This window comes from Pristis pectinata, chromosome 20 (genome assembly GCF_009764475.1).
Source record: "Pristis pectinata isolate sPriPec2 chromosome 20, sPriPec2.1.pri, whole genome shotgun sequence".
In the NCBI taxonomy this organism is placed as follows: Eukaryota; Metazoa; Chordata; class Chondrichthyes; order Rhinopristiformes; family Pristidae; genus Pristis; species Pristis pectinata.
Window position 1 is genome coordinate 13,528,791 of NC_067424.1, and position 288,358 is coordinate 13,817,148.

The 288,358-nt window shown below is 40.9% G+C and overlaps 4 protein-coding genes across 9 annotated transcripts; 2 read left to right on the plus strand and 2 right to left on the minus strand.

Annotated features, from left to right (window-relative positions):
• Positions 1–13,000: 13,000 nt before the first annotated feature.
• LOC127580729 (suppressor of tumorigenicity 7 protein homolog) lies at positions 13,001–142,959 on the minus strand. 4 transcript variants are annotated; one of them, XM_052034527.1, is made up of 15 exons: positions 142,812–142,959; positions 88,773–88,855; positions 79,985–80,147; positions 74,665–74,719; positions 73,463–73,578; positions 70,353–70,431; positions 68,902–69,056; positions 67,451–67,548; positions 66,508–66,622; positions 63,661–63,733; positions 59,102–59,204; positions 40,219–40,369; positions 33,247–33,339; positions 24,436–24,575; positions 13,001–13,443 (listed from the first exon to the last, which is right to left on the minus strand). In XM_052034527.1, exons 1-15 carry the CDS (start codon positions 142,861–142,863, stop codon positions 13,348–13,350), a joined length of 1,572 nt encoding a protein of 523 aa, XP_051890487.1. In that variant the 5' UTR covers positions 142,864–142,959; the 3' UTR covers positions 13,001–13,347. The 4 variants fall into 4 exon arrangements, with proteins under 4 accessions (XP_051890487.1, XP_051890488.1, XP_051890486.1 ...); XM_052034528.1 differs by having other exon boundaries at positions 142,883–142,957; XM_052034526.1 differs by lacking the exon at positions 142,812–142,959 and adding an exon at positions 133,341–133,920.
• Positions 142,960–148,372: 5,413 nt separating this feature from the next.
• capza1b (capping actin protein of muscle Z-line subunit alpha 1b) lies at positions 148,373–189,022 on the plus strand. The gene is made up of 10 exons (XM_052034571.1): positions 148,373–148,468; positions 171,540–171,603; positions 174,768–174,819; positions 178,006–178,069; positions 179,959–180,165; positions 182,371–182,450; positions 184,430–184,508; positions 184,590–184,661; positions 186,086–186,148; positions 186,799–189,022. Exons 1-10 carry the CDS (start codon positions 148,433–148,435, stop codon positions 186,937–186,939), a joined length of 858 nt encoding a protein of 285 aa, XP_051890531.1. The 5' UTR covers positions 148,373–148,432; the 3' UTR covers positions 186,940–189,022.
• Positions 189,023–207,766: 18,744 nt separating this feature from the next.
• On the plus strand, positions 207,767–255,290 carry LOC127580989 (putative helicase MOV-10). 3 transcript variants are annotated; one of them, XM_052035026.1, is made up of 22 exons: positions 207,767–208,271; positions 212,209–212,308; positions 217,096–217,241; positions 218,447–218,685; positions 221,542–221,779; positions 222,877–223,017; positions 224,238–224,391; positions 225,558–225,709; positions 227,657–227,833; positions 231,565–231,712; positions 235,818–235,979; positions 237,629–237,732; positions 238,519–238,616; positions 241,864–241,983; positions 243,982–244,090; positions 247,116–247,233; positions 247,471–247,662; positions 248,907–248,981; positions 250,114–250,239; positions 251,831–251,919; positions 252,742–252,860; positions 253,781–255,290. In XM_052035026.1, the coding sequence occupies exons 1-22, from the start codon at positions 208,135–208,137 to the stop codon at positions 253,843–253,845; spliced, it is 3,009 nt and encodes a 1,002-aa protein (XP_051890986.1). In that variant the 5' UTR covers positions 207,767–208,134; the 3' UTR covers positions 253,846–255,290. The 3 variants fall into 3 exon arrangements, with proteins under 3 accessions (XP_051890986.1, XP_051890988.1, XP_051890987.1); XM_052035028.1 differs by lacking the exons at positions 212,209–212,308; positions 217,096–217,241 and adding an exon at positions 217,322–217,504 and having other exon boundaries at positions 208,151–208,271; XM_052035027.1 differs by lacking the exons at positions 207,767–208,271; positions 217,096–217,241 and adding an exon at positions 217,322–217,504.
• Positions 255,291–262,393: 7,103 nt separating this feature from the next.
• rhocb (ras homolog family member Cb) lies at positions 262,394–284,273 on the minus strand. Its single transcript, XM_052034453.1, has 5 exons — positions 284,109–284,273; positions 270,441–270,598; positions 269,921–270,041; positions 269,686–269,816; positions 262,394–263,708 (listed from the first exon to the last, which is right to left on the minus strand). The coding sequence occupies exons 2-5, from the start codon at positions 270,594–270,596 to the stop codon at positions 263,538–263,540; spliced, it is 579 nt and encodes a 192-aa protein (XP_051890413.1). The 5' UTR covers positions 270,597–270,598; positions 284,109–284,273; the 3' UTR covers positions 262,394–263,537.
• Between the last annotated feature and the right edge of the window lie 4,085 nt (positions 284,274–288,358).

A 288,358-nucleotide genomic window follows, 5' to 3' on the forward strand; every position in this document is an offset into this window, starting at 1 on the left:
ACGGGCAGTTGTATGGGCTTCTTGCCTCCACTGTCCTTTCAGGCAATGAAGTCTAGATTGTCAACACCTTCTGGATGGAAAATAATACTCATTTTACTTCTAATCTGTCTTACCCATTACATTAAATCCATATCGTCTCATTATTGGCCACCCAGAACATAAGAAGTGTAACAGCTGGGTGGCCACTGGAGCCTACTCCACCACTCATGTTGATCATGGTTGATCTGATAGTGTCCTCAGCTCCATTTTCTTCCCAATAATCCTTAACTCCCCTGTAGATCAAAAATTTGTTTGCCTTGTCTTGGAATATGTTAAAAATTACAGGGGGATCTTGATCAGCTGAGTAAGTGGGCCATGGAATGGCAAATGGACCTTGGTTCACTGAAAGTGGAGTCACAGGTAGACAGGTTGGTGAAGGCGGCTTTTGGCACGCTGTGCTTCATAAGTCAGGACACTGAGTATAAAAGTTGGGAGGTCATGGTGCCATTGTACAGGATGTTGATGAGGCTGCACTTGGAGTATTGTATTCAGTTTTTGGCCGGCCTCCTGTAGGAAAGATGTTATTAAACTGGAAAGAGTGCAGAAAAGATTTACGAGGATGTTGCCAGGACTTGAGGGACTGAGTTATAGGGAGAGATTGGACAGGCTAGAATTTTATTCCTTGGAATGAAGGAGACTGAGAGGTGATCTTGTAGAGGTATATAAAATCATGAGAGTCATAGATAAGGTGAATGCACTCAGTCCCTTTCCCAGGGTTGGGGAATCAAAAACTAGAGGACAAAGGTTTAAGGTGAGAGGGAAAAGATTAAATGGGAACTTGGGGGGCAACTTTTTCTCCCCCACAAACGGTGGTATGTATGTGGAACGAGCTGCCAGAGGAAGTGGTTGAGGCAGGTACAATGACAAATTTTAAAAGATATTTGGACAGGTACATGGATAGGAAAGATTTAAAAGGTTATGTGCCAAATGCTGGCAAAGGGGACTAGCTTGGATGGGACACCATGGTCGGCATGGACCATCTGGGCTGAAGGACCTGTTTCTGTGCTGTACAATTCTATGACTCAAGCTTCACAGCTCTCCAAGATGGCGAATTTCAAAAATCCATGATCCTACCAGAGATGAAGTTCTTCCTTGTCTCGATCATAGTTGAAAAACCTCTAATCTGAACCCTTAGTTTCCCCCACTGCTTCTCAACATCTACCTTTTCAATAAAAGGCCCTCTAGTTGATACAGCATCCTGGAACTCTCCTTATGTGCCCCTTCCTGCATCAGAGCTTGCTTCCTACTGGCTAACGTTACTTCTCAAAGCATTCTAAGAATACCCTGCTGCCTTAAGTGATTTGGAATGTTTGGGTTCTGCATGATTTGGAAATGCTTTGTGGTCACCTGTGCTTGTGAAGTGCTACTTCCTCGTGTTTGGGGAATGCTGGAGACACTCAGAGAGTCAGACATCTATAGAAAGAGGGAGTAGAGGAAGCAAGTTAACAAGTTGGGTCAAAGACCCTTTTTCAGATTGGAAGATGCTTACAATTTTGAGGGGCAGGTTGAGGGAGTAACAACCCAGACTCCATCCACAGTACAACCAAGCTTTACTTTCTCCTCATTCCAGGTTAAAATAACCTGCATAACCCTAACAGCATTGCCCATTTCAGTAGATGGAAGAAACTGGTTCTGAAGTTGTCTCGACTGTCCAGCAGAAAGCCATGGGATAAGGCAGGAAGTCCATTGGACAGAGGTAGTTAAAGCTCCCTGACAAGAATTTACCTGTAGTCATTACCAAATATACAGCCTCTTGTGTGCCACCATTTTCCATTGATGGCTTGGTTTTTGATTGTCTCATCCCTTAACTCTGGAATTCCCTCCCTAAATTGCACTGTTCTCCATTTTTCTCCTAATTTAACGCAGTCCATAAAACCCATCTTATAGACACTTGTTTTTATACGTGCCTCAGTGCCAAGCCTAATGATGAAATGTCTTGGGACCTGTACTCTGCTGAAGGTGCTAGACAATACAAGCTGTTGTTCACACAAACCTGCTCCATTTCAGAGAGGTCTGAACATAATATTCATTGCCAGCCATTTATTAGGCACATGGTCTGTTTTGATCCAGGTTGATACACATTATTTATTTCAAACTCCAGCCAAACATCAAATAATGTCCCACTCAGCACCATAAGCTTATCATCACGAGTAGGAGAATTATGAAAGACCACAATCAAAGATAAAAGAAGGAGAAGATTAATCAAAGATCAGCAAAAGATTTAAGCAGGATTGGCCATATTTCATGCCGGTTGGAGACACAGGGGGTGGCAGTGCAATACATTTGGCTTATATCAATCCACAGAATGCATTTGACAACGTTGCATGAGAAGTCAGTGGAGAAATTACAGCCTAAGGGGACACAGGCAGCATGGATAGAGAGACAGTGTAACAACAGATATTGAATGGGAGACTGTCCCATCCAATTACATCCTCATTAGTTGATAATGCCAAACTGGGAGCAGCATCAGTCTGTCAAAAGAACTGAGGGAGGTTAGGGGAAAACAGGCAAGTGGCAGATGCAATTTAATGTGAAGTAAATGAAAGGTTAAGCAAGCAAGAAGAGAATGCATGTTAAATGGTACATTTCCTACTACAATGCAGAAACAGAAAATCCTTAAAAATAATTTCAAAGCCAAAGGAAAACCACGTAGAATGCAAAAGCAGAGAGTTCATGATGACCCTGTACAAAGTCACCTTTAGCTCACATCTGGAGTACTGTTCACTGTTTGGGTCCTTCACTGGAAGAAGTGATAGATTAACCTTTGAGAGGAAGGAAAAAACATTTACCAGGAGATGACTGGATGCAAGGGGTCAGAGTTATGAGAAAAGGCTTGAACATACAAAGGTTGAATTCTTTCAAACTAGGACTGGGGATTTTTGATAGATGTGTTCAAAAGAATAAAAAGAAAATGCAGTAAACAAGTTCCATTGGCAAATCAAAGACAAGGCTGTCACCTTTCTCAGAAGATTAATTATTAAATATTTGCTGGCCTTTTGATTTTGATTTGCAAACTGGTGGCTGAATTGATTTGACTTCTTGTAATAAAATGTTGAAAAAATAATAACTATAACAGTCCCTGCATGCTAATACGAGAATAGATCATCATACTCCCTCAAGGCACTGAGTCACTTACAGTGCCTGTAATACATGTGAGCTTCTCATTCATTCAAAGAACCCTGGCATTAAGGACTTGTGCTGAAAGTGATCTGGTTAGTTGCAGCATCCCTGTCATAGCAGATGAGTGCAAAGCTCTAGCAAGCTGGACAATACATGGCCAGGAACTTTCCATTTATAACCCTGCACATCAGTCCTGGAGCTTGCCCAATCCACAAAAGCATTCGAGCTGCATATTATGAGGCTTTGTTTAAAACTAAATGAGCACAACAGGCCAATTAATCATGGCAACGCTTTGACAAATAAGGGTTAACAGGCATCTGTCAAACCCAACACTTGTGGGAAAAGTACAGCATAAATATAGGGCAGTAAATTGTTTCTAAATACAGATGACCCGAGTTCGCATCACCCCTGGCTGAAAGGCATCAGCTGTCACGTGATGAAACTGCATTTGTATATCAAAAGCAAAGACTTGCTTCTCATATCATACGCCTTTTGTTGTTCCTTGTCCCAATTTCACTTTTCACTTTTTTCAGTAATGCCAGATCTGGCAAATATTTAACATAGGAATAGGAATGATCTAAGTTCTGTGAGCTTTCCTTGTCTTCAAAATTACTTCCACTCTTTTCTTTGACTAGCTGCAATCCACTTACATCCACTTTTAGACAAGGTGAACGACTTCTCTCTGTAGCAACGCACACTTGCTTCTATTGAATTTTACATTGTGTTCGTGTAGCTACATGAACTTTGCCTAATATTTGAAGGTTTTCTTCTTTGTGCTATTAGAACACCATTTTGTTTGCACAGATGATAATCTATACTTTGTAGTATCACATTACATATTTAATCTCCCTGTATCCAGCCTGTCGAGCCCTGTCACAGTTTTGTAGGTTTCAATTAGATGGCATCTCATTTTTCTAAGCTCTAGTGAATACAGGCCAAGTCGACCCAATCTCTCCTCATACAACAGACCCACCATCCCAGTCATCAGCCTGATGAACCTTTGTGATACTCACTCAATGACAAGTATATCCTTTCTTAGGTAAGGGGTCAAAAAGTGCAATAATACTCCAGGTGTGGTCTTGCCAAGGTCCTGTATAACTGTAAAAAGACATCCTTGGCTCTGTATTCAAAAACTCTTGGAATGAGGGCCAAGATACTATTTGCCTTCCTAACCATTTGCTGCATGTTTGCTTTCAGTGACTGAGTGTACAAAGACACCCGGCATCCTCTGTACATTAAAGTTCTCAATCTATCACTATTAAAATAATACTCTGCTGCTCTCTTTCTTCCTACTGAGACCTAAACTGATTGGCAAAAGAGTTAGTAGCAGGATGAAGACAATTATTTTTAAATTTATATATATATATACACACACACACACACACACACACACACACACACACTCTGAGGTGAGACCTACAAACCATTGCCTAAAATACTGGTAACAGCAAAAACAATAACGAATTGGATGCTTGAAAAGACTGCAGGACTGTGGATAAAAGAGCTAACTGGATAGCCACGTCCAAGTTGAACATTGAATTCTCCCACTTTAAGTAACCACCTCCCCCCCCACCATGGTTGTTCTCTTCTTCCCTTTCCTTGGCTCTTTTTCTTTATACCTTTTTTCCCCCCCCCTTTCTCTCCTTACCTTTGACCCATCCCCCGCTGGATCTGCTCTCCCCTCCTCCCCCGGACCTGCATCTACCCATCACCACCTTGTGCCCACCCCTGCCTCCCCTCTTTTGTCCACCAATCACTGCTCTGCTTTTCCCTCCTATATATTGGGTTTCCCTTTTCCTATCTTCAGTCCTGAAGAAGGGTCCTGACCCGAAATGTTGACCGCCTGCTTTTCTCCACGGATGCTGCCTGGCCTGCTGAGTTCCTCCAGCATCATCACATTTTTCATCTAGATTCCAGCATCTGCAGTCCTTGGTTTCTCTAGCCACATCCAAGAAATGAGGATGGGTTATCCTGATCAATACCAAATAATTAATGATTTATCTCACTGCTGTGCACAAAATGATGTTGTGTACATACTTACCCACCTAACAGCAGAAAGAACACTTAAAGCTTAATTCATTGGTTGAGGATTGCCTTAGGTTGCTTGAGCCCATGACAGGTACAACACAAATACAAGGAGCCAGTAGTTGCCCTGTGTCAAGACAGGTGGTTAAACCAATGATCAAAAATGTTTTATTGTGTGCTGGGCCCAAGGTGTTGTGCATAAGAGAGTGGGCCTTACTCTGTTAAATACGCAAGAACCAACCACTTGCTTCATAATTAGGGTGCAAACGCGGATAAGTGTCAGGCGGCAGACTGCAGGGGAAGGGAAGGTTATGTTTATGAACTCTGAAATAGAAGGTTAAGACTGGGGCATTAACATGGGGGACTGAAATTGTGATTAGTCGGGGGTACTGGAGTCATGATCAGGTAATGGGGTAAGGAAGGGATCAGGTTTGCAATTAAGCCAGGGTCCAGTTGTGGGAGAGCTGTGGCAATAGACAACTGAAATGGGGGAATCCATGCGCTGGCCTCCACAGGCTCAGACTTGGTCAGACAAATCCCCTTCACAAGATACTGAATCAGACCTTACATACCAGTCACTCAGATCAATGCATGTTGTGGAAGTGGGGTCATACTCACAGAGGACCTGGAATCAAGCTGACTACTGCAACACCACAAAATAATGTACAAGAATGCTGAGCGAAATGATCAGATTTCAAGGTTAAGTTCTTCCTTTCACTGTAAGGTGTGGTGGAAAGTAGGATGTGTGGTGGGAGGAGAAGGTGTTTTATTCCATTTTAAACATAAAAGCTTTATTCTTAATAATCTCTCAAATCAGAGTATGCTATTATAAGATGCACTGCTGTAGTTCTCCAAGACTTTATCTACAGCACCACCACCAAGGATAACAGGCATAGGGCAGCACCATTATCTTCAAATCATGTCCCACCTGAATGCATCACCCTGCCTTTATTATCACTGTGGCAAGATTATGGACCTAATAGCACTGTGGCACCATCTTCATTTTGTGAAATGGAACAGTTAAGGTGACTCATCACCATCTTCTCAACTGCAAATAGTGATCGGTAACAGCCGGCCTTGCTTGTGGTGCCCACATTAGTAGATGAACAATTTAAAAAAAACACAGCTTCAATCCTTTCCCACAACTGAGGATATTGGACATGGATCTTCAGCATGGATAATTTGCCAAATGACACTCACAGTCCAAAATAAGATTTTAAATCTCTGCCTCCTTTCTTGAAAGCACTTAACATTTAGTGAACGTTTACAAAAAAAAATCATTCCATTCCCTGATGAGTGAGCTGAAGGGACATTTTTCTTTTAGCCTTGACATGCATTTGAGGTAAGCATGTGGTCTGGAGAAGAGTCGATCAGCGGCTGTAAATGAACAGTACATTATGAAGACCCAGGGGATATAATTTATACCCCACAAGTGAACTGACCGGATAACTCATGACCACTGAAGCTGTGAGAGACTTACAGTTGGAGCCATGAGGAATATAAATCACATCCCAAGGGACTTCATAATGTATTCTATTTTACCATATTAATTTTTTAACATCTGCTATATAGATTGTTGTTTTACTGGAACTCTTACTCCTTTGCAAATTGGTTCCAGTACAGCTGGAAGAATTACAAGTACTGATCTCTCAATGGTTCCTGTCACAGTGAGTACTTATCAACCTAAGGTTCTCCTGCAGTATGAGCACAGATCTGTTAATGTTTCTCTGCAATGCAAGCACTGATTGGTCTACAGTTCCCCTGTATTTTCGGTATTGATCTGTGATGGTTCTCCTGTAAAATGAAGGCTGATTATTCTAAGGTTCTTCTGCAAAGCAATGAGAGAACTGATCCACTTATGCTTTCCCCACAACAATATACTGATCTGTTTTACTCCCCTGCAAAGCAAGCATTTAACATTGGAAACAGGAGCAGGAGTAGTCTATCTGGCCCCTTGAGCCTGCTCCACCACTCAGCAGAATCACTTTGATCCTCAAGTTACTGTCCCAATCGCTTAATTCCCTTTGTGTCCAAAAATTTATTAACCTCAGCCTTGAATATACTCAATAACTGAGCATTTTCTGACATTGGAAATTCCAAAGATTTTAAATCTCTGTTATGAAATTGCACAATTGGCCATCTCATATAAGATACCCCCAAAATGAGGAGTCTCCAGCAGGTGAAACAATTCATCTGTACCCACCTAGTCAAAATACATATTTCAATGAGGAAAACCTCATTCTTCTGAAATGCAGAGATTGTAAGCACATCCTACTTGGTTTCTCCTCATTTGAAAACCCCCCCAATCCCAGGAATCAATCCAGTGAGACTTCACTGCATGCCTCCGAGGAAAATATTTCCATTTTCAGGCACGGATATCAAAACCGCATACAGTGTTCCACATGTGGTCATACCAGAGCCATGCACAAATGCAGTAAGTCTTCCTTGTTCTTGGACTTCAATTATGTTGTAATATACACACCCATTGTTATCCCTATACCTTGCTACACCTTCATGGTAACTGTAAGTAAAAGGACATTCTAACTCCTCCATAGCTTGTCACTATCTTAAAAACATGTTTCTTCATTACTTCCTGAGTTAGTAATGATATTTGCCAAGCTTATACTCCATCTGACTCACCTATAATACTTTGCATACATTTTGTGTCGCCCTCAGTTCACATTTCTACATAGCTTTGTGCTGTCAACAAACTCAAAATTTAAGTCTTTATAACTGGCTGAGGCTTCAGCAGCATCTTTGTGACACCAACACCCCACCCCAACAACCTATTAATCTGAAAATGACATTTTTAATCGCTGCTCATTAACTTCAGGAAGGTGTGCGGAGTACACACCCATTTGTACCAACTGTGCTGAGGTGGAGATAGTTGATAGCTTCATGTTCCTAGATGTAGATATCACCAATAATTTGTCCTGATCCAGCCACGAAGACGCTATGGTCAAGAAAGCGCACCAATGCCTCTACTTCCTCAGAAGTCCAAGGAAATTCGGCATGTTCTCACTGACCATCACAAATTTTTACAGGTGCACCATAGAAAGCATCCTATCCGATGCATCACGGCTCTGCCGAAGACCGCAAGAAATTTCAGAGTCGTGAATGCAGCCCAGTCCATCACACAAACCAACCTCCCCTCCATTGACTCTGTCTACACTTCCTGCTGCCTTAGGAAAGCAGCCAACATAATCAAGGACCTCTCGTACCCCAGTCATTCTCTCTTCTCCCCCCTCCAATTGGGCAGAAGATACAAAAGCTTGAGAACATGTACCACCAGGCTCAAGGACAGCTTCTATCCTGCTGTTATCAGACTCTTGAATGGACTTCTTATACGATAAAGACGAATTCTTGATCGCTCAATCTACCTCATCATGGTCCTTGCACCTTATTTGTCTACCTGTGCCGCATTTTCTCTGTAACACTATAGTCTGCATTCTTTTTTTTCCCTTTTGTACTACCTCAATGTACTTATGGATGGAATGATCTGTCTGGGCTGCATGCAAGCAAAAGCTTTTCACTGTATCTCAGTACATGTGACAAAACTAATTACCAATTAGCATTTTCTGAGCAGTCTATGCAAGCTAATACCTTACCCACACCACAAGTAGCTTTCCATATGTCACATTATAAAATGATTTCTGAAAATCACACTTATTTCCTATGAATCTACTGTATAGCAATATACACATTTAGTAAGCAGAAATTCCTTCATGTTGACTGACGAATCATATTATGATTTGCTACTATCATTTCTCTAGTATTGGATTACATCATTTTTCACTGTCTGTTCATGATTGCAATGTTGAGAGTACAGATCTGTCTATCGTTAACTTGTAAAGTAGGTACTGATCAATTGGGATATTTTAATGTTTGTGTTTTGAACACTCATTATTTGAAAATGAAATTCTTTGTACTTCATAGTTTCACCATTCCATGACATGATGGTGCTGTTAGTTACACCTTGTCTTAATTGACTCCTATAGGATGCTTTTCACCCCCTTCCAACCCAACTGGGACGGCAGAAAATCCAACTTAATAGGTAAAAACACCTCCATGGCTCATTCGCACATTTCTTGCGAATGGCCCAAAATATCAAATAAATGCCACAATCTGTCTCTTTCTTCCCAGCTCAATACAGAGAGAGCTGGCAAAGCCAGCTCCTTAATAGCACATTCCACTGCATCGGGATGGAGTGGGATCAAAGAGCTCAACCAGGCCTCTGGCTAGTGAGAGAGAAACGCAAGTTTGTATACTTTTATTTCATTGGAGGCCCTTCACCCACCCAGTCTATGGTGGTTGTTGTGGAGTATTCCCATCAGTCCCATTCCCCCCACCCCCCTTATATCCCTGCAGCCCATTCTGTCTCACATTTTCCTACCATACACTTATGCTATGGGTAATTTACACTAGGTAATTAACCTAGCAGTCAGCACGTCTGGCTGGTGGGGGAAACTGGAGCTATGGTGGAAATGGGGAGAAACGGTCACAGGGAGAATGTACAAACTCCACACAGACAGCACTGAAGGTCAGGATCAAACATTGATCCCCGGAGCTGTGGAGCAACAGCGATAAGTGCTGTGTCACTATTCCTGATAAATGTCACAAGAAAATTGCAAGAGGGAGAAATGAATAGGGTAATTTTAACCAAACTTGCTATAAGGGAAACTCACAGGATTAGATGGAGTGTAGGTTTAAAAACCCCACTCCATCCCAACATTGACTTCAATGGAGTGTAACTTGATGTGCAGTGTAATTGTGGTGAGCAGCTTTAGCAGTGAGAGGTTTGGGGAATGTTTTGGCTTAAAGCAGAAAGTAAGGACTGCAAGTTCAACATAAATTTAAAAGGCCAATTGGGTAAATAACAACACTTCAGAATAACAAAAGTTCAGAGTATGGGGTAGTAAGGGGAGCTAAGGAAATGTGTAGGGTACATGATCTGTTACCTCACCATTCTGCAAGGTATCAGGAGTTCCTTAAAAGGTAATACTCTTAGTACCATGCACACAATGGTAATGCCTGGTAGTGATAGTGTGGCTGAAAAAAAAACTATGCAAAAGCTGAGAGAAGCTTTATGCATCTGAAGTGGAAATGGTAAATAAAATAGTGCAGGAATGGCAAAGGATAGCAGGTGTAGCAAGCTAATGTGTCCAAGGATATGATCACAGAATGGAGTTATGATTTAAATAAATAAATTCAGAACATGGATGCATCCAAGTTCAAAATATCAAAGAAACTTGTGGAAAGGGACATTACAAATTATAACCATCTTGAATAATCAAACAGATAAATATATACCTTTACAGACCATACTAAGGACACAAGTTATCTCACTACAGTTACCAAGCAACAAGGATGAGAACATAATTATGGCAGAGATGGGTGTGGACATCCTTTGGGTAGAAATAAGACATGTGAGAGGAAGGAAACCCTGAACATCTGTTGTGAAGCACTGGTCACAAAGAATCTTAATTGGAACAGATGTAGTTGTTACAGATGAGTTCAAATTACCAAGGATAGATTGGGCAATATTCAGGGGATGAGTGTGGTATCATATTGTTAATCAGCCCACAGGATTTGGTCATTTGCAGATGATACTAATTTCCTTTGGGATCCTGAATTCAAATCAATAATACAAGTCGGACAGGATCCCAATGCCATCTGTTTCAGGGCCATCGCCATGTGTGTCTTACCCGGCATTTAATTCCTTACCCATGCCTGCCAGAGAGCAGTTTGAAGCTCACAAGCACCTTTCCATGATGAAACAATAAGTTAATCTAATGAAAAATCAACGAAAAAAATCTAATCCCCAGTACATGTCTGTAACAAATAAGAGGGTTAATTTTAACCACTCCGCAGAACCCCAGGTGGGGGAAAATAAAAAGCACAGGAACTCCAACCCAACCACAACTTGCCCACCCCTAGTTTCAACAAAGGCAGATTTTCTTTTGGGTGGGTCAACAGAAGAGGGTATGGGCACAGGGAGCACATGACTAATCTGTTCTCATGAAGGAAGTCAGTCACTAAATCTATTAAGAAAGATGTGTTTCTGTGTTTCAACTCAAGTTACCTTTAACATCCGCAGAGCAAGCTTCCCCATTTCAGGAAGCCCGGTGAATGACAATAGGCACAAGGGTCCAGGTTAATGATTTGGGTGGCATATTGCATCACCCCTGAGCCAGATGGCACAGAAAAGCTTCCCTACAATAACCAAGCTCATCTTTTAAGCTACCCATGACAGTACCCCCACTTTTGGCTGATCCCTCCCCAGACACCCTCAGATGCTCCCTGGCTCTTTCAATTGATGCCAACCTGCTAATTGTTTTTAGGTGGGAAACCTATTGTCAATATTTTAGCAGCAAGGCACTGCCATTAAACTGCCATGCAGGAAGCCTTTAACTTTGGTGTTTTCTCTCTAAACATCTTCACCAACCCCTCTTGCCTCAAATTTAAATTATTACTAAACCATAAGAATCTTAAAATAAATACAAAACCTTGCAAAAAAAAAACATGTTGCTCATTGTTTTCTAACAGGCTGTTATGAGGGAACATGTGTGTTTTGGAAAGAAAATTTTTAAAATGGGTAGAAGAGTCATCCAAATGGCCTCTTCGAAGCCTGCTCCATCATTCAATAATGTCATGGTATCAGATTCTTTGTTCCCCATAAACCTCAGCTTCCCAAGAGGCCAAAGAAGTCTTCTCTCAGCCTTGAACATGGTCAACATATGTAGCCCCAACACCTGTCTGGGATAGAGAATCCAAGGATTCACAATGCTCTGAGAGAAGGAATTCTCCCCTCATTTCCATATTAAATGGGTAACTCATTATTCTGCAATTATGCTCCCTGTTCTAAACTTCTGCAGAAAATATCCTTTCAGCATCAATTGCCAAGCCCCTCAGAATTTACAGTTTCAGTAAGATCTCCTCTTATTCTTCTAAACCTCTAAATGAATATAGACCAACCTGCTCAATCTATCCTCTAAAGCCAATCCTTTCATCCGAGCATGCCTGTTCTGAACTGCTTCCCACATAAGTATAATCCCTTCCTAAATAAGGAGTTGAAACCATACCTGTTACTCCAGGTGTGGTCTTACCAAAGCCTTCTCTAGCTGCAAGACATCCTTACAACTTCAAAGAACTAATATACATGTCAACCACAAACTTCCTTTCATAAAACATGTTGAATCTGCTTTAACAGTAATATGATTTTACAAATATTCTGCTACTTTAGGAAAAAAGGCATTCTTGATTTGATTATCACAGAATCTTACACCACTGAAGGCAGCTATTTGGTCCATTATATTTGTGTCGGTTCTTTGTTTAAGTTGTCAAGTTCAACTGGTCCTCCTCTATAACTCAAGGTAACTTCAATGAATCAAAGGAGACACAAGAGACTGCAGGAGCTGGAATCTAGAGCAAAAAGACTAAGTGCTGAAGGAACTCAGTATGTTTTTTGCTTCAATGAATCAAACCCCACTAGGCATTCAAATATCTATGAAATATTATAAAGGACAGAGTAAGTTAAATGCAACTGTAAAGTAGGACAAAGGGACACAGCCTCAAAATCAGAATTGATACCAGGAAAATTTTTACAAAAAAAATTGATCAGTAATTGGAATAAACTTCCAGAGAGTGTTGCCCATGTGAAAACCTTGGAATTATTTAAGAAACAATTGGATCTGGGGTAAAGGCACAACAGTAATTCTTTGGATAGATGAAATAAGATGGGCTACATGCCTTAGTTATTTATAATATTTGTGACTTTGTTTGTGATGGAAATAAAAGGGGTTCAGCCACATAGAGAGACATTGCACAAATTTAACTTTATTTTTTTCCCTTTTGATTTTCTGTCCATTTCTCCACTTTTGTGAGAAGAAATTGAAATAATTTCTCCTCAGTTCTTCGATAAAACGTTAACGTATCCAGACTTGGCAAAAATAACAGTGTATCCGACTTGCAGTAGTAGCATTCTCCTTGGCTTTGCCTTTGCTATGCCTTAGCCTGGCCAGTGTTCTGCTGCAAACTGACAGATCCACAGAGAAGGGGTGGGGTGGAGGAGGAGGGGGGCAGCAGGAGGATGGGGGTAGTGGTGGAGTTGCTGGATTAGGGGGAAGAAAGAGCACTGGATCTGTTCTTTATGAACCATTTCTGTCAGATTCGGGTCAGCAGGTGCCAAAAACTGGAGGGTAAGACACTCTCAATCTTCTCCATCATGAAGTTGAAGGGTGCAAAGAGCGTGCTGAAGAACTGTAAGACATTAAACAGTAAGGAAGTGAAGATTAGAGGTATCCTTATGATAAATACACAGAAACAATATTATAAAGCCACAAATATTTTTTTTGCCTCTTGTAGACATGTCGTACCATATGTCTGAGGGAAACATCAAATTTATTTGCAAAAATCATTTCCAGATTGTCAAATGACAATGAAAAACTGCATAATTACTGCTCTGGAATGAATTCACAGCAAACATGACCATCATAAAATTAACAGCAGTCTATAAGAAACTGTTTGAGATACAAGCAGTGGAAGGTTAATGGAACTTTTTTGTTCTGATTATCAGTATAACATTGGATGCAAGAATCAAAAGCATTAACTTTGCTTTAAGATCACAATAATACTGACGAGGAACTGTAAGCTGATCTGCTCAGTATAATTTTCTTTACACGAAAGATATTCTTGGCAGGAGGCTTAAATGATTTCAAGGTTTTTCACTTAAGACTATAGGATGCTGTGATGGGGCAGATGAATGGTAGGTTTCTAAATTAATGTACTGATCTATTGATGAGGAAAAATTATCTGGATTCTTGCAGGTTACAGGGTCAGGTAGATGGCATATGCAGGTTGACTGATCAAAAGTTTTTTTTTAATGATCTAAGTGCTGTAAATAAAGGAAAAAAAATCATCTTCTGAAAGTTACTTTCTTATGCAGCCAAGCTCACAGAATCATGCAATCAAATTCACAATATTAGCAAATGATTTGAGTTACTCAGCTGTGGCTCAGTGGGTACCATGTTCAAACCATCTCTAGATATCTCTGTCCATGAGCAGCAATGAAAATCTGAATGAGGAGTGTGAGATGAGTTACTTATGTGTTGGAATGTAAAACTAGCCCTTATTTATGGATATTGGTTTACATTTCAAAAAAAAAATCATTTGGACTTCCCCGCCAGGAAAAGGTTGGCCCCTGGTCACAACTGGCTACCTTCATGATACTGTGCCCTCCTGATCCTCTTTCTGGAGCCTTTTGGATTCTCCAATTTACACTTTCTATAACTGGTTTGTATCAGTGTTATTTAATTACAGAAAAATAAAGCAGCAGTGAAAAATAAACTAAAAGTATAGTTTGCAACTTTAACATTGAAGTTGTCTGAGACAGAATATTTGAGTAGCTTCTCTCCAGATCACATTCAATATGAACTGTTATTCAAGTGCCCCGAAACAGAGTGGCAGGAAATTGTACTAGTCTTTGGTTTATTTCCAATATTCACCATCCCTTTGCATTGAATTAAAGGGTGTATGTTTGGTGCAGGTTGTGGTGAAGGCTGAAGAATGTGGCATGATCTGACTAGCCTCCCACCTTGCACCCTCCAGGAATTAATTCATCCACACCTCTACCTATACCAAATCTCACACCAAGTCTTGTCTACTAATCTTAGTCATAAAGTCATACACCACAGAAACAGACCCTTCAGCCCACCATGTCTATGCTGTCCATCAAATACCCATCTTTACTAATCTCAGTTAAGAGCACTTGGTGCACAGCATTCCATACCTCGGCCATTCAAGTGCTCATCCAGATACTTTATAAATGTCGCGAGAGTATCTGCCTCTACCACATTCTTAGGTATGTACTTAATGAACTGCATTTGTCCCGAGTTTGGTAATGATTGATTATAAAAACCTTTATCTTTATTTTCAAATTCCTCCAGCTTCATCCCTCCCTGTTGTTGTAACCTCCATCATCCTTATAAACCTCAGATCTCCGCACTCGTCTGACTCTGGCCTCTTGCCCATTTCCATTGCTAACCCTTTAACTGCCTTGGTCTAGAATACACAAATTTCCTTCCTAACTGTACATCCCTCTCGACTCTTTTAAGATAGTCCTTAAAAGATGCTCTTTAATCAAGGTCAACTATCCTAAAGCCTCCAATGTGGCTCAGTAACAGTTTTGGTTAACACTCCTGCAGTACATTTTGCTCCTTTAAAGATGCTTTATAAATAAAAATTGTTGTCCAGCCAGTACGTAACTTAAGATCTAGCTCCTTAAATGTTAGCATGCACCTGCCACAAAGCAGCCTTTTGGCACTGACATTGAAGGAGAGTTGTCTGCTTAGCAATAAAAATAATTATGGTGCCTGTACCCCAAGCTGTGTGTCAAATTAAAGCTGGGCAACAGCCACATATCCTGAAATAAAATCACAAAGTGCTGGAAATGCTCAGCAGATCATACAGTATCTGTAGAGAGGAACAGGGCTAACATTTCAGACCTATCATCACTAATCCTGAGCTAGTATTCAGTAGTCTGACCTACGCATCTGAGAACACGAGACTGAATCCCATAATGGCAGATGGGGAAAATAAATTAAAGTAATTGAATGAAGATGGAGTAAAAAGCTATATTGACATTGGTAACTGTGAAATTATCTAACTGTCATAAAAATCAACCGGTTCACTAATCCGGAGACACAAGAGTCTGATGGAATCTGGAGCAAAAAACAAACTGCTGGAGGAACTCAGCGGGTCAGGCAGCATCTGTGGAGGGAAATGGACAGTTGAAGTTTTAGGTCGAGACCTTCAGTTGGCCAGTTAGGGATGGACATTAATTGCTGGCTTTCCCAGCAACATCTGCATCCTTTGAACAAATAAATAAAACAGAAGTGTCAATTTCCTCAAAGTGATAATGACAGAAACATCAGTTTTAATGATGTTAACTCTAGAGAGAGTGTGTGGTCTCTCTTTAATGTCTCAGCTGAGAGACAGCAGTTCCAACTGTGCAGCACCTCTTCAGCAGTGGACTGGGAGTTTGATCACTTGATCTTAGTACTGCAGCATGAGTGCCGTGAACTAATGATTCTTGAAAAAGTCAATTGGCTCAAGATCAAAACATCCTCTTTACTACTCTTGCTGGTCTCTCTGGCAAGGGAACAGGGAACAGATTCAACTTCCTTGAATTATTCCTGCAAGGTACTGAGGACAAATGCAAGAACACATTTAGATGACAGATGGGTAATGTTAATTGCAGCTTATGGAAGAGGCTGTATTAAACTCTTGTCTGTTTACTCCATACTTTCACTCAAGAAAACACTGAGGAACTGGTTGAAAGCTCTTGTGATTTTGAAATGTTGAGACTCCAACACTGTCCAAGCCTTTCTAAAATAGTCATCCAAGTTCGGCAAAGGACTCCAAGACTTAGAGCACATGTCTGAAATCTTCTCGATTCTGACGCGACAAGTAGGGCCAGTGACTTAATATTCATTACAACTTATTTATACTTTAATCAGACTACTCTTAACAACTTTTTCCAAAAGCCCTAGAGTAGGCTGATTACAGAGAATATACAAAACTGAAACAGACCAATCAGCCTGACAAGTCTGAGCCGAGGGTCAGACTTCTTCCATCTCATATCAGCTTTTCAACACGATTTTCAATACACCTTTCTCCCTTGTGTTTGTTGAGTTTCCTTACTAAAGGATGGAAATGGTTTGCATCACCTTTGGTTATGAGTTCTACACTATTATGCTCAGAGTAAAGAAATTCTTCCTTTTTCACATTGGCTTTATTAATCACAACCTAGCACCGATATAGCATATCGATTGTAAATGCTGGCTACAAGGGGGCTCTGTCCACAGAGTCAACATCTGGAGACCAAACTAGTAAGTTATGCAAAATGCAGCCATAACAAAGACAAATTTAAAAAGTGATTGACAAAATGCTTCAGCAGTTCCTGAACAGCCAGTGTGTGAACAATGCAAAAAATCAAACCTACATGTCTGATCTGATTACAGACAATCTAAACCCAACTCGAGACCAAGGATTTGTAATCGTTTAGGTGCCCTACCCAAATCCAACATGTATAGTTAGGTCCCATTAGTCTCGGGTCAGGTTTATAAGGCCACTGTCACAAGCGTCCAGCCTTGGAAAGGCCGGCAATTGCAAATAAGACTGTGGCTCTGCCTAGCAACTGAAACAACACACTGTGTAGAGCACCCAACATTTCATAGAACATAGAACATTACAGCACGGTATAGGCCCTTCGGCCCACAATGTTGTGCCGACATTCTATCCTGCTCTAAGATCTATCTAACCCTTCATAGAACACTACAGCACAGTACAGGCGCATTTCACCAACCAACCATGTGCACCTTACCCTGTCCTCTGCGCTAGAGGTACTGGCTCGACTATTCAGCATAGCTCCTTACTCCAGTGCAACAATAGGCTGAAGGAAAGGTAGTGCAAGAATGGGTCTGGTCTCTGTTCCAAATTAGCTCAGAAGGAACAAAAAACAAACTGCTGGAGTAACTGGATGAAGGGTCACGACCTGAAATGTCGACTGGCCATTTCCCTCCACAGATGCTGCCTGACCCGCTGAGTTCTGCCAGCAGTTTGGTTTTTTTTGCTCCAGATTCCAGCAATTGTGGTCTCTTGTGTTTCTAGCCTAGGAGGAACTTTCTTGGTCCAGCAGGAGGGAGATTGGGAGCTGCAGGAGACACAAGACAGACTGCAGCTACTGGAAATCTGGAGCAAAAATGCTGGAGGAACTCAGCAGGTCAGGCAGCATCTACAGAGGGAAATGAACAGTTGATGTTTCAGGCCAAGACCCTTCATCAGGATTTCATTAGATTGGGAGCAGGCCGTATAATTGGAGTGCTAGTTTAACCTTCAGTCTGGCATATTGCAACCTTCTGGACCCTATATCGATGTCTCCAATTTTAGGTAACTCATTTTTTCTTTCCGTCTGCATATGAACTGGCCATTTCTGCCTGTCATTATTTTGGCTCAGTTTTTCTCTTTCTATTAGTATAGTCTGGACTACTGGGCATGTCCCACAATGCTGCCATAAGCAACACCTAACACAGACAAGAAAGCATTGTGGGCTTCTAACTACCACCTTAAGCCATTTGGTTTTAATTCTACCCATTCCTCCCTAACCTTCTCTGCTACTGAAAAATAACTTGTCTTTTCTCTTTCCAGTTCTGACAAAACATTTAGAATCTTAAACATTAACAATTCCTTCTTCTACAGATGCTGCCTGACCCATCAAGTATTTCCAGCATCTTGTGTTTTTATTTCAGATTTCCCACATCTGCAGGTTTATTGATTCTGGTTTAATTCCCATTGAATTTCTTTTGATTCACTTTGCAAAATGCTGAATTTTTGGTAATGGAGTCGATCAGCAAAGATTAGTGCATTTATATATAAAGAGCCGGCCCAATCTGACCTGAGCCCAAGGATTTTTTATACATTGGACCTGAACCATAACACATAGTCAAGTCCTGTGGGCTCAGATCAGGTATGCAGACTCGAATCTACACCTAGTAAATGACGGAAAGGACTACTAGGTGCCATACAAAATAGGCAGGCATTGATTAAGAGCCTACTTTATTCTACGGACACAGAGGAGTACGACTCAAAGATATACAGTAAAACTCTGATAATCTGGCACGTTCATATCTTTTTCAGATTCTCCAGACTACTGGACATTATTGCTATTAATACTCAACTCATTTTTAATTCACTTCTCTTAGATGTTATGCAGCGTTAAAATAAATCTTATAGTGAACCAGGTGGGTTGAAAGGGAGCACAAGAAACAGGGCCCCCGGTGAGAGGAGAGGGAGCACAGGAACTGGGCCCTGGAGAGTGGAAAGGAGTGGGGCAAACATTACCTGGTGAGCTACATGCTCCCTCCCATTGGGATTTCAGAATAGTAGGTTATTGAAGTTTTAAGTAGATAGTGTGTTTTTCAAACCTAGCATGATTTGATACAAGGAATGACATGTTGTGGTAAGTGAAGATGATGGAGAAGAAAGTATCTTTTACAGGAAATGTAGATAAATATTTCAAGCAGGAGAGAGAAAGGGAGTGAGGCATAATTTTAGATTGTTCTACTTTGTTTCAACTGGAATTCTTCTTAGAAACAATAACAACTTTATTCCTTAGGCTGAAACATAAGTAATAGCTTTATTTGAGACTGTTACCTTCTAACCCTGATACATTGTGAAGCATAAGATGCGTGATCGTCAGCATGAGTTAAACTAGTGCCTTGACCCAGCATGAACCCCTTGACCTTCCCTGACAAGCCTGTAACTGAATCTCAGTGCAAAATAAACTCTTGTTACACATGGACATAATGAAACTCTAGGCACATCAGAAAGTAGTGGAAGTGATCAACATTCAATAGAAATTCACAGCACAGTGGAGACAGTTTCTGCCTGTGCTGCTTCTTTCCAATCACCTGCTCTTTCCCAAGAATATGCTTATATTTCCATTTTGAGCAAATATTGAATTTCTCTTTGAATCTGCTTTCTTCACCCTTTCAGGTTGTGCAAGGCAGATCATAATAACAAACTTTGCAAAAAGTACTCATCGCAAATCTTCTGACATCTCAATCCTCTGGTTTGAGACCTTTCATTCAGTGTTAGCTATTACTCCCGATATAGTCGACCAAACTCTGCTCCAAGAATAGTTCCAGGTTACATAGAACAGTACAGCACAGTATGGGCCACGACGTTGTGTAGACCTATATAAACACCTACTCCTTGATCAATCTAACCCTTCCCTCCTACCAGCCCATAACCCTCCATGTTTCTTATATCCATGTGCCCATCTAAGAGTATTTTAAATGTCCCTGTTGTATCAGCCTCTACCACCATCCCTGGCAGTGCTTTTCAGGCACCCACCACTCTCTGTGTAAAAAAAAAACCTACCTCTGACATATCCCCTATACTTTCCTCCTCTGACCTTAAACTGATGTCCTCTGGTATTGGCCATTGCCACCCTGGGGAAAAGGTGCTGGCTGTCCACTCTATCTATTCCCCTCACAATCTTGTACACCTCTATCAAGTCACCTCTCATCCTGCATTACTCCAAAGAGAAAAGCCCTAACTCGCTCAACCTTTCCTCATTTGACATGTTCTCCAATCCAGGCAGCATCCTGGTAAATCTCCTCTGCATCCCCTCTAAAGCTTCCACATCCTTCCTAAAATGAGGCAACCAGAACTGAACACAATACTCTAAGTGTGGGCTAACTAGAGTTTTATAGAGATGCAACATTACCTCGCAGCTCTTGAACTCAATCCCCTGACTAATGAAGGCCAGCACACCATACGATTTCTTAACCACCCTATCAACTTGCGCAGCAACTTTGAGGGATCTATGGACTTGGACCCCAAGATCCCCATTCCTCCACACTGCTAAGAATACTGCTATTAACCTTGTAGTCCACCTTCAAGTTTGTTCTTCCGAAGTGTATCTCTAGATTCTCTAATTTCTCCTTACAAATACAGGTACTTAAGTTATATCATGCTGTTAAATCTTTGCAGTCCCACCAAGGCCTGACACCCTTCCTAAAATGCAGAGCCTGGGACTGGACACAATGCTATGCATCTGACCACTGATCTATTGGGTTTAGTTCAACTTTCTCTGCTCTCACACATTCAGGAACTGCCACAGCATCCACGATCAACATGCCGAAGACTTCCATTACTACAGGAGACCTGCAGTAAGAGCTTTGCTTCAACTTAGCAGCAGCAGCATTAGGATTTGAAAATGCTTTGCTGTGCAGTCTTTGATCAGCTCTCACCCAGGACAGTCAATGTGTATTTTTAAAATAAATGCTCTGTAAAGAGTCAAAATGGTAGTCATCAAGAGGATGATTGGGCACTTATCAGGTGTCCAAAATTAGGGACTATTAAATCTAAAAATAAATCAGAAGAAACCTCTTGACTTAAATAGTGAGAGAGCATGGAACTTGCTACAACATGGAGTGGACGTGGCACATGTCATAAACACAGTTAAGGGAAAGATATATAAATGTATGGGGCAATGAGGAATAGAAGGATGCAGAGACAGGATTACATGAAATAGTATGCAAAGGTACTTATGTGTGATACAAATGCTGGCAGGTGGTTACTTTTGCTCTGAGGAGTACAAGCAGCAACATTCATGAACGGAAGAAGAAAAAATACTTTCAAGTGATTTTGACTACTCAGGAAGGGTTAATTATGCCATGCCATTTCATTTCATTGATGAGTGCCAATTGCGAAACATGCCTCAGGTGTGCTTTTGAATTGTGGTTCACTGCTGGTCTGACTAGTTTGAATTCCTTTCCTCTGAATCTGATCGCACCTTAGGGAAAATTAGGTTAAAATGGGAGCTCTGGCCTGTTTAATAATGAATTTAATTTGTAAATAAAACACCAACAAAAATTAAGGTCTTCTGCAGAATGACCCATGATAACACCTTGATGGCTCGGCGTTATTGATCTCAGCCTCACAGAATTGCTATTCTATGAGTTAGTCTCAACTAACAACTTTATAAAATAACATTAACATATTAAGTAACCCAAAGCATTACACAGAAGCATTATCAGGCAGCACTTGGTACTGAGCCATACAAGGAAATATTAAAGCTGATGTCTAAAAGCTTGGTCACACAGCTAAGTTTTATAGACGGTCTCAAAGGCGGAGACCATCTATAAAAGAGACCTTTAAGGGAGGGAATTCCAGAGCATGGGGCCTTGGCCACTGAAGCCACTGCTTCCAAAGACAAAGTAATTAAAATCAGTGATGCATAAGAGGCCAGAATTGGCAGAACACAGATATTTCAGAAGGTTGTAAGGGGTTCCAGAACTAGGGAGGCAAAGCCTTGAAGGGATCTGAAATCCCAGATGAGACTTAAGAGGGAGGTTAATGTGGGTCAATGTGCACAGGAGCAATGAGTGAAACAGACTCAGTGCATGTTAGATAAAGGCAGTGTTTTGGGTTAAGTTAAAGTTTATGGAAGGTGGTCAATGGGTACTCAGCCAGGAATGTATTGAAACTGTCAGGTTTAGCAGTAACTAAGGCAACGATGAAAATTTCAAGCGATGAGCAGCCTTTGTTGAAAGAATTACCCCTTGGCATGTGTCCTGAACTTGACCCTCAGTGAGGATGCAATGCTCAGCCCATGAGTTCACAGAATGGTGCAACAATAAATTACAGAAGATGGCCACTCAGTTCATTATGTCTGTGCCAACCTTTCCCTGCAGCTATCCAAATTGTTGTTTCAATTATCCTATTAAATCAGAATTTACACCTGAAATATTTCAGCCTTGAAGACTGTAAATAAAATTGAGCATTGCCAGAAAAAAATTTCAATTCAGTAAATAGACAGGAATAATACAAACTAAGCAATTTCATTATATACTACAGTAATTATCCAACTGTGGTGGGATTCATACTTCAAATAAACAGATGGCCTTACTCAAACCTGCTCATGTGCTCATACACTAACTTACCAGTATCACAGTTGTTTCATCCAAAGCATTCTTTTGCATTGAAATATGTACTTATATTTAACAAAACCTAACTGTTAATGGTACAGTGCAAAGAAGGCCATTGTTTCCCCATTAATCACGGAAGGCCTTGACCTAGGGCGTGCAGAGACAAACCAATTATTTTATGCTGCATTGTGCTGCAATGCCATTCCACAAAACATGCTTGCAAAAAGCAAGGGGAGTTTACATGGATCTGGTTCCTGCTCCCAAGACTGCTCTGGTTAGTTTCACACTGGCTAACTAGTGGAGTCAGCACATTCTAGAAACTTCTCTTTACCCACCCTCCCACCCCCTCTGGATTGTAGGACTCAGCTATTAACCACCACTGCCACCCTGCTGTTAATACTCCTTGTGAAGACAGAAGATTTATTGGAGAATTACCAACAGCCACACATGCATTGACCCTGTTTTATTTCACGCTACGATGCACATTACAACCCGTGCTGAACATTGCCAAAATATTGATTGCTTCATCCACACTAAATGTAAACTCAATAGCACCTTCTTGCTGTTTAATACTGAGAGATGTTGGCTACTGCTTGTGTAGTATAGTAATATTTGTTTTAGTTTATAAAGTAATACCTCAACTGATTTTTTCTTTGCTAACATCCCACATCTAACTCCCAGCAAGCTTCAGAACTGCAAACCATGTCTCGAGCCTCCAGTCATTTATTCTTACCCATGCATACACTTTCATGACTGAGTCTTAAATAGGTTAACTGGCTATGCCCAGCAACTGCAAAACAACCCACCCTGACCCACCACAGGAGCAAAAGACAGAGATAAGTAATTTCACAGCCAACAGATCAGATCAAAGCTCTGCAACCATATCACATCCAGATGTGAATGGTGGTAGACAATTAAACAACTAACAGTTAGAGGTTCCAAGAATATTCCTATCCTCAAGATGCCACGCCATCTCTTAAACATGTTCCTTTTGAAAAGAACACAGCTCATCTAATTCAACGGCATTTTCCCCAGCCTAACCCTTCAATTTTCTAATCAAAATCTATCATTCTAAGTTAATATAGTCAATAGTGAAGCATCCACAGTCCTCTGGGATAGAAAATTCCAACCATCCAAAACGCTGAAGGATCTTCTTTCTATTTCGGTACCAAATAGCCAACTACTTAACCTGAGACTGTAACTCCCTGGTTCTACACTCCACAGACATAATGAGTTGCCTCTCCACACCTATTCTAGGCAGAAAGGGAAAATTCTTTGGTATTACAGGATAATCTAGTAACTAAAGTAATTAACAAGCAATTCAATCTGTTAATGATCCTGGGAAGTGTAACCAATACATTAAATATAGTGGAGATACTTAAGGATACTTGGGAGATGGAAAATGAAAAACCTAGATTAGGAAATGATTTTCAATCTAAGAATACTAGAATTCTTTGCAAGAGTATTAAAGGATATGGAGCGAAGATAGAGTTAAGCTCAATTACAAAGAATAGCAGAGACAACACCAAGAGTGCAATAGCCTCTTCTTTTTCAAAGATCACCAAAGTCAAAATGTTACCTTCACTTTTCCCTTTCAGATGCAGGTAGACCTCCTGTTTGTTTACTGATTCAAATTTCCAACATAATTTCAGCTGCCCATTTTCCATGTTTTACTTAATGATGGTTAGAAAATAGGGTATGTACACAAGCAAGATGTCAAATATTAGTGGCTGGAAGTACAGCTAGCAGTACTTACAGCTTTAGCAAAGACTCCCATAAGTTCTGGAAACTGGTGTGTGAGAAGTGCCAACATCGCAGTGAATGAACACAGCCCTGCTGTGAACAGGATAAAGAATGGGAGCTCCTTCTTCGGATACACTGAAACTTCATGGAAAGCTGAGGAGACAGAAACAAAACAAAAACAGTCATTCACTTTAAAAATGCTTTTTAACTGCTTTTGATTAACAAATTCTCTTTATAAACATAGATGTTTGTTCATGGGGCTGAGTTACATTGAGAAGGCCCATTTATTGCCTATTTCTAGTTGCTCTAGAGGAAGGTTGGATGGGCCTTCTCAGAATCAGAATTATTATCATAGACTTATTTGTTGTTTTGCAGCAGGACCAGAGCACAGACATAAAATTACTATAAAATTACAAAAACAGTGCAAACAAAGGAATAATGAGGTAGTGTTCATGGACCATTCAGAAATCTGATGGTGGAGCGGAAGAAGCTATTTCTGAGTCGTTGAGTGAGGGTCTTCAGGTTCCTGTACCTCCTCCTTGAACTAGTTTAGTCCTTGTGATGATGGTTAGGCAAGTCCAGCTCACTGACAATCAAGAAATATTTTTAAGTTATTTCAGCTAACAACTACCGCTTTTTGTGGGGGAGAGACCTATACTTCCATTCATTATGCCTGGAATAGAGCTCCTCAATTGCCTACTTCAGGTCTAAAGTCCTTTGGCCTTTGAAAACTATTACCCTAGAAATTCCTTTCAAAATCTTAAAATAAAACTTCAGTTAAACAAATCCTTAACCTTTTACATTCCAGAGACTAAAGGCCAATTTTATACAATTTCTGCTCATAACCTAACCCTTGGAACTCTGGTAACATGCTGTAAATCTACAATGCCCTTTTTCCAAGGCCAATTAATCCTCTCTAGTACTGTACACAATATTCCAGATGTAGTCTAACAGGACTTCACAAAACGGTAACAAAACCTCCTGCACTTTATTTTCTAGCCCTCTAGTTACAAAGCCTAACATTCTATTACCACCTTACATTAATTTCTGTGCCTGGTCATTAAAAAAGGATGGATTTTTGTGGCAAAGAGTTGTCTATTCATTAGCCACTTGCAAGGTAATGTTTTGGGAAAGCACTCAGACCCAAGCCTGGTAGTCTCACTTATTTCCACTTCTGAAGGGAGACTGGGGAGAAATCCTCCTACCTTCCTAATTCACAAATGCAACAGCAATTCAAACAACATTATTCTACTCCAAGATATTCATCCCAAATGCACTTTTCTGAATTGCAACTGTACTTATACAAACACATTGATTAATTTTGTAAAAGCTAGTTTAGGAAAACAGACGAACAATGCATATAGCAGGATTAAAAAGAGACCTCCATGGCCAGAACTGCCTCATAATGCTGTGCTATGACCACTCAGGTAAAGGATCAAACAAAATTTTAACAAAGGTAAAGAACAGTTCTTCTGTTACAGAGCCATAGAGAGATACAGCAATGGAAACACGCCCTTCAGCCCACCAAATCCACGCTGACCATCAAGCACCATACACTAATCCTATAATAATCCCGGTTTTATTATTCTCCCCACATTTCATCAACCTCCCATATTCTATCACTGAGCTACATACTAGGGGCAATTTACAGCAGCCAATTAACCTACCAACCTGCACATCTTTGGGATGTGGGAGGAAACCAGAGCACCTGGAGGAAACCCATGTAGTCACAGGGAGAACACGCAAGCACCACAGATCAGGATTGAACCCAGGTCTCTCGTGCAGTGAGGCGGCAGCTCCATTAGCTGTGTTGTTATGGCTTAAAAAGTAAAATCTAAATCAAAACTCTACTTGACAGCAGACCACAGTGCTAACACTTCTGCCATAAGGCATTTTTCAATGCAAATACAAAGTGATTCTTGGTGCAAGCTGCGGTCATGTTCTGGTCCATGGTGCTACCATATCATAATCAGAATCTCCCTGTAGATTGATGTGGTGGGAACACAATCAAGCAGGAACAAATTGTTTCCATTCCGTTACCCTCTGTTCTGAACAGTAAGTCACACACACCTGAAATGCTGACCTGAGTCTTATCTTCCAGATGCCAATGAACTGATTATTTACGTCCAATACTATTGGATTTCTTTCTGACTCCTTAATTTTCCTTGATTGCATGAAAGTATCGTTTCATAATCTCAGATAAAATTATAAATTACCCTTAAACCACTTTTCTTTTCCATTTCTGGTCCAAGTATTTTCAGAGAAACACTGAATACAATGGTGGAATACAACTTCAAAACCTACATTTAATAGTGGGAATCAATTTTAATTTTTTCCAACCGCTTTCTGGCTAGTAGTCAGTCAAACAGAAAGATCTATGGGGCAGGAAGGTCGCACCTGGGAGGTGGGTGAAAGAGATGGTGAGAGAATAGTGGTGTATGATGTAGGTCACATGTCTGATAGATTGGGGCAGGAGAGAGGGGGAGGACAAAGCCTGGAAAAATGATTGGTGTAGGGTGCCGGTTTGGTAGCACAGGGTCTAAGCGGGGAATGATTGTAGTATGTTGAACTGAAGGGGCGAAGGGAAGGAAGGGTGTGGCAAGGTAGCTGATGGTCTTGTGTGTCCTGGGGGAATGGGCCTGTAGTCATTCAAACAGCTACAAATTTTATAAATGGAATATTAAAATATTTAAAGCAGAAATCTACATTTGTATTTTGAACCCCCCTCAATGCTTACTGGTACTTTTCCCATCTTTATTTTTTGAGCCTTCTTCCTTTCTCTTTTCCATCTATTCTTTCTTGACACCTTTCTGGAGCCAAGCTAAACAGTGAGCAATAAAGTGGCTGTCCAGATTCTCGGCTGAAGTAGTCCTATCATGCTTATTTTCTCAAAGGAAATGACAAACCCTTAAAAACCACAGGCATCCAAGATTATTTAATTTTCAGACAATCAGGGTTTCTGACATATGTGCAAGTCTAGGAATCTAGACTGAATAGAGGAGATCAAATACAGGAAACCAAAGTTTGTATAAATTAAACTATTAGATCTCCCTAAGTACTTCACTGGCAGTAAAGCTTTTGGGATATTGATGTGCTATATAAATGCAGGTTAGTTCTCTTGCATTTCAAGGTCTGGTGTGTTAATAATTGGCCACAGTGATCAATGTTGTGGCTGAATGCAAAAACGTTGAGACCCCCAGCGCTATTCATATCATATAAACCCTTAAGTACCAATCCAGGAAGGCACAGATTATTAGATGAAAAAAAAAACCTTTAACTAGAGATATTTGAAGCAACAAAGAATGGGAAAAATAAGATATAAAACTAAACATTACAGGAATAGCGGAGCAGGGACTTGGGATTGAGATCCATGAATTTTTAAGCTGCAAATATAAATCAAAGTGGCTCTTGATTTTTAAAAAGGTACAAAAGCAGGGATGAAGTGTTTTAGTTATTAGGAGAGACCAGAGAAACTGGGCCACCATTCCTCCTGGCAGGAAAGATGAAGCGCTGATCAACTGGAAATTTTCAGAATTATGGAGGAAGTTAAGAAGTTAAGTAAGATAAAAATAAACTCCCTGTGCCTGTCACCAGGAGCAAGAGTGAACAGGATACTTTTTAAATAGTTTTTTTTAGGATGTGTAAACTTTGGCCTTAGACAGTGCTGAAGTAGAAAGATTAGTTTTGAAAATGTTTAAATGGGAATGGGGACAAATTGTGGCCAAGGAAATAATTTGTTCAGAGCGCTGGCACAGGCACACGAGCTGGTCCTCATTCAGTGCTGGAAGATTCAATAACCATGAAGTATTGTGAGCTGTGGTGAGAAGGCAGTGGCGTACATTGAACAGGAAAGGACGTCATTTATACACCTCTGTCCTAATGAGAAAAACATACCTGAAATACTGACCTATAATAATCTTACAAGAAAAATAAATGACAGAGAGATCAACGTTACATTTTCTGTTACAAACTTGCTTGTGGTTGCAATTTTTTTTTAAATGCAGGTGTGGCAGTGGTACAGGATGGATGCCACAATTTTCTTTCCAAGAAATAATATCTTCCTTTAGCCATCATGGTTAGAATGTGGATATTCAAGACACATAATAAAGATGTGTATAAGGGAAGCAATAAAAGTGTGAAAGAGAGAAAGGAAAAGAAGGATGTGGTGAGACAGTGAGATGACTTTTGTTAGGAGGAGGATCTTGTGGAACAACGTCCAGTTGAATCAAATGGCCTCTTCATGTGCTTTAAATTCTATACAAGCTGATGACTGTGTATTTGGCTGATGGGAAGAAGTTCATAGGCATTCTCAATTGAACTGTAAGGTACTGCTGCTGCACTTCTTACCATTCTGGTTCAGCAAACCAGATTTCAAGAATATTCCATTTGAGCAATGAGATCAAATTCTTAATCAAATGACTGCATGAACCCCATGTCTCAGGGAGTAATTCACTTTCTACCAGCCCAACATCTGTTCAAAACAGGAAATACAACTACCCAATAGGTTTTTGTAGATGCCTCTGAAAGTCATCCTCGGTTACTCAAACACCAGTGGACAAGCAGACATGTGCACACACACACATACCTCTTCAGCCATAATATACAAACAGCAAGAGCAAAGCAACTGTTTGAATAAAAACAGATACAACCATTGAACACTGAGGCTAAAGGAAATACAGTGCATGGTTAATACAGAAAATACCCCTGATCTTTCCTGTAGCGTGTACCTGTGCCCTGAAGCATTTCCTTTATAAACTGAAGCAGAGCATCCAGCTCCCAGATTGATAAGGCACAGGTTTTAAGCTTCATAATAATATATTAAGCCTTTAAAATAACTTCAGTATTACAAAGGGCCCCCGAATTCTACCTCACTCATTTAGTGATTAAAATGTTCACTTAACCGAGCATAATTTTAGATTTATTTACTCAACAGTAAAACCAAAAACCCTTTTACTGCTGCAGTATGCCAAGAATTTTCAATGCGATCTGTCTCAATGTTTTTTTTAAACTTAATTACTGAAGAAAAATTCAAAGCTAAAGCTACAGATATGATCATGGAAACAGCATTTTTCAGTGATTTTCTTCAGAACTTGATAAACTTTAACTTAAAACAATTTCAAATTTCTATAGTGTGTCCTTTCATGCAGGACATCCCAGAGCTGTGCAGAGCAAGGGAGAGGTGGATCAAAAGTCAAGAGAGAGGGGAAGTGTTCAGGTGAGCACTCAAAAGCAAGACTGAAGAGAAAGGTGGGTGAAAAAGTGAAGAAAGTTAGGGATGGACTTGGGGGCACAATGTTTAAAAGAGCAACATGCCAGTGGTACAGTGGAGTTGATGACCGAGGGCATATTTCCAATAGGGATGTTGGATCAAAGATATCTGGGGATACATGTACATAGTTTGTTGAATGTAGCTGGCTAGGTTGAGAAAGTGATTACAACAGCATGTGGGATCTAGGCTTCACGTATAAAGTACAAGAGCAAGAAAATTAAGAAGAATTCAGAGTCATACAGCATGGAAACAGGTCCTTTGGCCCAAGTCTGATCATCGAACACCCACTTACACTATCCTACATTCATCCTATTTTTCTTATTGCCCCCACAATTTCATCAACTCCACTCAGATCCTACCACTAACCTACACACTAGGGGCAACTTAAAGTGGCCAATTAACCTACCAACTCACACATCTTTAGTATGTGTGAGGAAACCGAAACTGCCACAGGGAGAACGTGCAAACTCCACACAGACAGCCCCCGGGGTCAGGAGTGAACCTGGGTCTCTGGCACTGACACAGGCACTGAGCTGTCCACTTTGTGGAGCAATCTAAAAATAGGGATTTAAGACAAACAAGATGTGTTTTTTTTTGAGTGTTGTAAATCTTTAGAACTCTTTTCCTCAAAGGCAGAGGTAGATAGACACTCGTTAAGGGGCTACTGAGGGTAGATGGCAGTGCAGAATTAAGATTAAAATCGGATCAGGCATCATATTAAATAGAAGAGCAGAGCTGAGCAGCCAAGCGGCCCAATTTTTATGTTCATACGTAACATTGAATGGGCTGCACCTGCAGCATTGTGTCCAGTTCAGGGCACAGTACTGTAGGAAAAATGTGAAGGCTTTAGACAGAGTACAAAAGAGATTTACCAAAACAATTCCAGGGACAAGGGAGTTATGTGGATAAATTGGAGAAGTTGGGATTGTTCTCCTTGAAAAAATGGAGGTTGCGAGGAGATCTGATAGAGGCATTTAAAATCGTGGAAGTTACAGACAGAGCAGTGAGAAATTATTCCCATTGCAGGAGGGGTCATATATCTAGGGACAGTGAATTAAGATGAGCAGCCAGTGGTTAGTACCTGGAATGCACTGCCAGGGGTAGTACTGGACGAAGACTCAAATGTAGCATTCAAAAGGGATCCGAGTAAGTATCTAAAAGGAAAGAATTTGCAGGGCAAAAGGGAAAGGGAGCTAGTTGGATTGCTCTTATGTACAGCCAGTATAGACTTGACAGGCTGAATAGCTTACTTCCATGCTGCAACCATTCTCTGATTTTGAGGATGTGTGTTCATGCAGAATTTGGAAAATTCAGAAGGAACTTTCACCTGTGCATTGATTAAAGAAAATATGTATAGATTTGTTAAATGTTAATTTTATTTTGATGAAGTAACCGAGAGAGACACAATGGGGAAATGCAGCTGATATGGGATATATGGACTTTGAAAAGGTGTTTGATAAGGTCCTGTATAATAGGTTTTTAATTAGGATTGAAGTCAATAGAATAAAAGGAAATGGAGGAGTATGTCCATGGAGTAAAAGGGATTGAATATTGGTTAATAATAGTAAATAGTATTATGTTGGCTTAATAATAGTAAACAGAGTAGAGTGGAAGTTTTTTTGGACTGGAGGGAAGTGTAGAGTGAGATTCCCTTGGGGTTGATAATGACACCACCGCTTTTCTCCATCTATAATAATGACTTGGACTTGAGTGTACAGGACAAAAACTGCAAGACTGAAGATGATACAGAACTTGGAAATATTGACTCCAAGGAGACACAGACTTTGTTGAATGGGCTGATAGGGGGCACATGAAGTTTAATGCTGAGAAATGCAGTGTTACATTTTAATAGGAAGAATGAAAAGAGGCAATACAAGCTAAAGGGCAACATTCTAAAGTGGGGTACAAGAAGAGAGAGATCTGGGGGTATGTGTGCATAGTTGATTGGAAGTGGTAGGGCAGGTTAAGAAAGCTGTTGAAAAAGCCCAAGGAACCCAGGGCTTTATAAACACAGGGAAAATGTACACGACCAAGGAAGTCTTTAATGATTCAGCCAATTTAATAATGTTGCATCCCATTCTTGGTGCCACACTTCAGGAAAGATGTATAGGTCAGAGAGGGCACAGAAGAGGACTAATGGATGAACGACTTCAGAGATATTGATATCACTGCCATTTAATAATATCTTGGCTGATAATAGCCTTGACACCACATTTCTAGTCACCACATTAACCTTTAATTTCCTTGCTTATCAACTATCTATCTACTCTGCTTTAAAAATATTCAAAGACTCCTGCTTCTACCTTTGAGGAGAGTTCCAAAGACTGTTGTGAATACTTGGAAAAGAGCTGCCTTAGGAGGTAATGGAGTCAGATACTATTACAATGTTTAAAAGGCATTTGGACAGGTATTTGGATAGGAAAGGTATGGAGGGACAAGAATAAAGGCAAGAGAACCTAAATTGACATGAGAAAAACATTTTTATGAAGCAAGTGGTTAAAGTCTGGAATGTACTGTTGGGATGGTAGTGAAGGCAGATTTAATTGCTATGTTCAAAAAGAACTGGCTAAGTATCGAAACGAAAGAATTTGCATGGCTATCAGAAGGTGGGGAGCAGAACTAGCTGGATTGTTCTTACATAAAGCCAGTACAGACTCAATGGACGGAACAGCCTCCTTCCATGCTATAACTATTCTGTGACATTGTGCAGCACTATAGCATTCATTTACTTTCCAGCCAATGAATTACTTTTGAAGTATATTCTGGTAAACTGGGCATACAATTTGCACATAGCAAGAGCTCACAAAAGACGAATGACCAGTTAATCCATTTATTTTTGGGTTCATAAATAAAATACTGCAGATGCTAGAAATCTGAAATTAAAAAAAAACAGAAAATGCTAGAAATCCTCAGCCAGCATCTGTGGGGGGAAACAAAATATAGTTTACATTTCAGGTCATCAACCCAAAACATTAACTCAGTTTCTCTTTCCACTGATGCTACTTTTATTTTTAACATTTTGTGTTTTTATTTGTTTTGTGGTATTGATAGAGGATTAAACGCTGTTCAAGGTATTAGGGAACTTGCCTGCCCTTTACAAAATATAGCCGTCTTGTTTTCTGTTTACTGATGAAGACTGAGACACAATTCAACATCATCCAGAAGAAGACATCTCCCACAGTGGGATACCCTCAAAACTACACTCAGAGTGTTAGCCTGGATCACATGCTGAATGCTGAGGACAGAATGAGGGGATTGTAAGAATTTGCACCAGTCAGAACAAAAGTTATAAGAATTAAAATAAAATGTAGTTTGCAGAGAATAGAAGCAGCTAAGGAAATTTTGGTAAGTTGAACCTTGAGTTGAGGAAGTTATGAATCGGGGTTTCAGCAGCTTTGAAGTTGAGATTGGCACAGGTGGAGAAGGAACACAATAACATTTTATTACTTTATTAAAACATGACTTTTATTTAAAATTCTATTCAAGGTTCTGCTAAATTAGAGAGAAAAGCAACAATCTTCATCAAGGTATAAAAGGTTGAATCATAAAACGTACATGGCAGTAACTCTCGGTCTGCTGTTTCTGTGCAGCTGGGATATGGATAGAAAAGATGACCTTTCTCCAAGGGATATGGGATCATTCGAAAAGCTGAAAGTAGAACAGTAACACAGATAAGATACACAGTATTCAGTATAATAAACCACAGATGTTTCTGCAATGCCACAATCTCCAGTGTGAATGTTTCTCTTCTTGAGATTCTGGGTATTAGCGATCAGAGTGAAAAAGGGTCTGGTTTTACATAACTGACCCTCAGACGAGGTAAACTTGACATATGCCATGTGTGTTTATGAATAATCGAGCATACACTGTCTACACAACTTGATGTAATCAAGGAACCAATCACAATACCAAAGTCAGTTATTGCACACGTTAATTTTATCTTTGCTCATGTTATCCTGTAACTTTAAAACTTTATTTATACAGCACGGTAACAAGCCCTTACGGCCCAACGAGTCTGCACCACCTATTTAAACCCATGTTAACCTACCCATACATATTTTTAATATGGAAGGAAACTGGAGCACCCAGAGGGAACCCACGCAGACACGGGGGGAGCATACAAACTCCTTACAGACAGCGATGGGAATTGAACCCCGATCACTGGCGCTGGTTGCAATGGCGTTACACTAACCGCTACGCTACCACACTGCCCTTATGGTGAAACAGAGCAGTGTGACGTAGAGCAGTAAGATTTACCTAAAAACAAAGCTTATCCAGCCTACAGGATATTTTCAACTAGTTTCAAGATTTCAAACATCTCACTGAACAGCTGATTGAAGAAACCACCACAGGCAAACAGTTGATCTAAGAGTAAAGAATGAAAAGCAATGCTTTCAGCCAACGATCTTAGAATGGACAGAGTGGGCCAATTTTCATCTCTCCCTCCAGTCAGAGCCACTCTCGGGCACCCATGGTATTTTGGAACCCAGTGTGTGAAAGGAAAAGAAAACCAAGAGGAAAATGGATGGTTAGAATTAGAATGGAGGCAGGGGAGAATGCCATCACTAAAATGGATGGCAGGAAAGGAGGAACATGACATACACACACACAAAAAAGGTATAAATGTGATGGTATGTGTGCCAAATAAGCAAAATTGTGCTTTTGAGTAAGAATAGCCAGATCCAACTTTCCAATGTAATCATGGTTTAGATACAATTCGCTCTCTAATTGTTGCACACAGATCTGGTTTCAAAAGTTTGTGCGCAGATCAAATTACCTAAATGTTAAGTAGTCAGCAGGTTAGAGTACACAGAGATGGAGATAATACATTGGCATGAATTGAAAGTTGATTATTGACAGAAATAAAGAGTGAGAATAAGAGGTTCTTTCTCAAGCTGGCAGATCGCGACTCGTTGGTGCCGCAGGAATTGATGCTTATGCCCCAGTTTGTCACAATCCAGATCAACAAAGTGGGTTGGAGAGTAGGGAAGAGGATATAAAGACACTTTGGGAGGATAGAGACAAGCCAAGTGAGTGGGCAAGAGCATGACAGATGCAATACATGTGGGAAAAACGTGAAGCTATTCACTTTGCTAAACAGAAAGAAAAGCAGAGAATTTTTCTTACATGGTGAGAGACTGGGTAATGTCGATGTTTAAAGAGACAGTGGTTCTAGTTTCCCCAGGAGGAAATATACTCTCAACATCTACTATGTCAAAATGGCTCAGGATCTTATGTTTCAATCAAGTCCCGTCTCACTGTTCTAATCTCCAGTGGATTGAAGTCTCATCTGTACAACCTATCCTCATAATTCAGTGGGCCTTGCCTTTCCACCCCTGCTGCTGGACCATGCCTCTGTACTGCCAGACTCTTATCTCCAGTCTCGTTATTGGGTTACTTCTTCCACAATTGCACTACTTCTCCACTCGCACCATCTCAATAGCGAAAATCTACTTATTTGCCTACTCTGCCAACAACTGCAGATAAGGATGCAAGTTTCAAACCACGTTATCCTAGTAGCTCATACCATTTGAAAAGTCAGAGCTCCGAGTCACGTGAGCAGAAAACGATTGTGAAAGGATGCTGGCCATGTTTCAAGAAATATACTTTCCTAGAACTCAAGTTCCCACAAGGTTCTCATATATTGGTATGATTTATGCACCAGATTTGACAGTACATCTGTGCGGAGAACTCACATTTTCAAATAGAATGTCCGCACTTGCACCCAAGACATCACGTTGTTGAGGCATCGATGTGTCCAGAAAGCAGGACAAGAGTACAATCAGTGCTTCCTCTTAGTTAGTGAAACTCCTAGCTTACCAACTTGGAACTAGAAATTTTGGTCATCTGCTCAAATGCTGCCTGTTGACTCAAGTGTTAATTTTTGTTTGATAATTTCCCCGAGATAAAACTAGGGACATTTGCTATGATGAAGGTTGTTCCCACTGTCTTATGTTCCGTGTCCAGTATTTAACATGGAAGAATATCTTCCCAGGCCACCAAACTTTTGAGAATTACAAGCTGAAGGTATTAGCCCACTCCAAATAAAAATGAGCAGCAGAGAAGCTAAGGAAAGAACTTAACTTTTCCATCTGCAGATGATTCTTGTACACAAGACTCATCCAAAATACTTGGGTATTATTCGAGACAAGATTCTCATAATATTGGCCTCATTTAACTAAAACTGGTCACAAAGTCAAAACAAGAGTAGCCTTGGTCTGGAAGTTCTGCTGCAGAATACTGCTCTGGCTCATGATCCTGTAGGTGCCATACGAAGAGTATAGGTACACAGCTAAATGCTGCCACATTGGCAGTGAGGGGGATCCTTAAGACCACTCTAACTCAGTGGATGCTAGTGTGAGCTCACATTGCTCTGCCTGTCATTCATAGTGATTTCAGTATCAACCATGAGATGAAAAAAAGGTAACATCAATCTCCCATTTCATAAAGATTTGCAAAAGTACCATTAAAATGTTTAAAATCCTGGGAAACAGCAGCCAGTATCCATACTATGGCCACAGATAGAAGAAACTGTGGGGCATGTCCACTGCTGGGAACATCTCCTCACTGATTAATTAGAGGTTCCTGACTTCACCCTCTCCTAAGACAGCTAATTACCCTAAATAAACTTTGTACAGACCAATGATGGCATGGCCATCCGCCCCACAAACAGAAAATGCGAGATGACCCAAAATGCACTGAGGCCATGAGTCCCACGTTATGAAACAAATCACATCATTAAGATCTACTGCAGAGGCAATCCACTTCTGTACTTGGCATATCACGAAGCCATTGAGTGGAGATGGCTTGACACCCCATTGAAGGTCAAATGAACACTGATGATCAGCTGCAGGGAGAGAAAGATTTATAGAAGTGCATTCCAAACCATGAGGTTGGCTGGCTGAAGAGATTTGGCCCCAGTGACAGGAGGAAGAGGAAAAGGAAAGTATAATGTGTTTCAATAGAGAGAAAGCATGGAAAAAGGATTGCAAACATGTATCCAGTTGCAGAGGTAGGAAGGACAAAACCATAGGAGGATTTAAATACAATGATGAGACCTCTGAGGTGCTAGGGGAACAAGAAGCCACTGTAGGTCATAAAAGAAACTGAGAGATCACTAAGATGCTGACTATTGATTGACTTTGTATATTTTCTCTGTTAAGGCCTGGTTTACTCTGCTGTTGACTAGGTACATGGAACTTGTTTGGGAAATATAAAAAGGAGGATCTTAGAGGCAGGGAGAGAAAAGATTTAGGAAGTGGATTCCAGACCATGGGGTGTAACAGGCTAAAAGGCATAGAAAGAGGAGACTTAGGAAGTAGATTCCAATCCATTTGTGTAGCAGACTAAAAGGACAGCCCCTAATGATGGGAGGGGAAGAGGGAATACATTATATAGGAGTTACGAGAAAGGATAGAAAAAGGATTGCAAATATGTGTAAGGGTAAGCAAGAATCAAACCTTTCCTTCAAAATCTCAGTATCTCAAGTAAAACCAAGTTAATAAGGTAACTCTCATATTATTACAAGATGTATAGACATATTACCTAGCAGTTTCTCATGGAGAAAAAAAAGAGATTTAATTTCCTAGAAACTGGAGAGAATGTACAAATGCACCCTTCTTCCACTGAAGATATACAATTTCCAACTAATTCATGTGTACATAACAATACTCTAACAAATGCATTCCACATACAATGCATCTGTTAGCACATACTAAAAACCTCCCAATAAAACTAATCCATTCTAAAGAAATTTTTTTTACAGCCGTTGATTATCAGTCATTAGGATTAAGAAGAAAAGGCAATGAAATTTACATTCTAAAAATAAAGTCTCCCCATCCTCCAAGGCAATCACCTACCCGCCCATCACCCAACCAGCTAAAGTTACCTTCAATCAAGGTTTTGAGGCCCATGTTTACAGTGCCCTTGGGCTTTGTGTACAGGAAGGAAATAGGAGTGTGTTTATGTGGAGAAGAGTGGATAGGTACTGATGGGACTGCCTGAGCAACAGTGATTTATGATTATTTGTTTACAAGAAAGGGGATAAGGTGAATATTTGGAGATAGGATATAAAAACAGCTTAAGTATATCATCACAGCTCTTCCCCTCCTCCAAAGGCCAGTTTAGATTTTTTTTAAATGTTTAACATAATATTGATTCATTTGATATTTCTTTTCCCAAATCCATTCCCTATCTGAATATAAACCTGAGGTTGACAAAACAAGTGTAACAAGATCCAATTTCTTTCTCGGTGGAGGTGGTCTTCTCAGCCCCCGGGCCAATAATGATCCTTCAGTCACCATCACTAATGTAGCGTATCTGCTCATTTCTATATGTGGGGAACCAAGATGTACTCAAATTAACTGCTATGTTTTCCACATTACCGCATTCCCATAATAACTTCTCTTCAAAAGTGTCACATTGCTTGTGAGGTGCTTTGGGACATGTTGGGGTTATGAAAGACTTAATATAAATGTAATTTCTTTCTTCTTAAATTCTGGTTCTTTGCACATACACAGATCTGTGTAATGGATCCTGTGGAAATACTCAATCAAAAAGGGACTAAAAGTTCTCTCAGTGAGCTGACCAAAATCATTTCACTTACTGTCCTGGCCAATACCACCAGCTGAATTCTTTCATTTCTGTTTGTGGGATTTTGCTATGTGCAAAAATGACTGCCAAGATTGTCTACAAAAAATTGGTTTTTGGACTTTGACATAATTAATTTATGTGATGCACTTTGACATTTGTGACATATTACGTAAATGCACAATTTTTGCTAATTATTTTCTTCCATGCTAAAATTAATCAGAAGATAACAGTTTATATGTTGAAAAGGCTTTTGATGAGTGGTCTTTCTGAGAAGTATTGACGGAGATTCTTCTTTGGGGAACCTTTATTTCATGTTACGTATTTTTTATCATCTCTTGTTCACTGTATCCATCACTGATAAGGTTGGCAATTATAAAAGGAGGGCTATCTTAAAAACTCCTCACTTAAGATGAATGGAGCAACATTTAGACCAAGCCAGGTAAGGGTGGTAGGTTTCTTTCCTAAAGGATACTAGTGCATCACTTTTTTTAAGCAATAATCATGGTTAATTTTACAAACACTAGCTTCTATATTTCATTGCTATTAAATGAGTTCAAATTCACTGAATGGTACTCTGGATAATTGCCCAGTTATTAATTCAATAACATAACCACTTCATTCCATTCTTTTGTTACTGATCACAGGCGATCAGTCCCAGTAGCAGTCTGTTCAAAGGTGTCAGACAGGGGTGCATATAATCCCTGCCTTAGCAATGGGGAGCATTTACTCAGATATCCAAGGGTTCATAAGGATGGGATAAAAGGCTTCTCTTCATGCATGGGATATCTGCCTGCATACATCTTACATCAGCTCTCTTCCTTCAGCAGTTTGGTCACTCATCTGTGTAACAGTATCCGATTAGTCATGACGCCAGGTTTTGGAGACTGCATGATCAAACTACATCATAACAAAACGTGTAACAATATTCAATAAACCAAGCACTAGAAAGTGATCACTGAAGTTTCTGGATTATCATATAACTCAACTGTTTCATAAGTGACCAGGGAAAAGAACATGTAATCCTGTCTGATCTAAACGTACTCTTATCCTGAGTAATTACTCCTAAATTCTTTCAAGTAGGCGAGCAATAAATAATAGCCTTGTCTGGTCACCCATATCCCAAAAGCAAATTTAAGAACATCCTAAACTGAAAGCCTTGAGTTTGAGTCAATTTACCATTTCATGATATCAGCTGCTGGAATGGCTTCAGGATCTCAGTTTCTAGACATTACTGCTGTTATCTGCCTTCTGTAGCTCAGCTGGGGATACATGGGACTATACACTATCTCACTCTCCTTTTTAAACATCAGATTTTAAGCCTCAAATGACAAATGAGATGTATGCAAGGTTTCCTGTATTTGAATCTTATTCCATGTCTGTTAGAAAAGACGTGTATTGTGACCGATGATAAAGCTGAAAACTAGTCTCTATAATTAATAAAGAACGGGTCAGCTAAAATGAGGGCCTTAGAGATTGGAAACGTCTCAGCCTTTGGAGGGGTCGAAATTCAAAGTATAACAAGAGAATTCCAGAAGTTGCAATAACACCATCCACACCTTCAGTTCCAAGCTCATTAAAAATGGCATACACAAATCAACAAACTTATTGCAACTCTAAATATTGCGGTTAAAATGTGAACAGCCAGCAAGGCTAGAACCAAAAGTAAACTACTAGCTCACTTTTTCTTAACCAAAAGAAGGTCTTAAAGGTCTTGATCGAGATTATCTCCTGATCAACAAATCTCCAAATAAAGAATCACATGCTGGAAAATAATCACATCAGACAGGTTTATAAAGCAGGGAAACCCTTTGCATTCAGTTAATCTTCATTACAAAAACAGCATGAGACTCGTAGTGCTCAGACGATCCAATTAAACAAGATCACTTGAAAATCACACTGAATTAGTTTTGGCACAAACAGCAAAAGGATACTTACTGCCTTCCCATGTGCAGTGCAATAGGTTAAGAGCCCCCTCCACTCTCTTCCAATGCTGAAGGTGAAAGAAAGCATATGCTATTGCTTCACTGTCTCCCCGCTTCAGAATGTGTTCCGGTGGCAAGATTAAACTTTTCATTTCTAGTAAATACTATGGAAAAATAAAGAAAGGAAAAGTAGATTATAGATAATTTAAGAAAAAGCAGTATAAAACTGTAACCATCTTTAAATGTATTGGAATGGAAGGAACTACTTTCACAGATGGGAGGTATTATGAAGAGGGAGAGCTTCAGAAGGTACGAACATTAAAAGATTATTTTCATTAATTTTCACACTGAGCTTGCATGGAATCCCTCAACCTTACTGTGGATATTTTGGGCAATTACCGTACTTCTCTGGTATAACTGCAACTTTATGCCAGTGAAAAATCAACATCTATAGTCTTGAAGCAATCTTATTCCTTCACCCTCTCAGGTTTTTAAATTTTTCCAACATGTTCACTTTTCTAGTTCTTGAATTTCCCCACTTTGCATCCCTCTCCTGTTCCTCACGTCATTCCATACATTCATCAAGGTTCTGGGTTGCCACCAAGGGCCACATTATGCAGAGTAATAGTAATTCCTAACAAATTTATTTGGTCTCACAAACCACAGAGAACAGCAGTAATATAAAGATATTGACAGTCTTGAAAACTTCATTTATATTACATTTATTCATTTAACTGGTTGCCTGCCACAGATCTTTATCAGTTTAGCTAATTCCAAAATCTACTGCCTTTGCATAAAAGTAAAAATAAAAATAAAACTTTTTACTAGGTGTGGGCAGTGGTTCCAATTGCCATCTAAACTGAACAAACTCTTATGAATATATCAAAAGTTGTATATGTCATCAATTTTCATACTAGAGCAAGAACTTTAGAATATACAAACTTTACAATATCAAACATATGGACACTGTTAGAAGCTTCTATGCAGTGTGTTTAGGGCAAGGTGCATTAAAATTAAAGTATAGTGTAAAATGAGTGAGACACTACACAGGGTATTGTTAAAATTACAGCATGGCATAGTACTCTGTGCCAGTCCTATAGGATGCAGCAATTCACTTATAGCCTTTCAATTTCTGCTGCTGGAATGTTTAATGCTGTAATCCACTTCCCTCCATCAAACACGTATTTCATGGGAAAACTATCCAATTTCACGGTTTGCCCTTACTACTCCCTGTGGCAAAGTATTTCATGTTCTGAAAACTCTCATCATTCCACATAATCTTCCAGCCTCTGTCTCTACCTCAGTCCTCCCCTCCCCCCTACCTGGCTCCATCTGTCCCCTATTATTTTTCTCTTTACCCGTTTTTACTTATCACCAGCAGCCGCTGCTTCCCAACTCCACCCCACCTCCTCCACCTGGTTCCATCTACCCATCATTCCCCCTCCTCATCTGGTTCCATCTATCACCTTCCAGCCCCTGCCTCATCCTTCCCTCTCACTTCTTGTACTGGCTATCTCCCCTCTACACTCTCAGGCCTGATGAAGGGTCTTGACGTGAAACAATGACAATCCCTTTGCCTCCAGATGCTCCCTGACTCACCGAGTTCCCCCAGCAGTTTGTTTTTCCTTCAGATTACAGCATCTGCCATCTGCATTTCTTAAAAGGCTGACTGAACAAATTTCTAATTTAACTCCACACTCTTTTAGTAACATTTTAATCTGTCACCAACTCCTAACGGTCATTGTTTGGATCTGTTCCTATGGACTGCCTTGCCTTTATAATTGCTATTACATTCTCTCTCAATTTGCAGCGTCTTTGGGGAGGTGGCATTACGGAGTGGCAGTATTAGAGGAGGAATACAGGGAATTGCATGGGATAAATAGACTGTGAAAGTGAACTTGCATTTATATAATACATTATGCTTCTTGTGGGAATTCCAAGCACTTTACAGTCAATTAGCTACTTTTGAAGTTCAGTCACTACAATAATGTAGGAAGCTTAACAGCAAATATTCGCAGAACAAAATCCATTAAATTGCAATGAGATAAATCATCACCAAACTTGTTTTAGTTCTGTTGACTGAGAGATAAGTATCGGTCAGGTCACCAGGAGAATCTCCTGTACTTTTCCAAAAGTTAGTACTGCAAAATCATCCAAAATTCCAAACCTCTGGGAGTGCAGCACTCTCTCAACAAAATGAAATTGGATAAGTATTATAAAGTGAAAATTCTGTGGGTATTATGGAGAAGGGTGGTGAAGTGCGGGCTAGGTAAATTCCTCTTCAAAAGAGTTGGCACACATTAGAGGAGAAAAGGTTTTTATCTCTATCGCATTTTTCATCACTTTAGTCAACTCAAAACACCTTGCATCCAATGAAATACTTTTAATGAACAAGAAAAGAATGTGCATGAACTGAATGGCCTCCTTCTGTAATGTACTAGTTTATGCTTCTGTTCTACGTTGCCTTCAGTATTTAAAAATTCTAATACTCCACTCAAGGATTACACCCTCAAGTCTCTGGTTGATATCCATGTTCTTCTGAGTTAGAGCTGAGGTTAACAATATTTTACTTTACTAGGTACCATCTTTCAGATCGTAAACTAGGATACAACTCCACCTTGGAGATTGTGGCACCAAACTTTGGAAATCTGAAGACTAAAAGAGGTTTGATACCAAATAGGTGGCCAAACAACTGTGCTTAATTAAATGGTTAACGGTCAAATTATATGCCAAAACAAGTTTCAAAGATTTAAAAAAAAGAAACTGCTCAAGGAACTCAGCAGGTCAGGCAGCATCTGTAGAGGGAAATGGACAGTTGACGTTTTGGGTCGAGACCCTTCATTAGACATCCTTAATTTGAGAAATACTATTAAAGCTGTAATATGTGCACTGCATAATCTGGCAAGGTGCTTGCTACTTAATCATTGACATCTTGGTTAACTTTGCAAGGTGTATTTGACTTCTGCATTGCCATTATCAAAATCTACACCACAGAAAAACGCCATTGATTCCAACTGTCCGTTAGTGTTTATTTTCTATATAAAACCTCCTCCCTGTCTAATTACCTTCCTATTCGATTCTGTTTCCTGTGTTGTCTTTTGTTAACTGTATACATCAAGTTTTCATTTAATTTTACCAGTGTCGCCTGTTTCAAGCACTCCTCGCCTTCTGTATAAATAAATTTCTGAAGCGATGGCTCTGGCAGGAGCCATCTTTTATTTAACCTCCATTTCTTCAGGGCTGGGCCACAAATGGAGTTCCTCCAACCAATAGAATCTTTTCAAAATCTTGAAGACTTCCTACAGTTTTCTCATCACATTCAAAATCACATCCAATCCATGCAATTTTTTCATCATTGTGGGCGTTTTGGTCAGCATGGACGAGTTAGGCCGAAGGGCCTGTTCCTGTGCTGTATTACTCTACAACTCCTATGATTTCACACATTCTCTATCCTCGATAATCATGCATTTAATCTTTCCAGTGGTGTATTTCCAGCTCAAATGGGTGGTGGGCACAGCATAGCCTGGGAGCAGAAACCTTGCCTAATTTCTTACCCAAGGTGCAAAAGCTAGCACAAGGATTCCAACCAAATTTCTTGAAATACACATAGGAACTTTCTCATCTCTTAAGAGAAACATAGTTAACGTTTCAGTTCAAAGACTTTTCATGCATACTTTAAAGCTATCAATTCAGTTTTTCTCAAACAACCCTTCTTCACCTGCGCCCACAATGTAGAGTAACTATTTGGCAGGAGTGTGTTCAGATGAACTTTCTTCCAGCTCAACCCACCCTCTTTACACTGATTATACCCTGTGTGAATGTAGAAATATTTACTCCTATCATAGAACAGTACAGCACAGGAACAGGCCCTTCAGCCCACAATGTTGTGCCAAACTAATCAACTTAATGATGCCTAATTAAACTAATCCCTTCTGCCTGCACTTGGTCCATACCCCTCCATTCTCTGCATATTCATGTGCCTGTCTAAGAGCCTCTTAGACACCTCTATCGTATCTGCGTCCTTTGCTTTGGGTTGTGTAGGCTGGGGTGTGAGGTCAGTTGAATAAACAAAATTGACAGCTTTGAGTAATGCATGAAGAGTCTTCAAACTAAAATGTTAATTAACTCTGTTTCTCTTTCCACAGATGTGGCCTGACCTGCTGAGTATTTCTGCAATCTTTATTTTTATTTTAGATTTCCAGAACCTGCAGTTTTTATTTTTATATATTTTATTGAATTCAGTGCCATTTCTCTTCCAGCATTCTGATGAAGGGTCTTCGACCTGAAACATTAACTCTGTTTCTCTTCCTACAGATGCAGCTTGACCTGCTGTGTATTTCCAGCATTTTCTGTTTTTATTTTTTATTTTAGATTTCCAGCATTTGCAGCTTTTTGATTGTGACTAATGCATCTTGTTTTGGGAAATGTCACAAACGATAGGATTATTTACTAATCCGTTTTTCACACTGAGAAGTTTCCAGATTCATTTTCTGAAGGAATGCACTCAAGGTTTCTTCGACCCCCTTTAGATAAAGTAGATTTACTGCCTCAGTAAGTTCCCTTGGAGCATTAAGACCTATACTCAGGTGGCTAATACTGACGCTAATCCTTGCTAATCCCCCTTCAGTCTGTTTTACAGAGCAAGGATCACTGACGGACATTTAAGTTGTTGTGGGAAAGCCTGCCTGAATGCCTGACCTCTGGTCTGACTCCTCACCCGCTTTCCAGTGCTTGTGGCTTTGACTGCATTATGCCATTTTCTTGAGAACGGAAGCCAAAAAAAACTCATACATTTGCTTAATTAGGCTCAACTGTGCACAACAAAATACAGCACCTTGGCAAGGGGGTTGAGGAATATTTATGAAAATATATTAGACCACTCATAAAAAATGCACTTCAATTGCTGAATTATTAACGCTATAAGAATGCCAATTTTACAGTTACTGATTTAATCAGAAGCAAAAACATCCACTGAGATCACAAGATAAAGGGGTTCCAAATGGAAACATTTGAAAGTTTTGCAATATTAGTGTGCATACATTTATACACAAGAATTCTTTCGTTTTAAGAAAAAAAAACTTCTCCCTCATAAGCTCTTTTCTCCCTAAAGGCACAGTGGGTGAGGAGTAAGACACACTATCTGAGCCTGTCTGTGGCTAAAGATGTGCAGTGCTTGATCAGTCATGCACGCAACAACCAATTTCACTCTGCAATTAGCTTTCTCTGCTAACACTGTATTGAGAGATGGGCACACACTGGGATAAATACAGACCCTTCAAGGTTACAGTCATTCATATCTACTTAATGAAACAGCTGTATTTGTCGAAGATTAGACACTCAAATCCACACTCTGACTCTCAAGGCTGCTGCTTCCCTACTTTATACCTTATTACCACAGATGTCTAAAACCACCAAAAGGGGCTCCCAAAGGGCATATCTCATGACCTCCTACATACTGTGTTATTTTCACATCCTTGAAAAGTCAGTGATAAACAGACATATAGTTTAGGGAAAAAGAATAAAGCTCTGAAAAAACACCGACTGAGATACCGTGTCAACGACTCGTGCTCTTTGCCGACATGTGCATAGCAAGCTCTCTAATTACTTGTTCCCTTTACTATTTCCCTTTTGTTATTGTGCCAGTTTAGGTTGGTGAGGGGGTAAGTGGGGTGTAGAAGAAAAGAACTGGTCTTTGGCAGCAGCACGAGACCAGCAGGCCATTTTACACAGTGCCCAATTTTGGTTTTCAATTCATTAGCAGCATTGAGTACAAATCAGATTTTATTAGTGCACACTCACATCATATCATCAACACAGTTAGATCACATTACAAGATGACAATCAGGGCTTCTATTGTGAGGAGTAAGACACAGGCACTCAGTCCAGGCAACATATTACAAAAAAATTATAAAGCTACTTAAGAAGTTGCAAAAAGATTTACATGGATAATATGAGAACTGAGAGAACATATTCATCAGAAAAGATTGAACACACAGGGGCTCTTTTTTCTAGAGCAGAGAAGGTTGAGGTCTTTGAAGCTAATAATAAGATTTGATAAGATAAATATACAGAAATGTTGTCTTTGGGCGAGATCAAAATCAGGGTGATCAATAATCCAAAGGGAATTCAGAAGAAACCTTTTTACCCACAGTATATTAAGAATATGGAATGTGGTACCATATGGAATAGCTTAGATGAATAGCAAAAGGAAACTTGATAAATACTCTTGGAAGAAATAAGAATTGCATACTGATTGGGGTTAAAAAAAGATGATATTTGACCACAGCTCAGCTGGACTGAATAGCCTGTCTCTATGGGGTAAACTGTATGAAACTGGAGGGTGGTCCACAGAACTGCTGCCAATAGGAAAGAATTTTGCAACAAAACACTCATTAAAAATTTGAAAAGTTACCCTCATATTGAAAAATATTTTTAAATTGCTTCATTGTTATCTTGGCCTCACTATCAAGGCTAGTATTTAACATGCATTTTCCAACTGCCCTTGAGAAGGCGATGATTAGCCACCACTTTGATTACTGCAACCCATTTTGGTGAAGGTACTCCCACTGAGATTTGAGGGGAACTTTCAAGTGAAAGTGATCCTTTATAGCTGCTGTTCTGACAAGGTGCACAGCACTGCATGAAAATACAGCTTATTTACATTGATAGTAACAGAATAAATATTCCCCAATTAATAAGTGCTTCATAAGAGCAATGATAATCATGCTAATAGCCTCAATGAAAGAGTGGTTCAGGTTGTTCAAAAGTTTGGGATGATTTCAGAGAGGAATATTCCATTTAACACATTTCCTCTCATCTCCCTAAAATTCACATTCACTCAGTGGACACTGACTGATTATAAGCTGGGAAGGTTCTGATTTACATGTGCTGGCTGTCCTGAGCTCAGTTAGGCCAAGCGGATGGGTGGGAAAGGAAAATCAGCCATGACTCTCACACTCCACCTATTTCATGTACCCATCTTTATGAACTTGTTTGGATTCTGTATGTGGACAGACTGTGTATTGTAATGTACTGGTTATACTACTGGACTAATCCAGAGAACGGGAGTTCCAATCCCACCACAGAAGTTAATGATTTTCAATTCTGTTTCTATACGTAACCTATCCTACACCAACACCCATGACTCAGAACAATATCCTCTGATCTCCAAATTGGCATCAAATCAAGACAACTAGTGATATGTAATAAGTGCAGGTATTGGACCTTCATATCCTCCAGAATGAATGAATACAAGCTGACAGCCAAAAGAAAGTTATATGATTTTTATCCTCACAGTCTAGGAGATTCTACCTTGGGCTTGCTGGAGGTTAGGACCTACAGTATGACCTACCAGCTCTAAACAACCACTGTGCAAAAGCCAATGGACAGACTCAAGCGCACAGGTTAAAACATTTCCTTCTCATGCAGCATTCCACATACAGTTGTCCTTCCAAAGAGCAGAAGATGATCCAAATGGTCCATAAGATTAATAAAATGAAACGCATCCTACTTCGAGCTGCAAATACAAGTCAGAGCAAAATTAATGTGCAACTTCAACTTACTAGCCTTGATGCTCTGCTCAGCAAAGTAATGCACAAGGCAGAATCATTTAATGGAAACTCAAGAAACATTTGTGCAGGACTTTGTATGGTCAAATGTATTAGGAAAGGTCTGACAAGCACAGATCCTTTGGCTATTTGGCACAATGCTCTTATTTAGCCACAGAAGCTTCTGGGGAAACAAGGGCCCTTTAAATCTCAAGATACAAAGTAGAATTAGGTGTAGTAACAATGCGAAAGTTTTTTTTTTGCACGTTATCTTAGCAACAGAGCCAAACAGAAAGTCAAGAGTTACAACATTAAAATATCCCAGATGTATTTCAATAATGCCATGTTTTACCCAAGTTATGGATTCGGCAAAATAACTAAGGAGAAATATGTACATGGTGGAACTATTTAATGGAAACACTGTAGAGAATTTTTGCAGGATTTGTGTGGTGTAACTCATTAAGAATGGATCGAGTTTGACAAGCCTGGATCCTCTGGCTATTTGGCTCAATCCTCACACTCGAGCACAGGAGCTTCTGAGGAAACAAGTGCCTTCAAATCTCAGGATCTGAATTAGAATCAGATGTAGAACCAATGTAAAAATTGGAGCCATGACTCAATAAATAGATTTTATGGAATTTTTGGCTCACCATTTAAAATCTAATGATGACAAAAATCATTATAAACTTTTTGGTACACTTCTAATCTATTTTTTGAAGCTCACTCCACAAGAATGAGGAGACGGCTACTTTAAAATGGCACAGGATTTTCTTTCCCATTCCCCAAATACATAGTAGCCTTCCATTTCTTCCAGTCAAACAAGCATCCCAGCCAGTGGCACCTTCTGGTTCTAATGCACCCGGTAAGACCATTCAATCAAGCTATTGAAAATGTAGCACCACCATCATCAAGCAGCTTTTCCCTCTCTGGAACAAATTTAAGCAATTTGGTCACTTTTCTTTTTATCTGTTTGCTGCCATGATATTCAACCCAAATGAAATGCATCACCTCACAACTCATAATTGTTTTTGGCATCATAGAATATTACGGCTCAGCTGGAGACTATTTACCCTTCATACCTGTCGGCTTTTGGAAAGAGTTTTCCCAATTAGCCTGACTTCCTGCATCCCACCCAACCTCTTATCCACCCAATGATCCTGTAAATTTTTTCCCCTTTGAGAATTTATCCATTTCCTTTCAGAAAGTTATTACTGAATCTAGTTTTCCTTTCAGGCAGTGCAACCCATGATCATAACAACCTGCCGCATGAAAGGAACTCTCATATCCCTCTGGCTCTATTGCCAATCAGGTTTTGTGAAGATTGATGCCTGCACTGTTATTTTACTGGCAGCATTGAAACAAACAAGTTAGGGGCACGATGAAAGCTGTGGAAAGAGGAATGCAAACAGCAATTAGCCAATCGGACACTAATATTCACTGAGCAAAGCATAACTTTAAGACTAACCACTTGAAATCACACATAAACAATGTTGTACCAAATGCTCATTTCTTATTTTGAGCTGCAAACATATTCCAACACCATGAGAATAACTACTTAATGTACTTTTATTTTCCTGCAGGTTTGGCCAGAACAAAAAAAGAAAGTCAAGAATTATAAAATTAAAAATTTCTGTATGTTTAGACCTTGCTGTTTTATACAAATCCCACATTCAACAAAAATAATCAAACAGAATTATGCACTAGACGGAACCATTTAATGGAAGTCCTGAAAAGCATTTGTGCAGGATTTGGCATGGTGTGACTTTAAAGCTGATGGATAGTTAGGTGCTCTGCTTGTGCAACATAAGCTAAAGCTGGAAGCTATTAGTGGCTGGATGGATAAAGATCAAATAATTCTCTTTAGACCAATTTGCTGTTGGTCATTGCGCGAACATGGGGGGGGGAGCAGAGTCAAGCTTAAGCAGAGGCACAGGTGCTGTCAGCCCTATTGATGTTGAGCCCCCAGCTCCTGCTGTGACTACGACACAGCGGATTACACCATCCGCTCCAAAAATAAGGCACATCATGCAAAGTATCTGTGACTGGCAATGAGTACCAGAGAGGAAAACAAAAAAAAAGAAAAATCGCCACTGAAATGAATAGCTGGCTCCAGCAATATCGTGAAAGCAGTAATGCTTTCTCGAAACAGTTTCACAGCTGGATTAATTAAGCACCTTGTAAGCACGTGAAAACAAAATCCCTTTCATCCAATACAGTTGCAATGGTATGGCATTTTTCTGTTCATTGTACAAGTCTTTGGAAACATCCAGCTCCATCCGTTCCACCTTTTCTGCAGAAGCTATTCCAAAGCCAATTAGCAACATGGCTAAAGGATCAGCTGAGATTCAATACCCTCTACAAGAAGACATTTCTCTATACCTCAGTTTAAATAATCAGCCCCTTAATTTAAGACCATGTCTCCTTGCTCGAGACTCTCTCACAAGTGAAAATATCTCAACATCTATCCTGCCTTGCCCCTTCCTGATTTTATAGGTTTCAATAAAACCACTCAGTATTCTTTTAAACTCCAGAGAATACAGACTCAACCTGATTAGCCTCTCTTGATAGGACAATCCTCTCATCCCTGGAATTAGTAATATTGGAGGTAGTCCAGAAGAGCTATTTCCTTAGGTAGAAGGACCAAAACTGTTCGTGGTACTCCAGGTGCAGCCACACCAACACCCTATGCAACAGTAATAAAACTTCCCTATTTCTAGACTCCAACCCTTGCAATAAAGGCCAATGCCATTTGCTTTCTTAACTACTTGCTGCACCTGCCTGCTAACTTTCTGTGATTCATGCACAACAGCTAGCTCTCTTTATGTTCGACTCATATGCAGCCTTACCATTTTGATAATGATCTGTTTTTTGATTCCTCAATAAAGTGCATGACCTCACACTTTGCCCACTCACTCATGCATAACCACCTTACATAACATAGATGACAATTGCAGCACAGATCTCCTGCCTTTCACTAGAAACAACTGAAGATAATCCTTCAAAGGCATCTGCCTCTGAAGTTATCCAACTTGGTAGACATGGATTCTTCATCTAACAGTTTGAAATAGGTAGAATTGAGATTTAAAATTAAATCAAAATATTAATACGAGCCTTTGCCTCAAAAAATATGTACATTGAATATTTTACCTGCTCACATTCAGTGCAGAATAAAGTTGAATTGATGGATAAGTCATCCGGGTGACTGCAGAAAGCATTCCCAAAAGAAAGCTAATCCACAGAAATTCATGGACATAAAGGAGGCCATTCAGCTCAAACATTCCCATTTTACTTTTTTCCTTGTGAAATTCAAAACCAATCCTAAGAAGCCTGTATCTTCCTTGGATTTCGAATATTTATCTACTTTTCCCAATGGGGAGGGGAGTCAGGGGGCAATGCAGTACTGAGTGAGCCCTGTAATAATCCATAAAAACACACACAATGTACTCTACAGGGAAAAGCACTTCAATTTCTTAATGAAATAACCTTAAAAGCAAAACTGTTCAGTTGACAGCAAAGGAAAAAAAAATCAACTTCCACACAGTAAACCTTTGCCATAACCTGCAGCTGGAAATACAACTCAACACGATGGATTTTCTTTTTTGAACTTATCCCATTTTAAAGTCCTGCATCTGATCCTGATTGGTTTCCAATTGGACACGTGACTGATTTAGTTCTGAATTGTTCAATTAAGCTGCAGTTAGCACTTTTTCCTCTTCTATAAGATAAAAGCAGCATCTAATCTGCTTTAAAGCTTCGGCAAGATGCTATACTTAAATATGAGCCTGGCAAAGTATTTCATCCTCACTACAGGACAAAAATAATTTACACTTCCCCAGTATATCTTCCTATTGCCCAAACTTTCTTCCACTGCAGTCTAAATGAGTTTGTTTTTTTGATTTTGTGCCAACAGTAAGGCTGAGCCCATTCCATGCACTGACAGCTGGCGTCCACTCTAATGAGCTACTGCCGCCAAGAGAAAAAAACAGAATTAAAACAACACGTAATAAACAACAAAAGATATGACAGAGCAACTTCAGGCCAATAATCCAGCGGAAGGGATCAAGTGGCCGTTCATGACAACATTGGAACGGCTTGATTAGATTACGCGGCAGTAATCATTCCCATGTACCCCATTATGGTATACAATTCCCCATAGAAAGCGTATCTTGAGCATTTTATACATAACACCAATAATACTGCTATGAATAATTATCATTTCTATAAATTCTGTTTTAGGAACATATTTTTAACATGCAGATGCAATTTTATGGAAAACAGGTTGAAGTTATAATGAGAAATTTAAAACTGGTTCATGGAGAGTTCACTTTCTACTCTCCTTGTGCATTGAAGACGTCTCATCATAACCAGCTCCACTGGCAAAGATAAACTGAATTTTATGTATACACATCCTACAAATAAAAAAAATACAATTTACTTTCTCAAGGTTTGCATTTTTAATTAATTCAATGATATGCTCTCTTATCTTGTGGAAGCTCTCCAAACAAGGTTCTAACCAATTTGCTCAGCCAGCCCAATTCCTTGCTTAAGCAGCCAAACTCCTGATACTGACCTCTGCTGCGCACTGCTGAAATGTGTCTGACAATACAGGGGTGAAACAAGGGCAGAACATACACCATGAATGATAGGGCCCTATGGAGCATTAAGGAACAAAGGGACCTTGATGTACAAGGCCAAAGATCCCTGAAAGTGGCAGCATTTTATACAGGCTGCCGAAGGTAGCATATGGGATACCTTCTTCATTGATCAGGGGATAAGATACAAGAACAGGGAGGTCTTGGTACAACTTCATAAAACATTGCTTAAGCCAGAGCCGGAAGATTATGTGCAATTCTGGTTGCCAAACTATAGGAAGGATGTGATTGCTCCAGAGAGGCTGCAGAGGAGATTCACCAGGATGTTGCCTGGGATGGAAAGTTTCAGTTTATGAGGAAAGATTGGATGGGCTGGGTTTGTTTTCTTGGAGCAGGGGAAGCTGAGGGGGGACCTGGCACAGGGATACAAAATTAAAAGAGGCACAGACAGGGCGAGATAGGGAAAAAAAAATTCCCTTAAAAAAAATATTTTTCCCCCAGGGAAAAGTAATCAAAAACTAGAGGGAATAGGTTCAAGGTATGAGGGGAAAGATTTAAAAGGGGCCCAAGGGACAACTTCTTCATGCAGAGTGTGGTGCATGTGTGGAATGAGCTGCTAAAGAAAGTGGTTGAGACAGGTAAAAAAACATTTAAATGACATTTGGACAGGTACATGGATATGAAAGGTTTAGATGGATATGGGCCAAATGGGACTAGCTCAGGTGGGCATCTTGGTTGCGTGGATGAGTTGGATCGAAGGGCCTGTTTCCGTGCAGTATTACTCCATGACTCTAAGACTAGAGGACATAGCTTTGAGGTGAGGAGAAAGGAGTGTAGAAGGGATCTGAGAGAGAATTTTTGTTCACTCAAAGGATGGTTGGAATCTAGAATGTGTTGCCTGAGGGGCTTAAATCACAAAATTTAAGAAGCATCTGCACAAGCATTTGAATCGCCAAGGCATAGTAGGCTCTAGACCAAGTGCCGGTAAATGGATTAAGGTAGCTATGCATTTGATGGTCAGCCTAGACTGGGTGGGCTGAAGTGTCTGTTTCAGTGTTGCATGAGCATAACCCAAGTATGGAATTATGATTTATAATAAAAACCTTTACATTAAAATAATAGCCTCACCCCTTGGCCTCTGAATACTGGATGCCCTCAAATTTACACATTCTGACTGAATAGAATTTTTTAAAAAATCCCACACACAGCATTTGTAAAGTTTTTTTCCCCAAAGCAAAGTAAAAGTTCCAGAATGCATCACCATAGTTAAAAGCTTTCATAAATCTTGACCTGACTTTTTCCCACTAACATAGTAAAAGTCCAAGCAAAGCACGTCAGGGCAATTAATACCAGAGTTTTAGATTAGACAAATAGCTCAAGGCTGACATCTGCTGGACTGCATAGAAACCTTCAGCAATATTGCTAAATGACAGAGGAGCTTTTGCAAACGAGAATTTCCTTCTAAAAATAGTTTCCTGCTCGTAACTACACAATTAATTAATGCTTTACAAGTATGAATCTTGCAGACATATTTTAAATAATCCTGATGGCAAGTTAATATTTAGGTTTTAAGGGTTACATTATAGGAACAGGTTGCATTGACTTTATCCAGGGATAAAGAGTGATCAAACTGAGAAATTTAAAGTAATAAAAGGAGTTCATAGGATATTTCCTCTAGTTTGTTCAGATGTGATGTCGATAAATACTTCTTCACATACAGGGTAGAGGAAATCTGGAGCTCTCTCCCCTCAAAATACTATCAAGGCTGCAGGGGTAAATAGAGGAATTCAAAACAGAGATTGATAGTTTTTGTTAGGCTAGGGTATTAAAGGTTACAGAAACAAAATAGGTGTACTTAAAGCACAGATAAGTAACAATCTACGTAAATGGCAGTATACGCTGAAAGATGAACAGGCTCCTCTCGTTCCTATATTCTTGAGCGATGAAGCATACAATAGGAATACTTCCACATTTAATGCGGAAGGTAAGAACTAGGTAAAAGTTACAGCAGTGTATATATGGGGGTACCTTGGCCACTGAATGTATTGATTTCCTACAGTGGGTAGAACCATGATTTTCCAATACATTTTTAGCACTCTCTGATGAGGTCAGTTTTTAATGCCCAAGCCTAATTACCCTGAAGGTAGTGATTGTGAGCCATCTTGAACCAAGGTGTCCTTCCAATGAAGATAATTCTGCTACACAACGAGTTCCAGGATTTACATCTATAATGGGTAACGTTTCCCCGAAAACTATGTTCTGAAATATGCATGGCTGAACGCAAATAGATGAAGAATGAAATGCCACTTTATAGAAACTTTCACAACTCAGGAGACACCAAAACACTGAATAGCAATGAAGTACTTCTGAGGTGCAGTCACAGTTGTAAGGAAACAACAGCTAATTTGTGCACAACAAGCTCCCACAAACAGCACTGTGATCATGATTAAGTAATCTTCATTTGAGTGATGTTAATTAAGGGATAAACAATGGCCTGGACACTGGGGAGAACTCAGTTGTCTATGTCCAGCTGAGAGTCTTGTTCTAATATCATATCAAAAGAAAGTCAGAGAGTGCAATATTCTCTTTGTACTCCATAGAAAAACCAAATCAGATTTTTGTTCTGGAGTGAGGCTTATATCCAAAACCTTCCAACTTAGAACAATGAGTTAATGATCTGGAACTCAGGCTGTTGGAGTGGTGTAAAAAGAATCAATCGGAGCTTTCAAGAGGGAACTGGAAAGGCATTTGAGTGAAAATAATGTGCAGGGCTGTGTGGAAAGAACAGGAGCAAGGGACTGATTTAATGCTCCAAAAGTAGTAGTACAGTGGGCACAGTGACCTTCTGCTCTGCCTTTACCATTCTATGATTTAGAGATTGTACCCACAGAGTCAAAGTATCAAGGTGAACTGATAATTATCAAAGAATGAGCCATACAGTTCAAGAAGATTCCTAGTTTGCTTCTAAAGCTATGTTGAGTGAAGTTACCTTAAATGAAGCATTGCTGAGTGTGCTTCATGGTTTCAATATGATTGACTCAGGAAGGGCAGGGGGAAAATAAGGGTGACAATGTTGTCAATCAACCAAAATTTGGGGATGAGTGGGGAAATGTCTTATGATGTTAGTGAGAAAGTCCCTGACAGCAGGAATCTAATGCTGAAAAGATCAGCCTCCAATGGTGCATACAAAGATTGCACTATTAAATCAAAGAAAACAGACTACTTCTGGTGCATTTGAAGAATTTGAGGAAAAAGCAGTATCCAGAATTTGAGTAGAAGAGGTTACGAACTGGGTGAGACACTGGGTGAATCTGTACCGAGTCTATGAATTGATTTGAAAAATAAGATGGAGAAGCTTGAATCAATACAAGTGGAGATGGGGGAAACTGTTTGGACTTCGCCACATTCATACTTCAGCCAGCTCAACACACAGAAAAAAAACATGGCTAAATACTTTATCTCATCTCGTCAGTTCTCCCATCATAATTTATGTGAAACTACTGTACTATTCAGACCCTTGTTCCCACAATGTACCAACACGGCCCAGTGCCATGGTATTACTCCTTCAGGCAAACGTTAGCAATGGTTTCAGGGTTATGAATCAAAACAAATGATATTTCTTGGCATGGAATGCAGAATTTTCTTTGGGGTTAAATAAGCCTAAACACTACCCATTTGTTCTGCTGAAAGAACTTGATTCAATCCATACTCTAACTAATTTTGCAAAACAAAATCTTTGAAAACTGCCTAATGTTGAAATACCTTTGAAATGTCAATCAAGCACAAGAAGCAGGTGCAAGTTCACCAGCTTCACTTGGGGCAAACTAGAAAGGGAAGTCAGATACAAGAATATTGCATGTGGGTCTTCAATCAGAAATAACGTGGGAATTTTAAAATCCCATTAGAACCAGTTTCAACCATGGGAGCAACAGGGCTCCAAAAATGGCCAAAGATGAGCTGAACAGGAAAAATCTTCCAAGGAGAAGAGCTCATGACAACCTAGTGACCCTGTGGGAAAATGCATATGCACACATATCAGCAGAGAACACTCAAGTTATTGTGTGTTTCACTCAGAGTTATGTATGACATTACCAAATTAAAAAGGTAGCAAGATAAATTTACAGAAAAATAAATCAGACAAAACATACAAGAAAGGAGATAATGAGAGGTTTTCAAAAGCTTGGTTTAACAGAGAATTGCAGTGCGCTGAGGCTCCAGCCGAGAGAGTGTGGCAGTCCATACTAGACATGATATTTTGACTTTGGTATAGCGGTAGACTGGGAAGTTGGAAAGGCATTCGCAAGGTCAAAACTTAACAAATGAAAGGTCAAAATTCTACCAAAAGTTGGAAATTTCTCATTCTGGGTTTACTACTTTTCAAATTTTATATATCATCTGCAATCTTTGAAATTATTGTTCACACACCATATATATATTTGTAAATATAAAATCGCAGTCCCTGGTAAGTGCTAATGAAAATTCTCCTCTAGTCTGATTAAAAAAAGCAACCATTTAGCATCACTCTGGTTCCATCTACTTTCCTTCATTTGTTTCATTTAACTATTTCAGTGCAGTAAAACATCACAATCTGCTTCACAGATTAATCAAAATATTTACAGAAATAAAAACAAAATAAATATTAGGAAAGTTGACTGAAAGTCTTCTCAAACACATTGTTAGAGTAGGTGAAGAAGGTGGGTTTAAGGAGGAAACACCAAATACATGAACAGTTTCAATTCTGTCTCCATTTTTAAATTCCAAACATCAGCAAATCTTCAGAACTTGATTCAGAAAAGCTGCCTTTGTTCTTTCACTTATCTCACTATTCAAAAAGGAAATGCTAAAAATTTAAGTTCAACTGAAAACTAATATTACATCCATTTCAACATCCTTTTTAATATAAATTTGAACAATTCATAAGTTGTTGATATTGATAAAACATTTTTTTAAATCCAGATGCTGTGGAACTAAAATATGACTAAAATTCCAATTTGTTCTTACAGAATTAATTTACATTTAGAAATGAACTTGATGACAATTTTGATTAATGACTACTTTTTTTCCCCCATTTTAGTTGTCCCTCACAGAACATGTTGTTCCTATCTGCAGTAAAAGCCTCACTTGAAAACACCTTGTTCTTTCCCTAAGGCTTCATGCTTTAAAGTATGCAGAAGCAGAATTGGGCATAAAAAGTAGTACAATGCCTGTATGAGCCATCGTCAAGAATCATCCTTGAAGTGCCGGCTTAGCCCTGTTACCTTGGGTACACTCCACAGACTTATACATTAATGCCTAAATGCTTTCATTAATAATCATCCAAGTGCAAGTTGAATTCATAATTCAAAACAGCAACACTTAATAGCTATCAAAGGGGTATGTTGAAGTGAAGTACCATATGGGCTAATGACTTTTTTTAGTTTTGCTTTGTGAAATTTTCAAGCATTATTAAACTTAAATTGCCCAGTATTGCATAGTATTCCCTGAGGGTATTGGAACAACTGAGAAAAAAGAAAAAAACAAAAATCCTGAAAAGTGTTTACTGTGTCTATTAATGTCATTTTACATTGAAACATATGTCACAGATTTTACAATAACACTGCAATAATGAGATATTGTGAACACCAACAATAATGTTAATGTGGACAATGTAACTTAAACACATGCAACACACAATAAGCTGGAAGAACTAGTTAAACACATGTCAGGAATAGGGAATGAAATAATGGCTAGGAGAGATGAAAGGAGCCGCTTTGGTCTTCCAAATACTGAGAAGACACTTAAGCTCATCTATGACTGGATATCAGACAAGCATTCTCATAATTTAGGGATGGTGGACAGCCAGGAGAGGTATCAGTGTGCTACAGCTGATTATCATCAATACGCAGATGGAAATTAATTCTGTGTTTTCAGATGATGTCATCAAGGGGCAGCATGTAGATGAGAAGTAAGAGGGGACGAAGAATCAAATTTCGGCAACCACTCTTTCATTGGTCATGACACTAATAGGCAGGTCGATCATTCAAATGTACACAGTTTTAACTGGTAGTGAATATGGTGTGAATATGTCCAAAAGCTAAATTTTAATTTTTAAAAGAACATAATGTAAACTAGCCCCAACTTAATATTCACATTTATTTGGAGATGCATACAGAGTATTCGTACCACAAAATATCGCTGCCAAATTAAAGCAAGATACCAATCCTATTCTATTTACTGAAGAGCAATCATTTTACATCATCTTGCTGAACTATTATAGCACAGATGGAGGTTATTTGACTCAAAGCCTGTAAATGATTTTCATTCAAGTGCCTATCAATTCCATTTTTGGAAGTCTTATTTGACTCTGATACCCTTACCAAACCAACAGTTGAATATTAAGAAAGGACTTGCATTAAAAGTGCCTTTCATGTCCTGAGGATTTGCCACAGCCAATTTATGCATAGGAAGGTCCCATAAACAGCAGAGTAATTAATGACAATCTACATTGGTGCTTTTGGATAGGGTAAAAGAGTTGTGGGAAAACTGAGAGAACTCACTTGCCTTTTTAAGAGCAAGAGAACAAATGGGTATTTCTATCTGAAAGGGCAAATGGGGGCCCCCTTTTTAACATCTCATTTTGAAAAAAATACTTTATTTTTCAGAGCAGTACTGAATCTCCAGAGTGCATCTTGAATCTACATTCTGACTCTGAAGCTGGTGTGTTTCACTACCCGAGTTATCTGAATAAATGGAACAGAATGGTATTTGTCACACTTACCTTTGGCACATGTGGGTTAAACTCCACTGCTCTGTGTATTGCTTCCACAGCATTCATTTCTGCTGTGCTGAGTCCTCGCCGAGAGGCTGCCTCTGGTGAGAACCTATTATCAAGCAAGCAAAATGAACTTCAGTGTAAAGTAGATCCATTCAATACAGAAATCTAAAATTGAAATTGCTCCGTTCATAAACACCTCATTCTTTATGTACCCTCTCCTGCTGAGAAAGACCAGTGTTCTTTAGAAAAGACAGCTAAGGGAGGTGACTTCAAATTTATGAAGGAGTCCGATATGCTTGGCATCGTGAGGACATTTACACTTGTGGAGCTGTTGAATACTAATAGCCATAAATATATGGTAGTTACTAGAAAATCTAACAGGAAATTTAGGAGGCTTTTCTTTATCCAGTAGGTGGTTAGAATGTGGAACCTGACACCCCAAGTAGAATTTGAGATAATCACGTAAATGCATTTAAGTGGAAGCTAGATAACTAGATAAATACGAAGGAAAAAGTAATTAGAGGTTATGTTGATGGAATTGTGTGAAGCTGGCTTGTATGAAACATAAACATAACGTAGATCATTGGGCCAAATATCCTTTTACTTATATTTTAAATTTTATGCAACTCCATGAAACACCTCTGTAGACCAAGTATGGAGACCAAGGGCTAAGCAGAAGCTAAAGCACAATGTTTCACAAAAGACCTGGAAGAATTTTATCCCGAAAGCAAGTGATAATTTTTAAAAATCCGGAAACATCAGATAATGAAGGAACAGAATAGTGACAAACAAACAGATGCCTTTGATGACATGAAATTAAGCAATGCAAGCAATTAGCTCAGCATTACCGAACACAACCCTATGCCACATATCATTTTTACGTTACACATCCTGTTTAACTGGCATTCTTTGCTATCACAAAACATCCTTGCGACTAATATTTGTTGAGACCAGACTGCTATAATATGCCTTGGACGCCACTTAAAACAAAAAATATTTGTCCTAGGGATGTGCACCCGACTGGTAGGATCGTATGTACTGACCATCTCAGAGAGTGATCCCGAAATCTAAAGAGTCCATTTATAGTAAGTATGTACTGCAAGCTTTCTTCCCTATTGAATAATAATGAGCCATTATGTTTTTCATTACAATCTAGGCAACTTCTAAGTTTTATTTTTAAACTGGCAACAGTCCACATATTAAGGAACTAATCATATTCAATTTTACAGTCTTCAATGAGTGAAGATTAGAACTCATTAGCTGGGAGCTGACACTCATCCATTTCTGCCTGAGTGTCATTCAATTGGGAACTGAACTAAAGCATCTTCATAGTGGTGAGAATCATGCTACAGCTGCTATTTTCTTCAAAAGCGTAAGGTAGATGTCCAGATGCAAAGCAAATGCAGTGCTCTGGGGAATAGAACTGAATCCCAAAAGTACAATTTTAAGATACATTAAAATTCATGTCTAAAGTGAATGTGCAGAAATGTCAGCTCGAAGGATATTTTGAGTTTAGATCCTTATACTATAGGGAAACAAAAGGTGACTGAACACTCCAGTGAGACAGAACTCCAAGATCTCTGCATACTTTCAGCATTCTTGTGTATCCCTGATTTTAATCAATCCACCATGAGTAGCCGTGTCTTGATCCCAAGAACTGCAAATGGCTCCCTAAGCATTCTCAAATTATCTATTGCCGTCTTTAAACCACCTGTTCACTAGCTTATACAAGTGATGGTGTTACATTTTGTCTATTCTCTGGGTGGATGTTCCTTTAAAAGGTGCAACATAAATTCAAATGGTTGTTGAAATTTCACATGGCATAGTGGTACAACCAGGATAGGATCACAAATAGTTCACATCAGTCAACAACAAAATTTTAGGCATCAACTCGTTCCTGGAGGTATGAATAATTATGTTAATACAAATTCTGCCCACTGCAGGTGGATGAAAATTGGCTATCACTTAACTAATAGAAATCAAATATTAGCTAGAAAAAGATCCACATCAAAGCCTCAGAGAGAAGTGTTTCAATTTAGTATACTGCTAGGTGTCCAACAAAAATATTGATCAAGTTATCCAAGTAAGATAATCACATCATTAGCAATGTAACCTAAGAAGACCTGTACCATATGGTTTCAGGTAACAAAGGAACAAGTGTGTTTGAAAACAATGTGACCTTGGGGGAAAAAAGTGGTGATAAAAATTCTTCATCTGTTTAGTTGCAATGAATTGCTGCATGGAGTCTTGATTGAGGGATTTCCACTGCCTATGTTTGGGGTTACAGATATTCACAGATATGCAGGCTGGAATCTAATCAATGATTGAGATAATTTAAATACCGTGTAAATGATTCTGATGAATTACAGTTTGGAATATAATCAAGCATCCATGATTTTGTATCTATGACTTAATAGGAATACAAAGACACAAAATAACATATTAAAGATTGTCATAGTGAGAGGTAAATTGACCAACAGATAACCAGAAATGAGTCGAGCATAACTAAGGTCTACATTAAGGACTGTGCAAGGTTATACTCACATAAGCCACTACCCACAAAGCTAAATATATCTTGAATTTGCTGTCACTCATTATCAGGGCCTGTCACATAATTTCAGCTTTTCCAAAACAAGCACAGGAGATAGACATCACCTGTCCTAATCATCTCCAACAACATTATAATTACTTAGGCAAAATTCAATCATGATTACTGAGCCAGCATCTATTACACATCAAATGCAAAACCCTTGCCTTTGACTATAAATTACTCTGTAACTTTGCACTGCATCTGCACCTCTCAGTTTGTTCCCCTTAATATTTTTGATTGTGAAGGCCTTCAGCCTCCTGTGTCTCATTTTGCTCTATGTCAGTCCTAATTCACTGTAACAACCCCACTGTGATCTTCAATCTCACAAATTATGTTTCATCTTTTAAAACTTACGTTTGATTATCAAACATATCTCTCTACATTAAATATTCCTTTGTATAGTCATCAGCATGCTTTAAAACATGATAGACTTGTAAGTAATATTGTATATGCAATAACAAACAAATGTGCTACAGAATCAGGTCTCAGTTGGTTTGTACCTGCTGAGTAACATGTAAATTTGAATGATTGGCATTCCTTAATATACTGTATATGATCCACACAAAGTACATCAAATGGTGGATTCTAGGTGATTCAGTTAAAAGGTGACATGGCTGGGAACAAGGTGCCAAGCAATAACTTAAAACATCATAATTTGCAGCAATAACATCCTAGTGGTTTATCATCATTTCCCAAACCTCAAGAATTAATACCTTTCTGTTCTAAAGCATGTCATACAGATAATTACAATCCTTGCTTTTCAGGTGCTTTTTCCCTACTAGAACTTTTTCCATTGCATTTTACATCACATCAGCAACAGATAAGGTGGTAACGTATGGAAAGGATGGAGCTGTGGAACAACACAGGTAGAGACATCCACTTCATTACAGGTGCTAAAAAAATTGTAACTTTTTGTGTCACATCTTGATTTCATGCAGCACCATGTTAATATTTAACATTGCAATCCATGAACATAAGTATCACTTGCAATTCTGAGTTACTTAGGAGATATAGACAAGGTCAGAAACTGTGAAAGTGAGCACCAGTTATTTATAGCCAGCATCTAAGAGCTAAGAATGTACAATGGCCTTGAAATGGGTCCAAGTCATTAATACTACATGGGCATTCCGAAGAGTTACTCAGCTTTGTATTCATCTATTAGGTCTACTATGGTAACTTGCATGAAATCAGTGGCAGATATTGCACTGCATGACTTTACAGGATTGGAACAGTAAAAAACTTAATACATTGGAACAGTCTGCAAAGTCTCCACTACAACTCAGTTAGATCATGACAAATATGTATCTTAATCAACCCTCCAGTGCAGCTCAAAGAATAATGCAGTGTGCAACTATTTTAATACTTTTTGAAAACAATATTACTAACTTCTCATCATGTTCTTTATGGAAAGTTAACAGACATAATGTTTTATACTAGCTAGCAGTTAAATTCACCATTTAAAATAATGTTATTCATCTGCTAAAGTGTACATACTTTTAGTTTTACAAGACTAACTGATGAGAAATAAACTCTTGTGTTCAATATAGAGATTGCAGATATCACATCTCTAACATTTTATGTTTCTGAATGTAGTGCAGAGAACCCTCCTCAACTGCTCAGAATGATATCGTCAGGATAAGATTCATCACAGTCCACTTGATTAAATGAAAACAAGATGGACGTTAAGATTAAAATTTTAAGTAAAATATTTAAAATAAAGTTTAAATAGAAGAGGCAGGTTCAGAGAGAAAAGTGACAGAATTATATCTTCACATACAAAACATGTGGTTTGAGTTTGTAACTTATTTATTCTGTTGTTGGGGGTAATCATAATTTCCAGGAACTAATCAAACACACCAGTTTTGAGTAGATAGGTTAAAAATAAATTTCTGAATACTCTCATTGGCAGTGAGCATTACTTCTCAGGGCATTATAGCACTGGAAGAGATTACAGGGAAGGTTTGGTACTCACTTGTCTGAAACAGCTCGTGCTTTTAGCAGTGCAGCTGTATAGCATATTGTTGCTGATTTTGGCAAGCTAATATCTGCAATCAAAGACAACATAGATTAAGGTGTATAATCTATACAAGTTCAATACATGGAAAAATTCAGCTTTATCACAACAAAGCCCGAGTAAATAAGCTACATATCACTCCCTGGACTCCTTTTCCGGCCCAAACCATACAAAACTGCTCCCCAAAACTCACTTCCAGATATCGATTACTTTAATGCCCTTTTCTGTACATTCCACTAATAAAATGTTTGCTTAAAAAATAAGTGCAGTTTTGTAAATTTTCTTTATGCTGCTCCACTAATCCAAGGACAAATGTCAACTGCAGTTCACAATGCTATTTTCACCCTGACAAAATAAATCTAGGAATGCATGCAAAGGAATTAGCCTCAAACAGCAGAATCAAACACCGTACTGACAATGATAGCATCTGTAAAACTGATCAATATAAGCTGATGATGCTTGGTGTGATATTTCTTGAGTCAGGGAGGCATTTAACTAAATAATATTGAGAAAAAAATTAAGACAGAATTTTTGAAAGAAATCCTGTATACCACATTGTTTTCTCCACAGTTAAAAGTTAGTATAAACACTTTACAAAATGTTTGAAAAAGTTGCTATTCATGAACTGAGTCATGAAAATTTTTTGTGAGGTACCAAACAGATTAGGGATAAAGGAATTGTTCTTTGATAGGCAGGGTGTAGCAAGTTCTGGGCTCTTTAAAGACTATATTCTGTTCTCAGCATTTAACCATACAGTGGCATGCAAAAGTTTGGGCACCCCGGTCAAAATTACTGTTACTGTGAAAAGCTAAGCAAGTAAAAGATGACCTGATTTCCAAACGGCATAAAGTTAAAGATGACACATTTAATATTTTAAGCAAGATTACTTTTTTTATTTCCATCTTTTACAGTTTCAAAATAACAAAAAAGGAAAAGGGCCCGAAGCAAAAGTTTGGGCACCCTGCATGGTCAGTACTTAGTAACACCCCCTTTGGCAAGTATCACAGCTTGTAAACGCTTTCTGTAGCCAGCTAAGAGTCTTTCAATTCTTGTTTGGGGGATTTTTGCCCATTCTTCCTTGCAAAAGGCTTCTAGTTCTGTGAGATTCTTGGGCCATCTTGCATGCACTGCACTTTTGAGGTCTATCCACAGATTTTCGATGATGTTCAGGTCAGGGGACTATGAGAGCCATGGCAAAACCTTCAGCTTGTGCCCCTTGAGGTAGTCCATTGTGGATTTTGAGGTGTTTAAGATCATTATCCTGTTGTAGAAGCCATCCTCTTTTCATCTTCAGCTTTTTTTTTTACAGACGGTTTGATGTTTGCTTCCAGAATTTGCTGGTATTTAATTGAATTCACTCTTGCCTCTACCAGTGAAATGTTCCCTGTGCTACTGGCTGCAACGCAAGCCCAAAGCATGATCGATCCACCCCCGTGCTTAACAGTTGGAGAGGTGTTCTTTTCATGAAATTCTGCACCCTTTTTTCTCCAAACATACCTTTGCTCATTGCAGCCAAAGAGTTTTATTTTAACTTCATCAGTCCACAGGACTTGTTTCCAAAATGCATCAGACTTGTTTAGATGTTCCTTTGCAAACTTATGACGCTGAATTTTGTGGTGAGGACAGAGGAAAGGTTTTCTTCTGATGACTCTTCCATGAAGGTCATATTTGTGCAGGTGCCGCTGCACAGTAGAACAGTGCACCACCACTCCAGAGTCTGCTAAATCTTCCTGAAGGTCTTTTGCAGTCAAACGGGGGTTTTGATTTGCCTTTCTAGCAATCCTACGAGCAGTTCTCTCGGAAATTTTTCTTGGTCTTCCAGACCTCAACTGTTCCTGTTAACTGCCATTTCTTAATTACATTACGAACTGAGGAAACACTTTGCTATCTTCTTATAGCCTTCTCCTGTTTTGTGGGCATCATTTATTTTAATTTTCAGAGTGCTAGGCAGCTGCTTAGAGGAGCCCATGGCTGCTGATTGTTGGGACAAGGTTTGAGGAATCAGGGTATTTATAAAGCTTTGAAATTTGCATCACCTGGCCTTTCCTACCAATGACTGTGAACAAGCCATTGCCTTAACAACCTAATGAAGGTCTGAGACCTTGGTAAAAGTTATCTGAGAGCTCAAATCTCTTGAGCTGCCCAAACTTTTGCATGGTGCTCCTTTCCTTTTTTCACTCTAAAATTGTACAAAACAAAAATAATACACTAATCTTGCTTAAAATGTTGAAAAGAATGTTTCATCTTTAACTTTATGACTTTTGGAGGTCAGTTTGTCTTCTACTCACTTAACTATTCACAGTAACAGAAATTTTGACCGGGGTGCCCAAATTTTTGCATGCGACTGTATATGTTTATGATTTGCATAAAGGAATAGAGAGTTGTACAATTAAATTAACAGATGACTGTTCAAAACTATAGTAAGTTGTACAGTCAGGATCAAGAAGTTAAAAGAACAAAGACTTGGCAAATGAATGATATTGTAGTAGAAGGTGTTTAATGTGGTGAAATATTAGAAGTATGAGCAAAGGACACCTTCTAGATGGTTAAATCTGCATCACATTGAGAGAAGTACAATCACTTGAAGGTGTTCTGTTAAAGTTTTATTTGATATCAGCAGATGAGAGTTCCAGACTGTGCTCCAACAACCAACACGAAGGAAAATAATATTGTGTTTTAAAAAAAATTACACTTTACAAGGTGAACAACAGTGTATGGTAATGAAGAGAAGGCAGTATAAACACATGGCACTGAACAGAATTGACGTTTTGTAATTAGATTTTTGTTTTAATTTGAGACGCTTACCATCATATTTGGCCAAGACTACCTGTACATCAGCATATGCCTGAAGCTCCAAAAGAGCTTCTAATAAGTTTTCATGGATATTCAGCATACTAAGGAGTGGAAACTCTTTCATTAACTGCAAAAGAAAATGGGCAAATATAACTGATCATCAAATGCCATGTCATGAAAATAACAAATCTAATCATTTAAGACCATGTCTACATCCATGGTAGGACTGTGTGTACTTGGATAAATTATTGATCTACCATTCAATAATACAAGTTGTCTCTACACAGAAAGGAAAATCTGACAAATTGGTTCACATCACGATAACAGAACCCTCCCTTTCTCTGCATGAACAGACTGCTGCAAAAGGCTGAAAATGTAGAAAAGCAAACTCAGCAATACATTGCAAATTATTTACATGCACTCTTAAAAGCATCATAACTATTATGGTAAGCCTTTTTATTGCATCTGTGTAAAGATGAGGCAAGACCAGTTTATAGAAGTCGCCTACTGGAATTTATCACCGACACAAAGGGATATGATATTGGTCAATTGCAGTGCTTTTTACATCCTTGGGCCACCAGATTCCACATATTGCAAGGGAGATGTATGCTCTTTGTCTGTTTCAATGATGTTGAGGGATAAATGTTGGTCAGGGACAGTTATTCATTCTTCCAGTAGCCAAGGGACCTTGTAATTTCTGTCAAACTGGTGGACTGGGCTTCCCCAATATAAAGACAGCACTCACCAATGCTGTTTCAACAGTACCTCCCAACCCCTAGCACAAGATGACCCAAAAGAGCAGACATGTGTCTGCAAGTTCCCCTTGAAATTAAATTCAACTCTGGGCCAAAGGCCATTTAAAGTAGGCTTGATGATTACAAGTGAATGACACAGAAGAGGCTGAGATGCAATTGTTTCTGCAGTTCTGTGAAGGGAATATGGCCCTGTCACTTACATCTCTCATTAGTTTCACTGCTTCTCGTATTCTTCCCAGTTTTCTCGCACACATCGCAAGCCTTCGTTTGATGTAAACTAAGACGTTTGTGTCTCGCCCTGGCAAAATAAGACGAGTTAGGTTAAAGTCCAAACCCATTTCAAATGAAAGTTATTAGTGTCTGATGATCATGTGAAAATCAGCTTCAATCTTCATTTGAACAGTATATAGAATCTTACTCTGGTGTTACGGTTAAGTTTTATGATTCTAATCCTGGATTTCAAATCCATTCTTGGCCTTGGCCCTGTTCCCTCTCTAACTCCGTAGCTCCCTCCATTCTTCCACACCAGAGTATTTACTATTCTAACTCTTAAGCTTCCCCAATTAAAATCACTCCACCTTTGCCAGTCAAGCCTTCAGTTATCCAGGCCTAATGTCTTCAATTTCCTCCCCAAGATATTAAACTTATTTTTAATTTAAGTAGCTCATTAAAACCTCTCTCTGATCAAGCCTTTGGTCATTCATCATATTATCTTTTCAAGTTGCTTTGGTGTCAAGTTGTTTGATACAATTTCTATGAAGATCCTTGGGTATTTCACTCAGCTAAACATGCAATATAAACACAAGCTGTAGTTGTTAACATTGTAATGGCGTAAACACTTCAGAGATCGGGGGCATCTGTCCCAACAAAACAAAGATGAACACTCTGTCCACTCTATTTCAACTCTTAGATGAATCAAAAATGTACAAACATATTTATTATCCTGTGGTTATTAAATCACATTCAACAATATTGTATTAATACAGTTAAGAAACTTCAGTATTGTGCTTTGATCAAGTCTATGTAAACCATAAGAACCAAAATGTTACAAATCAAATAATTACATTGAGATATTTTCAAATGCAAACTTCATACTTCAACACACCTCTGATGATGTACAGCAGGGGTGGAGCTGAGTGCAGTGGAATAGTACGATGGGATACAAGAGACTGTAGATGCTGGAATCTGAAGCAACACAATATGCTGGAGGAACTCAGCAGGTCCCAACTCTATCCCCACTCCCCTCCCTTACCTAACACAACTGCCTGAAATCTTACATCCCTCCTCCGTCCACGAATCACCCCAGACTCCTGTCTCACCTTTCCCCTTTTCATTATTCTGGCCATCTCGCCTCGCAACTCTCAGTCCTGATACAGAGTTTCAACCCGAAACGTCCACAATTTCTTCCCTCCCACAGATGCTGCTCAACTTGCTGAATTCCTCCAGCAGATTTGTTACTGCAGTTTGTCTTTTATTGCTTGTCAATAAAACTATTATTATATTCCTTTACTACACTGCAACTCACTGTAAGTTGCATGCTCCTCAAACTTATTATTAAAAGGCTGGCCCAAGTGGCGAAGGATTGCAGAGACTTCCCTTAATGTTTTTATGCAGCAACACATCAATATTTATGGCATAGTAGGCAGCTTACTGTGTTGTGCCTCCTGTTGAGGGCTGTGGTGCTGAAGCTGCTGGCTCCTTCTGTAACACACCTCACCAGCTTTTAGTGCCTGTTTAAATAGTTTCTCAGCTTCAAGTATTGTGGTTGTTTCCTCCTCAGCAAGGAGAACGTATGCTGTGGCGCACCTAAGATGGAAAAGAAACAAAACAGTTGGCACACTATAGTTGGCATGTACACCAGTTTAAAATAGTGCACCTCATAACTTTTTAAAATTTTAACTATTTTTATCTTTGCAACACTTTGACTTGAGATGAGATAGTGGTGACTAGAGATTGCCTCTTGCCCTTGAGGGATATAAATGTGACCCAAAGTGAACACCCCTACAATAGTTATTTTCCTGAAAACACAAACTAATACTTCAGAGTTATAGCATGACATAACAATGGAGGCCATTGGGCCCAACATGTGGGTCAGCTCCTTGAAGGAACTGTCCAGTGAAGTTCACATTTTTCATTATATTTGCCTACAGATGACACCCTTTCAAATATTTCTCATCATTTCTTAAGGCAAAGAAAAAGGCCATTCAGCCCATCAATTCTATGCCAGCTTTCATGGCCATTCCCATCAGATAGAGGGTATTAGGATTAATGTTGGAGTTTGCAGGCAACAGGATGATTTGCCCTCTTTTATATTTGTTATTCACATCTCCACAGATTCTTAGAATCACAGCTAATTACCACTTTGCTCAAACTCTTTATTGTTTTTGTACTAAGGGTATTCTTATACAATCATAAGATTAGGTATTAGGAGCAAAACTGTACATTTTTTGTAAGGGGAGCGGTACAGAATTTGGGGTCAGGGTTATGTCCACTGCTTTCCATCTTAGCTGCAATTACTGTGTCAACTCCACATCTTTGTCAGACTGTGTACGACCAGATACACTCCTTAAGTATTACAACACAAAGGAGTTAATTTGGCTCATTATACCTTGAGGATCTCCGAAAGCTCTACAAATTAGTCCCACTTCCCTGCTCTTTTGCAGCATATATCCTCTTTTTATGTTGAAATCCTTCCAGCCACCTCAGAAACAATCAAAGAACTCTTTGACTAAATGTAATTGGTGAAATAAATTCAAGCACTTTTGTGCTATAACACAAGTGATTTTCAATGTAAACTGAGCACTACTTTTAATGCACTATTCAACATACTAAACTTTCCTCAGCAATATGTCAATGCAGCCTTTAAGCAATTTGCACTGTTTCCTCATTTCAAAATGTTAAAGGTCATACACTTGGCAGCAATCCCCCCATCCCCTTATATGGTATAAAATGCAACATTCAGTAAATTCAAAATGGAGATAAGAATAAGGAGATCACACACTGAAGCAATTCCATTAAACGAGTGGATCAAAGACCTTCAAGAGCTTGATATAGATGGCAGAGGCAGAGTGTGAAAATCACATTTGGCAGTATAGAACATACTCATTGTTTAACTCCAAAGCTTGGTATGCTGCCTTCATTCTAGCTTGAGCATTCCTCTCTCGCCAGGCTTTCTGCATCACTGTTAAGAGAAATAAATGTAAATAACATGGTTACTTACATCTGACACTCACCAGCATAGCAACAGAAAAACTAGACAGGAAAAGAAAACCACTTTATTTAAGCCCACATTTGACTAGAAAGCCATTACATGTTTCCATCTTAAAAAGACAGATGTTCGAACATGGATAGGTGCAACCCAATAGACTGAAGTATAACGTAAACATTAAATATATTATTAAAAAAATGATTTATGCTGTGTTGCCAATGGCCACATGATCCCAAGCAAGGATACAAGTTCAGAATTTTACACATGGCATCTGGAAAATGTCACCTAACACATCAGTCGAAAGATGCCCGTCTCATGGTTCTTCACATGAAATATGGCAGGTGTGAGAAGAAGAATCAAAATGCCTACTCTTTCATCAGCCTTTGCTTGCCGAAAGCCCTGACGGTTGTGGTAATAAATCAATCAAGTCAAGACACTCCCAAATCCCTGGTGTGTGTTAAATCTGCTGTCATCAGAAGGGTAGCAAATACACAAATTGGTCTCAGTGCTCCACGCTCCACAGCAAAGACAAGCCAGAACCTGGTAGGTCTGATGTTTCTGATTTTGACTTCTTCTGGCATTTCACATGCACAAACCAAGCATGTTTAGTGAAGATTAGTGGATGGAAAATAATTTAACCAGTACGTGGCAACAGAATCGAACAAATATTTAAATGTCCAGCACTGAGTATTTATTTTACACTTTCATTTCATACTGAAACGATCAATGTAAATTAGCCACACCAACTCGTCTCATCAGTGATAGTCCAGCAGTGACTCCAAAAGGATGGATGTAATTACTGTGCTACAAGTTGACAGGTAATTTCCATTACAACTATAGACAGAGGGCTTTATACTTGAAAAAAAATGACAGAATGTGCATGCATGACATATTTTAATATATTAAACTACTGACCAAGTCCTACACTGTTGAAGCTGCAGTCCTTTGTTACACTCATGTCTCATCTGCTTAATTTCAACTGTTTGTAAAGATTTTATGACACACTCGAAGAAGAGCAACAAGGGCTTGATCAATATTTTTCTAAGTTTGCAGTTAAAGCAGATGATTTAGGCATTTCTATTTATGCAACTTTTCAGCCTCCAAGTTCCCAATTTTTCAGCAACGACAATAGTTCAAAACTGATCAATTGTTTTAAAGCATTTTGGGACATCCTGAGGTCATGAAAGGTGCTTTGTAAATGCAAGTTCCAAAACCACAAGTGAAATTTGGAACAGTGTACATTAATTGGAGGAAAAAAATAACAAGGCTCAGGTCAGCTGCTGTGCAAGATGAAAAGGTCTGCAACTACAATGAACCTCCTTTAGAAATCTACCAAATGTGAGGACTTGGATTCCTTGCGTGCAGTAAGGTCTGATCGTAGCTGGGTTGCAATTGCAATTGAGAATCCTACTCAAGAAATTAACAACTGTTCTTCCTTTTACAGATGCTACCCAACTTGCTGAACAGTCAGTGCTTTTATTTTATGTTTATCTCATGGTGGAAAGGAGCAGTAGCCCTTTAGATCCTTCTCACAGATATCAAAGCACCTCCAGGTGAAAACACTGTTCAGGAAACAGGAACAATATGAAAATGAGAGGAAACTCAGACACCAACTATAGAGTGATGTTCTGCACATGTACTTCAAGAATTAATTTACCACCAGAAATTCACAGCGATTTATTGAAAAATAACTCATTGCTGTCCCCAGGGGATTTTTTCCTCTCCTGTCTTGAATTGATTCAATGCAAACAGTCCTTTGTTTTGTTTTTTTTGAGGACACTAAGATGTCACTATTCATGGAAGCATTTCAGCAATGTGTCATAAGGCTACTGCATCACAGAATGCATCATCACGCAATCCATTTTTGCCCTGCCAGGTTGCCTGTCATAAATTCAAGCTTACCAGAAGGAATCCAAAGCAGAGACAAACACTTGCTGATTTTTCATCTGACTAATCCCTGAGGCTTTGTGCACAGCAGAACATAAATGCTAAGTCAAAGTAGACACTGGCAAGTTACTGTCTTCTTACAAGGGTTTAAAATGGAAGAGGCAGATATACAATTTACACTGGTGATATGCCATTTGATGCTCTAATCCACTATCTAATTAAGTGAAGTCTTCATCCTGAATGAAAAAAAAATCAGCTAACATTGCTGGGAAACAGAGTATACTATGGAGAACACTAAGTTTAAAAGTGAAAGATGTAATTAATATGATTGTCAAACAGCAAAAGAAAGGGTGTGAATTTCACTCCGCTTCGTAAGATAGCCAGCTGAACTCCTAATGTGCAAGGTAAACTGGAAAAAAAGCAACTCAAAGCCTAGATATTCCTCCCCCCCCCCCCCCCCCCCCCCCCCCTTCCCTAGGGTGAACAAGGAATTTGATTGAAATAGTATCTCCTAAGGAGTGACAACTAACACCAGGTTGCTGGTTAGAAAATGGGACAAGAAACAATGTTTATTTAATAAAGAATTAGGCCAAACCCTTTCAAATTTCACCTGGCAGTTTGACCTCTTACTGCTACAAAACTTAAAACTCCCTCAATCATAAGGCTTCAGTGAACTGAGTGTAATTGGAATGGGGATGTTAACAAAAGAATGTAATAACAAGTTAATCCAACAGGAACCGAGCCTAGTAATTACATACCTGAAAGCTTTGGTAACCTCCATTAAAAGTGCTTGTGCATTGTAATATTCTAAGAGTATGTTTATACTGTAGCTACCTGAGCTCGGCAGTCACAGAGTCTGACTCACAATGAATTTCTCATATGAAAAGCATGCCAGCACAGGTGTGCATAGTTAGTCTAAGATTTAAAAATTTTGAAAATCCAAACTCTCACAAATTAAGTAGTTCTGTCTTAAATGACACCATCCCACACCCTAACAACTCCTAGCATGATTAAAAAACTTAGTTTGATGTTCCACGAAGGATGTGTTTCACAACGACAGCATTCTTGCACCCTAAATGCTATCGGATTTCTCTGCTTGACAGTATCTCGGACTCACCTGCATCTGCGGGTCTGACATGATCTGTGTCACATGTGAAAAACGTCTGATGGTCCTGTGCAGAGAGATTCATGTCATAATATGTCAAAGGCTCTCTTCCTGTAACCCATGTGTATCTTTAGAAAAAACAAAAAACTGGATTAGTGAACAGTAAATCCACAAAATAAGGCTATGATCGGGCTGCAGTCTGAAAAGTGTCAGCGTCATTCATACATCTGGCTGAAGCCCAAATGCATTAAAATGTTTGGAGACAAGAGTCTGCAGATACTGGAATCTGGGGCAAAAAAACAAACTGCTGGAGAAACTCAGCAGGAATCGGGTACAATTACTATGTACAAGTGGCATTTAGACAGGCATGTAAATATGCAAGGTACAGAAGCATACAATCTTAATACGGGCAAATGGGATTAGTGTTATTAAGTAAAAACATTGGCATGGACATGGTGGGCTGAACACCCTCTTTCTGTGTTTTACTATTCCATGACTCCATGCTCATACTGGTGTGTACAACCAAAATATTAATTCAAAGTAACCATCAAAATAATTAACAACAACGTTTGCACCTATGCAAATGATACATTGTCCTAAGGTAGAAAGTTAATCAACTTCAATTAATGTTGTGCTTTTTGAGTTGTGCAACATTACTGCTGAGGAAAAAAATGATTCACTTGTCCATCCCTCAAACTCACACATTCAAAGCCAAGGAGTAAAATTCCCACAACTCAAATCCACCAAAGATTAAATATGGAGTAAAACTCCCTTTACACTACCTCAAGCACTCACAGGGTAGATGATAAGCCTTGGGCTTTGAATAAGTTCACAGAAACACTGAACATTACGATTTGTTGGCTGCTAGTTGCAGTGCATGGAATAACGGTAAGATGTTCCTGTTTCAGTCATAAATTAAGCACAAGCTCTTGCAGTGGTGGCAATAAGTTTAAGACTCCAAGGGAAATATCTGTGCAACCTTGTAGTCCCAACCGCCTGAGCTACAGAAGCTCTTTTCTCAGGCACAAATACCATACTTGATGGCACTAACTATGCCCATTGTGGAAGTTTCAACAGCTCTGTTTTGTTTTAAAATGGAGAGGAAGCATTGCATTTTTTTCTCTCATTCTCACTCCACCCACTTCATCCCCACATGCACGTACACACAAACAAATTTTGCCTCCATCACCATACTCGAGACAATATTGACATACCTGTTGTACTCAGCTCCTCTGAAGAGGTTCAGCGGGTTTCTCCATACCTTACATTCTGTCAAAACAAATTTTCAAACATTAATTTAAGGCAAAAGGATGGACAAGAATTTAATCTAAAATGCTGATAGATTTATTTCTTAATGAGTCCCTAGTAGGGATTGGTTAGTGTGGTGAAGTGTTTGACAGGCCTTTCACCTCTTAACCCTAATGAATGGATAGAGGAAAGAAAGCATCTTCTATTTGCTGGCTATAAAAGTCCAAAGTAAATTGAATTTGTACTTAATCCAAAGTCTAATGATAAAGTTCTTCCAATGACAAGACAATTTGTACAGTACTTATATGGTGCCGATATTATCACAATATGTCCCCAGGTGATTAATATGAATATGTCATATGACGACAATGATCCAAGGGGGATTTGAACAAGAGAATGAGAACTCTTAAAAAAAATTCTTAAAACCTGCATAAGGAAAAATGGAAGATGGAGGAATTACTAAATGCTTGTTCAAAGAGAAAGGTTTCATGGAGATGGAAGTGCTAAGGAGGGAATTAGAGGCTGAACGTGACTTTTTTCCCCTTGTTCATACTGTGTGAACATCGCTAACAATACCAGTATTTTTTGTCCATCCTCAATTGCCACTGAACTGAAGAGACCGTTAAGAGTCAATCACACTGGTGGGGCTGGAGTCACATGTACGCCAGACTGGGTTAGGAATGCAGATACATTTTTACAGTAACTGGTAGCTTCATGTTTCCATTGATGACACTAATTTTTTTCTTCTAGAACTTACTTAATTACTTGCAATTAAATTCTCTGACTGCTAAGTTAATGGCAAATGTAATTAGTAAACATGAAGAAGTTAGGGTCAGAGTTTGGGTGAGATTGGTAGTATGGTTAACTGTGAGGAGACAAATTTCAGGACTGAGGAACTAAGAATCAGGAGTCTTAGATTCCCAGTGGTAAACTTTGTTCCTCACAGTTCACAAGGCTGTGATGATCCATGAGGGGGATGAACATTAAGATATTGGTAGCTGTAGATAGAAGCCACAAACTCATTCAGTGGCAGCTGATCCTGGAAATTAAAAAAAAATGTGCAAAAAAAAGTGAAATTTTAAGATTGAAACTGAGTAGATTGATGCTTGATAACCAAACTAAATATCTGAAATGGAAATATACCACTACTCTAAATACTGATAATGCTCAACTTTGACAATCTTGGCCAATGAAGGAACACATCTCACGTTCATTTTGCTACTTCTATTCTCTATGTTATGACAATGCAACAATTAATGGTTAATGGGATTAACCTCTTAAAATGCTTAGATTTACAAATTAATATAGAGTCAGCCTCACTTTGAAACAATCTATGTCTAACCAATCCGAAATCTATAGGCATATATAAAAAAAAGAGACTTATCTATTTACAATACTACATGAGCAGTGCTGTGATGAAATTCATCTTGCTCCTCTCATGCATTTCCCAATGTATCCCTGCAAAGTAATGCCCTGTGCCAGTTGCTCCTTCTCACCTGTAAGTGTCCCTCCACAGCTCTGGATTTTCAAGATTCTGCTTCTCCTGTGCCAAAGTTATTTGCCAGTTACTTCCCCACTGCATTATCTGCATCTCCACTTCTCAGCTATCCCATTCTCCGACACTGCCTGCAGCTCTAGCTGTTCCTGCTACTGCAATCAAGTGGCAGCATGCTCAAAGATAGCACTCTCACCTCAAAGTCAGAAGTCGGTTGAGGTACAACTAGAGAGACAAGAGCCCCTAATCTATGTGGACACGGCAATGCAGTATTATAGGAAAGCATCACTGGTACAGTGCCCAGTTAGTTGCTCTTATTCACCCAAGATATCAATTCTGGCCTAAAGTGAAAATGTATAATCTGTATCACAGAACAGAGGAGTTCATCCTGGAGTCTTGATCAATATTCATCCCACAATCAACAATAGTTAATAGCAAGCTGTTTGTTTGTGGGACATCACAGGGTGCAAACTAGCTGCTTCATTTCCCCATATTTAAAGAATTGACTACTTTTCATAAACACTTTATTGGCTATAAAGCACTATGGAACTACCTGACAGTGAAAGCTGCTATAGAAATGCAGGTTCCTCTTGCACTTCCCGGAGCTCCACTTCCCAGCTGTTTCTCCTCCTATGCCATCTGCACCTCAGTTTTGGTAAACCAAAGTGCTCTCCTGAAACATCAGCGGGTGAGATAATGATCTTATTAAACGAATAACTGCTGAACCCCAACATACCTCACAATACCCAGCTCCTTTATAGCACATAGAAGGTGCAGCAACTCCCTCCTTTCTATGTTAAAATTTACATGTAATGTAGCGACAGCATGTGTGGAGTAAATGGACAAAGTTGCAGTTGGAAGTGTGCTGTTTCAGGGTCTGTTAATTGACACTCTCATGCAGCACATGGAAACTTTTTAGCATGCTAAAGAGAACCATAGAACAATACAGCAAAATACAGGCCCTTCCGCCCTCCATGTTGTGCTGACCTTCAAACCACACCTAAGACTATCTAACCCCTTCCTCCCACATATCCCTCTACCTTAAATTCCTCCATATGCTTATCTAACAATCTCTTGAACTTGACCAACGTATCAGCCTCCACCACCACCCCAGGCAGCACATTCCATGCGCCAACCACTCTCTGGGTGAAAAACCTCCCTCTGACATCTCCCTTGAACTTCCCACCCATTACCTTAAAGCTATGCCCTCTTGTATTGAGCATTGGTGCCCTGGGAAAGGAGCGCTGGCTGCCCACTCTATCTATTCCTCTTAATATTTTGTATACCTCTATCATGTTTCCCCTCATCCTCCTTCTCGCCAATGAGTAAAGCCCTAGCTCCTTTAGTCTCTCCTCATAATCCATACTCTCTAATCCAGGCAGCATCCTGGTAAGTCTCCTCTGCACCCTTTCCAACCCCTCCACATCCTTCCTGTAATGAGGCGACCAGAACTGGACTAAGTGTGGTCTAACCAGAGTTTTGTAAAGCTGCATCATTAAACGCGATCCCATGACTTATGAAAGCTAACGTCCCATAAGCTTTCTTAACTACCCTATCTACCCATGAGGCAACTTTCAGTGATCTGTGGATATGAACCCCCAGATCCCTCTGCTCCTCCACACTGCCCAGAATCCTGCCATTTATCTTGTACTCCGCCTTGGAGTTTGTCCTTCCAAAGTGTACCACCTCACACTTCTCCGGATTGAATTCCATCTGCCACTTGTCAGCCCAGCTCTGCATCCTATCAATATCCCTTGTAAGCTTCGACAGCCCTTCACACTATCCACAACACCACCAATCTTTGTGTCATCTGCAAACCTGCTAACCCAACCTTCCACCCCCTCATCTAAGTCATTAATAAATATCACAAAAAGTAGAGGTCCCAGAACCAATCTCTGTGGGATACCACTAGTCACAGCCCTCCAATCTGAATGCGCTCCCTCCACCACAACCCTCTGCTTTCTAGAGGCAAGCCAATTCTGAATCCACATGGCCAAGCTTCCCTGGATCCCTTGGCCTCTGACCTTCTGAAGAAGACTACCATGTGGAGCCTTGTCAAACGTCTTACTAAAATCCATGTAGACCACATCCACTGCACTACCCCCATCAATCTTCCTGGTCAGCTCCTCAAAGAACCCTATCAGGCTTGTGAGGCAAGATCTTCCCTTCACAAAGACATGCCGGCTGTCCCTAATCAGTCCATGATTCTCTAAATGCTCATCGATCCTATCTCTTAGAATCCTTTCTAACAGCTTACCCACCACAGACGTAAGGCTCACTAGACTGCTGCACTAGATGAAAATGGGCAAACACTAATCTCCTGATCACATCTTCCCCTCTGGTTTCGAAGGGGAGAGGTGAGGGAAAAGAAATAAAAGTGATAATGACCTACAGCTAGGAATGGAGCAGAGACATAATCCTCTCTACTCTCTCAAGCAGGGTTAACAGGGAGAGGAACGAATACAGAAGTTCATAACCAAAGACATGCAGACAAAGTGAAGTGGTTGTTGTTGGTGTTCAAGTGGACCCAAGTTTCCTTGCACACAAATTATTGAAAGTTAACATGCAGGTATAGCAAGCAATTGGGAAGGCAAACATTGGCCTTTATTGCAAGAGGATTTTTGTACAAATGTAGACATGTTCTCCTCCAGTTATGCAAGGCCAAGGTGAGACCACAACTGGAATATTGTGTGCAGGTCTGGTCGAGCTACTCAATGCTTTCAATGTAGTGCAGCAGAAGTTCACCAGACTGATGCCTCGGATAGCTGGTTTATCATATGAGGAGAGATGAAACAGAGTGGACCCACACTCTCTTGAGCATTGAAGAATGCATACTTTTATTTTAATTGGGTTTGACAGATAAATGCCAAGATGATGTTTCCTCCTGGCTCGGCTGTCTCAAACAAGGGCTCAGTTTCTCAAAACAAGGGGCCCAGCCTTTAAGCACACGAATGAGCACAAATTTCTCCACCTAGGTAATACTGAATCTGCAAATACTATTGAAGAGGACTGTAGCTCTCAGTCACTCAGTATATTCCACACACAGATAAACAGATTCTATACACATAAGGAAATCAAAAGATATGGGGCTAGTCCACAAAGGTGGTGCTGAGGTAAAAGATCAGCTATGATCTACTGATTGGCAGAGAGGCCAATAGGAGCCCAATACCCTAATCCTACTTCTTTTTCTTATGTGTCCAAGTTCAATAAATCTAATTTAAATATGTAAAAGTATGTAAATATGCTAAAATTAATTTCTGATAGGTTGATGCAAAAGACAGAAAGTTAATGCGACATAGGGAATTATTTTAGGCATAGGATGCCCTCTCTACTGTTAACATTGAACAAAAATTATGTGCACTAGCATCCAACAGTGCATAACATGACCTCATAATTATTGCCACAAAACTGGTTCAGAAACTTACCATAATATTTAATTTTTATGACAACTTTCAGCATACTAATATAAATCTGTCACAGGTTGTAATATATGGAGGCAATTCTATGATGGCACTGCCAATATTCATGGATAATTTCACAATGAAATCCCCAAAAAACAGGATGATTCTACAATGGCATTCTCAATATACAGGAATGGTTCTATAACAACATTCCTGCAAAAGTGGGATGATTCCATGATGGCATTCCCAATACAGGATGTTTCTCTTGAGATTCCACCATGAAGATGCTATTCTATGGGTATTTCCTGTATCAAGTTCTGACTCTTTGCAATTCATAAAATTGTTCTTCATTGCACAAAGATAATCAAGGTTATCAATAGAAGTGATTACCTGAAACATTTTGCCTGTTCGACTCAGCTTCTCCATTGCTGGCAGTAAAATTAATTGTAGGCGTGTTATTATCCACCGCGCCAAGAAGTGGCCGCAAGTGGCTCACAGAGACCTGCTCGATGAAGGATGTGCCGTACTTCCGAAAATACCACCATTCAAAAATCTGAAACAGTAAAGCAGACATATAGGGGCAGAGCCATTATTAGATTGCCGATCCTTTCATCCATCTTTAGCCAAGTGAAATTACTTGATAAATGTCTGGTGTCAGCTGTGGCTCAGCTGTTTGCTCTGTCATCTTGGGGTTAGAAAATCATGGGTGCAGGCACACAATACAGCAATACCCTCCAGTGTAATCTTAACAAGTGCAGCATTGTTGGAGGTGCCATATTTCAGCTGATATGTTAAACCTATTTGTGAGCATAAAAGATCCCATGCTGCCATTCCAAAGATTGGCATGTGATTCTTCGCTGGTGTATTGGCTCATGTTCATCTCCCTTTCACTTCCACTCTGATGTGCATTTCCCTCCATTAGGACAGTGACTGAACTTCAAATGTCCTCCATTTGCTGGAAGGTACTTGGGATCATCCCGAGGCTGTGAAATATTTTATGTAAATACAAGTAAAGTATTTTTGGTGTTTTTTTATACATCACAAATTCAGTTTGGGTTAATCTTATCAGTTTTCTTTTCAATCAGGAAAAGTAGACCAATGGCATGCATTTAACCTCCTCTCAGTGATTCCCAGGCTCATGTAACTCAAGAATGAGTCTTTGCAGTGAAATAGAATAAAAGATATTTTAATTCAGCATGCAGCGTCAGACAACTGATCTTATCTTGCCAGCTCCGTATGCAACATGCCTGAGCTTTACTGAAAGTCCATGACATAGGGACAGGGAATAAGCTCTGATAAACTGAGTATAAATCGATCTGCTCTTTTTTTAAATCCCCCTGTGCCAGTTATCATATTATCCTTGCAATGACTACTGAAAATCACCTAAAACATGTCAGTTTCATATCCCATAGGAGACTGGCTGGCTGATGCCTTACCACAAACAAGGCTTGGATCAGGAACTGATGCCTGGGAATCACTTTGCTTTAAGGCACCAAAAGTGGTACAGGAAGGATGAAATATCACAGAACATTATAAAGTGTGAACTTTTAAAAGAGATTTAAAGGGAAGGTAGAATTCTTGAAATTGTTCAAAACATCTCAGCTTCACTATCCTGCATTTATATGACGTATTTAACATACAAAAAGAGTTTAAAAAGTGCATATCATCTACATCTTTCTATATCGTCCCCATTTTTCTCAGTAGCCAAAAGGATCTGTATAATTAGTACATCTGGGCATCAACTGCCCTCTGGGTTTAAGAGCTGCTTTACTTTGAGTATAGAAATTTCACCTCATCTTGATCCTAAATACCTTCTAAGCACTTTCCCTGTCACACTCTTTAAGAATTTAATCTCTTTCATTGAGCTTATCCCTCTCATCCTCATTCTTCTAAACTGGGAAGTACAGAGGGTTTATTACATTTGTAATTGCCATTAAGAAATAACTCAAATGAACATTCAATACATTCTTCCTAGGAGAAGTACTGTATATTCTTTCTTAGGAATTGAAACCAAAGCTGTAGCCCGGTGTAGTTTCACTAAGACTCTACTTTAAATGCAATACTACTTCACTATTCACATATGCCATTCTTTTTGAAAATAAATCTATGGAAGAGGATAAAATGCAAGATTGTACAGCAATGGCAGGGTAAACCCCAAAACAAAATTGCAGCTGACTTACAGACAAGACAGAGAAAACCGCAGAAACCAACGCTGATCTTTTATTCATTGCGATAATTTGTAAATGTCAACAGGCAATTCATTTCTGGGTGGGGGCTAGAGAGTAATTGCTTAAAGTATTTAAACACTTCTCTAAGATTTGTTTTTTGTGAAATTAATGATAGTCTCTTGACAGAAACCCAATATTGCAGAATATGCAAAAACTGCACTTTAGGTAAGGCCTTAATAATGTTCCATTTGCTTTCTTACTGTCTGATGAATCTGCATATTAACTTTCTATGACTCATGTACATAGACACTCAAGTCTCCCTGTCAATCTCTTTGTACTTTACCATCTAAAAAGACATCCTTTGCTATTTCTCTCACCAAAAAAGCTAACTTCATTTTTCCACATTATATTCCATTTGCCATGTATTTTAAAACTTATTTTAACTGCCTTTATCCTTTTACAGCTTCTTTGTATCCTTTTCGTGGCTTACTTACCCACATAGTTCCGTATCAGCAAACCTACATATAATCCTTGTAGCCCCTTCCACGAAGTCATCATACAAGTTGTAAGTAGCCAAGCGTCAAGCATTGATCCTTGCAGTACTCTTCAGTTAGTGTCCAATACAAAAATACCCAATTTATTCCTTTCCCTTCTTTCCGTTAAACAACTTTTATTCCACCCTAATATTTAAACTGCTCTAATCCCATGATCCTTAAATAACCCAGCATCTTCTCTTTGCAAATCCAAATATACTGCATTCATTAGCTTCCCACCAACACCACCACCCCAAAAACCCAGGACCACATTCAAAAAAATCAACAAAGGAATGCATACATTTACACAGCACCTTTCCCGCATCCCCATCCCCCTCCTCCCCCCCTCCCCAACCAGGGAAAGGGAACCAAAATCAAGAGGGCATAGGTTTAGCATGAGAGGGGAAAGATTTAAAAGGAAATGAGGGGCAACTTCTTCACACAAAGGATGCTGCATATATTGAACGAGCTGCCAGAGGAAATAGTAGAGGTGGGTACAATAACAACATTTAAAAGAGACTTGGACAGATACATGGATAGGAAAGGTTTAGAAGGATAGGAGCCAAACGAGGACAAATGGGACTAGCTTAGATGGGCATCTTGTTGAGCATGGACGAGTTGGGCTGAAAGGTCTGTTTCTGTGCAGTACTACTCTATGGTTCTATGACACTGGGTGAGCAGCTCTCCCCACGCCCCACACCCCGGGCAGGCAGCCCTACCCCCGCCCCACACCCCGGGCAGGCAGCCTGCTTCCAGCTCTACATACTGGACATTCTCTACCAGCTGCCCTTTCACCAGCTCACAAACAGGCAGGCTGATTCAGCAGGAGCTCCTGATTCCTAATGGGATGGATCTCTGATAACTCCCACTCCATAAAGACTGGTTCACCGGGAGCTCAGCACAATGTGGTCTCTGCTGATGAATGGATTACACTTTGTGCCATTCTGGTGTTAGGTACAACTGATTCCAAAAGATCCTAATTTCATGCTGTAACAATTCGTCACTCCACTACAGAGAGACCCACACCTTGGATGTGCAGTTTCCATGCATAATGTTCCAGTGCTCGTTTCAGTATGTCCTGAAGAACCTAACATAAAACAATTCAGTCAACAACCTAGATTCTCGCTATGCACTCTAACTTTTTGAGGCTTTTCCAGTGAAATCATCTATCATCATGATTTAAATAAAGAAGTATTTTCAAAAAAAAATTGTGAAAAAGTATATTAGTTACAAGGTAATGTTTTTGTGCTGGAAGCAATGAGTCAATGCTTGCTTTGAGATGACTTTAGGCACCGTTTGAAAATGTGTTTGTAATGAAAGTGCACAAGCTGTAGCAAGCTCCTTTTGTGGTGAAGCATACAGACCATGTGACCAAGGCCTTGTATTCTCTGCTTCACAACCCACAGACAACAGGCGCCTCTCACTGGCTGCTTTGATGTGTGCAAAAGCGGGTCATTCTGAGAAGAATATGAATCACATTTTAAAACTTTTCTGACATTGGCAATAAAAAGGAACACAACATTTGCCCAAATTGAACATCTTATTTACAGAGAACTGCTCACTTGCAAATCAGCCCTAACACAAATGGATTCAAATTGCTGCAATGGTTCTTAAAGCCAGGTACAATTCACAGATAGCACGATCTAAAAGTTCAGGAGATTTTCAATTGACCAGCTCATTGTTGCTACCTAGAAACAATAATAGTGATCAACAAATAGAAGCTTACATAATACCAACCTGTAAAAAGTACGTAGAGACCATCAGAACAGTGCAGGCCAGAACACAATAATAACTTGCTTCTGGGTAGCAACTTTAACATAGTAAAGTACTTTACTCCGGGGACGTAGATGCTCAGTCATTGATCATATTCAAGATTGTGATCAATAGCTGGATAGCAACAGAATCAAGGGATGAGAGTGGAAAGGTGAAATATGATCCTGTTGAATGGTGGACCAGATTAAGGAGCTACTCTTGCTCCTAATTCTTGGGTTAGGAGCATCACAAGACAAAACTGGACACTGATCCACATAAACAGTTATTAGTACCGGTGACTAACAGAGGTTAATGACCAACTTTGGAGAGTATCTTAGAACTTGGTGTCTAAGTGGTGAAGGCACAAGAACTAATGGTACAGAGATGAAGACTGGGGATATTGAAGGAGGAACCACCAGAGGACTATCTGCTGCAGACTGTTTGTTGCAAATTATTTGTTGCATAAAGTACTTTAATATGTGCTGAAGATATAAAAGATATGAATTATTGAGGGTGGTAGAATAGGTGCAGGTTACAAAGATAGAGGAGGGTGCAGCCAATGGGGGACAAGGATAAGAATATCAAGAGGCACTGCTGGACTGGCAGCTACAATAGGTCACCAAACACAGGGTGAATAGGAAGTGGTGCAAGTTGGAAGATGGGCAGCAGAGCTGAAGGAAGAACATTTGTAGCTGGAAAATTTGACAAGGCCCACCAAGGCCGAGTTAGGATAGATTCACAAAAGGGGATTTTCCGGAGTTCCTAATTCATGGTACATCACTGGTTACATTATGTAAATAGTCTGAAACTGGAGTTAACAAGGATGTTTATGTCTGGTGGCTGAATCAGATGACGAAGAACTGCCAGAGCAAATGTATAAAAAAGGTGGATAATTTGGGAAAATGGGCTGATGAACAGCTGGGAAACTAACAGAGGGTTTATAAAGGCCTCTGGTAAAGGAAACAAGGTAGAGAGCTTGTGGAAACCAAACATCAAAGGATCCATTGTTAAATGTACAAGAAAGTATCTTCTGGAGTTCTTCAATGATGGCCCACTGTCTGATGTTCACACACGAAGTTGTGATATGAATTTGTGTGTGTACATTTAGGGGAAAAAAAAGCCACAGAAGTCAGCAATTTAATCAGTGGAGAAGCAAAAGAACCCCACAGCCCCCACCGATATAAAACCTGAGCTCTTCTAAATGATATTAGCAAGGCACCACCCTTCCTCCATGAAGTGCACTTGCCAGTTAACCTACCCGATTCCTAGGCTATACCATGTCATCGATTCTTAGCCAGCTTAGCTTTGGAATAGAATATCTGGCTGACTAGAGTGGTACAAATACCAAACATCTTGCTCCAAGCAATATCCTTGCTCAAAATTATGAATGTGAAATTGGGTAAAAGCAGAATCAAGCTGTGAACTCCTCCACCCACTCTATCCATGGACAACTGTTAACACATGCTGCTAGGTCTACATGTTTAGAATAACTGCATGGTAAAATAGTAAAAAATTCCAAATGTCAATTCTTTGAAGCTAATTCATAAGATCATGGTTATTGCTGGCAAGACTGGCATGTAATGCCCATTACCTAGTTACCATCAAGGTGCAAGGGACTTCTCACATCCTATGCGATGCATGGGATTACACAATGTTGTCAGGTAGGTAGTTCCAGGATTCTGAACCATTGATGATAAAGGAACAGTGATATATTTCCACAATGGGACTGTGTGTGACTTGGGGACCAGAATTGATTAGTTATCTTCTCTCTGTACATCCTATCCTTGCACTCTGAAGCTACAAAAATGGTGCATAGGACAGGGGAGGGTTTGGACAGTCCTGCTGAATATGCCTTGACAAGTTGCTGCAAAGCATCCAACTGATAGTTGATACTGCCCCCAAGGTGCACTGCTTGATTACATATTTAATCTGGTGAATAAAGTGGCAGTCAAGCAAACTGCTTCATAATCTCAAATGCTGTTTAGGTTCCTGAGGATTATTTAAAAAAGCCCCTGCCTAGAGAAGTGAAGATTACTCCTATCACATTTCTGTTGTGCCTTTTAATTAGAGAGATCATTCACCACTAAATTCCATACAGGGGAAGGGCCACGGTGGTAGAAGAGTGGTTTATAGTGTCATGGTGAAGATGGAGATGACCAAAACCGATAATACTTGCTACTCACCAGTCTGAGCATGGGCAATGTCCAAGTCTTGCCACATGCACAAACTGTTCCAGTATCTAGAGATCTGCGAGTAGAGCTGAACAGGGTGCATAGACCAACATTCAACAAGCGCACACATTTAGGCGAAATAAGAAACTGAAAGAAATTATATGAAAAGCAGCCAATGAACTGCATCACTGCATAAACTACAATATTTCAGAGTTCATCCTTCAAAGTATATTCAATAAAATCTTTCTTCAGATAACTAGAAGAGGCTGGAGCTAGAAGTTTACAACCTGTTATCTTCCCTCATGAAACATTAAGTAAACTTTGTTTACTTAAAGCAATTAGACTTTATGACCTTGAGGAGTTAAGGCAAATTAAATCACAATAATGCATTGTCCAATATGTGGTATAATGCTGGTCAGTAATAAATTAGCACATGTAAAAAAATACATAAATATACATCTGTCATATACAGAAGGTTTTAAATGCCAATTCCAAGGTTCTCTATGGATTCTATTCAGGGTGTCTCACCTTCCATTTCCCCTTTTCTACCTCTTACCCATTACACCTAATCAGTATGACATTCACCCTTAGCTCTCAACCTCACGATCAACTTCCAGCCTGTCACCATGTCGCGGGTAAACCACGACTTCCTTTAACTTAAAGACTTCAGCCATCAGTTTTGGCTCCTGTCAGAAAGTCAAAATGCATTATCAATCAAAAAATCAATCCTGTTCCTAACAGATAGTGCAAATCTTGCCTTGTTTTTCAATAGTGAGCTGAGCTTTCCTTCACTAAGAAAATATCACTTATGTAACATCTTTTCATCAGTAAAATGTCCAAGGCACTTCAGAATCACCATTATCAAAATCTGACATTGAGATGCACAAGGAGATATTAGAACAGATGAACAAAAGTTTGATCAAATAGTAGATCTTAAGGAGCACCTTAAAAGAGGAGAGGGGGACAGAATTTCAGAGCTTTGATCTGTAGCAGGTAACAGCTCAACTGAGGTTAATCATATTTGCCCTATGTAAATGGCTGTCTGTAAGAAAATCAGATGATGAGAGAAAAGGTCATTTTAAGTTCCAATCATTCTTATAAAATTGGCACTGGTTACAGTGGAAACATGGTTTCCAGAGACAGATGTGCAGCAATATGTTTGCAGAATTAAAATAGTAACCTACAAATGAGTTTCAGGAGTCCCCACTACTTTGAACTCTCATGAATGTACTGCTCACCTACAGAACATGCTCACGTTATTTTGGAATTAACACCATACGAAATTTCACTGATCAGACTCAGAAACTCTTCCGTAACCTGCAAGAAGAGCAACATTCCAATTCCTCAACTAACATCTCCAAGGCCATTACTTTCATCAATGCTCAATCGCAGCAGGCATTTCCCCCAAGGTGAGGAATGAAGAACCATAGGATAAAGTTTGAGTGCAAGATACTTAGAAGAAAATGGGATAAACTTTGTAACATAGAGAATTAGGGGATTGTGGTGATGATTGATGTGGAGACTACGTTTAGACTGTGTAAGGAACAGAAAAGGAAAATGGCAATGTTGAAAGGAACAGGATGGGTTAACTTGATTAGAACTATTTGGTTGAACAAAGAGTAAATGCTAACAAAGGCTACAAGGGCTGAATAGATTGTTCCCTTCTTGTAAATGCACTGGACATGTGTCTAACACGAAGAACTGTAACAAGGCACAGTATAAGCCATAAAGTCTAACAAATTCCTTGCTCTGCTGTTTGCTTTCACATCCCTTTATTTCCCAGTTTTTCAAATGCCTCTGTTCACTTTTACATAAGTGTATAAACCCTACCTCAAAACAGTTTACATCTGTATAAATGCAGTCCTCCATTAACCAATTAATTTGGTATTTATCAATACTGGATTGCAAAAGACTATCCTTATCTGAAGAATGGGGTAGGAAGTGCAAGAAAAGATTCTCTTTGGTTGCTCTCAGGGACAGAAGTTGGCTCCTCAATCCACCTCTTCCATTAAACTAAATCATAGCTGATTTGGACATGACATCCTTTCTCCAATTTAATTTTAGATTTCTTGATGCTTCTCCCTAACAAAGATAATCAATCTCAAAACTGCTAGTGATCTCAGCATCCCGAATCTTTTGGGGGGAAAAGTTACCAATTTCTGTATCTTTTCTTATGAAAAAGAAGACCATCTTGATTTCACTCAAAAATAGATTAGTTTTAATTTTGCTATCTCTCTTCTTTATCGAGTTCACCTGAATCCTTTTAATTAATTTTATTAGAACACCTCTCAATCTTCTACATTCATAAAAATAAAAATCCAATGTCTTAAACACTGTCATAAACGCAACAAGATGATCTAAAAGCTGTTAACTACTTTCAGCAAAATGGTAAAGACATTCATTAAAAAAAACAAGAATGTTTTACTAGAACCCGCCATCAGAAGTTTTCCTCCCAGAGACGTTCACTAGGGGTCTGTGGAAGGAATCTGGTGCGGAATCACTGTTCAATAGGAGGAAAAAGATTTTTTTTTTAAATAATGGATTTAATACTTACTAATATGAGTCCTGATATGAGAGAGGATGTCCCTGTTAATGCCACATAGAACTTCGGGGTCAATGTGTTGAGAAATGCAGTTACTGAAAGGAAGAAAAATAATTCATGGGTAAACAAGGAAAACAAACTCCAAAAGCAACATAAGCACAAGAAAATAATGGTAAATCATTTTCTAGGCACTGTTGTTTCCCCATTCAGGAAGAGGTGAAAATTCAGTCCAGGCAGGCAGACTAAAACAAAAATCAAACTGCTGGAGGAACTCAGTGGATCAGGCAGCATCTGTGGAGGGAAATGGAAAGTTGACGTTTTGGGTTGAGACCCTTCATCTGGACTGAAAGATAGTGGGGAGATAGCCAATACTTAATATGGACAATATCACTTTCTTATTCAAGCTGTCCAGTTGTTCTTCACAATCAACATTCTGTGAATAATTATCCTTGTCAGCCATGGCTCAATGAGCAGTATATTTGTCAGAAGATACATTCACATTCCCATTCTACAGCCTTGATCACGTAGTCCAGGCTGACTCTTTCAGTGCTAGTGCCACAGGAGTGGAATTTCTCCCTCTCTGGTGAAATATTAAACCAAGCATACATTTATCTGTTCACAGGAACTCCAATGGCTCTACTCCAAAGATCACCAGCAGATTCTAGTATCCTGGCCAACCTTCATCCCTCAAACCCTACTGTGAATAGAAAAACAAAAATGTTGGAAATACTCAGAAGGTCAGGCAGTATCTATGGAGAGAAACACAGAGTTAACATGCCCAGTTAATGATCTCTCATCAGTGTTCTGATCAAAGGTCACCGACCTAAAATATGAAATCTATTTCTCTCTCCTATTGTCACCTGATCTGCTGAGCATTTCCAGCAATTTTCTGGTTTAATGCCAACTTCCAGTATCAATGTTTTCTTTCCCTTTTTCCTTAATGTGGTATTTACTACATTACAAGTTGTTAAACTTCAAATCTAATACATAGGCTGTGAAGTACTTTGCATTGTATGCAGTAAAAGATGATTCACTGCCTATAACTAAATGAAACATCACGGCAAGACTCAATGACAGTAGATTGCCATAAGGTGGCACCAGAGGGCCTTCATAAGCTTCCACTTGCAAGCTATTCAGGCCCTCCCTGGGTTACGCACACGACGCATGGACCCACATAAACGAATGAGCAGACTTGCAAATTTTCCACTTTACAAAAATTTTCTGATGAAATTTTCTGCTGTAATGTTCTATGAATTTTTAAAACAATTTTTGAAATAAGTTAACCTACCCTAACTTACCGGTTTGAGTCTCAGGGATCTGTGCTGGGGCCACTGTTGTTTGTTGTCTATATCAATGATCTAGATGATAATGTGGTAAACGAGATCAGCAGGTTTGCTGATGACACTAAGATTGGAGGCGTAGTGGGCAGCGAGGAAGGCTTTCAAAGCTTGCAGAGGGATCTGGACCAACTGGAAAAATGGGCCAGAAAATGGCAGATGGAATTTAATGCAGACAAGTGTGAGGTGTTGCATTTTGGAAGGACAAATCAAGGTAGGACATACACAGTAAATGGTAGGGCACTGAGGAATACAGAGGAACAAAGGGATCTGGAAGTTCAGATACATAATTCCCTGAAAGTGGCATCACAGGTAGACAGGGTTATAAAGAAGGGTTTTGGCATCTTGGCATTCATAAATCAAAGTATTGAGTATAGGAGCTGGGATGTTATGGTGAGGTTGTATAAGACATTGGCGAGGCCAAATTTGGAGTATTGTGTGCAGTTCTGGTCACCTAACTATAGGAAGGATATCAGTAAGATTGAAAGAGTGCAGAGATTTACTGGAATGTTGCTGGGTCTTCAGGAGTTGAGTTACAGGGAAAGATTGAACAGGTTAGGACTTTATAACTTGGAGCACAGAAGAATGAGGGGAGATTTGATAGCGGTTTACAAAATTATGAGGGGTATAGACAGAGTTAATGCGAGTAGGCTCTTTCCACCTAGGTTAGGAGAGATAAGTACGAGAGGACATGGCTTTAGAGTGAAAGGGGAAAGGTTTAGGGGGAACATTAGAGGTAACTTCTTCACTCAAAGAGTGGTGGGAGTGTGGAACGGGCTGCCATCTGATGAAGTAAATGTGGGCTCACTCTTAAGTTTTAAGAATAAATTGGATAGATACATGGACGGGAGAGGTCTGGAGGGGTATGGACTGGGTGCAGGTAAATGGGACTAGCGGAATAAAGTTTCGGCACAGACTAGAAGGGCCGAATGGCCTGTTTTCTGTGCTGTAGTGTTCTATGGTTCTATGGAGTCGCTGTGCTGGAGGTCCATATTGGGATGGATTTGCCAGCTGCTGCAGAGATCTTCTCTCCCCGAGCTGCAACAATCAGGGACTGGGTCGAGCCGAGCAGAGCTGGGGGCGCTGAGGAGACCCGCTCGCTCACTTACCGAGCCAGTGAAGCCGGCTGGCAGCCGCTTTCCCTTCACTGCATTTGTGATCCTCTCCCACACCATTTCTGCTCATTTCTGACTTAAGAAAAATTCAGGTTACGTACATTTCTCAGGAATGGAACTCTTTTGTAACCCAGGGACTGCCTGTACTGTACATAATAATTGCAGTGATCTGGAATTTTATAATTGAAATGTGAAAACAGTATATTAAATAAAGAAAGATATTTGAAAAGATTGATTGCAGATTCTGTCCATTAACTGCTTCAAGTGGGAACTTGAAATCATAATATTGAGCCAAACATAATCAACCTCTTCCCTTTGGACAAAATATGGAAAGATTTACATTTCAAAGCATCTTTCATAGCTTTAGCACATATTAAAGTTCTTTATGTAACAAACAATCTGCTGGAGGAACTCAGTGGGTCAAGCAGCACCCTGATGCAGGGTTTTGACCTGAAACGTTGACAATTCCTTTCCTCCTACAGATGCTGCTTGACTCACTGAGTTTCTCCAGCAACACACGAGATGCTGGAGGAACTCAGCAGATCAAGCAGCATCTATGGAGGAAAATGGACAGTCAACATTGAGTAGAGACCCTTCATCTGTTCCTCCAGCAGATTGTTTGTTGCTCCAGATTCTAGCATCTGCAGTCTCTTGTGTTTCTTTAAAGTACACTGGTGTAGTTGGCAGTGTAGTAGATAGGTTGTCGTAGGTTGCAACGAGATATAGACAGGATGCAGAGCTGGGCAGAGAAGTGGCAGATGAAGTTCAATCTGGACAAGTGTGAAGTGATGCACATTGGAAAAATCAAACTTGAAGGCAGAGTACATGGTTAATGGCAGGTTTCCTAGCAGTGTGAAGGAACACAGAGATCTTGGGGTCCAATTACATAGATCCCTCAAAGTTGCCACGCAAGTTGATAGGGTTGTTAAGAAGGCGTATGGTGTGCTGGCCTTCATTAGCCGGGGGATTGAGTTCAAGAGCCAAGAGGTAATGTTGCAGCTCTAAAAGACTCTGGTTAGACCACACTTGGAATATTGTGTTCAGTTCTGTTGCCACATTATAGGAAGGATGTGGAAGCTTTGGAGAGTGTGCAGGGGAGATTGACCAGGATGCTGCTTAGATTGGAGAACATGTCTTATGAGGAGAGGATGAGCGAGTTAGGGCTTTTCTCTTTGGAGCAATGGAGAATGATGGGCGACTTGATAGAGGTATACAGTATAAGATTATGACAGGCATAGACAGAATGGACAGCCAGCATCTTTTCCCCAGGGTGGAAGTGGCCAATACTAGAGGTCACCCATTTAAGGTGTGTGGAGGAAATTTCACAGAGGAGATATCAAAGAAAGGTTTTCTTTTTTGTTTAAACACACAGAGTGTGGCAGCTGCCTGGAATGCAATGCCAGGGGTGGTGGTAGGGGCCGATACAATAGGGTCATTTAAGAGACTCTTAGATGAGCACATGGATGAAAGAAAAAAAAGAGGGTTATGGGAGGTGAAGTAGAGAGGGGGATAGATTGATTGTGGATAAGGTTTATGTAGGTCAGCACATTATCATGGGCCAAAGGGCCCGTACTGTGCTGTACCGTTCTATGTACTTTACAGCCAAGTTCGCATATTTGAAGATGGCAGGACAACACTAAAATAGCAGCAACACTGGATGTTGGAAAGCAACTACCAATTTTAGCAAGCTTTTACTAAGCAGCAATCCAGTAATGTGTATTCTGTTTTTAATGAAATTGAAAGATAAATACTGGCCAGGGAACTGTGGAGAATTCCCCAGCTCTCCTGTGAATTACACCAAAGAATGTTGCATCTGACAGAGCAGATAAGAGTTTGATTAATCATGACATCCAAAAGGTGGTAACTACAACAGCAGTAGCACTCTCATAGTCTCACTATAGGAATGGCTGTCTCTGCTTTAGTCCTTGGAGTGGATCACAAATCCTTGACTTTCTCACTCTGAGGTAAGAACGCAATCAAAGGAACCACTGGTGGCTGGCATGATCCAAGTTTACATTTATAAAAACTTTCATGAGAAAAATACCAATGGGTCTAATGACCCAATGGGGTCAGACTGCAATCCATGAAGCAGAATGCCATGAAAACCACATCAGAGGGTGCTGTGATTTTTCTTATTCTTTGGCTTCTGGGATTTGAGATAAAAGAAGTCCCCGGGTTATGAACACCCGACTTACGAACGCCCGTACTTACGAACCCACCTCCGTAAAGCCTATTATTTAAAAAAAGAGTTACACACAATGGCTCGTACTAACGAATGGGCAGTTCGTTAGTATGGGACAAATGGGACAAACTGTAAATACTTACATGTATGGTTTAATACAATGGTTGTCCATATTCGCATCTGATTGTGAAGAATTTTAATGTTCATTCGTAAAACATTGTAGAAGAATCGATTCGCTTGCACAATGATTTGAATTAGATGCTTTCTGAACATCCAACTGTGTCTTAGAACAGAAGCAGTGAACACTGGATCCAGACATTATGTAATCGTTTTGTTTTTTGAAGAATGTTGTCAAACCACCGGCGTACTGTTTGATATTTTGTCAGCATCGGACTCACCGAATAAAAGATTTCTGCCCGAGTACAGAAGGAAGCACCAGGCCAGGCGGTGAGGAGAGAGGGTGCGGGCTTCAGTGCGCTCTTTCCACAGTGTGCTCTACTTAGATATCATGGAAGTTGCTGCTCAGCTTTCCCCAGACCAGAGATTTCTTTATGGTGCAAGCTCACTGGCCAGCAATCAATGTTATGTTGTTACTATGAAGATATCTCCCAGCACATTAACATGTGAAGCAGATGCTCCCAGTCCCCAGTAATGGCCCACATTCAATGCTGAATGATCGCACTGCTTGACATGGCCTGTCCGGCACCAGCCCTCACAAGTAGCCTCCCTATGCTGAGCTATAAAGCAATTCATCCTGGGGAGAACACCTGTGGAGGACAAGGATTCATGCCAGGTACTTCCAAGTAAAGAAATGCTAATAACTGCTCTGTGTTCGGTTAACATCACCCGCGACCCACTGAACCTTAACTCACTGCATCCTGCACAGAATAAAAAAAGAAATGTAATGAAAACCGTCAAAATGCGTCCGTTTAACTTGAATAAATAACAATTATAAATACTGTACTGACTTACATACTGTTACGACTTGCATACAAATTCAACTTACGAACAGACTCAAAAATGGAACTCTTTCGTAATCCGGGGACTTCCTGTAGTTTTGTTTTCTTGCAATGCACATGTAGCTAAATGTCAACGATTTTCTTTTTTTCAATATTCAAACTGTTCAATTTAAAATTAACATATTACTCTGAAGGTTTTCAAAATCAAAGTTTTTGCTCCTCACACAATCATTATCTGAGTATAACATGTATCAAGAATCACATGTAGAGCAAATGCATTTTTATGTTGTGCCCGTTTAGAGTAATTTATTCTCTCAAATTGTTCACATCACACCACTTCCAGTAACAGAAACAAATCTGTACCCAACAGTACCATAATCTAGCGATATTTGTGACTCCTCTATACAGTATCCATCATGGACTTTATCACAAGACAAGACAAAGCAACTCCTAGCCAATGAAATGCCGTTAGCCAACTTGTGCACAGCAAGGTCCTGCAAACAGCAAGCAGATAACATTATGTTGGTTGAGTGATAAACATTAACCATGGAGAACTCCTCTATGTTTCTAAAAATAATGCCAAAGCATCTGTTACAGCCATCTGAGAGAACAAATGTGAACCTGGCTAATGCTACCTCCAACAGTTCAGTTCAGCTGTGTAGCTTAAGTGCTTGAGCCCAGAAGAGGACTCAATAAACCATGGATACAAAACCATACAATAAGAGTATAAAATGGCAAAATTCCTACAAATTAAAAAAGTACTCTTTCACCTTAATGGACTTCTTGTCAAACTCTTACACTTAAAATGGAACTTTTTGTGTGTGAACTAATCACTGCTTAATTATATCCTCAGACACTGGTGAACTAATCTCTGCATCTACAACCTCCTCAAACTATTCTCCAGGGAAACTCCAATACACCAAATACATTTGGTCACTGCTTCTGGATCACTAAACTTTGCAACTTAACTACTGTATAAAATCAAATATCATATGAGGGTCTAGGATATTAAAGCAACTACAGATCCCTTGACTGATAATCACTATTTTTCAGAGCATCACTTGAAAATTACACTCTGTCTAAACACAGCATGTGCAGCCCTGAGAAAATAAGTAATTTAGACAAAAGGAAGTTTAAGAATGAGAGGGAATATTCAAATACTGAATAGTGGATCTATGAATATATATACATCAAGATGTTAATAACAGTTATATAATGCAAATGTCTTATTTTCTCCAATCTCTCATCATCCTCTACCAATTCACCAATCACTCCCTTCTGGTCAGTGGCTGGTGGTCAAAGAGTCTGGACTAATTCAAGAAAGCTTGCATCTGACTAATGCAAACCAGACTATCCCCTCCAGATTGTTTAGCAAGTAAAGGTTGATGAAACCAGGGCAAAAAATGTAGCTACTTGCATAGGTAACGATAAGACAGTAGATGCACTAGATGACATCCTTCTAGATTTCTGAGATTCTAAACCAGTTCTCAGATTTGAAAGTGGCAAATGTAATCCCGCAAATACCAAAACAAAAAAAACAAAAGACCAATTAGCCATACATCACATAACCCCTGGTGAGACCTCATCTGAAATACTGTGTACCTATCTGCTCTCCCTATCTGATTGCAATGTGAGTGCAAACGTTCATCAGATTGTTCCCTGGGATGTCAGATTTGCCATTAGAGGGGAGATTAAACAATTTGCTATTGCTCAAGTTTAGAAGAATGAAAGGGGAACTCACTGAAATCTACATTTTCTTTAAACAGGGTTCAACAGGACAGATGGGGAAATCGAAGTTGCCTCTGGGTGCAGTGTCTAGAACTAGGATTCAGAGTCTCAAAATAAGGGGTCAGTAATTTGAAACAGCTGAAAAGAGATTTCTCCACCCCACATGGTAGTGAATCTTTGGAATTTTCTACCCAAGAGGGTTGCGGTAGCTCAGTCGCTCAGCATAGTCTAAACTGAGATTGACAGATTTTTAGACATAAAGGGAATAAAGGGACATGTAGGTAGAGTATGAATGTAGCACTCAGGTAAAAGATAGCCATATTCTTACTGAATAGCAGAACAAAGGACCAAATGGCTTACTCCCACTTCTATTTCTTAAGTTCTTATAGTGTTCTATTTTGTGCCAAATGGAAAAAAGATTGAAGAAAATAAGTGGCAAAAAATGGAAGTAAATGGCTGCTGTTTCTCTCTTTCATTGCTGATGTGCTTTGACTCACACTGGAGTAGCAGACTAGGCAGTCAAATATTTTATGGTCTTGAAAAGGGCATACTCTCACTGGACAATCACTCTACCCCATCGAGAATATGCCAACTGCATCTCACAAACATCTTTTCTTCAGCTGACATTAGAAAATTTGCTGAAATTCCAGCAAAGAACACTAAACACAAGTCCCAAACAAATTACTTCCCACTACTCAGAGGAAAGAACCAAAAGATCTAGATTGCCTAATGCCCACACTCTAAACTTCCTTTGTCTGGCATACCTCAATAAAATGATCATGCTTCCAACATAGCCACGAGAAGAAAATAGATTACGAACACATAGCAAAAAAGTACTGAAATTGACACAAATGTTGCAAAAGGATTAGAATATAATAATGAACAACAGCAGCTCTTATTCATATGGAATCTATAATGCAGAATAAACATCACAAGGCATTTCTTAAGACTTATTATCAGACAAACATTGAGAACAAACCCCATTTAGACAAGTAAACAGCCTAGTCGGTGAGAGATTTTTTTTTAAAAGGAGCATCTTAAAAGGAAGAGAGAAAAGATGAAAATTCCAGAGCTTGGGATCATGACAGCTGAAGGCAATGGTCACTAATAGCGGTGAAAAAGAAACTGCACAGGAATCCAAAGTTGGAATAATGCATTTATCTGTTGAGGGGCTGGAATAAAAACATTACAAGAATAGAGAGAGGCAAGGTCATAAAATGTTTCGAGGATGGGATGTATATTAAGTAACAGTATCAAGCCAAAGTCATGCGAATTAAACCACAGCACATTGCATTAATTTTGCCACAAACTGCAATAGTATCACAATAATTAAGTAAGTCCTTTAAAATCATAGAATCTAACAAAGTGAAGATGCTGAATGTGAAGTAATTTATCTAATTATATCTTCATGCATGGGAGTGCCAATCATTACAAATGAGAGATACTTCTCTCCACAAGTCTAGTGGTGCTGCAAGGAATTTATGGAGGATTCTTTCATATCACTATCTGTGATAGAAAGAGGGATCTTCATCAGATTGGTCTGGGCTGGCTTTGAACTGAGAGGATACAAGGTAAAATGCCAATCTCCTGCACTGGAGGAATAAGGTTCAGTCTATTAAGTGGCACAAGAAATCTCTAGAGGGTTACTCTGTTGTCCCGGTGCAGGCAAAGGCATACCAACCACAATGGACTAATTTATTGGCCAAAAAATCATAACCTCTCTCAGGTGTGAAGGCAGCATCTTTGGTCTGTCAGAGGTGTTGTGCTTCAGAGCAAGGGAGTTCTTCCTGGTGTCCTGGCCAATATTTATTTTGGGGAAGAGTATTGTGGTGGCTTTAGGGAATTCCATAATAAAGAGTGCCACATGGCATGTTGTCAATCTGGTACCATAGTAAAGTGGATTTCTAACCAGCTAACAAGAATTTGGAGATAGGGAAGAAACTAGTCATTGCAGTCTATTATTGTCCTCTACAAAATATGTAATCACCTTAGACAATTCGCTATTTTCCACAATAATCTCACCTACATTTGTCTCCAAGATTTGTCTCCAAGAGTTACTTCTAAAACTCCTTTTCTTACTGCACAAAAAGCTTTTACATTTTTATTTTGAATATTTTTTTCATTAATTTCCTTTCAAGATGTATTGCCATTGTCATCAGTTTTTTGGTTAATCCTTGCTATCAATCCTTTAGTTTCTACTTTTTTGGCATCAAAACAAGCATCCTCATTTAAATCTATGATCTTTACATCCTCAGTTCGGCATGGATGGATCATATTTCCTGCGAAAATTTTTATTCCTCAATGGTACGTTAATTTATTGAAAAGTTTGAAGTTTTTCTTTGAATGATCACATAATATATCCCAGGACAGATAACAAATTAGCATAGATTAACCAGAATGATTTCTGGGATATATGGGTTAAATTACAAGAAAAGATTATAGGAACTAGTGTTGTGTTCCCTGGAATTTAGAAAGTTAAGAAGGATTTGAATTAAGATTTGTTATTAAGAGGGAGACTTAACATAGATAAAGATGAAGTATTTCCTCTGGCTGAGAGTTGAAGAATACATGACATTTCTTTCAAGAGCATATTATTAAACACTTCTAATTGCAAAAGGAGGAAAAAATTTCAAACATCTTTCTGCAAATAAAAACTCAGTCATAGAGTCATACAGCACAGAAATGGGCTGTTTGGCTCCCCAGTCCATGCTGTGCTCTTTGCCCATCTATGTTAATCCCATCTGCCTGTATTATGACAGTATCCTTCTACACCTTGCCTATTTCAGAGACTGTCCAAATGCTTCTTATAAACAGTAATTGTATCTGATTCCACCATCTCCTCTGGCACCAAGTTCCAGACAGAACATAGAACACTACAGCAAAGTACAGGCCCTTTGGCCCACAATGTTGTGCCGACATTTTATCCTACTCTAATATCTATCTAACCCTTCCCTCCCACATAGCTCCCCATTTCTCTATCATTCATGTGTCCATCTAAGAGTCTCTTATATGTCCCTAATGTATCTGCCCCCACAACCTCTGCTGGCAGTGCGTTCCATGCATCCACCACTCTCTGTGTGGTAAAACTTACCCCTGACATCCCCCTTGTACCTTCCTCCAATCACCTTAAAATTATGCCCCCTCATGTTAGCCATTGTCGCCCTGGGAAAAAGTCTCTGACTGTTCACTCGATCTATGCCTCTTATCATCTTGTACACCTCTATCAAGTCACCTCTCATCCCCCTTCTCTCCAAAGAGAAAAGCCCTAGCTCACTCAACCTATACTCATAAGACATCCAATTCAGGCAACATCCTGGTAAATATCAACCACTGCCTTGTTAAAAAAAAACTTACTCCTCATATCCCCTTTAAAACTCCTTCCCCTCACCTAAACTATGTCCACTTGTTTTTGATACCCCTACCATCAGAAAGATTTTGACCACCTAGGTCTCTCATAATTTATCAGATTATGAGAGACCTAGGTGTCTCCTCAATATTCTTCACTCCAGGGGAAACAAACCCAGCCAATCCAATCTTTCCCATTACTAAAGTCCTCCAATCCAGGCAACATCCTGTTGAATCTCTTCTGCACTCTCTCCAGTGCAATCACATCCTTCCTATAAAGTGGCAACCAGAACTGCACACAATACTCCCAAGTGCAATCTAACCAGTGTTTTGTAGAGTTGCAAAATGATGCCCCAACTCATGAAGGCAGGCATGCTATGTGCCTTCTCCACCACCCTATCTACCAATGTGCCACTTTCAGGGAACAATGGACTTGGACCCCAATGTTATTCTGTTCTTGAACATTCCTTTGTGCCCTACCATTTACTGTCTATGTCCAACCCCTATTTGACTTCCCAAAATGCATCAACTTGCACTTGTTGGGAATAAATTCCATCTACAAATACCCTGCCCAACTTTCCATCTGATCTACGTCCTGCTGTATCCTTAGACAACCTTCCTTGCTATCCACAACTCAACCAATTTTCACATTATCTGCTAATCATACATCCTATGTTCACATCCAAGTCGCTAATATATATCACAAACAGCAAAAGTCCCAGCACTGAGCCCTGTGGTACACTATTAGTCATAGACTCCTAATCAGAAAAAAAATAGCTTTCCACCACTACCATCTCTGTCTCCTATCACCAAATGAATTTGCCAGCTTGCCTCAGATCCCACCTTATGGGCCAACTAAATCATGCTAGGTCAATTATTAAACTTAAGTCCAAGAATAATACTTTTTTTGATAACTAAAAGGTATTACGAGAAGAAAAGTCTGGAAGGAGTTAGACTGAACATCTCATCAGTGTTGTGGGCAAAATGGTCTACATCTGAGCATTATGCTCCTTCAACAAAGATGACCACAAAATAGATCATTTGTCATGACCACTCATAAGGCTACACACTAATTAACTGCCATATTGTCAGCACAGTGTCTATGTAATATCTATGTTTGCCGCTTGCCCAAAATAACCCCAGTATATGACCAGGCTGATGATTGGAGCTTGCTGAGCCAAGCTCATAATCACACTTCCTACACTGAAACAATAATAACATATCAAAAGTATTTCACTGACTATGAAGAGCTTTGGGCTGTCCTAAAATTGTAAAAGGCATTCTGCAATCTTATCTTTCAATCTTTCTTGTGATCCATGGTGAAGCCAGCATCACAAAATAGTAAGCATTCCTGATTCCTTCAGCAGTCCAAGAATCTTCAATACTAGTTATAAATTATTCAACTGAAACTTCATAAACCTGGCTTTTCCCTTCACACATACTGATTGACCTGCCATGCATTTCTAGCATTTTGATTATACTGATGACAATCATTGCATAAGTTGACACATGAAGAATGGTCATTGGAGCGAGGTCCTGGGGAAGGGTAGATAATGCCCGTGGAACCACACTCCATCAAGTGTTGTGCCTTTGGGAGAAATGGGGAGAAACTAAATCACAGAACTATAGAATGTTACAGCAAGGAAAATGGCCAATGGTGGAATCCATTTGTTGGAAGAAATATCAGGTTATTCCATTTCCCCTGTTCTTGCCCAGGGTATTCAGATCCCAATAATCGTTGGTGTTATGTTCATAATGTTAAATCTTTTTGCTTCGGTTACTAAATTCAACAAGCTACTGAAATAATTGTTTCTGATTTACATCATTTTGAATACTTCCATCAAGTCTGTTCTTCACCTTCTTTGCTCTCACATAAAAAATCCCAATTTTTTGAGTCTCTGCTCATGGCAAAAAATTCTTATCCACACTATCATCTTCTGCATCTTTTCCAGGCCTTAGTCTTGTCAATGAAGCAAGGCAACCAAACCTGGATGGAATATTCTAATTATGACCTAAACAATGGTTGGTCTAAATCTGTCATTACCCGATTGCTTTTGTCTCCTGTAACCCCACTTGGAAACCTTGGATCCCATTAGCTTTCTCCATCTTCCCATTTCTACACGTTAAATCTGATTTTAAATTTGTAAGTATATAGGCCGTCCCCAGGTTATGAACGCCAAACTTATGGACATCCCTACATAAGAATGAGCTCCTATAACATCATTAAATTCAAAAGACCTATGAACTGCAGAACTAGTGTTCTTTTTGTCAGAAGTGTTGTTTCTTATCAGTCTTTTGATGTCATTCATTACAATACCGGGGAGGTATGGTTACCACATTGAGTGATTTTTGTTTATTTTCTGACTTACGGACAAAATCAACTTAAGGACATTTGTAAAAATGCACTCATTTATTACCTGGGGGTAGCTTGTAAAGGAAAATGCTGTACCCCCCCCCCCCCCCCTTTTGCACTCTTACCTTAACTTCTGCTCCCACCTACAACAATTCAAATTTCATATTAACCCAGTGAACTCCCATCACCAAATCAATCCAGGTTGCATGTCTCTATAAATAATTAAAATAGTGACACAAGAAATTCCCCAGATGCTGCAATCTGGAGCAATACACAAAAAGTGCTGGAGGAAGTCAGCAGGTCAGGCAGCATCCATGGACATTTCAGGCCGAGACCCATCATTAGTACTGGAAAGGAAGAGGGCGGAAGCCAGAAGAAAGTGGGGGGAGAGGAAGGAGCACACACAGGCAGGGGATAGGTGAGTTCAGGTGATAGGTGAATCCAGGTGAGAGGGGAAAGGTGGGGTGGGTGGGGGGGAAGATGTAATAAGCTAAGAGGTGATAGGTAGAAGAGGCAAAGGGCTGAAGGAGGAGGAATTTGGTAGGAGAGGACAGTGGATGATGGAATAAAGGATGGAGGAGGAGAGGAGAGGAGATGGGCAGGTCATCAAGGCGGGGGAAGGGAGCCACAGGAATAAGAGAAGACAAAGGAGTGGGGGGAAGAAAAAGGGGTGGGGTTACCAGAAGTTAGAAAAATTGATGTTGAGGCCATCAGGTTGGAGACTCCCAAGGTGGAATACAAGGTGTCGCTCCTCCAACTTATATCTGACTTAACATGGCAGTAGAAGAGACCATGGATAGACATATCAGTATGGGAGTGGGATGTGGAATTGAAGTGGGTAGCCACCAGGAGATCCTGGCTGTTGCGGCAGACGGAGCAAAGGTGCTCGATGAAGCGGTCATCCAATCTGCGTTGGGTTTCACCGATGTACAGGAGGCCGCACCAGATGCAATAAATGACACCCTCGGACTCACAGGTGAAGCACTGCCTCACCTGGAAGGATTGTCTGGGACCCTGAATGGTGGTGAGGGAGGAGGTGTAGGGACAGGTGTAGCACTTGGTGCACTTGCAGGCATAAGTGCCGGAGGTGGGGGTTATCAGTGGGGAGGGACGAGTGGGCAAGGGAGTTGCCAAGAGAGCAGTCCCTGCGGAAAGCAGAGAGGGGGGTGAGGGGAAGATGTGCCTGGTGGTAGGATCCCATTGGAGGTGGCAGAAGTTGTGGAGAATGATGTGTTGGATGCAGAGGCTCGTAGAGTGGTAGGCAAGCACATGGGCAACTCTGTCCCTGTTATGTCAGGGGGGAGGGGGAGGGGGTGAGGGTAGACGTGCAGAAAGTGGAGGAGATATGGGTAAAGGCAGCATTGATGGTGATGGAACTGAAACCCTGGTTACTGAAAAAGGAGGACACCTCTGACATCCTAGAATGGAAAGCCTCATCATGGGGACAGATGCGGCAGAGGCGGAGCAAGGGGATGGCGTCCTTACAAGTAATAGGATGGGAAGAGATGTAGTCAAGGTAATCAGTGGGTTTGTAGAAGATGTCTGTGGTTAATCTGTCTCCAGAGATGGAGATAGAGAGATCCAGAAAGGGGAGAGAGGTGTCGGAGATTGACCAAGTGAATCTGAGGGCAGGGTGGAAGTTGGAGGCAAAGTTGATGAGCCTAGCACGGGTGCTGGAAGCAGCCCCAATGCAGCAGAGGAAGAATTGGCGGGGGGGGGGGGGGGGGGGGGGGGGTGCGGAATTACCGGTGTAGGCTTGGAACATAGACTGTTCCACGTAGCCGACAAAGAGGCCGGCATAGCTGGGGCCCATGTGAGTACCCATGGCTACACCTTCAGTTAGGAGAAAGTGGGAGGAGCCAAAAGAGAAGTTGTTAAGGGCAAGTACCAGTTCCGCCAGATCAAGGAGGGTGGTGGTGGAGGGGAACTGGTTGGGTCTGTTATCAAGAAAGAAACGGAGAGCCTTAAGGCCTTCCTGATGGGGAATGGAAGTGTACAGAGACTTGGTGTCCATGGTGAAAATGAGGCAGTTACGGAGGGGAACTGGAAATTGTTGAAGAGATGGAGAGCATGCGAAGTGTCACAGACATAGGTAGGAAGGGACTGAACCAAGGAGGGCAAAATGAAGTCAAGATACGAGGACAGAAGTTCAGTGGGGCAGGAGCAGGCAGAAACAATGGGTCTACCAGGGCAGTTGGGTTTGTGAATCTTGGGGAGGAAGTAGAAATGGGCAGTGCAGGGTAGGGGAACTATGAGGTTGAAGGCTGTAGAGGGGAGGTCTCTGGAGGCGATAAGGTCAGCGGTAATGCACGAGACAAGTCCAGGTTGAGGGATAAGTAAGAGGCGTCCGAGAGTTAATGTCTGGCCTTGGCAATGTAAAGGTCAGTCCACCAGACTACAACAGCACCACCCTCATCTGCGGGTTTGATTGTGAGATTAGGATTGGCGCAGAGGGAGTGGAGGGCAGTGCAGTCAGAGGGGGTGAGGTTGGAATAAGTGAGGGGAGTGGTGAAGTTGAGATGGTTAATGCTCCATCGACATTTAGAGATGAAGAGATGTAGAGCGGGTAGAAGGCCAGGACAAGGTGTCCAAGTGAAAAATAGTGAATTGTAAATTGTATGACACATTATTGACACACCCAACTAACAATGTAACTAATGTAACTAATAAAATAGATTGACATCCAAGCTAATTATAATACCTGCATGTAATTTGCTGAATTATTATGGACAGTTCATTTCTCAGGAGATTACTAATTAGACTAAGTACCATTCAGTAATACATTACCATGTAGGAATACAAAATGCAAGGCATTTCCATGCATTAACATACAACACTTTATAATTTCATTTCATACTACAATATGACTAAATAAAACTTGCATTAATGTATCACCTTTCGTGATCTGGAAACCTCAAAAGCACCATGCTGCAATGTCATACTTACTAATGACACGAAGTTTGTTTTGTTCCCTCCAATAGAGCATTGCAAAAAAAAACAGTATGACATAGCATGGTGCTGCAATGTATGCCAGTACAATATTGCATGGAGTCACTATACAAACACAAGTACAATATTGCAAGGTGCTTCGACAAGTCAGGGCAATACTAAATGTTGTAATATATAATGGACGAGTTCAATATGGTGTGGCAAATAACACAAGGCAATACAATAATGGTATTGGTTTATTATTATCACGTACCAAGGTACAGTGAAAAACTTGTCTTGCATACCATTCGTACAGATCAATTCATTACACAGTGCATTGAGGTAGTTAAGGTAAAAACAAGAACAGAATACAGAGTAAAGTATCACAGCTACAGAGGAAATGCAGTGCAGGTAGACAATAAGGTGCAAGGTCATAACAAGGTAGATTCTGAGGTCAAGAGTCCATCTCATCATATAAGGACCATTCAATAATCTTATAACAGTGGGATAGAAGCTGTCCTTGAGCTTCTATCCCACTGTCAGGTGGTATGTGCCCTCAGACTCCTGTATCTCCTGCCCGATGGTAGAGGAGGGAAGAGAGAATATAGCGAGATATAGACAGAGTCCAAGGAGGAGAGGGTGGTTTCCATAATGTGCTGGGCTGCGTCCACAACTCTCTGCAATTTCTTGCGGTCCTGGGCAGAGCAGTTGCCACACCAAACTGTGATGCATCCAAATAGGATGCTTTCTATGGTGCATCGATAAAAGCTGGTTAGTGTCAAAGGAAACGTGCCAAATTTCTTTAGCCTCCTGAGAAAGTAGAGGCGCTGGTGAGCATTCTTGGCCATGGCATCTATGTGGTTGGATCAGGACAGGTTATTGGTGATGTTCACAACTAGGAACTTGAAGCTCTCAATCCTCTCGACCTCAGCACCATTGATGTAGACAGGTGCATGTACACCGCCCCCTTTCCTGAAGTCAATGACCAGCTTTTTTGTTTTGCTGACATCGAGGCAAAGGTTGTTGTCATGACGCCATTCCACTAAGCTCTCTATCTCCTTCCTGTACTCTGACTCATTGTTATTTGAGATACAGCCCACTACGGTGGTATCATCTGCAAACTTGTAGATGGAGTGAGAGCAGAATCTGGCCACGCAGTCATGAGTACAGAGGGAGTACAGTAGAGGGCTGAGGAAGCAGCCTTGTGGGGCACCAGTGTTGAGAATAATCGTGTTGGAGGTGTTGCTGCCTATTCTCACTGATTGCGGGCTGTTGATCAGAAAGTCATGTATCCAGTTGCAGAGGGAGGTGTTGAGTCCCAAGTCTCGGAGTTTGGTGGTAAATTTGCTTGGAATTATAGTATTGAAGGTGGAACTGTAGTCAACATGCAATAGTCTAGCGTAGGTGTCTTTAATGTCCAGATGCTCCAGAGATGAGTAGGACCAGGGAGAAGGTGTCCACTGGAGACGTGTTTTGGCAGTAGGCAAATTGCAGTGGGTCGAGATTTTCCGGGAGGCTGGAGTTGATGCGTGCCATGACTAGCCTCTCAAAGCACTTCATGATGGTGGTTGGGAGCCACCGGTCAGTAGTCATTAAGGCATGTTACTTTGTTTTTCTTAGGTACTGATATGATGGTGGTCTTCTTAAAACAGGTGAAAACCTCAAATTGAAGTAGGGAGAGGTTAAATATGTCTGCAAATACCCCCACCAGCTGATCAGCACAATATCTGAGCACACAGCCAGGGACACCATCCATGCCAGATGCTTTTCTTGGGTTCACTCTCTGGAAGACTGATCTTATGTCCTCGACCGTAACCACGGGTTCAGTTGCATTGGAGGCTGTCAGGGTGGGTGGTGACAAACCAATCCCCTTCTGTTCAAAGCGTGTATAGAATGCATTACGCTCATCAGGAAGGGATGCACTGTTGTTGACTACGCTGCCCAACTTACAGCATCCAAGCCACAACTAACGGCTGGTCTGGGATTCTATTTTGAACTGGTATTGTCTCTTGGCATCTCTGATAGCTAATGGACAGCATAATAATGCATACCATTACGTTACTGCATAACGCACACACACACACACACACACAGCATTTCATTATTCCCTAATGACACTGCATATGTCAATAACACCACTGCATTATGTGCAATACATTTTAGCACATGTCATGAGTTCCAAACTGCATGGTGTTATAATACATGGAAGTAACAAACTGCATACTGTAGTGATATACCTCTATATATTGATGTACAGTACCACCTTATACATCTCTACAATGTTGCATGATATCACTACATACTCTGACACAATGGCACTTAGCACATTAACACATTCTCACAGGAAATTGCATGTTGTTGCTCTATACCCAATAGAACGTTATATGACGTATATGAGTCAATCAACCAACTGTTCTGGTGTTAATACTTCACATCAGCTTCCTCACATCCAGTGAGCTCTAAGTATGAATGTAGTCAGCCTATTATCTGTAAAATCCCTAGTACTGAACAAAAGCCTGATCCATCAGAAGAAGAACATCAAGCTGGTTAAGGAAGTAACCTAGCTGTATCCTACAGCAGTGATTTTATTTGCAGATTCCTTGCAAAAATCTGCTACTCAAAGAAAACTGTTTTTGCATTGAGGAAGACATTGCAGCGTGCTGGGAAATCAACAAAATCAAGTACAGAAAACAGTACTGGGTACTCACGGTACTGGGCTCTTAGTGGTCAGGGCCCTGACAGATATCTGAACATGAAGGATGCAATGGAGTCTACGACAACAACAAAAAAAAAGAAACTTGCATTTCCATTACACCTTCTTAAATCTCAGGACATCCCAAAGTGCTTTATGGCCAAATAAGATTTTCATAGCGTAGGCATAGGAAACGTGGCAACTCACCTGTACACACTAAATTCCCACAAACAGAAAACTGATAATGACCAGACAGCTTGTTAATTGACATCAAGAAGAATTTTACTGCCCTCTTTCATAATATTAGCATGGGGTCTTTCACATCCACCAATGAGAGTGGACAGAACTTTGATTTAACAGTTCATCTGAAAGAGGTCACATCCAAAAGTTCCATACTGGACTATCATTTGGAATGGGAATTGAAACTGCAACCTTTTAACTCAATAAGTGAAGGTTATAGAGTCATACAACACAGAAACAGGATCTTGGCAAATCTGGGCTAACCATCAAACACCTATTTATGTTAATCCTACAAATCCCATTTTATTCCCAACATCCCATCTTCACTCACCCCACCCCCTGCCAAATTCAATCACTATAGTCACCTACACATTAGGAGCAATTTACAATGGCCAATTAACCTATTAAAAGGCATATCTTTGGCACGAGAGGAAACCAGAGCATGCAGAAGAAACCCCTGCAGTCAGAGAAAACATGAAAAATCCACACAAACAGCATCAGACATCAGGAATGAACCCACATTGCTGGGGTTGTGAGGCAGCAGCTCAGCATTGCACCACTGTGCCATCCACTGATCCATGTCAAAATATGAATGGATATCACATATCACTGGACAGTAGGTATGGGTTCAACCCACTGTATCACAAGAGCCCTGATCTGCAGTGATCTAATGTTCAGAGGGGTAATTAACAAGCAAACTGGATTGAATCAATGGAGACACAAGGGACTGCCAATGTGGGAATCCAGAGCAAAAAACAAACTGCTGGAAGGACTCAGCAGGTCAAGCAGCCCCTGTTTCTGGTCAACACCCTGCATCAAGACTGAGAATGTAGAGAGAAGATAGTTCAGTACATGGAGGGAAAGGTGAAGGGGGGGGAGGGGGAGAAGGATGATAGGTAGAACCAGATGAGGGGAGGGATGACGGGCTGATGGGGACAGGTGGGAGGAAAATGCTGAGAAAGAGGCTGGGACACGACAAGGTAGAAACAGACAAGGGAAAAAAAAATTAGGCAGGTGGGATCAGGTGGAGGAGGAGAACAGGGAAGGGGTGGGAGAAATAGAAGCTGGTAGGTGATAGGTGGAAACAATTAAGGGAAGGATGTTAGGCAGATGGGAACCAGGTGAGGGAAGGGGATAAGAAAAGCAAGGCAATGGAAAAGAAATCCAGGTGGACAAGTACGTGGGCAACAAGCAGATGGAACCAGGTTGGGAGGGGTAACGAGGGTGGTAGGGAAAGATGGATGGAAAAAGGTGAACAAAAGGGAGAGAAAACCTGGGTGAACTGGTAGGAGTGGGAAAGGAGCAGAGGGAGTATGGGTTACTTGAAAATGGAAAATTGTTTTGCTCTTGATTGAATCAATACTGGGCTTTGGTTCTAAACACTCCATTATCAGATCTAAGTCACTAAAGTACGCCATAATTTGTGCGAGCAGGCTGCCTCGTCATGGGAGCCTCCTAAGTTAAACACAACATTCAGTCAGACTCTTACACAACCACATGCGCACACACAACTGCACTTAAGCGCACCCTATGCTGCTGGCAAGCCAACTCACCACTCTTAGTGCATTGAGTTATAATTTCCCAAATGGAGAAAGTGCCATATGAGAATGCCCACCGTACCAAGCTGCAAACGTCAATTTATCCACTTAACATATGTACACAAATTTTTGGTTTTGTTTGAGCTCACCTGCTATTTTCACAGTTCTTGTAAATCATGACTAATTAATGGAATAAAATGGAGAAATCCAGAAAATTTGAACCAAAACTTCTTGGATAATGAAAGGCTATTCAAGGACACATGCTGATGCCAATGTACAGATTGGCTAGCAAATTCAGGGGGTGAAGAAACAATGCCGAATTGCCAACCTCCACATTTTAATGCTGCTCCAATGCTTATTTTGTGCAAGCAACATCTTGCCCTCAACCTGTCTGTTATTTTTAAAGAACATCATAGATTTGCATGTTTACTGCCCATTAAACTTGCCGAAGGAGGACATTGTTCATAAGTCACCCCTTCTGGTCCAAAAACAATATTATTTGTCAAACTTCATTCTTGCACCACAAAAACTAAATTTTACAATCCCAGTAAATAATTCTAATATTCATGTCTTTTTTTCCTTCTCTCATAGCCTAATCACTTTTTCCACTTGGACCTAATTTGACCCACAGACAGGCAATCTAATTCGTACTCCTTCTCAATCATTCTCTTATTCTATTCACAGTCTTTCAGTCTCATTGATTAAGTAGATAAACTATTCGTCCCATCATTCTGTCTGCATTCATTGTACTGTAGATCACACAATCCCTTATGCTGGACTTGTCATTCAATAAGATCACAGTTAGTTCTTTACCTCATCACTTCCCCATAAGTTTAAAAAATTGTTAAGCCTCATCCTGAAGAACATCAGGGCAAACACAGTGTGCTGTGTAGAGACAGCCAAAGATTTACACATTTTGAATAAAGACATTTCTACTCATCTCAGTCCTAAGTGACCAACCCATTGTCCTGAATCTATATGCCTAATTCTACTCTACACCCGGTGGAAGCAACCTCCAGCTTCTACCCTGTCAATGCCTCTCAAATTTGCATGCTTTGATAAAATCACTTCTTCCTTCTCAAACTTCCAGTGAATTAAGCCGAAACTTCTGGGAGTGGGGGTGGAGTGCTTTCTTTCCTCATTTGACAAACCCCTGATCCTAGGCATCAATCTACTGACACTCAGTTATATCTTCTCCAAAGCAAGCATATAAATAATGCATTTGGGGAGAGCAAAGACAGGAAATTACATAGTGGTAGAGTACTGAAGCATGTGGGACTTTGGAGTGTATGCCCAGAGATTCCATAAGGTAGAAAGACACGTAGATAAGATTAAGGTGGCAAACAGAATAGTTGCCTTTGTTGACTAAAGCAATAACTTTGGGCTCTAGGTTTAAGGTAATTGATTAAAGAAATATGGGTAATGGTTAGGACCTTGTGGGGGTGGCGTTGGGGAGAAGTCTGTCATCCTCACCAAGCCTGGTCTCCAGTCCACTCTTCACTGACTCCAGGTCCACTCTTAACTGCCATCTAAATCAACAAGTTTAAGGGAATTTATGGATGGCCAACAAATGCCAGCTTTGCCAGCAATCCATTATTCATCCAATGAACGAACAATAACATTCTACCATCCTAAAAATCACTTGATACACCATTGTTCAGTTGATGACTAATCATGAACAATCTGTTCCACCATGCTGATAATAGGATTACGCATTCCAAAAATAATTTAATTAAACCTGGCTTCTTTCTGTGACAATTTTAAAGCCTGAAAAGATAAATCTCAAATCTGTCTGTGAATCTATCTGTACAAGTCAATCAGTTTCAGCCTCATATCACAAATTATTCTCCCTTCTTTCTTTCAGGAGCTTTTTTTTTGAACTTTACAGTAGAAAAAAAGATCACCTGGCCCAAAAGCCTGTACCAGCTCTTCTGAAGAGCTATCCACTTGGACCCACCCGCTTTCTTCTCCTCTCCCCCTCCCTCCCCTCAATTACTCCACATACCCTTTCATGTATTTATCCAAGTGTCTTTTGGAAGTTAGTACATTATTTGTTGTCATCTCTCTTTCAAGACATGTCTTGCAACACTATCTTTGAACTTTTCTACTAAAGGCACTGTTTAAATGCATTTTTCTCTGTTGAAGTCAACAAGCAGTCAAAAAAGACAGCCTGATTAATGTTTCAGATCCTTCTAGGGGATTTCCCCCAAAACATCTTATTTTAGTCAGCATGTGTAATTCAAGCATTTTATTATCCTATCTCCTTTTTGATGACAGATTTTAAAAGTTCTAACTGAGCACCAAGCAAATAACTAATCACAAAGTGAGTGCTACAAAATCCCTCAAATAACTCAAGGGCTTTTAGTATGCATACTGTATACCAAAAGCCAAAATATTCTCTCGAAACTCTACAACGTCCCTATGGCACAATGTATGATTTTCATGGATTATTTACACTCACAGCAAATAACCCAGTGGTATTATTATGTTATTAACTCCTGCTGCCCATTGCAAACTGCATTTTTTTTAATCGTCTTGCCTAACATATTGCAAATAAGAACAGTGGGTGTAAAGTGGAAACATTTTAATTTCTATAGTTTTGTTGAAGTGCAACAAGGTGAACTACACAAACAAGCCAAGTCAATATACTGCATCCTGAGCCCCTGTTACACACAAGGTATAGAGTAAAGCTGCATTTCTCCAATGTGCGTCAACTCCTCACCTTCCTCTGCATCAATTTAAGACTTACCAAACTCTTAAAGGACCTTAAGTAACAAATTGGGATCACTTTGTTCGAGGGAATCAGACAATGTTCCGATCATCCAAACTAAATTTTGCTAAGAATTCTTTCATCCCATCCCTCTTTTTTGGTTTCTAATTCAATGGAAGTAAAGGGGAGTAGACCTTTTTAGTATTAAGACTGTAAAAATAATGGAACCTAACACGTAACCGGCCAATATTTGTATTATAAATTTTTATGTTCACATTTATAATGAACACTCTCCGTGTAAACTTGTCAAACTGTAACTGCACTCCTCCCTCTTCCCTAGGGAAGTGATAAAATGCTACCTCTTGAGGAAGTCATATCACAGGTCAATTTGAGCACAAAGATTAAAGACAGAATAGCTTTAAAATCACAGGTATATCACGATCCAATTACCTCTCTAATCCTGCTCCATTCTCAACATCATTTAAGATAAATTATCATATAAACCAAGAAAATGAATATACATAGTTCAGGCTCAGGAAATCTTTTGGTGTGCTTATGCCATCAGCTGCCTAGGACCTAAATGCTGGATTTCTCTCCTTGAACTTTGCTGCCTCTTGCTCCTCCTTGAAAAATCTCTTTAAAACCTACATTAACTTCTCTAACATTATGTTATCTAATCTAAGTTGTTTGTAATCACTCCTTTGGAGCAATTTTCAGTTTTATTGCAGTAAAATTTTTTAAATAAATAAGCTGCTGTTGTACCCAGATAGATTATGCCGATTTAATGTCTGGACTGAGACACCCTTTATCCTACTTATTAACACTGGGTGATACCCTTTATCCTCACTCAGGGCTGCAGTTGGCAGGTGAAGAGGCTGGCCCATGGAGTTAAAAAGAATTCAGCCTATGTCCTCTTTCATACAAACCGATGTTTTCTTTAATCCTGTTGGGCCCTCAAGACTTAATGAGAAGATTTTATGCCAGCACCTGTCCCGAAACTATAAAAATCCTATACTACCAAAAGGGTGGTATCAACTCACAGAAGAAATGGGAAGCAAAACTTTCGATAATAAATGATTGCCAACCAGAAACACAAATGTGTGATCACAGAAAAAGCTTGTTTTTTCACACATATTTAGAACTACAACTACAGCAATCACTTTGCAAAACAAAACTAATTATATTCACTGCATTTTCCCCTTTAATAAAGAAAGTTCACTTCGTTATTTATAACTTTGGATTGAATAGATACAACTTAGCAATGAACTGTCAAACAAAATACGGGAAAAAAGACCTTGCATGCACTCAATCATATCAAAAGTTCTGGGCTGCTGCAACCATATTAACTGTTCTGTATTTTGGAGTGAATAAAGCATCTTTCATCATGGATAATACATTACAACAGAATGAAGCTTAATTTGCTATGGCTGATTTTTTCTGAGATTGTAGCATATAGCATACAGGTTTCTAAACCGTGACTGGACCAAACTGTATCAAGAAAGTGATTTTTTTTTACTGGAAAAATAAAGTGGATAAAATTCCAAGACATACTGAAGTGTCATACATTCTATTATTTTACTGCAATTTTTTTTACACCATAAACTATGACAGTCCCACTGGTGTGCAACTGGTGATGCTTTCATAATAGAGACAGTGCTATCATTTAACACCCTACACTGTCATACTGTATAGTAACACTATCATGCAGTAAATGCTGCAAGGCAAGAACTTGCAAATTTCACCAAGTCTTGAAAATTCCTGAAGGAGAAAGGGTGAAAACAATTCCCAGCTGCGCGTGTGCACGCACACACACACTCGTGGCGCCTGTCTTCAAAATGGAAGAAAATGTTTAATTTGAAAATAATCCAGAGACTGGTGTTACTAACAAAAAAGACCAAGTCACTGTCAAATGTGTACCAATTGTCTTAAGTGTTACTACAGAGGTCAACAGCAGTTTTACACGTTTTATGGAGACAACTGTGCACTTTTTTTTCCTGCCAATTGATTGGCTTCGCCCCTCTGAAATTCTTTACTTGTAAATAGATAACACTTCTACTGTTCCCATCTCGAAAAACCATTTTTCATGTGCATGTCAACATGGGAGAAAATTTCAAGGTGCATCACATAAAGGTAACAAAAAACATTTTGGTTTAGTTGCATTTTCAGGTGATCAGATGTCTATGCTATGCTTTTATAGCACAAAAAAAAACATATTTACAGCATACCTGCTAGACCTTAGGGTAGCCCAACATGCTTTACAGCAACAACAGTTTTTTTTTATTTTCAGGTTTTAAAGCCAATCAAATAGTTTTTAAGTGTAGCCATTAATGTGAGGAAAGGTCAAAATTGGAATCCCAAATAGTAATTTAACAAAAACAAACAGTAAAAATAAGGCCCAAAGTCAACCTCTCGTCTTGTAAATTTTGCAAACTTTTTTTTACCCTTCTGTCCTCTATATTCTTTTTCCCAGCAAGGAGCAGTTCAATAAATGACCTTACTCCTTTTATAGAAATCCCTTTTCCCACACTACAGCAGACACCGCTCTTCCCCCCCTACATTATTTCCACTCGTTTCTGCCAAGCTTTCAGAGGGAGGGAACAAAGATCGGCTACTTACCAGACCAGCATTTAACCAGGGAACTGCCAGATCCGGTTTAAAATTCAATAACCCTTAATGGCTTGCCACAAAATGGAAGCTTTTCGGTCATGAATGGAGACGATTTGAATGTAAGACAGTGTCGAAGCGGTGCAAGCGATGAGCACATGGCTTGCACATTTTCTAGGCTCTATCTCGACCAGCTCTAAATGAAACCATTTTAAAGACAGACGCCAGGCTGTACAAATTAATAGTACATAACTAAAATATATATTCCTTCACTCGTTGAGATGGTTCCCTTTTTAAAAAATAAAATAGCATTAAACGAATATACATGAAACGCTCCGTATTCGACGGGGCAATACCTACAGGAAGAATCAGCGTTGAACATGTCTAGATCAGGGACGCCTTTCACTCATCAAAAACCATCAGGCCGGAAGCTCCAGCCGAGGGGAGAGAGGGAAAAAAATCGCCTTTATGCGAGACACCTTCTTTCTGTGCTACAGAAGCCTCCAGATCTTTCACGCAGACACAGGACTCTGGCGTCACACTTCTGAATAGCAATGTAAGAAACCCGAGCGAGATTGGATAAAGACTGCGAAAGAGGGAGGGAAAAAGACGACTCCTTCTTTGCCGTCCCAAAAAGGGGCAGAGCCAAAAGTTTAGACTCCGTCTAACCTCACTGCTAGAGAAAGAGGAGTGTCTGGCAAAGCAAGCTGAGACAGTGACACGTATAGAGAAGCATTATCTGGAACAGATAGGAAACACAAACAGTATAGGTAGTCCATGACGCCAAACGCACAAGTGGGAGGAAGGGACGCCGGAGTTATATTTACTGTATATTTGTGCTTTACTGTATGTTTGTTATCCACTATCACACTGTCCATTAGAATAGCTAATGCTGATTAAAGTGACCCTTTCAGATGCTAAGATTCAAGGTACTGAGTCACACTTGGAGGTGCCCTAGAAAAACTCGACAAATACTCAACTGGTCAAATCCCCTCATTTAAGAACTTGTACAAGATGTTGGTGAGACTGTATTTGGAATATTGTGTTCAGTTTTGGTCACTCTGCTATAGGAAAGATGCCATTAAGCTGGAAAGAGTGCACAAAAGATTTAGGAGGATGTTGGCGGGACTCAAGGGACTGAGTAATGTTGAGCAGGCTAGGACTTTGTTCATTGGAGCGTAGAAGAATGAAGGGTGATCTTATAGAGGTGTATAAAATCATGAGGGGCATATATTTTTCACAGGGTTGGTGAATCAAGAACTAGAGGGCACAGCTTTAGGGTGAGAGGGGAGACATTTAATAGAACCATAGAACAATACAGCACAATACAGGCCCTTGTTGTGCCGCCCTTCAAACCACACCTAAGACTATCTAACCCCTTCCTCCCACATATCCCTCTATCTTAAATTCCTCCATATGCTTATCTAACAATCTCTTGAACTTGACCAACGTATCAGCCTCCACCACCACCCCAGGCAGCGCATTCCATGCACCAATCACTCTCTGGGTGAAGAACCTCCCTCTGACATCTCCCTTGAACTTCCCACCCATTACCTTAAAGCCATGTCCTCTTGTTTTGAGCATTGGTGCCCTGGGAAAGAGGCACTGGCTGTCCATACCTCTATCATGTCTCCTCTCATCCTCCTTCTCTCCAATGAGAACAGCCCTAGCTCCTTTAGTCTTTCCTCATAATCCATACTCTCTAATCCAGGCAGCATCCTGGTAAATCTCCTCTGCACCCTTTCCAATGCCTCCACATCTTTCCTATAATGAGGCTACCAGAACTGGACACAATACTCGAAGTGTGGCCTATAATAGGAACCTGAGGGGCAACTTTTTCATCCAGAAGGTGGTCCTCATATAGAATCAGCTGCTAGAGCAAGTGGTTGAGGCAGGTACATTTAAACAACATTTAAAAGACACTTGCACAGGTACGTGGATAGCAAAGGCTTTAAGGGATAGGGGCCAAATGCGGGGAAATAGGACTGGCTTAGATGGGTGTCTTGGTCAACATGGAGCAGTTCGGGCAAAGGGCATGTTTTCATGCTGTATGATTCCATGACTTTAAGTGCTCAACTGGTCAAATCCCCTCATTTAAGAACTTCTCCACTAAATGTCCCTGCCACGCTCCCTGCTCCAAAAATAGTCCATCTCTGAAAATAACTGAAGTTCCTCACCTGAGAATCCGTTCTGGTAAATCTCGACCTCTGCTAGCTCGTTATCTGGGAACACCAATTGTGGTTTTGACAGCAGTGCTGGCACTAAGACTAGACTTGGGGTATTATCAGTCAAGATTCCCAGATCTATCAGTACATAATCCTGATGTACAACATGCATCCCGCAGACTTAATCCATATGGTCTACATTTGCCACCCTTGCAGCTCTCAAGATCCACTTGGCACTGGTTCTCAGGGCCCTGTCAACACCAGGAATTTGACGATTTGGCCTGGACTCCTAGACCAAGGACGCAATTATAGACCCAGAAATGAGATACATTAGGACCAGAAACCCAGGGATCTTTAGGCCCCATCTCCTCTTTTGGTGCCCCAGTCCAGATCCAGGTGCATATCCAGCTCGAGGCCTAGGTGTGCCGGACTGGTGAGCAGAAGTCTGTACTGTATACATTGGAATATGACATTGCTGGGTGAAGGATTGGGAAACTGTAAAGGAGCACTGACATGAACAGCAAGAACTATGGCACCTGTCTTAAAACTATCAATATCTGGTTATGTACTTAAAATAAAACATGTTTCTCTTGAGTGGCCCTCACAGGAGTTTTGGGTTGTAAATTTGGCCCTTCCTATGAAAAAACAAAGCACCACTGAAAACCCCCATGAAAACATGTGAATATTTCCTGATGGGACATGCTCACTGTGGTGCCACACCCCTGCACAGGAATAGTCAGCCAATATGGTATGTTTGTGTTCATACATGAAGAATATCCACTTAGGCAGGCAGCATCTGGAAAGTCATTTGCCAACAAGATTATCATTAAAAAAGGAAAGAGAAAATAAAATTCAAAGGAAATGAACCAATCCCATTTTTGTTTAATTTAAAGTTATGGTTTAGAAAGAAGCCATTAAATATTTTCTAAAATAATCTGCTTTTGCAGCTGTTGATTTCATGGAAGACAGATGACAGCAAAGAGCACACCAGTTAGTTAATGCATGATCTGACACACAGATTTTAGTCACTGTGACATAGATACTGATAATGTACCAACTGATAATGCACCAAAAGATAATTTGCAACAGATTACCAAGAACCAGTACATTTTAGTTAGACCCACAAAGTGCAATCTACTTGAATACTTAAATATATACAAACTTTGCAATTCAAATCATCAGTGGTTCATCAACAGTGGTGGTTGCTTAACTTGACGTGATAAAATCAATTAAATTTAGAATTAGTGGTGACTGTTAGTTTCACATGTACAGCAGATCATGGAACCATAAAAGTTTACAGTGTAGGGTATCATTCAGACCATTTGTTGGAACAAGCCAAGACTCATCACATTGTCCTCTCTATAGTCCTGTAACTTGATCTGCTGCAAATATTTTTAAAGATATACAATAGTCTTGGCACACACCATTCTTTGTGGCAAAGCATTCCATGTCTTATTAGTTATTGGAAATAAAAATTTCTCCTCACTGTCCATGACAATTTGAAATTGTTAATATATTATCCCTACAGAGTCAACCAGAGGAAAGTCTTTCCACATTCATTCCTTCACAGATAAGAATTCATTTTAAAAATAGAATGCAAGCAAGTAGAACATTTTTTATGATATTCCAAATAGCTGACCCTAGGATTAATCTGACATGCAGTTATACAGATGATTGTGTGAACATATCACCACGATTAACAGTTCCCTAGTAGAATAAAACGGACTCTTGACCTCACAATCTACCTCATTATGACCTTGCACCTTATTGTCTGCCTGCACTGCATTTTCTCTGTAGCTGTTAGACTTTATTCTGCATTCTGTTATTGTTTTACCTTGTACTACTTCAATGCACTGTGTGATGAATTGATCTGTATGAACAGTACACAAGACAAATTTTTCCACTGCACCTCAGTACATCCAACAATAATAAACCAATTCTAATTCCAGTGTTAGCATTAATCATGATCAATCCGTGGGATACAAAAGCCACATTGAAACAAATCCAGAAATGGAACAAAAATCTTATGTGTGCTACTACTGGGCATTACAGGACAAAGTAGTCAGGCTGGATTTCACATAACCATTGCTCACCATCACCCTCACCAACAGTATGTGAACTCAATGCCCCTCCTCCACACTCAGCTGAATTTGAAACCTAATAACCAATTCATCAGCAAGATCCTTCCACTTTTCTGTCCAAACATTGCCCAGTTTTCTGCCTATCGAACTTCTGCTATTAGTTCATACATTGGTCATTATCTAATATCAAGTCTCCAGTGGCCTCTGAAATTACACCTGCTTGAGTCCAGCCTGAAGCTTGTTTTAAATCTCGAGACCCAGTAATCTCAATTTACACTTTATCTCCCAGAACGTTATCCAAGTCCTTGCCTAGTTTAAGAGGTCCCTCCAAGGCATAAAATGGATTATCACGGGTTCCTCCACATTCATCACAAGCTTCCACCATTGTTCTCCAAAGTTGTCTTCCTATTCTCCTCACCTTGACCCATCTCTCCTAACCTTCAATCATAACTGTTACGAACTGGGTTACTATTGGTGAATGTCCCTTTAAGATAGAGCATAGTGGTGTGTGTGTGTATGTGTGTGTGTGTGTGTGGCGTGTTTACGTCAACAGAAGATAAAGGACGTAATGACGTTGTTGAAGAAGTCAGTCGAAATCAGTTAGAGAGAGAGAGAGAGAGAAAAAAGAGAGAGACACACCAGCCTGCTAGTTTTCTCTATCGATGGATGAGAAACAATAACTGTGTCTGTTACTACAATCCACGTATGGATTATTGGGAGTAATATGGTGGAGTTCACTTTGTTGCTGACCTGTAGAGGGAAACAGGTATTTGTGTGGACGGCCAAGATTCGGATGCTTTTCAGGGTGAGGAAGTCACTACCGAGTAAACACTGAGGTGTCGTTTGGTTCCATCGTGGAACATTTGGATTTCGTAATTACTCTCTATGTTCTCTCTACATCTCCAAGATGTCCCCAACTCTTCTAACACCCAATATTGCAAAATACATTCTTTTAAACATCTGTCACTGTAGTGTTGCTTGAAATATACCCTCTGTTCCCTTCTCCTTCATTAATCCAGCCTTACTTTCCAAGAAGAATGCTGCCTTGTTGCTTCTTCCCAATACACCCCCATATTTAATGATGCTGATGTTCTGTGCTTCCCAGCATGTGTTCTAAAGACCATTGCAACCAACGGGGGCTGTAGCTTACTGCACTGTTGAAGACTTAGCACAAGCTTGAAAAAGAGCACCTCATCTTCTGTTTGGGCACGTTGCAGCCTCCCGGACCCAACTTCAAATTCCACAATTTCAGATAACTCACTTTCTATCGCCGAATTGGCCATTTCCATTGTACATCGTCCATCTGTGATATTGGCTCAATTTTTCTTTGTCCACGAGCACAGCCTGACCTGCTGGCCATTTCACAACAGTTTACATTCCTTTGTCTGCTGTAATACACAACTTCCTCTGTTCTGTATCCCAGACTCCAGATCCCTTCTAATTTCATCCTAGTTGAAAACTTTTTAAAAACTTTAAAACCTTTATACGGCATGGTAACAGGCCCTTCCGGCCCAACGAGTCTGTGCCACCCATTTAAACCCATATTAACCTACCCGTACATCTTTGGAATGTGGGAAGAAACCAGAGCACCCAGAGGAAACCCATATACAAACTCCCTACAGAATTGAACCCTGATCACTGAAGCTTTAATAGCGTCACGCTAACTGCTACGCTACACTACGCAAACTTTGATTGAGAAAGTCCCCCTGCATCATTACACATTCCATTCCTTCATGTTCCATAGCACTGTACTTCCCTCATCTCTATGAGGTATTACTTCAAGATGTTTCTTACTACATACCGTCAAAGTTGTAAGTCGAGTTTATTGTCTTATGCACGAGTACATGTATGCACAGGTGCAATGAAAAACTTACTTGCAGCAGCATCACAGGCACATTTTCACTACTTTTCATGCTATATGTTAATGATTGGGATGACGAAATTGATGGCTTTGTGGCCAAGTTTGCGGATGATACAAAGATAGGTGGAGGGGCAGGTGGTGTTGAGGAAGCAGGGAGTCTGCAGAAGGACTTGGACAGGTTGGGAGAACGGGCAAAGAAGTGTCAGATGGAATACAGCGTTGGGAAGTGTATGGTCAAGCACTTTGGTAGAAGGAATAAAGGCATAGACTATTTTCTAAACAGGGAGCAAATTTAGAAATTGGAGCTGCAAAGGGACTTGGGAGTTGTAGTGCAGGATTCCCTAAAGGTTAACTTGCAGGTTGAGTCAGTAGTAAGGAACGCAAATGCAAAGTTAGCATTCATTTCGAGAGGACTAGAATATAAAAGCAAGGATGTAATACTGAGGCTTTATAAAGCGTTGGTCAGACCACATTTGGAATATTGTGAGCAGTTTTGGGCCCCATATCCAAGGAAGAATGTGCTGGCATTGGAGGGGGGCCAGAGGTGCTTTATGAGAATGATCACAGGATGAAGGGGTTAACATGTGAGGAGCATTTGATGGCTCTGGGCCTGTACTCACTGGAGTTTAGAAGGATGAGTGGGGGGGATCTCATTGAAACCTATTGAACATTAAAAGGCCTGGATCGAGTAGACGTGGAGAGGATGTTTCCAGTTGTGGGAGAGTCTAGGACCAGAGGGCACAGCCTCAGAATAGAAGGACATCCCTTTAGAACAGAGATGAGGAAGAATTTCTTTAGCCAGAAGGTAGGGAATCTATGGAATTCATTGCCACAGACGGCTGTGGAGGCCAAGTCATTGAGTATATTTAAAGTGGAGGTTGATAGGTTCTTGATAAGTAAGGGCGTCAAAGGTTACAGGGAGAAGGCACAAGAATGGGGTTGAGAGGAAAAAATAAATCAACCATGATCAAATGGTGGACCAGACTCGATGGGCCGAATGGCCTACTTCTGCTTCTATGTCTTGTGGTTTGTATCATCACTCTCTAACAGCTAACTTTAACCATTGATCTCCACTTATCCACAAGGCAATCCCGGCCAACTTAAGCTTGACCTACTCACAAATCTATTCCCTTGTCCTATTTATCCCTGCCTTTGTCTTATCCATTACTTACTACAAACTTGATTTTTCTCTTTCTCAATTCTGATGGAGGGTCTTTGACCTAAAATATTAACTCTGTTTCTCTTTCCACAGATGTCTTTCAATGTACATGTGACTAATAAAGGTATCCTGTATCCTTATTTTCTGAAAATGAAAGTAATTTATTGACCAACTGCTGCATTGTACCCAGTGTTAACTTACTTTGTTAGCTGACCTTTCATTGGCAAACAAAGTTGTGGGTTTAAATAGCTAATGAAAACAGATTATCAGAGTAACGTTGCCCACTTTTGACTTCTATTCATATGATCTATATCAAAACTGGAAATATCTGCATTTATATTGCACCTTTCTTGTTTTAAACATATGAATTTGCTTCACTGCCAACTGCATGAAGTACATTTGTAGCTATCATGTAGGCAAACACAAGTGCAATTTATCCATGAGGACTGATAAACAGAAATTAGATGGATGACCTTTAGTCATTTTTGGTGGCCAGGACAATAGGATAAATTCCCTGATTTATTTTCCCCCAAATAGTGCTATTGAATCTTTAAAATCCATCCAACAGAAAATGGTATCTTCATCCATATAGCATTTTCTCAGTACCATAACAACATACTAATATCATTTCATGCTCAAGTCCCAGAAAAGAATCTTATACTGTCTGACTCCATTAGCTGAAAAGGCCACCTCCACCCCCTTCCAACACCCCACCTTCTTTGCATTGCTTCTCAAAGCTTTGTTGTTTCAAAAATTCCTAATGTCAAGTTATCATCATTCACAACGCTCAACAGATAGTCCTAGAAATTATTAGCTCCATTTATTTTCCTTCATAGATATGCTCCCTTAGCTGCACAAAAATCAACATAGCATACTAGTTTTATTTTTAAAATAATTGGAGCCCAAGTTATTCTTGTCTGGGAATCACTCTAGGTTGGTTCTCTCTGTTATCAACTAAAATGTTGTATTTGTGGTCAAAAGTTTGATCTGTTTCTTTTCCCAAGTTTAGCCACTTTAAAATCTACAGGTCCTCCACACAAATCTCAAAGTTCTCACTTTTCCTATTTGCTTCTCTTCCCAAGTACTCCCTTAAAAATAAGAGAGAAACATGATGAAAAATCATACAACACTAAGTTGTTAGAGGACAAAGTATTTAAGGCCACACAAATATGTACCATAATAAGAGAACTGGGGAGATAAAGGAAATGGATTAAGATACAAGAATCTTAGCACCTTCAACATGATAAAATTTCAGAAGGAGTTTCACAAAAGCATTATGAAAGAAACTTTGACAATGTCACAATTTGTGATAATACGGCAAGGAAGGGTTTGAAATAGCATGTTGGAGGAGGAGAGAGGTAGAATTGGAAAAGGTGTTAGTATAAGGCATAGTAGGAATAAAAACTGGACATTTTTTATTATCCCTGGGACACTATTTATTGCCTCTTCTTGAGCATCCTGAGAAGGTGGTGATATACTGCATTCTTAAATAGGGGGAGCAAGTTTTGAATGGATTCAAAGTTAACCGAGTTGAAAGGCCAGAAGTTGGCCAGGAATAACTTTGGCTGGAAATAACAAAGGTACATGTAAGGATTTAAGCAAATGAGCAAAGTAATTCAGGCACTGTTATAGTGGGAGAACCAGGATGTCTTCATGATTGAGAGAGTGCAGCTTTATGAATATGCACCTAATTTTTCAAATGTGATCTCACTTGTCCTCATTTAACTTCAAAATAACCCCTCTGACTTTACACCACATACCTATTCTGCATCACAATGATCTCTACCTTCCATTGACACACCAATCTAATGTAATACATTTCTATGTTTTACAAAGGCAATTATACAAGATAGTGCCAGCATCCAACAAAATGTTAAAATATAAATTATCCTTTCTGAATCCAACCACCTATCTGTAACTAGCCCTAGCGTTTCAAATGATCTCAAGAAAGCTTGGCTTTCTCTAGCACTGTCAATAGACTCACTAATATCCAAAATCTATGTTCACAGAGTAATAAAGTGTAAGTTGGTATAAAAGGGCTATTTCTTGCTTATCATATCAAAATCTCCCAAAACTATGGATGATTTTTTTCAAAGGAGGAGTGTCACTTCAAACTCAATTTTTGCTAACTGAGGAAAGAAATGACTTTAGACTAATGACCAAAACAAGACCAGGCCAGTTAAATGAAATTCTGTACAGAATGTAGAATCCAGAATCAATACTTGAAGTGTTGTTCCTTCGTCTTGCACAAAACTTAATTTGCTGTAACTCAGATAAAGGCATAATCAAATTCTATAACACAGTCCTAGTCAATTTCTCCAATGTTTCCCACATTCACAATAACACCTAGTTCATTCACACGAAAATAGATATTTTACAATTGCGTCCAGCTCCAGTGTGTTATTATATCTTCTGAGAAATATTTCATGGAGTTGGTCAGAGAATTAAATATTAAGGAGCAATTAAGACACCATACCAGAAAAGAAACAAATGTACATGAAACTGAATGAATCATGTGCACACCTTATGAATATTTTAGAGCAATTATCAAACTGCTGGAGGAACTCAGTGGGTTGAGCAGCATCTGTGGAGGTAAAGGGATAGCCGACATTTCTGGTCAAGAATCTGCATCAGTACTTATGAATATTTTATTTGCTAAGAGGTGCAAAATACTCAGATCCTTCAATTCAATGAAATAGTCAACCACAAAAATTGTCAGAATGAGATTAAAATACACAAAAGCAGCGGTTAGAGCCCCTTGAGCCTGTTCTGCCAATAAGGCTGACTGCAACCTAACCTCTCGTATAATTCTTTTTTCTCCACATCACTTCATACTAGGATTAATTTAAAAAATCTCAAATTTATAATCAACAATTGTCCCAGCATTAATTCCAGGTTTCTATCACCCACTATGTATAGAGATGTTTCCTATGAGGCCTGGTACTCGTTTTTTAGGACAATGTCTCCTGCTTATACTCCTTAACCAGCAGAAATTGTTTGAAATTCCACAGCAATCAAAACTAGGACTCTTCCTTTTCATTGTATATAATATTTTGGAACAGAGGCCAAAAGAGCTTGCCAATAAGACCTAAACTGGCAGTGAGGCTAACAAGAGGGGAGAAAGCTCTAGTCTTTTCAGAAAAGCATAAAAGCAATAAATGGAATTCAAATGAAGTTTGATCTAAAGTATGTGGAGAGGGCAAACAAGTCAAAGAAATGCACAATAAATGGTAGGATGCTGAAAAGTATATAGGAATAATGTTATCTTGGAATGCATGCCAAAGATCGCTGAAGATAAATGGAACAAGTGAACAAAGTGAAATGGAATACCTGCCATTAACAATTGAGACAGAGAAGATAAACTCAGACAAAACATGCTAGAACAATAGTTAGGCCACAACTAAGTATCATACTGGTCAGCAAATTATAGAGAAGATGTGGTAGCACTCTGAAGGATGCATTTTAGAAGATATTGCGAAGGCTGGACAATTATAGTCACCAGGAGAGAACAAGAGAGACTGAGGGAAGGTTTAATTGTGTATAAAATTGCTAGACAAGGGAATGGGACGTACCTATTTCTCTTGGCATATTATTTGATAACCAGAGGCCAGTCGAATGACAGAAGAATTAGAGGGGAATGGAGAAAAATACTCTTCAACCAAGTGTATTGGAGATTTGGAAATCCCTGTGTTAAAGGATGGTGAAGAAGTAGGAGTCTGGAACCCACTGCCTGAAAGGCAAAAAGTACTTTGATGACCACTTAAAGAGCCCTAACCTATAATGCTTCAGACTAAAAGCTGGGAAGTAGGAGTAACCTAAAGAGATTCCGTTTTGGCCAACAAGAACAGGGGTTGATGATCTGTGCCTTGAATTTCTGTAATACTCCATCAAGTTCCCTAAATATCTTAAAATTTCCAATCAAATTTTCAAAGCTCCATGGAGTTGCTCCTCGGAACACAAACCTCCATGCCCAAATATAAATTCAAGTAAATCTCTGCTGTCCTCCAAGGCCAATCCATCCTTCCTACCTTCCTAAGGTATAGTGCCCAGAACTGTTGAGAGTGTTCTGAGATGCTGGAATCTGGAGCAACAAACAATGTGCTGGAGGGACTCAGGGGGTCAAGCAGCATCTGTAGGAGGAAAGGAATAGCCAGTATAAAGAGGAGAAGGGAGTGGTGAGCAAGGAGTCCAAGGTGATTAGTGGACTGAGGAGGGGTGTAAGATGACAGGCTGTTTGTGCCAGGTAGGGGAGGAGAGCAGGGGTGGAGTTTGGGTTCTTTACACTGGCCATCTCGCCTCTCCGCTCCCAGTCCTGATGCAGGGTTTCATCCCAAAATGTCAACAATTCCTTTCCTTCTGTGTCCTACGCTCTACCATCTCTGCCATACATCAGTGCCTTCTGGCCTTTTTCTTTCTCTCCCACAGCTCCGGGCCTCACTTTCCCAAATGTGCTGGGATCCACAGTTCTTCTTCATCCTCCACTGAATCCATTCCTGCAACCAGTGGCTCTTCGTGTTCCTGACCTCCACAAAGGATCAGTAACTTGCCCATCTGCAGGCAGCCGAAGTTCCATCTGGACTTCCTCGCTCTCCCACCTGACTCCAGGTAGCTGAAGATCCATCTGGACTTCCTCACTCCCGACTCCTACCCTGCTCTCCTCCCCTATCTGGGGCAACATGCCTGTCATCTTACACCCCTCCTCAGTCCACCAATCACTGCTTTCTCACCACTCCCCTTCTCCTCTATACTGGCCATCTCGCCTCTCCACGCTCAGTCCTGATGCAAGGTTTCAATGTGAAACGTCAACAATTCCTTTCCTCCCACAGATGCTGCTCAACCCAATGAGTCCCTCCAGCAGACTGTTTCTTACTCAATGCACATCAGTGATCAGGGGAACAGCTGTACATAAAAGCAGGACAATCTATTAAATTCACTATACCTGACAATGAACAACATTTCAGCAGCAATTTGACACTGATTCACTAATCACAATATTCAATAATATCCAATCTAGATCAGACCCACTTATTAGTTTCAGCACCATCAGGAATTCTGAAATACTGACACACAACACAGGTCACATATAAGCTTAAATATATTTCATATAAAACCTTAGGCCAGATCATCAGGCATCCTCATTGCATTCACCCCTCCCCTCTACCTTTGTCCCCCAGCCCATCCCCTTCCACTTTTCTGCCCTCCCCCAGCTTCGCTACTACCCTTCCCTCCAACAGTCCCTTTGGCTGTCACTCCCCTCCCAGCCATCCTATATCCCATCCCTTCCCACCACCTCTCAATCCCTCCCCATAAGTCCATCCCCACTGCCTTCTTCCCACCCCTGTTCCGCCCCATCCTCACATCCACCTGTTCCCCCCCAGCATTCCCCCACTCTTACCTTCCCCACCGGCCCCTCACCCCAGCCACACCCTTACCCCCCCCCCTTAGCCATTCCTCAACATTCCACCCCCCCCCCCCCCCACCACCTCCACCCCAGCAGTGACTGCCTGTGTGAAGATTCAGTGATTTGGCTCTTTGATTCAGTTGCAACCTAAGGTCCAAAGGTCATTCGGTCCTTTCACTTCATTCAATGAAGAAAATAAACACCTTCTTAATTTAACATTACTGGATCACGAATCGCTAAGATTTTTGCTTTTCATCTTCTATCAGAAGCAAACTTCCAAATAATAATCAGATTTACTTGACAATTATCCATGATCTCTCCATTTGTCCAATTCTGGCTTCTGTCAAATCCTTACTCTAAACTGCTCTATCACCAGTGGTCCTGCCTTCAGTTACCTGGGCTCTGAATTATTTTCCTGCATAATAGCTACTTGCATGCTCGATTTCAAATACAGTTTGTTACTATTTGTGCAACACTGGGACATTTTAATACATCAATAGGAGCTTTGTAATTCTGCATCGTTGATGCCATTGCTGATGCCAAAATCATACAACATGGGAAGGCATCATTCAGTCCATTAATTCAAAGACATTCTTTGTTGTTTATTGGTATTTTACCAGTTTTAGCCTATGTCCACATGTTCTGTTGTCATGACTTGACTTACTGTACTGAACCAGAACCAGCTTGTAACATTCTCTTGTTATGGATACAAAATAGTATTGTCATATGACAAGGTTCCCCTCCCAAGGAGAAATAAATAATTAAAACCCAAGGCAACACTGCTCACTTCTTAGTGAACCAAGATGAGTGGTCAATGATCATACTAAAGGCAGAGGGATCAGGATGCTTTAGAAACATTGGTGTTTACATATGTTCTTCACACAAATGTGTTCCATTATTTAATGTTATTTATTAAAAGACACAATAAAGAAATTGAAACTGCTTTGAATTTAATCACACAGGAAGAGCAGTGTTCACAGGCAACACAATAAAAGGATTAAAGAACACATGCCCTTCCCTCACATTCTCTCTATACAAATGTGATTGTGTTAACAGAAAGGCAGCAAAGGTATAAAAGTGCACCAGAATACAGCAATGGGTGGGCATCTGTGTGAAGATTGTTGAACAGATGACATCAATAGAAGGAAACAAGGAGGGAAAAGTTGCAGAGATCATATATTTTAACATCCAGCATTTTTCAACCAACCTCTGGGATTTACTGCAAGTCAATATATATTCACAGCAACTCACACAAAATTTAACCATTTGTCTAAAGAACTCAGATAGAATAAGCTCTATATTATTCCGTGCTTCATTTAATTTTCCAGTGCACCTACAGAGTAAATGATTAAGAAAAGCTATTACAAGACCGAGAAAATCATAGACAGAGATGCTTTAAGTTAGAGCAACAGTTGTTATTGCCATTACGCATACATTTTCCAGTAAATGTGCAGTCTGCCTATTGTCCACTGACAATCCATCTCAGTCTGCCTTTATTCCAGTAATATTGTGTGCCACTGTGTCTGTCCAGAATCCAATGACAATGTGCCTGTATTTCTAGTAGCAGGATGTACCAACACCTGCACATACTCCAGTGATTTTAACCTGTGAAAGTGTGGACCAGTCTCCACTTGTATTCTGGTGACACTGTACTAGTGTTTCAATAATTCTGTGACAGTGTGTGCAAGTGTCTGACTATATCCCAATGACAATGTGAATCAGTAACTTCCCATATTCCAGTGGCAATGTGTGCCAGTGCCTGTCCATATTCCTGTGGCAGTCAGCTAGTGTGTCTTATTAGTTCCACTGCGTCAATGTCTGCCATTATTCATGTGTCAGACTGGTTACATGCAAATGAGTTGGAGACCCAAAGGTTAATTAACCTCAACATGTGGTATTCTTGGATTGGAAACTCCACTATGTCTTGAGAAAAGAAACAGCTCTACAGGTCCAACAGAAAACTCATGACCCAAAGAACAGACGATGATAGAAAGAGCACAGGAGGTCCAGCAACTTGTTTATATCCATGGCACATGTAGATTCTTCAATGCTGTCAAGGGCAACAATGATTTAAACACCTAGGGGATCACTCACCTGAGAGATGAGAATGGAAGTAAACTCATGAAGGACAGAAAGGCAGTCAGCACATGCTGGAAGGAACACTTCAAAAAACTCCTCAAGCTTGATTCAGTCTTTGACATTAGTGCCCTTGATTCCATTCCATAGCAAACCATCTTGTCCAGCATCTCTGCCACACCGACCGACAGGAATTCAAAAAGGCCACATGTCCACTACGAAACAAAATGGCTTCAGGATCAAGCAGTTACACAGCTGAAGTTGGCAGAGAGAAATTTCAGTCACAAATTCACAACATCACCTCCACATCAATGAAGAGAAGAATATGTCAGGGGACTGAGATGCCATCATCATGACCTTCTTCAAGAAAGGAGACAAAAATGATTGTGGCAATAACAGAGGGCTCTCCATGTGGTTCACGATAGAGAAAGTCACCATCAGAGTCCTCCTCAATCGTCTATCCTAGTGGCTGAAAAGCTGCTCTCTGAAGCACAGAGAGAATACACAATAGATGTCAACTCCAACAGAAATGCAGGGACAGCATTACCCACTATACATGGCCCTTTTTGATCTTACAAAACCCTTTGATCAAGGGGAACTGTTGAGTATCCTTCACACATTGACAGTCCACAAAAATGTGTCTCCATCTTACCTCTGTTTCATGATATGATGTGATATTCACCAAAAGTACCACACCAACAGTGTAGATTAGTGTTGGTCAAGATTGCATCATTGCCCCAATATTTTTCTCAATCTTTCTCACCACAATAATGCAGCTCAGTTCCAACAAGTTTCCTGCTATTCTACAGGACAAATGGTAGACTTCAACCTATGTTTCCTCCACACCTGAACCAAGGCCACAATAACCGAAGTTATTGAGCTGCAGTTTGCAGACAATACTTGGGTATGCACACTTTTAGAGGCCAAACTCCAAATCAATGTTCACTTGTTTGCCAAGGCATCTGAGAGGATTGGCCTTACAATTAAAATCCACAAAATACCCCTCTGCCGACCTGCCCCAGTATATACCATCATCCTCTAACAATAAAGGTCCATGACAAGATCAATTTCCACACCTTGGGGAGCCATGTCACAATGAAAGCAGACGTAGATGATGAAAATCACCAGTCCTTTCAGCGTGTCACCATAGCCTTCAAATATGAGGAAAAGTGTGATTGAAAATAACAACCGCAAATCTGGCATAAAGCTCATTGTCTATCAAGCTGTTGTGATCCCTGCCATCCTGTACGCTTTAGACAACTGCAGGCACCTCAAAGCACAAGAGAGTTATCAATAACACTGCCTCCACAAAATCCTCATAATCCATTGGCAGGATAAGGATGTTGGGGCCAACGTCCCCAACAATGATGCTGCAATTACACTCAGTTGGCTCCAATGTGCAGCCCACATCATTTGCATGTCTAACACCAGACTCCTGAAACGAAAAGTCATACTGCGATGAAGCTGGGAATAGATTACTAGGTTATCAAGGAAAACAATTCAAGGATGTTCCCAAAGCCTTCTTGAAAGTGTGTAATATCCCCACTGATTTGTGGGAATCCCGGGCCCATGGCCACTCGAAACAAAGGAGAAGTATTCGGGAAGGCCTTGAGGGCATCGTTTTAGGGTGAGAGGGGAAAGATTTAAAGGGGACCTGAGAGGTTAGTTTTTCACACAAAGGGTGATAGGTATATGGAACGAACTGCCAGAAGAAGTGGTAGAGGAGGGTAAAATTTCAACGTTTAAAAGACGTTTGGACAGGTACAGGGAGAGGAATATTTAGAGGAATATGGACTAAATACAGGCAAATGGGTGTAGCTCAGGAAGACAATGTTTCCGTGCTGTATGATATATGACTCTCAAGTCCATTTGTTGGGAACACACAGAAACCCTGCATAAACAACAGAAGGTCTGCACCACCACCCAAACTACCCACTTACCCAGTGCATCAGGCAACTCTTACAACACCTGTGACAGAGACTGCAGGCCTACTTTGGCACCATTAGCCAACTCAGAACACACAAGAGTTGTGAAAAAGTCATTCTCAATTCTCAGGCACTGAGTAAGTGTGCCAATGTCTGTTTATTTTGGTGTAAGCTGTATCAATATTACAGTGACATTGTGTGCCACAGGTGTCTATATTACATTGACAACATGTGCTAGTGCCTTTATACTGGTATGTTCATGTCACCCTTTATTCCAATGACAGCATGTGCCAGTGACAGCATAATGCCAGTGCCAGTTTAGATCCCTATGGAAGTGGAAGCAAGTGTCCTGATTACAGTGATAGCATGTGCACAGATCCCAGTGTCAGATGTGCCAGTGCCTGTCCAGATCACAAAGAGAGCACGTGCCAGTGACAGCGTAGTGCCGGTGCCTGTTCAGATCCCTTCTGCAGTATGTACCCAGATTACAGTGATATAGTGTGTGCACAGATCCCAGTGACAGCATGTGCCAGTACCTGTCCAGATCCCTATGGCAGCATGTGCCTAGATTACAGTGAAAGTGTGTGCACAGATCCCAGTGACAGCATTTGCCAATGCCTGCCTAGGTCCTAGTGATTGCATGTGCCAGTGCCTGCCCAGATTCCTGTGCCACTGCCTGCCCAGATCCCAGAGTGTGTGCCACTACATGCCCAGATCCCAATGACAGTGTGTGCCATTGCACACCCAGATCCCAATGACAGTGCGCCATTGCACACCCAGATCCCAATGACAGTGTGTGCCAGTAGCTGTCCAGATCCCAGAGTGTGTGCCATTGCATTCCCAGATCCCAGGACAGTGTGTGCCATTGCATGCCCAGATCCCAATGACAGTGTGTGCCATTGCATTCCCAGATCCCAGGACAGTGTGTGCCATTGCATGCCCAGATCCCAATGACAGTGTGTGCCATTGCATGCCCAGATCCCAGGACAGTGTGTGCCATTGCATGCCCAGATCCCAATGACAGTGTGTGCCATTGCATGCCCAGATCCCAGGACAGTGTGTGCCATTGCATGCCCAGATCCCAATGACAGTGTGTGCCATTGCATGCCCAGATCCCAATGACAGTGTGTGCCAGTAGCTGTCCAGATCCCGGAGTGTGTGCCATTGCATTCCCAGATCCCAGGACAGTGTGTGCCATTGCATGCCCAGATCCCAATGACAGTGTGTGCCATTGCATTCCCAGATCCCAGGACAGTGTGTGCCATTGCATGCCCAGATCCCAATGACAGTGTGTGCCATTGCATTCCCAGATCCCAGGACAGTGTGTGCCATTGCATGCCCAGATCCCAATGACAGTGTGTGCCAGTAGCTGTCCAGATCCCAGAGTGTGTGCCATTGCATTCCCAGATCCCAGGACAGTGTGTGCCATTGCATGCCCAGATCCCAATGACAGTGTGTGCCATTGCATTCCCAGATCCCAGGACAGTGTGTGCCATTGCATGCCCAGATCCCAATGACAGTGTGTGCCATTGCATTCCCAGATCCCAGGACAGTGTGTGCCATTGCATGCCCAGATCCCAATGACAGTGTGTGCCATTGCATGCCCAGATCCCAGGACAGTGTGTGCCATTGCATTCCCAGATCCCAATGACAGTGTGTGCCATTGCATTCCCAGATCCCAGGACAGTGTGTGCCATTGCATGCCCAGATCCCAATGACAGTGTGTGCCATTGCATGCCCAGATCCCAATGACAGTGTGTGCCATTGCATGCCCAGATCCCAATGACAGTGTGTGCCAGTAGCTGTCCGGATCCCGGAGTGTGTGCCATTGCATTCCCAGATCCCAATGACAGTGTGTGCCATTGCATTCCCAGATCCCAGGACAGTGTGTGCCATTGCACGCCCAGATCCCAATGACAGTGTGTGCCAGTAGCTGTCCGGATCCCGGAGTGTGTGCCATTGCATACACAGATAGCAATGACAGCGTGTGCCAGAGCTTGCCCAGATTCCCGGGGTGGGTGAGACGATGGACGGCACCTGGGGCCGGCAGCCGCTGGGTTGGGGGTGACACCCGGTTCCTCACGGAGGCCGATGCCGGCGCTGCGCGGTTCTGGCTGTGGGAGCCGCGGCGGAAAGGACGGGACGGGACGGGACCGGAGTGCGGATCAATCTGCCGCCTACCTGCGCTGAGATTCTCCTGCAGCTTGAGCGGTGCCCGCAGGATGTAGAGGAGGCCAAGCACCAGGATGAACCAGAGAGCCCACAAGTAGGTCCAAGACCAACTGACGCACCGCTTCAGCCGCTCAACGAACCCGGCCGAACCCCCCTCCGCCATATTTGTCCGGCCAGCCTGAAGGATTGTGGGATATAGGAGGAGTCCTCCACCAGGCAGAAGTAAACTTCCACTCTGCTTGCTGAGCCTGTTCTGCTCCGGCTATTGTCCAGATCGTGCACTTTTTAACCTCCAAATACATCTTTTAGATATTTCCAGTATTTAAAAGTTTTGCGGAGTGAATTGCAGTTAGACAATGCAGGCTCAAGGTTTGAAAACGATACCTGTTTTAAACACAGCACCATTTGAGCAACTTCATTCTGACTCTCGCACCAGTTACTGTTCCAGCGACTGAAGCATAATTCACTTCACTCTGTTTCGACTTTCTTGACTTCACTGAGAATGTAGTTTTGAGCCCGAGTTGATGGGAGCACTCTTCGGACTTTGGATTCTCGACGTGAGCATGTCATTTGGGGAAGTGTCTCCGCAATATTAAAATTGACCCTCCCTTGCCTGTTCTTAGCTATCTCGCAACGGAGACTAGTGGTGTCGAAAGAAGAGATGAAACGAGTTTACTGCTAGTACTGTATATTGATACGAGCGTACTTGTTTTAGTTGTGCGTTACATGATAATACCTATTGGGAATTGTGGAGAACTGCTAGAACATCAGCACCTTGTTTAATGAGCGCTAACTAATCTGCTCGCGCGTATATACCATATTTAAAAACACTCCGCTGCTTTTTTTTTGAAAAGGTGTTCCGCCTATTCATATTTATAGATTTAACCTGTCTACGTGTTTTTAAGTGTCTTTGATCTTCTGGAAGAAACGTGTTATTGTCTTTGAATCCACTTCTTGATTCAGTTCCGTAGAACGCTGTGTTGTTTCTTCCACGGTCTCCGATAATTTCAGTTCTGAAATGTATTTGTAGGAATTATGTTTTACGTCTTTTACTTATTCATTCACGGGATGTGGTTTTGAGTTATAGTTTCTTCTCTGTCATATCCAAAGTTACTTGCCGTTTACGTATATCTGACCCTGCCCTTCTCTGCGAGATTTATGTTGACCCTTGTCCTCAGTCCTTGCCCAAGACCAAAATAAAAACAAATACTACTCAGCGGTTAGGTACCAGCTGTGGTACAGAGAGAAACAGTCAATGTTTAAAGTTGATGATCTTTTGGCAGTTATAGGATAATTAACTACACTATTTACCTGCGAGGGATAGAGGCACAGGCTTTCCGTGGACAACAAAAATCACGGATACCGCAAAAGCCACTAGCAATGACACTACGGCTGCAATGACATACAGCGGCCAACCCCCTCCGTGGATATAACAACTTCTATGCAAGTTTCAGCTTGTACGCTTCAGTTTGTCAAAACAACCGCGGTTTGCTTTTGATTTACTGCAGCCTTGCTAAAAAGAGACTTTTTTCACCATTCAGGGCGGCTGGTGGCTACCACGGGAGCGGCCAGCAGCAGAATTCTCAGCACACCTAGCCCACACTCCAGACCCGGTCTCCGGCTGCATTACCAAACATTTCTTAATTACTTTTAACTTCATCTCTAGCCCTTTGTCGCCTCCACCTACCTCCTCACAGCCTCTGTCACTTATGTAATGAATTGATCTGTACGATCGGTATGCAAGACAGGTTTTTCATTGTACCTCGGTACAAGTGACAATAATAAACCAACACCAATACTCTCCCCTCCTCACCTGAAACCACGGACCGCTTGCTAGCTCTTGCTCAACCCCTTCCCTTCACATTCCTCCCACCTCACCTCCTTCCCTTTATTGTCCTCTCCTATCAGATTCCATCTTCTTCAGCCCTTTGGCACCCACCTGTCATCTCCTAGCTTCTTACATCATTCCCACTCACCCCCCCCCCCACCTGCCTATCATCCCCCCTCACCTGGATCTACCTATCACCTGCCAGCTCTCCTTCCACCCATTCCCCCCCTCCACCTTTTTATATCAGCTATCTCCCCTCTTTCTTTCCAGTCCTGATAAAGGGTCTCGACCCGAAACGTCGACTGTCCATCTCCCTCCACAGATGCTGCCTGATCCGTTGAGTTCCTCCAGCATTTTGTGTGGTGCACGCCACCTATTTCCACCAGAAATACACAGCTGACTCCCAAGAACTCGAATCCGCGAATAGTAAGTCAGCAGATGATGAGAACCTAGTGTACAATACACTGGTTTGCCGGTTTAATCACAAGTAAGAGACACATAACTTTTAAAAATATATGTGGAATTCATGATATGGAACTTCCATTATGACATTTTAATAGAACTGCTGAAACAATTATTTGTTAAAAGTAACATACATCCTTGGACTGCATGTCCATTATGTTTTCCCAGTCAAATTGTTCTTGTGTGCTAGACCTAATGTTCGAATTGTGCTCTGGTTTAATTCCTTCATTATTGAAGCCAGAAGATAAGATATTTATTTATTAGTCACATGTACATCGAAGCACACAGTGAAATGTGTCTTTTGCGTTACTGAGAACGTGCCGGGGGCAGCCCGCGAGTGTCGCCACTCTTCCGGCACCAACATAGCAGGCACGCAGCTCCTAACCCATATGTCTTTGGAATGTGGGAGGAAACCGGAGCACCCGGAGGAAACCCACGCAGACACGGGGAGAACGTACAAACTCCTTACAGACAGTGACAGAAATGAACCTGGGTCGCTGGTGCTGTAAACAGCACATTAAGTTTCCCTTAGTTTTTGTCTTTGTTCATCAGAAGTGGGTGTTGCTGGCAAAGCCAGTATTTATTGATAATCCCAAATTACAAATGAGAAGATGGTGGTGAGCTGACTTACGGGACCAATGCATTCCATGAGGTAAAGGTGCTTTCACAGTGCCTTTAGACAGAGTTCCAGCAATTTGACTGGCAATGATAAAGGAGAGATGGCATGTGACATGGAGGGAAACTTTAAGAGGTAGCATTCATATATGCCTGCTGCTCTTGAAGAACCCTTGGAAAATTCCTGCAATGAATCTTGTAGGTGGTACAAATTGCAGCCACAGTATCCGGTGGTGGATGTTGTGGAAGTTTAAGGTGGTGGATTGAGTGGCAACCATGGGCTGCTTCATCCTGGATGGTGTTGAGCTTTGGTGTTGTGGGAGTTGCACTCATCCAGGCCATTGCAGAGTATATCATCACAAATTTAGGTAGTGCAAAGGCTTTAGGGAGTTAGGTCAGCTACTTCCTTGCTTTTGTGGCCACAGCATTTATGTGACTGGTCTGCCTAAACTTCTGGTCAATGGGCTCACTCCTAGGATCTTAATGGGTTGTTGTGATGGTATTGCCTTTGAGTGTCAAGGACAGCTGGTTGGAGTCCTTTACTGGAGGAGGTTGTTGCCTCTCATCTCTGTGGCATGAATGCTGCTTATTGACCTGAATATTGTCTGATCTTGGAACATGAACTGCTTCACTATGTGGGGAATTATGAATAGAACTGAACACTGTAATTAGTTGTAAACATTCCCATGTTTCATTATATGATGGAGGGAATGATATTGTGGAAGCTTTTGGATGGTTGATCCATACACTGTCTTGAGAAACTCCAGCAGAAATGTCTTGTGACGTCAGAGATTATAGACTCGTCTGTATCCAGTCTTATCGACTGGAATTGTACATGGGACAATAGACCAAACTTTTAATTCTGAAGAGAAGTGTCAACTGCAAAGTCTGTGTTTGTCCCTAGAGTGAGACAAACCCAGAGGTGAGAATGCTACTGACTGTGACACAAGTGACACCATTCCTATAAGGAAAGAGCTGGAGAGTTGTATTAATTGGTGAGTTCTACCAGACAATGAGTTGAATGACCTTCTGCTCTGTTCTATAGTTCTATGATGCTTTGCTGAAGACATTAGCTCTTCAGATTGTTAACATCAATCTTTTTGAACTTTCCAGAGGGTAGAAGGATGAGGATTGGTGGAATATGAACAGTGCTTTTTGAAATGTGGTTTTTGGGGGTGGACTTGAAATAAAATTTATTATTGCCTAAATAAGTTAAAGGTGAAGGTCATAAACAGAATAATCAGATATAAATTCTGGAAACAGTCCTGCTCTGGCACTGCAAAAATCCATTGGAATAATCAAATTTGGAGCAATACTGACTGCAATATACTAATCTTCTGGGGAATAAAGTTTAGGCTTCCTCCAACATACTAGGTGGAAAAAGTGCTGATTAATTTCATTACTGAGTTATCTGGCTCTAATTATAAGATTGTCCTATTTTTCTCCTTGACCCCCTATTAGCATTTTAAATGTCAACTACATGATTGCTCAACATTCTCAAATGAAAGAAATTCATGCAAAGTTCTCATTCTGGTTGAGCCCTGGTATCATTCTGGTAAATGAGCATTGTAACTTCTTAAAGAAAAAAAAATTTTTCCTGATGTGTGACGCACTGAACTGAACTTCAAATGGAGTCTTTCAAAGGCTGTAAATTACTGAAGTATAACCTTTGTATTCCAGTCCAGTTTATATTCAGCACCCCATTATCCTTTCTATACCTGTATTCCAGTTATTTCTGTACCTGGGCACTCAAATCTCTTTGTTCCTCCAAAGCTCTACATGATCACTATTTTCCGAACATCCCAATTTTCTTGAATCGTAAATTGGATGAGCTCACATTTCCCCAGATTGAACTCCTTTTCCTCAGAGCGTGCCCCATTCACATCTGTCTGTGTACCTCTGTAACTTGATGCTCACACCTAAGCAGTTTGTTGCTTCTCATCTTGAAGTTAGAGGGGAGAACTACAAACTTATAATGATTATGTTTCTAGTAACTGTGCGGTGTATTGGCCCAAATATGAAGGTATATCTTTTGCTTTTCTTGAGATAGGTTGGGACCTACTCGTAAGCTCTGCTATTATAGCTCAGCTGGACAGGAACAGATCAACTGACTAGCTCAGCCATGAGTCATTTTTATTTCTTTGCCTTATCGTGAAGCCCCCATTCAGTGTTTACCCCAAAAGGCTCAGAAACCAATGACATAACTCTGTGCTTACACTGCATCACACAGCCACTAGGGGGAACGATGGATCCACTATTGACATCTTCATTTGTAAACAAAACTCTGACACCATGGAAGTATTTAAACCTTGATAAGTCTGTATTTGAAGAGTCAGTGGTGGCCTTGGTGTGCTGAGCTGTGAGACAAAGGAATGTAGAGCCAGGTTCACCTTTGTGTTTCACCTGGTCAGTTTCTTTTTTCCTTGCTCATTTAACCCACCTCTCTTAATTGTAAAATACAAGAAAGGAATCAGGAAGGTGGCAGATCAGCAGGGCACATGCCATTCTGACCTGTCACTGGTAGGGATGGTGGGCACTTTGAACTGCCCAGCCCGTGGGGGCACACTGAACCATCTTGCTCCTCGAAGCTACCACCCAACCGCCAAGGAATACACCACCATTCACAGCTTCCTACTGGCTTCGGACTAGGTGACCGTTTTGCAGAATACCTGCGCTCTGTCCGTAACCGCGATCTGCATCTCCCCATTGCCAGTCACTTCAACTCCCCCTCCCACACTATCACTGATATGTCAGTCCTCGGCCTCCTCCACTGCCAGGAGAATTCCAAGCACAAACTGGAGGAACAGCACCTCATTTTCCATCTTGGAACATTGCAGCCTAACGGCATGAACATTGAATTCTCCCACTTTAAGTAATCTCCACCCCCCTTCCCCACAAACCCCACCCCCCAACCATGCTTCTCCTTTTCTTCCCTTTCCGAGGCTATCTCTCTTCTTTCTACTCCTTTTTTTTCCCTTTCTCTCCTTACCTTTGGATCTGCTCTCCCCTCCTCCCCCACACCTGCCTATCACTATCTCTTACCTACATCTACCTATCACCACCCTGTGCCCACCCGACCTCCCCTCTTTTGTCCACCTATCACTGCTCTCCTTTTCCCTCCTATATATTGGGCTTCCCCTTTTCCTATCTTCAGTCCTGAAGAAGGGTCCTGACCCGAAATGTTGACCGCCTGCTTTTCTCCATGGATGCTGCCTGGCCTGCTGAATTCCTCCAGCATCATGGTGTTTTTCATACAGCTTCCTACACACTAGTGACACATTGCACCATCCAGCCATCAATATGTACTCTAAACTTCACTACCACAATGTACATCATTCTAACTCTCCCATTGTTCTAATAACCAGTCGCAGGAATATTAGCCCTACCTTCCTCTCTTTGTAGCTGTTGCCTACCTATGACGTCCATGTTCTGGTTTAGTCTAGTTCCAGCAATAAAACCTGGATTTGCCAGCAGAAGGCAGTAAATCAGATCCTGTTCCCTCCGGACTTCATATTCCCTGTGTCATGATTCTGGTGGCCTTAACTGAAAACATTCAATAAAACATACCTAAGATTGTATACATAAGAATATATTGTGTACCAAAGTTCTTCACGGGAGAGTAAGTAAACAACAATTAAAATTGAATCAGAATGGAGATACCAAGATAGGTGTCTGAAAGCTTCGTCAAAGTGCTAGTTTTTAAGGAATATTTAAAATGGGGAAAGTGAGTTATAAGGAAATTACTGAGCTTCTGGCTCTCTTCATCCTTAAAATTTTTTTCAAGATGTTCTTTTGAGAAACCATCTGATCAGGCCAATACTCCCTCCTTCTTTGACTCAGGAGTTGTTTCTCCCCCCACAAGTATGTACAAGAAAGGTTTATATGTTAAAAGTAAAGTATGATTCAATGCAGATTGTTTTTTTTAATATATTCCTGGGGAAAAAACAACTTTATTTTTCTGGGAAATGCATTTGCCTCTGCAACTTGCCTGATTGAGGTGGCTGACACACATTCCTTTGTCATGAAGCATAACCACAAATAGTTTGACTGACCAGTTGGACAAATATTTCAATACCTGATTATACTTCTAAGTTCTAGACTTAATTCCAGAAAATTATTATCTCTTACAATTTGTAGGGGCCTAGAATGTTCTTGGATAAGGGAGAAACAAAGGACAGCGGATGCTGGAATCTAGATGAAAAACACTATGATGCCGGAGGAACTCAGTAGGCCAGGCAGCATCCGTGGAGAAAAGTCCTGAAGAAAGGTCCTGACCTGAAGCATTGACCACCTGCTTTTCTCCATGGATGCTGCCTGGCTTGCTGAGTTCCTCCAGCATCATAGTGTCATTCTTGGATAAGTTGGTAGTGAATATTTTCTCTAAGAAAGGCTTGCACTCAAGTGTGAGGTTTGCGAGAAGGGCTGGTATTTCCTCGAATGCTGGTTCTTACACACCTAGCAGCTTTTTAGAAAAACACCCTGCTGATTATCTGAAAGAACTACCTGCCACGTTCCAGTGTAAATAATGTGTCACTCAAATTTGACATGGTAAAATAAGTTCAGCACAGCTTTGTGGGCCGAAGGACCTGAATTGTGCTGTAGTTTTTCTATGTTCTAAATGTTTGAAATCCAGGGAGCAAGGTCTAATTTACCACTCTCTGCTGGAGAATCCAGGTTGTAACTGCTGTTGCTGTAACTAATTAAACAAAAATGCAGGAAGCAGCATCAAAAAAGTTTTAAACCTTTTGTCAACCAAGAGGAATTATGGATAATCCTACTCAGATTTGGCTACCCTCAGAAACCTTTCGTAATTCTTCACATGCTTGATGATGAACCAAAAGACATAATTTTAACCCACAGGTCCACCACAGCCCAATCTTGGTACAGACGGTATCAAATTAGGTTTTATTACTGTCCCAACACTCTATCTTCTTGTTAAAGTGATGTGTAACATTATGACAAGCTCCCCACATGTGTGGAGCCAATCTACAGGACAACTGGGAAATTGTTCAATCTTCACCATCTCCAGTCCAGAGCCAAGGTCACTCCGACATGAGTCATTGAGGTGTAGTATACAACGCTTGCATACATGCATATCATCATCAAGGCCTTCACTGAATCATATGACATTAAATACCCTCATGACAAAGGTCCTCTCACAATCAAATCCCACTAAACAGCAATGGCTCCAGAAAATAAAAGTCCATAAAGAGACACTGGAAAATGTGGGTTCCATTCCATATCTTGGAGACCTCTCAGTGAAGGCAGATGTCCATTGCTAAATTCACCACCACATCTGGTGTGCCAGTACAGCCTTTGGCTGTCTGAAGTGAAGAGTGTTTGAAGATCAGGACCTCAAACCTGGTTCCAGGCAGCAGTCATCTTGCCCTCCTCTATGCTTTGAAGGAATTAACTTCTTACGGCAGTACCCCAAAGCACTAGAGAGGTAACACGAACATTATCTTTACAAAATCATCCGAAACCATTGGCAGGACAACAAACATCGACATCCCCAGCATCGAGGCTGTAGCTACACTCAACTAGCTTCGATGCGCAGGCCACATTGTTTGCATGCCTGACACCAGACTTCCAAAACAGGCACTCTACACTGAGCACTGACACTGCAAAATATTTCCAGGAGAACAGAAAATGCCTCAAGGATGTTCTTGAAGCCTCCTTTAAAAAATATAACATCGTCACCACCTCATGGGAATCTCTGGGCCATGAGCACTCATAATGGAGAAGGAGCATAGAGAAAGCAACTAAGCACCTCAAATCTCTTTGACAGGAGCATGCTAAGGCCAAGCAAAAATGGCAGAGGAAGAGCAGAGTCTCCTAGACAACCTCACCAACTGACCCATCGACCAGCCCCACCCAAACCTGTGGTAGAGTCTGCTGATCAAAGCCTAGGCCTTATCAGCCACCTTTGAATCCAAAGAACTGGCGTGGAAGCAAGTCACCCTGAACCCTCCCAAGGGACTGCCAAAGAAGATAAAAATATTGAATCAACCAGAACAAGAAGATTTCCGATTACACTCTCAATTATCCTGCTATGCAGTGATAATTCCTGGCTTTTCTTCCCAATATCAACCATTTCCTTTCATTCCCTCTTATTGCTTTTGCAATAAGACAAAAAGCTCACAGATAATTGGCATTAAGATTAAGAACCCATCCAGTGGCCTCGACAGCACCCCTTCCTTCTCCTCCATCAAACCAAATATTTCCACCTTCCTGCCTTAACCTTAAACATATACCTTTCTCTCCTGTCTCCGCTCATACCCTTACTAAACTCATCGTATTCATGAATCTCATCTCCTGCTCAAAACCCAATATGCATCTGACCACCCAATCTTCCTTCCTGGCCCCCAGTCTTACAGGTGAAGGTTTAAGTTTGGCACCTTTCATGACTTAAACACATCACAAAACAATTTTAAAGTATAGTCACAGTTGTATCATGGGAACTGTAGTGCCCCGCAAGCTTTCACAACAGCACTGTAATAAGGAAATGGCAATGTTTGTCTATGATTTTAGTTGAAGGATAAATACTGGACAGGACATTGTGGAATACCACTTACCCCATCTAAATAGAGCCATTGATTCAGCTGTGCTCAGCTGAGAGATTAACATCTTATCCAAAAGACTTCACCTCCAAAAGTGCGGCACTCCTTCATGCTGAATGGGACTCAAGTCTTGAGGGCAGGACTCAGGCCTACGAGCTTCTGAAGTAGAAGTGCAAGTGCTTCTTAATAAGCTACTGAGCAACACTGAAACTTAAAATTATTTTGGAGATTGTGGAAGTAAAAATGAGGGCAAACTTCCTTATTTAAGCTGGAAGAAACTTTCTTACTTAATCCTTGCTTGCAAACTATCACGCATTCTCATACATTCTTTGGGACTAGGCTTTCACTATGTTACACTTGGCAAGGATTATTACACTGTTTGTTATTTGGGCCTTGGCCTTTATTTGGTTTCACAATAAAACAAAAACAAAATTTCTGAACTTTGTTTCCCAGCTGTTTGCCAAGAGAACATTGTAATTTATTTAACGTTTCACTTTGAGGCAGGTTTTCTGAGCTGGGTTTTTGTGAGTGTGTCATTGGATATTTGATTTGCACATACAGGTGTTCAGTTAGAAAGGGTGCTCTCAGCCTGAAAATATCTCACACAAATAAAATGATTTAAATGCAGTGAAGGATCCTTTCTCTGAGAGGCATTTCTGCAAGTCTTCGACTGGTTCTGGTAGAGGGAATTGCTTCAACTTCTCGTGTTCACTCAAGGCTGAGTCAGAAAGAATGGCAGAGAATGAAGGCATTCGGCCCATCGTACTTGAACTGGCTCCTTGAAAGAACAATCCCATTCATCCCATTCCTGCACTACCTACAGCAGGCATCTCAAAGCACTGGAAAAATGCTGTGTAAAATATACCTACAGTACATACTAGATTGCAACTCGCTGTGTAAAATAATGTTTCCTCCTGTTACCTCTGATTCTCTTGCTAATCAGTTTCCAGTGGTTACTGACCCACTTGCCATAAGACCATAAGATATAGGAGCAGAATTAGGCCTTTTGGCCCATTGTGTCTGCTCCGCCATTCAATCATGGCTAATTTTTTTCCAACCCCATTCTCCCGCCTTCTCCCTGTAACCTTTTAAACCCCCCCAACCCCCCTTACGAATCAATTTCTGCCTTAAATACACCCACTGACTTGGCCTTCACAGCCCTCTGTGGCAACAAATTCTACAGATTTACTACCCTCTGGCTAAAGAAATACCTTCTCATCTTAGTTTTAAAGGTACGCCCCTTTATTCTGAGGCTGTGCCTCGGATCCTGGACTCTCCCACTACTGGAATCACCCTCTCCATGTCAACTCTATCCAGGCCTCCCAATATTCAGTAGGTTTTAATGAGATCCCCCCTCATCCTTCTGAACTCCATTGAGTACAGGCCCAGGGTCCTCATACATTAAGCCTTTCATTTCTGGGATCATTCTTGTGAACCTCCTCTGGACCGTATCCAGGGCCAGCACACCTTTCCTCAGATACAGGGCCCAAAGTTACTCACCATGCCTTTGTTGAACTGCTTCTTATTATGAACTCATCTGACACAAACCAAAACTCTGTGGTCATCAACGTACACAAGCCGCAACACTGGAAGCAACAGATGAAGCCAAGGAGGAATTCTACACCCAGTTTGAGCAATCCCTGGCCTGAATCCCAACAGAACACAAGGTACTCCTTGGTGACTTCTATGCCAAAGTCAAGAAGGACACAAACCTTCAAAAGTTGTGATTGGCAAGGAAAAGGTAGGGAAAGTTAACTCCATCTGAATCCCCCTTTTTAAGATGTGCTTGAAAAATTGTCTTGACATAACCAACACAAGAATTTTTCTGGAGGAGGACTTGGCGAGAGTCATAACTAACACCGTTTTGTCAAAGAACTGTATACAGGATCTCATGGCAACACCCTCAATACAAGCATTGATAGCTACATCATCATTTGAGGGAGGGACCACAAGGAGGTGGTCCCATGCTCAGATGATGATGATCAGTGGTGACATCTGCTGCCTAATCCATTCCGTCATCTCCACCAACCTGAACCTCAACAGCAACAGGAATAGAAATACTCTCACAAGAAAATCAATGTCGAAGGACTCAGAGACCCTACAAGGAAAGCTTTACATCACAACCTGATGTCTTCCAGCCAACACCAGCCATGGAGTGCCCACAGTGCCCATTCAGCTCCAGAGTACACCGTGGTTTGCACCTGTGAACATTCTCTTGGTTTCTCTACCAAAAATCACCAAGACTAGTTTTAGGAGATTCAGCAGTTCATTAATCATAACTGCATGGCATTCTTGGACTGGATGCATCATCATGTGTCAAGGGACACTAATCATGGTATGCACAGATTATTCAGTTGTTAAATGATATAAGGTGCAAAACAGCAAAGGACCTATTCTACTAGGAGCCAAAACAGGAGAGATCAAGGACATAAAGTCAGTCAGTGTCCACTGAAAGGAGCAATTCAAAGATCTCCTCAACTAAGATGCAAATGTCCTCAACCACATTCCACCATACACTATCTACTGCAGCTGGTCTCAGAAGTTTTGTACATTCTCAGTCTTCTATACGATGACATGAGTCATGTTCTTAATCAAAAAGTTTATCATGGAACCAGTCCTGGTGCAGATAGGGATCAAGCAAGGCTGTGGCATCACACCAACTCTCTCCTCAATCTTCCTTGCTGTAATGCTGCATTTCATGTTGAACAAACTTCCAACTGGAGTGTAACTAATCCACAAGATCAACAGGAAGTTGTTCAAGCTTTGCCATCTCCACTCCAGAACCAAGATCATCCCAACCACAGTTACTGAGCTACAATATACAGTTGAGAGTTCTGTATGTGCACATTTGGAAACCAAGCTCCAAGTCAGCATTGACTCATTCACTGGAGGATGAGAGGCTGAGCTTCATAATAAATATCTGGAATATATCATACCTCTACCCCTAATAATCAATATCCATGACGAGGACCTGGAAAATGTGGATCTCTTTCCAAAATATTTACAATACATGAGGCACACGCAAGGTCTACAGAATCATAGACGACCCTTCTCATCCCTCCCACGACCTATTTGTCCCACTGCCGTCTGACAAGCGGTACCGGAGCATCCGGGCCAGAACTACTAGACTGTACAACAGTTTTCTCCCCCCAGGCTGTCAGGCTCCTGAATACCCTGGAGGCAGGTTCAGACAAATGCCGCGTCAAAAGCCCTGGTTTGCATAATGGCGTATAAGAACTTTGGCTACTGCTGAACATGTTTATACAATTAGTGCAACACACTGAGTTTTGTATTTTTCTTCGTCCAACTCGGTTTTGCACTAACCCTGCACTAAATTTGTATTTTGTATATACTGTTTTTGCACTATTTGTACTTGCACAATTTTTTTGTCTGTGTTTATTGTATATCTTCTGTTTTATGTATGTCCTCTGTTGTGTGAGTCTGGGGGAAACGACATTTCGTTCCGCCATGTGTTTTTATAACATGGATGAATGACAATAAAGTAACTTGAACTTGAACTTGAATAATCCAGAAACCACTTTTCAGCAAAGCAGACGTCTATCAGCAAAATTCACCATGGTTTCCTATGCACTGACATTGGCTTCAGCTGAGTCTTCAAAGGCTCCAATCCAGCACCAAGCACACGATCTACTGAACAATGGTGATCCCCACCCTCCTGTATGGGAAGGAGACATGGGCAATTGATAGTAGGTACCTCAAAGTATTGGAGAAGTATCATTCATGTTGTCTCCACAAAATCCTCCAAATTCATTGGCAGGATAGATAAACTCATGTCTGTGACCTCTGCCAGTCCAACAGCCCAGCAATGAGGCACTGATTACCCTCAATTAGCTCAGATGGCTAGGCCACATCTTCCACATGCCTGATACTACACCCCCAAAACAAATATTCTACCCAAGCTCTGTCGTGGGAGGAGATTACAGACAACAGGGAAAATACTTCAAGGACATTCTCCTAGCCTCATTGAAAAAAAATGAAACTCTCACAGACTTTTGGTTCTTGACTGCAAAAATTCTCATCCAGAAAATCTGTACTCCATGGGCACATGTCAAGTCAAGGCCAGTTTATTGTCATGTGCACAAGCACGGTGACGTACAGGTACAATGAAAAACTTGCTTGCAGCAGCATCACAGGCACATTCAGACAACAGCAATACTGAACTTAAGTTATACAAGACGGTGAAGAAAAAAGGACTGTGCAAAACAAGACATCAGTGCAAAAATAACACAATCAAAGACAAGTCCATGGTAGTGCAAGAGGTGGTCTGTAGTGTTCCATTGCTGGGAGTCACACACAGCATTCCCAGGGACTCTATTAACTCTGTTTATCTTTCCTAACTTGCTGAGTGTTTCCAACACTTTCTATTTTTATTTCAGAATTACAGCATCTGCAGTTTTTTATATTAAATTTTCACCCAAAAGAACTCACTTACCAAACACCTTGCACCTAACATTGTGTTCTTTCTTTTAAAAATTGTGTTTATGCTTTTCTTGTGAATGCTGCTTGTATGATGCTATGTGCCTGTGATGCTGCTGCAAGTAGGTTTTTCATTGCACCTGTGCATACATGTGCTTGTGCATATGACAATAAACTAACTTTGACTTTAAAACTGCTTCAGTGCTCAAACAATACTAGTCATTGAATTTAGGGTGTAAATTACTAAGCTTTACATTTTCACCCTAATTATCGTCAAAATAGGATGTATGCATATTTAAGAAAGAACATTTTTCATTACAAATGTTGACAGAGCTGGCTGCAGGTTATGTGTAATTTATGGTTAATTTATGATTTTCTTCTCAATGCTGTTTATCTGAAGCTATGTGTCTGTGACGCTGCTGCAAGTAAGTTTGTCATTGCACCTCTGCATACATGTACTTGTGCATATGACAATAAACTCGACTTTGACTTTGATATTGCCTGTGTTGGACCCTTCAGCTACCTCAGGACAGACAGAACTGGAATGGAGACATGCGAGGAGTTTGAGGAGATTTGGTATGTCACCAAAGACTCTTACAAATTTCTATAGATGTACGGTGGAGAGCATTCTGACTGGTTGCATCACCGCCTGGTATAGAGCTTCCAATGCACAGGATGGCAAGAGGCTGCAGAGGGTTGTAGACTCAGCCAGCTCCATCACGGGCACAACCCTCCCCGCCATTGAGGACATCTTCAGGAGGCGGTGCCTCAAGAAGGCAGCATCCATCATTAAGGACCCTCACCACCCTGCACATGCCCTCTTCTAATTACTACCATTGGGGAGCCTGAAGACCCAAACTCAACGATTTCAGGAACTTCTTCCCCTCCGCCATCAGATTTCTGAATACCCCATGAATACTACCTTGTTATTCTTTTTCTTTTGCACTATTTATTGATTTTTGTAATTTATAGATCTTGATGTCTTTATGGAAACTAAACAACATATTTCACGTCATATGTCAGTGATAATAAATCTGATGATTCTGATGGTGAGAGACAAGTCTTTCCCGACCCCAGGGAGGGTTGGAGAGCGCAGGAGGTGCCCTGCAGTTACTGCGCCGGCCGGTAGGGCGGCGACAGCGGGCAGGGTGGCCGCTCCCAGCAGGCCTCGCGGCCGCCGGTGAAGGGCTGAATCGAAGATGGCCGATGCGGAAGAGCTGTCCGACAGGGAGAAGGTGAGAATGAACCGCGGGCCGCGCCTTTGGAGCGGCCGGGATCACTGGCGCCTCACCTTATCGGGGGCGCGGGGAAGGAGAGCCCGCGGTCCACTGCCCGCCACTCGGGCGTCGGTCCCCCCGCCGGTGTCCGGGCGCGCTGCTGTCCCGGCCGGTCGGCCGGCCCATCCAGGGCGGGTTGTCCCCGGACCTCCGCAGCCCCAGCTCTGCCCTCCCCAACCCCTGGTGTCACGGGCTCTCCGGGGCCTCCGCCTTAAACTTCAAACCCTTCGCGCAACTTCCTGTTATAAGCAGAACTTCTCTGGCGCTCACCCTCAAGTGATGGACAGGGCACGCTTGTTCCTCACACTCCGTTGTATACTCGTTCACACTCAGTCCAGGGGTAGTCCACCCTCTGCCCGGGGACAGTGCACGCTCGCTCCCCACCCTCTGCCCAGGGACAGTGCACCCTCTACCTGGGGAGGGTACGCACTTGCTCCCCACCCTCTGCCCAGGGACAGTGCATGTTTGTTCTGCACTCACTGCCCAGGTAGGGTGCACGCTTGCCCCCCACCCTCCACCCGGGCAGGGTGCACGCTCGCTGCCCAACCTCCGCCCAGGGAGGGTACACGCTTGCACCCCCCCCCCCTCTGCCCAGGGAGGGTGCACGCTCACTCCCTCTGCCCGGAGAGAATGCCTGCTCATTGCTCACGATAGATTAGGGACCATATGTATTCATTGCTCACACTTAGCCTGGGGACAGTGCACACCCATTGCACACTGAACTCGGACGGTGCACCCTCGTTGTTTGTACTCAGCTTGAAGGCAGCACACACACACACTCATTCCTCACACTCAGATTGACAGTGCACTGCTCACAGTCGGCCTGACAATAGTGAACACTCGTTCCTTAGGCCAGGAATAGTGCACACTTGTTGCTCACGTCCAACCTGGGGATAGTGCACACTCATTGCCTACATTCAGCACAGGAACAGTACGCAGTCATTGTCCATACTTGGACAAGGGATGGTATATTCATTGCTCACATCCCAGGGACAGTGCAAGCTCATTGCTCATGCTAAGACTGGAGACTATATATTTATTGATCAAACTCTGCCCACGGACAGTGCACACTTGTTGCTTCACTAGGCTTGGGGATAGTATGCACTCATTATTCACATTTAGCTCAGAGAAGGTTCACACTTGTTGCTCACACTCAGACAACAGAATATACTTGTTCATCCTCTGCTCAGTGACAGTGAACACTTGTTCCAAGCAGAGAAACGTGCACACTTGCCCTCACTCAGCCAGTGGTCAGTATAAACTTGTTTCTTGCACTAGGCTAGATATAGTGAACACGTGTTGCTCACACTCATTTCAGGTCATTGCATGGTTTTTGCTTAGACTCAGCCTGGTGACATTGCACACTCGTTACTCACCCTCAGCCCATGAACAGTGAACACTCTGCTCACACTCAGTCCAGTGACAGTGCACACACATTGCTCATACTTCGCTAGCTGTCAGTACAAACCTGTTTCTTGCATTCAGGCTGGATATAGTGAACGTGTGTTGCTCATACTCAGTTCAAGACAGTGCATACTCATTGCTCACACTCAATCTGGGGACAGTACACATTTGTTGCTCATCCAGCCTGGAGACAGTGCACACTCATTGTTTACAGTTATCCCCTGGGTCAGTGCACACTCATTGCTCACACTCAGCCTGGCGACAGTGCACACTCATTGCTTGCATTCAGCCTTGGGTTACTGCATGCTTTTTGCTTGTACGCAGCCCGGAGCAGTTCACACACTGCCTGCAAGCAACCCAGGGACAGTGCATATTTGCATGCAGTCAGGCAAGTGCACACTCATTGCATTGCAGGATAGTGCATACACTCAGCTCACATTCACGGTGGAGTTGGCCTGGGGCATTATGATCTTGCTGCTTACACTCAAGACAACATACACTTGTTGCTTACATTCCGGTCAGAGATACTGCGCACGTTGCTCTTTCTCAGTCAGAAGACGGTGCACACTTGTTGCAGTTATGGAGCTAAGGGATAATGCACATGTGTTGTTCACACATAGCCAGGGGCAATGCACTGTTCTTGCAATCTACCTGAGGACAGTGCACTCATATTGATCATACTCTGCCTGAGACAGTATATGGTTGCTGCTTTAACAGCCCAGAACAGTGCATGCTCATTGCTCATATGCATCCAGGGAACAGTGTCCACTCTCTGCTCAGATTCTGTCAAGGAATGTCGTTTACCTGACATTCACACTAAGCCCAAGTGCTCAAACTGGAGAAGGACATTGTGTGTACTCACCAGATATCAAGGCGCATATCTTTCACTCAGAAGTCATTGTGCACTGACTGGCCTCGCGCTGGGAAGAAGCCATGTCCCTTCCACTGAAGGTTTATGCCTGCTCATTCTCTGGAAGAAGGAGCAGTGCACATTTACCCACTCTCTGCATTGTGCGCTCTGTTCACTGATAAAATACTTTTCAAAGATTTCTCTCATTGCAAGGAAGTTCTCAGTCAATGCCTTGGTTTTATTTTCATAAAAATACAAAAACAGGAAATATTCTTGCATTTGTTAGTTTTTATTTCTGTCCTTTAGTTCCTGTGATTCAATTTGTTTCTGTCATTCCCAGCCTTTCCATTTTATAGCTAGCTCGATTGGCATTGTGTGCGAGTTGGTGAGAACTGGTTATCGGGGCTGTGTCTGCCCTGTTCTCTCTCTCTGCCATATGCACTCTTGCTGTATGAACCTGCTTTAAAACTGAACCAGAAGGATTAGTGTGACTTCCTTATGTTCAGGTTAAATTGGGCTTCATTTTAAGCAGTTGTTTTTATTCCTATGTGGGGTATAAACTTTTCTTGATTTATCTTTGTCTTGAATTATTCAAAAATTGTGAAAGTCTGGTGGAGATGCGGAAACTTGGGTGACCAGGCTTCTATCTGGCATTCAGTTGCTGTGATTTAGCTGTGCAAAAAGCGTGTGTGGTTTCGGACATCCAGAGTGCAGAAAATTCTCCCTTCCTCCACCTGCCGTCGCCACCCCCTCCCCCAAAAGGTGCACGCTTTATGATGTATGGTGTAGACATGAATGAGTAAGGAGTATTGGAGAAGTGCGTATAATGTTGAAGATGGCACAAAGACAATTACTTTGATTTTAAATGCTTGCTGTCAATTTTTCCTCAATACTATTTAGCTTTGTGTGTTACAGTTGGCTCACCTCATTTTGGTGACTTCTGCATGAGATAGCAACTGGAGCTCAGAACCTTGCAGGGTGGTGACTAATTCCTTCTTTTCAAATTCTCAAAACATTCTAATGTAACACTTTACTTCCTTGTATTGTAAAATGGAATCGTGACACTGTGAAAGCTACAAACAAAGTAATGTCAGGTAGGGAGTGGTGATAGAGATCCAATTATTTCTGCTTTTGTCGGTGAGCAGCAGAGCTTTGGAACTGATGCATTCTTTTAGAACAAAATTTTAAAACTTAGAAATGAAGATTCCTAGTGGGTGCTCCATCAGTGGGTTCACCGTCCATTTTCTGCAGTAAATAGTTCTTCAATGGTGTGGTTTTGAGTAAACTTCCAAATAAAGTAATTATGGTAGAAACTGTATGGTTATATTATGGCACCACAATTGTACATCCTCTTGTGCAGTGGTTCAATGAGGTGTTATGATCAGTAAATGGTGGAGGGAGCTTTTTACTGTGACGTAGTGAGGAAATTATTGTTAAAAGGATGTGGTTTCATTTGATGAATACCTTTTGTGTGGTTCAGGTCTTTTTATGTATTAAAGAAAGCCTATAATGATGATTAGAAATTGATATTCCAGTACTTTGCTGGCTGGCCTCCAGTTTTCACTCTCTATTTACCTGAGCTTATCTGAAATGCTTTGCCTGTGTCATGCTAAGTCATGTTCACCCATCACTTGTGTTCTTGCTGAACAAATTTGGCTCACATACCTCTGTTTTATAAATTTTATTAGTCTCAATTTAACCTTCTTCCATGGCCTTGCAGCTCCCTATCTTTGTAACCTCCTCCTGCTCCACATTCCTTTGATCCCTGTGCTCCTCCAATTCTGATCTTTTGTGCATTTTTGTGATGCTCCCCTGCGCTTGCTGGCTATATCTTCAAATGTCTGAGACCTAAGCGCTGGAGCTGCCTCCTGAAATTTCTCTGCTTCTCTTTATCTCCCCCCCCCCCCCCCCCCAGATGTTTCTTTAAACTCATCTCCGACTGATTCTTTTATTGGTTTCCCCAGAAACTCCTTTCAAGACTTGTATCAAATTTGTCTAATCATTTTAGGAAAGGGCCTTGGGACATTTTGCTGTCAAATGCACTTTATAAATTCCTTGGATTTAATTGTCCCTTGCCAACCAAGACTTTCTGCTATATAATTAAATCAGAAGAAAAGTTTTGATGCACTCAGCTGTGATTTGATAGGAGATGGATTCCATCAATACACTCCTATCTTACCAATTGTAGAATCATTTATTTTTGTATAACTCGGGCATGTTCTCTCTCTATCTTTCATATTCTTGGTCTCTCTGTCTGTCTCCCCCTTGGTTATTATGTAGTTATTGCATAACTCTTGTTAACACTCCATTCATCCTCTTTTCTGTCACGTACTATTTATTGCGTCCATTCATACTGCCAAATAGTCATATTAAAGCTGGTTACAATACAGCATTGGTTCCAGATGACTATCAGTTCTTCCTAAAATTTTTAAAAAAATTTTATTTACAGCATGGTAACAGGCCTTTCCGGCCCAACGAGTCTGCACCGCCCATTTTAAACCCAAATTAACCTACCCGTACGTCTTTGCAATGTGGGAGGAAACCGGAGCACCCGGAGGAAACCCACGGAGACACGGGGAGAATGTACAAACTCCTTACAGACAGCGACGGGAATTGAACCCTGATCGCTGGCACTGTAACAGCATCGCACTAACCGCTACGCTACTGTGCCGCCCCCAATAGCTTCCAATAATTTCCAAATAAGTATTGAAGAAATGTGTACATTTCATTCCAAAATCTCTCTATCTCTTTGTTCCCATTTAAGATCCTCCTTATAATCCACTTCTTTGACTCTAGTTTCAGTCTCTCTCTCTCTCCCCCCCCCCCCCCCCCCCCTTTCATATTTATGCTTTGGCTCAGGGTAAATCTTTGTACAACAGAAGTGCCTGAGAAAGCTTCTGTATGTTAACATGCTATACAAACTTAAGCTACAAATGCAACAGTTCTGTATGTTGCTTAGACACTAGAAAAAAATAAAGAACATTATCTTGTATTCTAAACTAAAATTTCTTTAAGCTTTTATTATCTCTGACCAATTACTGTTTACCATGTTCAGAAACCAAAGCCATAACAATGCAGATAATGTAAAGGGAATTTATTTCAACCATAACTTTTGTAACTATTTGACCACCCGCTCCTAAGACGTTAAAGTTGCTGCATATATTTCCAGATGCACTAGTTACTGTTACCCAAGTGACAATTACTAATGCATGAGCTTTGACAGCAAGCGTATTTCAGTCTAGCTGTGTTCAGGTACAGAACAGTATCAACCCTGGCCAACCAAGGATTAGGCATAGTCCATGTCATTTGGTTGCTCACCAAGCTATGGTTCACTGAATGGTGACTTTTGCCTCTGAAGAGGACAGCAATGGGTTTATGCTCCACTGAAGAGCATATAATCTAGGTAAGCATTTTCAAACCAGAACTAAGGTAATCCTGTTCCACCATTGGTGGCATCTCTTGGAATGTTGAAGTGATAAAAGGCTCTGCACATATGAAAGAATTTATTTCAATTTATGAATTAACTCTTTCTGTTCTGTGTTTAATTTTCATGGTCTGGTGGTGCTATGTTTTGAGAGGTGATATCTTTATATGGTATGCTGTTGTATGGAGAACTGATTGGAGGTTACAATGTGAGAACTCATAATAGTTTTCATAATCAATTGATTGACATAGCTTAGCCATTCAGTAAAGCTGTTGGAATAAAAAGGTTGTATTCTCTTTATACATTTGGGATCAGATTACTTAATCCAAGTATTGAAAGAACTAAGAATTGGCATCTACTATATATGTGGTGTCTCATAACTTCCAACTAAGTTACCAGTATGCTTTACAGTCAGCAATGTAATGAGGAAATATGGGTCAACACAATGGGTGAGGGAGATGATGATAGATAATTTGGTTTGGTGACGTTGACTGAGGCCCATGCCAGAAAACTTCTCCAGCTCATGGAAACTATTATTAACAATTCCAAAGCCTGAGTTTAACATGTCATTTGAAAGGCAGTACCTAGATCCTATACTGGGACTTGGTCTAAGTTATTTGATCAGTTCTCTGGTGGTTGGACTCACAACTTTGTAGGTTATTTGAGAGTCTTTACCCACTCAGACTAGAATAGGAGTCAAATCTGGCATAGCTCTGAATCTCTTGATTCCTTATGTACAGACATATGGCAGCTTAGATCCTTCTCGGTTGATCTCAATTCCATAAAGCTTAAGACAGGAATTACAGGTTTAATAATCTTCAGCCAAACATCCTTGGGGTAAAAAAGTGATGAGACTGAAAAGGAGCTAGCTTAATGCTTGTTTTCATCACACCTTCTCCCACTGTTCTTCGGGCCACATCTTTGTTGCCCCCTCCCCCCCCCCCCACCCCCACCCAAACGAACACTAGGATGATAAGATGTACTGTGAAATACATGCCCATCATTGTGTTGTTACTTTTGACATCCTGGTTGTTCAGCTGAAAAGTAGAAAAAAATGAACTTTTACAAGAATGAAAGACAGAGATAGGGAAACTTTAAATGAATCCCTGTTACCATATTGTTTTAATTGGAAGATTTTGAGTGATTAAAATGAATATGCACCTCCCCTGTTTGGGTTTAAAGTCTTTGGGGTAGAAAGTTCCAGGTGTAGTAAATAAACCCAGACATTAATATTGCACCATTTTCAGGAAAATTGAGTCCGTTTACCCATCTGCCAATATTTTCAGAGATGAGAATGTTGGGATAAGACAGATTTGCTTATCATTTGCTTATCACAAGACCATTATATGTGTAGAAAGAGGAAATATGAAGGTTATATTGTATTTTGCTGATTTGAAATAATGAAACTGCTTAATTAATGTAATTTTTTAAAAAAAAACATTTGAATTTAAAAGTCTGTACAACATTTAGAAATTTTAAAATATTCTGGCATGCCTGGTGACCACTTAAATGAAATTGATTTTTAAATGTTTAAGACTAGTTTGTACATAAATAGCATTGCCCTCAGAGCATGGAAAATTAAGAGAAGATTTAATAATAGTACTGAAAATCAAGAAGGGGTTTGATAGAATAAGGGGAAGCTGCTTTGACAAAAAACTTGCAGTGCTATGGGGAACTAACAGAGAATGAATTTGACATTTTTCCATATACAAAATGGTACAATGGGCTAAATGGCTATTTTCTGAGTTGGATCATTCTATGATTTTGGTGTGATGGCTGCTAGATGTGTTTTTTTTTAACCGTCAGTTGCTTGTTGTGAATTTGCAGTCAAGTAATGCAGTAAGTCAATTGCACGATTGGACAAGAGGAAGTTGGGTTCTGCTGTGTGCTGTGTTTGTTACCTGAAATGGTAATATTCAAATGCTTCACCAGAGATGGCAGGAAGTTCAAGTGCAGTCAAACACAGTGAAATGTGTTTGAGTGAGCAATGCTCATTTAAAATCTGCTTATCTAGTCACTTAACAAAAAATATAGTTGGATTTTATTAGTCAAGCCTTTTTCAAGTTTTGTTATTCATTATTATTTCATTATACTCTATTCTGCACATTTTTCCATGGATCCATATCTTTGTATCACTCATCTTATTTGCTTGGAGGTCTGCCATAGAAGGCTTATAATTATTTTTCTCTCAGTGCAATTAATATTTGTCAGGCTTTAACCTAGAGCAACTTGAATTTATAGCACTAAGAGGTAATCTTACTTGGTTGAAAGAGTGATAAGGTTGAGAGAACCTGTTTTCTCCAATGAGTGAGTCCAGAATAATGTATCACTTCAGTTTTATAACTTGACTATTGGGGGTGTTTTGAGGAAACTTTTCTTCACAGAAAGTAGTCGAAATCATTAATCCTCTCCAAAATGATTGGGAGAGTTGATGGAATTTTTTTTAAAAAGCTAAGATTAATTGTGTGGGCGTGAGCAGTGTTACTACTTAACCATCACAAACATAGATGTTGTCAGACCTTGCTGCACGTTGCAGTACTTCTGTTCCAATAATCAATAAGTAGTCTCTGCAAAACTGTTAGGTGGGTGGAAAGAGCAGATGCTGATTGTGTGTTGTGCACATTGTGTCTACATTGCTTAAAATACCACTGGTGTGTATCATTATGTTCAAAACAGGATTATAGATCTGCAAAACACCTGGATGTTGTCACATCTTACTGAAACCTGCAACAATTGACAAGTGTCCTTAATTTTCAAAACCATGAGCATGGCTATTTACTGTGGATGCAAGATCCCAAACCTGCTCAAGAGAGGTTAAGCAGTTTGGGTCTGTATTCTTTTTGTAGTTTTGAAGAAAGAGGTCACCTTTCCTGAGGGGGCATGACTGGGCCAATGTCGAGATGATTTCACTACTGGGAAAGTATTGAATGAGGGGGCATATTTACAAGATGAGCTGCTGGTCATTTAAAACAGGAGTGCGTAGAATTTTTTTGCAGAGGGTGGTGAATCTCTGGAATTCTCCACCCCCAAGGGTTGTGGAGACTGGATCAGTGGAAGTATTTAAAATGGAGGTAGATAAATATTTGAAAAATTAGGGAATTGATGGTTAAAGAAAGCTGGCAGAGGGGAGGAATTGAGGCCTGGGGTAGATCAACCATGATCGTGTTGAATGATGGGGCCAAATTAAGGGGTCGAGTGACCTACTCCTGTCCCTACTTTTTTTTATATTATTGTGTAATGTTGAGAAGGTTTTAATGAGCCATGGTGATTATCAAGAAAATTTGTGATTTTTGATTTAGTTTCAGGGCCTTGGCAGATGTGAAAACTCAAACAGGATTGGCAGAAATGCAGCCATAAATTTTGGAATTAACACTGTCTTTGGGTGCTTTGAGAAGGAAAGGAAAATTTATTGTGTATTGATTATTCACAACTTCTATGTAGATGGGTAAGGTTTTTTGAAGGTGTTGGTTAGGGTGTGGAGTCATGCATTTTTTCATTTGGGTAAAGGGAGAGTGCACTGCACCCCAGCCATTAAAAGTACCCAATTCTACTTGAGCATAAAGTGTATTTTGACTGAAATTTGTGTCACTACATTTACAAAAGGATTCCTAGACTTCCCTATTAGTGTCACCCTCTTATTGACTGCGGCAGGGTGTCTGAAGGAATCTGTTCTGTGCGGTGATCTTAAGCAGCTAAATGCTCCTGTTGCTGAAAGCAATGTCACATAACCAATGGTATTAAAAGCAAATTAAATACTAAGAGTTTTTTTAAATACATAAGGAGTAAAAGAGAGACACGGGTTGATATAGGACCAATTGATAACGGCTCAGGAGGTATTGTAATGGACAATAGAGAGATGGCAGAGGAATTGAATGAATATTTTGCATCGGTCTTCACCGAGGAGGACATCAGCAATGTGCCAGTTAGTCAGGAGTCTCACGAAATGGAACTGAGTTCAGTTAAGATTACTAGGGAGAAGGTGCTAGGAAAACTAAATGGGCTAAAATCAGTCTTATCAAAGTCTCCTGGACTGGATGAGGTGCATCCCCGGGTTCTGAAGGAGGTGGCTTTAGAGATAGCGGAGGCATTGGCGATAATTTTCCAGGAATCGATAGATTCTTGCATGGTTCCGGAGGACTGGAGGGTCGCAAATGTAGTTCCGTTGTATAAGAAAGGTGGGAGGCAGCATAAAGGAAATTGCAGACCTATTAGTCTGACATCAGTGGTGGGAAAATTATTGGAATCTATCCTCAAGGATGGGGTTACGGAATACCTAGAGGCGCAAGGCAAGATAGGTCCTAGCTAACATGGTTTTGTGAAGGGAAGATCCTGCCTGACCAACCTATTGGAGTTTTTTGAAGAAATCACAGGTAGGGTGGATAAGGGAGAGGCGGTAGATGCTGTGTATTTAGACTTTCAAAAGGCCTTCGATAAGGTGCCTCACAGGAGACTGATTAATAAGATGAGAGGTCATGGAATTACGGGTAGGATAGCAGAATGGGTGGAGCATTGGCTGGTTGGCAGGAAACAAAGAGTGGAAATAAAAGGATCTCGTTCTGGTTGGTTACCAGTTACTAGTGGTGTGCCGCAGGGGTCGGTGTTGGGACCGCTCCTTTTTACCTTGTACATCAACGATTTGGATAATGGAATAAATGGTTTCGTGGCTAAGTTTGTGGATGACACCAAGATAGGTGGAGGAGTAGGGAGTATTGAGGAGACAGGAAAGTTGCAGAGGGACCTAGACAGTTTAGGAGAATGGGCAAGGAAGTGGCAGATGAGATTCAATGTTGAGAAATGTGCAGTTGTACACTTTGGAAGCAGAAATAAGTGGGCAGATTATTATCTAGAAGGAGAGAAAATTCAAAGTACAGAAGTACAAAGGGACTTGGGGGTACTTGTGCAGGATACCTTAAAGGTTAACCACCAGGTTGGATCGGTGGTAAAGAAAGCGAATGCTATGTTGGCATTCATTTCGAGAGGTATAGTGTATAAAAGTAAGGAAGTGTTGATGAGGCTCTACGGGGCACTAGTGAGGCCTCATTTGGAATATTGTGCGCAGTTTTGGGCCCCACATCTTAGGAATGATGTGCTGACGTTGGAGAGGGTTCAGAGGAGATTTACGAGGATGATTCCAGGAACGAAAGGGCTTACGTATGATGAGCGTTTGTCGGCTCTTGGACTGTACTCACTGGAGTACAGAAGAATGAGAGGGGACCTCAGCAACATTTAAAATGTTGATAGGAAAGGACAGAGTAGATGTGGCTTGGCTGTTTCCCTTGGTGGGTGAGTCCAGGACCAGAGGGCACAATCTTAGAATTAGAGGGTACAGTTTCAAAACAGAGATGAGGAGAAATTTCTTTAGCCAGTGGGTGGTGAATTTGTGGAACTCCTTGCCACGTACGACAGTGGAGGCCAGATCAGTGGGGGCGTTCAAGGACGAGATAGATAGATATCTAAATAGTCAGGGTATCAACGGATATGGGGATAAGGCCGGAAATTGGGATCAGAATAGGTTATTTTTTTTCTCCCCATTCCCCATTTCTTTTTCCCTTTTCCTTGGAGCAGACTCGATGGGCCGAATGGCCTGCTTCTGCTCCCTTGTCTTGTGATCTTGTGAAAGTAGACACAAGCACAAAGATGTTGATAGATTAAGTGAATGGGCAGAACTGTGACAAATGGCTTTTTATTATTAAGTGTGAGGTCATCAATATGTACCTAAAAAGGAAAAATCCTCAAGTGGCATTGGCTGTTGGGGGCAGAGAGAAGGATGATTGGCAGGGATGGGGGTATCACTGAGTGACAGAAATGAGCATGTAAATAGCTGGTAACTGGAGAATGAAGGAGAGCGGGGGTGGGGTGTTGGCACCATGGAGAGGGAGAGTGGGGGTTGGAAAAGGAAAGGATGGGTGAAGGCATGAGGAGGGATTGGGGAAGGGAAAACTGAGAGATAGGAGAGATAGGGGAACAGGGAGCGAGCAGAGGAAAAGGATTGGGGAGTGGGTGTGCATGTGGACTGTGTGCCAACACATGGCTCGAGTATGAATAGGCCTGTGTGTTGGGTCCTTGTGGCAGAACCTGGTCTCTGACATGGACCTCCTTGCTTTTATGCCAAGACCTTAGTCTGTCAAGACTGTGTGGTGACTGGTCCACCTCATTAAAAGAAATCACACACAGATATCTTCTGCTCCTTAAAATGAAGTTTCAGACCTAAAACATCAGCACCCTTTCGAAAAACTCAAACAGCAATAGGCTTGAACATCACTTCACTACAATCGCCCAGAAACTCAGATGCACTGATGTTGATGTGACCACCCTAAGTGAGACGTAATGAGCAAGAGAAGGCCAGCTCAAGGAGCAGAGTGATAAGCATGCTTTTTTTTCTGCAATGGGAAACTGCAGCAAAAAATTAGTGCATATCCCTGACCCTAAAAGACTGAAAAATAATTCTACTCCAACCTTGAACAACTCCCTAACCCCAAGTTCCAACAGAAGACAAGCTGATCCTCTTTTCTGACTTCAAAGCCAAAATTGGAAAACAGATGCTCATCTGGAAAGGTGTGATTGGATTGTAGGACAGCCATGACAGGTATGGATTCTTCATTGCTGCACAAGTCCATCTGTGGCCCAAGCAATGGAGTAGAATTCACCAAGGACAGCAAGGCAGTCAGCAACAGCTGGAAGGAGCACTCTGACAATCTTTTTTTTACCAAGATGCAGCCTTTGATGTATGTCCTTGACTATTTCACAGCATGCCACCTACAACTTTGGCACCACCCCAATCCAGCAAGAGATTGAAAAGCTGTGAAACAACAAGGCCTCTAGAGTAGACCAAAGCCTCATTAAGTACTAAAACATGGTGCAGAATGTCTCTTATGACTTTGTGACCTCATCTCCTTTATTGAGGAAGAAGAAAGCATACCAGGAAAAGTGCTGTATATGTGAAAGAATCTTCAAGAAAGATGTTTGATTGCAGTAATTGTAGAGGAATTTCTTTGTTCTCTGCACTAGAAAAGTCATCACAAGAATCCTCGGCCATCCACGAGTGGCCAAAAGGATCCTCCCAGCATCATAAGCAGAGGTGTCCATCAAGAGGTACAGTGAATGTGATCGTCGCCATGTGACAAATCCAGGTGGAGTGCAGGAAGCAGCATCAATTACTGTATATGGCTGTCTTTGACTCTGTCAACAAAACGAATTGTGGAAGATTCTTCTTAAGTTTGGCTGTCTCTAAAAACCTGTCACCAACCTCCATTACATGGGGAAATAAAACTGACATTAAGAAGTGACATGATCTTCACCAGTGCATCACTGTAGACACAATCCCAGAGCAGAATGGTGCCACTCAAGCCTAGATCATTGCACTGATCCTCATCACCTTCATTGCTGCAGTGCTTCATTTCTAATGAGTTCCACAATGGATTGGAGCTCAGCCAATCCCAAACTGAAAGCATGTTGGAGGCATTGTGTCATTACTCTGTCACCCCAGATGCAATTATCTGGGTTCAACGTTTGAGTGTTAAATAATGAATGTGGCTCCGCAATTACAGCGGATAGTCAAACAAGAGACCAAGTTGAATACAATAAAGTGCTTTTCTTCACTGGGTGAAATCCTTAAGCAATCTTAATTCTTCTGCTCACTTTCAGACTTTGTCAATGTGTTCTGTCAGAAAAACTGCATGATAAATCGTGGGTATGATGGTGGTGGCACAGCAGATAAATTGCCAGATTAGTAATCCCCATGCTCAGTGATGGTAGGGCTCAGCATGTGAATGCTAAAGGAGGGTCTAAAGCATTTGCAAACTTATTCCGCCAGAAGTGCTGAGTTGATGATCCATCCAGGGTTCCTCCTGAAATACCCTACCATTCCAGAACCAAAGTGTCCATCCAACTGGATTCACTCCACATGATATCAAGAAATTACCCAGGTGTGCCCAGTTTACAAAAAGCACGGCCAATTGAATTAGGGCTATTACCGACCAATCTGTCTGCTCTCAATCATTGGCAAAGTGATGGAAGATGTCATTGACAGTCGTATCAAGTGGTTCTTACTCACAAATATCCCAGTTTGGGGTTTGCCAGGACCACTCAGCTTCAGACCTCATCACAGTCTTGGTTGAAACATGGACAAAAGAGCCGAATCCCAAAGGTGAGAGTGGCATCAAAGCAGCATTAGACTGATGTGACATCAAGGTACCCTGATAAAATTGAAGTCAATAGGCATAAAAGGGAAAACACTCCAATGGCTGGTGTCATACGCCACATCAGATGGTTATATTTGTCAGAAGTCAATCATCCCAGCCCCTGGCAAGTAACATTCATGCCACAAAAGTGCCAGGCAATGACCATCTCCATCAAAAGAGAATCTAACACCTACCCTTCTTATTCAATAGTTCCCCCACCATCAATGTCATGGGGAGTCGCCATTGACCAAAAGCTCACCAGCCACATAAATACTGTGGCTCCAAGAGTAGGTTTGGGTTGGGTGTCCTGACACCACAAGGCCTTTCAGTTAATGCTGCAGAATGGAAGTAAGTGCTACAAAGTCCAGTGATTCAGTTGCGGCATTAAGCCGTGTCCCCATCTGCTTTTTGGTTGAACCTAAAGAATAATCCTTATTTTGAAAAAGAGCAAGGCAATTATCCCTGCCGACTTGGGCAATATTTAGCTCTCAACCAAGATTTTATCATGTTGCTGATTGTAACAATTTACTTTGCACAAATTAGCATTTCCTACTGTTCAACTGTTTCTGCACTTCAAAAATAGTGTATTGCCTGTAAAATGCTTTGGGAAGCCAGAGGTCATGAGAGATGCAATGTGAATGAAAAATTTCTTTCCAATCACTTGGCCTCGTACAAGTGAGTGTTTAATTATGGGAATTTGTTCTGGTATCATTGAGTGTTTAATTGTGGGAGTTTGTTCTAGTATCATTGAGCCAACAAGCTCAAACTTTACATTCACTTGTAGTGTGGAAAGGCAGGATCAGGAGCTCAGTGGATACAGTCGTTTGCTAGCAGTTTACAATAAGCCTGTGCAAGTAACTTGCGGAAGAGACCAGTGTGCATATGTTCCGAGGAATCTAACGCCATTTAATGGACTGATTTTGTCATTGTACCTAAACTTATACCCTCGTTCTTTTTATCCCTAGTCTACAACCCCGTGATTAAAATAAAATTCTGCTTTCATACCCTTTACAAATTGGAGTACACAACTTTGGATAAGATCCCCATTCAGATCGAACCTGATCAATATGAAACCTGCCATTTGGGGAAGCAAAAGTGCAGCTGTCAGTGGAAAATGGCAGTGTAACCAAGTTCAGCATTTTAAGTGCCATCAAAGACTTGTGCAAATTCTGGGTGGTGTATTCAGTTATCAACTTACAGAATTCATAATCCTGAAGCGTGGGCTAGTAATGTGGTGAAGGTGAAGTCAAATCCCCACCACTTTGAGAAATTGAATTCAACTTGTGCCACTATTTGATAAACAATAAATGGCGAAAATAAAACTGGCTTCAGTTAAAGTGATTGTGAAGCCTTTCAAGTGCTGTAAATATCTGCCTGTTTCATTAACAATCTTTATCAAATGAAACTGTCAGAGCCTGTACCTGTAACCAGTTTCACATCGAACCGGCTATTAAAGTTGTGGACCGACTCTCTCAGTTGTATTAATCTGCCCTCAGAGGCTGGAGTACTGCCATATTCTGAGTGGAGAACAAATAGTGATTTAAAAAAAAATCCCCTGTAAGTTCAGTTTTCTAAGTTGGAAGTACATTGGTACCTCTCTGACTTGATGAGTTGATCAATTGAATAATTGAGTAATGCAAGTCGAAACTGGGTCAGGTGAATTCACATTCTTTGGTGCCTTTAGTATACCTCTGCATTGTCTGAACCTCAGTTAACCATGAGTTCAAGAAGATTACAGAACCTGTGACTCAGTTTAATAATTTTATAACCAGTGTTACTAAATCTATGCCTCTTCCTGTGATTTCAATATTAAGAGATCCATGACAAACCACAATAATGGTTGCCCTTTGAAAAGTAAACCGCTCTTATGCTTGTTCAGTGAGTTATCATGGTGCAAGGTACAGGAGAAATGGAAGTCTTGTGTAATGTGGTTGCCATGCCCATGTATGTGCCAGGGTTTAACATAATTTTGCATTTAAAAAGTTAAGAAAAATGATCATTTAAGCTTTTAGTTATTAATTTATTGGTGGAAGAGAATTGTTATCACAGTCAGCATGATATGGGTATTCTGAGTAATGCCATCTGAACAGGCGGTGGGAAGTACAAGTGTTTAATTGACAGTGCCACACACTTGACAATGCAGGACTGAGAGAGGGCTTTTTAGTTGTATCATCATCCAAAATAAAAAAAAAAGCAACAGATGCTGGAAAATGAAATATGTGGAAATACTGAGCAGGTCAGGCAACATCTCCAGAGGGGTGCTCTGCCTCTTGAATTTAAATCAATTCAAATTATCAAATCAGCAGAAATTGAAGGGATCAGCATTATTAGACAACTGCCAACAATCTGATCACATCTAAGGTAAAAGCTCAACCAAAATGATGATGTGGTCAATATGTAATAATATTGGGAAATAACTGCAGAATATTTATTTCACATTAAGTGGCAGTGAAGATATCCCCTTTCTCCTCAAACGCTGCCTATTCTCTAGTTTCCTAGCCTTCTGAGTTTTTCTGCAGGCTTGTGGTTCAGTTCTGAATCTTGACACTTAAAACAATTTGGCAATTTTCCAAAGTGACCATCAGCAACCAAACAATATAGTGGATTCTGAATACTGTTGAGTGTGCAACTACATCCTACACACTGCACTGTTAATTTTCATGATTCATCCTGTGAACACCTTTATAAACTAGTCAAAATGAGGGTTGTGATTATTTCAGTTGACTGTGAAAACTACGAACTCCTTGACAAGTTGTCATTATGCTGTAGTTCTGTGTAGCTGAAGCTACCTGATGCTGCACCTGAGTATTTGGTATATTCTATGTTTTAAGTAAAGCTTGCAGGGACCTTCCTAACCTTTTCAAGTGTTGGTGGGAGTGAAGACTGAAATTTTGAAGTGGACAGCACTTAACAATGTGGATATTCTGGATACTGTGGAATTATTAAATGAAGGACAAAAAACTCTTTAAATAGTGCCTTTCTTGACCTTGACATACCAAAATTCTTTACAGCCAAATAAGGCACTCTTGAAGTATGATCGCTGTTTTAATGGAGGAAATCTGATGGTGAATTTGGCTATGGTAAAGTCCCACAAGTAATACAATAATAGCATTTGTTTCTTTTGTGGTAACTTTGAGGCATTTGTGGTTAGTTAGGACATGGGAAGAATATTCCTTTGCTCTTGTTCAAAATTGTGTCACCAGAGCTTTTATATCCACCTGAAAAAACATGGGAGTAGGCCATTCAACCTCTCAAACCTGCTGTGCCATTCAGCAAGATCTACCTCCAGAAACCTAATGAGCTTTTCCCAACAGATTTCCCTCTGTATCCTCTGTTCTACTATCTCCACTATGCATCGGTACTTTCTCTCTCTTTCCCTCTCCCACTCTCGCTCAGTCTCACTTTTCTGAATGTGCCATGGTCCACAATTCTTCCTCCTCCTCTATATCCATTCTTTCAACAAACGATTCGGCGCATTCTTGGCTGATATCAACCAACATTTGTTATATGCAAAGCTTTTCACACCTTTACACCAAATAAAGACGACTTTGTTTCTGAGATTGAAAATCCATGATTATCCCTTCTCCCTATTGATTTTAATGGTTAGAACACCCGAGCACCCACCTGTTGTGCCTGGTTGTCCTCTCTGATTGCTGTACTGAATATGGAAAGGTATAATCAGTTAAGTTTCCCTGTGGACAGTTTGTCCAGGAAATGTACATAAATGAAAAATGATGTCATTGCTGATATAGAGTAAATGGAATAACATGGCTGCTACTAAAAATGACAGTATTACTATTTTGTATTACATGCATTTGCAATTTTACTAATAAAGTAATTCTTCTGAAATATAAATATGATAATTATTTGGCTTCAGTTATTAGTAAAATGTACAGAATAGCCCTATGTGAAAAGGAGGTGATGGATCCTGTCAGGTTGTCGAGGCTATTTGTCAGAATGCCACTTCACTAGAAGATTGAAACAAGCACCAAAACTCTGATTGATGTTGGGAAGGATTTCACCACCACCCCCCCCCCCCCACCCCACCATATCAGATCCCTTGTGCACAGCCAGAGTCTCAATGCTACTGCATCCTGTCTGCAAGGCAGCTGCAGTGGGAAGAGGCAAACCTCCATGCCCTTCTGGAATGTGTGGTTTGCCATGAAGGTCAGGAGAAAGATGCAGTAATCTTTATCAAAGTTCATCCTGACCTTCTGTGTAATACAGGACTCTGTAGATTTTTCCCACACTGAGACAAATATCAGCTGCTGCTGAAAGATCGTCAACTCAGTGAAAGAGGCATTTTGGTCTTCCAGTGTGAGTTGTCTGTTACTGAATGTTAATGAGTGGCACATTCTAGGGTCAGGAGTACACACTGAAGCTTGGTGCAGCTGCCACAGTGGCTCCACAGTCTGATCTCCTCACAACAATGCACACTGAATGAACGTAACCTATGTAAAAATGCCGTAGAACAATACAGCACAGTACAGGGCCTTTGGTCCATGATGTGCCGGCATTTTATCCTGCTCTATGATCTATCTAACCCTTCCCTTCCGTATAGCCCTCCATTTTTCTATCATTCACGTGGCTATCTTGAAGGCCCTGATGTATCTGCCTCCACTACCTCTGCAGGCAGTGCGTTCCATGCACCCACCACTCTCTGTGTAACAAAAAAAACCTTACCTCTGACATCCCCCCCAATACCTTACTCCAATCGCCTTAAAATTATGCCCCCTCGTGTTATACATTATCGCCCTGGGAAAAAGTCTCTGACTATCCACTCGATCTGTGCCTCTTATTGTCTTGTACACCTCTATCAAGTCACCTCTCATCCTCCTCCGCTCCAAAGAGAAAAGCCCTAGCTCACTCAACCGATCCTCATAAGACATGCTCTCCAATCCAGGCAGCATCCTGGTAAATCTCCTCTGCATCCTCTCTAAAGCTTCCACATCCTTTCTATAATGAGGCGACCAGAACTGAACACAATACTCCAAGTGTGTTCTAACCAGAATTTTATAGAGCTGTAACAATACCTCGCGGCTCTTGAACTTAATACCCCAACTAATGAAGGCCAACACACCATACACCTTCTTAACAACCCTATCAACCTGCGTGGTAACCTTGAGGGATCTGTGGATGTGGACCCCAAGATCCCTCTGTTCCTCCACACTGCTGAGGGTCCTGCCATTGACCTTGTATTCTGCCTTCAAATTTGATATTCCAAAGTGTATCACTTCACACTTTTCTGGGTTGAACTCCTGCCAATTCTCAGCCCAACTCTACATCCTATCAATGTCCTCTTGTAACCTACAGCAACTTTCTACATGATCCACAACACCACCAACCTTCGTGTCATCTGCAGACTAACAAAACCACCCTTCCACATCCTCATCCAAGTCATTTATAAAAAATCACAAAGAGCAGGTGTTCCAGAACAGATCCCTGCAAAACACCACTGGTCACCGACCTCCAAGTAGAATACTCTCCATCTACAAGCACCCTCTGTCTTCTATGGCGAGCCAATTCTGAATCCACACAGCCAAGTTTCCCTGGATCCCATGCCACCTGACTTTCTGAATGTCATTTGGTAATGCAAATTATATAACAGTAAAATTGTTGTCATTGCTGATATTCACTGGTATCCCACTTGGTGGAAACCCACAGAGTGTTGATTCATCATTGGGTACTGGAGTCCAAACACTTGCAGGTACATACCTGACTCGCTTTAAAAAAGACATCGGCTCCTGATGCAAGCTGGTGTGCCAGAAGTCCCTGTCCTCTACAGGCATTCCTTCACCAATGCATTTGTGAGCTCATCACTGTGTTGTTCAGTGAGGAATAAACCGCTGAGGCTGCTTGTGAGGGCAGGCTTGGGCGAACAAAGTAGCTGCTCAGCGTTGAGATGCAGGGCTTGGCTGCACCCATTCCTGGGGATTACTGCAGCAGCTCCATGTGTTGGCAGAACACCCAGATCTTGCACTATCTCTCATCACTACGTGTTGGAAAATGCTCTTTTCCCCCTCTGGCTGCAGTGCTCTATCCAGTGATTTCTCTGTGACAAGATCAACAGTGTTCCTGTTTTCATCATATCCAATAGAAACAATGGGATCCAGTGGCCATTGACACATGAAGCATCTGCTGCTGGTCTTCAGCAATGACCTGTGCTTATTATAATGTCCCTCACATCTCAGCACTGAAGTGGCTGCAACACTTGCCCTATCCTGCACCAGCCCTCAGATGCAGCCATTGCACATGGCCTTAGTGGCTCAGTCCACGACGAGCCATGTGGCGGTGAGATCATTCTAACCATTTTATTGCTGCAATGGTGATGGAGGGGTGGCCAAGCCCTCAGCCAGATCCCTGGCTGGGACTGGAGGGCTTGAGTTAAAAGGAGAGACTGGATATGGAGGGAGTGTTTTCCTTGAAGCGAAGGAGACTGAGGATGACCTTATAGAGGTTTATAAAATCATGAGTGACACAGAGAAGATGGGTGGTCACAGATTTTTTTCCCAGGGTAGGGAAGTCTAAGACTGGAGGGCATAAGCTTAAGGTGAGTGGAGAAAGTTCTTTTACACAGAGGATGGTGGGTATATGGGATGAGCTACTAGAGGAAGTGGTAGAGCCGGGTACAATTACAACACTTTGAAGGGACTTGGACAGGTGCATGGATAGGAAAGGTTTAGAGGGATATGGGCCAAATACAAAGTAATGTGACTAGCTCAGGTAGACAGCTTGATTGACAAGGCCAAATTGGGCCGAAGGGCTTCTTCTGTGCTGTATCACTGTGTAAGTGGAATGCTCTGACTTGTGCTATGAATAGTGACATATGTACTGTTTTATATTTGTAAATTTAACAAAATATACTTTGGGGATAAAATTGATATGGTTCCAAATATTGTAAGGCTGTACTTTGTTGGGAATAGATGAAGGCTTTTAGTGAAGGCTAAGTAGTTTAGAGCTTATTAATTGGAAGTGAGAAAAGGGAGGGAACATTGCATTGGGGCCCCTTGCATTCTATTGGGAAAATATATACTTTGGTTTGCAAGATGTCCACATGGAAACAGTGAAGAATCTGTGAATGTCATGGTTATCATCTAATTGCTGAACAACCTGAGCTCTTTCCATTCGCCTTCTGTTCTTTAGGTCACACATTTTCTGCTGAACCTCAGCCTTGAGCTTTCTGCAGAGTTGCTTCTTTTCTGTTGAAGCGTGGTGGAGTTTCCAATACAAGAACACCCTGTGTTTTCAGTTAATTAAATCCTGGATTTCCTGGTCATTCTTATCAAACCAGACCTGATGTTTGCTGGTAGAGTGTCTATAGAGGTGTAAATTATAATGGACTTCGGGGTGATCCAGATACTGTGGCCACTTTGTCAGTCCTCAGTTTAACTTATCTTTGTGGGTCCTTGAAACTTTCAACATTGATTTTGTTGTAGTGGCATTTCTGTTGTCACCATTGTTTTGGGCTAAACTAATGGAGTTAACGGAGCAGATTAGGCAGCCATCAGTCCACAGAGATGTATGCCATTGGTTAGACTTAAAGATCAAAACCATCAGTGGGTCCGAGCCAGCTGTCAGTGACGAACCACCCACAGTTGCCAGTTACCTACATGGCAAGTTAGATCCTTCAATGTTGATTTGCTGCCTAGCTATCTAGATCCAAAATAGTGAGATCAGAAGTGGTCCACCCCTCAAGTCAGCTGATAAACTGACAGTCATCTAAGCCATGCCCCGAGGTTTAGCCAACTGTCAAATCTATTGAGGACACTAAATGTTTAGTGATTATCCCTGGTACTCAAAAACACTGAAAGTTTTAAAGTCATTTTTAAAAAAAACTAAGCATGAACACATTTACACTATTAAACAATTAAGAATTTTTAAGTGAATGAAATTCAGAAAAATGTGAACTAGTTAATTCTATCATTATTCCCCAAAGTTGTTCCTCTCCATTGAAATGACTGGCTTTGTTATTCCTGTGCAAGGTCTAACTGGGAGTTTGTTTAATGGGTAGAGTCATGCTCTGCCACAGGATTCTTCATGGAACAGTACAGTCGACAAACACCAGGGTAGAGCTGCCAGCAAGTCAGCCACTTTTGCATTCACACAGCAGTTCCAACCTTGGTTGCTTTTGCATAGAGAAATGTCAGTAGTCAGCATGGAACTTTTGGAATTTCCTAGCAAGTTCTAGCCCACTATCTGACTGCTTTGTCTATTTAGAATGTTTTCACTTAAAGCATCATATGCCCTTTTAGTTTTGGTAGAAATTATTGCCAGTTAGTTTTTTTCTGACCCTACAGATAGCCATTCATATAATTTCTCCTCTTTGCCATTGTCTAAGTAACTAGTTTATTCCTGGAACTTTTAGTCCTATTTGCTATCTATCACAGTCAACACATTTTCTATCTGATTTTGACTGGAAATGACACACCTGATTCATTATGGAACGCTGTTCTCCAATCACATTTCATCTAATTAAGTGTCGATGTCCTTGTGCCAGTTTTCAGAATGAGATCAGTGAGCTCATCAGATTGTTGATTGGATGGTGAGACTAAATATATACTTGTTAATTTACTAATCAATTGGTCTACAATAGAGTGCATTGGTTGTGAAACTTTGGGTTATTCTGAGGGAATGGAGGATGATGCATAAATGTGTCTGATCAATGTCAGTGACCACAGATTGATCAACTTAGTCATGATTACTAGCCAGGCTCTTGCAGAGATAGAAATCACCTAGTGAGAAGGCAGGTTGGAATTTGGAATTGTACCACAGGAAGGAGGGTCAACATCTCTGAGAGATATGAAGAACAAACACAATATTATCACCAACATCATCATCTATTATTGCAGGATTGTCTCTAGCAGTTTGCTAACTTGATTGATGAAAATCAGAAACCTGCAGATGCTGGAAGTCTGAAATAAAAATAGAAAATGTTCTAAGCACTCAGCAGATCAGGCAGCATCTGTGGATAGATAAACAGAGTTAATGTTCAGTTCAAAGATGAAGGGTCTTCATCCTGCAGAGTGTTTTCAACATTTTCTGTTTTTATTGCTAACTTGGTTAATGTGCTGGTAAGTACGTTCTGTAGATGCTCAAGAACAGCTTTTGAGGTGTCTGACATCTTGTGAGAAACAGGATTGGTAACTACTCATATTTCTGGTCTGATTTTAGGTGCAAGTTGCCACCAATTTCATTACGCATGCACCACCAGGGGAGTTCAATGAAGTTTTTAATGGTAAGTGAATGAAAATAGTAAGTCTTTTTTTGGTTTTGTAACCTCAAAGTTACTAATTTGATCATAAGATATGTACAGATGTGTATGCCTTCTGTATGCCTGTGGCAGTGGCAGTGCGAATTATAAGAGCTCTTCATTAGTCCAGTGCTGAAGGATTGCTTTCCATGGAATCTGGAATGAAGGTGTTTATTCATTATCTACTTCAACTGGAGTGTAGGATTCCTCCATCAAGGAGGGAGTTCCAAGATGTCTTCAGCCAAGTCAGTGAAAGAGAAATAGGCCTGTGTTTCCTGGATTATCATGGCTGCCAGTAGCCCATGACTAATGATTTGGATGACTGTAAATGCACTTGTCAGTAACTTAATGACCCCAGGTTAATCTGTGGTCTGTATTGAATTAGTTGATCTTATTTTGCAGACTATTGGCCTGGTCCAGGATATTGACAAAGTGTCTTGTCATACAAAAGTCAGAATACATATAATCTATAGAACAATTTAAACTGCTTTTAAAGTCTTTGAATTAGAGGATGGGAACCGGATCCGCTGTTAAATCACCATTCCCATTATCTCAAGCACTGACGACATACTAGAGTCATGGAATTATCACCACAGGAGACCAATTGAGCCATTGAATCACAGAATGGTTACAGCATGGGAAGAGGCCATTCTGTCTATCTACTCTATACTGGCTCCATGCAATACCAATCCAACTAGTTTCATTCCCCTGCCCTCTCCCCAGAGCTCTGCAAATTCTTATCTACATTTCTTATCTATTATTCAAATGCTACAATTTCATCTGCCTCCACTACAACTCCTGACTGCTTTTCAGATCCTAACCACTGTGTTTCAGGAAAAGAAATCCTCATGCGCCTCTGCTACTTCCTTTGTAGAGCTGTCCAATTAATCCCCACTAATAGTGCTACTTCCTCAAAGGCTTGCAAAATTTTCTGCCATTCAAGTTGTTTTGAAGACAGTGGAAGTTGGCAACCAAAGCTGACTGATTATATGTGTATGGTTAACCTCAAGTGGGAAAACTGTAGATTATTAATACAAAATGTAATGTAAAATTATAAATGCAGGAAGTGCAAAACATACAAAACAGTAGCTGAAAAGCGTAGTCAACTGTAGACCCATAGAAGAGAAGAAATAGGGACAGTAGTCAGCCATTTGACCCCTTAAGCATTCGGTGAGATAATGGCTAATCCAGCTTTCCTCATCCATTTTCCCACCCTGTCTCCATAACCATCATTCCCTTTACTATTAAAAATCTCATGTATCTCAATTAGAATGCATTCACAGATTCAGCCTCCGCAGTTTTCTGGGGCAAGGAATTCTGAAGATTTTTATTTCATTGAGAGAAGAATTTCTTCCTCACTTCAGTCTTAAATGGCTGCCCCCTTATTTTGTGATTGTCCCCTCTAGTCCTACTATGACAGGAAACAGCCTCCCATTCTTGATTCTTGTTTCAGTAAGGTCGCCTTTCATTCTTCTAAACTCAAAAGATACAGACTCAACCTGTTTAACCTTCCTCATAAGAAGATCCCTCCATATCCAGGGTCATCGTAGTTCTGAACTACCTCCAGTGATAAATTAGGGACCAAAACTCTAAGTATGGTCTTACTGCTGCCTTGTGCAATTGTAGTAAGACTTTACTGTTTTTATACTCCAAACCCAATGCTCCTATACACTTAAGAGGTTCAAATTTTTAAGCAGAGCAATTAACTTTATCTCAAATTTCAGGATTACTCCCTTTTCATATTCAGCAAACAGAATGCTGTCTACTTTTGGCACAGTCAGGGAAATCCAATTGTTTTCCTAAGGATTGCAATGCCATACTGGCAGATTACTAAATTGCAGATTACTAAACTCTGTGGCAAGCAAAATGATTATTAAGAAAGAGATGGTCATGAATTATACACTGTTAGATTGGCACGATCATCTGTGGAAGGGAGCATTAAAACAAGGTCCCTGACCTGGGTCTGCATTTTCAGACTAAATATGCCATTTGTTTCTTTATGGAAAGCAACGAAGTTATGTTGTGCCCTCACTATTTTCCTTCTCTTGAACATTTTTTGAAACAGATTGTCTGGGGATTCATTTATTTCCTGTTTATGCAGCCTTCTTACATGCACATTGGTTGCTGTGCTTTTCTGCACAAGTGAAGCTCCTGAAGGAATAATAATAGCTCGGTTATCTGGCATACACCGCGGTTAACCGCATTGATTTTTAACTCATTTTCCTTGTTTTCAAATCCATCAGTGGCCTTGGCCTTGGCCTTTACTTTCCCTCATCCTGACAACCCTGTATGACACCTGACTTCAACAATTGCTTCCTAAATACAGTTGCTTTAATTGCTGTACTATTGCTGCCTATGCCTTCAACTGCTATGGCCCTAATTCTATTTGGAATTTCCTAAACTTAATTTATCTCCTTTAAGAAATTGTTAATAGCCGACATCTTCTGCATAAATGTATTTTTAGATGGCTTGGTGTTAAATTTTTGCTTGATTTCCCTCCTGTGAAACGCCTTGGGACATGTAATACACAGGTGCTTTATGGATACCTGTTGTTAATTATGTTAATAATGCTGCCATGCAATTTAATTATATTACAATAAATGTTTTGGGGAGAAATAACTTCTCATATTAATAAATTGAATACAAATATATGTTCTTTCTTTAAAGGCTGTGTGTGTAAGTCCTTTTTGAGCAATTGTGATCTAATTACCATTAAGATGTTGGGCCATATTTACTGATTATTTAGCTGATAGATGTTTTTATCGTCATGCTATCTGCAGTATTTGTGCCCTAATATCACTCTGACTTGAGTAGTGCTAAGTTAGCAGATTCATAATTTTAGCCTACTGTGGGTTGTTCAGGTAGCAATGTTTAAGAAGCATAGAGAATCAAAACTTTTGAAAATGATTCATTCAGATTTCCTGTAGGTTAGTTTGCAAAGGCATCATCAGAGTTGTTCTTGTTAGTTCATTGCATCCTTGGCACTTAAAACATACACTAATTTAAATGAGACACTTTTGAATTAACGTGTGTTGACTGTATTTGTAATTTATTCTTAATTGTTACATTCATCAATAATTATTTTGAGATAAACCTAATTTGGTTTAAATTACCAGTTCTGATTTTGAAAAGATGCTTTCAATTTCCAGATGTACGTGTTCTAATGAATAATGACAGTCTTCTCAAGGAAGCAACTGTAAAGTAAGTCTTTAAGCTTGTATGATACTTCTTAAAATTTTTCAAGTGAAGTGTTCCCATCAGGATGTGAGACGACACTGATATTTTTGTTGCTTTTTTTCCAGTTTTCTTGCGTTCTTGTGATCCACAACATCTTTTATTTTTGGTGGATTAATAATAGACTCTGCATGCATATTGCCAAACCTCAATAATCTCTACTGTCCCATGGTGATGTTTCCATTTGTTTCACCAGCCTCTGCAATTGGAGAAACTTCGGGTCACTAGTTGATCAGTTCAAAACATTTCCAAGGGAAGGGGATGGATCAACCATGCTCTGATTTGTGGAGCATAGTATCAATATCATGAGGGCAGGCGCGGTAGAGTAGCGGTTAGTGTAACACTATTACAGCGCCAGCAACCCGGGTTCAATTCCTGCCGCTGTCTGCAAGGAGTTTATATGTTCTCCCTGTGTCTGCATGGGTTTCCTCCGGGTGCTCTGGTTTCCTCCCACATTCCAAAGACGTATGGGTTAGAAAGTTGTTGGCATGCTAATGTTGGCGCCGGAAGCGTGGCGACACTTGTGGGCTGCCCCCAGAACACGCTACGCAAAAGATGCATTTCACTGTGTGTTTTGATGTACACGTGACTAATAAAGATATCTTGTCTTTGTTTTTCAGGTGGTAGAGATATAGATGGTTGTGAATAAAATCCCCATTTAAGTTCTACACTGTGTGTACAACATACAGCTTTTTTAATGTCAGGAGGATTATTGTGTTACTTTGATTTGGAGAGAGCTTTGTGTCTCAGTGGACGACCTTGCAAATTAGGACCTGGTTGCTTTTCACAGTTTTGAATTCATGCCTGCTTTTGCGTAGGAGTCAGCTCAGTTGATTGATTCAGGGTGTACAGATTTAAATTAACCTCCATTTTAGAATTGCATGTTTCCTTTTATTGTCTGATACCTGACCAAACAGAGGAATAGAATTAGTTCCAATGTAGAAGTTTCTCATGAGTATTTTATCAGAGATGGGAGATGTAAAATTGAGCAATGGCAATGCCATTACAAGCCAAAGGACATAATTACAATGTGATGTTTTACTGGGCAGGTTTCATGATAAATATGCACATGAGATTTTCAAATGAGTAAAGCTGACATGCATCAAGAGATATAATGACATTTTAACTACATTACAGTAATTGTTCCGTCCCTTAGATCTTTAGCTCCACTTATACTCTTGTCATCTTTTCATCTCTTAATGCCATTCCCTTAAAAGATTCAGGTTGTGCATATTCCATAATTATTGAAGTCTAGCAGTAAGTGCTGCGGGGATCAGTGCTGTTCACAATCTATATGAAGAATTTGGATGAGGAGACCAATTGTAATATTTCAAGTTTGCTGATGATGTAGAGCTGGGTGGCAGTGTTGTGAGGAGGATGCAGGGAGACTTCAGAGGGATATAGATGGGTGAAGTGAATGGCAGGTGAAATATTGTCTGCAAAAAATGTGAAGTTATCTACTTTGGTGGAAAAGGCAGTAAAGCAGAGTACTTTTTTAAATAATGAGAGATGGGAAAGTATTCATGTTCCGGGGGACGTGAGTGTTTGGCCTAATCATATCGAATGGTGGATCAAGCACAGACCTGAATTGCTTAACTCCTGCTTTTATTTCTTGGGTTCATGTGTAAGAATGATCTGAATTAGATTGCAATACTTACCCCTACTGTACATTCTTGTAGAGTGCTTGGAGTGGGAGGAGGATGGCAACAGTACTTTTCCCTTCACTGACTTTAGTAGGGAAAATAGACAAAAATAAATAACAAGTACATAACGGTTTACACCCAATAAAAAGCAGGCAGTGCCAACTGCAGGATATTGGTAAAAGTTGAAACATTGAAACATTCTCCATGCCTTCATGCTTAACAGCCTTTGTGCTCACGCAATTGTCGTAACCAAAACTGCTTTTAGATTTGCTGACCTTCCAGTTTCTCTGTTACTGTCATTTCCTGAAAGCCTACATGCCAACCCTGGTGTCTGTTTCTTTTTTTAAAAAAAGATGTGTCCCTGAAATGTGAAGTGATAATTCTGGGGAGGGCGTGGTTAAATTGTCTGCATATTGCTTAATGAAGATGCTCTTGATGCATCAACTTTTGTCAGAGCAGACTGGGAAATTTGCCTTATTTCCTCATTGCTTGTTCCAACAAATTATATATTGACGATGGATATACAGTGTGACATTAACCATTGTTTTTATCTAACCCCAACCCCATCCCCAACACCCATTTGCTTTTAAGTAAATTAGCTTCTCTGACCATGGAGGGTTCAAGGAATATTAAAGTTAATGCTGCTTAAGCATAGTGGCGCAATTAATGGAGCTGCTGCCTCATAGCATCAGAGGCCCAGTTTCAATATGATCTTGGGTGCTGCCTATCGGGAGTTTGCATGTTATTCTCGTGAGACTGCATGGGTTTCCCCTGGGGAATCCAATTTCCTCCCACACCCTTAAGATGTGTGGATGGGTGGGTTAATTGGTCACAGTAAATTGCTCCTAGTGTATAGATGAGGGGTAGAATCTGGGGGGAGTTCATAGAATGTAAGGAGAACGAGATTAATGTATGATTAGTGTAAATGGATAGTTGGTGGTCAGGTCAGACCCAGTGGGCCGAAGGGCCTGTTTCCACGCTGTATCTCTCTATAGTTCTAAAAGCAGTTAATCACTGAACATTAGAGCGTGTTAATCGGCATTCTGCTTAAGATAGTCATGCATTCAGGATAATTATAATTGATGTAAAAAGTAAGCTCCGTCACAGGTACAACCCTCCCCACGGTCGAGGACGTCTTCAAGAGGTGGTGCCTCAAGAAGGCAGCATCCATCATTAAGGACCCTCACCATCCGGGACATGCCCCCTTCTCATTACTGCCATTGGGGAGGAGGTACAGGAGCCTGAAGACCCACACTCAATGTTTTAGGAACAGCTTCTTCCTCTCTGCCATCAGATTTCTGAACGGTCCATAAACACAACCTCATTATTTCTCTTTTGCACTTCCATTTATTTTTTTGTAGCTTATAGTAATTTTTATGTCTTGCGTTCTACTGCTGCTGTAAAACAACAAATTTGCAACATATGTCAGTGATAATAAACCTGATTCTAATAATGATGAAAACAGCTAATCCTTGTACTGGAGACACTAAACTGCATTTTCTTCTCACAGTGCCTTTGCCCAGTATAATATGGACCAGTTCACTCCTGTGAAAATAGAAGGCCATGAGGATCAGGTAAAGATAAAACTTGCTAACTGTTGGAGGGAGGAGGAGGATTGTAATTGTAATTGTGAATGAATGAACAGTTTGTTTAGGTAGAGTAACCAAGGTAGCAGAAGACAGTTGGTGATGGTGAAACTGTACCCTAGCTCAGGTAGTGCATCAGGAGTATTAATGCCAAAATATGTAGGCAGCATACCAATTTCACTGAAGTTCTGTGAATGTCCAATCTATAGACAGGAGAATGGTAGCTATACGTTTATGCATCAAAAACAGAAAATGCTAGAAATGCTCAGCAGGTTTGGCAATGTCTGTGGAATGAGAAACTGCAAACATTTTGAGTCTAAAACTCTTTGTCAGAACTGGGAAAGGGAAAAGCAAGTTATTTTTCAGTAGGAGAGAAGGTAGGGGAGGGATGTGTAGAACAAAGGGAATATCTCTGATAGGGTAAATCCAAATGGGTCAATGGGAGCAGCTGCCAGCACATTAGGCTTCTTTGTCTGTGCAATGTGTTGAAAGTAGCGGGGCTGTGGGACATATCCAGCAGGCCAGACTCTATGAACAGAATAAGAGAAACAGCCAACACGATGTCAGACAGAAATGGTCAGTTCTGATACAGGCAGAAAGAAAGAGTGAACTGCCAAGAGTTAGATAATTCGATATCTGGTTCAGAAGGTTGTAATGTGTCTAAACAGAAGATGAGGTGTGGTTCCTCAAGCTCGTATTGGGTCTTGTTATAACGGTGCAGGAGGCCACAGCCAGAAAAGTTGGAGAGGGAGGTGCATTAAAGGGGCAGGCAGTCAGAAGCTCAGAGTTATTCCTATGGACTGAACGAGTTTGTGTTTGATTTTGAGTTTGAACGTAGATGAGGTCATGTTGTAAATACTGTATGTAATACACCACGATTGGAAAAAGTGCAAGTGAACCATTGCTTCTCCTGGAAGGGCTGTTTGGATCCCTGAATGGTGGGAAGGGAAGAGATGAAAGGACCGGTGTTGCATCTCCTGTGGTTCCATGGGAAAGTGCTGGAGGAATGGGGAGTGGTCGGTGGGGACAGAGGAGCGGACCAGAGAGTCGCGAAAGGAACAGTTGCTGAAAAATGCTTAGAGGATGGTAGTATTTGTCTGGTGGTGGAAATCTGCTCTTCCTCTCTCCAGGAGAAGATGGGTTGAGGGCAGGAGTGCAGCAAGTAGTTGAGATGTGGCCAAGGGCTCTGTTCGTTGTGGTAGAGAGGAAGCCACTGTTCAGAAAGAGAGACGATTCAGAGGCACTCTGCGGATTATTTCATGCAATGGAGAAGGAGGAACTGAGAGAATGGAATGCAGTCCTTACAGGAAGCAGAGTGGAAGGAAGTGTAGTCAAAATAGCTGTGGGTGTCCAATACAGATGTGCAGATCTGGTGAGCTATTCAGTTCTTGCTGGTTAAACTTAAATCTTGCACCTGAACCTAAGACTTCAATAGTTGGATTGCAGTGGGAGAATATTTGTTGTTCTTGGATATACTGTATATAAACAAGAACAATACAGGTGGAATTAATTTGCTAGCATGATTTCAGAGACCTTTAAAATATGGTGATGGGTTTCCATTTGTCAGATACCTGCTTGTAATAAAAAAAAGCTTAAGGAAATATAAAAGCAGAAATAGAAAAAAAAATTGCACTGTTCCTCTTACCTCTCAGGTCCTTTACTCACCAAAATCCACACTATGTTGATACTTAGTGAGCACTGCACATTGTGCTAAAATATCGTGTACCTTAGGAGAACCCACAGATATATACTGATTGTGAATATGATTTTTTTTTTAACGGATGATATAGAAATATTTATTATATGTAATTTGCATTGCATATGCTTGCATTGTCCTTGAAAGTTTAAGTATTAACGTGTGGGATTTTTTTATATAGGTCCTGATTACAGAGCATGGTGATCTGGGTAATGGAAGATTTGCTGACCCAAAGAATCAAGTCTCCTTTAAGTTTGATCATGTGAGGAAAGAAAGCAGTGATATCCAGCCCATGGCAGGCGAGGCTGCGATAGAACCATGGCGGAGTGCCTGTGACAACGCAGTGCGAGCATACATGAAAAACCACTATCCCTGCGGCATCTGCACTGTTAAGTTTTGTGAAAATACAATGCAATTTGTGTAGCTGAAATTTTGTTGGTGGCAACCACCATTTTTTCCAAGCACAGAGTTCACATCTGTTAGTTAATACTTCATTGGATTGATATATGTACCTGGGGCGATAACTAGCTGTAGAGTTCCTGCTAAAAGTCATTGACCTGCTGGAATTTGGAGCAAAAAACAATCTTCTGGAGGAACTCAGCGGCTCAGGCAGCATCTATGGAGGGAAATGGACGATTGATGTTTCGGGTTGAACCCTTCATCTGGACTGAAATAGTAGAGGGAAGATAGCCAGTATAAAGAGGTTTGGGGGAGGGGTGAGGTAAGAGCTGGCAAGCAATGTGGAACAAGGTGAGAAGGGGTTGATTGAGAGATGAAGTCAGGTTGGGGAGGGAAGGGTGGAGATAGCGATAGAGGCTGAGAGGTGATGGGTGAAAGCAACAAAAGGCTGCAGGTTATGCAGATCATAAGAATGAAAGGTGAAGAGGAGCCAAATAAGGGAGTTATAGTGAGCTGTGGGTGGAGTGGTGGGTGATGTGCAGACGGAGTAGGTGGGGAGGGGAAAGAAACTGGAAAATGGAGGGCTTGGAGGTTGGCTTGCAAAGAGATGTGTGTGTGAGGGCTTCGTTGATCAGGAGAGAGAAAGGGACAGAGGAGCGGGTTATCTGAAATTGGATAATTCAATGTTCATACCGTTGGATTGCAGAGTATCCAGGCAGAATATGAGGTGCTGCTCTGTGATACTCTTCGTACTGTCCCCTCTAGTCTTTCAGTCCAGATAATGGGTCTTGACCTAAGACATCGAAGGTCCATTTCTCTCCCCAGATGCTGCTTGACCTGCTGAATTCTCGAGCAGTTTTTCTTTTAAACAAGGATATTTGTGGGCAACTTTTGCTATCAGGTAGGACATTGATGGTTACTTTCAATAGGATGCCAAATGCCAGCCGAACAGGATTTAAACTTGGGAATTGGAAGTTAGAGACAATGATTAAATCAAGATTTGGAAAAGGAGAGAGGTTAGGAATTGGCTCTTAATTAAAAAGACATTTCCATTAATACAACATTTAACAAGGATGACATTTATATGTGTCTCACGGCAAAAATCACAAACTAAATCACAGGAGGGAAGCTGTCAACCACTATGTTGGCTCTTTGAAAGAGCTATCTGTGTAGTCCCACTAAACCCTGTTCATCCTCCTTAACTTTCTCTTGCCAACTGGAGGTCTCTGTTGGACCTGCTTCCAAGCCATCATTATTTTTGGTTGTATGTTGCTCAAGGGTAGATGACCTTGTCCACAAACATTGAATGGGAGAGGGAAATGTGGTCAGAAGGCTCAAAGAGAGAACTGGTTGTAGGTTTTAGACTATTGGGGAATCCAGAGTTATGGAAATCAAGAAAGTGAAGTTGAGGTCAAGTTCGGATCTATGACTATTGAATGGTTTGGCAGGTTCAGGGGCCTTTAGCTAACACCTGCTCGTGTTTCTTATATTTCACAGAGCAGATAATTCTGGAGAGCAGGGATCAGTGAAACACCAGTACACTGAAGCCAGTATCATTGTATTGTTTTAGCAGCTGTTTACTTGTTGATGATCCACTCTGTTTTTGGTTCAGGTGTATTTGCATTCAATGCAGATAATTTCCATCCGGAATATCTATAAATTAACATCTTCCTTCCTTCCTCCTAAGTGAACTTTACTTACCTTTCCCAACCTTAGCTTGCTTCTTTATGCCCAAGTTATTCTGATCCCTCTCTCCTATGGTAAAGCCCTGCTTCAAAATGTTCAGACATGATAGTGCAAAAACGTCATCTCTTTGATCTTCATAATCCATTCCTATCCTACCACTATAAAAACAAACTGCACGTGTGGGAGTATCATGCGCAGGTGAGATTAGTATCTATAAGGAGGATCAGTTTTCACTATGGACACGTACATAACACATCATTTTTTCTTCCCCACAGATGCTGATACGCCTTGATATGTGTTAATGGAAAAAAAATCTTCCCATTGCTGTTCTACCACTGCACAGTTTTATAATATTGATGAATAAAGACACAAAATGTCGCTTATTTCACCAGACAAGAGGAAGCTAATTAAATGCACAGTTCAGATACTAGTATAAGAAATAGACCAAAAGCAATTGTAGCATAAGATTGATAGTCTTTTTTCCCTGACTTGTTATTTTGTTTTGTAGATATATGGTAAGACACTTAATGGCCAGCAGACTATTATAGCTTGCATTGAAAACCATCAGTTTCAGCCAAATAATTTTTGGTAAGTGTTTTTTTTCTTAATGGTGAATAAATAGAGTTCCAATGTCTAATACCTATGTCTAAACTTCAGCCAGTTATTTCTGAACTTCAGCCAGTTACTTAAGTCACATGTCAATCGAGCAGATGTTGCAATATGGAGCATTCATAATGATTCTTTTTCATTCTTTTTTTCTTCGTTACAAGTCTGGTTGATTCTGCAGGGTGAGGTCAAGTCTTGAACTCTTGCTTTATGGTCAGCTAGTCCTGTTACAAATCCAGTATCAATGTTATATGTACTTTGAGTCTCAAGTGAGGACTATAAGAAAGTAGAGGTTCAGCCAGTTTTCATGCTCCTGATTACTTTTCTCTGACTGCTGGACTGTATGTGCATATCCAGTGGCTATTACAGACAGGTTAAGTTATGTATGGATGCCTGTTGGAAGCTTTATCGTGAACGGAATATTGAATGAGATCCCAGTAGAATGATGGACCAGTGACAGAGTTGGTGTCAAGAAGATGGGAGGAAATTGTGTTTATTCCTTGCTATTCTTGGTAGCACATTCATCTCTGAGTTAGACCGTGGGTTCAAGTCTCACTTTGGAGACCATAATTTGGGTTGATGCTCCATTACAATACTAAGGGAGTGTGGTCTTGTCTAAGGAGTTTCCTTTAATTTGATACATTAAAACTGAAGCCTTCTGTACCCACCAGGTGACCACAAAAGAACCCATGGTATTGTTTAAAAAAAACCCCAAGGGAGTTCTGCCTGGTGTCCTTGTCAGTATTTATCTGTTGATCAATACACCGGAAGTAAATTATTTGATTTTATTCCCAGTGCTGCCTGTGTGCAAGTTAGCAGCTTTTTGAGAATGAAGGTCTTATCAAATCGATATTTTTTAAAACTATTTATTGTGCCCTTGAGGCTGTCTTATTCTATATTTTATCCATAACCATGAACTTATTCTCAGCTGCAAGAAGGAAAGAAAGTTACATTTGCAAAACCTTTCATGACTTTCAGATGTTAACAGCAATTCATTGGGTAGTTTGGTATGGTGAAAGGGAGTTGGTTATGGAAGTTGGATGGAAAAGGTGCAGGTCAATCAGAGCAATGAAACCATAGAGCAGCTTTCAAATTTCCGACTTGCATAAGAACATGAGAATCAGGAGTAGACACCAATATATTACCCCCATCCCCATGTGCTCCTATCTTATGCAGTTATGTGTCACCTTATTGAATTCTTTCTGGAAATCCAAATAACTACATCTATTGGTTTGTCTTCACCCTGTTTGTTACATCATCAAAGAATTCAAGCAAATTTGTCAAACTCCATTCCTCTTTTGTAAAATCATGTTGATGATTTGTCTTATGATTCCCGAATGTCCTGCTATAACCTCCATAGTGTATCACAGCAATAATGTATTTCTACAATGACTGATGTTAGTCTAACTGGCCTATAGTTTCCTGCTTTCTGTCTTCCTTTTTTCCTGAATGGTGGTGTTACAATCCTTTAGGACTTCTTACATCATCCAAAGAATGTTGGCAGATTACAACCAACACGTACATCAATCTCTGCAACCATTTCCTTTAAGACTGTAGGATGCAGGCCATCAGCTCCAGGGGATTTGTTGGCTTTTATCTCATCAGTTTACCTAAGCTTGTTAAGATTGTCTTAAGTTCCTCCCTGTAACCTTTTGAATATCCATGCTTTTAGTGTCTTCTATTATGAAGACCCACTGAAAATGTTTTGTGAGAATATCTTCCATTTCTCTATTTCCCATGATTAGTTCCCCAGTCTCATCTCCAAGGGATCAATATTTACTTTAGCTCCTCTCTTCCTTTTTATATACTTGTAGGCACTCATACTGTTTGTTTTGGTACTATTTGCTATTTTCTGCCTCTTTATAATTCCTTAGTCTTCCTTTGCTGATTTGGACTGTGAATGTTTGTTCCAAGTATATTTTTAGTAATTAAATGATTTTTTTATAATCCACTTATTAAAGGAATGGACGTTGGAGATCAGAGTGGAAGTTCACCGTTACTCCACCATCAGCTCAGCTTACTGGAGTTCTGAAGATTCAGGTGTGTTTTGCTGTCTTGTGTGATTGTACAAATTTAATTATATAGCAAACAAACTATTTTAAACATGTAATGTCTTTCAAGGTTCATTATTATGAAGATGGTAACGTTCAATTGATGAGTCACAAGGACATCCAAGAATCCTTGCAAATCACAGTAAGTCAAAATTGATTTAAAATCCATGCATATACTTAGAACGATATAAAGAAGCTACTGGTTTTAAATGAGATTAAATAGTATTTTTGTTGTAATGTCTAGCTTTCAATTCATCTGTTGCGCACTGCTGCTTGAAATATAAACAAAGCCTGCAAGGAGGGGACCATCTGCATCAGAGATCAGTGAAAATATGGCTGAAAGAATATGATATCTGTTAAGGTTTCCTTTCTACCCCCAGTCCTTTCATAGGATGTGTGCGTTGCTGGAAAGAGGAATATTTAGTACCCATCCCTAATTATCATTGAGAAGGTGATGTTAAGCTCTCTGGAAACACTACAGACATTGTAAAGGTTCCATCAAAATATTATTGTGTGGGAAGTTCCTGGATTTTGACCCAGTAAATATAAAGTGTAGCTCAGCATTGTTCCAACGAAGTAAGATGTGAGGAGACTCTCCCTTGATTTTATATCTGTGTTTCCACATCAGACTGGAAATTAACACCTTTTTGTTTCTTTCCCAAGACTGGCATCAAATTTACAGGAGAGATTGAAAATATCTTGAATGAAAGATGATGCCAGAAAACTTCCAAAGAGGATGAACCAAAATTAAATAGCAGTTGAGCAGTTCTGAAACTTGGACTTAATATCTTATAGATCATAAGAGGTGGGCAAAGTGGAAGGATGTACTGGATTCCAGATTTGAGGTCCCAGAATTTATGGCCTGAATTTTCCCAGGAAAATCCTTTTAATCATCTGAAAATTCAGGATTTCTGCTTTTGCTTGCATGAACGTGGAGGCTCTTTACCTCAGCAGATCACCAGTGATGTCCTGACTACATTCTAATGCTGGAATCCTCACAGAGTGCAGATGCGGAGCGTCAACTTTCTACAATTCCTGAACAGTTACACCAGGAAATCTGGCAACTTGTGCCTGGCAAATTAGAGCAAGTTAAACAAGATTGTTTAGTTGTTTTTAAGCACTCTCTGTGTCTTATACATCTTATTTTCTAGTATTATTTTTGTGTTTGGATGTTTGAGAATGTCAGAGACATTCCCTTGACAGCTTTGAATGCTGGTGGTATTTGGGAACAAGGCTTAACTGGCTATCAAAACATTTCTGTGGGCAGGCCTTGTTTTTGTCCTGCTGTATGATGCCAGTTATGGCTGGGAAGGCTTGTATAATGCAGTAGGTGCTGGGTTTGCGGACTAAGTTGTGGTGGTGTGTGAATGTAGTGGTTGAGAGAGCTCAGGAATTAACTAGGTGAAATGAATCAACAGCTGAATTCATGTGATTCCCCAAGTAAATGTGTAATGTCAGCTCTGTGTGTAAGCTTAGTACCTGTGTATTTATTCCCGCATTTATGTCTGATGTTACACTATTCAAAATATTTTTATACTCCTAACTTTTCTTTTCTCACATCTTCAGAATGAGGCCCAAACTGCAAAGGAACTTGTGAAATTGATTGAAGCGGCTGAGTGTGGTTACCAGGTATGTAACTGACCTCTGTGTGGGTTGTTTAAAAACAAAATGTTGCTTCCCCACATCCCACCGTCCCCCCACCCCCAACACAGCACAAAGGAATCATCATATTCAGCCTTCTGAAGAAACTTCACCTCCTCTCACTGGTAAATGATTGATCCATTTAGTGATACATACCTCCTCAGCATCTCAGCCAGTTAGTTTTGAAGGGGGAAAAGGAACTAATCTGACACTGGGCAGTCTTTATCACAGTTAAGTAATGTGAAAAGGTTTACAGTGGAAGAACAGCAGCTGAATGTATGCCTCATGAAGACCAAAGATCGATATGAAATGAACCTCGGTTAATTATGTGACACTTGTGCAAGTTTTATAATCAAGATGCATAGCTGAAGCTCAGATGAGGCAATATCTGTTTCCTCAACTGGAAGATGATGGAAGTGTGAAGGTGACTTTTCAGGGACATGGAGATAAATTGTATTAGAGAGCTCAGGAAGGACATGTAGAATTTTGTTTTGGCCAAATTAAGATGTGAAGATTCAACTGCAATGGATTTTAGTGCTGCTCAGAGGGGTCAATGATTTTTTTTTCTCTGCACCTTTTTAAATATTTTCCTATCGAAATTTATTCCAGTGAGTTTTAATGGTTCTATCTTGTTTCAGACTGCAATCTGTGAGAATTACAATGCCATGTCTGATACCACCTTCAAAGCCTTACGCAGGAGCTTGCCAGTAACCCGCACAAAAGTCGACTGGAACAAGATCATGAGCTACAGGATTGGTCAAGAGATGCAGAGTGCTTAAAGCAAACATGTAAAAGAGGCTTAATGTCAATGTGCAGGAAAAAAAAGCGCAAGGTGTGGTCTCATAAAATTCGAGGATTGACTCTCCAGTTAACCTCTTTCTCCTGCTCTGCCTCCACCCTCCTTTTCCCAAACTCTCAGAAACCTTGATCATGTTGTGCAATGGAACTAGAATGTTACAAGTTACAGTGCAATGGCCACTTTGTAAGATGTCATCAGTTAATGTGTGTGTCTTTTGGAAAGAAAAGGAATTGGTCAGTTGGCTGAATTAATAGCCCATTTGGAGGTTTGGTGATGCATTTCTGAAGCATAAGGATATTTTGATATGTTGGGTCAAATTCTGATTGTTCTTTTTTGTCTCCCTTTGGGTTTGTAGTAAATCTAAGTTTGAAATGCAGTTGCTTTCTGGAAGTGTAGCTGGCAGAACAGGCTAAAGCTTGAAAACATATAGTAGTTATGCTTAGCAGCTAAGTGAGTTAGAATTCATCTTGAGGTCATAAAGCTTTTTGAAAGGGTAGCTGGTAATTCTCAAAGCTTTGCAGCTTTAGAATTTCAACTCAGACTTGCTCCTGACTCTCTTGTATTTTCATGTTCCCCTTTATTTTCCCTTTTTGTGAGGCCACACCTGATCCCATCACCAACAAGGCAGGATGGTGCTGTGTTCAAGCACCTTTCTTAAAAAAAAATTCCAGAAATCAGCCAAGGTGAATCTGCTTAAAGGTACTGCTTGTCTGAAGAAAGCTTGAAGCAACAGCATTCACTGTCATTTCTCTCTTCTGCTCCACTCCCTCATCTAATGGCTTCAAACAATTTCTGTCATTTGTATCTTTAATCATTACATTATGCATTCTTCTATCAGCTGAGGGTTTCATTATGTAACACATTCTAGGTCAAACTTGTGATTTTTCTGTATTTTGGCCAACTGGAGTTGTAAACAGTAAGGAACTGTAAACAGCAAGGAACTGGAAAATCAGACTGGAAAGTTGCTCTATTGAGGGGGATTAGAGAGGCAGAGGAGTGGAAACATGGACAATTCAACATACTGATCTTCCTCTCACACTTGTTTTACCTCATTTTTTGATATACAATAACTTAAACCAATGCTGAAAATGCACCAGCAGAGAGGGATAGTAACTTGCTCTTTTAGACAGGAATGGTTCAAAGGTGGTAACTGAAGGACCCAAACCCTGCTGATCAGTTGAAGGAAGAAACAACAGGATGATAATACAGTCAAAGTATTGAGGCAGCCAACATCTCAATCAGCCCTTCAGACCACCTGCCTCAGTTATAAGGTGCTGGTAGTGAAATACATGTGATGAAGCAAGTTCTGCTGCCTTCCTGAAAGCTACTGTTCAGACACAGACACACACAGACACACACCAGTACAATGTTGACTGGTACTATATCAGGAAGCAGAGAGTTTGAGTGTTCATCCTCTGTCTAGGACTGGCTGGTGCAAAGTTAAGTTCTTTGGGTCTTCCATCCATTGACCACTTGCTGTTGCCTTTTATCATCAGTAAATGGATACCTGGATGGAAAGGAGAGGTAAATACAGAACCGCAACATAAGGAAGATCGCTGCAAATTAAATTGCGGTTATTAGGTGTTCATTTTTTTTTACTGTATTAACTTGCACAGGAACAAATGTAAAGCAAAGTCAATGGAACATGTGGCAGGCTAGTATTATCCACACCAATATTTTTACAGAATTCTATGCTGTTAAGATTTTTTTAAAAAAAGAAAAAAATGTTATATAACTCCCTTTCTCTTAATCTCCAAAAAGGCTTTGCTTTTTATCTTAAAATAGATTGTTTTGTACTGTATTTTGCTTTTATTAAATTTAAAATGCAATTTTTAGTCGTACACTGCCAGTGGAATTTCAAAATTGACAGAGGCTACTTAGTACTCCAAGTGGTATGGCAGACATCAGATAAAACGGTGGTGAGCTTGAAGATTAATAGATCTCCAAAGTGAAACTGTAATCAGCAAGATTCTCTGCTTGACGGGTAACTGTGCAGTCGCAAAAAAAAGTGGAGCAATTTTTTTAATTGATTTTGAATCTAGTAAAATTACTTACATTCGTCATTTTCTCAAGCTGTTTTATTTCTCGCATCTCAAATGTGTCATGAGGCAAAGGTTCCTATGGAGAAGGTTGCATATTGCTTCTACTTTTGAGATATGTAGACTTGTAATCTAAAGATTTACTGGTGTGCAGCCATTTGGAATCACGCCCGGCACAAATATTGTGGGCTGAAGGGCCTGTTCCTGTTCTCATGAGGGAGTATGTGCTTGTTTTTAAGAATTGTTTCAGAAGACTATGCACCATTCTGATCCACACAGACCAGAAACTTCAAGTCTCTAGTGACCTCAGTTAAGTCATCATTGGAGGCCTACAGTTAAGTGAGCCTTGGGGATTATGATGGTGGTTGTTATGGATGAAATGGTGTGTGGGAGGAAAACTGGGTTGCTGTCTGGTTATCTTCCTTCACTGTTACAGAAAAATGACAGGTGATGCCAACAAGGTTTCTCATTACAACACAGGTAGCCATTACCACCCCTGTGACCACCTAGAAGGAGCTGTGACAGATATGGTTTTCAGATTTTAAGACTGGGGTCAGTGTGGCCATTGGGACAACTGAGCAATTTCCCACAGGGATAGAGGAGATATATACCACTTTAAGACTCTAAACCTTCTCCGTAGCCAAATCAAAAGCTGACATAATGAAATGAGGTTAAGCTACCACACCTGTGACTGTGGAAAGAACTATGACTTTGAAAAGACCTGTGACTGTGGTAAATGGACACAAGACCTTCTCGCACCCCCAGTCTCAAACTACGCTGCTGGAAAAAAAAATTCATGAATGAAATCAAATGAGAACTCGATGGTGCATACCTGCAATAGCCTCTGAAACTCAAGTTGAAAAATGGATCTGTTGCAGTGACCACTGATGGGGAAGAAATGTGAACTATCATGGAAAGAGATAAAGGAACCTATGTTTCTATTACTTAGACCAAAACAGTTGTCTCTGGTTCATGAGGTTTGTTTTGAATCTCCCAATATCTTGAACAAGGTAGCCTAACTTCTGGGTTACCACCATTTTGTAGATAGACTATCATAATTGACCTTTTGCATTACATCAAGTCCCAACCTTCAAGCAGTGCATGTTAACTTTATCCAGCTGAACAAGAACTTGCATTTATATATCCCCTTAACATAAAATGCCCCAGGGCTCATTACGAGAACATTCGATTGATACGAAACAACATCATGGATACATGAGAACTAACTTGGTCAATTATATGTATAGCTCTTAAATGAGGCCATGAAATTCCAGAGCTTTAGACCTGGCTAACTGAATGGAATGTGATCAATTGTGGAACAATGAATAAATGGGGATGTGCAAGAGGCCATAACTGAAGGAGTGCAGGGAGCTTGAAAGAGTTACAGACATGGAAAATATTAAAGATAAGGCCTTATCTATACTTAGGTTGGCAACTGAATTGATTGCTAACCAGTCTTCAAGTGCAGAGAAGAGAAACAGTCTGTGAGTTATTTGGAGTATAATTAAAATTTATCAACAGAGCTCAGCTATTTCAGTCAGCTGCTAAAGCACAGTAATATTTTCAAAACTATTTTCTGCCTGCAATTGACAATTTATGCAGGATGCATTATAGTCTTTGGCTTTAACTCTATTGAGCTGGTTGTGGTATTGCGCCCAAGGAAGGTACAACATTACTTCTTGGAAACTGCACATTGATGGATAAAACCATTTGGAGGTCAAGCCAGCAGCCACCTGGGGAAGGTTTAAGCTTTATGAGAGCAAGGCTTTCTCTGATACGAAACATTAATCCTATTTCTCTTTCCATAGATGCTGCTTGACCTGCTGAGTATTTCCAGTATTTTGTGTTTTTTATTAATTTAGTTTGTCTGTTGGGTAAATATTCACTTCAAGAAAGTTCCACTGAACAGCATCTCTCCCTCAATTATAGCCACATCTCTTGATAATTGTGGAACTTTGCAGAGTTCAAACTAGTTGTTCAATTTTTTGAACAAAGAAAAAAATTTTGGTCATCCTGAGCTGTGAAAGCTACTTTATAACACTGCTCTTTGGTTCAAGGGATTGTCATTTGAGATAATTTCAGTACTTGATTCTGAAATCCAGCTCCATTGGAATAAAATATGATTATAATAAAGTGACTGCCTGCATAGTTCAAGGGCAATTAGAAATGAATAATAAATGTCAGTATTGGCAGCGATGTCCATGAATATATTTTTAAAAAAGTTCTTGTGCATGTGATATAGGTATTCATTTACATGTGAATTTTCATAAAATGCTAAATCAAAAAGCAGTGTTTTATGATTATTGAATGCTTCACATTTATTAAGTGACGTCCATTGTTAAGTAAATGTATATGGCTGTGGTACATATTGTTTGAGTAAGGTAGTTTGTGTTAAATGTGTGTGGCTAAAACTGTAGCGTGGCTATGTTTGTGACCAGTTAGAATTTTCTCATGGACATTCGGTCTGGGGAATATCATTAAATGTTTTCTTCTGTAAGGTTGACTACACCAGGTGCATGGTGGTTGATTGAAATAGCTTACCACTACCTTCTCAGGCAACTAGGGATGGACAACGTATAATATTGAAGCAGGAAATAGCGTTTGCACCTTTCATGGGGAGAGATACTGCCTGACCTGCTTGATCCAAAATGTGCTTCTATTTCAAACTTCCAGCATTTGCAGTTTTTTTTTAAGCAGAAGAGTTTTACCAGGATGCTGCCTGGATTAGAGGATATGAGCTTATAAGGAAAGGTTGGACAAACTTGTCTGGACTTTAGCGTTGTTCTCCCTAGAGCATTGGAGGCTGAGGGGAGACCTGATGAGGTTTTTAAAATTATGAGATAGGTGTGATGGTTGGAATCTGTTCCCCAGGGTAGAAATGTCAATCACCAGAGGACATGCTCCTCACTTGGCCTTTAAACTCCCCACGCCCCAACCTTAAAAGCAAGTTTATTTTTAAACACAGAGAGTGGTAGGTGCCTGGAATAGATTACCAGGGGTAGTAGTGGGATCAGGCAGTTTGGTGGAGTTTAAGAGGCGTTTTAGGTAGACACATGAATATGAAAGGAATGTAGGATTACGGATGATAAACAGGAAGAGGACATTTAGTATAAATCGGCATCAAGATCGACACGGCATCGTGGGCCGAATGGCCTGTCCAGTGCTGTGCTGTGTTCTATGGACAGCTACCCACAATCCCATGAATAAGCTCACTTAATTTATAGTGATGCATTATTGTATTGGTCCACTTAAACCTGACACTTCCATCAGGGTTAGAATTTAAATCCTGATCTTCCAGAGTGCCAGTTAACTATTTGTTCATTTATACAAACATTTCTTGTTTTTCTGGTTTAGTTAGATTTACTAAACATACTACTCTGTAATCCATATTTACTGCAAGTGCTTCATTCTTATCTATATTGAATCTCTTACTTTATTTGTCTTGTACTTTCAATTACCTCTTTTGCTTTAACATCTTTCTGTTCTGACTGGTTGGCTCAGTAACATCTTTATCATCTAATGGCTGCTGCTTTTTGTCAACAAAAGTTTATTGTACTACGTGACTACCTTCATGTACACTGCATTGAATTTCATTCGCCAACTGATGTTTTTGTTGACCATATTGTTGTTGATTAATGCTAAAGCCAATAAGAAGCAAACTTATTTTGAAGCACTCGTTAATGTTCTAGGATATCACCACAAGTTCTTTGGATGTGGCTTCAGCTCATGTTCCTCCCCTTTACCTCCATGTTCTGATACTATCCACAGTCCATCTGATTACTCTATCATGATTTCTATTTGTGGAAGTCAACCCTTCAGAGTTGTCCTGGGGACGTTTCTTAGATAGTGCTCCACCAACCCATAGTGTTGTATCTCTACAAACTGTGGTTATACTAATCACAATCTTTCAAAATTATAAAGAGTATGGAGCAGTTCCTTTGGAATGGAGGGTGGCAAATGGAATTCCGCTATTTTAAAAATAAGAGAGAAACCTAGAAGCTACAAACTGGGTGGCCTAACAGCAGTAGTAGGAAAAAAATATTTTAGTCTCTCAGGATGTGATAAAGTGGCACTTTGAAAATATCAACAGGATTAGACAAAGTCAACATAGATTTATGAAAGGGAAATTATGTTTGACAAATATTCTGGATTTTTTTTGATGCTATATAATTAGATGAGAGTAAACCAGTGGATGTTGTGTATATGGATTTTCAGAGGGCCTTTGATAAGTTCCACTTATGAAGTTAGTCTGCAAAATTAAAGCACATGGGATTGGGATTCTATTACTGGCAGGGAATTAAAAATTGGTTGACAGATGGGGAAACAGTAGGAATAAATGGGACTTTCTTGGGGTGCCTGTCATCAATTAGCGGGGTACTCCACCTTTTAATACTTGAGCCCCAACCTATTCACTGAATATATTTCTAAGTTTGTCAATGACACATGGGTGGGTGGGGTTGCGAGCACACACAGGCTTCAAAGCAATTTGAACAAGTTGAGTAAGTGGGAAAACAATTGGATAAATGTAAAGTTATCCACTCTAGTAGAAAATACAGAAAGGCAGAGAACTACTCAACTGGAAATAGATCAGGAAATATTAACATACAAATGAGACCTGGGTGTCCTTTACTGTACAACAGTCACTGAAAGCAAGCATACATGTGCAGCAAGCAGTTCAGAAGGCAAATGATAAATTGGTCTTTATTGCAAAAGGCTTTGAGTACATGAGCAAGGATACTATGCGACAATTATATTTGGGCCAGGTGGAGACCATACCCGGAGTATGGCGTACAGTTTTGGTCTCCCTACCTAAGAAAGGATACATTTGACCAGAGAGTGAATACAGCAAAGTTTCCCAAACTGATTCCTGGGAAAGCAGGACTGTTATCTGAGGAGAGATTGGGTCAACAATGCCTCTACTCATAGTTTAGAACAATAAGAGATCTTATTGAAGTGTACAGAATTCTGACAGGGATAATCAGACTGGATGCAGGGAGGATGTACTGGGGGGTGGGGGGGGGGGTGGTGTCACAGTCTCAGAGTACAGGGTAAAACAGTTAGCACTGAGCTGAGAAATTTCTTTACTCCAAAGGTGCTGAATCTATGGCATTCTCTACCACAGAAGGTGGCGTAGGCTAAGTTGTGGAATATATTTAAGGAAAAGGTAGCTATTTTTAATGAAAAGTTTCAAGGGATATGGGAAGAGAGTGGGAAATATGGTATTGAATTAGATCAATCATGATAGTATTGAATAGTGGAGGTGGCTTGAAGAGCCCAGTGACCTACCCCTGGTATTTTCTCTGGTCCTTTGCTACTTTCAGAACCTACCATATTCAACCAACAGCAACAGGTTGGGACTTGACTTGTTAGGTCTCCAGTGGTCATAAGGAAATTAGGAGTTACTCTCAACATACAGAGAAACCTGGTTATTCACCCTAACTGGTTTTATGCTCCACACTTGAACCTTCTCCCATCAATCTCCACATCCTGACATTATATTTTTTCTTCTTTGTATTTTAAAAGCAACCATGCTTTAACCACTCCTTGTGGTAGCAATTTCCACATTCTGACCACTCAGAATAAAGAAGTTTCTCTTAGATTTATTTGTCACCTTCATATAGTTATTGGCCCTTTTTTTGTAAGCAGCCCACCACACAAATTCTAGCCTCTGCCAGCATCACCACCAACAGAGATCTGCTTGATACAGAATTAAAACCCAACGCACCCACAACCAATAAACTTGATCCAAGCCCAATTACTTATCAACTTTTCCATACCTGACTATTTCTGTAGATATAGCATCTCAAACATTCAGTTGATATGTTTGAGGATGAAATACTAAATATCAATCAAGAACAGAGGTAATACTAAGCAAGTAATTCCTAATGGTCCAATAATAGTCTGGACCACCGTGCTTTTCACTAAAACCCATTCATTGTTTCAGAATATTCTGCAACATGCATAGTCAGGCAGGTAGCGAGGCTCTAACCACTGGCTCTCAAGTGGAATTATCATCTCCATGTCTACCCTATCAAGTGCTTAACATTTCAAAGATTTCTGTCGAACAATCGCCTTGAGTTTGGGGCTTGATAAATGCAGCTAACCTTGGAAAACAATAATCCCCATCCATCAGGATTCGCACAGCCACATCTTACATATGCTGCTAACTATTCAATCTTGGCCAGCTGGTGTTTGGACCACTCCAACAGCATAGTCCAAACCTGCAACCTCTTCTACAAAGGAGGACAGGGACAGAACCATCTCCTACAGGTTCCCCTCCAAGTTGCACATTAGCCTCACTTAGAAATATATTTCCAGTCCTTCATCATGGCCGGGTCTAAACTCTGAACGCGACAGAATTGTGGGAGTACTTTCACTAGAAGGAGTGCAGTGATTTAAGAAGGTAGAGGTATACAAGATTTTGAGAGGCAGAGGTAGGATTGAAAGTTAAATCTTTCCTGTGGTCAGGGTATCAAAAACAAGGGGCATAGTTTTAAGGTGAGAGATAGGAGATTTATATGGGATCTTTAGAGGGATTTTGTTTTAAACACAATGAGCATGATTGGTATCTGGAATGTGCTGTCAGAGGAGGTGGTGGGATCAGGTGCAATTACTATGTTTAAGAGGTATTTAGACTGAACTTAAATAGGCAAAGCGTGGAAGGATACAGTCCTAATGTGGGCAAATGGGATTATGTAGATGGGCAGAAAGGTCGGTGTGGACATGGGCCCATTTCTGCACTATACAACTCCTTGACTCCAAGGTGGTTTATAACTACCCTCAAGGGCAATTAGGGATATATAATAAATGCTGGCCCTGTCAGCAAGTGCCACATGCTGGAAAATGAATAAATGAAACTGATTAAATTGCCACAACACTCATTGGCACACTTCCCAACATTCACACAGAAGGTGGTGTCAGGGTAGCTGTGGTTGTGCCTCTCTACCTGAGCCCCTCCAAAACCTTTTCACCATCTGAAAGATGCAATTTAGGATGAGCCTGAATGTATGTAATACCAAAAACATTCAAGAATCTTGACACCATCCAGGATAGGGTAACCTGCTTGACTGGCATCTCATCCACCATTTGTTCTCTCCATCAATGAGGTATGGCTGCAACGTGTATCATCTACAAAATGCACTATAGTTACTCACTTAGACCACTCTGACAGCACCTTGTAAACCCGTGGCCTCTACCACCAACAAGTATGGGGGCAGAAGGTCCATGAAAAGACCACCACTTGCAGATTCCTTTTCAAGCCACAGACTCCTGATTTTGAAATATTTCACTGGCTGCTCATCATGGTGAAGTCAAAATTCTGGAACTCAAATCTAACAGCACTCAGGTGATAGACCCTTGACCTGAAATGTTAACTATTTCTCTTTCAACAGATGCTGCCTGACCTGCTGAGTGTTTCCAGTACTTTTTGTTTTTATTTTCCTCCTGAGGCAGTTTTTGATTGTCATGATTAGCATTGTGGGAGTACCTTCACCAAAATGATTGCAGCAAATCAATAGGCAGGCTTATCACCACCTTCCTAAAGGCAATTAGGGATGGGCAATAAGTATTAGCCTGGTTAGTAAGGCCTCAGCCTGAACAATGAACAAATAAAAGTGACAATAAATGTGGGTGCTCTAAGGGAATTTTTCTTAAAATCAGTTAAGTGATTCCTCTTAGTGTAGGTTCAAGTCTCTTTTCCAAAGTCACTCAGGCACTAATAATACAGAAACTTATAGGTGTAGAAGAGGAAGTTGTGGGCATGCTATATTGGCGCTGGAAGCGTGGTGACACTTGTGGGCTGCCCCCAGAACACTCTACACAAGAGATGCATTTCACTGTGTATTTCGATGTACATGACTATTAAAGATCTGATCTGATCTAGTCCGATATACATGAGTTTCCTGCAGATCCAAAGTGATGAAGCTCATCTTCAGTAGGTGTTGGACTTCCAGTTGTCCTAAACTCTTCAATAAGATGACTTCTACTCATTCTTATGAATCCTAATTTTACCACTATTTTTGATGTCATCATGTCACAGGATGCTCAGAACATCTAATGAAATAGGACTCCTTGTGATGACACAGACCTAGGGAATAATGACTAATTTCATTGTTATTTCCTGTCTGAAACTGTAAAGGAACAAGACACATGCTAGTCTATCACAGGCAGAAGTTGTAATTAATGGCTGACCAAACCGCCAAATGCTCTACTCCATTGTTTCTCCCAATGTCTTGATCTTCACACCTATTTTTTTTAACAATACAAAGCAGTGAATAACTTGTAACCCTTATGGATCCAAACTATGCCTGTCTGCTTGTGGGAATATTTGGATAATTACTTATTTCAGTCCATCTCAGAACCCATCCATCACCTCTTCTCCAGATGGTTCTCATACACAACCTGGAAGTTTCATCACCTCTACAGCCAGTTTTCACTCTGCTGTCATCCCCACCCAATCTCTCTCTGCCTCTTGGTTACCATCCCCTTCTCAACCTCCTTTTAAGGGGATGGGTTAACAATCAGTATCCACTACAAGCCCACAGATACCACATTGTCTCACACTCTGCTTCCTGTAAGGACTTCCAGTTTCTCGGTCTCCATTGTATGTGTTATGACGATGCCATTTCCCCCATCAGTACTTTTGATGATGTGCCTTTTTCCTCAACTGTAGTTCACCATCATTAACAGGTATTGGTTTATTATTGTCACTTGTGCCGAGGTACAGTGAAAAGCTTGTCTTACAAACCAATCCTATTTTCTGCACTTCTGCTCTCACCCTGCTGCCCCCACTTAAAACAAGGATGTGGTTTCCCCTTCTCTTCACCTTCCACTCATTTGGCTCCACACACAATGGAGCATCCTCTGTTAATTCAAACACCCTTACCACGGCGGTTCACCTACTGCTGAAAGAGGTCCACAGCAGACACCATCTCCCTGGCCCTACGCTCATCTCTGGAGCATCTGGACAGTAAAGACGCCTACATTAGACTATTGTTTATTGACTACAGCTCTGCCTTCAACTGTAATTCCAAACACACTAATCTCCAAATTTCTAGACTTGGTATTCAACATCTTCCTTTGCAACTGGATCCTTGACTTCCTGACCAAGAGACCGCAATCAGTGAGGATAGGCAGCAACACCTTTGCCACGATTATACTCAACACTGGTGCCTCAGAGGGCTGCATCCTTAGCCCCCTACTCTACTCCCTATATACTCACAACTGTGTGGCCAGATTCTGCTCTAACTCCATCTACAAGTTTGCAGATGATACCACCGTAGTGGGCCGAATCTCAAATAATGATGAGTCGGAGTACAGAAAGGAGATAGAGAGCCTACTGCATTGTGTTATGACAACAACCTTTCCCTCTGTCAGCAAAACAAAAAAGCTGGTCATTGACTTCAGGAAGAGGGGATGGTGTCCTGTTCCTGTTTACATCAACAGTGCCGATGTCAAGAGGGTTGAGAGCTTCAAGTTCCTAGGAGTGAACATCACCAATAATGTGTCTCGGTCCAACCATGTAGACATCATGGCCAAGAAAGCACACCAGTGCCTCTACTTCCTCAGGAGGCCAAAGAAATTTGGCATGTCCCCTTTGACCCTCACCATGTTTTAATCAATGCACCATATGTAGCATCCTATCCGGTTGCATCACAGTTACGTATGGCAACTGCTCTGCCTGGGACCGCAAGAAACTGCAGAGAGTTGTGGACACAGCTCAGCACATCATGGAAACCAGACTCCCCTCCGTGAACTCTATTTACACTTCTCACTGCCTTGGTAAATAATAATGAACCAATTCCAATAATAAACTGATTCCAATCCTTCAGTAGCCCTTTGGGATTCAGTATGACTTGTTTCCACTCTAGTTTGTAGTTTCTGATGAGCCCAGTGCGAGAACTGCAGATTCTTTCACAAATAGGGCAGGAGGGTCTGATACAGATGGCAGGTGGGTAGTTTGTAATGTGGTGTGCTTCTTCTGCTTATGCAGGGTTTCCGTATGCTCCTGATGCGTGGACTTGGAATTCTCCATACCATCCTGAATAGTCCTTCTCCACTTGGAGTGTTTAGATGTACCCAAAAGTCAGTGAGGAGGTCACATTTCTTCAAAGACGCCAGTATCTCCAATGGGATGTTAGCACTGGACACATCTCCCCCTCCTCTTTCAGCATCTAAAGGGACCATTCCTTCCATAAGACGCTTGTCCACTTTTCTTTCTCCATCAATACCCATCTCATGGTATCTTCCCTTGCGGCACCTTTTCTTTTATATCCACCCCATCAGCCAGGGACAAACGTTTCTTCCAAGTGAAGCAGGGATTTACTTGTATTTCTTCCAATTTAGTATATTCATGTTCTCTGTATTGGGGAAAACAAACACAGACTGGTTGACTGCTTGGCAGAAGACCTTTGTGCAGTCCACAAAGGAGTCCCCGAGCTTCTCATTGTTTCAGTTTACTTCACCATTCCACTCTGGCTTTAGCTTCCTACACTGTTTTAATAAAGTTCAGCATAATTAACGACACCTCCCCTTACCACTTGTCATGTTCCAACTTTCAGGACTCAACATGGAATTCAACAACTTCAGGTAATTAGCAAGTCCAGTCTTATACAGTATATCACATTTCTAGCACTAAGTTTTTTTCTCTTCTCTCTCTCCCCACTGCCAGTATTTAAGATCTCATTAGTTGCTTCCACTTCTCACATATAACATGCCAAACCTGTCCATCACAATCCTTGGGAACATCCAGTGCCACAGACAGAACAGACCCACCAGAGGAGGTGAGATGGTGGAATACAGGCAGAGGAAGTAGCCCTGGGAGAATTCAACATTGACCTCAGTCCCTATGAAATCAAATATCATCAGGTCAAACATTAGGAAGGAAACCTCCCCCTGATTACTATCTACTACCCTCCCTTAGCTGATGAATCAGTGCTGCTCATGTTGAACAAGGTAGCAAGGGTAGAGAATGGACACTAGGTGGCTGAGATCTGAAGAACATTATTGTGATCTGTGGTGGGAACCAACATGAGAGATAAATCTGCCTGACCTCATCCTCACCAAATTACTTACTGGGGCTACATCTGCCCATGACAACATTAGTAGAAGTGACCACACAAAGACATTGTGGAGACAAGTCCTGTCCTCGTACTGAGGAAATCTTCCATAATATTATGGCATTGCAATTGTATTAAATGGAATAGACTTGGAGCAAAGCTGGCAACTCATAACTGGACATCCATAAGCTGTTGTGAACCAGCAGCAGCAGCAGAAATGTACACCATCACAAATTATAACATGGCACAGCCCATCCCTCACTCTACCATTACTATCAAGCCAGGGGATCAACCATCATTTAAAGAGGAGTGCAGAAGGACTTGCTGGGAGTAGCACCAGGCATGAGGTCCTAACCTCGTGAAACTGAAGTACAGATGACAAACAGCAAAACCAGCAAACAACAGACAGTGCTAGGCATTCTTACAACCAACAGATCTGATCAAAGTCCTGCCATATCTAGTAGCTTATGGTGGTGGACAATTAAACAGGGGAGAGGCTCCAAAAATCATCCCCAACCTCAATGATGGTGAAGCCCAGCATTAGAGTGCTAAAGCAAGGTACAATCATTGGCAACCATCCTCAGCAATAAGAATCAAATGGATGATCCACCTTGACTCCCTTTCAGATTAACACCATACAGAAACCAATCTTCAGCCGATTTAATTCTTTCTGTGGCTGTCAGCATAAGTTTGTCAGAAAGGTTCTGGAACCAGACAATATTACAGCAGTAGAACAGAAGATTTAGGCTCCAGAACTAGCCCTGCCCCCGTCCAAGCTGTTCTAGTACAGTTACAATACTAGTATCCACATGACAAATGTGGAAAACTAGCCAAGTATCTCCTGCTCAGGACATCCAATTTAGCTAATTACTGTTGAAAAGTGCCATCAATGGTGCTGCTCAATGAAGCAAATCTGGGTTTCACCAGGGCAAAATGGACCAAAGAGCTCAATTTCAGAGGTAAAGTGAGAGCGACTGTCTTTGATATCAAGCAAGGCAGCAGTTGATGCATGTGGCATCATGGAATCCTAGTATATGTATATCGAGGGAAAAACACTCCAATGGCTGGAGTTATACCTCACACTCCAATGGCTGGAGTCCAGTCATCTCAGCACTAGGACATCAGTTATACCTCACACTCCAATGGCTGGAGTCCAGTCATCTCAGCACTAGGACATCAGTGCAGGAGTTCCTCAGGGCAGTGTCCAAGGCTCAACCATCATTGACTACTTTGTCAATGATCTTTCTTTCACCATAAGGTCAGAAGTGGGGATTTTGCTGAAATTTTCATGTTCAATTCTGTTTGCAACTCCTCAACAAAGAAAGTAACCCACCCCTGCATGCAGCAAGACCTTGACAAGATTCAGGTGTGGCTTGTTAAGTTATTTGTATTGGTTACTCCAACAGCATCTCCCAAACCCTTGACCTATACTACAAGGAGAGGTAACAGGCACATGGAAAGATGTTCCCCTCCAAATCATATACCATCCTGACTCAGAAATATATCACATTGTTGCAGTGTCTGAATTCTGGAACTCTCTCTTCAACACCCCGGGAGAAGTATCTTCATCAGAAGGATGACGGTGACTTATGAAAGTTGACTTGACTGTATTTTCTCAGGGGCAATCAGGGAAGGGCAATAAATGCTGACCCTGCCAGCAATGCCCAAATCCCAAGAAAAAAAACAGTAATCAAAAAAAAGTAACATTCCAACCAGAAGTGTCGGACAATGACCATGTCTAACAAGAGAGATTCTATCTGCTTAATCTTGTGTTCAGTGGCTTTACCATCCCCAAGTTTCCCATTACAGCAACTGGGGTCACTATTGACCAAAAGCTGAAGTGGACTAGCCACATAAATAGACTGAAGGAGCAGATCATGGTTGGATCTCCTGCAGCAAGTGACTCACCTCCTGATACCCTAAAGCCTTTCCATCATCTATAAGACACAAGTCAGGAGTGTGATGAAATATTCTCCCCTTGGCCAGATGTGTGCTGTTCAACAACACTCAAGAAACTAGATACCAGGAGGAAACATTCCATTCATGGTAGTGTAGCAGTTAGAGTAACGCTTTACAGCACCAGTGACCTGGGTTCAATTCCGGCTGCTGGCTGTAAGGAGCTTGTATGTTCTCCCCGTATCTGCGTGAGTTTCCTCCGGGTACTCTGGTTTCCTCCCACTTTCCAAAGACGTGCAGGCTAGGAAGTTGTGGGCATGCTATGTTGGCGCCAGAAGCATGGTGACACTTGCGGGCTGCCCCCAGAACACTCTACGCAAAGATACATTTCACTGTGCGTTTCGATATACATGTGACTAATAAAGATATCTTATCTTAAATAGTCGTTCCCTCCGCCACCAGCATATTGTGGTTGCAGTTATGTACCATTCATAAAATGCATTGCAATAATTCAGGTACATAACTCCAACAGCATCTCCCAAACTCTTAACTTCTACCACCAAGTAGAACAAGTGCACTATGTGTATGGAGACATCAGCATTCGCAGGTTCCCCTGCAAGGCATGCACCACCCTGGCTTTGAAACATATCACAAGTTTGTCATCATCACTGGCCTAGATACTGGAAATCATGAATGGCCTATTTGTTTTGCTGTTAAGGGTGATCAGTTGACGTTTACATAGCTTTGGAATGATAATGTGTTTTATTCTGTTATTGTGTTTGAATGCACACTTTGATAATCAGCAGAAGTGTTGGAGTAGGGAACTCGGACGTGTTTGGTGAAATTGTAGTCTGAACAGGTGGCTTGGAATCCCTGGACAGAAGAGGACCCCAACTTTGTTCCCTACCTTCCTTTTCACCCTCCTCCTCTTCCACCTCCTGCTCATTAAATGCTGGCAAGAATAGAGTCCACATTTTGCCAGACTGGGGAGGATACAGCACATCACCATGAACTTGGAGCCTGTTGTATACGTCACTAATAGAATGGTCCAGACAACAGAAACATTTCTATAGAAAGCAGATAGTCTGCTCAGTGGTGTTGGGGGCACCAGCATTGGCTCTTTTTGTGGACACATCCTGTGTTGGTGTGCAATATCTCCAATTAGGTGTCCTTTGGTCTGGTATGGTAGGCAGAGCAGACTGGAGACAGCCAAATGAAACTCCAGTGACTTCTAGCTGGTATCATCATGATCATCTGGACCAACTGCACATTCAGGATACAAAATCTCTTGTAGTTGCTGTGTATTTCAAGATTTAATTGTGGCGTTTTCAAGGTGATGCATTCAAAGTAAATCTCGACCATCAAAAACCCTGAATGCTCAAAAATCTATGTGCTCTTCCTGCCTGATGTTTTCTGTCAAGGGAAGAGATGAATTCCACTCCCCTAGAATAGAAAGCAACTATGAAATCCCTAATTCATTTGTGTGACTCTAGATGGGAAATAATGCAGAACAACCATACACCATTCTGAGGCTTAGAAATTGAAGGCCACTATTACCCTCACCACCTTTAGAAATAATGGTTTAACCCCTTGAGGCTATGGCACATGGTATCATGGTATCATGTCAAAGCTTCCATAGAGGATTATTTTTACCTCAAGCATTTCTCCCCACTGAGGTGCACCTAGGAAAACCGTCTTCAGAATACCCTTTGTAGATAGGAATAAAAAACATAAAATGCCATAAAAACTCATCAAATCAAGTAAGATATGTGGAAAGAGAAATACTTAACATTTCAGGTTCGGGACCCTTAGGTTTCTATTTATATTTTAGAATTCCAGGATTGGCGGTTCTTTGATTTTCACTTACTGTTGAATTCACTCCTACTTCTCTTCTAAGCATGCCAACCTTGAAGAGATTCTCCTCAGACAAAAGGGTTTGCATTCTTAAATATTAACTTCTTTTCTCTCTATAAATGCCGCCTGATCTTTGTGTCTTATCCCAGATTTCCAGCACCTACAGTTTTTTTAAAATTTTGATCCTTTACTAACAGTGCCTTGTGCTGAATCCACTTCTCTCTCCCCCCTCCCCTTCAATTTTCAAATGGTTTTCCAGTCTTGCAGAACACCTTCTCATTCTCCCTATCACGTTGAAGGCCGAGAGAAATGGATATCAATGTTCCTGTGTCTGGGAGCAACATAGTTTGTAAAAAGTCCCTGAAGTGGTCTATAAATGCAAAGCAGTAGTTCCTTACAATCAATACTTTACAGATTAGACACCAATCCCACGGCAAGTAATTGATGACCCCTTTCCCCTTTTTAAAAAAAAATCACAAGTTGAGGGTTAGTGGAGGGATGACATGTTTTCCTGCTGCTAAATGCTGTGTTTTCCACATGAGCTGAATACATGGTGTCAGCCAATTGGTGGAGCTGGTATCAAGTCAGTACTGCATGAGAAACAACATTATGATCTTTTTAATCTGCATGTTTCTGTTGTGCATCGGGTCTCACTGATGTAGAGGAGGCTGCACTGGGAGCACCGGATGCAATAAATGACACTGTTGTGCATAAGAGTCACTCACACTGCTCCCCTATCCACAATGGCAGATGATGCACACATGTATCATGCAGAAAATTCAGACCAAGTAGTGCTCAAACAGCAGTCACTACTAGCCTAATTTTGCAACCCAGTCTGATGCACATATAAGGAGTTTATAGATGACCAAGAACTGAGTGATGGAGTGGATCCTTTTACATATATTATTGACACAATCTACCTGTAGATGACAGAAAGACATGACAATCCAGTCCCTTTACCACATCATTATCATTGATGCTCGACCAGGTAAGACAGAACCCATCTGGTAAAAACCATGAATGTGCAGGAGGTGGCAGAACTTGGCAACAATTAGTTACAGGTAGGCTTGCTCATTCTTCCCTTCAATCATTAGACACAGTTTCCCTTTATAACTTTCTGTCTGCCTTGCACACAGTTTGCTCTGTTTAGACATTTTCCATCACACCCATTGTGTGTCTTCCAACAGTCTTGTTTTAATACAATTTCAGCCATTCAACCATCTCTTGTTTTCCTAAAGATTGTCAATTCTAGTTAGTATTTTTCCAGAAAGTTTCATAATATTACCTACTTAATGCAGAATAGCCACCATTTTGCAGGTGGTCCAAAAGAACATGAAGCAGATTCCAAAGTACAAGCAGTAAACATGCTCACAGAAATGCTAATGGCTGCCTGATCCTCTCTAATGGCCAAGTCATACAGACACTACAAGTACGATCAATGGGAAACCAGAAGGCCATATGACTGCAAAAAAAAGGTTTCAAATCATATGGATATAAAAGGTGGAAGGTCTTGCCACATGTTATAGTAGAAATCTATCTCAGAACCCCTATTCGAGATGGCCCGTTGCTGTGTGGCACAGGGTAGAATGTATTGTTGGCGGTGCAGATCTCTGAAGTAACAGTCAACAAAGGCAGTAGTCCCCATTTGCTTCAGATGTAAGGGAGCAAGGTAAAGGAACCATCCCACTGGGATACTGTTACATTTGGTAGAACTGGATAATAAGGAGGTGGAAAGGGGAGTATCGAATGGTATCTAGTGCATACCTGGAGGATGATTTAGCCATTTTAGACCATCTTATTGATTGAGAAAGCAAACGTAACATGCTTGTTAATATATCCTTAAGTTGGACTGTTGTAAGCCAGAACATGCATGGAAACAACTTCAATTACCGTTCAATGAGAAAGAGAAAAATGGTATTGGGCACCTATACAGAACAGACTCTCCAAATTTTGGAGAAGTAGAATGCTGGGTTTCTAATGGAGGAAGATGTGTCAAGTTGTCCATCCTATGAGGCAGGAGCATGCATCACTGATCATTGACCCAAACTGGATTGAGGGACTGTGTATTTGAAAAGATAATAGCATTGGACAGCAAAGCGGTCCAGGAGATACTCATGGTCTTTGTTCCTCTGGCCCTACTCAAATAGGCCAATGGTTCGTTGGGCATGAGAGATGCCATGAGATGCCATCTATACTAATGCAACTTCCCAGCAGTTGGTCTGTAGCCATCTATGCCTTGGTGATGCAAGTGCTCATCTAGAAACTTATTAAATGTTGTGGGAATCTCTGCCTCCACCACCCTCTGAGGCAGCACATTCCAAACTCCAACCAGCCTCTGGGTGAAAAAAAAATTATTCTTTATATTCCCTCTAAAACTCCTACTCCTTACCTTAAACCTATGCCATCTAGTTATAGACACCTCTGCTGTGGGTAAAAGTTTACTTCCATTTACCCTATCAATGTCCTTCATAATTTTGTACACCCCTGTCAGGTACCCTCTCAGCCTTCTCTGCTCCAAGGTAAACAAACCCAGCCAATCCAGTCTTTCCATTCCTGGTGAATCTCCTCTGCACCCTCTACATGGCAATCATGTCCTTTCAGTACTGTGGTAACCAAAATTGTAAGCGGTATTCCAGATGTCCCCTCACCAATTTTTATTATAAGCTGTATCATAACCTCCCTCTCATATATTCTATGCCCCAGCAAATGGAGGCTAGCATCCCAGAAAAGATTTACCAATCCATCTACCTACACTGCTATCTTCAGGGATGTTTTTCCGGTCCCTCTTTTCCTCAATATTCCCAAGGGCCTTACTATTCGTGGTGTATGACCTACCTTTATTTGACATCCCAAAATGTATTACCTTGCACTTATCAGGATTAAATTCTATCTGCCATTGTTCTGCCCAGTTTACCAGCTGAGCAATATATTTCTATAGCAACATGCAAAACATCTCCAAAACTCCTCTCTCTCATGTCTCCAAATATATTTCTATAGCCTGAGACTATCCATAACACCACCAATTTTTGTGTCATCTGCAAACCTACTAATCATACCTCCCACTTTAATATCTGAGTTGTTAACCGTTATAACAAACAGTAAGGGCACCAATACCAATCCCTATAGGACACAATAGTCACAGGCTTCCGATCACAAAAGCAATCCTGCACTATCACCCTGTCTCTTATTTTGATTTTAATTTAAGGCACCAAGTATTTAATTACTTATAATCAGCCAAGAAATAGCTAAAAGGCACACAGATGTCACTATCATTGCCAAGTAAATTATATCATAACGAATGCTAACCTTTCAGTTCCAGTTCTAGCTCTCTATGAGTACAATTACTAATAACAGCACCCCAGGACTCAACCTTTACAATTCAAGAGCTACAGTTATGCACTGAACACTTGTTGCAATCCCAGATCCCTGGGACCCGTGATTGGACCGCTCTCACCTTCTTAATTACCAACCCCGGGTTGAAGCATCTACTGCTCAATCTCCGTTGGAATACGTTTGGTGGTGGATGAGCTGTTTTCTCGTGTGTTTCTGGTCTTTCTCTGGTAGTATTTTTTTCAGTACAAGAATGGTTATAAATTGTTCCCTGGCTGTACAATTACCTGGTGTAATTGTTGTCCCATTAGGTTAGTTGTGTTATATTTTGTGCTCAGAACTGGGATATTGTTACTAAAAGGAGATGGCCTACCGGCTTTGTTTTTTGCATTGGGACAAAACTCCCTTCAGTAAAATTTGGGGGGGAAGGCAATGGCAGACAGAGACACTCTTGCCATTGGATGGGTTTGTTTTCTAAAACAAACATTTCGCCCCCAAACAGAACATTGGGCATTTAGAGGGCGTTCAGAAACTATCTAGCTGAAGAATGCCCCCAGAGTACACATTGTGCAACGCCGAATTGAGTTACGTACGCCAGATATTTGCAAACACGCATCACGTTATATGCCAAGTTTACAACGTAGAATTCCTCTTTGCATCGCCGTGGGCTGCGGGTCTGCAGCCTCCATCCGTGATTTGTCTCCTACTTCATCCTGAGTTTGCATCATTGTGGATGAATCGTAATTTTTAAACATTATCTTGGCGGCAGTTTGCGAGAACAGCCGCTGCCCGGCCGAAGTTTCACTTTCGTTTCTGGAATGTAATTAAAATCGATAAACCCCTGAAACCTAATTTACAGATGACTCACGGCAACTCCCATCTTCAAAACTACAGTTTCCAGTGACGCTCTAAACCTCGCCCCCCTTGTCTCATTTTATCTTCGTTTTCCGAGCCGTACCTTTCGCTCGAGTATTATTTAACACAAAACCAAAAATCGAAATGTCCAGGAAACTTACTTTGAGGCAGAAACGTGAAGTCGGGCTGCAGTTTATAAATTTTCTCCAGGAAATAGGCGAACAACAAGTGACCGACAAAGAACAGCTTAAATTTATTTACAATTCTCAGTTCAGGCGCAGGTAAAATTTCATCCATTTCATTTCTACCTCTCCTTCTGTTCCGTTGTATTGCGTTACAGTGATCGCGGTAACAAATTGTTGTTCGGTGTACGTTTGCTTTTGTATTTCTACTTCACATGTTTAAAGGCTCAGATGTCGTGTTTTAAATATGTGAACGCAGCTAATGGTAACCTTAGAGACCCAAGAGACTGCAAATGCTGGAATCTGCAGCAGCAAAAAACAAATTGCTGGAGGAACTCAGTGGGTAAAAGGATAGTCGACGTTTCGAGTCTAGAGCATCTCTTTGCCTCCACAGCTGCCGCTTGACCCAGAGTTCCTCCAGCAGTTTTTTTATATGGTAACCTTAATCTGCAAGAGCTAGAGGGGAGAATCACAGCCTCAAAAGGGCCAATTTAAAAAAAAAATAGAGGAAGCTAGCACTATAGATCACCTATAGTGACAAATGACTGGAGTACTGCTAGAAAGAGAGGGAAAATCACCTGGAGAATGAGAGACTTTCCCTGAAGAGAGAGAATCCATTTGTTGCTTCTTCGTAGAAATGTTGTGTTGATGTTTGGCTCCTGATTCTAGGGTGTAGAAAAGTAAGATGTCTGGATTGTAGAAGTTTGTAAATGTAGTGGTGGAAATTGCTCCCCTTTTAAAGCAAGGACTGTGGAAAGACTGGCCAATTAAAATTGTCCGCACTTCCTTGCTTTACCCCAACCCATCTCCTCGAAATGTTCCAACTCTGCCTGGGACGTCTTTGGGATGATCATTCCAACATAAACCTCTGCCCGCCGTGTAATGTGTGCTTGTATTTTCCCTCCAAATATGGTGTCTTGCACCCAAAATTAAAGGGGTACTTTTGTTTTACGTGAAGCACATATTAATTTAATAGGAAGCTGGATAAACATGAATGGAGCAATTAGAACATTGTGTGTTAGATCAAGAGGGGGTGATTGAAAGCTTTCTTCTTAGCATAAATGCTGGTGTAGGCCAAGGCCTGTGTTCTGTAATACTGTACAGAAGTCCTTTTGGCAGTTTGAATCTGTATCCCTTGCTTCATCCCCGCCCCCCCCCCCCCCCCCCCAAAGTGTAGCTCAACTGATCCTACTTCACTGTTTTCCCTGTATCCCTGCAGTTTTATTCCAAGGATTTATCAAGCTCTTCTATCACAGTCCCTTCTAGTGGGCAGTCCCTTGGAGGTGGAGGATGACTTGCTTCCACTCCAGCTCTGTGTGTTCTGACGTGGCTGATCCGCTCAGTGTGGCATCCACAGAGGACGCATGATGTGACAGATTCATAACAGTCTGCAAAGTGGTATGGTTTTCATTTTCACTGGGCTCCCAAAAAAAATTGGATACTCCTCCACTCTGATTGGTCACAGTCCAGGAATTCCCCCCCCCCCCACCCCCCCAGGCTGAAGTCATTGCATTACATTTACTTGGAGCAGGCTTTGAGAACACACTTGAAATGTGTTCTGTCCTCGTGGTAATCTCTTCCCTTGTCAAAGGTCAGAATGGAGAGCCTGTTTCAGGAGTATGGTGTCAAGCAAGCAAAAGCTGTAGCTCACCCATCGGAGCTGGTTGAGTGGAATTAAAGGCTTGAAGCTGTGAGTGGGGCCCAGGAAAGGATGTGACACTGACATTGGCTTGCTTATATTTCCAATGAATTTGGTGGGGGGAGTTGGGGGGGGGGGGGAGGCGGTATGTTGAAGAGATGCTGTTAGTGGTACTTTTCTATTCTATGCACATGGTGTGCTAGGAATTAATTGTGCAATTCTGTGCCCTCACTGACCAATCAACCATTGAAACTTTCTCTTTACTCATTTATGATTTTAAACACTACTGTAAAATCTGCTAAATCTCTCATTACTGGAACCGTTCTGTTAAATCTCTGCACTTTTTCAAAACAAAAGGTTTACATCCTCGAGGTTCGGTGCCTTGAAAGGGATTACTTAGTCCATCTAGCACCGAACTAAAGTTGTACAATTTCCTTACAAATATGAAAATGTATTAAGGTCCACCCTTCCAGTTAATACAATACTTATTTATCTGAACTATATTCATTAGATGTAGCATTGATTTCCTAATTTGTATCTGAATTACCAGCTTGCAGAATTGCCTTTCAATGCTATACTGTATATGCCAATTCTGTGGTTTGGCGGATGGTAGCTATACTTGTGTATGCTTTCTGTTAATCTTGCTATCCATGAGAAAGCACTCACTGCACTGGTTACCAGTTATTTAAGAGTATCCTCTTCTTAAGCAGATAAACAAATACATGTGTGTTACATTGACATTACATCATGGAAATGGGTTCAACCAGTCATCATTGGTGTACATCATCCACGTAAGCAGTAGTCCGAATCCCACGTACCTGCTCTGTACCCATATCTCTAATCTATTAGTCATTGCACCTGTTTCTGCTTCATTCACTGGCATGAAGCTTGTTTCTATCAGCATCTTTTGTAACCTTTGAGACATACTAAAGTACTCTACAGCTAATTAAGTTTTTTTTTATAAAAGCTTTAGATTTGGATCTAAGTGCTGCTGGCAATGCCAGCTTTTATTGAGTCGTGGAGTAGTAGAGTGCAGAAACAGACCCCTCAGCTCACCATATCCATACTGACTATTAGACTTGTCTGTAGTTCAGATTTTTGCTGCTCATTCCAAATTGCCCTTGAGAAGATGGTGGTGAGTCACTGCCTTACTGCTGCAGTCCTTCTGGTGAAGGTACTTCCACAATGCTGTTGGGTTGAGAGAGCCAAGATTTGGCCTTGGTGATAATGAAGGAACAGTAGTTGTGTTTCCAAGTCAGGATGGAATGCACCTTGGAGGGGATCCTGTGGTGGTGGTGGTGGTGTTCCCAGGCTCCTGCTAATGTAGTCACAGTTGCAATGAAGTAAACGAGCAACTCTCCTTTGAAAACGACACCCACAGACAGCAAATTAATCTGTTTCAGTTACGTTGGTTGAGGATACCAGGGAGATATCTTGTTTGTCTTTGAAGTTGTGTCATGGGATCTTTATTAGCAGTCTGAGAAGGCATGTGAGAATTTGGTTCTTGGGCATCTCAGGAAACATTGTATGGGAGTAGATTTGACAAATCAGTGCAAAACAAAAAGCAGATTTACCTGTTAGAGACTTTCATTTTAGCTTGTATCATAGCTTTGGCATTTCAGCAAACCATAGGCATATCACCCCACCTTGCCTGGATCCATCTATCACTTAGCAGCTCTTGGCCCACCCCTTCCCCTTGCCTCTTTATGCTGGCTATCTCCCCTCTACCCTTTTCAGTCCAGATGAAAGGTTTCGACCTGAAACATCGATGGTCCATTTTCCTCTATAGATGCTGCCGGACCCGCTGAGTTCCTCCAGCAGTTTGTATTTTGGACCCTCTTGTTATCGTGATGTCTGAATGGTGCAAGATTCTTTCATTTCCACATGTATTGTGACTGTACTACATAGCCTTTCCAACAATTCACAGCCTACTACTTAAAATCCATCTACCTATTCTCCCTCCCTTGTTAAATACAAAGTGCCATTCTTATGTTAACTGATGCTTTTAATGATACTGGAATGGGCTGTTGAAATTCTTTTTGGTCAAGTAATGCTTAGTCATCAAGTTGAGTTCAGTTGGTAACTGTGCAGAATTTGTATTTAACAATTAAATTCTTGCATTTGGTGTTTGAAACAATGGCCGTTGTATTGGGGAGGGCCCCCAGTGCTGGTGGAACACTACCTCAATTTTAATTGGTCTTTTTTTGGCAACTGACAGGAATAGGTGGAAGTCCAGTAGAGAGCAGAGTTGATCTGGCTGTTAATCCTGTGTACACTGGATCTTCTGGATATCCTGTATGACTAATCTGGCCCCTTCCTACGCCTGAATTTAGATTGCAATCAACAGATTCCTCCACAACTATGTTTGATATTGTATTCGTCTTTTTTTTCCCCCAGAGATGGTGTTTTGAGTGCCAACTTCTCAAGTGTAATTTATTCTCTGTCTAAATCAGGCAAGGCCCGAGTGTCTGGCGGTGAGATTTCCTTTACCTCTCAGGTATTGTATTACATTTTTCTACCACTTATTTCAACTCATCCCCATCCTGCTGTCAAAAACAAGGTGTCTTCTCTCTGGAGACTGATCTAGAGTCTTCAGGAATTAAAGGGTGATCCCTAGGAGTGATTGAACCCATGAGAGAAATCGGGGATAATTTAAAAAGAAAAGTTGTGTTTTCCCATTGTCTTTCATTGAGTTTTTTATAACTAACGTAATTTGAGTGGCAGCGATTGCTCACTTTCCACTTGCCTGGAGCAAGGAGGGACATTAACAATGGACATGTTGGGCGAACACTACTGAGGTGGTAGGTATGGGGATAATTAGAGGGAAAAGAATATAGCCTGTAACACTATGTCAGAGTCCTCTGGGGTGACTCATTGCTGATGATGCCAGCCATCTCTCTCCTTTGACGTTCTGTATGCCTGGTTGAAGTCTCAATTTCAATAGACTTGCTGTTTTTTGTTCAAATTATTTTTGAAATGATTGCATTTCTGGCATAGTTATTGTTGATGCAGTAAAAGTGAAGTAGTGGTACAGGAGCCTGAAGACTCTCACTCAGTGATTCAGGAACAGCTTCTTCCCCTCCGCCATCAGAATGGTCCATGAACACTATCATGTTATTCCCTTTCTTCGCACTTTATTTTGTAATTATAGTAATTTATTTTGTAGCACTTTATTTTGTAATTATAGTAATTTTACTCTGCACTGTACAGCTGCCACAGAACAACAAATTTCAAGATTTATAAGTCAGTAGTAATAAACCTGATTCTTGATGTCCAATCATTTGAATGTTAGCCATTTGTCTTACTACACTCTAGTGCTCCCAAGATCTATGTTAATGGGATTACTCCTTTATTTAAAAAAAAATTCTTCTCGGTATGAGGTTATTGCTTACAAGACCAGAACCTTATGCTGATTCCCTAATGTTGAAGGCTGATGGTGACCTGCCTTTGAAACTGACTAATTTCTGCATTCAGTAGCTATACCTAGTCTGCCTTTATTGTCTAACCTTGTACTCTGAGGATTTCTATGAAACTGGGTTGGCGGAACTGAGTAACTTGAGAAGGCATTTAAGAGTCAACTGTAAAAGGGAGGTAGGTTTAGGCCAGACTGTGTAAGGGTTGTTTTTCTCTCCTAAAGGAAGATAATGAAACACTTGTTCTTCAAAATAATCAAGCTTCAAGGTCAGTTTTACTGATACTAGGTTCTGTTTAAAATTCTCAAGCTGTGTAGTCTGGGCTTTTTTTTTAATATACAAGTGTTGATTCTGAGCTGGTTGAACCTGATAGAGGGAGCAAATCAAGAGTGAGACCAATGAGCCTGTATTGATTAGCACAGGGTATTCTAAGGACAGGGCCCTGCTGATTGAAGGCAGACTAGGTGCAGTACAAATTGGCTGGTTTCACGGGATATTCACCATCACCAGCATTTGGGAATGAGTAAAGGATGCTGGTCTTTCCAGTGTCCACTTCTGAAAGAAATTCCCCTAAAGTCCAGTTTAATTAAATTTAATCTTCAGGATGGACACACAAGAGACTGCAGATGCTCTGATCTACAGGAAAAAAAAATCAGCTGCTGGAGGAACTCCAGCTACCAGAAGTATGCATGGACTGTTGCGTGCTTTGGGATCTCCGAGGTTGTGAAAGGCACTAGAGAAAGGCAATTTGCTGCAGCTGAGGAATCCTGTGATCCCGTTGCAACTGTTCGCTTGTGCAATCCATTTCAGTGTTCCAGGCAGCAACTTCAACTGCTGCCTGACCCACTGAGTTCCTCCAGCAGTTTGCTTTTTAATCTTCAGTATGTTTGCATGTGCTAAGTCCTTTTGGGAGGAAGGGGTGGCAGAGGATGCAAATCTGTTTTTGGAATGTTTGCTACTATTTTTAGTTTTACTCTAATTGTCCTGGTTCATTAATGCAAGCAAATAATAATGGAGGTGAGGTGTACTCTGAATTTGTTCTTGTATTCCAGGCAATTTTTGGTCTTGCTCTGTTTGTAAGTGCTTTATATTGCTGCAAAGTTTCTCCAACCACTAAGAACATCCTTTTTAAATAAAAAATGAATGTAATCTCTTTCGTCTTTGCTCTTAAACAGATGAATTTCTAAAGTAGTTGACATAAAGTAAAATGATGCAAGATCCATGGAAAGTGTGTTATCAACCAAACTTGACATTACACCATAAGGAGATATTAGGCCACTTAATTAGAAACTTCGGCCATTTTAAGAGGTAGAGAGGTGGAATGGTTAGGGAGGGAATTTCATTGCTTGTGGATTAGACAGCAGAGGGCAGGACTGCCAGTGGTGGGATGATTTGGAATTGGGAATGCAGAGGAAGATAGAATTGGAGTGCAAACTGAGGAGATAATAGACACAAGGGAGGGTAAATCATCGAAGTATTTGAAAACGAGGATCTTAAAATGGAGCCTTTGCAGGATCTGAACCCAATGTAGAGCTCTAAGCAATGGTGATGGGTAACCTGGAGGCAATGGACAAAATGTCCAAATCAGATGCTGCCTTTTCAAAAGGAATCTTTCGAAGTTAAGGTATTCCCTTGCTATTGGTGATCTTGTCTTTGGTTGTTTCAAGAAGTGGTATGAGAATAGCCTTGGTACGTTGTTGGAGTGCATCATGAAGGTAATTCTTTGCTGCACCCATGGTGGCTAATTGATGAAGGGCATGAATACTTAAATGGAGGATGGAAGATGCTGGCTTCTGAGAGTTGCTGGAGCTGTACTCATCCAGGCAAATGAAAAGTATGATATTATGCTCCTGACGTCAAAAAATGAAGGACTAATGAGCCACCTTCTGCAGAATACCCAGACTTGTGTAGCTAGGGTATATATCTGGCCGGCTTGTCTATTTGACCTGTGGTTACCTCATTCCCTCATCACTCTGAAGATGAAGATGGGAGAATTTGCATTGAATGGTTAGGGATAAGATAAGATCTTTATTAGTCACATGTACATCAAAACACACAGTGAAATACATCTTTTGCGTAGTGATTTTGGGGAGTAGCCCGCAAGTGTTGCCACGCTTCCGGTGCCAACATATCATGCCCATAACTTCCTAACCCGTACGTCTTTGGAATGAGGGAGGAAACCGAAGCACCCGGAGGAAACCCACGCAGACATGGGGAGAACGTACAAACTCCTTACAGACAGTGGCCGGATTTGAACCCGGGTCGCTGCCGCTGTAAAGCATTGTGCTAACCACTATGCTACCGTGCCGTCACTCTTGCTGAAAGTTGGTGGCTGGTCCTTTAGTGGGAAATAACATTCACATCAGTTCAATGAAGTGCACACCAGAAATGAACTATATTTCAAGATGATCAACTGGAATCTGAAATGTTATGGCTCCTGAGTAGCCTAAACAGCTGGATATTTTTTTTAATTTGTTGCCCTTTTGTGGTTAGATTGACTCATTCTTTTTGTTTCCCTGTAACATATAAGCAACTTCCTCCTACTTTTCTACTTCAAGGTTGCTGGCTTGTTTTTCATTTGTTTTAGAGAGGCTAATAACTAATAGCATCATATAAAATGTTGGTATGGTCATGTTTTATTTGCTAGTGATGTGATCATACTTCTGCCGTGTCTTGTTTCAACTATCACCCTTTGCGTTGCTTGAGTTGAGCAAACAAGATGTGTGTGTGTTCAGCTGACACTGAATTGGCTAAACATTTATAGTATGCTAATCTCTGAGAATGTTGAATCAATCAAGTGTTTGAAAATGAGCATAATAATTTTAAAATGGAGGCTTTGTTGGATCAGAAGCCAAAGTAGCCCTGTGAGCAATGGTGATGAGTAACCTGGAGGCAGTGAGGGAATGGACAAGGTGTCCAAATAGTATGGTGCGTTTCAAAAGGCAGCTTTAAAAGTAATGGCATTTTAAGCCACCATTTTTATTTATTCTTGCGATTCATTGTCGTCATCTCAATGTAGTTGGGTGTGCCTGGTCTCAGAATCTCTTGTGTCTTTCACATCCTGCCCACGTGTGTTATCTGTAGATTTGCTGACACAGGTCCTGTTAGCAGATATACAGCGATTTCCTGCAGCTCTCAGCTTGGCATTGTTGTTGAACCATGGACTGTATGACTGACTGTCTTGATCCTTGGCTCAACACTCTGCAGCAGGATGGCAGCTGGGTACTCTGGCAGGCTGCCTCTCTCACTCTGATTTTCCCCTGTGCTTTTTAATGCAAAGGCACTGGGACTTGTTGTAATAGTTCACCTCTAACAAGATTGCAGGGACTAGGAATGGAGCCTTGGAGCTTGTTGGTCTGAAGGGCTCAGTGCCTGATCATAAGTGGATGCATGGGGAGAATAAAGTGGGATTAGTGTAAATGGGGTGCTTGATGGTTGCCATGGACTTGGTCACCCAAGGTCCTGTTTCCATGCTCTGTGAATCTACTATTCACAGGATTAGTTAGTCACAAAGTCTCAGGATTTTGAAACTTGCAATAGCCACTAGGCCACTGTTAGGAAGGAAAGAGAAGGTACACGTTTACCACCTCCATCACCACCCATCCATCCCTCCTGTCTGCTTCTTGAGTCCCTTAGTGAGAAAGGGGTACCATTTATTGAAGGTGTAATTAATATTCCCATTTTCCTCTAGAAAGAGTAGCACATGGAGGCAAAATATGGGCCATGTATTATCTGGAAAGAATCTTGTCTGATCAGGAGATTGGGTGCCTCTTAAAAGGCAGTGAAGTGTCAGCATCCATGATGCCAGTTTGTGGTGCTTGCTGCTCCTCTCAGAAGAACTGCTTAACATCTAATGTCCTCTCTTTCCCAGAGGAGAAAAGTGGTGTATGTTGACCAGTATTGGCATCGGTCCAACCCCACTGACAATCTGGGATCAGCACAGTCTCCGGCCTTTGTCCCTGAGCCAGGGAGGAGGGGCCGTGCCAGAAATATCATTCGTCAGCTGAAAAAGAACAGGTAAAGTTTGAGCTTTTCCAAGCAGTGGAATCTCGTCAGTTGTTTTGTTTTCTGCTCTTGTTTCTCCCGATCCCTTCAAGGTGCTGAGACCCTCTTGCGTTCAGCCCACATTATCCTGATCGAAGTACTATTGGCTAGTGTAATGCAACAAACCATAAGAACTGGCAGAATATCGTTGATCTAAAACAAAATCAGAAAATGCTAGAAATATTCAGCAGGTCTGGCAGCATCTGTGGGGAAAAGAAACTGGTTCAACGTTTCAGGTCAGAGACACTTCATCTCAATGTTTCTAGTATTTTCTGATATTTGTTTTGTTTTAGATTTCCAGCAATTGCAGTGTTTTTGATTTTCACGTTTCATGGACAGTCCCATTCCTACCCTCATCTGACACCCGGGTCCACGTTAGAGTCATTTGGCCATTAATAGATGGAGGAGTGGAGAGGGTGGGAGGGAAGAAAGTGCCTGAAAGAACAAAATCTATTTGGATCTTGCGTTGAGCTAAATTTGGCACAGTCTGAAGATGAAACCTGGGAGAACAACTTTTGTGGGATGAAAAAATGTGGTTTGTCATTTGCCCACCTCAACCAGCTCCCCAGGTAGTTGCAATATATAGTGGTAATACGATTGATTGGATGAATTTTTCTCTCTGTTATTACGTAACTGATCAAGAGATGAGGTGGAAAAAAAAGATTGATGAAAAGGTTTGGGAAACACGGGTCCAGCCACCTGTTCCTCCCACACCATGCTACACTTGACATATCTGGTTTGAATCCCAAAGTGGTTACCTGAAAGAAATCTATCTCGTATGAGTTGGAAAGAATCAACGCTGTTTCGTCCATTGGCCTGTAGATCTTGTTCCATAGACTGAAACGTCACTGGATGACAACATTTCCACAGTTAGTTTTGATTTCATAAAGTTCGTTATTTAATATCATGACAGTCTCTGTTCTCTGCTGGCTGTGAGGAGCTTCTCCAATGTTGTTGATGGAGCCCAATGCCCTCTGGTTGGGGTGAACCACCTGCTCTAGTCTGATGGAAGCCACGGGCCCACCTTGCAGCAGAATGGAACTTGAATGCTGCTGCTCTGCAGAAGTTTTTGGGGGGGTGGTGGTGCAGGGAGAAGGGAGGGGTTGAGGGAAGGATATCTGAGTTGCTTGTGTTTGGCAATCACTTTGGGGTATGTTAACTGTGGTTGTATGATTTAGGCATGCGCTGATCCAAAATAAACATGGCATAAAGGTAAAATCAGACTTTGACACTGATGGAGGGAAGATCCAAGTACCTGTCAGCCCCATCCAGCCAAGTACCTTCATCATCGAGGTGGTGAACGAGGGAACCGAAGTGGTGACTTTTTTAAGATGTGAGATGCTTCGCCGGTTCCATGTGTTCACTTTGAAGGATGAGAAGAACGTGACCAATTCCCAACCTTTGCAGCTGAATCCAGGTGAGATGCACATTTCCTTTCCCTGAACCTGCTTCCTACCAGTTTTCTTCCACTCCTTAGGATATTCTGTGCCATTTGCATCGATTGAGTAAGTGGTTGTAGGCAGTCTTTGTGGGAAGAGTCCAATGTCTAAAAGTCATATATACAAGACGTTTCCTTATTATTGAAGAGAAGCTTCTTTACCAAAGATGTGGTGAGAATTTAGAACTCAATAATGCATGAAATGTTTGAGGCATAAGTAAATGAGGGGAAAAAGGGGTAGAGTTATGATAAATGAAGGAAGAGGGAAGATGCTAGTGTGCAAGTTTTTTTTCCATACAACACACTTCGGATAGCTTCTGATCTTCACACACTGACCATTCCTGTTCCCTAAATTGGACTACAGATTGTCACTGCTGTATTGCCTGCACCCTACTTGTGTAAACTTTCATCCTATTGTTTATCTTGGTTATGTCAATGGAATTAGTGCAATTAAATCATCAGTGGCAAGACCCTCAATATTATCTTACTCTTTACCAGCAGGATATGTATATTCTAATTATTGTTGCTCAACACGCTTTATGCAACTCAAGTTCTTAAGTCCAAAAGAAAATGCAACTTGGCTGCCCCTCAGACTACCTCAATTTCCCCTCCTTTTCTCTGATTCTTTTCTTCTAGGCCATTATTTCCAGTAATCTTGCAGCCTCATTTCTCTCCTCTTGGCTACTCCTTCCAAGTCTTTCAGCAGTCCATTGCTTTTCCACTGTGGTGCAGTGGCCCCAGGTTTGATTCCCGTAGTTTACCTTCTGCCTTTCTGTATTGCCTGAAAGACATTAGTAGCAATTTCAATTGCCTCCTCCTACTTGCTGACATTCCATTCACTGCGTCATTTGGGAACTAATCTTTCCAGTTGGCTTGTGGTCCAAACTGTCTCGGATAGTTCCCGACTTGTGGGTTTAACAGTGAATCAGCCATCTTCGTCATATTCCTCCTAGAATGCCCATTTGGTTGTGAATAAACCTCTTGCTATCGATGATCTAATTGCAGAATTACCATTGACATAATTTCCTTTATGGGAACCTGGTTGATAGTTGCCCTAAATGAAGTCTTCCCTCCTGACTATACTTTCCACTACTGGGCCTGCCTAGTTGATTAGAGGCAATTTGGTTGTACCTTGGTGTGTACTTCCCCATGGCACTTCCTTCTCCTTTAATTATCTTGCCTCAATCTCTAGCACTAATAAGTGTTCTCACAAAATTATCTTCACCACTTTCGTCTTGCACTGAATGTCTTCCAATTCTTAGTGATTTTAGTGTTCATTTTAATCATGTTCTCTTTTCATGAGCACGTTCCCTTCCTTTCCTCCCGTAATCTCATCCATTAAATGCTAACCCATAGACTCCATCTTGGCATTTCATTAGGGCCTAACAAGTCCAACCCATTGCAGTTGAGTCCACTTCTGATTATTTTGCTCTACTTGCCACCCACATCCCCTTCCTCTCAACCCTACTACTTTGGGGCTGAGGGAGGAGGAATCTCTCCCAATTCACTTTTTAAAATCCCAACTGTGTACCCTATGGTTAAAGCAGATTGTTGGATGGAGAACCACAGCCTAATCTTAAATGTAGCTCTAGTCCCCATTGAGATCTCTTCGAATGTGGGCATTGCTCATTTCTGTTCCTTTGAGTCCAAAGGCAAAAACTTGAATGGATAGCCTGTTTAGCTATCTGGCTCGATCACACTGGGCACAATCAAGTCCTCCTATTCTGTCAAAGCAGCTCATTTAGTCCAGGCTCATCTTGGGAGTTGAAAGATAATTCCCTGTTGCTTTATTGTACTGCAGGCACTCTTATCAAGCATCCCTTCTGTCTTCTCCAACAAGCATATCATAGCCTGTAATAAGTGTAAAGAGCTCATGGATTATTTGTCATCATTGTCGAGTACCTGATCAGTTGCCTTTACCCCTTGCTTTCCTTGGGCCCCAGTTTTTTCACAATCTATCAACAAATTAGCTAAGGACATCAAAAATCATTGCCAAGTTTGCTGAGTGTACTAAAGTAGGTGGGATTGTGAATGTGGATATGAACAAGCTGCTTGAGTAGTGAGAACATGGTAGAGGGCATAAAATGTGAAAGATTGTGAAGTTTTCTGTTTTGGAGTACACAACAAAAAATGGAGTATTTCTTAAATGGTGAGGGATTGGGTAGTGTTGATATTCAAAGGAATCTCTGTGTGCTTCAACACTGTTGAAGATCAACATGCAGACGCAGCAAGAAATGTCTACAGTTTTGATCTCCTTGCCTACGAAAGGATGTACGGAGGGAGCTTCACTGGACTAGTTCCAGGGATGATGGGTTTGATGTACAAGGAAAGATTGAGTGATTGAGAGATTAGGACTATATTCTCAAGTTTAGAAGATGAGGAAACAGAATTCTCAATGGAGTTGGTAGACCAGATGCAGGGAAGATGTTGGAGTTAAGATATCTTTATTAGTCACATGTACATCGAAGGACACAGTGAAGTACATCTTTTGCATAGAATGTTCCAGGGGCAGCCCGCAAGTGTTGCCACGCTTCTGGCGCCAACGTAGCATGCCCACAACTTCCTAACCCATACGTCTTTGGAAGGTGGGAGGAAACCGGAGGAAAACCACGCAGACACGAGGAGAACATACAAACTCCTTACAGACAGCAGTGGGAATTGAACCTGTGTTGCTGGCGCTGTAATAGCGTTACGCTAACTGCTACAGACCGTGTGTTTTCCCCTTGTTGAGGAGTTGCGTGTTGGGCCACTCAGTGCAGTTTGAGACATCCAGTTAATTTTTAAATGAAGCAGATGCTTGTTATGGCTACAACAGTGACTTCTTTCCCTGTGCAGGAGACACCCATAAAATTGAAGTAATTTGCTCGATGGTTCACCCTGGCTTTTTCCCGGTAACACTCGTCTTTCAGTTCCAAAATGAGAGCTTTACTTTCCACATCATTCGCTTCTTCTCGGCAAGAACAACCAGCAGGCTGATTGAAGAATTAAAGCCAACCGCTCCCTACAAGCCATACCAGCTTGGCACTCGACGACCAACAGAAGAGATTGTTGAAGAAGGAGTGAAGCCGGACTGGTGGGGCCCACTTCTGTGATCTTGCAGCTCCCTCTTATTCTTCTAACTCTGGCTTCTCACAGCTTCTATCTTCCTTCAGTCATAATTGTTGCTGTCTGTGCTTCCACTCCTTTGAAGGTGCTTATTTAAGCCTTACAGCTCAGTATCTATCCCAATATCTCTCCAGTGTGGCTCATTTCAGTTTTAGTTAGTTACCCTTGAGACTCTACGTGAGAAGTGGAATACAAATTGAACAATTTGAATCAACAATAAAATTGTATTCCTATTATGTTCATTTTCTCAAAGCACATTTTGCAGTTGGGGAAGGTGTAATAGGGAAAGGGATTTGTGTATTTACATGGCACTGGTCTTGGGACAGCCTGAGAATTTTTGGTGTCATTTTGTTTTTATGCAGTCATTTTTTGCATGAAATAAGGATTTGGTTCAGTTCATATTTGGGCAGTTAATTGAAATGTTGCATTGGTCAGCATTAGATTTGAAATGTACATTAGGGAGACCAGGTGAGTAGATAGATGATGGAGTATTAAATTGGTAGGGAGAGCGCAAAAGAACTTGAGGGACGTGGACATCCGTTTCAACGTCAAGACTTGGAGTTATTCTTTTTAAGTAAAACAGAATATTAAAATGAATGAGCACAACAGTGGAGGTGAATCCATTCATAATATTCTGGTCAGACCTCACCTGCAGTATTTCCAGGTCATCACACCTTTTAAAGAGGCTTAAGTGCTTTGCCATGAGGGTTGTCATCCTTTCTGGAATTGTAGATCAACCTCCTGGATGCTCCTGTGAGCAGTCTGGCACATAAAGCAATGGTCTTATTCTGGTCGGGCTTGCAACATGTGACTCCTTGCAGTACTGTAGGCAATGTGGCCCCAGGATGTATGTAATTCCGATATAAACAACATCATAGACTAGTTTCAGGAGCACGGGAACAGAGGGAGAGCAGCCACCATTATTTTTCAACTATTCTCTCTCGCTTATCTATTCTTCTGCTATCCTTTTTCCAAGATATGATGTGCTGCTTTTCAAAATGTTTGTAAGTTCTGATAATCCCATTGTCCATATATTGAACTTGTACCTACTTTAAATTTTTGCAGTTCCTTCAGCAACCAACTGGAAAGAGAAGTCGCTCTTCACTTGTATAAATACTCCACAAGCTTTTTGAGAGCTGTAAAAAGTGGATTGAAGGATGCCCACCATCTCAGTCCTGATGTGAGCCAGGAGATACAAAGAATTAAGTAAGTACCACTGTTAAATTCCATATTGAATGGGGAATGCAAGATTAATGATTTGTTTCTTTCTATCCTTGTCTGGGGAATAATTGGTAATGGCTAGTTACCCTTGTTAATCTAAATTGAGTTAGTCTTGTTAGAAATACAAAGTTGAAACAGAAATAACTTGTTAAAACAAAAAACTCGGCATGCCAAGCAACATCCACAGAGAGAGAGAGTTGAGGATATGGACTTGAGGCATTTCAATAGAACTGGAAATGGTACAAACAATAATGTTTTAAGTAAGTAGAGAAGTGGGGAACATGGGGACAGACTGAAGGAACTGCTTGTAATGGGGATGGAGGTAGGATTGATGCAATGATAAGAGTGGTAATGCAACCAGGACTCGGGGAGATGTCACAGAAAAAGATAAAGAAACAAAGGTGGGTCCAGAGGAACTGTAAATGGGAGTAGGAAAGTCATTACCAGCACCTGCTGTCTGGTGGAAAAGGGAACAGTGATCATCGCCTGCAATTAATGAAAAAGCTTGAACTGGGGTGTTGTGAGGCTGTGTCAAAAGATGAGGCACTGTTACTTGGGCTTCTGAGCTTTATTAGAATGGTCAAGAAGCCAAAGCAGAGTGGGATGGAGTATTAAAATATCAGGAGCTCAGAATTGTGCAAAAGATCCTTCCATTGTTGGGATTGGATGCGATTGCGTATTTGGAAGGGAAACTGCCAAGAGCTTGATCCCACTTCTGTATTAAAATGCTTCTCCTGAATTCCTAAGCAGGTTTATTAGTGGATGTCTTAGGTTTATGATTCCTTCACATGCAGCACAGAATATGCTCTCTACCCCTCCTCTCAGATCCAATTGTCAATTTAAAGACACCTCTTCCCCTGACCAATTGTCCCTCAGCTTTTCAGTCTGACAACCCTGGTATAAAGTTTGTCGATCCATTTTTGCGCCTCTGCAGTGGTCGCGTCCTTTTTATTTGTAATGGGGTGGGAGGGATCAGAAATGTGCACGTTACTCCAAGCATGGTTAGAAAGTGCTTCCAGGGCTGAATGGGGACACAGAATGTGGGTGGGACCAGTTGTAATGCCCCTTACTGCTATACCAGGAGAAGGCCACTTAGCTCGGCTGTCACCAATAACAACTGGGTCCTAGTGCGTGATGATTTGTGACCCTGTAGCTCACTCTTTGGCACACTCTGCTCACAAAAGAAATGCTTTCTCTTTGTGCAGTTCTTTACTGGCTTCTAACCTGCAGTTCGAAAATTATGCTGAGAGATTCTCATTGTTGCTCCATTTGGAGGAAATTCAGATGGAAGTTGACATTACCAGGTACAACATGGAGAATGTTACCATGAAGAAGGAAAATAGACTTCTTGTTCTCAAGGTTAGTGCAAGTGTTTCAAAGGCTTAAGTTGGAAGGAGATCTTGAAAGAATTGGAACAGAAATAGGTCTTTGCTTCCAGAGGCTCCTCTGCCATTTATTTAAAATGTATTTGCAGCACAAAAATGGGTCATTTTGTACCATTTGTATACATGCTTGTTTATGCACCACACAAGCCTAACCCACCTTTTGCTTATCTCTCTATTCCCTTCTCCTATAGCTTTATTCAGTTCCCCTTGTGCTTCAGTCATTCCCAATTTGTATTTTGACTTCATTAACCGATTTCTGTTCCATTTCCCTTGGATTAAAAAAATCCATCTATCCTGGTTTTCAAACTTTCAATTGACCCCCACTTTGACAAACTTTTGAGAGAGTTCCAGACATGATTCTTGATGTCATTCCTACTCCGCCTGGCTCTTATTTGAAGTTTATGCCATTGTACATTGGACTGGTTCCTCACCAGAGGAAGTGGGATAGATGGAGGGATCCTGAAATCCTTCAATCGTAATGAGATCTTAGTTCCTCACAGGTTAGAAGATTATCAGCGTGGTCCATGCAGCTAATCATAACTAAACCCAACTTGCACTGTGTAGGGCAGCATCCGGACAACAGATGTCCAGTGACTTTTGAAACCACTGACCAGGAGACAAACTGGCCATTGTGGCACTGAGTCAAGCTGACTAGGCTCCTGATCTTGATGCCTGAATTCACTGATCTCAGCAGGGATGTAAAACAAAAATGACCAACATTTCAACAAGGTCTTTCACAAAGTAAGGATGTCCAGAAGTGGATTACAGCCTACAACGTGGAAACATGGAAGCCAACTGTGGCACAGGAATCTTGCACAAAAGGCAATGTGACAGTGACCAGATTCTTTTTTTATACTGATGTTGATCACTTGTTTAGACAAAGCTCTTTAAAGTAGCGCCAGAGGATTTCTTGTTTCTCCTTGGAGACCTAAGCCTTTGGTTTAATGGCATAGTTTAAAGATGGCAGGTCCAACAGTGCAGTACTCCTTTGGTCATTTTTAAGTGTCAGCCTAGATCTTCCTACTGGTTTTGGGAGCTAAGGTTGAATCCATGTCCTTCTGACTTGGGAGGGAATAGTTGGACTTGGGATGACACTTGTGACAATTTGCCATTTCTGCTCTTCCCATCCCACCTTGGCAGGTCCCTGGTGTTGCTGAAAATAGACCCTCAGTGCTCAGAAGAGATCATCTGCTGGTGTCGAAGAGCGATGATCAAGGGCAACCAATCACCCGCTACAAGGGCTACGTACATCAAGTAGAACTGGAGCAAGTTAAGCTGGGATTTTCCCAGAAGTAAGTTTTGGAAAATTTCCACTCTGGCAAGTGGGCTTCAAGCTTCCTCGAGGTTTGTCTCTTTTAGGGAAGGTTACTGGGCCATACCAGGTAGAGGGGTTAGTGGGTTCCTTTTCTTGAAAATTGTTGATCCATATGTAATTTCAGATATCATTCTGTCAGGTTTCTTGTCATTCTTTTCAAAATGTGGGACAATGTAAAACAAAAAAATGGCAAATTTCTCAAATGGTAGATATTCTACTAGGAAGAATGAGATCAAAAGTTCCCAAATGGGCCAGCATAATGGAGAAATCCAAGTGTGGATACTCCAGTTTCCAGAAGTACTGACCTAGGTTACAAGTCCGAGGAGTTAAACGTGCGTGACCTTGGTTAGACCACATATGGAGAACTGTGAAGTTGTTTCTAAACTCTTTGTAATACGAAACACATGCAAAATAGATTGAGTAGAATGATAAAGGTAAAGGTTGGAGGCTGAGGCTGTTTTCTCCCTTTTTTTTAAAAATGGACAGGTTGATCTGATAGACATCTGTGGAATTGAAATGGTAAGTTATAGATGCGGTGCCAAGGAATTACAAAGTTAGGATATAGTCACAAGGTAGTGAAGAAGGATGGTTGCAACGTAAACAACAATCATAAAACAGTAGGTGTAGAAACAGCAGCCGTTTATGCCTACTGTTTTTACCTAAATTTACAGAGACTGCAGGCACTGAGATATCATGGCTCTAAGCAAGAGTGTAGTCAGAGATAAGGGAGTTGTAGTCTAGGGTATTTTGCCCCTGGTAAATCTGCATCAAAGAAATAGCTAAGTTGTGACACTGCTAGATTGACTAGCGTAACCAGAGGACTCTGAGCTTGAGCCCTCAAGGATGACCTTCTATATTACAAAACACCCAGCAAGACAAAAGTATAATTTCTGCTTCACCAAGTAGTCTGCCCTAATTTGTGTAGCTACAACTGCACAGTGTAAGAAACAAATAACCCATTAGAATTTCCTCCTTGGAGGTAGAGAGCAACCTTGGTGTAAATGTGTTTAGGGATAATGGGGCTAGAACTAGGGTGGTTCCCATAGTAAGAGATGGCTCTAGAGTGCCCTCCAAACACTGACGTACCTAAGTGATGAGGTCTGGTCATGAGACAAGGTGGAGTTGCTTCTACATGAGCTGATCAAGCAGAGCTGTTGATGGCGAAGATGTCTTAGCATGCACTCTTCTGCACCTGATAGACTAAATGTGGATAATTGAGCACTTGTACATTGATGAGCATGGTGATTTGTATCTCCAAATATGTACAAGAATGTGTGTGGATTGCAGCTACTAAAGATGGATGGGCTCTTCTCCCTCCTACACAATGTATGGAATTGGTTGAATAAATACATTTCTGCCTGACCTGAGAATGGAGATGTTTGAGTGATTCCTTGCTCCACAGCAATAGTGTCTGTTAAATCCTGACGGGATTCCAGGAAAAAGCTCTTTACTCAGACTGCTGAGAATATGGAGCTTGCTATCACACAGCATGGGTGTACGTGAGGGAGAAATGAACCAAAGAGTGTGTTGATTGGGTATCTGGGGAATTTGAATTTTTCCATTTTAGTTGTTCCACCATAACACTTGCATTGCTGTACCCAACAAATCAGTGGTATGGCCCAGCATTAGCTTACTATAACATTCTGTCAGTAACCATTGAATTGGGAACAGAGCCCAGCTAAAGTATATATTCTGGCACTGACCCCTATCGTCTAAGTCAGCCAAGGGTGAGACTTGGGGCCAAACCAATTGGTTTGCTTCATTAGAAGTTGTATTTAGTGATTGATTGTTTTAAGGTTCACTTAACAAAACCGTGTTGAAAAGACTTCAGGCCTTCCCAGCTTAAGGGGGTGGGGGAACGGGGAAGTGTTGGTGAAATAGAGTTCAATAGCTTTGTATTAACTTGTGCTTTCAATTTTTCTAGACTTTTGGATGATTTTATAACAAACATGAAGTTCAATGTCTCGTTCACATTTAATCGATTCCCATTACAAATGCAGCACCGAGCAACATATTTAGCAAAGGCCTCCGGTCTAATCAATGTGCTCTTTCCAACTTACTCTGATGGGGTTTGCATCCATCCTTTGGACCGAAGGTTGAAGTAAGTGAAACCAGCTGGAGCCATGGGGCTTGAATTGGGTGGACTGGGGGTGGCATGGAGCATCGAAAGGTTTATTCAGTGCTGTCTGATCTATTTGGCACTTTTCTGGATTGTGTAATTCCTTTAATGCCGTATAACAACCCAAAGGGGGCTTCGTGAGTGCTTTTAATCAAAGTTTGACACCAAATTGCAGAAGGAGCTATTGGGACTGTTGTCCAAAGGCTCGGCTTCTTCTATTCATTCTCCTTGAACCACTGTAGTCCTAGTGAGGTGCTCCCATGTGATCATCAGGGAGGTTGTTCCAGGAATGTTGATACATTTCCAAGTCGGGATGATGTTTAACTTGAAGGAGAACATGCAGATGGTGGTGCTTCCAATCACCTGAAGTCTGTGGTGGCAGAGGTTTTGGAGATGTTCCTGCAGTAGTCTAGGCAAACAACTCCAAGCATTTTACAGATGCCAAGCACTGTAACAATTGTACACCACTGCTAGAGGGAATGGATATTTATGACAGTGGATGGGGACCAGTCAAGAGGGTTGCCTTGTCCTGCTTTTGTTCTTAGAGCTGCATTTGTCCAGGAGGTGGAGAGTATTCCATCGCCCTCCTGAGTTGTGCTTTGTGGATGGTTCTCACCACTAGATGCCCACTGTCTGACCTTCACTTGGAGGTGCAGCATTTGTGGCTGGTGTATGGCTAATGGCGACCCCTGGGATGATGATCGGGGGACTTGCTAATGATAATGCTATTGAACGTCAAGGATAGGTGGTTAGATTCTCTCCTCTTAGAAACGATCATTGCTTGATGCTCTTGGGACACAAATGTTACTTACTATTTATTAGCCCATGCTTGAATGTTGTCTAGGTCTTGATGTGTGCAGACGAGGGCTGCTTCATTTACTGAGTTGTGAATGGAATTAAACATTGTGCAGACTTTAGCATTTACTCTTATGTTGACTTTGTGATGGAAGGAAAGTCATTGATGAAGCAATGGATGTTGGTTGGGCCTAGGCCACTGTACTGAGGAATTTCTGCTGCAATGTCCAGGGATTGGGTGGATTGACTTCTTAGAACCACAACCATCTTTTCTGTGAGACGTGATCCAGTCATGGTAGTTCTTTCTCCTTGATACCCATCGTCTTCAGTTTTGCCACACTTGGCCAAATACTACCTTGTTGTCAAGGGCAGTCATTCTCACCTTGCCTCTGGAATTCATCTCTTTGATCCATGTTTAAACAAAGGTTTGGTATGGTCATGATGAAACCCAAAGTGGGCATTAGGAAGCAGGTTGTTGAGCAGTGCCACTTGAAACACTGACAGTGACACCTTCCATCACCTTGCTGATGATTGAGAGGAGACTGAGTGCATGGTAATTAGCTGGATTGGATTTGTCCTGCTCTTTATAAACTGAATGAATCTGGGCAGTTTCTACATTTGAGTAGTTGCCACTGCTGTAATTTTACTGCAACAGCCTTGGCTCAAGGCTCAACTAGGTGTGGAATGGGGGTCTTTAGGACTACATCCAAAAGATTGTCTGGTCCCATAACCTTTGTATCTGGTGCTCTCTGCTGCTTCTTGATTGGTATTGGTCTATTATTGTCACTTGTACTGAGGTACAGTGAAAAACTTGTCTTACAAACCGATTGTATAGGTCAATTCATTATACAGTACAGTTACATTGAGTTAGTACAGAGTGCATTGATGTAGTACAGGTTAAAAACAATAACAGTAAAGTGTCACAGCTACAGAGAAAGTACAGTGCAATAAGGTGCAAGGTCACAACAAGGTAGATCGTGAGGTCATAGTCCATCTCATTGTATAAGGGAACCGTTCAATAGCCTTATCACAGTGGGGTAGAAGCTGTCCTTAAGTCTGGTGGTACATGCCCTCAGGCACCTGTATCTTCTACCCGATGGAAGAGGAGAGAAGAGAGTATGTCCCGGGTGGGTGGGGCCTTTGATTATACTGGCTGCTACACCAAGACAGCGAGAGGTAAAGACAGAATCCAAGGAGGGGAGGCTGGTGTCCATAATGCACTGGGCTGTGTCCACAACTCTCTGCAGTTTCTTGCGGTCTTGGGCAGAGCAGTTGCCGTACCAAGCTGTGATACATCCAGATAGGATGCTTTCTATGGTGCATCTGTAAAAGTTGGTCAGAGTCAAAGGGGACAAACCACATCTCTTCAGCCTCCTGAGGAAGTAGAGGTGCTGGTGAGCTTTCTTGGCCATGGCTTCTACGTGATTTGATCAGGACAGGCTGTTGGTGATGTTCACTCCCAGGAACTTGAAGCTCTCAACCCTCTTGACCTCAGCACCATTGATGTAGACAGGAGCATTTACACTGCCCTCTTTCCTGAAGGCAATGACTAGCTCTTTTGTTTTGTTGACATTGAGGGCAAGGTTGTGGTCATTACACCATTCCACTAAGCTCTCTATCTCTTTCCTGTACTCTGACTCATCACTGTTTGAGATACGGCCTACAACGGTGGTATCATCTGCAAACTTGTAGCTGGAGTTAGAGCAGAATCTGGCCACGCAGTCAAGAGTGTATAGGGAGTAGAGTAGGGGGCTGAGGACGCAGCCTTGTGGGGAGTAATCGTGCCGGAGGTATTGCTGCCTACCCTCACTGATTGCGGTCTGTTTGTTAGAAAGTCAAGGATCCAGTTACAGAGGGAGGTGTTGAGTCCTAGGTCTTGGAGTTTGGTGACAAGCTTACTTGGGATTATTGTATTGAAGACAGAGCTGTCGTCAATAAACAATAGTCTAACATAGGTGTCTTTACTGTCCAGATATTATGTGAAATGAATCAAATTGACTGAAGACTGGCTTCTTTAATGGTGGAGATCTTGGGATGTAGCTGAGACAGACCACCTACTTGACACTTCTGGCTGAACGTAGTTGTGAATGCTTCTTTAGGCCCTGCCATGATTGAGGACAAGGATACTTTTGGAAACTGCTCCCCTGAACAATTTAATTTTCCGACCACATTTGCAACTAAATCTGACAGGACTGCAGAACTTTGATCTCATCTAGTGGTTGTGAGATCTGTCAGTTGCATGCTGTTTAGCAGGCACCAAGTCCTGTACAAAAACCAGAATACTGGAAGAACTTGGCAGGTCAATCAGCATCTCTGGAGGCAAAAGGTATCAGTCAATGTTTCGGATCAAGACCCTGCATCATAGATACATCATGGGCAGTTCATTTGGGTGACATTTTCATCTGATTGGAAAAGAATAACCGTCTTGAAATTGTGCTGTATCCCGATACTCTTAAGAAGCTTCTTTCGATCTACATTGTCTTAGCTGTGGAATGCACTAACCCAAAGGTTTTTACTTTTTCCTCAAGAAATCTGGTCTCTCTGGCTCCCTACTGTGCACCTCCAATCTTTTCAACTCACATTGGCCTCCACTATCTGGGTCCCAGCTGTAGAAGTGCCTCCTGAAACCCCTATGCCTCCACCTCTTCCTCTGTGATACCCTTCAAACCTTTTGACGGAGCTTCCAGTCACCTGTCCTTCTCTTGCTCTCTTTGACTTCTCAGTTTCTGTGTATTGATGTTTTACTATGCGAAAGTTGCTAGTCAATCCAATTTAACAATTTGAACAAGGTCTGAAAATTGAAGGCCGGGGAGGGGGGGATTCTGAAATTCTTATTGTTAAACATGAACATAGAACCTGACGGACATTCATTTCCATGTGTTTATATATTTTCCATGTATTTTATAACTTTTTTAAAGCTTTCATGATCGGTCCCTTGAGAGAAATCCCGAACAAGCCAGAGCAGTCAGTTGCATCGTTGCTGGGATCTCCAGACCTGCTCCGTACTTGATATTTGGTCCACCAGGAACTGGAAAGACGGTCACTATTGTGGAAGCTATAAAACAGGTACCATATGCTCTCATGCACAAAACTGGATGGATTTGGCTTTCATAAAGTTTCCTGTTTGTGAATGATACTGATTCTGAATCTCAGTGTTTATAGCAGAATACTAGATTGCCTAAACTCCTGGTGGTACGTGCTTTCAGGCTTTTGTATCTTCTGCCCAGTGGGAGGGGAGAGAAGATAGAATGTCCAGGATGGATGGGGTCTTTGATGATGTTGGCTGCTTTAGTGAGGCAGCGAGAAGTGTAGACCGATTGTAAGAAGAGTTTGTAAGAAAAATGTACATTTTAGTAGTACCACTCACAAACTCTGTCCAGAGTGCTTTAAGAGCAAGCGAAGTCACTGGTTGCCATTGTAATGTAAGAAATGCAGCAATCAACATGCACACAGAAAGATCCCAAAAACAAAGGTGACAACCATGTTGAGGAAAAATGTTGGCCTGAGATCTCCATGCTTTCTGTTTGAGCTGGTGCTGGGAAACTTTTATGTACACTTGAAGGGTGTTTAACTTCATGTCTAAAAGACCAGCCTTGAGTGCACTATCTCAGTACTGGAGTGAGAGCAGTTGTCTGGATCTTTTGCTGGAGTCTTTTGGCATGGAACATGAACTTTCTGACTTGGGCAGGTGAATCACCTGGAGCATCAAACATAATGAAATGGGAACTTGTTTTGTTGGGAAGGTGGTGGTTGGGGGGGGAAGAAGAGAAGCTGGGAGTCAAGGATTTCTTCTCCTTCCTTCTGATGTCACTGTCCTTTTAACTGTTCACATACCTTTTGAGCAACTTTAATATTAAGCCCTTCAAAAGAATTATGGACACAACTCTAGGAGCAAGCTTTGGTGGAAGGGTATTGGACATTTTACCTTGGTTGACTGTATAAATATCAACCTACATTTAAACAAATGAGGTTCTCTTTTACCTTACTGTAGACTTGGTTTAACAATGCCCTGTGTAGATTCTGAAATGTAAATACAATTTAAGATGGCTTTGTTTAACTTTTTCTTTCTGAGAACAGTCTTCAGTGTGTATGGTTCCTTACCCAGTGTTGAAAGAGCAGATACATACTAGCCAGTTGCTCCTCAGCCATGCATTTCCATGAATTCCAACTTCAAGTGAGCACTTGTCATTCACTGTGAGCTGCCTTGCAGTCAGTGCCACAGAGCAAAATTTGATCAACATTCTACTTTTCAGTGAACTCTGATTATCATTGCAATTTAGTTTTACAAATTTGGCTAAATCTTTGATCATGAGTGACCCAGATGGCACACAATGTTTTTAAGAAACTGAATACTTTTTCTGTTCCCAATTCCTTTCGAGCATCAGAAGGTACTAAAATGGAATCGAAACTGAAGGGTTGCATCAAACGGTAAAGTGTGAAGTGGGACTTTTTTTTTAATGAGATTCTTGGGTGACTTCAGTTTTTAAAATTTGAATTGGACAGTAAACATAGAATATAGAATACTTTTGCTGCTGCTTGGGAAACTAGATGACTAAATGCAAGATGGTCACTGAACCATTAATGTTGTTTCTCTTTCCATGGATGCTGCCTGACCAGAGTGTTTCCAGCATTTTCTGTTTTTATTTCCTTCCCCTCAGTGTATTTAGTGTGAACCTACTGCTATGTGGAGTACTGAAGTGAAAAAATATTGATAGATTTAGAAGGAAGTTAACTAAGCAAATGAGGAAGAAAGGGATTATAAAGGAAGTAGGAAGGTATTTATGCAGGGATATCAAAGTTCAACCAATCAGGGTTGTGCATTCTATACTTTAATTTTTTGGAATGTTCTGCTGAATGTGTTATATTATTAACATATTTTCTAAATATTTATAACTGGATATTACGAATTTCCCTATTGGGGAATGTATCTAAGCTCCATCAGGAGAAATGAGTTCATTTCCTTTGCTCATTGAAATTGTTGATCATTTATAATTTGGAAAACATTATGTTAGACTAAATACTCTATTAAAAAGCAGACAATTAAAATGTCATGAGCCTGCAGAATGATGGACAAGTAAAGGCTCAATGGTTCATCCAGCCTGCCCTACGTAAATGTTGGATTGTGTGCAGCACATGGTCCTTCTTGGCAAAGAGCCATGTGATATCCAAAGGGAGGTAGAAAAGTTTTCCAAAAAAAAAGTTGATTTTAGACAAAGGGGATAATAATTCTGTGAACAACTTTTTCTTTTAGAACTTGCCTAAAGCACTGGAGGCTGTAACTGAAAAGGTCGGAGTCTTAATTCCTGGATTGTTTTTCTATTCTTCACTCCAGCCAGGAACAAATCCAGTTCTCATTCAAATATGCCGGAGAATTTAAAAAAAAAACTCCATGGATTCGTAACTTCATCGCAGCTGTAGAAAGGAAGTGACAGCAAACTGTGTTCAGTGGTTAGACCTCATCTGGAACAGGGTCCTCTCTGGAAATGCACTTTAGGAAGGTTGGCAAGGCTTTGGAGAGGATGTCAGAGAGAATGGCACAAGGAACTTGGGTTGTTGATCTAACAGCAGTGAATAGAGATAGTCATACAGCATGGAAATGGGCCCTTTGGTCCAACTCATCCATACAGACCAAGATGTTTTTCTGAGCTAGTTCCATTTGCCTGTGTTTGACCCATATCCCTCTAGGCCTGTTCTATCCATATATCTGTCCAAATGTCTTTTAAATATTGTAATTGTAGCTGCCTTTACAACTTCCTCTGACAGCTCGTTCCATGTACCCACCACCTTCTGTGTGGGGAAAACATTTCTCCTTGGGGTCCCTTTTTTTAAACTTTTCCCCTCACCTTAAACCTATGCCCTCTAGTTTTGCACTTCCCTACTCTAGGAAATAGACCCCTTATCTACTTGCCTTTATAATTTCTATATACCTCTATAAGGTCACATCTCAACCTCCTCTACTCCAAGGGGAAAAAAAGTCTCAACCTACTGATCCTCTCTGTAAACTCATGCCCTCCAGTCCTGGTAACCTCCATGAAGCTCTTCTGCACCCATTTCAGCTTAATGTCACCCAGCTATAGGAAGGATGTCAAGAACTGGTGACACCACTCTTGGAGCACATAATACTCCAAGAGTGGTCTCACCAATGACCTGTACAGCTGTAACATGACGTCTCCAACTTCTGTACTCATTGCCTTGACTGATGAAGGCAAGTGTGCCAAACGTCGCCTTCACCACCCTGTCTACCTGAGTCACTGGTTTCAGAGAACTATGTACCTGTACCCCAAGGTCTCTGTATAACAACACCCTCCTGGGCCCTAACATTTACTGTGCAAGTCCTGCCCTGGTTTAACTGACCAAAATGTAATACCTCGCATTTGCTAAATTCCATCTGCCATTCCTTGGCTCAGTCCATCTAGGTCCTGTTGTAATCTTAGATATACTTCCCTATCCAACTTGGGTGTTATCTGCAAACTTACTAGCCGTGTTAACAACAATGTCGTCCAAATCATTAATATAGATGACAGTGAACTCTGCACTGATTTCCTGTGGCATCCCATGTCACAGGCATCTGATCTGAGAAACAACCCTACACTACCACCCTCTGAGTCCTTCCACTAAGCCGTTTTTGTTGTTGTATCCAATTTGCCAGCTTGCCCTGGATCCCATGTAATCTCACCTTCTAGACTAGCCTACCATGAAGGACCTTATCAAAGGTCTTGCTAAAGTCCATGTAAACAATGTCTACCACACTGCTCCCTGAAGGTTAATAAAGGTCTTCAAAATGAAAAGTGTTGATAGAGAAACTGTTTCCCTGGTAGGGTCAGGAACCAGAGATGCAGAATTAAGATAATAAGCAAATAAAGTGCTTTTTTTTGACCTGTTATGATTTGGAAAGACTGAAGCAGATTCATTGGTTTAAGTTTAAAAAGGAAATAGGATAAATACCTGAAGGAAAAATCTGATGGACTGAAGAAAAATTGCAGGAGTGAGATTAAATTGGATAACTACTGAAAGGAGCCGGCTTTGGCGCGATGGAACACTTTGCCAATACCCATGTTATTAGATTCTGTAATCACTGTTTTCCTAAGAAGGATCAATTTCTTCTAAACTTGTTTGTGCACATCTCAGAGCTGCTGTTTTTTTTTATATATATCTTGGATTTGACTTCCAGGTGCTGCACTGTATACCAACAGCCCGTATCCTCGCCTGTGCACCATCTAACAGTGCCACTGACCTGCTCTGCCAGCGAATCAAGAAATCTATTGAGAAAAGACACATTTACCGCCTCAATGCTGCCAGTCGGAGCTGGAACACTGTCCCGTCAGATATAAAGGTAGGACTTTTACTGGTACTCTTCACTCAATTTGCTGAGTGAAACAAAGGGTGCATGAGTGAAACAAAGCCACTAACAAGTACAATAATTAGTGACTTTTTACCCTGGTGAAAATGTGGAATTGTACTTCAGGGAATCATAGCGTTGTATAGATGCATTTAAGAAGAAGCTAGAAAAACAAGGGGAGGAAAAATAGTTGAGACACAAGAGACTGCAGATGCTGGAATCTGAAGCAACAAACAATCTGCTGGAGGGACTTAATGTGTCAGGCAGCATCTATGGGAGGGCATCAGGACTCCTAATGCAGGGTTTTGACTCCAACCATTGACAATTCCTTTCCTCCCACAGATGCTGCTCAACCTGCTAAGTTTCTTCAGCAGATTTTTTATTGTTGGAGGAAAAGTAGCTTATGCTGATGCATTAGATAGTGAGGATCATTGTGTGGTATATAAACCCTTTTGTAGACCAACTAGGCCAAGTGGCCCATTTCTGTTTTGTATCATTGAGTGCAAATGGTAATTCAAACCCTGCAACTACTCAGCTTAGCCCCAGACATTAAGTCAGAAAGGAGGCAATAGAATAAGTTCCCTCCTTGATTTAGTGTTATCTAGTCACCTTTCCTGCCCAGAGAGTGGATGCTGATTGTGAAATGCCGCACCGAGGCTGTAGGAGAGCTCTTTGAGGTGGTGACTGAAGCACATTGTCAATGCAGAAGAGGGATCTTTACTCTTTGCCATTTTGTGTTTGATGAGATGGCATAGAGAGCTTTACTTTTAGACCCTGCTATAGCTGTATTTGTGGGACGGTGAGAACTTTTACTTTTGAAGTGAAGTAGTGTTTTAAGTTGGTTTATTTTCTCCCTTTTTTCTCATCACCTTCTTTCGGATGTTGTGTGTCTTGTGCACTACCAAATTATAAGGAAAATAATTCTGCATCTCTATAATGTCTGTTAAACAGTCTGGCACTGCTTCAGTCAATGAATTACTAAATGTAAATTGTAAATGTAATACTACTTTTGTAGTGAAACGGGGCAGCCAAATTGGTGCATAGAAAGCTCCCAGAGCTGCAATATAATTACAGCTGATATTATGCTTTAGTGAAGGTAGTTCCAAGATAAATATTGAAGACACTGGGGGAGAAACTCTACTCTTACAGTTGCTGTGGAGTCTTGTGTCCACCCTTCAGGCAGACATCGCTTTGACTTAAGTTCCTCTGAACTCCCTCACACATTCTTGCGAGTAGAGTTTGTGCTCAGTTCTCCACAATGACACTAGAGTCCATAATCCTCTCCGTGAAAGTTGTGTTTATAGACATATTATTTCAAAATGCTTTACAGCCAATGAAATGCTCGTCATTGAAAAGTAAAAAAATTCTTACCAGGCTTGATCGAATTGATGTGGAGCTTGTTTCCCCTGGTTGGGGTTTAATACCAGGATTCACAGACTTAAAATAAGGGTTGGCCATACAAGACTGAATTGAGATTGGTTAGTCTCTGGAATTCTATACTCCAGAGGACTGTATTCAAGCCTGATCAAATAGGTTTTTATACATCAGGTGTAATGAAGCATTACCTTTGAGTGAAAAGAGTTAACAATTGAGTCGTGTCTGAAAACTTGATGCCAAACTAATACATGACTGCTTTCTGATAGGAGTGTTCAAACTGGAATGAATCTAGTAGGAGTTATGAGTTCCCATCCAAAGAAACTCTAATGCAATATCGAGTCATTGCCAGCACTTTGATAACTGCTGGAAGGTGAGCAATGAAAATGGTGTGACTTGTGGTAATGTTTCTATAGTGTTGTAGAAACCTACAGAATTGAAGGATATCATTGGCACAGTTCATAATTGCCTGTGCCACTTCTTTTTTTAAAAAGAGGACTAATTTGTCCCACTCCCTACCCTTTCCCAAAGCCCTGTGAATTTTATTGATTCAAGCATTTATCTAAATCTCATGTGGAATGATATTACTGATTTTTATTTTTACCCTTTCAGAACCATACTATGCTATGGGTGAATGTATCCTAGTCATTAGTACTCTATCGACTGATGTGGGCATCATTGTTGTGAGTTTATATACTGCACATCCAGTAGATAAGTTACCTTTAAAAGCAATTCCCTCTTCTACTCTGCCATGTGAGAAAATGTATTGCATTATACTTCGGGCCCACGCTAGCCCCACTCTCCTTTCCATTCCCATATCATTTCAGTATCCACCCTTTATAACACCAATCTCTCATTCACTTCTCATAGCCTTTTAATATTGTACCTAGTCTGATTCCACCCTACACATGACAGTGGAGCCCAAGCAGTAGACCCACCATGATCCTGGAGCGTATGGAGAACAGACTCCCTTTTCAGAGGAGTGCTTTGGTCAATGTCGAGTTGATACACAAGTATTTTAGGAGGATTTGTGTCTGGCAGTCGAGGGTTTTAAGACACGTGCTACGTGTTTGAGTGGAGGATGTGGGTTTCTGAAATAGATGGGAGTGACAGTAAGGATTGCAGTGCATTTTATTATTTATTATCTATTTTTGAACAGATTAGCTTCTGCAAAGTTCCCACCTGGTCACTTCTCTCATGTATTCATTGATGAGGCTGGACATGCTGTTGAACCTGAAAGTATCATCGCTATTGCAGGTAAAAATGTGTCGATGATGTATAAATCTACTTTATTTTCCTGAGTTACCAGCCCTCAATTCTCCACTTTTTTTATTGCGTGTGGTCAATGCTGTTTCAAGAATAAATAGCGCCTCGATTTGACTTTGAGGTTTTGATAACTTCAATCCTCTGGAAAGACTGTAGACAGGTCAGCGTCTTGCACCGTAGAAGGATCCCTTCGGCATGTTGTACTTGTGCTGTCTCTTTGAAAGATGTGTCCAGTTCAGTCTTGCATCCTGGCCTTCTCTTCATCCTTTTCAAGCACGTCTTTGAAATTTAATGTTCTAATTTGATCACGCTTTCAGGTAGTGTTTTAGATCTTAACTCTGGATACAGTTCTCCTCATCTCCTTTTACTAATTATTTTAAAAGCTTTGAGCACTAACTCACTTACTAGAGGAAACTGTACCTACTTGTGGTGTTAAAAGCTTTCATCATTTATATTGGGTCATCCTTCTAAGGTCATCAATTCTAATTTTTCCAATCGATCCATTTCACTGAAATCCTTTCTTGCAAGTTACGCTCTGGTAAATGTCCTCTGTACCCTTTTCCAAGTAAGTTGTAGAAGAGTCCAGCTTCACAGGATTTCCACACAGTACGAATTTTGAGATTTTAGGAGTGAGAGAAGTGGGGGGGGGAGGTTTGGGGGAAGGGGTTAATTTCATACATTAGGCTAGGCACAGCACTTTAAACCCAAGGAATGCACATCCTACACCATGGGGAAACTCCGGGGCACTGTTCTGAACGACCACAGGTGCAGTGTGTCATGAGCTGGAGGAGACTGAGCTCAGAGTTTCAGAGCTTGAGCGAGAGCTGTGGTGCATCCATGAGGCTGAGTACTTTGTGGTGGCATGTTTCAGGAAGTGATCACCTTGCCCCTCGAATGCAGATGGGGAGAGCCATGGTGATGAGCAGGTAATTCAGGAGACCCCTGAGGGGATCCTGCTCTCTGACCAGTATTCACTTCTGTCTATCGATGGGAGAGAGCTGAACTACGCCCGAGAATAAGAGAAGAGAGCCCGACTGTCCTTAAATGTATATACCCAAATTATAAAGGTTTTTGTGAACAAGGAAAATGAGGGCATTGGACAGGACTGGCAGCTTAATGTCTCTGGTTACAGAGTTTTCAGATAACACAGGGCTATAACAAGGGAGGGCAGTGGTGAGGTGGTTATTTATATTATAGAAACAATCACAAGCTGTGAGAAGGTATGAAGTGTTTAAAAACCCATTGTGAGATTGTCCTTTGTTGCCTCTTGGTTCAGTCTCAATGTTGGGAGTGTATGTAGAGCTCCAAACAGTCTGAGGGAGATGGTGCAAACTTCTGCTGAGTGCACAGAAGTGGGGGATTTCAATTATTATAATATTACCTGAAGCCAATGTAGTAAGTGATCAAAATCATGAAGGTAGGATGTGAAGTTGATTTACATCAAGCCTATGTCCACAATACACTCAGGGATGAGATTTACTAGAATGAAGTCAAGGACGAGAGACTGGTTATGTGGAGAGACTGTAAAAGTTGTGGCTGTACATAGAGCAGCACACACAAATGCTGGAGGAACTCAGTGGGTCAGGCAGCATCTATGGAGGGAAATGGGCAGTTGACATTTCGGGCTATACTTAGAACTGGGAGGTTAAAGGAAGATTTTAATACAGACTCAACATCATAGGAGTCTTGGAAAGAATTGATAAGGTAAACCTTTCCCTCTTTCCAGAGATCACAATTCTAGATAATTGGTAAAAACGCCTGGGACAAAGGATAAGTGAGAAGTTTTTAATGAAACGTTGTAATCTGAGGGCTGGTGGAGGTAGATCAAACAATAACTTCCAGAAGGCCATTCAATATCTGAAAGGGAGGAATTTACAGGATGAAGAAAAAGAACAAGATAAGTGGGACTAATTGAATAGTTCCTTCAAGGGTCCCCACGTGGCCATGATTGAGGAATGATCTCCTGTGCTGTATTAGACTATATTGTGTTCATGTTTTTAATATTTACTAGTTTGTTCTGGGTAGCAGCTGGTGTTGTTTTGATCATCATTGACCCACCTTGTTGCAACATCTTGCTTTTTCTACTTAATGAGGCTGGTACTTGTCTGGTGAATGCACTAGAATTTGAATATATTCACAATATATCATGCAGAGCTATTTTCAAATGGTCTAATCATGGTGACATCGAATGATATAGCACAGAATGAGTCCATTCAGCTCATTATGTGTATGGTAGAGCTGTCCATGTTAGTTCCACTCCAGTGCTCTTTCCCTATTGCTCTGCTTTATATGTGTTTTTCTAATTTCCTTTTGGGAATTGCTGTTCCATCTTTTTTCCCCACAGTTTTTTCCAGATCATAACAACTAGCTGTGGAAATAGAATCTTATCATTTTGTTGTACCGAGAGGTCATCCACCTGAAACATTAACTCTTTCTCTCTCCACAGAATCTGCCTGGCCTGCTGAGTGTTTCCAGCGCTTTTGTTTTAAGCAGGTGTTTAGTCTGTAGCCTGGTTACCAACCTACCTGCCACTAGAATCAATTATTTCTTATTCAAAATTCAGAAACTTAAGACCGGATAAAAGGTCTCGGTCCGAAACGTCAACTGTCCATTTCCCTCCATAGATGCTGCCCGACCCGCTGAGTTCCTCCAGCGCCTCTTGTGTTGCTTCAGAAATTTTAAGTGTTTCTTATAAATCTCTCTCAAACCTTTCTGTTCTAAAAGAGAACAAAACCAGCTTTATCAATCATGAATTACAACAGTACAGATGAGGTGACTATTTGCACCATTTCCCTCGTAGACCATCCCCTGTTCAAAAGATATAGAATAGTCACGAAAATAATTTTGAAGTGTGTGCGCTGAGGGAGATTTAATCACTATAGCTGAAACTGAGCAGTGGAGAGCCACTGGCTATTCAGCTCTGTGACATGGGCTCCATTTTGGTCCATATACTGGGCTGACTCTCTGCTCCATCCGTTACTAGGAAGGATTAATGGAACATAACCTTTAGTGAGCTCACTCCACATGTACAATTGCCCCTGTTTTGCCTTGATTGAATTGACAGTATTATGTGGCATATTAAACAAATATCTCATGGTGCAGTAGAGGGAGCTCTACTGAGATTAGGGTAAAGTGAATTGGTGGGAGTAGAGCGAGCTTGACTCTGTATCTTACCCATGCTGTATCATGCCTGTTGCACAGTTCCCAGTGTATTGATGCCCACTGTTTACTATTCAAGGATTGCTAGATCCAATGGATTCGGAAACCAACAGAGATGGTGGACAATTGGTTCTGGCTGGGGATCCAAAGCAGCTGGGACCAGTGCTGAGATCCCCCATCGCCATCAAGCGCGGACTAGGTAAGCGTGGTTTGAGATGGTCTTTCTGCTCTCCTTCCTCCTCCTCCCTACCTCCCCTGTGCAAACCTTTAACTGGACTAAATGTTCCTTTGGTGTTGGATCCTTTCTGATATCCCCTGCTCGTGGCACAGTTTTATCCAATTGCAAATATCTACGAGAAATTGCCAAACTCTTTTACGTCCTGTCAGCAACCTCTCATTCCCAACTTTTTTGGATTACAGACTAAATTGACCAAGTTCTTTTTGGGTTCTTGTATTCACCAAAGCTCAATGACGGAGATTAACTAGATGGTTTCTGATTGTTGCTGCAAACCACACACATTTAGATCACAAGGGTGGGATTGAGGTTTTGCCGTGGGACCTTCATTGATAACTGATAACTGCAGGATACCAGCATTGCCTGTCTGAATGAGTGATGAGTCTCTGCAGGTCCGTACAACCATGTAACGCTTTTACTGTGGTTAATATCTCAAGGTGCTACAAGGGAACATGATCAAAAAACATTTTACATAAAGCTTCATTAGAACGGTTGACTAAAAATTTGGTGCATGAATTGGGGTTAAAGAGACACCTTTAAGAAGGGTGGTGGGGTGCAGAGATTTAAAGAGGGAATTCTGGAACTGGAGATCTAGGCAGTTGAAGGAAAGGCCAGCAGTGGTTGAATGGAAAAGAAAACTGAGGATGTGAAAGTGTTCAACATGGGAGGAGCAGAGATCTTGGAGGGTTGCAGAGCTGTAGCAGGTGACGATGGGGTAAGAGAGGCCAAGTGCCAAGGAGAGCTTTGAAAATGAGAATGAACACTTTGAAATACATTTGTTGGGCCAGGTGCCACTATAGCTCTGAGAGGGCACAACCACCAGTGGTTAAAGGTGAGAGTTACTCCTAATCTGCTATCTTATTCACTTGACGTAATGTATCACTTTTAAAGGTGCAGTTCCTGCTCCTTAGCACAATACAGATGGAGGGGGCCACACTGGTGTGTTCTAAACACTTCTGTTCTCATTTTACTTACTTAAAAAGAAAGATGGAGGAGGTGCAAAAAAAATTCAATGAAGACACCAGAGCATTGGGGGTGGCTCTGTCTGGAAGGATGCATTGGTAGGGTCTTTTCTCAAGATGAGTGGCCAAGGCTGGAGATCTTTGTTGAGATGATGTTTCCATTAGTGGGCAAGACCAGAACTAAGGGATGTAAGCACAATTCTAAAGTTCTTTACCATCATTGTGGACTCTGGGCTGTTTGAACTGCTTCTGTACATTGTAACTTCCTAACATTGGATGTTTGCACACATTATATAGATACTTTACACACACAGCTCCTGATCCACAAAGTTCACACCCATCGGTCACTGTCAGTCGACACGTTGGCTTTTAAATCCTTTGTTTTCAGAGAGGCAGGGAGCAGTCATCAAGCAGCAATAGTGATGTGTACTCTCTGTGAGACTGAGTAATGAGTTATAATCAGTCTACTTAATAGGACTGTGTTGTGTTATGAACCTCCCAGCTATCTTTGATCACCTCCACTGATGAGGGGCAGGGACCATTGCCCTCACTGGCACCTCCTTGTGGCCATGCGGAAGTTGTCTGGCACAATGTGTGCTGAACAAGATTCTTGGTGGCATAATTAGGTATAAACAGATACATGATAGACATTAGGAAAGGTGACCAATAGTTGGGTTTTAAGGAATATTTTGAAGAAAGAGAAATGAATGGGGAGATGTAGAGTTTGCATCTGCAAGCCAGTGATGGGATGAAAGGAGTGTATTTTGCACTGGAGGCTGGAAGAGTGCGGAGATCTGAGGATTGGGGATCTGGAAGGAGATGGTGAGGACGAAACTCTGGAGCAATTCAAAAACAAAGATGATTGTTTTGAAACTGTGGTATCCCTTGAGAGAAAAATAAACCAAGACTTGATTCAAATCATGTTTTTAGGCCCTGTTCTTCAGCTTAGAAGGAAGTCTGCTTCATTGTCTAAATTACAGTTACTCATGGTGTCTTTCAGAATTGTCTTTGCTGGAGCGGTTGATGAACACCAACACTCTTTACCAGAAAAATTCAGCCAACGGATCCTACAACCAAGATTTTGTAACAAAACTTCTTCGCAATTACAGGTGAGACCTGTACGGGTCCTATCTAGAAAAGCTAGGCCTGTGATGTCTGACCGGTGTTGGGTCTCTTGACTTTATACTCCCCCTTTCCCTTCCCTTGCTTGGATATGGTTTCATTTGCCTTCTGGTGGTTCACCCAAATATCACTAATTGAAGAATGAGCCTTGATCGTAGGTTTTTATTTTGCAGGCTATTTAACCAAAGTGGGCACTGTATAAAAGCCAGATCCTGTATCTCTTGTTTCCTACCTCACTTCCACACCTTACCAGTAATTTGTGTGTATATGTTTTTTGCTAATCTTTCTCCTCAGCTTGTTTCTTTCTTTCCAGAAAAGCTCTCCATCACTTTGCCCTACAGCCTCTCTTTATAGGCCATTGGAATTGACATTGTCTATAGTGCAAAGTGGCTGTCACATGCTGTCCTAATCTCACACGATGCCTGCCAGTGTAGGGATTGTGACTGGACCTTCAGACCTTGTCCCTGCTCAAACTCTGGCTCAAGGTGAATGCAACCCAACTTAAAAAGGATCATAGATGGAAGTTAGTGCTTTCTGTTTTATTTGCTCCCGAGACTGCCTGCCTTGGGTATCAGCGAATGTCTTCTTGGATGTCAGGCACATTGTGAAATGACCCACGGCTCAAGGAAGCAAGGCTTCCCTTTCCTGTTGCCTTTGAAATAGACCTTTTGAGGTGGAGGAATAGCTCCTGGGGACTGCTGAGGAACCAGGTTTTGACGCCTGCAAGATTGAGTTGAGTGGAGGATGGTATGGAGCTTACAGCAGGTGCCACTGGCTGGAAAGAACAGCGTAGCTGGACCGTACTGAATGGCCTGCAAGGGATGAGCCTGTTGGTGTGGGATTCTCCTGAGTTCCCCAGACCTTGGTCACAAGTTTGAGTCTGGAGTATAGTCAGATAGCAGTTGTCATCCTTGATTACTTTATTGTGTTGAGGTCTGGGAGGTATAAACCATATGGAGAAGGAGCAAGACACTGAAGATCTTAAGATGGATGCTGTATTCTACCTGGTCTGGGAAGGTGAAATCCCCTCAAGTCATTTTTCCTCCCTTTGTAGTGGGCTTTGCTGGCTGTAGAGTGTCACTGTAGAGTACACTGGTCAATGGCTGTTATTTGAAGATGCGTTCAAGTAGAAGTACCTGATACTTGCTCACTTTTTCTGAAATGCATGATGTTAATCAGATTTTTTTTGATTGAAGTTTTTAGGGCAGGAAGGCGAATTGAGAATAATCTGAGAAACTTTTCCTGCTTCACTTCTCTATTTCTTTCTTGGGATGGATTAGCAACCAATATCCATTACGTACAGCCAGACGCCCACGATAATCTTGACTACCTCTTTTCTTGCTCTGCTTCCTGCAAGGATTCCATTCCACTCTGCCACTTTATCTCCTATTGTGTCTGTTCTGACGCTGCGACTTTCTACACCCAACGCACCCTGCTTTCTCAATCCAGGCTTTCACTCGACTATATTTGACTGGGCTGTCACCACGTCTCCTCCATTTCCCATGCCTCTGCTCTCAGCCCCTCTCCCTCTCTCCTTCCATCCCACCGGCCTCGATGTTCAGTAGATCTCCCTCTAATTTCTGTCACTTTTGATTCCATCACCAGATGTTCCTCCTCCTCTCCCAACATTCTGAAGGGACCATTCCCCTGTGACTCCCTGGTTCAGTCGTTCACTGAATTTTTTTGCAGCATGTTCCCTTCCAATTGCAGGCGATGCAATCCCTGCCCTTTTACCTCGTATCTTCCCACCAGCCAATGACGCACTCAGTCCTTCCAGTTGAAGCTGGGAGTCATCTGCACTTCTTTCAATTTAGTGCACTGCATTTGATGTTCCTGATGGGTGCTCATCTACGTTAGAGAAATTAAATGCAGGTCGTTGACTGCTTTACAGAATGCCCCTGTTCAGTCTGCAAGCACAATCCTGACCTTTACAGTGAGCTGTCAGTTTAATTCTGACCCTTGTCTTTGGCCTCCTCCACTGTTTCATCAAGCCCAACACAAGGTCTAGGAACAGCAACTCATCTTCCATCTTGGCATGCTGCAGCGCTTGGGATTCTATAGTTAATTCAGTGCTTTCAGATAACCTGCCTTTCTTGTCTGAATCAGAATCAGTCCGTTCAGATTTAAGGTCAGCACCTATAACATTGTTTTTCTATCTCCTTAGATGTTCCCTGACCTGTTGAGTATTTCCAGCATTCTCTTTTGTTTTGGATTTCCATGGACTACTGTGGTCCTGCATTTAGTTGCAACAATTTTTTTTCCTCTATACTTCCCTTACTCATCTGCTCCTGTTTACATCTCCGGATTGATCAGCTCCCTTTCTCTATCTGGACAATGGTGGTCTCCACCCTATCATAGACGTTCCTTTTATTCTCTTCAACTTCAAACATACTTGTTTCTTTTTCCGATCTGATGAGGGGACATTTGACCTGAAAAGTTGATTCTGTTTCTCTTTCCACAGATGCTGCTTGACTGTGAGCTTTTCTCATATTTGTTTTTATTTCAGATTTTCCAGCATCTGCAGTTTTTTGCTTTTCAACACTGCTCCCTGGGGAGTTCTGTACCAGAGCGGGAGCTAAGCAGAACTTCAAGTTATTGAACAATTTTCAGATGCAGAGAATTTGGAAAAGTTTTGGGAATACATCTGTAAACAGCAGTAGGCTAACTATATAGTTAATTTCAACAGGAGACTGTAAATCATGATATAATGGGGTGGGGGGAATTGTGTTTATAGAATTAGGTTACAATCAGCCATGATATACCTGAATGATAAAAATGTCACTGGGGGTTAAACTGTTTCCTCTCGCCTGGATCTTCTGCTGGGTAAATACAAACGAATGGACAGATACATTGTTAAATTGGGTTAAGTGTGAACTTTCCCACCCTCTTCACCCAACTCTTAACCTGTTTGGGCAAATGGCCTGTTCTTGTGCTTTAATTTAAAAATGAATGAGAAAGTTTGCGATATGTTTGACTATTTGCAATAGCGTTTGTGGTTGCTGCATTTATTAGGTCCCATCCCGAGATCCTCAAGATTCCTAATGAATTGTTCTACGAGGAAGAGCTTCAGAATCATGCTGATCCAATAATCAGCAACTCTTACTGCCAGTGGGAATATTTGCCTAAGAAGGTAAGCTTATTGGTTTCTCATGCTTAGTTATCAGTTCCATGCACTACACACTAGCCAAGTTTGGGGCTTCTCTTGTGGTGGAGACATTCCAGCAACGTTGTGGGAAGTTGATCACTTGGGGTGGGGGGAGGAGGGTAAATTCGTGACTGGTCACGTGCTAAATATTAATTTCAATCTGTGTGCATTAAGCTTGTTTCAGTGATTGGGATCCTGATGTTGAATGTTTTGGAATTCCAGAAATTCCCGTTAATTTTCCATGGAGTTCTAGGACAAGATCAGAGAGAAGAGAAGAGCCCATCCTTCTTCAATGTTGATGAGATTGATCTAGTGCTGTTCTACCTCAAAAACCTGCTGACCAACCAGGGGAAGAAAGGTCTCGCCAAGATTTCACCCAAGGAAATTGGTGTGATTGCTCCTTACAGGAAACAGGTTTGGAAATTCCATTTTCAATGGAATGTTGATGCATATTCTCTGAAAAAGTTATTTAAGGACAGACTTGACAGACTCCCAACCATCTTTTTCACTGCATCATCTTCAGAGTAACAACCTTCCTCAAGTTTTTGGTCTGTCTATCATCACTGGTACCCCACCCTGCCTCCCAAACCTGCTCACCATAAAAGTAAAAAAAAAATCATTGCCCCCCTCCGATTCTAACTGCCTGCCCAGAGTATCTGAATCATGGACGTCCCCCTCCTCCTCTACCTTTCTGTAATCCCAACAGGTTTTACAAACCCTAGTGCAGTGAGTGTCTCCCTATATTCCACTCCTCTACCCTTTCTCACCTCCCTCCACAACCCTCCTAAATAAATATTACCTTCAAGTCTTTATCCAATCACATTTTAAATTATTCAATCTGCTTGCATCGTTCTTTAAGACAGTGGAGAACAGATCAGAGTCTCACTGCCTTTTTAAAAAAAAAATCTTGTCTCCCACCCTGGTTCTTCCCTCAATTACCTTTTTTTAAAAAGCACCTTTTCAATATTGAACGAAATATTCACAGCACATCAGAGATATAATTACTAGTTTGGAGTCAAAACAATGGGGAGATGCTTGCTTGAAGTGTAAGGTTTTGGAGGATGTAGAGAGGAGTGACTAAAAGCTTGACCGGAGGTAGAACTTGGTGTAAGGATATCATAGAGTAATACAGCACGGAAACACATCCTTTGGCACAACTTCTCCATGCCAACCGAAGTGCCCATCTCAGCTATCCATAAGATGAGCCCATTTGACCAAAGACAATTGCCGGTGGTGGAGTGAAGTGTGAGGTCATGTGCAAGAAGCTGGGGTTAGAGAAGTAGCTGTTATGAAGGGTTGTGGGTTAAATGAGTTGGACACGTTATTAGATGCTGGTAAGTTGTAGGAAGCTTGCTTAAATATCCCTTCTTCCTATTGACTGCACCTCCTCTCCTTCCCTAAATCTTAAGGGATGCTGAAGCCAATTATGTAGCCCTCGCACACTGGTCAAGATTAGCTGAGAATGCAAAATTTTTCAGCTCTAGTTACTAGATGAGGATACTGAAGATGTGTAGACTTAAGAAGCAGCCAATGCATATTGAGCATGGTCTGTCTGAATGGCAGAATATGATCAAGGGGCTGAATGTTTGCTCCTGTGTTATTCACCACCAGAGGGAACTCTGAGCAGTGATGTTTGATTTGTTTCTCCTTTTCCACAGGTGGAAAAGATCAGAAAGGCAATAAACGTAGTGGACAGGGAGCTGAAGGCAATGGATGACATCAAGGAGTTGAAGGTATGTGTTCCTGAAATGTCTGCTAATATTGTATTCTTTCCCTGGTTTCCTTCTGCTTCCCCTTTTCTCACTATCTAAAACTTTGTTCACATTTGTGTTTGCAAATGGATACGAATCTGTGATTACTTGTTGCTGGGGTAAAGTCCTATACTCTGCTCCCAGATAAATTGCTCATTTTTTTAAAATTCTCATTGTTTTCAAATGTCTTCATGGCTGCATCCCTCCTATCTCTGAAACCCTTCGATCCTGGAATCTCGAATTATTATCTCTTGACCATGGGTTTAATAGCTGTACTATTATGGCTGGCAAGTGCCTAAGCTCTGGAATTCCTGCCCTAAACTTCCCTACCTCCTCAAAACCTACCTGTCCCTCCTGATTAAGTTTTTGGACACCTGCCTTAATCTCCTGTGTGAGTCGGTGTTTTTAAGTCTTATGAAGACTTTGGAATTGTATGTCAACTTTGTACATAAAACCAGTACACATGCAGATGCAGCAGTTTCAAGGCTAGTTTCCAGATGGTGGAAAGCATCTTGCATTTACAGCATGGTACATAATCTTGCTTCTGCAAGCCATCATGGCCATTAACGTCGTTCAGCCAATTTCCTCGCAGGTCACACAAACGTAAGTCTGATAGTTATCAGACAATCTGTTCTAGTGAAAGGTGAGGGATAAATATCGATTCTGCTTTTCGAATAGTGCTTGGAATCGGTTCTTAAAATGTTCTTTCATTTAAATAGTTCATGTCTGGTTCAGCGCATCCCACGGCGAGCACTTCTTCATCACTGCACTGGGGGCATCAAACTAGATTTGAGTGGGAGGTGACTACCAAGCTCACTCTTGGATGAGAGTGCTACCTACTGAATCATGGGTGTACTAGTGTTGTTGAGAATGAACCACATTGCATGTAACTTGATAGTCATTTGTATGGTAGCCTCTTAAGACAAGGTGGTATACCTAAGGATGCTGGGTTGTAATTAATTGCTCAAGGAGGCAGTATAATTGATATAGCCTTTATACTCAAGCTCTGGCCTCGAGGGCAACAGCAGCAATAGCTCGGGATCAGTGGCTGCTTGACTGAGTGGAACAATGTGAGTGGTGTGTTTTGTATTTTCATGCATTTGCATTTCATTAGGTGGGGTCGGTTGAGGAGTTCCAGGGGCAGGAACGGAAGGTAATCATCATCTCCACTGTCCGAAGCAGCTCAGACTACCTGCAGATAGACGAGAATTTCAATCTAGGATTCCTCAAAAACCCAAAGGTAAATTGGCACTACTTTCTTCCTTGCACCGCTCATTCTTCAGCCCAGCTTTAATACTACAAGATGTTGGTAAGGCCACATTTGGAGTATTGCATAGTTCTGGTCACACTGCTATAGAAAGGATGTCATTAAACTGGGAAAGGGTACAAAAAAGATTTAGGAAGATTCCAATTACCAGGACTGGAGGGTTTGAGTTACAAAGGAGAGGCTGGATAGGCGAGGATTTTTTTCCCTGGAGTACAGGAGGCTGAGGGGTGAACTAGAGATTTATAAAATCATGAGGGGAATAACCACAGTCTTTTCCCCAGGGTAAGAGAGTCTGGAGGTCAAAGATTTAAAATAAGAAGGGAAAGATTTAGAAGGGATCTGAGGGGCAACTTTTCCCACACGCAGGGTGGTGGGTATATGGAACGGGCTGCCAGAGCAAGTGGTAGAGGTAGGTACATTTGTGACATTTAAAAGATATTTGGACAGTTGCATGGATAGGAAAGGTTTAGAGGGATATGGGCCAAACACAGGCAAATGGGACTAGCTCAGGTAGGTGACTTCGTCAGATGGATGAGTTGGGCCAAAGGGCTTGTTTCCGTGGTGTATAGCACTATGACTACTCTTCTCCCACTAACCACTCCCAAACTGTAGTCAACCTGGAATAATTTGTGAACTGCCCTGCTACAGAAAGATAGGGGGGAAAAAAAGTTGCCTTTAGGAAGTCCTGAAGCATTTTAGAATCAATTCAGTACTTTTGAAGTATAGTCAGATGACTATTTGATGAAGGTCCACATAATCCAGGTTGGGGTGTTGGTTGGGGCCTCAGCGTTAGCTAATGGTACTCTGTGCTTCACTTCCAATTATACCATGGAATCCTGAGAAGACTACCTTGGTTTAACACATTAACTGAAAGAAGGCAATTCCAACTCAACAGCATCCCCTATATGACTGAATGCAGACTATCATGTATATTGATTTCAAGAGGGAGATGAACATTCCAACAGTGTAAATGCTACCCACTGATCTGAGTCTACAAGAGCCTTTCTAGAATTGTACAGAAACTGGCCCTTCTGCTCACCATATCCATGCCAACCTTTTTGTCAGCCTACACTAATCCTATTTGTATTAGCTATTAAGGTTGGAGAAACTAGGATTGTTTTCCCTGGAGCATCACAGGCTGGGGGTTAGCTGATAGAATTGTATAAGGTTATGAAAGGCGTAGATAGGGTAGATGGTTGGAATCTTTTCCCATGGTGGAAAGGTCAAATACACAGTGGTAGGTGCCTGTAACGCGCTGCCCGGGAGGTGGTAGAAGCAGATACAATAGCAACATCTAAGAGGCATTTAGACAGGTGGAGGGATACAGACCACGTGCAGGCAAATAGGATTATTAAGATTGGTATCATGGTCAGCACAGACACAGTGGGCCGAAGGGCCTGTTCCTGGGCTGTTCTATTTGCCCCCATTCTCTCCCTTTCCTCCTCCTTTCTTCCTTTCCTTCTCCCCCTCTCACACATCAAATCAGGTTGCTTAAAGCACTGTTAGTAATACAGTGTGAAAATATGAATGACTCCTGAGTAATCTTCCTTGCTCTTCTCAACAGCGGTTTAATGTTGCACTGACCAGAGCCAAGGCCCTGCTGATAGTGATTGGAAACCCTATAATCCTTACCAAGGACCCAAACTGGAACAAGTAGGTGAAATCTCCTCCCCCGTTAAAATGTAGCTGATTCTGGTAGTAATGCCTACTGCTTGTTCTTGTGACTTTCTAAAAGTTGGTCCCAGGTAGGGCTGGTGGTATTGCTGGGGTCTCCCAACACTCCAGATTATACAGGAATCTCAAGGAAATTTATCTTTGGCATTTCCAACAGTGTTCTGGAAACTCATCTTTGTTTCCAGAACACTGTTGAAATGCCCGAGATAAAACCCCGCGAGGTGGGGGTGGGGGAGTTGTTTAGATTTTTAAGTGCATTCATTTATTAATTGTGAAAGTTTACCAAGTATGGAATACTTTTGTCAGCACATTGATGATGTATCTTTTGGCCTGGGCTGGAACAGTTGGAAGCAAGAGAACATGTTTCTGTCCAGTCTGAAACCTAGTTCATGGAGTGGGATGGTCAAGTTCATTCCTGCTTCAATTACCTGGTTCCATCTGGGGCAGTAAGAATGACTGTTTTCCTTTGGATCGAACGCTGAAACACTCCTGCATGTTGTTGTCTGTGTTCATTGTCCGCATTTGGGAAAAACTGGGAATAGAGGGCGGGATTGATCACAGCCATCAATTTACCCTCCTGACCTGAGCCAGAGGTTGTAACATTTTGATACCTGATCAAAGTGTGAAACTATTGGGCTCTGGTCAGATAGCCAGGCCGTAGCTGGAATAAAGATGGTCGGACGGTCATGGGGGAATAGAGGGACAGGGTTGAGGAGAGATTGGAACAGGATTTTGGGAGTGCATTACAAAGGAGGAGCTGTTCAGGTTCCTCACCACTGATTCTACTCATTTCATTGCCAGGTTCCTGGATCACTGCAAGGTCAATCAAGGTTACACTGGCTACAGAGATGAAGATGATGATATTGAAAATGACCTCATTGATCACCTTGATCAGCTCAACCTTGGCACAGAATCAACAGGTAAGACCCAAGCTACATTGAAGTAGCTACATTTTAAATGAAATCTCTGCAGTCCAACCACAAACAACCAAATGGCAGGAACATTGAACTTTTCTGTTCCCGGTAACTCACACCCCGTGTTCCTTTCCCACTCTCACCAGTCCATCCAGGTTCTCTCTCCCACTGTTCACCTTTTCCATCCGTCCCCCACCTGGTTCCAACTGCCTTTCACCCACTTACTTATCCACCTCGGTTTCTTATCCCTTGGGTCACCTTTCCCATTGCCTTCCCTACTTGGTTCCATCTCTCCCTTCCCTTTACTTCCAAGATGCTGCTTGATCCGCTGACTTCTTCCAGCAGTTGTCTCCAGATTCCAGCCTCTTTAATCTCTACAAACAACCTTCCCCTGCTGCACCAACTGTTTTTGCAGTATAATAAACATAGAATCACCTTTAAATGGAACATTGCCCTTGAGAAATGCAATGTTTGACTTTATAAGGGTTGCCTTTATAAATTTCTTTGGTACTTTTGATACCTGGTTATGGTGCTTGAGGATATAATTAAGTTTCAGAGGCGGAATTAAATTATTGCTTAACAATGGGTAGAGCACAATTCTTGAGTATGAACATTTAAACAGATTTTCCACTGAGTAGTAAATGGGAAGCAAACACTGATTCTTTGAAGCTTGAGGGGAAAAACTGAAGTATTAAAATCATAGTTCATGTTTGTAACTGAAGAAATAACTGCAGAATCAATATAATGTGCAGGCAAGAAATAGACATCTGCTTGGAAGGAGGATTAGAGGAGCTGGTAGTTTGTTCTGATTGGATTTTCCTGTATGAAACACTTTATCTACTGTTCAAAGTACTGAGGGGGAAAAAAAAAACTCTGAACTGGTGGAATATTGTGCAATGAACTGATTATTTGTTTTGACTTGTCAGGTGATCCTGATGATATCAGCATTATCCAACAACAGCTGGAGCCAGAATGGAGAAGTGAAGTTTAATTGTCACTGGACAAGATAATGTGAATAGTATCCTGACACTTGGATGATTAAAATTGAAGAAAATGCTGTGTTCGGGAAATCTTTATACAAATATTTAAAATGGAAACCAATTTTTCAATTGATTCTGAACCAAGAGTAATTTAATACATTTCAGAATTGAAATTTTAATAGCTTTCTACTAATGAGACATTTTGTAGTTTTATGTCATTGCTGCAGTTCTTTTCAGAATATTTTTCTATGGCTGCAATGAGTACAGATTTGAATTTTGGTAAGTGTGTTTTGAGTTGTATGCAATTCAAGTTTGTCTTGTGTAAATGTATTGTAAATTATTTGGGCAGTTTGACACAGGCCAGGAAGCCCATTCTACTTCTGAGCTGGTTTAATTTGATTAGGCAGGAGGTTACAGAGCCTAGCAATCAAGGTGGGAGTGCATCAACCAGCAATCCTTATTCCTATTTGAGACTCTTCACAATAAGTACAGACTTTAGGAAAGGGTAGGATTGGAGTTAACTATGAGTCAGACTTGAGGAAGCTGGCTGCTCTATTGAGACACTGGACCTTTGCTAGTACTTTATTGGTGGAATAATTAATGCAGACTTAAACCATAAAATTTACCTATACCCTTCATTAAACTACCTGTACATTGTAAGAAGGTAGATCCTTTATGCTGGACTTATATTGATCTTGGATGCAAATGTGCATTTTCATTGCATGTTTTTAGAAACTCTTGCTCCAGCTATATATAGGTCAATGAAGATTTGTATAACATCCATATCTGTGTGCTCTCTGTTTTAGTTTAACTGGTGAAATGAGTGAGAGACTTACTAGATCTACTACATAATCATTTTAACTTTGGTTTAGGTTTGCTTCATTTAATTGGCTCTTCTCCTGAGCAGTCAGCCTCAAACTGGGAAGATAATACAAAATAAGCAAGACTCAATTCCAGTTGCAAGTTACTGTAATACTCCTCTAATACAGAATCACTTGTTTCCTTATTCTAGCTTTCATTGAAGTTTAGGTGGGAACTGTACTACACATGGTAGTAGTACTCATCAGCAGTGTTTTTTTAAAAATGTTCTCATCTCTGGAATCTCAGTTTTGAGATTTTACACAAAATGGTTGAATTTGAGTCTTGGTAATATAGTGGATAAATCATGCAGTGAGAGCCTATAGTGACAGGTTAATGTGTTGGTTACAGCACTGCAGCATTTGGTATTTCAAAGTGGTTCTAAATGCCTTGTTATTGGAATTCCTTTTTTAAAGGATCACCACCTTAAGGTATGTTTTTGGTTACTAGTCTTTAATACATGATAATCTGGTGTTAAAATTGGTTGGCATTTTATATTGGGATAGTTGATGCCTTACTTGTAAATTCATACAAATGGCCTGTACCTCTAATCCCAATAAATGCAATGCTAAATGTCAGTTGTATGGCCTAGTCTCTACTGTTGACTGTTTTCTACTGCACAATAAAGAACCATAGAATTTGGTCAATTTAGTTTGTGATAGAATAAGTGAGAATGAATGACAGGTGGTTGACAGGACAATTCAACCATTCAGCAAAGCAATATTGGAACTTCTCAAAACTCCACCACCAGCTCGATGTCAGAAGGGATCCAACACCAAAGGTTGGAGGAATAGGAATAACTGTTGGGTTGAGTAGGTCATGTATTGCATACAGCTGCTTTACAATGTGTATTGTTGAACTTAGAAATGGTAGTAGGGCATTAGGATGATAGCAAGTTGTTTACACTGGCCATGTGGATGAGAAAGGAAAACCTCCCTAGCCAACCACTCAAACAAATGAAAACAAAATGCTGGAAAAAGAAAATCAGTACATCAGGCAGCATCTGTGGGAAAAATAAAGCAACACTTCAGATTCCTCCAAAAACCAGGAATCTAGGAGAAAAATTCACAATGCCGAGAAAGTCAGGCAGCTTGTTGCTTTTTCACCTGTACAGTGCAATGCAGTCACTGATAGTGGAATTGAGAGTAGTAACAGCAGTAGGAAAAACCCCATTTACACTGACAGGAAACAAGATCATGACTGATTTTGCACCACTTCCCCATGTAGCATGTGTAGAGAAGAAAGGTTCCTGCCTCTGCTACTCAAGTTTATGCAATTGTCTGCATCCATCTGACCCTACACCTGAAAATATCACCAGGATCCAGAGAAAGCAAGGAAGTGTTGAGCAGTTAACCATGTTTAAAGCTCAAGGCAAAATGTCAGAAGTGGATGTTTGGGAAAGCATCATTATTGTCTAGGATGATAGCAAGTTGTTTACACTGGCCATGTACAAAGTGGATGGCAAAGGTAAACCTCTTTAGCCAACCACTTTAAAACAAGTGAAAACAAAATGCTGGAAAAAAGAAAAATCAATATATCAGGCAACATTTGTGGAGAAAATAAAGTAACATTTCAGATTCCTCCAAAAACCAGGAATGTAAGAAAACAAGTTAAATCGCAGAGGGGCTGGTAGAACAAAAGGGAATCCGATAGGACAAGACTAGGCTAATGTTGCTGAGGTAACAGCTGTTTACAGATGTGTCTGAACGAGGAAGCAAAAGAGTGAAGGGTGACAGACGATGTGACTTTAAGGGCTGCAAAGACAAGACAGGCCAGTGAGCCTAACAGTGATGAGAAAGTTACTGCAGGGGATTCTGAGACACAAGATCTACCTGCATTTCAGAAAGGGCCCATTAGGAATAGTCAGCATGGCTTTATGCATGAGAATTAGTCTCTGAATTTGATTTGAGTTTTGAAGATGGAACCAGGAGGATTAATGAGGGTAGGGTGGCAGACAGTCTATATGGACTTGAGCAATGGTTTAACAATGTCCTAAATGGTAAATTGGTGTGGAAGGTTAGGTCACATGATCTGGGGTTGTTTTTCCAGATTGGAGTCCTGTGATTAGTGGCATGCCACAGGGATCATGCTAGGTCCATTGTTGTTTGTCATCTATATTAATGATTTGGATGAGAATGTAAGTGGCATGGTTAGTGATTTTGTTGGTGACACCAAAATCAGTGGTATAGTAAAGAGGGTCATTTAAGATTACAACAGAATCTAGATCAACTGGGAAAATAGGCCAAGGAATAACAGATGGAATTTAGCTCTGACAATGGCCAAGTGTTGCATTTTGGAAAGTTAACAAGGGCAGGACTTGCAGAGTAAATGGCAGGGCCCTAGAGAGCATTATAGAACAGAGCCCTAGGGGAACAAGTACAAAACAGGCAGGGTGGTGAAGGCAGCATTTGGCACACTTACCTTTCAGTCAGCATTGAGTACAAGAGTTGAAACATCATGTTACAGCTGCCAAGTCATTGGTGACCTGCATTTGGTGTATTGTGCACAGTTCTGGTCATTTAACTGGATGTCAAAGCTGGAAAGGGTGCAAATAGTCACAAGGATGTTACCAGGCCTGGAGAGGTAGAGCTGATTTTCCCTGGAGTGTGTAGGAGGCTGATGGGTGACCTTACAGTTCTACAAAGTCATGAGCAGCATACACAAGGTGAATGGTCAGTCTCTCAAGGTAGGAGAGTCTAAAACAAGGACAGAGGGGAAAGATTTAAAGGGGACCCAAGGGACAAGTTTTGTTTAAAAAAAAACAGGGTGGTGAGTATATAGAATGAACTGGCAGCAGAGGTGGTAAAGGTGGGTACAATTACATTTGAAACAGGTGTATGAGATTGAGGGATATGGGCCAAACATAAGCCAATGGGACTAGTTCAGAAAGGCATCTTGGTTGGCATAGACGAGTTGGGCTGAAGGACCAGTTTCTGTGCTGCATAACAAGCATTCTGCAAAGAGGTGTTCAACATAGTCCTCAGATGTCCAGTGTTGTTTTTCCCCAATTTTTAAACTTTAAAACTAGCTAAAACACAAGACACATTTTCAGTTAAATACAGCATTCTACCAAATCATGTTATGTTACTTTCAATGAAACTGGGCCATTCAGCCATCAAGTCTATGTTGACAACCAAGCACCTATTTACACTACTTTGCTTTTGCCATCATCTCCCTCCACATTCTATCCCACCACACTAAGAGCAATTCACTATTCCCAATTAATTTACTAATTACATGCCTTTAGGATTTGGGAGGAATCCTACAAGGTAATAGGGTAAACATGCAAACTCCAGTCTACACTGGAGGTCAGGATTGAACTCTGGTCACTGGAAGTACAAGGCAGCAGCTACTCACTGTGCTACTGTCCTGGTATAGGACAGGTGCTTTATCTATTCAGCAGGGGCCAGTGACTAAGTTCTGAAGTGTGGCCAAAATAGGCAGTTCATTGTAAATGCAGCCATTTCCCAAATCCACCCTCTGCTTTATCTGGCTGAGATGAAACATTCTAGCTGAAGCCAGGATGAACCTCCTTGTGTCTTCCAGCTGCAGAACCTAAAACTAAGTTAAAATCCCTCAATTTGAGGGACTGGTATTTAATTCAAGTAACTCAAATCTGCAGAAATCACAGATGACTTAAATTATGGACAGACCAAAATGAAATCAAGACTATTTGTACAAGTGAAAATTTTCCATTGAAGGTAGTAACTGAAGGACATAACTGGAACCAGCACCCAAGGAGGAAGTTTGTTAGCTGTAACAAGATACTTTACCATAGTACAAGTGGAAAGATTTGAGAGAAGGATGGAAGAGGCAAGTGCAATTAATTTAATAGCAGACTGCTTGTTGACATATATGACATGTGCTAAGACATGGAACATCTATTCCTGGGCTTTGCTTATCCCAGAGTGAACAATCAGAAAATTCTGATGTTCTATTGTCACCTATAATTAGAATTCAAATTAAGAGCCAAACCCTTAGTTTGGTTGAAATGTAACACCCATCTCTAACCACAAAAAACAAATATCCCATTCATTTCTGCAACACAGCAGCCAAATGAGATAGCTTGTTTGCATGTGTACCATATCATTGAATCTACAGGTGTACCCATCAACTGGCACAGACTGCATTTGTTCAAATCCCTTCCAAAGTGGCCACTGACCACTACCGTATTCCCCTTTGCCAAGTTAAAAAGTCAATTTTTCACCATAGAAACAGGCCCTTTGGCCCACTGCATCCATCATCCCCATCTCCACTAATCCCACTTGCCTGCATTAATTCCATATCCCTATGCTCTGCTCATTCAAGTACTGTCTAGATACCCCTTAAATGTCATGTTCCTGCTTCTATCATTTGCTTTGGCAGCTCATTCCAGATACCAACTACTGAAAAATTCATCCCTCAGATCCCTTTTAAACTTCCCTCATCTTAAACCCAAGCTTTCTAGTTTTAGGCACCCCTACCATGGGAAACAGACACTGGTTACCTACCCTATGCCTCAATCTTGTACACTTCTTGGCTTCTTTTGCTTCCTTGAGATTTTCTGCACCCTCTGGCTTAATTGCATCTTCCCTGCAGTGTGCAACCAGAACTGCCCAATACTCCATGTGCAGCCTAACCAAGGTTTTGCCCAAATTCTTTGTACTCAATGGTTTGGCCAATGAAAGCATGCCATACACTTTCACCACCATGTTGCCACTTTTAGAGAACTACTTGTACCCAAAGTCTGTTCAGCAAAACCCAGGGCCCTGTCATTCACTGTGCATATCCAACCATGGTTTAACTTCCCAAAAATAAAAATCCCTTCACATTTGTTGATATGCTATTACTTTGTCTAGGGTTGCAACAGGGTATTGATCAACTGGGAAAGTGAAAAGAGTCAAGGTGATTGGTGGACTGAGTGGTGTCATCTTACACCCTTCCTCAGTCCACCAATCTCATACTCCTTTCTTCCCACTCCTTTATTACTGGCCATCTCACCTCAGTCCTGATGGTTTTGACCCAAAGCATTGTCAATCTTTCCTCCCACAGATATTGCTTAACCTGCTGAGTTCTTCTAGCAGACAGTCTAGATGGACTTTATAGCAAGCAATGTCTACTGCCCTGCCTTCAATCCTGTCTGCTATTCACAACTCAAATTCAAGAGAATTTATGCACAAAGCTATGCTGACAATTCCTGATCAGTCCTTGCCTTTCCAAATAAAGATGAACACATCTCTCAGAATCCCTTCCAATAACTTTCCCACCACTGATGCAAAGCTCAGTGTAGTTCCCTGGTTTATCCCTGCTGTAATAAGAGCACATTAGCTCTGCCCAGTTTTCTGGTACCTCCCATTATTAAAGATACAAAAATCTCTACCAGGGTCTCAACCTCATTCCTCACTTCCCCTAACATTCTGGGATACCATTGCTTAGGCCCCAGGGAGTTATCCACCTTTATGCATCAAGACCTCCAACACTTTAATCTTTTAAATGCTCCAGAGTATCATTATTTCCACTCCACCTTGGACTCACTGGATTCCACATCCTTCTCCACAGTACATTTAGACAAGTATTCATTCAAGACCTTATCCATTTCATATAGCTCCACACAGATTACCACATTGATCAAGGGGATTGACTCACTCCCTTAATCACCATTATGTGAAAATGAAATGCACAATTAACCAGAACCATAAAGTAACTAGTTTGTGACTGAACTTTAGAAAGGCATTTTGCACTCAAATGATGCAAGGACTCACTCTGCAATTTCTCACTTCAGATTCCATCTTGTACAGACAGAATTGTTTAATTTGGCTTAGATTGGAAGATTCTACCAACCACTCTCCTTAAGAATGTCCCCATTTCATAATACTGTAGACGATCTTGACCTTGGAGCTTAGCACAAGCCACAACTGCATGGTGGGCAACTTTGTCAAGCACCTCCACCCAGTTCAGATGGTTGACAATTTCTAGCTGTCTTGTTCCCTAATTGAACAATTCCACTCATTCACTAGCTCAAAAGCATGGCTGTGGGAATATGCAAGGTCCAAGCTATTCCCATCTCAGGGAGGACAAGTCTTCCTTTTAGTCCTAGTCAGGTCCCCCACCTTAAGTACTTGGCAGCTTCCTGCACTCTGAACTTGTTACTTCTGCTGCCAATTTCCATACTGCCCTTCTGGAATTTGTCCAAAGGACTGGTTATTAAGCAACTTCCATTGCAAGTTCAGATATGCATATCTTGACTACACTTCCCCCAACTTGCTCTTCTGCAAGGACTAATACATTCTACTTTTTCCATCTGTCATCAGATGAGCTTCATCACACCAGTGCTTCCAAAAAGTCTCCACTGTGGCTCCCCCATTATCACAAAGATGCAATTTAGGCCTTGACCAGTTATTTCCTATGGCTGCCCTTGGACCTAGCAAAAGGATGCATTCCCTTGATCCTCATTTCCCACACCACTTAATAGATTGCTTTGCTATTTGCTACCTTGAGATTTCACCGGAAATCTTTCCCCTCTTAACATTCCAACTTTGGGTCCACCCTTCCATCTTCATCTTTCCACAGCCTTTTCCCATGCAACTACAGGAGATGCAATATCCTTTTTCCATTGTTAAATGAAGCAGAACAGTCCTTTTACATGCACATCTGCAATTATTCAGAGGTCCCCTCCACATTGCAGAGCAGTCACCTGATCTATTTGTTTTCTCCAGAATACTTGCTTTTAATCTACATGCATGTGCAACCAAACTTCTATTTTGTCAGTAATTCTTCATCCTATTAATGTGTGCCCTCCTGCACAGCTTGAACAAGTCTCAAGGTTTAGGAGTGCACCCGTTGTAGACTGCAAGACTCAATACAGAATTCAGCTTGATACAATAAGATCCAAACTGGCCAGTTCTACAAGGTTACCCACCTGCAATATTAACTCAGTCTCTCTCCAAGGACATTACCCATTCTCACATTCCTCCCTCCCTACCCCCAAAATGCACATTTTGGTCCTGCATTTTAAAGCTTTTAGAGGCAGACATAGCACAGAAATAGACCCTTCAGCCCACCAACTATGCCAACCATCAACCACTTACTTCCTACATAAAATTCAATTCTCTGCACTCATGGCAATTCAGTGGCCATCTGACCCACCAACCCACATTTTTGGAATGAGGAAACCCATGCAGTCATGGCAAATGTGCAAACTCCACACACAAGGTCAGAGTGGTGGCTTTATACAAAAGCCATTACACAGAGATTGGCTTGCAATACTTAGAATGGAGGGGGAAAAAATGTAAAATGTAGGGAAGTTTTTTTTTGAAACTTTCAGCAAATAGTGATTAAGGAATGAAGGCAGCTAGGGAAATAACCAGATGGCTTTGTAAATGGAATCCTGCAATCAGCAAGCCTGGCCTCACCATATCCATCTCACCCACCTTTCAACTTGTTTTCCCAGTTCTGATAGTCTTCAAACCAGACATTAACCTCTTTCCACTGTTGCAGCCTGGCCTGTTAAGCATTTCCAGACTTTTCTATTTAGAATTTCTTACTGTGGGATTGTAGGGTTGTAAAGATGCATAAGCCAGTGGGAAGCTATTGGTCCCAAATGGTTAATAACATTCAAGAGATGACTGCAGACTATTTTCAAAAGATGGTCAATTCAACCCTGTTTGTAACAGGTTTTACCAGTTAGAGCAGATATGGGACAAAATGACTGCTGTAAACAAATCATGCTACATCTGTTAGGTTTACTGTTTAACTTTGTTTCAAATTCCAAGTACTTTCACATGAAAATCTTGAACAAAATGAAAAACTTTTACTGCAATTTCAATTACAGGCACAGTTTAAAGTGTTCCATTGAATTTATTTCTAGGTTTTTTTTAAAACATTTGGTAAGTGCCAACTGTCTGAATGTTGTAACCCAGGATGGAAGCAAAATGATTTTGCATTGAAGCCACATCATTGGTTATTGCATACAAGAGAAAGACATGCTAGCTGTGCAGGCTGCAGATAACCAGAGGAAATGTCTAGGAACATTCTTTGGGTAAACTGCTTCAGCAACTTGTCTAGCAATTGATTAACAAGGCAATTACAAGTCTATTGTACAAAGGGAGCAGAGCCTCTGAGCAATTGTAACTGTGCAGGAAATATAGCTCAGTTACCACAGAACTCAGAACATGGTTACAACTGTAAACCCTTAGAATAGGTGCTTACGATCAGGTGTTGACAGTTAGCATTTTATATAAATCGCTTCGATACAAATGAATCTCAATACAATAAATCTACAAGAGAATCAAGATGCTTAATGGAATGCAATTATACAAAAGCCATTACACTACCATTCACAGGAGCCCATTGCACTACTGCGAGATTGGCTTGCGATACTTAGAATGGAGAGAAAAATGTAAAGTGTAGAGAAGTTTTTTTTGAAACTATTTCAGCAAATAGTGATTAAGGATACAGAATAAAATGTTTACACAAACTAATTCATGCTTTGTATCAAATGTTCAAGTTAATGGAACTATGCAGAAAAGTTGTTTGACACTACGGTTACTTTTTATAATGAATTTATAACAATGTAGATACCCAAATGGTACCAAATCCCACCGTTTCCCCCAACCCCCGATCTTACAGTACATAAACCCACACTGTCATGAGGTGCTGGTGTTCATGGTCAAGTCAACACTAAACTCCTCCCATTGCCCTATTTCAGATACTAAGCATTACACAGCAAGTCAAAGGCTCAGACTAAAGTGTTTGAAAAGTAGCCATTCGGAAACCAGGGGAAGAGCAAGTCTCCATATACTGTGTAAAGAGTTTGATAAATGTTATTACGTCCAATACAGTACATGCGATAGTATGCTTTAGATCCCTACAACAACACACACTTGCGTCTCTTCTTATGTTTGACTTGTAATGCAGCCCGTGTGGCCATCTCAAAGACTTCCCGAACTCCTTCCTTTGTTTTGGCAGAGCACTCCATATAACCAAAAGCACTGATCTTGTTGGTCATATCCCTCCCTTCCTCCGGCTTTACAGGTTCCTGAGGGGACAAAATCATGAATTAACATGAACAGCCATAGTGAACAATCAACCTTAAGCACATCACTTCTGGGTCAAAGCTAATGCAAGCTCCTCACACTAATATTCACTTCACCACTAATGTGGCAGTACAAGGCCAAATGGTTAAACCTGCATGAGAAAGCTTTGCCCAAGTGAGATTTAGGAATTTGAAATGGAAAGTACCTTCTGTGCCGAACTGGAGGCATGCCAATAACATTGTAGGATGCAAGCTCCACCATGGCCATGGATGTAAACTTTGCTTTTAACTGGGTATTGCTGGACTGGAAGTTCATGCAGGTCAACCAACATGGATGATGGAACTTGGCACAAATCAAGATGGTCAAATGCAAGATGCAATCAAGATTTTATCCTAGTATTCTGCAACAGGCAAGATGCCAAGGATGCCATTCCTCACACACCAATGTAGTAATGAACTGCAGCTCAAAGGGCCCAGTGGTTATATCACATGAACTAACAGAGGGACTGGTAAGCATAAGTCAGTTAAAAATCAAATTGCCTCAAGACAGCAAATCTGACACAAAGCAGACTACTGGGAGAGTTGCCAGCATATCAGATTACAAAAACTAGATGCATTTCCTTGAACACCAAAAATAAGCCAGTTTTAGCTGGGAGGGCAAGTGCCTGCAGGCAAATACATACAAAGAGGGGTGGAGCAAACATCCTGCTATGTTAAAGTCTTAAAATAGCAATTCAGTTCAGCTGGAGCTCTGGAATTAAAAATGAAAGCAGTCTTGTCATTCAAACTTGTAAAATTTGTGATATCTACAAATGACCTGGATGAAAATGTAGATGGGTAGGTTAGTAAGTTGCAGACGATACGAAGATTGGTGTTGTGGATAGCATAGAAGACTGCCAAAGGATACACAGGATATAAATCAGCTGCAGATATGGGTGGAGAAATGGCAGATAGAGTTTAACCCAGCCAAATATGAAGTGTTACACTTGGAGATCAAATGCAAAAGGGACAGTACACTTCATGGCAAGATCTTTAAGTGTTGATTTACAGGGAGATCTTGAGGTCCAAGTCCATAGCTCCCTGGAAGTGGCCACGCAGGTTGATAGGGTGGTAAAGACAGCATATGTCATCCTTACCTTTATTAGATGAGGAATTGATTTCAAGAGTTGGGATGTTGCAGCTTTATGAAACACTAGTTAGGCTACATCTGGAGTACTGCATTCAATTCTGGTCACCCCATTACATGAAGGATGTGGAGCCTTTGGAGAGGGTGCAGAGGTTTACCAGGATGCTGCCTGCATTCAAGGGTATAGGATACAATGAGAGGTTGGACAAACTTGGGTTGTTTCTCTGGAGTGGCTGAGGGGAAGATCTGATAGAGGTTTAAGATTGAGAGGCATAGAGAGCAGATAGCCAGTATCTTTTTACCCAGGGTTGAAATGTCTAATACCACAGGGCATACATTTAAGGTGGTGGGGGGAGGAGTTCAAGACATGTGGGGCAAGTTTTTTTTAATATATACACATACAGTGGTGGTGCTTGGAATGCACTGCCAGGGGTGGTGGTGGAGGCAAATATGATAGTGTTCAAGAGGCTTAGATAGGCAAATGAATGTGCAGAAAGAGGGAGGGATATGGACATTGTGTAGGCAGAAGGGATTAGTTTAGTTGGGCATTTGATTACTAATTAGTTCAGCACATCACTCCTGTGCTGTACTGTTTTATTTCACTTGTTAGAAGCACAAGATTTGGTCATTCATCTTAATGTTAACAAATAGTTGCTTCAGAGTAATTTAGTGGCTAGAGACTAAAAAAAATGCAAGCCTCCACCTTTCCCCAAACCCAAAATTAAGCTTGTTAGGTCTGTCTTATAGACTTGAAGGTATTGAGAAAAGATGAAACAGCAACCATTGTCACATCTGTTGCAAGATAGGAGTTGAGATAAACAGAACTGGTGAAAGCTCAGATCAGCCAAAATTAAACAGTGCACAAAAGCCAACTTGGCAGATCAATGAGAAATTGTAAAATAATGGAACATGCCTTGCAGCACCTCTTCCAATCTCTGCTCATTTCCTTGCCCTTCCCATTTAATTCTTAACTGGCAAAAGATGGAGAACTAAGAGTTCTGCCTTTGAAGCATAAAATGCAGATTAGATTGATGTGTCCAGGCAGCTAACCACAAATTTTGCAATTCTTTAAATGTTCAAAGAAAAGGCAATGCAAATACTTGGTTTTAGCACTTCCTCCTTTGGATGTTTCATATAGCCACTGTGACTAATGTTTTGAACAAAGTCTGGAAAAAAGGCAAGTGGCAATTTGGTGCAAATGTTTTGGGAAGGACAGATGAATGCTAATAAATAGACCCCAGGGCTCAAATATAATTCCCTTAAAGGTATTTAAAAATGTTTTATATGGAAGTGTCATGAATTTGCAGAAAACCCAGAGCATCAAATATAGATTCACTTGAATGCCAGGAATAGGGTAAGCAGTTACAAAATACTGGAAACCTTTCTAATCAAATGGGACACCCCAGGAAAATGAAGTCAAAATGCTTATAGAACCAAAGCAGCAAATATTTTGCATCAACTTTTCAGCAAAATTCCAACACCACAAAGCTTTATAATCACAACTACAGGTGACATAACAGTAATAAACTAAAGTTGGATACCTACATACGATTCAGAATGATCAACTATGGACTGGGGTTTCAGCAAGACAGTAATTGACCTGACCTCTGGTCTACAGCACCATTTTGCTGAATTACTGAGAAAAAAATCCATATAGTTCAAATCATTAAGCCAGTCATCAAGTCTAACATATCTTGGGGTAGGTTTCAAGTTAGAAGGCTGGCAAATTTTCAGATTCCTAGCCCTGGATAGTAAAGGAACAGTTTCAGCTACACAATCAGATCTGTTAAGTAGGATCTAAATTGCCAACACTTGCACATACAAAGTTTTGAAAAGGAGCAACAGCTCTAAGCCACAATGGTTATTTCATCTAGCCTGCCACTGAGCCTTTTTCCAATTAGACTGGCTTAACATTGCAGAACTTATTAGGAAATGTGCAGTAGTTATTTTTAAACAAGCCTAATTCTTGTTCAGGAAAAGTGCAAGCCAAACAAGCAATTAGAAAGGCATTGGAAACACTGAAAAAAATCAACCCCATCACCTGATATGACAGATGAATGGCAGCCATTGAAAACTTAAAGCCATAGTTGAGATCAAGATTTGAAGTGCTCAAAATTACAGGTGCTACAAGCAGACAGAAGTCCACTTGGAGTTTGAAGTTAATTAGCAAAGTTATGCTCTAGAAACTGTTTGACTTTGCTGTGAAATCTTCATTTTAAATGTTAAAAGTATGAGGAAAAGAGAAACACCTTCAGAGCACTGAAGGCATAATGGGTTAAATGGCCTCAAGCTGTACTAATGAAGATAGTGCAAAGCTATTCAGCTTATTCCCTTTAATCAAAATATTGGAATATTTCTAGCTAGTACTATGGAACAAAGTGGTGCCGATGGTAATTTTTACTATTTGAACCAAGAGTGATTTATACCCTTATGATTTCTGTAGCAATTTAGATAAAATCTCAAATGCACCAAGAAAGCACCACATGGGCTTAGAAAAATGCCATTGCCTATAGATACTACAGCAGATTGCCACCTTCAATAAAACAAAGTGCATCAATAAATTGGTATTATACCTATTTTTATCTGCAGTGAAGTGGAGCCACTTCAATAATACTATTTTAGCACCATCTCTAGAGATAACAGGCAAATTCATCTCTGGAGCAATCTTCACACAAGCCAAGATCTCAAATCAGGTCCTGGAGAAAGGTGATCATTGCATTCTAGTGCCAAGCTTGAACATGATAGAAAGGCTGTCCTGCATTTATAATAGTTATTATGTAATTAGCTCAAATTTTCATACAAGGGTAGGGAGTAGTATAATGTCCTGAAAATTTGAGAACTGCAGAAGCTAGAAACAGGTTAAGAATATCTGTGGAATCAGTTAATGTTTAAAAAAAATGAAAAGCAACAATTGTGCAAAACTGATTGAAAGGCTGTACTGTGCAAGTTAGATGTTGTTCCTTAAACTTCTGGGGTCTATTTGAAATGTTGAGGGGAAGAAAGGTTAACTGGGAAGATTAAAATGTACTGAGCAAATAGTGCAGAATGGTGGTACCCTGCAGAGTTCTCCCCAAATGGCTTTGAGCAACAAAATTTTACTGAATGGAAAGGACTCATGGGAAGAGAAAAGTTACTGAGTAGGCAAGGAATGGATAGAACAAAAAATCTGACAGGGAGAGGATGGGGCTACTGAGAGGATATATTGCAGACATCATTCAGGCAAAGTGTTAATATGGGCAGTTAGAGAAAAAAAGTGAGGTTAGCTAAAGAAACAAAGGAACGCAATTTTGAAAATTAGAGCCAGCAGGTCAGAATAGGCTACAAGGGGAACAGGTCTTTTGGTCCACGTGCTGTAGAAAGTGCCAAATTAAATAAAATCTCTTGCCTGCACATGATCCATATCCCTCCATATTCATGTATGAAAGCCTCAAACATGACCATCATATCTACTTCCACCACTACCCCAGCAGCCTGTTCCAGGCACCTACCATTCTGAATCCTCCACTTGCCCACATCTCCTTTAAACTTCCCCATCCCAACTTAAATGCATGTCCTCTAGTATTTGACATTTCTACCTTGAGGAAAGAGACTGACTGTCCACCCCATCTAAGCCTCAATTATAAACTCTGGTCACCCCTCAATGTTCCTGAGAAAAACTCAAGTTTGGTCAACCTCTCCTTGCAGCTCATCCTCTAATCCAAGTAACATTTTGGTAAACTTAGTACCCTTTCCAAAGCCTCCATATCCTTCCTTTAACAAAGTGACCAGAGTTGTACACAATACTCCCAAGTGCAGCCTAACCAAAGTTTTATTAGCCGCAACATGACTTCCTTATTCTTGTACTCAATGCCCTGACCAATGAAGGCAAGCATGCCATGTGCCTTCTTTACCACCTTATCTACTTGAATCATTCAAGCTGTTATTTAGTACAAGATGCTGCCTTGTACATCAGTGCTTTTGATGTGCATTTAAAGTTTCCCACCCACAGTTGGAAAGATCAATCAGGTCCATCCCATTTCTTGCTGTTTCCTCTCAGATCCAAACCAAAAAGGTTCATCACCTTCCATTCAAAGGGAAATTTTGAACCCAGTCAAAATATCCTTCAACATTCCCTGTAACACCTTTCAATCATTACCATCCTTCCTCCCTCTTCTCCCCTCCAAACACAATGTTCTCAACTTTACAGATAATAAAAGCTGACATTTCCATTTAGTAAAAATATTGCTGCTTAAAGCAGTTTGGGAAACAATATCACTTCACGGAGTACCATTTTGCATTGTACATTGCAATTTTAATATTCCCCTCAATATGTCAAATGAACCCCAGAAGCACAAGGAATATCTGACAAGGTACAACCTTTCAAACAGTTTCACACAATTGCTCTCATTCTGCTAGAAATATGGCAACATCACCATTCATGTATGTTAATCTTTTCTGGTCACAATACCAATCATACTGTAGAGGACCCCTCAATTGAACTGCCTTTTATCCCAAGCCTTTCCCATTGCTTTTCCCTCCCTGGTTTTCTTGCCAAAAAACCTAAAGGTCAATCTTGATGATTCAACATGTGGGTTTCTTTCAAATTTTAGCATCTTCTGTATTTTATAATACCAAATCACATCAGCCAGACTAATGATGGGCCCTTGAGGGGATACTCATCTGATCACTGGTACAGCTTTCTAATTGTGTTCATCTCACTGAAACTTACAGCATTAACACAACAGGTTAAAATATTACCACATGAAACCAAATGGGAAGTCTAATAAAACAGGCCAAAGCAAATCCAAAATTAGACTGACTGATTAAGTTTCACTATAGTTATCCAACTCAATACAAAACACTGGTGACAAATACCTGTTTCATCTTGGCAAGTTCTTTCCGTGTGTTTTCATCATTTCTCAAGTCCTTCTTATTTCCAACTAGAATTATAGGCACACTGGGACAAAAGTGCTTCACTTCAGGTGTCCACTTCTCAGGAATATTTTCTGCATTGGAGGTTTAAAGAGAATAAGACAATTTGTTAATATAGTTGCCACATGATCTTTTGTATGTTGGCATTGTTACAAAATTGTTTTAATAATGAACTTACCCAAGCTGTCTGGACTATCAATTGAGAAACACATTAAAATAACATCAGTGTCTGGATAGGAGAGAGGTCGAAGTCTATCATAATCTTCTTGCCCAGCTGTATCCCAGAGTGCAAGTTCAACCTGCAACATAATGCAACTTACTAGCTGGAGCACAAAACAAGCCATTCTGTGCCATCAAGATCTTGACCAAAGCTGAAATTAAACCAACTCCATCCCACCTGATCAACAAACAATGCCAAGACTGACTCTTACTGACCATTGCTCTTTTAACAATCTTTTAGAATTTGTACAGTTCAGATGCCAATCTTATTAGCAAGATCCAATGCATCGTAGTTGGGAGCCAGATGTGTAGCATTCACATGCCAAAAATACTAATTATATCTCCTCTTGATGTTTAACAAACTAATTTTGGTTCAGAAAATGCATAGAAAACAAATCTGTAAGCTTTGTTTTACTACAGTTGCTGGCAATGAACCATTTAAAATCAATTCACGTGTGGGGATCAACAACTAAACTCACCTGTTTGCCATCCACTTCAATGTCTGCAATGTAGTTTTCAAAAACAGTTGGTACATACACCTCAGGAAATTGATCTTTACTGAAGACAATCAGAAGACATGTCTTGCCACAAGCACCATCTCCAACAATCACCAACTTTTTCCGAATTGCAGCCATCTCTGGAGGGAGAGCTCAAGTTAGTGATGAGGACAAAAGAACTGAAGTGTGCCACGTTAGGAGCAAGTACAAATGGTGAAATTTGGACCAAACTGAAGCCTTGTGACATGGGGAAGATAAAGAGTCAATTAACCTGTTTCAATGCAATAGAAAACATGTCATTATGTGTCAGTTCAAATCCCACCCATCTTCCATAGCAAGTTTTTACAAAATTAGGTGTTTCAATTGGAGACAGTCAAATGCATTTATTGGACAAAGATTCCTGGTGTCTGACTGGAAGTTAGATGCAGATGCTGGGCTTGGTTTGATGCTAATCATAGTTTGCCAATACTATTTATGGCTCCTTTCAACTACCCCCATCCCCCAAATCATCCCAATGTTTAAGCAATTAGGTACTCTGAAGCACATTCTTCCACTACTGGATATGGCAGTCAATTTACAAAAGTTCCATAAGCAACAAAATGCCTAGATTAATAAAGCTAGTCCATGTTGGCCAGTGGAACTCTACTGCACTGGTGAATAAAATATTTCATAAAGGCAAAATGAGGCACTGACCACCAAATGTTTATCCTACTAAGGTTATTAACCACAAGCAAGAGTATTACTTAGTGGTGATGGATTGAGAAGTGTTGCTACACAAGGGACCTGGATGTCATTGCACATCAGTAACTAAATACAAACATGCAAGTGTAGCAACTAAGGTGACAAATGGCACTGTATCCTCATTTGCACAAGTACAGGAGCAAGAATTTCTTGATAATAAATACAAGGCCTTCTGGGTAGTTTTGGCCTCCTTACCCAAGGATGTGCATGCCAGAGTCCATGCAGCAAGGATTCACCAGATTGATTCTTGGGGTAGCAGTATTATCACAAGTTGGGCCAAGCTAGGATTTAGTCACTGGAGTTTAGAATTAGAAGGGATGTCACTGAAGCATTCAAAATTCTGACAAGGCTTAACAGATTGTATTCAGAAAGGATCTTTCTTTTGCCTATGAGAGGTGGCTAGAACAAAAAAACATCAAGTATGAGGCATCAGCACGATTACTATGCATTCAAGAGCAGGGTCAAATAGCCTGCTTTCATTCAATGCAACAGCACAATGAAATGCCAAAATTCTGTGTGTCTGAAGCCGGACTTGAAGCCCAGTCAGTGCTTCCACTAGCCAAGGTAGTACTATAATCACTAAAGACCGCATCCAAGAAGTGGAAACCTTGAATGCTGGGTTCCCTGTGCATCTGCTGGAAGCTAGTCAAGGTTCATCACTAAATGCAATCTAATTACTATCCCCATTCTAATCTTATGGCCTTAAGGCTTTGAAGAATCAAAGGAAAGCTTGTGCTACCCACCACAAGATAGTCTATGCCTTTCAAAGTCCACAAGCCATGAAGTTTTCAGAATGTCTTTTGTAAATGGACAAAGTGAAAACATTGAAACTCAGAAGCATTGCATTCACAAAATGTGATTTTGGTCAAACAGTTGGCCTGTCCACGACTAGATAGCCCACAAGTATTAGAAATTAGTTTTTCTGCAATGCAATTGGCAATTATTCTACCAAATTTAAATGCTTAGTTAAACTGTGGGTGGTGGGGAAGAAATATTAAGCCTCTGACGGAGCCTACAGATTAGTCTGTATAACATGCCAAGCCCAAGGGTACAAGTACAAAAGTTCCCTTCTCACCACACCCACCAAGCTAGAATTCAAACCAAGAGTTAACAATGAAGTGTCTATTTGTCAAGTTACAGCTGTGAGTCAGAAATACCATTACTTATGGGTTTTGGTTTGGAACAAATGTGCTTCCTGTCAGGAGACAGGCCAGCCAAGCAGTGGAAGAGGGAGGATCACCCATAAGAAATAGCAACAGGAATACAACTTTTATACATTGGTAGCCCAGACAAACATCCAGGAAATAATTTAGCTGTGGCTGTGTTCAGTTTAGAAAAGGAAGAGGGTGAAGGAAAAGACTTTGTCCAGAGGGACTATTGCCAATTGTTCATTTGGAAATTGTTACACCCTTAAACCAATTTCAATAGAAGTACACACCACATGGCCAGCAATACAAAAGTCATTTAGACCTCAATCCACTCCAAGGTAAACAATAAAAAAAATCACCAAGTCATCTTTAATAGTTTGCCATGTGCTTGGCAACTGATAATAGAATACACCTAGGACTCATTCAGGTCAATGAAATTCAGCACTACTAGGGAGGTGGAGGGAAAAAATAAGAATCAATCTCAAGTCTTGCAGATAGAGCAAACCTCAGGTTACCCAGTGATACAATTTCTGAAAAGGCAACTCAAAGCAAAGTACAATTGGATTCAGCTGCTCCCAAACTTGAATAATGAAGATCCAGCTCAAAACCAGTTAAATGCCAATCAATTCATATTGAAATAACTAATTAGCATCCATCTGTCCATTAAAGCTACTTGAAAGTTATTCTTTAATGATAAACCAGCCACTGCTGGTTAATGCGAAATGATGCAATTTAGACAGTTAATCCACATATACAGTGGCATGCAAGTTTGGGCACCCCTGGTCAAAATTTGTTACTGTGAATAGCTGAGTAAATGACCTGATTTCCAAAAGGCATAAAGATGACATTTCTTTAATATTTTAAGATTACTTTATTTCCATCTTTTACAGTTTCAAAATAACAAAGGAAAAGGGCCTGAAGTTTGAGCACCCTGCATGGTCAGTGCTTAGTAACATCCCCTTTGGCAAGTATCACAGCTTGTAAACACTTTCTGTAGCCAGCTAATTTTTGTTTGGGGGGATTTTCACCAATTCTTCCTTGCAAAAGGCTTCTAGTTCTGAGAGATTCTTGGGCCATCTTGCATGCACGGCTCTTTTGAGGTCTATCCACACATTTTCGATGAAGTTTAGGTCAGGGGATTGAGGGCCATGGCAAAACTCTCAACTTGTGCCTCTTGAGGTAGTCCATTGTGGATTGAGGTGTTTAGGATTGTTATCCTGTTGTAAAAGCCATCCTCTTCAGCCTTTTTTTTAAAAAAACAGATGGTGTGATGAATTTGCTGGTATTTAATTGAATTCATTCTTGCCTCTACCAGAGGAATGTTCCCCATGCCACTGGCTGCAACATAAACCCAAAGCATGATCGATCCACCCCCATGCTTAACAGTTGGAGAGGTGTTCTTTTCATGACATTCTGCACCCTTTTTTCTCCAAACATACCTTTGTTCATTGTAGCCAAAGAGTTCTATTTTAACTTCATCAGTCCACAGGACTTGTTTCCAAAATGCATCAGGCTTGCCTAGATGTTCCTTTGCAAACTTATGCTGAATTTTGTGGTGAAGATGCAGGAAAGGTTTTCTTCTGATGACTCTTCCATGAAGGTCATATTTGTGCAGGTGTCACTGCACAGTAGAACAGTGCACCACCACTCCAGAGTCTGCTAAATCTTCCTGAAGGACTCTTGCAGGCAAACGGTGCCTTTCTAGCAATCCTACAAGCAGTTCTCTTGGAAAGTTTTCTTGGTCTTCCAGACCTCAACTGTTCCTGTTAACTGCCATTTCTTAATTACATTACAAACTGAGGAAGCAGCTACCTGAAAACACTGCTTTCTTATAGCCTTCTCCTGCTTTGTGGGCATCATTTATTTTAATTTTCAGAGTGCTAAGCAGCTGCTTCGAGGAGCCCATGGCTGCTGATTGTTGGGACAAGGTTTGAGGAGTCAGAGTATTTATAAAGCTTTGAAATTTGCATCACCTGGCCTTTCCTAACAATGACTGAAAAGCCATAGCCCTAACAAGCTAATGAAGGTCTGAGACCTCAGTAAAAGTTATGAGCTCAAATCTCTTGGGGTGCCCAAACTTTTGCATGGTGCTTTCCTTTTTTCACTAAAATTGTACAAAAATAATACACTAATCTTGCTTAAAATGTTGAAGAATGTTTCATCTTTAACTATGACTTTGAAATCAGTTCACCTTCTACTCACTTAACTATTCACAGTAACAAATTTTGACCCAAACTTTTGCATGCCACTGTACCTTTCTCATCAGTACAAAGCAGAAACTTGAGGGGTTGGTAATAGTAGCTCCACAACGAAAACTTCTTAAACATATCTAGAGCACAATGCAATTTACAGTCAAAGACTAGATCTAATGTTGGAAAAGTAAACCAAATTGGTTCTAAAACTACTGGTGATTCTGCTTTTTGACCCAGAAAACTCAAATGACAAATGCAAAGCAGACCTACAATTGGATTAGCTGATTTTAGTCAGATTAGCTACCAGAGATTAGCAAAACCAGTGATTCTGACACAATATCCTGGATGTAGCATATTTCAATGGGGCAATAACAATGAAATGTGGTGGCCAAAAGTATTTCCTGCATAACCTGCAGATAATACCTGCTGCAAAGTTTAAAAGTTTCCCCTTGACAGTAAGGCATAAAAATTGTCCATTTCAGTGTAGATAGTTTAATTATATCATGCAGCTAGCTAGGCAACTGCAAAATTTTCCAAGTCTTACAGTAAAGCCTTCTGCTGACTGAAAGTTTGTTTTGGATCAGTGTTTCAACCATCCCAATTCTGCACTATGAAGACTCGCTCACTGCCAGCCATATTTTATACAGATAGAATCCAAAATTTTACACTGTTGGTATAGGGGAATTGATGGAGATCTTCCTGTGTGCAATGTGCTGAATTTGAAAATTTCTCAACTCAAATTGCCATTCCACAAGGAATCCAAAAGCCAAGTGCAGGCAGGTGTTTCTTCCATTTTCCTCCTCCCTCAATGTTTGCACTTTAATTCTTTGGTCCTTGTAGAGCACAGCTCAAGTGAGCAAACTTGCATCATCAAAAAGACGAGGTCAAAATTCAAGGGAATTTTTTGGGCAGTGAAAGCTGTGGCAAAGCATACAGATGGAAAACTGACAAGGCAAAGCAGGTCATCTGTTCTGCCATTTAAGATCATTACTGATCTACTGGAACACCATTTTCCTGCACTGACCCCATCTCTTTCAATTACTTTATCATGGTTTTACCAATTTCTGATAGCTAATCAGACTAAAATCAGCTGATCCAATCATGGGTGTGCTTTGCATTTGTCACATTTTATTTCTGTTGAGTTGTATGGGTCAATGAACCCAATGATTGAGCTTCCACTGCACCAAGGTAAAGAATTCAAGATTTGCCACTCACCAAGTGAAGAAATTTCTTCAAAGTGGCCAATCCCTTCAGAATATTTGCTGGTTCTACCAGGAGAAACATCCTCCCTGCATCCAACTTGTCAAGATTATAGAAGTTTGATCTAAGATTTTTCTAATTAGCAATATCATATAGACATCAACTCTTTATCATGCCATGGGCAAGGTGCTGTCAACCTCCAATTCCTGCTTCTGGCAGGACTCATTACACCAGTGGAGCTTTCAACAGCTTGAAGGCAAAGCAAATTTAGCCCAAATATCTTATTTATTGAACCTCAGAAGGAAATGAAATTTTATTTAGAGATTTGTAAAGTCCTTCAGAATCCTATTATAATGAAAACTACATAAATTCAAGCCTGCCAAACTGGATATAAAAGACAAATATTGACAGCCAGACCAGAAATGTAAATAGTATATAACAAATAGCATCTTTGGTACCAGTGCACTATTAGGCCAGAACACGTAGGAAAGTACAAACAATTCTGCAGAGAACAGCAGGTATCTTCACATATCCTCCCCACCAGCCCCCTTTTGCCCCACCACCAATTGTCAGGAAGTTTCGATTAGCCATTCAGTGTCCTGACATTGGACTCCACTAATAGTCCCCCAGAATTGACACTGCCAGGAGAGGGGGGTGTAAAGAAAATCTATTCACTTAACTTCAAGTTAAACCCAACCCAAAATCAGTCATTTAAATGCCAAGGAATGGTTTGAAAAATGAGTTTAATCAAAGAAACTTTTAAATAAATTTCAGCGATTTTTGACAGTTTGTGCATGCCAGGAATATCCAGAAGCAGAGAAGTGGTCAAGCAAAGTGTTTCAGCTGTTTTGCTGGCAGAGTTCGTTCAGGACACCAACCGATGGCATTTCATTACACCAAAGGCCTTGTCAACAGCAAATAAGCTTAAGCTAATATCTTTCATTGCAATAAGTTAGGTTGCAGTATATACAAAAATCAAGGATTTGCTTAGAATGTAGGTGCACTATAGACCAAGAAGATTCCTATTTCCCCAATTAATGGGCTGTGATCTCAGAATCAATTTATCACCACTGACATGAAATTTGTTGTTTTATGGCAGCAGTACAGTGTAAAAACATAAGACAAAACAGTAGTGGGGATTCTGCAATTTACTTGATATCTGTCCATCTCTTACTATTGGCCATGTCAACAATTCTTAATTTCACAGAAGAGAAAACAGGCTGACTCAAAAGCAAACACTGGAAGTAGCTGGTAACTTCATTGGTCTACCCATTGTTGTCTAGGTAACAAGAGTATCATTTCCAAGTGATAAATCTTGGGCTATAATAGTTGACAAATTTAACTGCCACAGCACATGATGGTATCAAATGAGAAAATTCAGTTAAAACAATGTAATTTAATCAAACTTGTGTTAACCCAAAGCATTAATACAGTGAATACTTACCATCACTAGCAAAAATAATTATAGAGGAATCTACTTTCTGCAAATGCTGAACAGTTACCAGGGAGCCTAAAATGGTAGGTTAATTTATTAGCCAGTACAATGTTACAAGGGACCTAATAACTCCAACTGAGTAATATTCCCCATCCTGGAATAGATGGAAGACAATTATGTACCAGAGACAAAAGTGCTAAACAATCATCTTCACATCACTCCCTTTCTACTAGTTTGGGAGCTGGCATTGGAAGCAATGGATGCAAACTATGCAGCAATGGAACTTTACCTTGGATCAAAATTTATGTGCCACCCAGGGTGAATTAGGTTACTATTTTTGACGAGATTAAGCAAATTGCAAGAAAACAGAAGGAAATTAATCTTCCTTAACATGCAGCAGAAAACTGCATGTCATGGATGTGCATCTCAGTTATTAACTCATGAAGGACTGAAATCCATTCAGGAGAAAAGTTACTCCAGTTCAATGATAAAACAGCATTTACTGGAGATAAAAGACTATGCCAATTGGATGGATGTAGGTTCTAATACTATTAAAAGTCCAAACAAGCAGTGAACTCCAGTAGAAAAGTACTTCATGAACAGAAAGGAATTACTCCAATATTATCTTAAAGTTATAGTAACTATTACTGGGAGAGAAGTGCCATGTTGAAATGCAGTTTCATAATGGGAAGGATGGACTGAAATTAGTTGAAGTGAATTGACCAAACAGCTTACAGAGCTGCTCAGTATGAAGTGATAAGAACAATGTCACACCTTTACAGTAGCCTCAATATAAACTCAAAGCAGGCAACTTTAAAAAAATATTGCTTTCAAAGCAGCTACACCAAATACAGCTCAAAATTACGTAATTGCACAGCCATTCAGAAGCATGCAATTACTGCAGAAATCACAGGTCCAAATAACCAAGGTATCACAGCAGCTTAATGCACCCATCACTCATCCCCTCCAATGGCAAAACTACTGGAACTAAGCCAATATACACAGTTCCAAAGGGCACAGCTGCAATCAAACTTTAGATGCCATCTGGAAAGTAAAGACAACAGCAGCATTTGAGAGAAAAGTCTAGGATTGCACTTTAGCATATATCCCAAGTACGAGATTTCATACCTAGCCTCAAAGGTTGGCATTGGGTGAGGAAAGAAAACCTCAAATGTGCTTACATAGCAAACAGGGTCCTTGGCTTATTCTCTGATCACAATGTGATCAAATACTAAACCATCACATCTCTGGCTGCCTACTTGTAAATAACAATCTCAGCTGTCTGAAAATCTAGTTTGAAATGCAAATTAGTTATTGTTCTGTAACTCCACCCATTCTTCTGTCCAAATTCCACTCTTATCCACATTGGGCATCTTCTAGCTTTAATTTCTCATCTTTAAAGAACCCAATTAGAACACCAAAGGCACCCTGTACATCATACTGTATTTGCATCTCAGTCTACTTCTCACTGTGCATATGGATGCTTACAACTTCAGAATTAAGTTGCTTGTAAATCCTTAATTTCACCACAACTTGAATACTTCAGATTTTTCTTCTCTGCCACCCTCAACTCCTCCCCCCTTCCCCCCCCCCCCCACATACCCATGCCTTCCAACTCCATTCTGTAGGGATCAAATAAAATTGACAGCACCATTAAATCTCTCAAGTCTTTCAAATATTCCCAACCCTTGTCACATTCTTTGTGAAATTCAAGCTTTTCTTTCAAGGCATTACAAGAAACTCAATGTACACAGATCTGATAAAGATGTTTTAATTTCAGGGTGGACAATAATAGAACTAGCTAATACCAGATAAACCCTCATACAACTATTTTCTGACAAATAACTGGGATTCAATTTAAGTCATTCTCTAAGAAAGCTACTGTATTAACCAAACTCTGGGAACAGTTCAGGTAGTATCTGGTGGACAAGCAGTTATGGTTCATGAAAGGCAAACCTAAATTAGCCATTGCTCCATAACTGTTGCCCTTATTTAAGCATTTCCAACATTTTATTCCTGAAAAGGAAAGGGCTACAGCAATAAACCACCATACTAAAAACAATAAACTAAGATGGAAGCAAATTCAAGTGGTGCTGTATTTTCAGTTAAAACTGAGAGTGAAGCACTATTAGAAAGGTTTTGATTTCACTACAAAAACTAATTAGCCTAAAGAAATTTCTGGATTTTGAAAGCATAGTATGGTTCATGCAACCCTGAATGGAGCCAAATTAGCTCAAGGTCAAGCATAGGAGACAGGTCCTATTGATGCAGGGTCATTCCATGGCAAATGGTGGTAGCCAAGCAAGATCCTGATGCAGAAAGTTCTGCCTCTCAGCCAGGAAATACCATGCAAAAATCCATTAACCACAATCCAAACATCAGAAGACACCAATTTGCCATTACCAGGCAGGTGGCTGATGACAAGATTTGGTGTGGTTCTGGGCCAGGCTGCAGGCATCAACTGGCATTGCTGCATAGGGTGATTGGTGGTAGTAGGTAGGGAGAAACTTCACCTGCAGCAAGTAGAATTTGAGGGGAAAGGAATAAATGGGAAGGAGCTAAGTATAGAGCAAGATTGGGTTTGCACTGTGCCCACAATGTTTGCCATGTGCAACAGACCTTGGTTTCTACCTCCTATGGACCAAACCCTCACTGTCAAAACCATTTGACAGCTGATATGCAATTGTCAACCATGCAAAATAAATTCACATCTTCCACTCAATTGGAAGAGATCCTCAACTGAAGGAATGCCCAAGACTACTTTTGCTGGTACAAAACATTTATGCAAAATTTAACAGGTTGTATTCAAGTGCAAGTCTTCCTACTACTCAGGAAGCGGGGATTGGATACCAAATGAAATCAACTGTAATCAGGGACTGGAGATTTTTTCCTTCCCCACCCAAAATGCAGGAATTATTACAATTTTACCAAGATGATCTTTCTGAACCAGTTGATCAGAAACCAAGGCCACTGAAAATAAAACTTTAGTAAATTTCCAGAGTGGCAAAAGCTTTAAAGAAAGTCAGACAGACCATTTCCTCCAACAAAGCTGGGGAATTCCAGAAGACCAACACCAACTCCACCCAATTTGTAACTGAGCAAAGTTACTGGACAACTGCCATTTCTATTTCAAAGCAAATTCAGTGCAGACTTGCAAGACAAAGCTAAAAGGAACTAGACTATACACAAAAATTATAGAACAATTCTAACAGCACCATTTTCCTTTCTATTCTCTTCTCCCCTCCACCCCACACCCCCCCCAAAAGAATTTCTTGCAGTAGGACTGAAACACAATTAAGGCAACTCCCAATTCTCCACTGATACCATCTGTCAAGAACTACGAGCAAGCAATCCATTTCCATAGGATACAAGAAAACACCTCCCAATCATCTGCTTTCCACCTTTAATGTTAAGCTATGGTTCTTAATTTACATTAAACATTCATAACAGCAAAGTACTGGAGGGTATCCAAAGTATAGTGAAAGAGAAAGAACATGAAAACAGAATCAGTATTCAAGAGTAGCACATATGGTGGTCTAACAGATTTATGATCCACGTTTATATTTAGTTAAAATAAAATTATCATGTAGGATTTAAGAACCCTTGGACCCTTCAGGAGGAAGACTATCTGCTGCACATCCAGTCAGCCTACTCCAAGCTTAATTGCACATGGAACTAAAGTGATCAAAGTCTTCAAGTGGATAGCACAAAAATGCTGTGCCACTCAGATTCCATAAAACTGGGCTCATGAATAGCTGTCACTATTTGAGGGGACAAGCATGGATCAGAGAATGAGGGTATAAAAGGAGGTTAAAGGATAGAAAGGACTCGAAGGCAAGTCAGATTAAGGCCTGTAGAAATTTAAGGATAGTTTACATTTTAACACTAGGGACAGTCACTACAAGGCATGATAGTCATTTGTAGATCAACATTATCTACTACTAATTACTACACAAGGGAAATTTTGATAAAGACTGATTATATTGCAGTAGGCTGCCAAAAACATGGTTTTAGCTCAAGTTAACAATGAATAGTTAAACATATCAAATTGGTGACCTCATTGTTAGCTTACTGCAATTGTAAGCAGCCTGTTATACCAATGATCTCCATTCTGTGACCCAAATGTTTGAGTCTAAGCATTAAGTACACTTGCATTTAACAGTGCTGTTGGCCTAATTTGTTCCCCCTATCCTGGATGTGGACAATTACTTTGATAAAATTACCCAATGTCAAATACAATGATAAAATTTAATATTCTCCCATGTTGATGCATCAAAGATGGATCACCTGCAAGGCAAAATTTAAAATATGAATTGCAAATGACAGTAGGCAAAAGAATTAACCCAAAAATGCTGTAGACAAATTGCTCATGAACATCTGAAATTTCAAATTTCCACTGCACAAGCAAATATCAAATATAAAATTTATAAATCCTTCTCCCCAACTGTCTCATACACACCTGCAAATTGGCAGCTTAAAATGCTGCTTAAAACAGATCAAACATCATTCATCTAAGTGTATACACCTGTCAATGTTTTACAAGCATCAGAATATAGGACTTGTTAAATGATGTAATGTAGATGGAATTTTGGGTAACTAGTAACTAATTTGAAAGCACATGCAGCAGATGATCATGCAGTGTGAAGATACGGGGAGAGGGGAGAAGAGAAGAGGAGGGAGAGAAAACAAGCAGAATCGTTTTGTGTTTCTGAACAACACTGTCTCAAATTCTTTCACCAGCCACCCTCCTCCCCCCACGTACCAAACACCACCTCGATGTCAGAAGGAATTTTCTGCCCTGAGGGCTTTACCACTTTCCCTACTAATCCAACTCTGGAAGGCAGCAAGCATCAGTCCTATTATCTAGAGATCAACTGCTGTGAACAAGCCCAGACTAATTTTCTGGGTTATTCAAACACATCACAAGATAGCCCAATCATCCTTTCAGCAAATATATTCAGCAGTTCCTCACATACCCTATCTAACATTAGGCAAAGACTTAAATGAACTTGAACTGTACTGGTCTGAAAAATAATTTAGAAGGTAGATTGTGCAAGAGATTTTATACAGGCTAAAACTACACAATTAAACCCCTTTGAAATAATAGGTCAGCCAGACAAAAAACATGCTAATATAAACAGCTTGCATTTATATTGGACTCGAGCAACAAAATATCCTAAAGCACTTTAGAGGCATTACCAAAAATGTTTAAAGCTAAAGATGTTAGAAGTACCTAAAACTCAGACAAAGGTGAACTTTAAAGGAGGCTCTATGAACAGAGGCAGGGAAGGAAATCATATACTGAAGCCGGAGGGAATGGGGTGGATTTTTTTCCCCCAAAAAGAAAGACCAAAGCTTGCAATTTCTCAGGACATTCCACAGCACTGCACCAATGGAGTTCTTTAGAATCACAGTCACTGGTGGAATGGCATATGAAGTAGCAATGATTCACATCCAAGCATACATCACTTAGAGTGAATGTCTGCCAATAAACAAACTGCCCTCACCGAACATTCACATACATTCAACTTTTGGATCACAACTTGATTTCACTCATTTCAAATGTTCTTTGAAGATTAATAAGCTTTGAAGTTTTAAATTCTACTTCTCCCACCTTACCAACTTTTGCCATCTGCCAATGTCCTCTCACCTCTCCCAACCACTCATTTCTACCCTGATCAAAAGCCCGCTCATTTCCCCACTTACTGCAGACACCCACTACCACCATCCAGCTCATCCACACTACCTGCCCTTCAACAGTCACTAACCCCATTACTTCTTCCACCACTTTAACCTTCATGAGCTCAAATGTTTGCCTGCCCCATTTCCAACCCATTCAACCATCAACCCATTCTTTTCCCATTTATTAATCTGAATCTACTACAATCAACATGCACTACCCCTCCCACACCATTGGTCTACAAGCATCTCTTCCACATTTAAATTTAGCAGTAACTTACCATTTCCCCAAATTCTGTATCTGACCTGCTTTCCCATAAAGCCATCCCACCAGTCTACTCAATGTTCACTATCCAACAGAGCAACAAACTTCACTTCCCCACAACTACCCATCACACCAAATTTTACTGACAAGGACATTCGTTTAATGCTCCTGAACCTTTAGAATTCACTACCCCAAGTAGTGACAAGCAGGGTCACTGAAAGTATTCAAGGCAGAGATTGGCTGGTATTTAATCCACAATGGGTACAGGGAGAGAGGAGGAATGGGGTGTCCAAAATTTGATCAGCCAAGGTTTCTGGAATGACCAAACAGGCTCAAGGGGTCAACTGCCCAACTCCAATTTACATTCTTACAGCTGAAAGCACATCCACATTCCACACCCTTTCGCCCCCACACACATACACCAATCACTACCAACCCACAGCAGTCTGGCCTGCTTCTTTTCCACCCCTCAACCTCCCACCCCAACCTTGCACACCTTCTTACCACCATGCCAGATCACCAATAGTCATTATTTCACCCCCCCTCCCCACCACCCACACATTCCCCTATCACAGCCCAATGCATTATCCCTCTGCTGAGGGCTCCCACTACTTATATCACCTTCCCCTACTCCACCCAACGGGCCACCACCCCACCCGCCAAACGACCCCCACCTCCACTTTACCCCCTACCCACCGGCCCGACCACTCGCCCAAGCTGCGGTGGTGCTGCTCACCGCCAGCCCCAGAGCAGTGGAGGGAGCAGGAATCCGCCCAGCCCGCCGCTACCACCGCCACCGCCGCCCGCTCTCTCCCTCCGGCCTCTACCCGCTGCGAACAGCGCCGAGTCGGCCAGCAGCCTGGCCACGACCCAGGTCTGGGCGTGGCGGCCAACCAGCGGTCGCTACAAGATAAAAAAAAACCGCCGGTCTCGGCGACACCTTTCGCAAACGGCAGCGCGCCTCGGCGGCCCCGGACCCTCCGACCTCACCTGTTCCGAGCGCTCAACTCAATGCCGGACCCGGTGAACGCGCGGCCTCCACCTCAGCTCCGCTCGGTAAAGAGAAGGAGGGGGAAGACAGGGAGGGGGGGCGGTTAATGAGCAATTGCCCACACCCCTCCCCCACGTGACATTACCTCACGTGACTTTCCCCACTAGGAATCACGGGACAATCCATACGAATTGAGCATCTCCCGCTTTGCCTCTTAAAGGGGCCCTCCCCCATGGAAAGGGCAGGCCATTCAGCCCGTCGAATCTGTTCCCCATTCAACTCATTGTCATCAAACGAAAGCGAAGTAAGAGATATTCTGCGTATAAAGGTGAACCGGTGGATGTACTGAACTTTCCTGGGCATTTGAGAAGGAGATGCATCAAAGGCTATTCTGGAAAACAGAAGTTCAGGCTGTAGAAGGTAAGGCGTTGGGTGAATACAGGAATGGCTCAGAGGAAACAGAGAAGACATACGTGGTCTTTTTCTGATGGGCCAGATGTAATGTATGACGTTCGGTAAGAATCAGGTTTTCTGACAGTCAGACAGCGGATTATTGGATTTTTATTGTAAATAGTGAAAAGTTGCAGAGCTCTGAGACACAGGGGTATCTGGATGGCCTAGGGCATGATTTTCAAAAAAATATGCAGGTACTACAAATAATTAGAAAAGCTAATAGAATGTTATTGTTTAATTCGAAGCATGGAGTTTATGCTTCAGTGTAACGGGCATTGTGAGACCATATGAGAGTATTGTTAACAGTATTGGTCTTATTTAAGGGAGAACGTTAAGAGGGAGCATTTACTAGACCAATTCCTGGAAATAGATGGGTTGGACAGGGTAGGCTTATATTCAGTGGAGTTCGAAAGAGTGAGCAGTGACTTGACTGAAACATATATGATCCTGAGGGTTGATGTTGAGAAGACATGTGGGAGAATCTAGAACAGGGATCACTGTTTAAAAATAAAGGGTCACTCAAATAACGAAAAAGAAAATGTGATTCGTTTTTCCTCAGAGGGTCTTGAGTTTTTGCAACTCTCTTCCTTTAAGGGCAGTGCCAGCAGTATCATTGACTATTTTTAAGGCAGAGGTAAATAGATACTTGATAAGCAAAGGGGTGAAAGCTTATCTGGGTTGGACAGCAATATGTTGAGGTTACGATCAGCCTTAAATCTTATTAATCAGATTGTATTAAATGGCACAGCAGTCTTGAGAGGCTGAGTGGCCTCTTCCTGCTCCTAATTTGTATATTTGTATGCATGAACATATTCCCTCACTTTTAGATAGACACAAGTAATAATGTTGGGAGGTGCCGTGAAACATCTCTTGAAACATCTTATTGCACTTCCCAGCAGCATTAACACACATTATTTGAAGATACACACACACACACACACACACACACAAGCCCTGGCAGCTAAAGTCGTGACCATTAATGGTGCAGTGATAAATAGGGAATGTGCAACAGGTCTGAATTTTCTCTAACAAATGCACATTCTAGTCTCTCCAGTGGTCTCAAGTGTGCACACTGAATGTCCCTGCTCCAGGCCCACCAGGCACAGACAAGATCATAGAAGGGAGCCAGCCAGTTTAAAGAACATAAGAGATAAGAACAGAAGTAAGCTGTATGGCCCCTCAACTTTCTTTGCTGATCTGATCTTGCCCTCTGTTTCATTTTCCTGCCCTGTAAAGTTTGACTCCCTTTTAGATCAGAAATCTTTCTTGGCCTTGAATGTATAATTCAGTCTCCATAGTTCTCTGGCGTGGAGAATTCCAGATTGACAACCATCTGAGTGAAGAATTTTCTCCTCAACTCTGCTTTAAATGGACAATCCTATACTCTGAGACTAAGCCCCTTTGTCTTAGACTCCACCACAAGGGGAAGCATTCTCCCAACCAGAATAACCATCCCCATTGGTTCATGTACACTGTACTCAAAAGTAAACATTCAACTATACTGCACCATTCTCAAATGCAGAACATTCCAAAAGTGCTTTAGAGCCAAGTATGTTGCACTTTTAAAGAAAATGGTGTATTATACTCAATTTGTGCAGTGCAAGCTCCATTGACCATGAATGGGATATTGATCTGATAATGATTTAAAAATGACACAGCAATGCAGCAGGTAGAGCTGCTGCACAAATCTTGCAGCCTAGGCTCAAACCTGACCTCTACTGCTGTAGGTAGAGTTTGCTTCTTCTCCCTCTGACAGTTTGGGCTTCTTCCAGGTGCAAAGTACAGGTTAGGAAGTTGTGGGCATGCTATGTTGGTGCCGGAAGCGTGGCGACACTTGTGGGCTGCCCCCCAGAACACTATGCAAAAAGATGTATTTCACTGTGTGTTTCGATGTACATGTGACTAATAAAGATATCTATCTATCTATCTATCTTAAGGAAATATGAGAATATGAGAGAATTAAATATTGGTCAGGACGCTGTTGAGGATTCATTGTTCTTTGAAACACTACTATGGTAAGTTTTTTTATGGTCAACAGACAGCAGATTCAGGTTAATGTTGCCTCCATAAAGGCACATGTCAGCCGGAACAGCACTCCACCAGCATTTCTCCAAAATATTATCCTATATTTTATGTTCAAGCACCTGTGGTATAATTTGAACACTGAACCCTTTACTTCAGAAACAAAAGTGCTGCCAGTGAGCTCAGCTGATCCTGTCTGGATTACCTTGGCTTTTCCTGGATCGTACCACATGACTCCATTGCCACAGATGTACTATGCCACATTGCCATGTTTCCTGATGTTACTGAAAGGTAATCTAATGTGCCACACTGTCACGTGGCCATGTTGTGCTGTGCTCATCTTTTAAGTGCATCTCCCTACTGGGACATCAGTTTGGAAAATGAGTTCTCCTAGAGGGAGAGCTTTGCAGCTCTGGTAGTAAACTTCAGTGTCTGAACTAGGATCAAGAATATAGGTAGCTGATGCTACAAAAATTATAACAATGGTGAAAGCCTGTGTATAATATAACCAGGAATCTGGTCTGTGGTGGAATACCCCATGGTTGAGGGTGCACTGGAGAAAATTATGGGGATAGACCAATACCGGTCAGGTAAGGAAAAGGACAGCCCAAAGCACTTAACAGACAATAAGGTATTTTGCAGTCACTACTGTAATATAGGAGAAAAGAATCATAGAATTTTACTGCATTTTGTCAGTGCTAGCTCATTGAAAGTGTTAAACAATTAGTTTTGTTTCTTTCATAGGCCTTCAAAATGTTCCTCTTCTAGTATTTATCCTATTCCCTTTTGAGAATTATTATAGAATTTGCTTCCGCCAGCCTTTCAGAAATTATATTCCAATCATAGCAATTCATTGTGTAAATAAATTTGTCTTCTCCCTTTACTCTTAAGCCAACCAACCAACACATTTATCCTTTCCTTATCATCCCTCCAGGGAATGGAAACACTTTCTTCCTATTTTCTCAAATAAAACTGTTCATAATTTTAAATATTTCTATTAAGTTTCCCTTAACTTTCTTGCTGTTGGAACAGTCCAGTTTTTCCAGTCTGTTCACCTGAATGAAATTCCTCACGTCAAGTAAACCTGCTTTGCAAGGTGTTGACATCCTCACTAAAGTGTGGTACAAATCATTGGAATGATTGACCCAGATGTCTCTTATCATCCTTGGTCGAATAATTTGTTCCCCCTGTCCTGGATAGTGTCCCATTTACGAATGGCAATAGTGAATGACACGCACGAATGAAAGAAACAGCATTTTTGCTGTGTTTTTAATTCCACCTTGCTCAAATATGCTGAGAGTGAACAGAAAAATGTGTAGGCATGTCAAACTGAAAGTAGAAAAGCTTTGTCCGGGTGTCTTTGAGCTTAAAACTGAAAGGATATTATTGGACAGAAGCTCAGACACTGCAGTGGTTACTTATTTTTTATTCAGTCTCCTGAATCCTGCAGAGTTTCATGATAACTTAGAATTCTTTGAGACCTCGCTCACGTGACCATTCTACATGTTTGAGCCTGTATTACAAATGTCAACAAGTTGTGCAATCAGAGCACCAGGAGGGATGTGTGAGTCAATGCCTTGGAATCAAAACCTTGAAACTATGATCACTTTAATCCACTCTCTACCTCCTTTAGATATTATTTAACATGTTGTGTATTTCAGATTCGGACTTTAACCCCTTAAAATACATATCTTGACTTTACTCATGCAGAAATGCAGAAACATCAGAATCATAAAATCATAGATTGGTAACCGCACAGGAGGCCTTTTCGCTC

What these genes read in the sequence shown, in the direction of transcription:
- rhocb (XM_052034453.1), bottom strand. Translation starts at nt 270,596, where the DNA reads ATGGCTGCAATTCGGAAAAAGTTGGTGATTGTTGGAGATGGTGCTTGT. An exon ending in TTGAAGTGGATGGCAAACAG is followed by an intron (nt 270,042 to 270,440) that starts GTGAGTTTAGTT and finishes ATTATGTTGCAG; the next exon opens with GTTGAACTTGCACTCTGGGA. An exon ending in TGATAGTCCAGACAGCTTGG is followed by an intron (nt 269,817 to 269,920) that starts GTAAGTTCATTA and finishes CCTCCAATGCAG; the next exon opens with AAAATATTCCTGAGAAGTGG.
- LOC127580989 (XM_052035026.1), top strand. Translation starts at nt 208,135, where the DNA reads ATGTCCAGGAAACTTACTTTGAGGCAGAAACGTGAAGTCGGGCTGCAG. An exon ending in AGATTTCCTTTACCTCTCAG is followed by an intron (nt 212,309 to 217,095) that starts GTATTGTATTAC and finishes TCTCTTTCCCAG; the next exon opens with AGGAGAAAAGTGGTGTATGT. An exon ending in ACTTTGATAACTGCTGGAAG is followed by an intron (nt 237,733 to 238,518) that starts GTGAGCAATGAA and finishes ATTTTTGAACAG; the next exon opens with ATTAGCTTCTGCAAAGTTCC.
- capza1b (XM_052034571.1), top strand. Translation starts at nt 148,433, where the DNA reads ATGGCCGATGCGGAAGAGCTGTCCGACAGGGAGAAG. An exon ending in CTCAAGGAAGCAACTGTAAA is followed by an intron (nt 174,820 to 178,005) that starts GTAAGTCTTTAA and finishes TTCTTCTCACAG; the next exon opens with TGCCTTTGCCCAGTATAATA. An exon ending in CGGCTGAGTGTGGTTACCAG is followed by an intron (nt 186,149 to 186,798) that starts GTATGTAACTGA and finishes ATCTTGTTTCAG; the next exon opens with ACTGCAATCTGTGAGAATTA.
- LOC127580729 (XM_052034526.1), bottom strand. Translation starts at nt 133,494, where the DNA reads ATGGCGGAGGGGGGTTCGGCCGGGTTCGTTGAGCGGCTGAAGCGGTGC. An exon ending in TCATATCAGGACTCATATTA is followed by an intron (nt 80,148 to 88,772) that starts GTAAGTATTAAA and finishes TTACTGTTTCAG; the next exon opens with ATTTTTGAATGGTGGTATTT. An exon ending in AGAGGAGCTGAGTACAACAG is followed by an intron (nt 73,579 to 74,664) that starts GTATGTCAATAT and finishes TTTTTTCTAAAG; the next exon opens with ATACACATGGGTTACAGGAA.